The sequence below is a fragment of the Puma concolor genome, chromosome E4, assembly GCF_028749965.1.
Source record: "Puma concolor isolate L17-30 chromosome E4, mPumCon1.1.hap2, whole genome shotgun sequence".
In the NCBI taxonomy this organism is placed as follows: domain Eukaryota; kingdom Metazoa; phylum Chordata; class Mammalia; order Carnivora; family Felidae; genus Puma; species Puma concolor.
In genome coordinates, this window is record NC_141683.1 from 4,060,681 (window position 1) to 4,349,038 (window position 288,358).

General features: G+C 45.4%; 8 protein-coding genes, 1 long non-coding RNA gene and 2 pseudogenes across 9 annotated transcripts; 5 read left to right on the top strand and 6 right to left on the bottom strand.

The window, feature by feature from the left end:
- Positions 1–45,680: 45,680 nt before the first annotated feature.
- LOC147572254 (uncharacterized) lies at positions 45,681–217,179 on the bottom strand. The gene is made up of 4 exons (XR_015245994.1): positions 217,084–217,179; positions 92,849–92,908; positions 55,839–57,096; positions 45,681–48,084 (listed from the first exon to the last, which is right to left on the bottom strand). It is a non-coding gene; the product is annotated as an uncharacterized LOC147572254 (long non-coding RNA).
- On the bottom strand, positions 48,738–53,103 carry LOC147572255 (olfactory receptor 10J1-like). Its single transcript, XM_086693844.1, has one exon. The coding sequence runs from the start codon at positions 51,353–51,355 to the stop codon at positions 50,423–50,425; it is 933 nt and encodes a 310-aa protein (XP_086549970.1). The 5' UTR covers positions 51,356–53,103; the 3' UTR covers positions 48,738–50,422.
- On the top strand, positions 78,396–84,057 carry FCER1A (Fc epsilon receptor Ia). Its single transcript, XM_025915293.2, has 5 exons — positions 78,396–78,531; positions 79,160–79,180; positions 80,218–80,472; positions 81,968–82,225; positions 83,666–84,057. Exons 1-5 carry the CDS (start codon positions 78,474–78,476, stop codon positions 83,863–83,865), a joined length of 792 nt encoding a protein of 263 aa, XP_025771078.1. The 5' UTR covers positions 78,396–78,473; the 3' UTR covers positions 83,866–84,057.
- On the bottom strand, positions 88,730–91,145 carry LOC112851654 (olfactory receptor 10J4-like). Its single transcript, XM_025915138.2, is given in 4 exon segments — positions 88,730–88,896; positions 88,898–89,427; positions 89,462–89,493; positions 89,495–91,145. Coding segments are annotated over 4 exon segments (756 nt in total). The 5' UTR covers positions 89,554–91,145; the 3' UTR covers positions 88,730–88,761.
- On the top strand, positions 109,833–110,834 carry LOC147572256 (olfactory receptor 10J1-like). Its single transcript, XM_086693396.1, has one exon. It carries the CDS (start codon positions 109,902–109,904, stop codon positions 110,832–110,834), a length of 933 nt encoding a protein of 310 aa, XP_086549522.1. The 5' UTR covers positions 109,833–109,901.
- Positions 134,640–135,569, top strand: LOC112851652 (olfactory receptor 10J1-like). The gene has a single exon (XM_025915137.2). It carries the CDS (start codon positions 134,640–134,642, stop codon positions 135,567–135,569), a length of 930 nt encoding a protein of 309 aa, XP_025770922.2.
- On the bottom strand, positions 156,534–158,375 carry LOC112851651 (olfactory receptor 10J3-like; annotated as a pseudogene).
- Positions 177,183–178,118, top strand: LOC112851764 (olfactory receptor 10J4). Its single transcript, XM_025915240.2, has one exon. It carries the CDS (start codon positions 177,183–177,185, stop codon positions 178,116–178,118), a length of 936 nt encoding a protein of 311 aa, XP_025771025.2.
- Positions 185,569–186,522, top strand: OR10J1 (olfactory receptor family 10 subfamily J member 1). Its single transcript, XM_025915241.1, has one exon. The coding sequence runs from the start codon at positions 185,593–185,595 to the stop codon at positions 186,520–186,522; it is 930 nt and encodes a 309-aa protein (XP_025771026.1). The 5' UTR covers positions 185,569–185,592.
- On the bottom strand, positions 216,452–217,089 carry LOC112851649 (serum amyloid P-component-like; annotated as a pseudogene).
- A 23,927-nt stretch (positions 217,180–241,106) lies between the features above and the next one.
- LOC112851763 (olfactory receptor 10J5-like) lies at positions 241,107–242,252 on the bottom strand. The gene is given in 3 exon segments (XM_025915239.1): positions 241,107–241,246; positions 241,249–241,921; positions 242,148–242,252. Coding segments are annotated over 3 exon segments (918 nt in total).
- Between the last annotated feature and the right edge of the window lie 46,106 nt (positions 242,253–288,358).

Consider the following 288,358-nt stretch of genomic DNA (forward strand, 5'->3'; position numbering starts at 1 on the left):
AGACCCTTCCTTCCACTTTGTCCCCCTCTCCGTCCTGGTTTTCAGGACGTGGAGTCAGGATTTGTGACTCAGTCCTTGCCCAAATGAGTTTTCTTTCCCCCGGCTTCTGTGCTGAGTCTTTTCTGTGTGGGATGCGTAGCGGGAACGAAACATCAAGAAGTCCAGAAGGTTGAGACACTTCAAAGGGAGGGGCCTGATCTGACTCATCTTCTGCTTAGAATCCCCCAAATTTCCCTTTCAAACCCCGGCTCCTGAAATGAACCTTTCTCGCCCCGCAAGTCTCTCCCTCCACCTTCTACACCACACCCCGGTGCCCTGGGAGCCTCTCCTCCAGATACCACCTCCCCGCCCCAGCTGCATGATCCTGACCCTGGGGGCTTTTTCCTCCAAGTTTGGGCCATGGTCAGAAGCCACTGGATAAGCAGAACAACTTCTGCCACCAGCAAATTCACCCTCCACCCAAGATGCCACACACAAAAACGAGTTTCTCCCTCCAACCCAGTTCAAAGCTGGGGAAACTTGAGAGGGTACCTTCCCCACCTGTCTGAATCCGGACGCCGCCTTTCCGCTTCCTAAAGACGCAGGCTACCCTGGTTTTCCCCTACACCGTTTCTGCCGGACTCTCCGGGCTCGGGGATAAATAGGAGAGTGCAGGAGAGAAGCAGGCGGGAGCTAGAACAGCCCAGGCAGGCGGCAGACAGGCTCCGGAATTTTCCTGGGTGGGTGCGTGACAAAGCCTCGAAATCCGCCCGCCCCCCACCCCACAATCTCCTGTCTCCTAGCAACCACCAGGATAGCTGCGGATTGGTACATCCTAAATGGAAAGGCGGGACTTAGGGCCGGTGGAGCCGCGGGAGGCGCGTTTGGAGACCGAAAGGAGAGACGAGAAAAATGCAGGAAAACCAGAGAATTTACAAACCTAAATTATAATAAGGCCTCCAACCACCGGTCGTGAAGACGTCACAGGCTTTTCTCTCTTACCCCCTTTGCAGCGGCTCCTGGGGACCCGCCAGCCCTGCCCTCTCCCCATCTTACTGGACATCACCCAGCCCCTCGCGGGGCCCTGGATGCCAGGCTGACCTAGTTGAGAGGCAGGGGAGGGTGTTTGCCTTCGCTGAGCCTTCCAGGGTAATCTGATGCACGTGGAGGCTGTCTTTAAGCCCCCGGGGCTGTGCCCTCCAGCCCCGGCCGGGCCTCTAGACAGAAACGGCTCCTGCTGGGTCTGGCTGGAGAGAAACCCAGACAGGCCCCCCCCCATCACATCTCTCACCAAGCAAAGGCGGAGGCAGAAGCCGGTGGCTGATAAGAGGTCTGGGAGGTTGGAGCGGCCTCCCCACACTTATCTCCGGCCCATCCCAACCCAGTCCCTCTGGGCGGCCCTTCCGGTACCGTGTACTGCCCTGGGATACGCTTTCCGTGAGCCTGATCCTGACCGTGGCCATTTCTTCAAGGCTCTCCTGGAGTCCTGCCACCCCAGGCCATTGGACCCACCTCATGCTGCCAACCTCCCCCAAACTGCTCTGAATGTGGCATCTTTTCAGCGACCCCTCAAGCATCCAGATCCTGTTTCCTTAGAACCCTTCAGAATTTAATCTTAGGGTTGGCAGGGACGTTAGCCGTGTATGAGTTACTGGGCCCCTGGGCTAAAGGAACAATCCTCTCAGAAATAGGGGAGCAGGAGGCAAGCTCTGGGAGCAGGCCAGGCCCTGGGGAGGATCCCTCCGCACTGCCTCAGGAAGGAACACTGAGGAACACTGAGGCCCACGGTTCATACAGTCCGGGCTGGGGCCCCTCCCAGAAGATGTAGGAAACAGATACCTGACCTCACACCCTTTTTCCCAACCCCGAACCCCACAGCCCCATCATCATCATCGCCTTCCCCCAGGGGCGGCCCTCGGAGGAATTCTGATGGAAGACTTCCCTGGGATCTCAAACCCAATTCCTCGCCAGCTCTAATTGCCAGGGATTTGCATGAAAACCATCGCATGCTATCTAATTATTCTGACAACAGCAGCCGCCGTCTGGGCACAAGGAGAATCTCAGCTTTAATTAACAACAAAGCACCTTGCAGACCAATGTGACTGTTCAGGTTAATTAACAAGTCCAAGTCCTTCCAAATGGACCGCGCACATCTTTGGGGTGATTTGGGCGGGAGGGCTGTGGGGCACGCAGGGGGCGGGGCCGGCTGAGAAAGGAGCTCCCCGCAAAAGTGGGCGTCGCCTCTGGGGCCTGGGGCCTATGTGGACAGAGGGGATCCCCAGGACACAGAGCCCCTTGCAAAACTGGTTTAGGGGAAGTGGGGGCACAGTTGTAGGGGATTTCAGCTGTCTGTGTGGAACACTTAGATTTCGGAAACCTTCTAGACACGTTTGTATAAATGAGAGGAAGAAGTCCTCACAATTCTTAAGCATGTCTAACTGGCCGCCCAGGTGTTTGGGAACTGGGTTTTGTAGCATGAGAGCCCCAACTGTCCCAACGCCGACATGTCTCTCCACGTTTCTTTGTTTTTGTTTGCACCGTATTTGGGGGGCACTCAATGTTGCCTACTACTCCCGAAGATTCCCAGAGAATGTTCTGAGCCCTGCAAACTGCGTCTTTCTGAAGGGCCCGCGGCTTGTCTTCTCCCTCGAAGTCGGGTGTTACTAGTGTTTGGGGAAGAGGGGATCATAGGTCTCTTGGGAAATCTGATGAAAGTTCCCAAGTCTCTCTTTGGGACAACAGAATATTACATCCACAGTTTGGCATGGAGTCCTTCCCCACTGCCCGTGGAGTTTAACTCCGGGCTTTCACACGAGCACGACTTCTGTGATGGATTGTGGCTTCACCTCCCCCTTGCTCCCCAAGCTTGAGGCCCAGTGACCTAAAGAATGTTCTGTTCCTTGGATGGGCAAATCCCATTTCTATTCTGGGCTTTGCACACGACATCCCTTCTGCCTGGACTGTTCCCTGTGCACTTTATGGGACTGGTCCCTTCTCATCCCTGGGGTCTCAATGCAAATATCTCCTCTTCCCAGACTGACCTTTCCTGACATGCAGTGTGATGTAGCCCCACCGCCACCCCCACGCACCCAATTATTCTCCACCAGTTCGCCAGGAGGTTTCCAATGTGTATGCGTCATACACTGCACATGTCCCTTTTCTTCATTTGTCTGCTACCACTTTACTGCTGATCTGCACCCCCCCCCCACCCCCACCACCACAAAAAAGCAAGCATCAAGAGTACGGGAGCTTTTTCTCTGTTGTGACTGGAACATAGAGCTCAGCAAATGTGTGCTAAATATGTGAATGAATTAATTTCATATGAATCAAGTGTGGACTCCCACCCTGGAGGGTTTCCAAGCTCCTAGGAAAGAGGAGCAAGTAAACAGCCCCAGAGCCCCCAGCTCCTCTCCAGAAGCCCCCCCCCCCCCCAGGGTATCCGTCCGGGCCTCCAAGGGCTACACACGGCCAGGGTTGGGGGCTGAAGAGACTGGGGGACTGTCGCACAAGATTTCTGGCCTGGGAACCTGTTTTCTCTGTCAACTTTGGGCCAGTGGCAGCCAGGGGACTCACCACAGTCCCTGAACCTCAGGTTGGAGTGATGCTTGTTTTTCTTCGGGACAGTGCAGCTTTGGACAGCAGGGGCGAGCCAGGAGGACTGCCATCCTTCATATTTACCTAAGGAAAAGGGAGTCCCCAGAGAGGCCCCCAAGTTCAAGGAGACTGTCTTCCACTGGCTCAGAATCAAATTTGGAGCCTGGCCACCTCTTCAGATTTGATCACCCTCAGGGAGGGAACCCACACTTTTTGTGGGCCTCAGAGACATTTTGGCCTCTCTGCCATTTGTTCCTTGTCATTCCTTCTCCTCAGCTTCAGTTCCAGCCCAGCTGCCCCCACCCCCGTTCCCTTCCTGACCTCTGAACTCTGGCTCCTTCTCTCACCTCCGATAGCCCCACCCCCACCCACTGTGGCAATTCATTTTCTTGAAACTCTGGGCATTTAGTCAGGTTAACCCTTTAAGGCACTTAGGGGTGTGTAACTCATTTCGTTTCAAAGATGTATTTTTTTTTCAACGTTTTATTTATTTTTGAGAGAGAGAGACAGAGAGAGAGAGAGAGAGAGACAGAGTGCGGGCAGAGGAGGGGCAGAGAACGAGGGAGACACAGAATCCAAAGCAGGCTCCAGGCTCCGAGCTGTCAGTACAGAGCCTGACACGGGGCTTGAACCCACTAACCGTGAGGTCATGACCTGAGCTGAAGCTGGACGCTTAGCCGACTGAGCCACCCAGGCGCCCCTAAAGGATGTATCATTGAGTGCCTACTAAGTTCAGGACCCTGGGACAGGTACCAGCAGACATAGAAATGACTCACACAGCTCTAGACATCCACATCTCCCTGGACCCATCTGGTCCCTTCCTGTCCCCTTCCTTCCTTGGTTCTCAGGATTTCCCAGCCCTCTCCTTAATAATCTTAATGGACACACAGAAACCCCACGAGACCTTGGTCACCTTGATTGCTCAGTCCAGGCTTCTATTTCACAACTAAAGACCCTTAACAAATCCCAAAGCCCCTCATCAGCGGAGGGGAGGCCACCGGGGTAGCAGAAACTGCAGAGATTAAACACAATTTAATAGAAATTAAGGCAAAACTGCGTTTTAAAAAAATCACTTGCACAAAAACAGGATGTAAGAGACCTGACTCAACAGAAGTTCTTATCTATTAAAAAAAAAAAAAAAAAAAAAAAAAACAACCTCGCAGGTTTCCTTGGCCACAGGCTTGGGATGATTCAATAGTGTGCGTGGCGGCCAAAAAGCGAATGAGACTCAAGCTGCACTGAGAACCGCAACGTACAGGACAAGGCAGGGCACCCCAACGCGCCTTCCTGCCCTGCCCAGGCCAGCTTTGCAATGGAGGGCTCAGCTCCGGGGGCCACGCTAACAAATCAGAGCTCTTTAAAGGGGCGTGGGGACGCCTGGGTGGCTCAGTGCATTAAGCGTCCGACTCTCGATTTCAGCCCGGGTCGCGACTTCGCACTTGGTGGGTTCAAGTGCCGCGTCGGGCTCTGTGCTGGTGGGCTCACTGGTGGTGAGCCTGCTTGGGATCCTCTCTCTCTTCCTCTCTCTCAAAATAAATAAATAAATAAACTTAAAAAAATAAAGGGGAGTGGATAAAATGACAGCAATGTGGAGACAAGGCTACTTCTCCACGGACGGGCTGAAGGAGCAGGGGAGGTGGGTGGGACCCCCAACTCTGGGAAAATGTCGAAAACACACAGCTAGCTTCACGTAACCGGATGGCTGTCCTGCGAGAGGAGCTTGAGGTCAGAGTGCAGCTGCAGATGTAGAACTGGGAACACTGGACGGGGAGAAGTAACCCAGACTGCTTTTGACTGAATGTTAAGAAAGGTTTTCCACGAGCGGATGACAGCTTACAGGGGTCGGCTGTGGCATTCCTGTTATTGTAAATAATGCACACACACACACACACACACAGAACTCTGCACCGCTCTGTGCTCTTGTGTTACAGGGGTGAACATATCCAAGCTTGGCTTTGCCCTTGTGGGGTCTGGAGACAAATGGGAGAAATAGAGATTATGCACCTACACACACACAGATACATCGTGCATGCCGTTCAGTGCTGTTACAGGAAGACAGAGCCCCTACCCTGTGAGAGTAAGAGGACAGATCTGATTTGAGTTATGAGCTCACAGTTCCAGAAAGGATTCGGGCTGAGGCCGAACAGGAACGAATCCTCAGACATAGTGGAGGGGTGTCCCATGCACTGGGACAGAGCCAGAACCAGTGCAGCAGCTTTCCTCCAAATGGACCGGGCAACAGGGCTGTCTGGGGAGAGGCGTTCAGTAGTCCTTGACTCGATTCGAGATATTCTGAACCAGGATATTTGGTAGCAGAAGACTCTGTGAGAATCCGTGATGATAGGTTAAATGAGAGAGCTAGACCAGAATGCCTCTTCTTTGATGCCGGTGGCTGTGTTCCCCCCTGGTGATGATTTTAATCTCTATGCTTGGATCCTTGAATTAAAGTCCCCTGGCTCCGAGCTGGGATACTTGAGTCTCTTGCAAACCTGGTCTGTAGAACAATGAAGGGATTCTTAGCCAGATATGCGTCTGACCTGAATCTTTCCAAGCGGTGGGTACCATTCCAAGCACTTGATTGCTGCAAAACAACAAAAACAAAAAACAGAAAACAAAAAACAAAACAAAACAAAACAAAACCCCAAAACTAAAAAAACCTGTAGCTGGTGCCTGGGGTCCCTCTAGTGGTCAGAAGTTGTCACTTCGGCTCCCCTTTCTCTCCAGACCCTGGTTTGGCCCTGAATTCTTAGATGGTATCTGCTCTATAAGGTCGAAGGGGCACTTTGAAAGGAAAGCAGAGAAGTTGAAATACAGATTTTAGAAAGCTCTTCCCTAGAATTGGCACTAAGAAATAGAGCTAAGAACAAAGTAGAACTTAGAACTAAGGAAGTGCTTACCAATTACTTGCCCCCTGCCCCTTGTTGCCGTGTTTGGATGGTCTTTTTTTTCTTTTTTTTTTTAAGTTTATTCAGGGGCGCCTGGGTGGCTCAGTCGGTTAAGCCTCCAACTTCGGCTCAGGTCATGATCTCACAGTTCATGAGTTCCAGCCCCGCGTCAGCTCTGTGCTGACAGCTCAGAGCCTGGCGCCTGCTCTGGATCGTGTCTCCCTCTCTCTCTGCCCCTCTCCTGCTCGCATGCTCTCTCTCTCAATCTCTCTCTCTCTCAAAAGTAAATAAATATTTTTAAAAAATTAAGAAAATAAAATAAAGCTTATTTATTTATTTTGAGAGAGAGAGAGCACAAGCAGAAGAGGGACAAAGATGGAGAGAGAGAATCCCAAGCAGGCTCCACACTGTCAGCGCAGAGCCCAATGCCCAGTTTGAACTCCACGAACCGTGAGATCATGACCTGAGCTGAAGTCAAGAGCCAGACGCTTAATAGACTGAGCCACCCAGATGCTCCTGGATGATCTTAATTTAGGTACCTCCTGCTAACCAGAGTAGACAGCTCCACAGGACGCCCAGCCATCGGCCAGGGATTCCAAGGTCGTCTCTGTTCCCTGAGGAAGTACACGGGGTATGTGTATGAGGACTGGGCGTTTGGACAGAGCACTGGGTGAAGCTGGACAGCTGGATCGTGGCGTTCTGAGCTCAGCCACTCGTCTTTCTGAGCCTCCGTGTTCCCACTTGAGAAGAAGCAGGTAAGGGCGCCAGCCCTGCCTGGCTCACAGATCTGACTTCAAGATTCAACGAACGGACAGATGCGGAAGCTGTAAAATGAGCCAAGGCGAGGAGAAGAGCGCCACGATTAGCATTAAAGGAGAGTCTGTCCCCGCAGGCAGCTGGCAAAGTGTCCACGCCTTCTGGGCCGTCCACTCCCCCCACATGTAAATTCCTGCAAAGGCAGTGATGCGCCAGCTCCGCGGACGGGCGTCCTCCCTCCAGCTCCGTTCCTGTGTCTCCACTCAGCCCTGGGACCCAAAGGCTAAGGGAATGTGCCGGAGACAGCGTCACAGGGAGCTCCAAGGAAGCGCTCCTTTAAAAGAGGCTGGCCCGGGGAGGGTGATAACGGGGGCTGGTGCAGGCATTTTGCTGGCATTTGAACTGGCTTTGGCTGCAGTACAGGATTATTTAGGGCAGAGCCTAAAATGTTCTTGGACTGCCAAAGAGCACCGATGCTCCGCCATGCTGTTTGTTGTACTGAACCTCGCCCCAGGGACCCTAAAATGACCATATTCCAGCTCTTTTCACAGGGCCACCTAGGGTGTCGGTCCCTTGGAAGACGGCGTCCCTCGGAGGCTCCTTGTGGCGGGAGGCGGAGTGGTGGGGAGAACTTGTCTGCTCGGCAGGCAGGCACTGAGCTTCCCCCAGCCGTTTGGGGACAAATTAACGTCACATAGTCTACACCCTTGCCACTCAAAATATGGGCTACGGATCACAGTACTGGGATGCCCTGGGAGCTCACAGGAAATACAGACTCTCAGGCCCCACCCCAGACCTGCTGCTCCATCAGAAACAGCACTTTAGGGGAGCCTGGGTGGCTCAGTCGGTTGAGCATCCGACTTTGGCTCAGGTCACGATCTCACAATCTGTGGGTTCGAGCCCCGCGTTGGGCTCTGTGCTGACAGCTCAGAGCCTGGAGCCTGTTTCGGATTCTGTGTCTCCCTCTCTCTCTGCCCCTCCCCTGTTCATACTCTCTCTTTGTCTCAAAAATAAATAAATGTTAAAAAAAAAATTAAAAAAAAAGAAACAGCACTTTGTTTTAATATATTTTTTCAATGTTTATTTTTGAGAGAGAGGGAGACAGAGCATGAGCAGGGGAGGGGCAGAGAGAGAGGGAGACACAGAATCAGAAGCAGGCTCCAGGCTCTGAGCTGTCAGCACAGAGCCCGACGCGGGTCTCAAACCCACGAACCGTGAGATCGTGACCTGAGCTGGAGTCAGATGCTTAACTGAGCCACCCAGGAGCCCCATGCACTTTATTTTTTTTAAGCTTATTTATTTATTTTAAGAGTGACAAGAGGAGGGCAGAGAGAGGGGGAGAGAGAATCCCAAGCAGGTTCCACGCTGTCAGCGCAGAGCCCGATGTGGGGCTTGAACTCACAAACAGCGAGATCATGACCTGAGCCGAAATCAAGAGTTGGATGCTTACCCGACTGAGCCCCCCAGGTGCCCCCAGGAACTGCACTTTAACAGGATCCCAGGAATTCACTTGAGCACTGGAGTCTGAGAGGCACTGCACAGTCTGGTGGGTACCCACCCCGGCGTTCATCCAGGGCCTCCACCAGCACCCCGCCCCCAGCAGATTAAGGCCTGGCTTCCGGAACCTTTCTTTTCTCCAGTCTCCTTGCCTTCCAGACTCTACTTCAACATTCAGGGCTCACCATGCATTGTGGGGTGGTGGGGCAGGCCCCGCCCACGCCAAGTTCCCATGCTTTAGATAAACTAAGAAAAAAACCAAAAACACCACATTCCCGTTCCTTCCCTGGTCCCCTCAGCCCCAGGGGCATAGACCTTCCTCCAGTCTTCTCCCCCAGGGCACAAGCCTGAGGGCAGGGTGATGGGGAACACAACCTTTCTCCCTTTCTGTCCTTCTCTTGCTCGGGCGGAGCGGGGTCCCTAGGAAGGCGGCCGAGGGAAACGGTCAGGAGGTCAGGTGAGAGGCGAACGCAGGACCAGGCACGACTGAGTGTCCAGGGCTTGCCCCGAGCCACAGGAAGGAAACGCATCTCTCCCTCTAGGTAGCAAAGAGATCTCGGAGCAGCACAGGGTACAAGGGTCTCACGCTGTGCACGACACACACGAGGCAGGCGGGCACACTCACGTGCGTGCGTGTGTGTGCACAGCCGCTCGCAGCGTCCAGCTTCTGGACCCTGTGTCTGGGCCCCGGGTCCTTTACGCAGAGGCCATGCTGCCTTCTTCCCAAGGGCCAGGCCTTGGCTGCGTTTGGTGGCCCAGACCCAACCCCGGCAGCCTGTCTCAGGGCCGCAGGAGGCGACCCCGCCCTGTGGTCCGAGTGCGGGTGGGGGCTGCGGGAAGGCCTCGTAGCCCACTCTCTGCTACCCATCCCCCCCTCCACAGATTCCTGAAATGCCTGCCATTAGACATCTGCCTCTCGTTGGCAAACATTGCCCTCACCCTGTGTTCCTCTTTTAATACAGAATTCCTCTAAGAGGGGCCATGAATTAAATAACAGACCGTAAGTGCAAGTTCATTTATCAGAGATATTGCTGCAAGGACATCAAGGGTCATAGAAGACAATCAGGCAGCTGAGGAGGAACAAGGAATCAAGTGGAAAAAGGAGCAGAGACGGGAGGGCGGGGGCGGGGGGGGGGGCGGGGGGAGGGCAAGCCAGCCTTTCCCTGCCTCTCTGTGCCGAGGAGTAGTTCTGGCTCACAGCGCAGGCTGTTGGCTGGGATGGCACAGATTCACTTCTCTGGGGCGAGAGGGGAGCCAGAATTTCCAGCCTCCCGACGGGTCCCTCAGGCTCCAGCCTGGCTCACCCCGAGACAACGCCACCTGCAGCCAGAAAGATTCCGAAAACGTGCCGGTCTGTCCACGTCGATCCTCTGAGAGTCACTGGCTTCCCATCATCCCAGAGTAGCATGGCGCATAAGGCGCTCCCTACCTTCCCCTGAACCTGCCTCTCCAGCCGTGCCGATCCCGCTCAGTTCCAGACACGATGCGCGGCAAGATGCTCCCCAAAGCAAGCTGCCTTCTGTCAGGCCTCCGTCCCTTTGCCTGGGGCGGCTCCGCTGGGCTAGGATGTTCTCGGCACCTGCCCTTCGTCTGGCCGAGGCTTACTTGTTCTCCCAGACTTGGCTCGGGTGTCCCCTCAGCTGCAGGCGTCCCCTGTGTCTCTACTGGGCCGGGTTGCTGAGTTAGAAACACCTGCTTTGTGCCCTCAAAGCATCTTGGGCACAATAGTCGTCGCCCTTGTTATTCTACCTCTGTCCTTGCGTGTCTGGGCTAGATGTCTTAAGGAGCCCAGGGCTTCCTTATCTTTCGGTTGCTAGAACCTAGCCCAGAGCTGGGCACAGAGTTTGCATTTGAAACGTCTGTTGGGTCTATTAACGCACGTATGCAGGACAGAGGTCGAGTACCAAAAGGGAAAAGACGGGGCCCTGTAATCAGAAACGAGGCACTTTGTCCAAGTATGAATTGCTAGGATCCAGCAAAATCTAAGACTTGAACCCAGGCCTGTGTTCCAGAATGACTTCGAAGTGTGCTCTCCCTTCCCTGGCATCCAGCTGGCGGTGAGTCATAGCCGCTCAGCCTTGTGGCTATATTTTCCATCAGAGATTCCAGACATTCAGATCTGAGCTTCTGGGCGGGACCTAGAAGCGAATCGGGCTCGGCCCTCTTGTTTCCCAGCTGGTGGCTGAGCCTCAGGGATGTGGGGGCTTCCCCGGTCCTTGGGTCCTTGTGACCCTCCAGGAATGTGACGGGACCATCGTGTTACCGCCTCACAGGCTGGGCTGGGGATGAGGAAGGGGACAGGGAACACAGAGCCCACCTTGTCCAGGTCAGATCCAGCTGAATCAAAGCAACAGATATTTGTTGCACATGAGGCCGCCCCCCAAACTGCAGCTACAGCGGGGTGGGTGGGGGGGGGAAGGTGGCCGGCAGCACGAAGATGTTTCTCCAGCCACCCCCTCAGCCCGCAGGGAGAACTGGACAGAATCCAACTCTTGGAGCCCACTGCCTTCTGGCCTCACCGCAGGGGCCACATCCAGATGGAGAAAGCAGTTAGGAGGGTCGCACATTTACATACATTTGCATGTGTTTGCATAGCCACACAAGAACATGCGGTTCATTCGCAGGCAATTTTCAAGTAGATGTGATTACTGTCACCTTCAGGTTGTCACGGAGACACTTTGCTCTTCTCACCCGCAGCCCACAGGCCCCGAGCCCTGACTCTGCACGCGTGTGTGCGAGTGTCCTGTGGTGTGCAGGGCAGTGTGGCAGCAGCCAGGGGTGGGTGGCGAGCGAGGGGAGGTGAGGGCAGCTCCTGAGCCTCCAGGCCGGCCGCCTCGGGCTGCGTCGTCACATCTGCGGGGCTCACACCAAGTGACAACCTCGCCGCGGGGACGCTGGGCCCCTGTTGCTGTAGCAGCGCAATACTTCAGCCCCCTGGGCACGCAGGACAGTGGCCAGGGATGCGCACTGTGTGCGCAGAAGCTGGGAAGTCAAGCCCAGGGCGTCAGTCCCCCAGAATCTTGCCCGCTCACTTTCTCAGAACTGGTTTTTCCTGTTGTTTGGCTCACGTTACACTACTCCCCCCCCCCCCACCCCCACCACCACTTTTAATGGTGCCAAGGCTCCAAGAGACCCCGGGGGGTGGGGTGGGGGAGCCCATTTGGTCTTTCAGGCTGTAAAACCATTGGCAGGCCTGGCTGGGTGGATGGAGAACACAGGAAAAGAAAGGGCAGGCTGGGTCCTCTCTGTGCTCCCTGGCACCGAGAGGAGTCTGAGAAGCAATAAAACATCGGGACTTTTCTTCTTCGGGTTGTTAAGTCAGAGAAAAGACCGAGTTTGCTGCTGAATCCGGTGAGTCTGAAGACTCGGCATGTAAATTAAACGCGAGCACTGTTCTACCAATTCCATAGATGCATCACTCTCCCGTGCAAATTTGCTGATCAACCGATCGACAAATATGTTCCGGGTGTCTTCCGTTAAGTCCCGAGCTCCCTGGCTGACCCAGAGCGGGGATTCAATGAATACTTTGCTGATTCTGTTGATCGCGGTGGACGCACCACACTAATGGGTACCATGGGACTCAGAAATCGATGACATACGGACCCTGCCGTCCAGGAACTTGGGGTCTACGGAAACACTTGGGGTATCGTGTGAGTATTTAATAATGGAAGGGGTCCAATACAGTCACTGACAGTACAGTTCCTGAAGGCAGAGACCAAAGCTGGATTCCCAATGGCGTGACCTGGGACAAGCCCCAGAGCGTCTCCAAGTCTCCATTTCCCCTGGAAGCAGACTAGCGAGTACCTGTCACAGAGGGTTATTTGGAGGAGTAGACTGGTTGGCATGTAAAGGACTTAACGTATCGCTTGGCACCGAGTGCACTTTCTAGACGTTTGATGAAACAGAAGAAAGGCGTAATTAGGTGCCGACAAAAGCGATTTGCAGTTGGGCCATTTTTAGAATTAGAAAGAACCTTAAAACCCCCCGAAGCCAGTGTTTCCCAAATAACGGTCTATGGATTCTTGCCAGTCTGTGACACAATTTTTACCAGTCTGTGGTAAAGCGTAAAAGCAAAAGGCAACGTCGTAGCGGACGGTCTGCCGTTGGCGTTGTTTTCTTCTATCCGTGGGCCGATGCCGGGCAGAGGGTAGGGTTGTTCCTCCCACATCAGCCCTCCGTGTACTATCATTGTTGCTGTTAGCGTTCTCTTCAGGGCGTGTAAATCCGAAAGCCGTTGCCTATCAGACCAGCCTGGAAGCAGGAGGGTGACGGTGCACGACGGTGCCTCCGCTGCACCTGAACATTCCCAGCATCAGGCGCTGCGTCTGCTGGGACGTCCCGGCCCTGAGCAGAGCCACCAGGACACGTCCACCTCCGCGTCCGCACCACCGCCCTTCCGATGGTTGAAACAGCAGAGCCCACGGTTCAACTCCGTTCCGGGTCTGGAAGCATGCTGGGTTCTTCCTCCAAACTTCTGTTGGAGAAGCTAGGAGCATCTACTGAGGAACGATGTCATGGGGACCGAGGAAGGTGACCCGTGTGGGGGCGTGAAGTGCCACGTGAGTGGCAGTAGCTACGGGGGGGGGGCGGGGGCCTGGCGGCCATCGGGAGACCTTCACACGGCGTCCACTGAAGACTGGGTCATCCATCAGCTTTTACCCTTCTGGACGTGGATGGAATAATGGTGGTGAACGCTTCCTGCAAAATTTCATACCCAGAACGGAGCCTGAAGTAACCAACCACGTGGAGTAAAGGGGGACAACAGCAGCACAGGGCAGTCTTCGGGATCTTGCCTTCTGTGTTCTGTGACCTCCCTCTTTGCGCCTCCCGAGGGGGGCACTTCTATGCTGTAACCACAGCACGAGTGGGTCTGGTTTCCTTTCTGGCCAGCTAACATCCCCAGAATCCTCGGACAGCTATTCTTTTGGAGGAACTGGAAGCTTTTCTTTTTCCCCCTTTTTACTCTGGCTTCAATGTTATGGCACGGTTTCATCTACCTTCTCCAACTTAAAAATCTTTCGCTTTGCAGAAAATGTCAACAAAATAAGCATGTAACAGGACTGCCTTTCCTCTGACGTCTGTTCCCACCGTATCACCTCCATTAAGACCATTTTTTTTTTCTTTTTTACCCCATTACGTGGAATATCTCCTTTCAAAGCCATACGAAATTACTCCTTTGCCAAAGACCTACGCATCTGGTCCTTTTGCCTGCCCACAGCGTCCTGAGAAATGCTGTGAAGCAGAAGCGGCAAGAGTGAACCCTTGCTCGGGTTGTCATCCCAACTCTGCTCGGTCTTGGTGTTTGACCTTGGGCCAGGGACTTAACCGCTTTGTTCCTTAGATTCCTCACCTGTGAAAACAAGATAAAAGTGACACCTACTTCATCCATCAGTGCTTCTGAGGAATCGGTGAGTTAATACACGTAAAGTGCTGAGAACAGCACACGGGAAATCCTCAACAAATATTGGGCATTAATGTTCTTCCTGCCCTTACAGACCATGTGAACTTGTGGATTTGTTAGGCGTTAGGCTTTCCTTCTTACATCTTTTGTGCAGGTCTGTATTCAATCTGAGCTCATCAAAGAGCTCTTTATGAGGCCCCGTGGGTTTTGTTAGCTGCCTTCTCCCTTTTTTATCAGGATGACTCATGATTATTTTATTTGAATTTCATGCCTTAGGAGTGCCCATCCCATTAACGAACGGAGCTCCATTACAATTTTGCATCACAGGTCACAAGATCATAATCCTTTGCTCTGAACTTTTAGAAATCTGCTCTCCTGGTGTCTGGGGTACACTGATCTGAATATTTTAATTAATTTATTCATCCATTGCCTGTTTCCCAAAACGAATTGAGGTGGTTGCCATATTTTACTGTAAGAGGCCATCCTTCCACTTATTAGTTTCTGGAAATGCCAGTCACTTTCTTCCCAGTTTCCTGTAACAGGCGCATCGTTATCCACATCTTCCTTACTGGTCATAATTAAGTCCTGAGTACCCGTTCCCCCTCATTGCTTTTTCTAACTAAAGAGAGATGGAATTATCAGCAGGGCAAGGCAAGGATTCGTCAGATGTTCTGCATGAGACTTTCAGCAGATGTCCTGCTCGTCGAAGTCCCTCATCACCCCTAGATCTTGCCTCTCTGCCAAATTTTTGCCATTCGGAGAAAAGGGATTAGAGCGATATCTATATGCCAATTGCACATGCACCTGCCTCTCTCCTCTGTCAGAATGGAAGTTCCCGACAGGCTCCCTTTTCTTAACCAAACTCCATGCATTCTTTACACACGGCTAGACTTATTTATTTATTTTGTTAAATCGATTCTTTTCTAGACCTTAGGATTTTGCCTCGACGTGGAGCTGCTTTGAAAGGAGCATCTGTTAAACACCCCTTTGGTGTCTGACCCTGCTTTGTGCGTCAGAGTACTTCCCGCCCCTCCACAGCGTGGACCTCATCTGGAACCCTGGAGAGAACGCAAAACACCTGGGCTCCTGCTGGACTTACATAAGCCCAACTCACTGACGCTGGGTCATCACAGATGGCCGTTCAGCTGATCTGAGCTATTAGTTGGTGGTCAGCTAGATATATTTCTGTGTGTCCCCCATCTGCGGAGGAATTCTTGGCATGTCATCTACCCCTCCTATCGGGAAGGGTCATTATTTAGAGTAGCGATGATTCTGAACGTTAAACGGGGTGGAAGATCGTTGAGGGCAGGGGCCCAGCGCTCTCCTGAATCCCAGGTATCAGAGGAGGTCAGTAGACTGCAGTGACACAACAACAATCATTCATTGAGTGTCTTCCATGTGTCGGGTGCTGTTGTTGGGGCAAAGAACACCGAAGTGAATGAGGCACAGCCCCTGCTCTCAAAAACTCATAGGCACATTAACAGGCCCTGCAATACAGCGTGGTGAGTGCAGGCACGGGGCTGTTGCTCTGCCAACCACAGGGCACAGAGGAGAGCTGCCCCCCCCCCCCCAGTGGGGGTTGGGGAGGGGGATGGGGAGGCTGCTAGTCAGCGGCGCTTCTGGTCAGTGGTGACGCAGAACGAAGTCTTCAAGCTCAGTGAAATGCCCTGTTGTAAATAAGTGTCATCAACTCCTGTTTAACTAGAGAGCTAGCACTGTGGCACAAAACTCACCGCGTCTTCCCCTCATTGGGAAAATGATCAATCTTTGGGTTTGAAGGCTGGACAGGAGAAATTGCCCAGGAGCTGTGGGTGGCCCAGACCATAACCTCCTTAATAGGCTTTTAGGCAAATGTATGGGCCCTGACGGGCCAACAGCCTTCTGCGTAAGGAGCGTGGAATCAGTCCTGGAGACGTGGAAGAGGCAGGAGGGCCTGAGGGAGACATGAGAGAGAGAAGTGTCAGGGCCCCGAGTCCCTGAGAAAGCAGTTTATAGATCCGGGATACGGGGCCAGGAGAGGCCAGGGCTGGGGGACAAAAGTGCAGGCCGCCTAGAAGTAGCACCTGTGCTAGAGAACCATTCCAGCAGGGCCTGCTCGGGTCAATCCTCCCGAAGGTCGGTGAGCCAGACCGCATCTGGAACCTCGACCATTCTTGTCATCTGGGGACGCAGAGTCACTGCATGCAATCTGGCCTCTGCCTCTGGCATGCCATCACAATATTTCGGTCAATGCAACGGATTCAGCAATATTGCAGGTTCTCTAATTTGACTCACCCAGCAAATGCCTCTGGTCACCTAAAAAAGTCACGGAAGGATTGCTTTCACTCTTCTTCTATGACCACCCCTGGGGTAAGGAGCTCAAGACCCTGTACTTGGGATGGACTGAAGGAACCTGGAGGCAGAGCAAAGTGGACCTCTGTTACCAAGGGCAGACAGGCACTGGCCAGGTGAGGGCGAGCTGCTCTGGGCCGAGGGGGGCATGCAGGACCTCGCGGTCTGAGCACAGTGTGGCCAGCAGATGTGCACTGCGGTGGCACAAGGTGACAGGCAGGAGACGGGAGGAAGGGAGGAGTCAGATCACGGAGAAGTTTGCAGTGCGACGTTAGGGAGCGTGCATTTTATCCGGGAGGTGACGCAGACTCGTGGGAAGATCTTAGGCAGAAAAGAAAAAAAAAAATGAGATGATCTGGATTGTTTTTCAGAAGCTGTCGATAAATCACTTTGGAGGTTGTACAGGAAGCTGCTACATCGGCCAGACGAGGAAGACACGGCCTGAACTGGGAACGTGATGGTGGGGGCGGGGAGGAGGAGCCGGATCTGGGGACCACCTATGCGGTGAGACCAGCGGGACGTGATCAGAGCAGGGGGCAGCAGAGGAGGTGAGGCGCTCAAGGAGGATGCCTGGGTCTGCGCTTGCATGAAAAGGCACGTTCACAGAGTCCAGCATGAGACGGGCGTGCGACCAGTGTTTCCGTAAACACAGTTCACGGTCACGACGGCTGCCTTTTCTCTCATTAGTACCGTTACGACAATGCACACTTCATAGGGGGTCAAGAGATTCAGATTCCAGGCTCAGGTCACTTCCTGCCATCTTGAGAAAGTCACGCTGCGTCTAATCACGTTAGACCAGATAAATTCTGAAGTCCTTTTCATCTTTGACTTTTCTGGCAAAATACTTGGGCTGAATAATGGGACCAGACCACAATTTATGACAATGTCTCCATAGGTAAATGAACTCCAAGTTTCAAACAACTAACTTAAAATGCATTTTTGGAAGAGCCCTCTAATTCAAGGACTGCTGGTACTCTTCTATCAACTCTCTTTCCCCCCTCAGGTATAATTTCTTCAAGAATACAGGTCTTGCCTGTCCAAAAATTTTTTAAAGACTATAACATATGTTCTGGATCCCTTAAAATATCTGGGAAGGTGCCGGGGACATTTTCACCACTCAGAATTTACTTGAGCTGAATTAAGTGTTGTCTCTGTGCAGGGGCCTGATTCTGACCTTAAATATTTCAACACTTCAGGTATGCATCCATGGATCCATCCATCCATCCATCCATCCAAGCAGCAAATATTTTACAGTACGTGATGAGGTATGAAGAGAGTAAGACAGTTTACTCAAGGAGCGAACAGTGTAGCCGAGCAAGTTGGACTTGTATGTAGGACTTAGCACTCTGTGTTGGGGGGGGGGGTACACGTTGCCTACCGAAGAGTACAGCTGAAGTGACATGGCCTCTCTCAAATAAGGGGATGGTTCCTTCCATACTGGAAGGAACCATAAGGACAGTGTAAGGGCGGCTGTCTTTGAAGCCACGACCCTGGTTTGTACCCCCCATGACCATAGAGCTCACTAGTGCTGCTTACGGGTTCTTAAGCTGAGAACTCCAAGATAGCTGATAGGATACTGGGGTGTGCTGTCTAGCCGGGGGACAGGTTCTGATGGCATGAAGTTCGTCTGACCTGCCGATGGCCAAAGCCCAGCCCTTGGTTTCACAGGGGAAGCCCGGTGTGCAGAGAGATCGCCCCTGGAAACGAAAATCCTCACCAGCAGACACTCTGGCTTGGGTGATGTCTGGCAATTAGTCTGACTTGTCTTTTCCTCTAGTTCCTGCATCTGAAGGGTCACTGGCAACGTCTGTTTGGTCTCGTGACGATCAATGGACGTGACGATCATGATCAACACGGTGGCTGACGGTCCCCGAATGCTTCCCACGTGCCGTGTGGCTGTCCGAAGCACTTCAATGTATTAATCCGTTTAATCCTCACAAAGTAGGTAGTCTTGTATTCCCTTTTGTTTGGGGGACACCACAGAGGCACCGCTAACTGTTCCAAGATCATGCGTCAAGGAAGTGGTGAAGCTATCAAATCCAGGCAATGTGGCTCCCGAGCCCACACCTTTTGATCATTATGCCGTATCGGTGTCTCTTCCAAAATGACAGTACAGTATGCAAACAGTAAATGAAATTTATTGTGAGCCATAATATTGTTCTAATGAAGCAGGCCAATCAGTCCAGACTAAAGGAAATAGATGGAGTAGCAACACAGCTAGACAGGAAGAGCTACCCATGGCATGAATCTTAGGAATTAGAACGAATCCTTTTATACTAGCTTTGTAGTGGGTTGCTCTGCTCAGGAGATAACAGTACAAACGATATTAATTTATTCAAACTCTTAACACTTGAAAGTCACATAGGGATGATCTAGCCCAGGCTTTTCACTGAGTATTGAAAGCTAGGTCCAGGGGCACCTGGGTGGCTCAGTCGGTTAAGGGTCCGACTTCAGCTCAGGATCATGATCTCATAGTTCGTGAGTTCGAGCCCCGCGTCGGGCTCTGTTGCTGACAGCTGAGAGCCTGGAGCCTGCTTTGGATTCTGTGTCTCCCTCTCTCTCTCTCTCTCTGCCCCTTGCCCCAGCCTCTCTCTCTCAGAAATAAATTAAAAAAAAAATTAAGATAGGTCCAGAATTTAAGTGGCTTGACTAATGTCACACAGTCGGCCAAGCAGAGAACACAAAACCATCTGGTGATTGTAGAATTTAGAAGTAAAAGAGTGAGATGCTCGTCAGAACTAACGCTACAAAGTTTCTGCTCATTGGTGAAATGATACCCTCTTGTCAAGCTATACGTCTCAGTAATTGAATAAGCGAACTGCTTCTCTAAGTTGATGCTGGAGGCACACATTCTTCGTGCTCAATGCTTCTCGGAGGAGATAACTTGGTAGAGCCTGATTGCTCTCTTTGTATTAGATCACTTGCCTCATGACATAGACAGTCTCCGAATTTATCTTCTTTGACAGTGATGGCATTTCAAGGTGGCTACCTCCTCTAAGTGTATGAGAAGAAACTTCATCCACTGTGGGTGGGTTGCTGTGTTCCTGTTACCGTCATTCAATGCATTTGTCTTTTTTCTTGGACTGGGGAAGTTGAGCCCCTTCCAAGCTTTGGCTCTGAGTGCGCTTCACTTTGGGAACCAGGGAGACTCTGCTGACCAGTTTCTAAGGTTCTCCAACTTAGGTTTCTGGTAAGTGACTGAAGCCAGTCTGATAAACTAATTTAAGCCATGTTCCCAGCTGATAACCGCTTTCTGTGTAATTCAGTTGTGCGTCTGTTGAGTGACGACAGACACTCCCACGAAAGGACTGCAGGGTTCTAGGACAGCACCCCAGTAGTTGGGGGGGCATGGGGAAGGGGTTGTAAAATAAAACAATAAATGAAAACTAATAACAAAAATGTAAGTGAAATGAAATGCTTTATGAAATGCTTTGCCTGTGGATTCTGAATGGGATTTCCTTAAATGTTCTTTGAGAGAATCAGATAAAGATCAGATGATTTTTTTTCTGAGTTTATTTTCTCTTTTTTTAGGGTGTCTTTAAACGCAACCTGGAGATAAGACTGGATTACATAAGGGCCCGAGCTTTATATATATTATATTCTATTTCCTCAAGGAGTTTGAGTTTGGGAGGAAGGAGGACTTTATCTTTGGGTGTGCCAGGGCAAACATAGTCCTAAATCTTTCTTGCAGAAGCCAAAAATTAAGTTTTGAAGGGATTTTTAAAATTTTTTTGACGTTTATTTACTTATTTTGAGAGAGAGAGAGAGAGAGAGGAGAGAGGAGAGAGAAGCCCAAGCAGGCTCTGCACTGACAACATGGAGCTCGATCTCAGGAACCGTGCGATCATGACCTGAGCCGAAATCAAGAGCCGGATGCTTAACCGACTGAGCCACCCAGGCACCCTTAAGAAGCAATGTTTTCGTTAATGAATCCATCAGTGAATCAACTCTTTGTTCAAGTAACGATTGCACACTTAAAGACCCCACGCTCTGAGAAGGGTTTGTTCGGAAGCAGACAGAGCCCCTTTTCTGCCCCAGGGGCCGTCCTGCTCCCTGCCAGGAACCCGGCAGAGCAGGGGGGAGCTCTGGTTCCTCACCAGAGCAGCTGGGCTGTGGGGCTTTTCCACCCAGAAAGCAGAATCAAGGGCACGAAACAATGTTCTCAGCTCAGTGGCCGGGCTCGGGCCCCCAGCTACGATGTAGTCAGGACATGACCCTCTGGCTGCTGGTCAGTGCCCACGAGTTCGGGATGTTGGTGCAGAAACAGGTGGCGTCCATCTGGGCTGGAGAGAGCACATGATCTTCCGTGAACATGTGATCAAGCAGGTGCCCAGGGCAGCCCCAAACAGCAGGCTCCGTGGCCACTCTTGCCGCTGAGTCCCTTTCCACCGCTGTCACACAAGGGGAAAGGAATGGCCTCTCCAAAGATCACGCCCCAGACCCCGCACCCTTCCCCCTCCACTCCTGCTCCGCCCTTCCCCCACAGCTGTTTTCAGAGGACAAGGACGCTTTGCCACCATGTGCAAAGCTCTCAGGGTACAAACTCTCTCTGGGTGAATAGTTATAAGCACAGTTTTATTACTTCAGTTCAGCATTTGCTGACACATAAAGCTGGTCTCTGCTGTCATCTTGAGCCCGCTTTCTGCTGTTAACTTTGTTCTCCCTCCCACCTGCCCCCAGCCCCGAATCCAGAGCTGTCTTCCTTGCTTCCCTGGGTCACAGAGGAGATGGTGTCTGTCCTCTCTTGTCTTCAGGCCCACACCTCATTCTGAAGCCAAAGCCATCACCTTAACTGTTAGATTCCAACCTGGTGTGTCCATCAGTCCTACCCCCAGATTTCCCTGGAAACGCGGATAAATGGCACGTTCAAAAAGCTGAAGCTATCTGGCGAGCACAATAGCGGTCAACCCCTGATGGGATGAGAGAGATAACCATGCAAAAGGGAGGTGGCCGTCGGTCACCTTACCAAACTGGTACGTAGGGAGAGATTAGGGACAGGAACAGCAAGGGGCTGGAGCCTCCTAACGAATTCATTTAAGAACACGGAGTATCTCTATATTAATAACACTAGCAACAGGCATTTTTGAGGGCCTTACTATGTGCTAGTCATTATGCTAAACACTTTCCATGGATTATCTAATTTGATTGAAAAATACTAAGAGTTGGGACACCTGTGGGCTCAGTCGGTTGAGGGTCCGACTTCGGCTCAGGTCATGATCTCGCGGTCTGTGAGTTCGAGCCCCGCGTCGGGCTCTCTGCAGACAGCTCGGAGCCCGGAGCCTGCTTCGGATTCTGTGTCTCCCTCTCTCTCTGCCCCTCTCCTGCTCATGCTCTGTCTCTCTCTCTCTTTCCAAAATAAATAAACATTGGGGTACCTGGGTAGCTCAGGTCATGATCTCACGGTTTGTGAGTTCGAGCCCCACGTCAGGCTCTGTGCTGACAGCTCGGAGCCTGGAGCCTGGAGCCTGCTTTGGATTCTGTGTCTCCCTCTCTCTCTCTGCCCCTCCCTCACTTGTGCTCTGTCTCTCTCTGTCTCTCAAAAATGAATAGATGTAAAAAAAATAAATTAAAAAAATAAACACTAAAAAATTTTTAAAATGCTAAGAGGCACGAAAGGCAAATATGCGAACTGTTCATTATTTATTTTTTTAACGTTTATTTTCGAGAAAGAGTATGGGCGGGGGAGGGGAAAAGAGAGAGGGAGACGGGGGATCCAAAACGGGCTCTGCGATGACAACAGTGAGCATGATGCAGGGTTTGAACTCCTGAACTGCGAGACTGTGACCTGAGCGTAAGTCGGATGCTCAACTGAGCCACCCAAGCACCCGCAAACCGTTCATTATTAAACCAGCTAGGAAAACATCACTGGTCTCCTTGAGAGGAGTGGGGAGACATGGTGAACAGGGTCATGGAACCGTGAGGAGAAGGGCCACTGAGAAGTCACTGGATCTAAGGCATCCAAACAAATAATGTTTTGGGGTCTTGTTTTAATTTTTGTTTGGAGACTGAGCGAGGGGAGGGTGGAAGGGGTGGGTTTTGGAGTCAGTGTTTCCAGGCTCCAAATCTTGTCTTAGCTGCCCACTAGCTGTGTGGTCTTAGACAAGATGCTCAAACCTTGTGAACAGATGTTTCCACACTTGTAACCGTGAGAATAACACACATCTCATAGAACTTAATTAAACAGTGGAAGGTCTGATAAATGCTTCCATATATGGGGGGGGGGGACAGTAAGTCATTGTTAGCTCCATTCACTCTTTTGTTCAACATCACAAACATCTGAATGGGGAAGTCACATCGGAAACGCTACAGTGAAGTACGTGAAGAACAAAATCAGAAGCCAGATGGAAGGAAGGTTGTGTATTATTTTGAACACGTTGGTTAGAAATGCAAACATTTAACCTGGGTTAGATAAGAAAAAAAGACAAGAGTAAAAGAATGTACTTGATCATATAACTCCAGTAGGTGAGGCTGGGTCCAGGGGCTCGAACGACGTCACCAGTTGTCTTTCTCTTAATCTCTTGACTCTTAATCTTCTGGGTTGGTTTATTCTCGGGTAGGCATTCTCCAGTTGCAGCAAAAAACATCTGGTGGCATCTCCAGGCTTACATGGTCCTTAGTGCTTACAATTTTGAAGTAGAGAAATCTCAGAGACCATGTTGACCTCTGAAAAACCCTGTCCCTGCTGGGATCTCGTACCCATCTCTGAACTAATCCTCATGTCTGGGGTATAAAAGGCAACTGCAATGGACCAACGTGGATCACACGTCCAGCATGGTTGTGGGATCCCATCTCTCCCAAGACCATCCTGAGTAGATAACCCAGGTTTGCTGATTAGAAAATTCCATCTCCTTGAACACAGCCCGGAGCTGGGGAGGTACAGAGGCTGGAAAAGCAGACTTTTATTACCCAAGCAGAAGAAAACGAAAAAGGGAAAAGAACTACAACGAACATACACACTGGATAAGGGACTGAAATTCAAGGTGGGTAAGGCTGTTGATGTTACAGCTGACAGTGGAGGGAAAGTCAAACGGAGACTATGGCTGCTCGTCTCCTTGTAAAGATGCTCAACTAAATATATAAGACAACTGCTAGGGTCAGTAACACTTTGATTCTGGCGAAGGGTCCTGCCCAAGGTCCCGTGTTTTAGAGGGACTCATATCATGAACACGGCCAAGAGCGAATTTATTAAACAACATACCAGTGCTTCTTCCCTGGGGATCCAGTGTCCAACAACGACGGATAATCCCAACATCTGCTCTTGTAACTAATACCTTTTACTCCCCCCGGAGAAGCACTTCTCCACATCTCTTGTCCTTTGTCCTCAAAATAAAAAGTGATTGTGTCTAAACACCACTAAGTCGGTAGGTCGCGGCGCTAAGCGATGAATACTTGCAGCGTGAAAAGAGGTTTGAATGGTGGAAGCTCTTAGGACAGAACAAAACAAATTAACTTGTCACATTAGTGCTCTCCGATAACACGAATGCAGCGAGTTCTTGTATAAAAGACGATCATTTCCCCGTAGTGCCAATTGTCCATTTTCTTGCTTCGCTTTGCATTTCAATTTGTAGCTTCCACAGAGACTCACTAACCAGCACAGGTGATGCGTGGCACATGAAAGGTGTTTTGCAATGTTAAATGGTCCACATTACTCTGAAGTTGAGACCTTTGCAGCCACCACGATATTCAAAAAGCATGGCACCAATTCTTGACATAGGCAAGTGAACAGACATTGACTGCTTTGACATCTTTGTTTTTATAAACATACTCAATATGATTCTAATAAGGTTTCAAATATTGACTAAACTTTCAGCTTGAAATGATTTTTAGTTTTATATTTATTAATTATGATTCACATTTGCCTTTTAACACACAGAAATTTTTTTTGAGTGACCAAGCAAACAGTTGTAACTTTTTAAAAAATATAATTTATTGTCAAGTTGGCTAACATACGGTGTAGACAGCGTGCTCTTGGTTTTGGGAGGTAGATTCCCACACAGAAATATTTTAGAAGAAAAATAACTTTCTTGAAAGTAGAAATTATTTTGTTTGTAAAATCCTTTACATTTACTTTAATTTGAATTTCTAATGAGGGTATGTTCAAATTTTATACACTCTTAAGAAATACATTTTTAAAATTCTTAGGTCAATAAGTCTAGAATATGATAGAAGAAATTAAGAAATTTGCAAGTGTCTGTCAGTGGATAAAGAATATGTTGATGTTTGTGCGCACACACACACACACACACACACATACACACACACAGAATATTATTCAGCCATAAGAAGGGAATCCTGCCATTTGCAACAACATGGATGAACCTTGAGGTTCAGTGAAATAAGTCACATAGAGAAAGACAAATGCTGTATGATATCACCTATATGTGGAATATTAAAAAAAAAAAATCTCAGAAAACAGATTATTGGTTGCCAGGGGCTGGGGGTGGGGGAAATGGGGAGATATTGGTCCAAGAGTACAAACTTCTAGTTATAATGTTATTCACATTATTAGTTCTGGGGATCTAATGTACAGCATGGTGATTATAGCTAATAATACTGTATTCTATATTTGAAAGTCGCTAATAGAGTAGATCTTAAGTGTTCTCACCACAAAAAAAGAAATGGTAATTATGTGACGGTTGGAGCTGGTTGCTAAAGCTAGGCTGGTGATCATTTTGCAACATGTCAATGTATCAAATCAACATGGTGCACACCTGAAATTTACACAATGTTATATGTCAATTATATCTCAACAAAGCTAGAGGAAAGGGGGAAATTCGAGCTCATAAATAAAAAATAAAAAGCTGAAAAAAAAGATACTGAACTATTTAGAACTGTAGCCAATGAAGGTGAACACATTTCTGACATGTGTGACCAACATAAGATTTGTGATTTAGACATTACGTTTCCTAATGAAAGATTGAGTTATTTATGAAACAACATACATGAGTAAGAAAACTATTTTCATCCAATCTGCAACTTGAACAGGTGAAATGAAAGGCCCACAACTTTATACCCCTTACTAAGTGAAAATCAAATTACTGATAAAAAACAATGATAATGAAAAAGAATTACTCAAACCTAACAATTTGGAAACATCAAATGTAATTTTGACCTGCCCATCTGAAGATGAAGGAAATTACATTAATGACATTGGCAAATTTCATAGCTGAGGAAAAGACTAAACCTCTTGCACTTTATTGGGTGAAGATTTTAGAAGATGGCCATTGCATTATTTTGACCTGCTGGGAATATTTTGAGCAAAACAAAATCCAATTCAAATTCATGTACCTATGATATAATTTTAGGCAGAAATTCAGAAGATTTCCTTGGTGACATACAAATTGCATAGTGTGAATCTGTCACTATAAGACATGCACCCAACTGTGCCAAAAGAAATGACATTCTTCGGAACAAATCCAAGATTACATGCAATATTTTCTGGATCTCTTATCAAAGATGAAAGATTTTGACAAAATGCCTAACAATCTGATCTTAAAACAGCCAGTGGGACACATGATGGGAATGTTACTAATCATTGTTAAAATAATTACATTTAGGTTAAAGTGAGGACCTGGAAGAATGAAGGGAAACGAAAGAAGATCCTGAAATAAATAGTAAATCCCAAAGTGGTATTCCAACAATGTAAAAAAATTAGAAAAAGAAAATAAAAGCGTTTCCATAACTCTGACGGAAAAGATACATAAAAAATTCTGCTATTAGTTTCTACAGAGACAATTTTAAGTCCATTAGTGATAATGGTATAGTTTCAACTAAACAGAAATAACTACATATTGCCATTTTTGTTTTTTTAAATAATATTCTGGCACTGACATTTTTGAAAGAACTAAGGACTGTATGGATCTAGCTATTGCTTTAAAGGTTAGCAAAAAAGAAAAAAAATTATGGTGTAAGTGATAGTAATTTATATGATAAAATCTAAACATTTGGTAACATACTCTGCAGTAATTTATTATATTTGACCCCATCACAATGTTCAAGCATAATATATAAAATTTATAGTTCATTTCCAGTGAAATACTGCTTTACACATTTTCTTGTGTAAAGCTGCAAATTTCCAGCTGCAAATTTTCTACAGGTCAAAATTAATAAAAAGTATCTATGAACACAACAGCTCAAGAAAAATGATCTAATTTGACATTGCTTTGAACAAGACAAATATTATATGAAAATATTGATAAAAGAACATAATTGATGACTTTTCTGAACTAGGGGCAAGACAACTACGTTTCCTGAAATAAACATATATTTTATTAATTCTGTGTCTTTTTCATTTCTTACCCAGCCTTATACATATTTTTAGTTTTGACAGTATGAAGATATGCTTGTCTAGGTAAAAGTTTAGAATATTTTGGGGCACCTGGGGGGCTCAGCTGGTTGAGTGACCGACTCTTGGTTTCAGCTCTGGTCATGATCTCAGGGTTGTGGCATCGAGCCCCGAGATGGGCTCTACACCGGGTATGGAGTCTGCCTGGGATTCTCTCTCTCTCTCTCCTTCTGCCCTTTTCCTGCTCACATGCACACCTGCTCTGTCTCTCTCTCTCTCTCTCTCTCTCTTTTAATTAAAAAAATAGAACATTTTATTTACCATTTTTTCCACTTGATTTATAAGAGATCTATTTAGATTATGTGGGACTCCCTCTGTACCTTTCCACAGCTCGCTCACACGTTAGGGTCAGTCATGGATAGGATAACGAAGTTTTTAACCGGGATCATCCTTGTTTTTAAAAAGTTTTCTCAGCCCCTGATTCATAATTTATGGAAGGTGCGATGCCTGCCCCATCATTGCTGTGAATTCGCGGAAGTTTTTGTTCTCATATTTACCTCTGGTCCCCAGTGCGTTGGTTGGGTCTACAGGTGGCTTCCTGTCTACAGCATCCTGCGTCATTCGTGTGCTCACCTTCGTGCGGAATCCCCCTCACAGCTCCTCACATACGATGTGTATCAGGCTTTACTGAGAAGCTGGGGACGATGGGGGAGGGCTCTGGTTCACAGAAGTCACTGCACAGATGTGCACCTACACGCGGATGCTGGTCATCCCTGCCCAGAACATGTCAGCCGCGCCCCCACGGAAAAGAGCGCTCAGGTTTGCACATTTGTGTGGGTTTCCTGGCTTCTCAGCAACGATTGACTCCCTCTCCCTCCCATCTTCCCGTCTTTTCCTCAGCCACTTCTCCCATATCCACATTGCCTCCTAGGAACTCTGAATTATTTTCCTACAGAATGCAGAACAAAGCTCTCTCTAATCTTCACTCTCAAAGTTAGTTCCGGGCGCATATTTCTTGCATCAAAACCCATTAAGGTGCTTGGCAAAGGGGCCGTCTATGACATCGGGGGCACAAAAGACCAGCAGTCCCCGGGATTATTTTTAACAAAATCCATCACCCTCCCAAAGGCAGCTGTTGTTTAAAATAGCAGTACTCTTTCTTTTCCCTTCCTCTCTTTTTTTTTTTCTTTTTTAGTTCACCAGAAATAATTTCATAATAGCTCAAGAATATACGCTTGTAACCCATCAGGACATAAACACAACAGCATGGGTGCTACTGGTGGGTGTTGTATTCATTCAGAATCACACAGTAATCAGACTGATAGCACAGCGTTATTTTGAGTGAAACCTCCTTGCAGAGAAGAATGAACAAGGTGAAAATCAGATCCAAGATTGTGGATCTGAAAGTCAGCTTTCAAGGATCAGTCCTAACGAGGAATCACCCCAGAATGAGGGCCACTTACTTAAGTGTAGGGATGTCCTGGTCTGGAGAGAGCCATGTGACTCTCGTGTCCTCCCAGGGAGCTGCTAGAGGTTAGGACTTGGGACAGTGGGAAGCTAACTACCTCGGTTTACCAAGTGGTTCTCCATGAAGGAACAGCTGCCTGCTGGTGGACAAGAGCATTAGATCTTCCCCGCTCATCCGTACAATCTTTAGAAAAGGCAAGAATTAACTACTTTGGCTTCCATCCTCAACAAGACTCTTACCCGGTCTCCTATTAAAATCCTCCCTTGCTCTTGGTTCCTTGTTTCGATGGATCAAGCAATCCTTGTCCTGATTGCTTCCCACCCTCAAGAACTAGAAGTCAGGGGCTACTTGGCAGAGATGAGGAGGCACAGAATGGCACTGTCTTGTGGGCCTCCGACTCCCCACCCTGAGCGAGCTGCCCGGCCCCCAGAAATGGTGTGCTGAGGCAAACATGACATCGAAAGGCTGGCCAGTCCCCTCTGAGGCTTCATGTAGGAAGTCCTGGGCCTCACCATTCTACTTCCTAAATATTTCTCCCTCCCTTCTGCTCACGTCTGTCTCATCGCACCCATCGTCTCTTCCTCCTCAGATGATGGGAAAAGCTCAGTAACTAGTCTCTTTGTGTCAAGCCTGGCCCGGCTTTTTCCAACAGTTAACAGAATGGTATTTCCAAAATGCCATTTGGGTTGTGTCATTTTCATGGCTGAAAGTCGCCAGTGTCTTCCCTCCAGGGGCATTTAGGATAAAGAGTTCACACTTATTGACACGATGAAAGTGTCCTAATAATCTGGCCCTGCGTATCTTTAGGACACTATCTTTTTATATTCCCACCGCATCCTGCCCTGCTCCCCATCCCATCCTCCACTCTGCAGTCATTCTAAACAGCTTTCTGTCTCCCAAACACCACGGTATTTCCCCCAGGTCTTCGTGCACGGTGCCCCCTTTGCCTGTAATAAGGAGTCACCACAATCACCCAGCTGGTAAATCCCCTCTGCATTTCCTTCTCCCTTTGGGTGGCACTTGCTACAAGAAGGTCTTCTTGACCCCCTCGACTGGAGAAATGCTCCTTCTATGTGCCCCCACAATACGCCCAGGATCCCCATCACAGCACTCATGGTGCTACAATGACCAGTCTACTTGACCTCTCTGGGCTTTATGTTCTGTGCACAGGAACTGTGTGTTTCTTCTCCTTATTATATCCAAAGCCTTGCAGGGTTCCTGGCACACAGAGAGGGCCAAGAGGGTCTTCCTTAAATCAGTCAATCAGTGACACATATGGACAGAGTAGGAGAAGGGGCCGTCAACCAGAACATGGGCAGAGAGGGGGAAGCAGAGGTACAGGGCTTGTCCCCACATGGGTGACTGCTCTTGGGTCACTGCCCCTGCTCTGAAATGAACTCATTTCTTGTTGTACCTCAAACTGGTAATGAGCGATGTGCCACTCACTTGTGGGGTCTGCCTGTTGGGCTGTTTTGTCCTTTCCTTCTTACCCTCCCATCTATCCTGACAATAAGCCTCTATTAACTGTAGGGACCTGTGCATATTTCTGTTCTGGAAGTCTGAAGAAGCCTCACCATCAGCAGAGTCGAAGAGAGGTAAGCAACCCCCATGCTGCCCTAAACACTTAATTCAGTATTTCTCATATGCCTAATATACACTTATGGCAGGTACACCTAGGAGTATAACAGTTGCATAAAAGATTGTTCCTCCCATGAAAGAGCTGAAGAGGCCGTTCGTTGTCCAAAATCAAGCATCACTAAGTAGTATTGAGTTAAGTGCAAATCAATATAAAAAGAAAAGAAACAAAGGAATTTAAACTCAGATGAAGGTGAGTTCAGTGTGAAATGAAGGCTTCACAGAAAGCTTCAAGGAAGAGGTGATATTAAGAGAAAACTCCAGAATAATTGTGCTATTTGTAGAGATCTAATATTTCCACCTGGAGTTCAGCCTGAGAATAAGCCAGGGGGTGCCCTTAAGAACAAAATCCAGTCTTTAAAATTAGGTTAGATGCTTCTCCATTCCGACATGTGAAGAACTTGGAAGTCACTCCCATTCGTGCAACTACAAGAAAGACGAGAGAAAAACAAAATCAACACATTTTCATGGATGCCTCAAGAAACTCAAGTTGTGGAGTGAACCGTCCTTGCCACACTGGGGACATGGGTAAATCCAGAGAGCCACGGACACATCTGCTTACTGCAGGAGGAGCTGCTGGAGCGATAAACTGGAACACTTAAAAGATGGCTTTCATCAACTGCTGTAGGCTGAGTGTGGAGTGTCCTGAGAGTGACAAACTCCTGGGCGATGTTGTCTTCAGGGGCCCCCCGCGCCTTCCTGAGTCTTGCCTTGGGATGCCCCCCAGGGCTCTCATGGTGAGGAGACAAGAAGGAACCACAGGACTCTGGTAGGGGTGTGGGAAGCGTAGCTGTAGTGAAGTACAATGTGAGTATTCTCCCTAAAAAGACCTCCTCTCATGGGGCAAGTGTTTACTGAGAGCCTTATCCCACCTGGGGAAGAACATTTCTGTCACTCTGGCCCATTTAGCATGGCTCTCTCGCCCAGGAGTGGGGAGGGAGGGTAAGATACACTCGCGAAGGTCATGTCCCATGGACACAGGCCCATTAAAGGACTGAGAATTAATTATAAAATTATAGAATTACCCCTGCCCCTACCACATCAACAGGGCTCCCGCATAATGACCGTGGTTCACAATTAAGAGTTGTAAGATTTAAACTCTCCCTAAGGAGAGAATCCCTAAGTCAATAGACAAGACAAAAACAAGGACACCAGAGGAATTTGGTCTCCAGTACCTGCAGATACAGCAAATATTAAACACAGGCCAACTCCTAGCCAGGTTAATACAAAGCCTCACCTTAAATGCACATTGGCCTCAGTTTTTATTCTAACACAGAGTGTCCAAATTTCAATGAAAATTACAAAGGACACAATAAAGCAAGAAGAAAAGCACAATCTGAAAAGACAAAGAATGAAGAGAGAGACACCAGACCGGAACTGTGGACAACTTACAAAAAGTATAATAGATGGGTAATTGGAATATGAGAAGAAGAAGGATAAAGAGACAGGGCAGAAGAAATATTTGAAATAAGAATGGAGAGAATTTTTCAAAATTCATGAAAGACAGCAAACCACTGATTCATTAGGTTCAGTGAACCCCAAACAAAATAAATATCAGAAAGTCTACAACCAGGTGTATCATCTGAACTCCAGAAAATCAAAGACAAAGACAAAATCTTGAAAAAAAATAGAGAAGGGGGAAAAAAGCGCCTTATCTTTAGAGGAGCACTGATCAAAATTAAAGCAGACTACTCATCAGAAACCATGCAAGCAAGAACAAAGTAGAAGTGAAATATTTAAAGCTTTGAAAGAAAAAAGCTACCTACCTAGAATTTTGCATTCAGAAAATTCTCTTCATAGATGAAGGGGAAATACTTTTTTCAAACAAATGAAAACGGAAGGAATTCATTGCCAAGAGCTTGGCCTTGCAAGTCATTTTAAGAGATGTTTTTCGGGCATAAGAAAAATGGGATAGGTCAGGATTGGGATCTGCACCAAGAAAGGATGGGTATCAGAGAGGGAATAAAGAAAGCTAAAATAAAATCTTTTATTTTATTATTTTTAAAGTGTCTAAAAAATAACTATTTAAAGTAATAATAGTCACAATGTATTGGGTGATTATGGTATACGGAAAACTGAAATAAATGACTCAGAATCGTAAGAGATGGGAAGGAGGAGTTGAGTATACTCAATCATAGGGTACCGTACCACACGTGAAGCAAATAATGTTATTTGCTCACGGACTTCGATGAGGTAAAAGTGTATGTTGCAAACTCCATTAGCAAACTCTATTTTTAATAGATATACTAAGAGGAGAGATAAAATAGAACCACACAAAATGCTGTTGAAACCAGAAAAGCTAGACATACAGGGGAAAAAACAGATACAAAACAAATGCAGCGAGTGGAAAACAGACAGAAACATCGTAGATGCAAACTTAACTTTATCATTAATCACTTTAATTGTGAATGGTCTAAATACACCAATGAAAAGACAGAGATTGTCTTTCAATATTGGTAAGATATCAGTTCTTCCCACCTTACTCTACAGATTGATCTCAATCCCAGTCAAAATTCCAGCAGGGCGTTTTGTAGCAGACTGACTTTTGACAAAGGAGCAAAGGCAAATCAAAAGAGAAAGGGTAGTCTTTTCAACAAATGGTGCTGGGAATACTGGGCGTCCATAATGACAAAATGAACCTAAGCCAAGACCTTACATCTTTCATCAAAAGTAATTCAAAGTGTATCATGACCTAAATGTAAAATGCAAAACTAGAAAACTTCTAAAAGAAAACATAGGAGAAAACCAACAAGACCTTGGGTTTGGTGATGAGTTTACAGATACAACACCCAAAGCATGACCATTGGAAGAAACAATTGATAAACTGGACTTCACTAACATTAAAAACTGCTCTTTGAGAGGCCTTATTACAGGAATAGAGGGAAGAGTCACCGACTGGGAGAAAATATTTGTGAAGAACATGTCTGATAAAAGAATTGTATGCAAAATACACAAAGAATCCTTAAAACTCAAAAATAATTAAAAAAACAGCAACACAATTACAAAATGGACAAAAATATCTGAACATATCCTTCACCAAAGGAGGTGGAACATAACTCCCCAGTTGTTAAGTACGGGCTATGCATGGTGACATCCCTCTGAAGGTTAGCATTATAGCACAATGGGTCAAAGGGGAACCTTGCAGTGGAGAAACCTGACGAACGCTTCCTCATCCACGTGGTCAAGGTCAACACCAACAGTAATAGTGTGTACCCTTGATGTAATGTGATGAGAAGAGGACTTTTCCTTGGTGGTCTTCCTCTCCAAAACTCACAACCTTAGTCTAAGCATCAGACAAATCCAAATTTAGAGACAGTTTGTGAAATACATGACCCATAGTCCTCGCAACTGTCAAGGTCATCAAAAACAAGAATCTGAGAACATGTCATGGCCAAAAGGAACCTAAGGAGACATGACATCTAAATACCATGAGGTGTCCTGTATGGGATCCTGGAAAAGAAAAAGGACAGTAGGTAAAATCCAAGGAAATCTGAATGAATATGGCCTTTGTTAATCACAGTGGATCACTATCGGTTCATCAGTTGTGACAAATGTACATACCAATGTATGATGCTCGTAATAGGAGAAATTGGATTCAGGGTACACGGAAACCCTTTGCACTGTCTTTCCAATTTTTCTGTAAATGTAAAACTGCTCCAAAAATTTTTAATTACTGACAAAAAAAGAAAGAAAAAGCAGAAGAACCAGAGTGGCTTTGAGGTTGGGAGTTTATTAGGGTGAAATTTATCATAGTGTTAATTCCATAGGATTAGCTTCATGGTGTGCCTATCACTGGGAAATTTCCGGCTGGCACCAGGGCTCAGGGCCTGGCATTCTTGTTGAGAAGTGGGAACATTAAGAGTCTAAGCAGCCAAACCTGCAGATAAGATCAAGCCATTTGAGGCCCATCTTAGACAAGTCTCTCTGGAAATACCTATCTTATTGAAAAATCTCACAATTAATATTATGGCCCTCGTTTTCTCAGAAATCTCTACATGGAACCCTTTAAGTTTGGCTGGTGTCTCTCAATTGTGCTGAGAAAGGCATGGGGAGAGTCATGGCCGGAAAATAATGGTGTCAGCAAACCTTGTCCAGCACCCTGTACATCCCAATCCAAGAAGAAACCCTCCCCTGATCCTTTATGTTTGGAATCAGATCCAGCCAACCTCAACTCCTCAATGAAGTTCTGGATTTCTTAGTCCTATTTTTCCCGGTTCGCTGCCCTCTAAAGCTCTTGCTAGAATATTCCAACAAGGTAATTATATCAGTTTTCTAAATCTGTTGTAATAAATTACCACAATCTTGGTGGCTTAAAACAACAGAGAGTCTGAAATCAACGTGTCTGCAATGCCACGTTCCACAGAAGGCTCTGGCTTCTGGTGGCTCTGGGTATTCCTTGATTTGTGGCTGCATAAATCTCACTTTTGTCCTCATATGGCCTTCTGCTTCTATGCCTATGACTTCTCCTTTCCTGTCTCTTGTAAGGACACTTGTCATTAGATTTAGAGCCTGCCTTAATGTAGGATAAATCTCATTCTGAGATCCTTACCTTAATTATATCTGCAAAAACCTTTATTCCAAATAAGGCACATTCTGAAGTTCGGGGTGGACATATTTTTTTGGGGTGAACACCATTCAGCCCTCTAGTTCTGGCTCTGACATAGTATCCAAAGGTTGTGCCTGGTGAAAACCAATACATTGTTTTCTGTATCTTAAATGTCCTACAAAAATTGTTGCTTTACCTTCTGTAAGGTAGTATAGGTTAACCACATGCCAACTTTCGTTGCTTTTGCTTGAATTACTTCAATTAACTTTGGTAGCACTTGTTCTGAAGCCTTTGAATTTCAGAAGTCTTTTTTTTTTTTTAATGAGAATGTGAGTTATTTAGGAAATACAATTCATGTGGCAAAAAAAACCCAAAACCTTTAAAAAATATGCAGGTCTAGCAGTAAATAATAAAAAGGGCTCCTTCTAAAGGTAATAAGCTTAAGGTCCTAATCTGGTAAGCATGCTATCCGTATTACATGACCAGGACTTAATGCCTGACTATTTATAAGCATGCTATCTATTGTATACTCTTCTGATAAGCATTAATTAACGTATTCTTCTTATAAGCATGCTACCGATATTATATTCTTCTGGTAATTCTTCTGATAAGCATGCTATATTATACTGCCAACACTTAGTATCTAACTCTTTTGACCAATACAAACAAAGATAAGGGAGCTCCCACTAAAAGAAAACCAGTCAACTCACACAATTGAAACTGCTCTATCTTAACAGCACTGGAAAATGTTTGTTTCATCAACACTTCCTGTGGGTTTTGTTCTAACAGTTAGGAAGCCATCAGTATGGTGTGTATGCCAGCCTCCACCAACCTCATTTGGAAGAGTTCCTGATCTCTACCCCCTCAAAAGCCAATAAACGCATCTGGAATGGAAAAAGAAAATGGTAGGAGTTTCTGGATAATCGAGAGAAGTAGTTATCTCTGAAGTTTGGGATGACTCTGCCAGTAGGAGTTAGTGGCAACAGGCATCACTGATTGGGACTTAATTAGGGTGAAGAATCAGGAAGAAAGACTCTGAAGAATGACTATCCTTTCTGGATAGAGGGGAAAGTCATACTAAGGAGAATTCCTTGGGGGAAGGGAAAAAAGGCAACATGTTGTGAATGACACTGGAAACCCAGGGTATTAGGTGTAGTCATAGCTATCACCAAAAGCATTCGCTGATGACTGAGGGAATAGGCCACCTGCCCAAAGCAAGATGAAACCGAAATGGGCATCTTGTAAGAAAGAGAACTTGGAGGATTCAGTCCTAAAACACTGATCTGCGTTTGAGAGACAGTGGTTTGAACGGCTGGTGTGTAAAGAAATTAAAAAGTGACCTGTTAGCCCAGAGTCACGTAGAAGTCACTGCAGAGGTGGCCCGTGAACCCACAGCTGTGAGTACGGCATTCCCTCCACTGTCCATCCTGTTTCTTCATTCTGCAGGTCTGCTTCTGTCTCTCTCAAAGGGACAACCAATTGGAGGCACACACGGATTAAGGCTTACAAACTCCCCCTCCCACTAATGGCCACTGGTCCTCCCCAAAGCCCCGGTACCCAGGAGAGGTAATCTCAAGATTTACTAGATATATTAGTCAAATGTTTGCCAGCTTTTCCACATACAGTTATCCCAGACGTCTGGGCCAATCTGTCCTTTGACATGCACATATAACTGCTTAAAATCGACTCAAGCCTACCATTCTACGTCTGATGGGAAGTCCCACACCCTGTTTTAATTTCTGCAAATTCACCAGGGTTCTTATTTTTAGGCTTGCTCTTAACTCTAGTTTCTTGATTCCATTTCTGCCTTGCCCTTCCTTCCTCTAGCTCCTGTCTTTTCTTGATCCCGTACCAACACAGAAAAGGAATCCAGCCCATTTCTCTAATTTGCCACAAACGCGCAAGTCTGCCAGATACTTGTTCCTCTAGCACAAGAAGAACTAACAGAAGGAGAGGATGGAGAACTATTCCATTATATATATAGCACCACATGGCAAACTGTGTCAGTGTTGATATCTGATCATTCTTCTTTAAATCCTTCAACAATCCCCACTCCTCGTCACTGTACCCCTGCACACTGCTTTATAGGTCACTGTCTATGGCATCTTGCTCACCCTGTCTCCGCCTTCTCCATTCTCTTCTATTTCCAGAGGGCCACCCACATTCAGGGCATAAGAAATGCACAGCAGCTTTGAATCTCTTTGCTTATGTGTCCCTCAGCAAGCCATCTCCTGGGGCCTCCAAGAGAAGAGGAGGTGGGAACTCGACCTTGTGATGCAAATGGTCTAAAGAGGCATTTTGTTATTGAATAGAGGCTGTGCTCCAGAGACAAGGGAAAAGTTGTATGTCACACCACGAAATTCTGAAATTCTGATGCAAGAGGCTGAGATGAGATCGTAAAACCAAGATTTTTCCTGTCGAGTGAAACAGATGGCCAGAACTTGACCTCGGTTCTGTGAATAGGCATGTAACTAGGGGAGGGTTCAGGCTCTGAATCCATGAAAATGAATGTTTATTTTCTGTGCAAATGAGGGCGAAGCTTAAGTTTCGTTAGCTTCTCAGTAAATCCACCCTTGAGTCTAAACAGAACCTTAATGCCATGAGCTCTTTTCTGTTCATCTGGAGCTCAGGCAGGTACACAAACATGATCATAATAGAAATCAGACTTCTCCCAAACTGGCCTGACATAAGGCACCCAGGTGCACGGTTACACAAATAGAAAACCATTGTGTATGCAACCTTGACATTCATGAATGAAAAATAAAAATTAAAAACTGACATATTGAAATACTAGTTAATAGAGTTAGTGCAAGCTTCCTCACACTGACCTTGCTTTGAAAAGCCTTGTTTAGTGAACAATCTTCTAGAAAAATAATAAGTTAAGTGAATAGTGTTTTCTTAAAAAATATAATAATCCATAATTATTCAGCTAGACACTATGCTAAATGCTTCTTTCATGCATTACTACATTTAATTTTTACAATAACTCTTTAAGTATGTATTATTTTTATTCTCCATTTTTCAGATGAGAATAGTGAAGTTGATAGAATTTTTATTTGTTCAAGGCATAGAGACCAGCTCAATATTCAAGAAAGGGGGGGCTGTCATGGCAGAGGTCAAATGCTGACCCTTGACTCATAGGTAAGTCCTTTGAATCATAGGAAACTAAGTTTCTCCCTGAGAAACCCACTTCATCTCTAATACTGTGTGTGTGTGTGTGTGTGCGCGCGCGCGCGCAAGCATGTGTATGAGAGAGAGTGTGTGTTCTTTAGATTGGAAATAAATCTGTTTCCTACAGACTTTATTCAATCAAATGGGCTGTAAAGAGCAAGGCTAGTCTGTTCCAGTGTTACCCCTAAGCTTTTTCTCCCATGGGCAATCCTTTCTCAGTGCTTAGTAAACTCCCGTCTAGAATGTTAGCTACGTGAGCAATACCTTGTTCTCTGCTGTATGCCCAGTGCCTAGAATAGTGTTTTACTCTGAAGGGCAAGATGGAAAAAGGGCACATGATGAACACATCACTTCTGTGGTGTTCCTGGTGAAATGTAAAAATAGAACAGCATAAAATTTATAGATTATTGTATCAATGTTAATTTCCTGATTTTGAGAATTGTTGTGTATGTGACAATTCTTAACTTTTTCTTATTATTGGACAGCCAAAGGAGAAACATTAATTAATTAAGTGATAGTTAAATGAATCTCTCCCTAATAAGGTACATTAAATACTAAGAAATATGATTTTGTTGGGTAGGGCTGAGCTTTGGATAGTCACAGGTCATTCATAATATCTAAAAACTTTTTGCCCATATAATCAGTTTTTGCCCCCTTGAGGGTGGTGTTACCCCTACTAAGAATGTATGATATAAGAGAATTTCCTTGCTTTTAGGAAATCCACACTAAAGTATTTAGGGGTAAAGGAGCATCATGTCTGCAACTAACTCTCAGCAGTTCAAAAAAAAAAGTAGATAAAAAATACACATGTATATCTATGCACACATTCACACGTGTTTGTGTGTGTGTGTGTGTGTGTGTGTGTGTACGTACAGAAGAGCTAGAAAGCAAAAATGGTAAAATATTAACATTTAGTAAATCCCAGTGAAAAGTATATGGGGCATAAGGACAAAAGTGGAGCCCAATGAAATAGACCAGAGAGCCCAGTTGATTTTCAATAAGGGTACAAGGTCATTCAAAGGGGAAAGGACACTCTTTTCAACACATGGTGCTGGGAAAAGTGGATATGCACATGCAAAAGAGTGAAGATGAACCCTTACTATACACCACATGCAAAAATTTTGACCTGGTCCCTGGTCAAAATGAATTAAAGACCTAATGCAAAAGCTCAAACTATAAAACTCTTAGAAGGGGCACCTGGGTGGGTGGCTTAGTTGGTTAAGTGTCTGACTCTTGATCTCAGCTCAGGTCTTGATCTCAGGGTCATAAATTCAGTCCCCATGTTGGGCTCCATGCTAGGTGTGAAGTCTACTTAAAAAAAAAACTCTTAGAAGACATAGGAAAAATCTTTGTGACATTGGATTTGGCAATGACTGCCTGGATATGCATCAAAGCACAGGCAACAGAAGACAAAATAGATAAATTGAACTTCATCAAAATTAAAAACTTTTGGGCATCAAAAACACTATCAAAAAAGTGAAAAGGCAACCCACATAATGGGAGAAAATATTTGCAAATCATGTATCTGATTGGGGATTGGTATTGTGAATATATAAAGAACTCCTACAACTAAAAAAAAAGGCAATTCAAAACTGGGTGAAGAATTTGAAGTCATTTCTCCAAAAAAGATAAACAAATGGCCAATATAAGTACACGAAAAGATGTTCAACATCACTGGCTAACCATGAGGGAGATGAAAATCAAAACCATCATGAGATACCAGCTCACACCCATTAGGAGGGTCCCTTGTTTACTGCTGATAGGAATGTGAAATATTGCAGGGACTGTGGAAAACAGTTCAGTGTCTCCTCACAAAGTTAAACACAGATCAAGCAATTCCATTCCTAAGTATATACCCAAAAGATTACAAACAGGAACCCTCATAGATACTTGTACACCGATGGTCATAACATAGTCAATAACCAAAAGGTGGAAATAACCCAAATGTCCATCAACAGAGGCATGGATAAACAAAAGGTGGCATGTACGTACAATGTTACTCATCCTTAAAAAGAAACGAAATTCTGATCCACACTACAACATGGATAAACCTTTAAATGCTGTACCAAGTGTAGTAAGTCAGACACAAAAGGACACATATTAAATGATTCCACTTATACGAGGTACCTAGAATAGGCAATTTTACAGAGATAGAAAGCAAACAGAGGTTACCAGGGGCTGGGAAAGAGGGGCAAATAGTTACTGTTTAAGGGGGGACAGAGTTCCTGCTTGGAATGAGGAAAAGACTCTGGAAATACACAGTGATGATGGTTACACAACATTGTGAATGTACATAATACCCCTGATGTACACTCAAAAATGGCAAAAATGGTAAGTTTTCTACTAGGTGTATTTTACCACCATATTTTTAAGTACATGGAAACTTTTTTTTGGTATGATTCCTGAAACTTTTCTGTGTGTCCAAAATTATGCCCAAATACAAAGTTATAAGAATAAAAAGGAAACCTCAGAACCTGCTAGTTTAGGATGCCGTCATCACAACAGGTGGTACATATCTCCTCTGAGAAGAGCATGTAGACCTATAAAACTAATCCCAGATCTCCTCATCAAAGGGCTAGCTGTATGAAATCTGCACCCTAAGGAATCCAGCTCCTGGCCCAGGTGAACTTTCTCTCCATCCAATTGAGTATCTTTTTCTCACTTGGGGCTTCTCCTCTACTTAGGAGTTTCATGGTGCCAGAGGCTGACTCCAGATGGCGCAAATGGACTGAGGCCAGAAGGGCTTAGAGCAGCCTGACTACACCCTCTCCTTGTCCAATTGATAGATTATGCCCCCCAATTTTATGTGCATATAGAAGAGCTTATTGCCTTGGGCTAGGTGCTGAGTCACAACAGGCTTTAGCCACAGGTGAGGTTGATGTGTAGGATTTCTCTAGAATCGGGACATGGAAGCAATGTCTGTAGATAAGAGACAAGATAAAAATTATCCTACCAACTTCATGCTGATTTACGTTTACATGTTCTAGCTGCACATAGAGCTTACTGGAATTTACACAGGAGTTCCAAATAGAAGTTATATTATTTGTACGTGAGAGAAATTAAAGAGCTCATGGGGTAAGTTGTTTCTGCTAAGTCAATTGGCTGCTTCCATCAACTCAATTCTGGGGGGGGGGGGTGGGGAGGGTAGAAAACAAACAAATAAAAAAAAAACAAAAAAAGAAGTTGATGTATTGAGAGTCGTGAATGAAAGCTGTGCTGCCCTGTCTGTCCCTTTCTCTCTTACCTGGTCCCTGGGCCTCAACATCCCCCTCAGAATGAGAGAATTTTCCATGTAGGATTTGGATTTGGTGTTGATAATAAACAAATGTGGTGTTAAATATTTCTTTTGGACGATGTCTTGATTTTCCTGAGTCCCTATCATACCTCCTCTTTGAGTAAGAAATAGAAAACTTGTATTGGTGGATGAAAAACACCTCCTTTGTGTCACACCCTTTCCAACCTCTAGTCACCTGGAGGGCCATACCTCCACTGGTTCAATGTCACTACAGCTGTCACCTAAGATGCTGAGATCCAAATCCTATGGACTTCCCTCCTTATAGGATGGAGATGGGAGTTTAGCCATTGTATATTCATCTCCCTCCCTGCCTCCCTCCCTTTCTCCCTCCCTCCCTTCTTTGTTCCTTCCTTCCTTGGTAGGAGGATATAAGGAATAAAAGCCTCTGGACAAGTATAACTGACAATACACATTCACCTGTAATTTACTGACTGTTACCTTTCAAACAAAGCACATCCAGAAAAACTTGCTTTTCTTTTCCCCAAGATGAGATCATCGTCATAAGATTTTAAGGATATTCTTTCCTCATCTCCCAAGACCAGAGCGTCACAAATGGAATTTTCAGACTATCCTAATTCTTCTTCTACATTACCAATCATTTCTCTATAGAGTTTGTGCCCTAGTCAGAACTCACATGTGAAGAAAAACCAGAACATGTGCCTGCTTTGGGAAACTTACTATGGGAGACAAGAGCTTTTATTTTTACAGCTACTAATATTTTTACAACATTTTAAATACCTGACCTCATAATTAATCTCATCCAATCATTATACCAATTCTATGAGGTAGCTTGGCTGTCTTTAATTTCTATTTTATAATGAGGAAACTGAGGCACAAGGACTATATAACTGAAGAGCACACAGAAAGAAGGGGGGGGCTGGATCTCTGAACAACGCTGGGGTTCTTTCCATGGTGGCTCTTTTCACGTGGAAGTAACATAACCCAGGCCATGAGGACAGTCCAGCTAGATACTCGGGCAGCATTTTCTCTTCTGGGGGAAGAAATCTTGGAGGAGGTCTTCAGGAAGAGGTGACACCACTTGACCTGTGAGCAGGACTCAGGAAATCAGAGGCTCCTTGTGTCCCGAATGCTCTGCCTCCTGTTTGCACAGTGGGGGCTGTTCCAAGGGCACAGTCTGGACACAGATGTGGTGTTGAGAGCATATAGGCAGCACATGGGGCTGAGCCCACTTAAGCATTCTCTGTACACTTTTCAGACTCTGGGAGCAGGTGCAGGGATCTACTCATCTTGCTTCTGTCCGCCCTGGACAAGCCTCTCAGATGAGCTCCCTCATTCCCCTGCTTTAGGAAAACTGCCACCCTCCTGTTTGGAGTCGCTGCCTCTTTCTTCAGTCTCTCCCTCCCTTTGCGTACAGGAAACTGGTTTGTGAACCCACAAGACCATTTCTCATTCTCTTGAACCAAAAGGAACAGTGTTCCCGTCCAGCCGGCCACACCAACTCTCCTTTCTCTGGCCCTGGTGCTCAGAAAACCACTTCTCCCACTTTCCCACCACCTCTTCCTGGCTCCACGTACATGTCTCTCTCCCCCATCGACCAACAAACAAACAAGAGCAAAAAACTTCTAATGTCTCCCTGTTTTTCTAGCTTGGGAGCTTCCACCCAGGACTGGGTACCTACCTGAATGTGCCTCCCTCCCCTGGGAATACTCAGGGCCAAGGGGACCCTCCAGAGCTGCAGGGGTCTGAGCAAGGGGGGAGATGCACACCACCCAGCCTCTGACCCTCTCCCTCCAACAACAGTCTTTTTTCTTTCTTTTTTTTTTAGCTTCTCTTTTGCTGTTTTCTCCTGAGTGTGTCAGACAAGGAGACAGGCTCTCTGTCTTCATGAGGGTACAGCCTCTGACATTTACTGTCAGTGTCTCCAGGTCTTGGTTCAACATGGAAATATGAAGGACTGGTACTTACCAGATGACTGACATCATTCACCAGGGTGTGTGTGTGGGGGTGGGGGTGGGGCGGGTGCTTTGAAACGGAAGCCAGCAGGAAGGCCTTCCATTTCTTGGCCTCGTTCCTTTAAAATGGAGCCCGCTGGAGACCTCTCAGGGGGAAAGCAGATGAGCAGGGCCAGTGGTTAGTGGAGCTCAGAAATGCCTGCTCATGGCTCAACCACTCTGAGAGCTTATCACTGCAAGATGAGCTGGTGTTTTTGACCGTTATCCCATTTTACGTAGTTGTTTTTTGTTTTCTTGCTTATGTATTTGTTTCATTTCCATCCACAGTAAGTCACGGGTGAAAGTTACGGTTCATAAGGAACGCTCATGTTGAAATAGCACATGCTAGTGAGGAACATAAAAACGATCACTCAGGATTCACCTGAAGACTCTTTAAAAATAAAAGACAAGAACTGTGAAAAGTTTAAACTTACAAAGAAGTGGAGAAAAGTTACAAAATTACAAGTCAAGTGTCATGTGTTCTCTATGCCATATTTGTCATAATTGTTCCCTATCTCTTTAAAAAAATTCTTTTTCAGGTTTATTTATTTATTTTGAGAGACAGTGCTTGAGCAGGATGAAGGCAGAGAGAGACAAGGGAGAGAGAGAATCCCAACAGTGCAGAGCCCAATGCCCGGCTCAAACTCATGAGCCACGAGATCATGAGCTGAGCTGAAATCAAGAGTCGAACACTTAATCGACTGAGCCACCCAGGCACCCCTTTCCTGTCTCTTTTTTTAAGGTTATAGCATTTATGGATATAATCAGGAACTCACCCATCCTTCCCTTCCTTCCTGTGTGCTGTGCCTGTTATTCCTTAGCCTGTTTATACATTAGCACATATGTCTATATTTACAACTATATGGTATTATTCTAAATATACATCTGTATTCTAGTTTTGAAATTTATCCATATTGATCACCAAAAGGATCCTAATCTAATAAATATTCTATAGAACATCAAGATGTCTTCAGCAATTAAGTAAATCTTTGGAAAGTAAGTACTTGGAAACTACGCATGAATATTATTTAAAAAAAAAAACAACAGCATGTGGGGTTTTCTTAGACTCTAACCCTCAGAGCCATAAATCAAAACCATCAAAGGAATTGTGTGTTTCTGATGTAGCAAAAAGTAGTTAAATTTCAATCTTCATTTTAATGCATCTATTTTTATCACTTAATGAAATAAGTGTATAAAATGTCATTACAAATCTGTCCATAAATCATGTTCTTTCTCACATAATTATTTTAAAGTTAATTCAATAATATGGAGCACTTATTAAATGTGGACAAGTCAAATTTTTCTTTTTAGATATATATTAGATATATATCTAACATATATATGATAAAGACTTTCAGGGGTATTTGGGTGGCTCAGCTGATTGAGCATCCAACTCTTGATTTCAGCCCAGGTCATGATTTCACATTTCTAGGGGATTGGGCCCTGCATTGGGCTCTATGCTGAGTGTGGAGCCTGCTTAAGATTCTCTCTCTCCCTCTCTCTCTCAGCTCCTCCCCCCCACCTGCTCTCGCCCCCCCAAAAATAAGTAAAGACTTTATAGGATTAACTTACAATGTAACCTTTAGTTGTAATATATTGATCTAAAGTAACATGTTTTATGGAAAATATTTTATATTATGCAAAAATATACTGTGAAAAATGATTTTAAAAACTACTCAGGGAATTATTGATATTATATGTTACTACTAATGGAGTTTTAGAATTAAAAGAGAGAGACAACACAATTGATTTAGGCCAACCTAAAATTATACAAATAAGACAAAGATCTTAAAATGTGTTAATTCCCATCATCCCATTTGTGACTCAGATGATACTATCGTCTAAAACCCAGCTGACTTGCTGTTAATCACTAGTTGAGATTTCAGAAAAATAAACTCCCTAAACCTCCAAACCCATGGACTCATGTACTAAATAAATGATTACTGTTTCACAGAGTTTGGGGTGGTTTATTGCACGGCATGGTTAAGTCGAGGTGAACGCTCACATTGCCACAGTAGCCATAGTGGCTTTTGTTGTTCACGACCAGGAGCCCTAACTCAGGCAACTTCCTGGACTTCTCATGACCCTGGATCCACCAGGATTCCTCCATTCTGTAAGCAGTTTTACGGCTCTCATTATGAATCAATCAGAGGGATAGATGCTGGAGACTACGCTGTGGGGGAAGCCACAGCCCCAGATGTTCTTGGACTTTCAAGTCTTACTTATAGTGTGTGATCAACAAAAAAGGGGGAACTGATACAGCAGCACACGAAAAGTTTTTACTGGAGACGGAGGAACAAACACTAGGATGAAACGCTTATAAATAGGTTGGTGAATCAGATTCCGGTCAACATAGCTAGCTTGTTCCCAGTGTCAAACCCTACTCCGTGTCCTCTTGAGATGGGCTCAATCCATCCATCTTCGCAGATACCTTCTTTGAGCTCCTAATTTCCCTAGCGGATGCCTTGATTCCAGGGGAAGGGCTTCATTCTAACACCCAACACCCAACATCCAGGACTTCCTTTGTTGACAACCTGGCAACTTCCTCAAGACCAGAGAACTGGATCTCCACTCTGCCACAGGCCACAGAGTCTCCATCTCACACTGTTTCGAAATCCACAACCACTTGAACCACTGACTGTCCTTGGTCTGCTGGTGACACTCCAGCCCTAAGCCTGGAAGGGAACGGTTCCTCCAGCAGCTCCGCAACGATGCTCAGCTTACAGAACAAACAACCCAGTGCCACAATTCCTTACACACATCAGGCAACAGAATGTCCCTTTAGGAGGGTGTAGCTTCTCTTTCCTTGGAGGCATGAACAGGGCAGCTCAGCGGGAAGGAGAACGGTTAAAAGAGAAAGGAAGGACTGTACGACTGAAACGACATAGCGAAGTAAACACATTTATTTCTAATCATATCCCGGTTCAGGTAATTAAATCAATAAAAACGCTGTCCTCTGTTGCTGGAACAAAGGCGGTGTCCCTAAACACATAACTAGGGAGCCAGACGGGTGGGGGGCATTGCTCCTGAGACCCAAGGAGAGCTCGGTGGAGAAGCTTCCTGTGGGTGCCTTGCTCCTCACCAGGAGGAGACGTGACACAGTCAGGCAGGTGGTAAGCCTTGTTGGGAAGACATTTCCTGACATCCCCAGGGGGACAGGAGCATGGCACCTTGTGGTCTTGCTGTGGCTGCTGCTGTTTTAAGGAAAATGCGAATGAAGGATGACTTAGAAGTTACCCACCGCTGCAGGCCAAGCCCCTCAAAACCCCCCAGCTTTGAACACAAGCCCTTCGTATCTCACGCTTTCTGTGGGTCAAAAATCAGGGAGGACCTTCACCTCAGGCTTGACCAGGAGAAGACCCTGCATCCACGCTGGCCCATGTGGCCATCGTCAGGGTCCATTCTGTTGGGTTGGGGGCCTCTGATCCTCACCGGCTACTTCACTCCTCACCACTCGGGCCTTTCGACACCACGTGGCGCCTGCTTCCCCAACAGGGAGCAACCAGCACAGAGGGGGAAAGGGCCTAGCATGGAAGTCAGTCTTCCTGCAGTCCGATCTTGGAAACCATGCACCTTGGTTGGGCTGTATTCCCCCCAGTACAAGTGAGTTAACCCACAATCAAGGAGAGGAGAGTTATTTTGGGACATAGTTTTAAAACCACCACAGATGCTGGGGAGTAAGGATTTGCCTAGCATAAGGAAGGCCCAGGATAGAGAAAGGAGAGTGGGGTGCTTACTGGGTGGGAACACCATTGCCTCTGAGCTGAGGGGACAAAAAGGGACGGGCAGCTTTTGCTAGAAAAAGAGAAGTTACTGTGGGGTTGGGGCGTTCCGTCTATGATCCTTCTCAATCCTTCAGTCTGGGTCACAGGGCAGGGAGGAAGGAATACAAAACCTCATAGGGAGCTTTGTGAGGTCACTGAACCCCGATCCTCCGTTTTTCCACCTATGAAATAGGGATTAAAAATCATATGAGTCTACAAAGAGTTGGTTTGAAGGTTGGGTGAGGCCAGTTAAAAGCAAAATGGACTTTGTGACGGGCAAACGTTACAGAAAGTTAGTTTCCGTTAGCGGCAAAAACAACGCGTTAAATGTCCTGGCACCCTTTGTTTTTTTTTTTCCTATTCCTGCCATTAAATACAGCCTCATCTTCTCAAGTTCGAGACGCTCACCCTCTCTATCATGTCACTACTGCTGATCAGGTATTCAAAGCACTCTTGGGCTAACCACGCTATTTTGCCCCAGGTTCGTACATTAGCAAGGTCACAAATCACACACAGGGGATAATTAGATCACAGGGACTATGTCATTCCCCTAATTCCTGCTGTACTGAGTGAAGGGCTCGCTCCCTCTCTCCCTTCCTTTCCTCTCCCCACCCCTCCCCACTCCCAACAGGTGCTCTCCTTCTCTCTCTCAATATTAAAGTCTATAATCTCCCCCTAGATCCCTCTCCCTAAATTCGCTCTTCCTATTCTTTGTCTAGGGTGAGAATTTTAAGAAACCTTTGTATCTAAGGAAACAAGAGTACATGCTGTTTTCCCATTTCCTACTATACAGCAAAACTCACTCACTTCAGGACTTCATAGAGCTTCTAGACTGTGCCTCCCTTGATTAAGTTAGCCGTTATTCTCTAATTTATTTCCAGACCATAATATTTGTTAAATTTGCTTTCCTAAGCAAGAGAGAAAAACAGTTGATTTTATGATGATTAAGCCCTCTTCTCTCAGGAGGCTTAAGTGGAAATAAGTCTATGGTAAGTAATCCTGGGATCCTGACGTTGCAGCCATGGGGGACACGCAGTGGGAAGCTGGTCCTGGACCCAAGAGCTGCACAAGGGGAGTGCAGAGGAGGGGGTCTCGGGGCATGCACACTGTTCCTCTCATCAGATGTGTTCTGGCTCAGAGCACGGGTCCAGCACAGCCAAGCCGTGGCTCCGGAAGAGCCATTGCAATGCCCTCACTGCAGACACAAGTGTCCCGTGGGAGACGTCACAGAGCGTGATCGGCGGTGGGGGATGTGGGGTGCTCTGGGCTGTTATCAGTTACCCTGGATGAGTCAGCTGGGTTTCCTGTTCCACGACTAGTGTTTGCTGCCTGTACACGGATGAGATCTGCGAGAAGATGGAAACGGGGGTTGATGTAGGACACTTCCTCTTCTAGCAGGACAGCTGTGCCAAAACCTGCGCCTTCACACAACATGTGCTTCTATAGTGACTGAGCTTGAGCTGGTCCCCTCGTGCCCGATTCCATGTCTGTGCCAGCGAGGAGCCTGCTCCAGGATGGCTGAACTCTGGATGGGGAGGAGGAGGACGGGTGTGAGAAGGGGGGTTCTGTGTCTTTACAGAGGCAAAGAACATTCTGGAACAAGAGAAGGATTCCTTTGAGGGATGTTCTGACGCAAAACAATCCTTCGTTGGGGAGAGAAGGGATGGGTCCTTGGGATCAAGCTTTCTCCCTAAAGGAGTTGGGAGCCTGGTGTTACTGCCCTGACCTGGTAGGCGCTGACTTCTAAAGATAATGGCTACGCTGCGGTGACTAAGCCCAAGGTGTGGGCCTCAGCTTCACTCTGTTCAGACATGATTTGTGTTGGGTGAGAATTAGTCACACATTCTCTTTGAAATTAAATGCGCTAGCTTAATTTTTTTTCCGGCTCTGTTATAATGGTATAAACCACATTTTATTTTTCATTCAATTTTTTTTAAGTTTATTTATTTGAGAGAGAGAGAGAGAGAGCGAGAGAGCAGGGGAGGGGCAGAGAGGGAGGGAGAGAGAGAGAATCCCCAGCATGCTCTGCACTGACAGCAAGGAGCCCAATGCAGGACTCAAGCCCATGAACTGTGAGATCATGACCTGAACTGAAATCAAGCGTTGGATGCTTAACCGACTGAGCCACTCAGGCACCCTTAAACTACATTTTTTTTAAAAAAAGACAAAGGATGGGTATACTGTTCACACACATTCTTTATTGTTGCAAACATTACTTTGGGAAAATCACCCCATAATTTTCTGCAGCATCGAACTATAGGAACTCAGGGGAACCCACTGTTTTCAATATGGGCACCAATCTTATAAAGCCCTGGACAGTTGTGGAATGTCCTGGCAGGGGGAATATGTGCAAAAATTCAGAGATCTATAAAAATGAGTCGTATTGGGTACAGCTTTAGGGAATGGGCCTGCTACAGTGAGCAGGACCCCCAAAGACAGGATCTCCAGTGGGGCTTTCTGAGAAGCAGACCCATGAGAGTGTTTTCCTTGAACCTCATGGCCCAGATGGGATTCCATGGTGTTCTCAGGGAAGCCAGATAAGGCCAAAGATAAGGCAGCTGCAGCGAGGAGGCAAAGCTTTCACTCTTTCAGGTAATGCTCTGTAAATATGAGGATCTCCCTTCTTGGTTCCTCTACCATTAGGGTTCCCCGAGCTGCCTGTCGGACATACACTCTCAACCCATCCTCAGTAGGGACACTTGGACTGCCCTTGAGACCGAATCCTAACCACTAGACCACCAGGGAGCCACCACTTGGACTGCCCTGGAGCGGGAGAAGGCTGGCTGGTGAATTGGCAGATTCCCCAATCTGGCTAATGATGATCATTTAATGTCACCCTTTCACAGACAGGAAGACATCTGGCAAGTTCTGCCCCTTTTCCACACGAGGCCAAATATCCCTAAAACCTTACACCTTTCTTACAAATCAGTACAATTTCCCCCTTCAGAAGGCCGTAGTGATAGGAACTTGGAGGTATCCAGACTGCATCTGGATAAGTGATCACACTGAGGAAGTAGGCACCCAACTGTTGACGGACAATGAATTCAGCCATGCAGAAATGAGGAAGGGAAGGCAAGACACATGTTTCTGCTCAGGCTTCACACATGCTAATTACCCAGATCCGAGATAGCCAAAGTGAGTTGGGAAGTGGAGCTGATACATTTAGTTCCCCAAAGAGGTCTTCAGAGAGCCCCACACTCGTGAATGCGGCACGTATGTGTCACTTCACAGGCGGTGGAATGCGGTGGCCGGATGGGTCAGCCTCCTTATGCACATGTGGATATACGAGACTCACCAAGGAGACAGCTCTAGTGCAAGCTTCAGTAGAACCGGAAGAAATCTCATGGGTCTCCAAGACAGGCGAGCATGTTAAGGCAGAGGATATTTCTTCTGGAATGTCATGGTCTGTTACTCTTGTCACTGAGCAGAGGAAAAGTGATGAGAAGTGGGAACGTAGTTTTGACTGTGTTTCCAGCACATCCTGTGCACCAGTCATGCTCTCTTGATATTCCAGAGCTCAGGATCTGCCTGGCATTCAGGCGGCTCTCTCAACCCCTCACTCCAAATAGGTATTATACAGCCCAGTTCCTTCCATCAGCAAACCGGTAATGATGAGCCACCCTCTACGTTGTCGTTCCTGACCAGCTCTCCACCTTCCGAGCAGTGCCTCTGGAGGTAACCTCCGAGATTAGTAGAAGGCATGGGACCATGATGATGAAAATTAACTTCAAGTCAGGGCAACTCTAGACTCCTCACTGAAGCCACCACCACATCCTGCAACTTTTTCTGGGTAGAGAATAAATCCAATTTTTTTTTTGAGATTATGAAATACCCAGAAGATGACAGGCAAACTGCCATAGATCCTAAGCAAGAGGGTTTTTGCGAATAGCACGGTGAAGAGCATCCTTGACCTCCTTGTTCCTCAGGGTGTATACAACCGGGTTCAGCAGGGGGGTGATGACGGTGTAGGTCACCGAGATCAGCTGGTCCTGATCCCTGGTGTTCTCTGACTTGGGCTTGAGGTAGGCGACGGAGGCACAGCCGTAGTGGACGACGACCACTGTGAGGTGAGAGGCGTAGGTGGCAAAGGCCTTCTTCCGGCCCCGGGCGGAGGGGATCTTGAGGATGGTGGAGACGATGAGGACGTAGGAGATGAAGACCAGGCCCATGGGAACCACAATAACGAGTGAGCTGATGATAAAATTAATTATGTCATGTAGAGTGGTATCAGCACAGGAGAGTTTCATAACTGGGCGGATGTCACAGAAATAGTGGGCCACCTCTCTGTCACAAAAGGGCAGTCTGAATACAGAGGAAATCTGAATTATGGCCACAAACAGCCCAATACTGCAAGCCCCTGATACGAGCAGGGCACAGGCCCTCTTGTTCATGATGACCGTGTACCTCAAGGGGTTGCAGATGGCCACGTAGCGGTCGTACCCCATCGCCGTGAGCAGGAAGCAGTTGTTGATGGCCAAGGTGATGAAGAAGAACATCTGGGTGGCACAGCCAGCCAAGGAGATGGGCTGACTCAGGCCTGTGAGGCTGCAAAGCATCCGCGGTACAATGACCAGTGTGTAGACAGTCTCAGAAGTGGAAAGAACACCAAGGAAGAAGTACATGGGGGTGTGCAGGTGACGAGCAAAGCTGATGACTGTCACAATGATGACATTGCCAGCCAGAGTTAAAAGGTACAAGGTAAGAAATATCACAAAGAGGATGATCTTGTGTTCACGAAAGCTGGAAAAACCCTGGAGAACAAATTCACCCACCGCGGTATGGTTCTCTCTCTTCATCGATGAATGCTGTGTCTAAGGGGTGGAGACTCAGTCAGTCAGACCGGGCCAGCACCCAGCGCCCGCTCAGGACTAGAAGAAGGGGCAACAAGGACCTGCCCCTCAGATGTGCCAGGTTAATGGGGCCTCCTGCGCCTGTAGGTGAGAGGCGGAAAACACCCAGGGCAAGTTTGGAAGAGGTGTCCTAGTTTGGTGTTCGGAGGGAGCTGGAGCTAAAGGAATAGAAAACTCATCAACTTGAGACGAACTTTCTCATGAATTACAACCTCAGATTTTTGTTTACCTGAAACAAATCTGTCAACCTCTTCTACCTCGCTGAAGCCACAATTTCGACCATCTTCTTCAAGGTCTTAGCTTCTGCGTTGCCAAGTGGGACATCGCTCTCTGCTCCGAGGGGTCCGAGCGTTTGCTTTGTCCCTGGTGCACTTGTCTGCATCTTTTCACAAATCATTCAACAGCTTCAGACCTGACTGCCTCCCGACAGGAGTTTTCAACCAGACACATTCCCCTGTTTCTTCAGCATGGATGGAGCCAGGCCCTGCCGATGGGCACCCGCCCACTGTAGGTCAGTCGCTACATGTTGTTCCCTAACTGGTTCTCGAGTCCCGTGTGTATTTGCGTGTTTTCCAGCTTGAGCTTGGCTGTGAATTTTCACGGGTAGGCTGACTCATGAGTAGACGCCGAGCCTCTCTTTTTTAATTCCTTCAGAATTATAAACTGGGGACCTTTGAAGACACCAGTTTGCCTTCTCTCCCTATTCCCTATCTGGGGAATTTAAGAGACCAGTATTTTAAAAAAGAGTAGTAAAATGCTAATAATAATAGAAGACAAGAATGGTCCCTTATGGCACTTTCTAGTTTATAAAGAGGTTTTGTATGTATTATTTAATGGCATATCAATCTCATATATTAGATAACTATTATTCCCATTTTGCAGATGGAGCATCTAAGACACTTAGGGTTCAGTGGTTTGCCCCAAATTAGTACATCATAGACCCAATCTTCCCATTTGAAAGACAATGTGATTTGTCCTATCCCACAACTGCCCAAAGTAGCCTCATGGCTACAAAACAGGTGAGAAAGAAGACCGCTTTTTTTCCCCAGATTTCTTATTGGAAAGAGCAAATGCATTTTCCTCACTCTGGGAATGAGTTTGCATGGGGGAGAAAATAGAAAATCTGGAAAACACTGGGAAACTGGAAAAAATTTTAGGATGTTTTCCTTGGTAAGTAAATGGAATATTAGCATATTAGTGACAATGAGTGTCCATTCTCTTTGACTTAATACTTCTACTTCCAATTATTTATTTTAAAGAAATAATCACAGATACGTATCAGGATATATGTATAAGAAGCTTTTAGGAGATTATTTATAATAATGTGAAAAACAATACAAATAAAGAAGAATGAATTATAATATATCCATCTGATAGGAATTATGCAACAAATACATGTCTAATAAGTGCACACATAATATACATGTCTATACAATAGATAGATAGAAAGAAAGAAAGAAAGAAAGAAAGAAAGAAAGAAAGAAAGAAAAAGAGAAATAGGCAGTCCATAATTTTTCAAAAAGAAAAAGAAAAGAAAAAAGAAGGAATAAAGAAAGGAAACCCATGGAATGGTACACACACCACTAAAAATGGGTTGGAAGTAAATATACCAAAATGCTAAAAATATTTTTTCTGGATAGTAAATGGAGAATCTCAAATTATTTTTTCTTTTTATACTCTCCATTATAATCCAGATTTTCTTCTTAACAGTTTCTCTTCTAAACATACCAAAAAATTTGCTAATTGTTCAATTCTTCTTCCAGGGAGACCCTACAATGAGGTTGTGCAGAAGATTGAAGAGAAAAGGTAAAAGTGGGTTAACAGACCCTAGAGAAGAGAAAGCTGACAGTCTCACATGAGACTAAGTTGGTCTCTGAACAGGCACTTCATAGAAATTTGGGCACCCAACAGCCAGATCCAGAGGAGATTAACTTCATTAAAATTTTTTTTATTTTTAATTATTTTTTTAAGTACATTTATTTATTTTGAGGGAGAGAGAGAATCCCAAGCAGGCTCCTTGCTGCCAGTGCAGAGCCAGACCCAGGGCTCAAACGCACAAAACCTTGAGATCATGACCTGAGCCGAAACCAAGAGTCACTTAACCGCTTAACCCACTGAGCCACCCAGGTGCCCAACTTCGGTTTTTAAAGAAAGATTGTAGTTGGTAAAAAAAAAAAAAAAAAACCTTTTTGGACAGTGCTGGAAGTGAAATGTGGTACATGAGGCTCTCATCTCGGGCACAAAATGTAAGGGAGCACCAAAAATACTCAGCAATCAAGATGAAGATAATTAAAAAAAAAAAATTTAGCATTTATTTATTTTGAAGCAAGACAGAGAGCAAGCGGGGAAGGAGCAGAAAGAGGGAGACACAGAATCTGAAGCAGGCTCCAGGCTCTGAGCTGTCAGCACAGAGCCCGATGCAGGGCTCGAACTCACAAACGGCGAGATCATGACCTGAACCAAAGTCAGACACTTAACTGACTGAGCCACCCAGGTGCCCCAAGATGAAGACAATTTTAATGCAATATTGTTTTAAAAAGCTAATTAAGCAAAAATCCATGATGATCAAAATATTGAAATTTTAAATAAAGGCAGGATCTGGAGTGCCTGGGTGGCGTAGTCAGTTAAGCGTCCAACCCTTGATCTTGGCTCAGGTCCCAATCTTACAGCTTGTGAGTTTGAGCCCTCCATCAGGCTCTGTGCTGATGGCAGGGAACCTGCTTGGGATTCTGCCTCTCCTTCTCTCTGTCCCTCACCCGCTTGTGCTCTCATTCTCAGTCTAAAAATAAATAAACTTAAAAAAATTTTAAAACAGAGAGTAATGTTAAAAAGAAAAAGGCAGGATCAATTCTGACTATCACCACCATGGGATGCAAGCAGCTAAGTAAGGGCAGATTTTGGAATTTCCTTACTACAGATTTTTGAAGAACAGGAAAATATAAAGTATTTGCAAAATATAGGGAAAAGTGGAGAGCAAAGTATGTGTTCATTTTCCTTTGAGAGGTGGTGCTAGGCTAGTCTTTAACCACTGCTATTTAACTGAGATTCATGATGTGTTACTGAACAAGGTGAAACCCCAATCTTAGGCAACTGGAAAGTCAATCCTACCTCCGCTAAGGGGGATAAGAAGGTAAGTGAGGTAGAGAAGAGAAAAGACTGAATTGAGCTTGTGCATCCCTGGAATGTCATCTCTTCTCTCATTACCCCCTCAGGAAAACAAGGACTCATCCAGACGGTAAAGACCTGATGAGTGTTAACGAGGATAGTAAGCTCATGACAGCAGAAACAAAATGGCAGCCTACCTCTGTGGAATCCATATCACTGAGAAGAGCAACACTTTACAGCCCTTTTGTTTTCTTGGATTCTGGATCTTTAGCCAAAAACATCCCTCCATGCTGAAAAAAGTCAAATATTTCCTTCCAGAGAAATCATATCCTGTTTCCACCTGACAAGCAATCCTGGACAATGGGTTAATCTTATCCATTTCATTATTCAAGTCTTTCCAGGGGGAAGCAAGCTGGGAAAATGCACGTGCTTGGTGGCGTTAAGTCCTTTAATATAACAGAATCACGGGACCTTAGCACCAGGAGGTAATTTTAAAAGCAAGCATTCCTCACAAATATTCCCCCAAATTCTGCTTCAGTGCTTCCACTGATTGGAAATTCATTATCTTACAAGTTAGCATCCACTCTTTTTTTTTAAGATACTAAATTTACTCAAAAAAATAAAACTAGGTTTTTTGTATTATAAAAATGCTTCAGGGGAAAAACTGCCATCTGTACAAAGGGTATAAACGAGAAAGTTAGTTTTCCCCTTCTGTGCTTTGCATTTTCTGGTCCAGGGGTATACATGATTCACGTTTGTTTCTTTTTAAAATTTCCATCTAGGGACACCTGGGTGGCTCAGTTGATTAAGCAGCCCAGCCGACTCTTGATTTAGGCTCAGGCCACGATCTCACGGTTCCCTGAGTTCAAGCCCCGCGTTGGGCTCTGGGCTGACCTCACGGAGCCTGCTTGAGAGTCTCTCTCTCCCTCTCTCTCTGACCCTCTCCTGCTTGTGTGTGCTCTCTCTCTCTCTCAAAAAAAAATATTTATTTTAAGAAAGATTTAAAAAATAAAATAAATTTTGTCTAGAAAGTTTTAAGTACCATTGTGCGTATTTCCATATCATTTCAATTTTACCCAAAGAAATTAAACTGCGCATACCAATTCTTTCACTTAATATTATACCTTGAATATTCTTCATAACAGTGGAGTCAATCTATCCCAATCTTCGTTACCAGCGGTGCACCCTCCCCGACTATACAGATCCACATAGATATACTATTATCAATTCTATTTTTGAGTGGCCTTAATTCTTAGATACTATCACTTTCTCTTGACTCGATGTCTGTCTCCCTGCAATGTGCCACCTCCCTACAATATCTCACCTTCTATTTCCTTTTCAGCCCGATAGTGGAAGATTACTGTCATGTCCTCTCTCATGTCCTTGAATCCATCACCACAGCAAGATCAGCATGAAGAAAAGATAATATTAGCGGCATGAGAATCAATACAGTCAAAAAATAATGAAAAACTTGGAAAATAATAACAAGTTAGAAAACACACATGCCACTCACTCCATTTTCACTGAAGTCCCACCCGCAGCCACTCACTGCTTCTGACCTCGGCGAAAGGAAGAAGGAATCACTTTCCAGACAGTGATTTTTTAAAAGTCATCAAAAGGGCTGAATCTACTCAAAGGAAGCCAGTAAAAACACCTTGTGTTCAAGAGCCATGTACCAGGGAAGCTAAAATGTACAAAGCAAGGAAAATTCAGGCTTCTCTAGTATCAGAGAAAACCTCAAATGATTGCCATGTTGCTTGAAGCTGAGGACAGCGATTCCTTTGGCTTGGGAAATGGCCCAGGAAAAAAAAAAAATTCAATCTCATAAACTCCAGACTTTAGAGCTTTGGATATTTATCAACCCCAAGAAAAGCAATTCCCTTGCCCCAAGTCTCCTGGGACCATGCTTCTGAAATTCTCTCTGAGGTACCAAGAGATAGGGATGGGAGAGCCCTAGGGCTTTGTCTCGAGAGTTTCGTTAGGAACTTGGGTAGCAGATGAGGGAGATGTTTTCATCTGTTGACTCATTGTTGGGGATTGTTGGGGTTTCAGGAACTAATAGTGCATTGAGTTCCATTAAGTAACCCATGGGAATACTGGATGAGCTTACAAAGAAAAGACCCTACATTCTAGTTTCTCAGGACTAGAGAACAGACAGCCTCTTGAAGCATATCCAAACACGACTGGGGCAAGCAGAGGGGTATGGCGGCCAGGTCTTGTCTTGTCCGGCTTTAGCCCATAGCCACTTTCCTTAAGGCTCACTGGACATACATCCCAGCCTAACTCCCATCGAGGGAGACCCAGCTCCCACACTTGGAAAGGGCAGAGACTTCTGTCAGGCCCATTCCTTGTGCTCCCCTTGGTTCATTCTTGGATCTTGCTGGGGAGAGAATGACACAGCAGATCTGCTCTCCGGTTCATTTAGTTTCTGGCTCAGCATGACCATCTCCATCAAGGTTCTCTGGAGGCATGGGAGATGTCTGAGGAGCCATTTCAGCTCTGCGCTGCAGAAAGGGATTGCTGTCTTTCCGTCCTTCAACCCAGACCAAGACCTTCCTTTCCAAAACAATCCTGTTTCCACTCTGATGAAAAAAGTCATGGATGTTCATCATAGAAAACACGGAAAAGAGGAAAAAAAACCGTATAAATCACTTACGATGATCTCCAACTTAGAAATACCAACACTATTAATATTTTGATGACTAACCCTCTAATTGCTTCTCTCTGCGTTCATATGTGTGTATCTGTTTACACACACACCCTTCTGTTTACAGCAGAAGCAGAATGACTGTTATTTTTATAGCTCTTTCTCCCTTTCAATTCTATGAGGTCATGCTGTGCAAACTTCCTTCTATCTGGCTCGTTTTTTTCTCTCAGTGATGTATTGTGAGCCTTTCCCACGTAAATAAGCTTTATTGTACCCTATCATTTTTTTAAATTTTTAAAAATTTTTTAATTTGTTTTTGATAGAGACAGATCACAAGTGGGGGAGGGCAGAAAGAGAAGGAGATACAGAACTGGAAGCAGTTCCAAGCTCTGAGCTGTCAGCACAGAGCCCGACGCAGGGCTCGAACCCCCGAACCCACAAAATCATGACCTGAGCCAAAGTCGGATGCTTAACCGACCAAGTCACCCAGGAGCCCCCTTAATTAAAATTTTTTTTAATGTTTACTTTTGAGAGAGAGAAAGACCGTGAATGGGGAAGGGGCAGAGAGAGAGAGGGAGACACAGAGTCCGAAGCAGGCCTCAGGCTCCAAGCTGTCAGCCCAGAGCCCAATGCGGGGCTTGAACTCACAAACCAAGAGATCATGATGCGAGCCGAAGCCAGACACTTAAGCAACTGAGCCACCCAGGCGCCCCAATACCCTATCATTTTTAATTAGTTGCCTAATTTTTAATTAGATGGAAAATTTCTTTCCATCGTAGGCATGCTGTATGTGAAGTGTGGGGTCAAGATGCAGAAGGGCCTGTGCATGGCAATCAGTTGTAGAGTCTTCAAAGGCTCTTTTAGTCCAGATCGGGGTCTCTTTTAACAGTGGCACTGCTGTCATCTGGGGCCCGATATTTAGTGCGGTGTGGTGGGGGCGGGGGTGTCCCACGTGTTATGAGATGGTTAGCAGCTTTCCTGGCCTCTGCCCACTAGATGCCCGCAGCATCGTCTCCCCTCCCTGCAGCATACTGGGGGAGACCAAAACACCTCTAAGTATTGCCAAATACCTGCTGAGGGGCAAAACCATCCTTCGTTGAGTATCTGTGGTCTAGAGCATTCCGTCATCCCCCACCCAGTTTTTTCCATTTCATTGACATGTTCAAAAAGCAGGTCAGGGGTGCCTGGGTGGCTCAGTCGTTAAACGTCTGACTCTTGATTTCAGCTTAAATCAAGATCTCAAGATTCATGAGTTCAAGCCCCACGTCGGGCTCTCTGCTGACAGTGCAGAGCCTGCTCGGGATTGTCTCTCTTTTTCTCTCAAAATAAATAAACATTTAAAAAAAAAAAAGAAACATTTCCTTTCATTTAAAAAAAATAAAAATAAAAATAAAAACCAGGTCACAATCTCACCTTCAGGATATCATTGACACATCGTATCATTTGTTTCTCTATGCCCTGTATTGCCTGTAAATTGGAAGTCAGTTCTAAAGGCTGAATTGGGTGAACCTTATTAAACGACACAAACTGTATTAAAATATATATACCATAAACTGCGTTATACTATATTACACTTTATATATACATTATATGTCTATTAAACTATACACACACACGCACCGCACACAGCTTTGCATTACATCAAGTAGAGTTACCAGGTTAACGAATAAAAATAGAAGATACCTAGTTAAATTTGGATTTTAAATAAACAACAAATAGTTTTTTAGGATACGTATGTCCCAAATATTACATGAGACATATCTACCCTGAAAATGATTCCTTCTTTATCTGATATTCAAATTTAGCGAGGCATCCTACATTTATCTGACTGCCCAACCACAAGGCACATACTATTTGGTATGCCACCGTAAGCAATGCAAAATTGATCAGCATTTCAGGGAGCAACAGCCCGGTGCTCTATTCAAATCGATCCCATCAATATTTTATCATTTCATCTTTTGATGACTTTTGTCTAAATCAATTTTTTATTAGAAGTTGCCAACAGTGCTTTCCTCGTCACGTCACTTCTCTTATATTTATTCTGTGAAACTGTTTGTGTACGGAAGTTTCTTCTCATCCATTAGGGCAGTGAGTGAGGTAGGACTGGGTAGAAATAGAATCCAAACTTGGACCCTCTAATCAGAGTCTAGTGCGTGTTCCGTTATATCCGGTGTGGGGGGGGGGAAGTGGTAGGAGGGGAGGGATTTCCTTTTGACATGTGGGCGATGCAGGACCACACACAGTCCTAGCACAGCCAGCCCATGTCACCTCAGCTGAGGCGTGAGATGGGGCATAGCGCGAAGGTAGGAGCGGTGTCTGCGAACGGAAGCAGACCCACAAATGATTCTCTGAGCAGAAGAAACAAAAGCTCTAGAAACAAGGGGTCGGTGGTAGATCCAAGGGAGAAAAGGATGGTGTACACCCTCTTATTCACCCCAAGGTCTGAGTAGCACACTTCAGAATAATCCACGCACACGGCCATGGACGTGTCATAGAAGATCAAACTCCTCGTGGTTTCTGGAAGAGCTGGAGTTTCTGCCACAAAGACACCCTGAAAGGCAGGTCAGAGGAGACTCTTCTTCAGCGAGGTGATGCGTGCCCGGGGTGAAGGGCACCTACAGGTCAGAGCCAGGCAGCACGATGAACGTCACCTTCCTTTTCATTTATTGGCTTTCTTTCTTTTTCTTCAAAAAAATTTTTTTAACGTTTATTTATTATTGAGAGACAGAGAGACACAGAGCGTGAGCAGGAGAGGGGCAGAGAGAGAGGGAGACGCAGAATCTGAAGCAGGTTCCAGGCTCCTAGCTGTCATCACAGAGCCCGACGCGGGGCTCAAGCTCACAAACCGTGAGATCATGACCTGAGCCAAAGTCGGTTGCTTAACTGACTGAGCCATCCAGGTGCCCCTCAGTTACTGACTTTCTTATCCTGTCTTTCCAGTTAGTTAAATGTATAGTGAAGTACCCTGTGGTTTTAATAACAGAAAGGGAATCAGAGGCTGTATCTTGCCCACACTCCATATATCTCAGCAGACCTGGCAAGCCATCAGTCATCAAAGGAAACACTTGACGGTATTACCATAGGAACGAATTGAAGAGGAAACTCTTGCGCGCTGGTTTTCCTTCACACAGAGGCCAAGATGAGATTCACAGTTCCTACCAGGGATGAACAATTGGAGACACAGGGGTTGAGCATGTGCCCAATGCTCTTTGAGAGATTTTTTTTTTATTTTTTAGAAAATTGTCTCTAAGGAAGAGAAGGATAATTTCTTAGATTGCAATATCATGATAGAGGTAATCAATGAGCTAATTGCTCCTTTATGCCTCTAATAAATATTTACAGAAAACCTACACGTGCCCTGAGCTGTGCTGAACACCACGTAAAGAGAACGAATCAAACACACATGGTATGTGATGAGGAACCAGACAAAAAAGATGTGCTGTTCATCTATTGTGACGCGTTCTTTGATAGGGTAGGAACAGAGTAATATGGGAACAACAAGAAATCTTCCGGCATGCATTTTAATATACTAGTCACTTCTATCCACCAGGAAGCAAAAGCCACAAAGGTATGACTGGTCTCATATATATACCGCAAAGAATGGACGAATTCGCATTTGGGGTCATCTAGTGAGTTTGAGTGACGTCCCAGAGACTGATCAGCTTTGTAGAGTTTGCCACTGAGATCTGAAGTTTGCGTGGCTGAGACACAAACCCCGGATGATGGGGGTGACACCAAGATTTTCAAATGAGCGAATTCGTGGGGCTATTCTCGGTTCCCCTCCCTGATCATTTGGATGCGTTCAGGGCTGTGAATCACTGCCAGTCCTGGAATTCTCCTCAGCCCTGATTCAGTGACACTTCTACGTGCTGGGGTTTCTCCTAAAGAGAAGCTCGCCAGCCACGGTCGCGTAGGGAAAGGTACACGTCTGCCAGTCTGTTTGGCAGGGCTGCGGGTGAGTGTCATTTAGTGTGGCGATTCACCGAACTCCAGATTGAGAGCCAACTGCCCCGCTATCATTTCGGTCTGTGATTAACCTAGATACACAAATTAGCCGCCCGTGCTCGCTTTATCACATCCCTCTGACTCTGTCTTGCTATTACCTGGGATGCTTCAGCTCATTTATTTGCTCATTTCTTGAGTATATTTCTCCCCACACTGGACGAGGACAGTCCTTAGGAGCCCTGGGTCGCTCATACTTTTCTCAGTCTGAATCTTCAGTCAAAACAAACAAACCAACGAAGCCTCATGATTTTGTCCTGTGTTTGCCTCCGATCAATGTCTTAGATAGCCACACAAACGCACACAAACCACGTTCTGTGGCTCCCTAACACGAGGACTTTAAATTGATTGTCTCTAAGGTGCTTTCCTATTTTAAAGTCGTATGATATTTCCCCCTACCATGGGACCTAGGATAACACCGATTAGGAGCCCGAAGGTACCATCTGTCCCCCGAGTCACTTCTTCTACCAGACACCCCATGGTTACCATCAATCCTACCTTCCTTCTTGTACTGTGCTTTCAACCGCATCCTTCCAGTCACTTCCACTTTCAAACCTATCACCGCCTCCTGCTTTTTCCTTTCACCTCTGCCAGTGTGAGACAAGATCACAGAAGGTGAGGTTACGACACGTCCTGAACTACCACCTGGCGGACCGGAGAGGAGAACCGAGGACTCGTCGGCCAGGCAGCGGCAGCCACTGCCTTTTGCCAAACACCACAGGGCGACACCGTCCATGTAACTGAGCTGCCTGAACTCCTCCGGTCCCGACTGCCAGCAAATGCTTGGATGTTAGACCTGCAGAGGACCTTGCGGCTCATGTGGTCCAACCTTTCCACTTCAGGGACACAACTGTTTTGAAAGGAGTCTCAACTTGTGAGATATAAACATGAAATTGTTAACTTTTTTTTTTTCAATAACCACTCCTGTGGCTTGATTCCTGCTGGACAGCATGCTCCCTTAATGACATCTTACACCAATTTCATAAACTTTTCATCACTTTGCGTTACTAACACAGACTCATTGAAGTTACTACACACAATCCTGTGTTCTCAAATTTTAATTTTATCTTCTAGCTGAAATTCCCTCTGGTTTCCATCATCCCTCCTCCTCTACCTAACCATGCCCCACCCCCCACGCCTACCCTGCTGCCCGAGCATGGAACAGGGTTTGTGGCTTCAGTGGCTTGAGGTGTGTTGGGAGGTGAAGGATGGTGACCTTGCCACCCATGCCCCTTTCTCTTTCTAGCACCAGCCCCTCGTTGTTGGGGGGAGAGGGGAGAAGGCGGAATGAGACAACGGTCACCCACAGTGTAGGCGCGGTCGCTCCTGCCTTTGTCGTAACTGCTGTTCCTGCACACGACTACCACCTCGTAAGTGGAGGGACGCTGGTGGTGAGGTCCTCTTTTTTGCTAGTTGTCACTATTTTGTCAACATTGATTGGTTCTTTCTTCTCTGTTAGCCAAATGCAGGTGCTCTCAGAGAAGGGCCTTCGTAGGGTTTTCAGAGGCGCCTCTGTCCCATCCGCCTGCCCATCTAAGGCTCCACCTCCTTTGGCTGTCATTGGAAGCAACCCACTCCACAGCGTCATGCCATTGGAGTCCCCATCACCCACCCAAACAATGGCCCCGTGGGGCAAGATGGTTCAAGCCTCTATCACCTTCTGTTTGCCTGTCCGACCCATGGGACAGAAGCTTGGTCTTGCCATGTGAAATGGTGACCACACTAACTCCCAGCACCTGCTCTGTAGCTCCAATCCCTTTTTCCCAGACTTTTCCTGCAGCCCCACCAGCTTTAGGCGCTCTTCCAGAATAGTGCTTCATCGGCTGTAATGCAAAACATGGCTATGAGTTCTCAACTTGTTGGAGATGGACTGAACGATTCAACGATCCCAAATGTTGTGGGGAAAATACCGGGACACCGCACTGAATGCCTTCTTTCCCCCTACTTAAGAACCCAGCCGTTCAGGCCTCTGAGTTTCAAATCCTGGCTCTGCCGTTCGCTGCGTGTATGACCCCTCTACTTGGTGAAAAATAAGGATGTTACCAGTACCACTCCATGGGGTTCTTGTGGGTGTCAAATGGGAGAAACCACTGCCATGGAGCCCGTGCTCCGTTAAGTGTCAACAATTATTATTGTTGCTGTTCCATGTTTATTATGTTTACTGCAACACATTCCAGTCTCTCCTTTATTATTTCTGCCTGCGGAAATCAGGAGTTTGACAAAGTCCAACATGGTGAGGGGACACCCTTTCTCTTGCACTTTTGCGCCCTACACAGTGCTTGGTGTATTGCTACGCACACAGCAGCTGCTTAACGCGAAATGCACTACAGTTTCTGTGCCGATGCAGCACATGTTTCTGGAATGCAAACGTTCCATATACTATTGGTAACCGCAGGAATCATGTCAATATGATGTAGAAGCTCGTTCTCAGGAGAATGTTCCCAGCGTGTTATGTTTACTACCAAGGAAGAGCGGCCGGACAGAGATCTTACTAGCTCAGTGGAGCACAGCTGGGGCTGGAGGACCCTGGACGAAGACCATTTGCTTGAAGGGGGCTTAGTTTTACCGTGCGTCTGTCTTGAGCGTTTTATCGGACGGTCTGCTCCTATCGATGGCTTTTGTGTGTTTCCTCCTCGTCACCGCCTTCCATCAACCTTCCTTTACCTTTGAAGAAGATGAAGTTCTACACCTACTGTTGATTGGACTCCGTTATTAGACATTTAACATTTGCTTAAAACGGTTTACTTTATTTCACAGACATGCTAATGTTTATGTCAATGCTCTGGTTATAGGTTTTGCGTGACCTGCCACGACATTTTTTTCCCAAAAGACTTGTTATTTTTAGTGTGTGTTTTTACAGAATGCAAGGACTGGCTAAAATAAATGCATATGATGTGATAGCAGAAGCACCTGTGTTATGTTCAAGAACTCTTAAGTGAATTGAATGAATGGAAACCATTTCTCCCCTTTTTGCTGATTCAAGGACTTCACCCTTTCCACTACCTGACTCTGCCTTCCCTCATTGTCTGTCTCCACTTACTGGATTATTCCTATCTGCTAACAGTAGGATCTAGCATCTCCCATAAAACACAAACCCTCTCTCGACCCTGTGTCTCCCTGCATCATTGTCACACAGCAAAACTCAGACAGGCATGCTCGCTCCCAAGTCCCTTTCCAGCCCACTTCAAGCTGCCTTCCACACACACCAGTCCCCCTGAAACTGCCACTGTTAAGGCTCCAGAACTTTCCATATTGTTAAATCCAAAGAATAATTCTACTGTCTTGCTTCACCTCTCAATAAAATTCAATATAATCAACTCCTCACCTTTAGTGACACGGTTCTCTGTGCTTCCTTACTGGCCATTTCTTACTGGTCTCTTTCTGGATCTTCCCCTTCTCCCCATCCTCTAAATATCAGATTTTCTCATGGCTCTGTCCTGGGACATTCTCTTTTCCCAGCGGCTCCTTCTCCCTCTTTGGCTGATTTCATCTTGCTCCTGTGGCTTTAAACATATGCCAGCGATTTTCAACTTTGTGTCTCTAGTCCAGACATTTCTTCCGGTCTCCCAGCTCTTAGAACTGCCTGTTGAGCGTAAACACGTAGCTGTCACAGAAACGCTTCAAACTGAAGCATCTCCAAACCAGAACACTTGACTTTCCTCCCTACATCTGGCACTTCGTCAGTCTTCGCCATGTAATGAGTGCTATCACTGTCTACCCAGCGATTAAAAACAGAAACTTGGGAATGCTATTTTATGCTTCCCTCATGCTCCAATCTGTCAGCAAGTCCTGTTAATACCACTTCCAACATATGCCTGAACTCCGTCAACTCGTCGTCACCCGCACTGCTCCCTCTGCAGGCTGATCTGTCATCGTGTCCTACTGCGTCCTGACCATCTCCCAGCTGCCACTGGACACATCTTCATCATGCACAGCTGCGGTGTGCATGTGCATGTGTGTGTGCATAGATGTGTGCATTCTCATAATCGACGAAAAGCCATCAAACAGTTTATTTTTTTCAGATTTTTTTTACTTTATTTATTTTTGAGATGGAGAAAGAGCACTAGCAAGGGAGGGGCAGAGAGAGAGAGAAGGAGAGAGAGACACAGAATCCGAAGCAGACTCCAGGTTCCGAACTGTCAGCACAGAGCCCGACGTGGGGCTCAAACTCATGAGCCGTGAGATCATGACCTGGGCTGAAGTCGGACGCTTAACTGACTGAGCCACCCGGGAGCCCTGCCATTACACTGTTTAAAGGTGGGGCGCCTGGGTGGCTCAGTCGGTTGAGCTTCCGACTTCAGCTCAGGTCATGATCTTGCCGTTTGTGAGTTCGAGCCCCATGTTGGGCTCTGTGCTGACAGCTCGGAGCCTGGAGCCTGCTTCGGATTCTGTGTCCCTCTCCCTCTGCCCCTCCCTTGTTCATTCTCTGTCTCTGTCTCTCGAAAATAAATAAATGTTTAAAAAATTAGTTTTAGGGGTGCCTGGGTGGCTCAGTCGGTTGAGCTTCCGACTTTGGCTCAGGTCATGATCTTGCCATTTGTGAGTCGAGCCCCATGTCGGGCTCTGTGCTGACAGCTCAGAGCCTGGAGCCTGCTTCGGAATCTGTGTCCCCCTCTCTCTCTGCCCCTCCCCCGTTCATGCTCTATTTCTCTGTCAAAAATAAACATTTAAAAAAAATTTGAAATTAGTTTTTAAAAGCTGTTTAAAGGTGAACACACACACAAATGCCTCTGTGTGTGTGTGTGTGTGTGTGTGTTCTCTTGTTCAAATAGTTTGATTGATGGCTTTTCATTGCCCTGCAAATAAAATCCTGATACTTGCCGGACTCAGCCGCTATATACACCTCTAATCATATTTTGAGCTACTGTATTGTGCTTCAGTCTCACTCGTCTTCTCTGAATTCTTGGAATTCTCTAAATTCCTTCTTGTTTGGGGGACTTTGAACCTGCCATAGCTTTTTGCTTGGTCCATTCTATCTCATGCTCTAAACCACTTTTCTTGAAAGGCCTTTTCTTGACCGTCCTATCTAAATGACCCCTGTAATTCTGTCCAGCAATGTTATTTGTTTCTTCCAAACGTTAATTACAAGCTGTTCCCATTTTATTTGTTTACTTGTGTCATGTCTGTCTTTCCCAACAGAATCTTCACTCCGTGAGGGAAGAAGTCTGCTCTATGTAGTTAGTTCTCATTTGCATTACCAGCACATTACAGAAGGCTTAGCACATAAATGTTTGTTGAATAAAGAAAGGAAAATAATAGGCTGAATAATGTTTTTGTGCCAAAACGAAATTTTGTGTGTGGGGTTTCATGGTAAGATGATCAAGTATTCGGTCTATATCTATAAGTCATTCCTATGACCTCATTAATGGTCATAATAATTCAGCTTCAGGGACTGCCTGTTTGGAAAAGCATGTCGTGCAAAATGACATTAATCGACTTCAAGATTTTTTTGTTCACTCCGGGAAATTAGAGCATATAATTTACCAAAACCCTACCAGCAGTCTATGTTCAATGCTGACTGCTAGGAGCCCGTGATAACCCTGCATAGTTCTCTTTTTCTCTTAGAGGTGAACATTTTCTTAATATAATTTACCATCAAATTGGTTTCCATACAACACCCAGTGCTCATCCTAAGTGCCCTCTTCAATGCCCGTCACCCATTTCCCTCTCCCCCACCCCCCGCCAACCCTCAGTTTGTTTTCTGTATTTAAGAGTCTCTTACGGGTTGCCTCCCTCCCTCTCTGTTTGTAACTATTTTTTCCCCTTCCCCTCCCCCATGGTCTTCTGTGAAGTTTCTCAAGATCCCCATAGGGGTGAAAACATATGGTAAAAGGCGAACATTTTGACCATATTGAAATATATTAGAAATCGGTATAAATCTAATTTTGGTATTGGGAATATACAAAAATTATTTATTTGTATTTTCGAATCAACCATTGCCCCATGGGTTGTGTGCGGAGAGGATCTTCACACATCTCTCTGCAACACGACTGTCGGAGGAGCTGTGATAGAGAGGGTTGTGTTAGAGACAGACTCACAGATGCAGGAAAGAAACAGGTGGTCACCAGAGAGGTTGACACGGCTGACGGGGATTAAGAAGCGTCAACTACCAGTTGTAAAATAAGTAAGTCATGGGGATGTAACGTACAGCACAGAGCAGTGTCCATAAAACGGTAACAGCTTGACAAGGTGACAGATAACTAGACTTACTGTAGGGATCGTTTGGTGATGCTTAAAAATGTCAAATCACTCTGTCGATTACAGTTCAATTTAACCAAACCCAAGGAAACAGAAGGTGGTTGTGTCTTCAGCAGCCCGTTCTGTGGGGGTCCGTGTGCTGGGGGAAACTTCTTTCCACTTTTCCCTTTTTTAACCCACTTTCAGGGGTACAAAATGACTTGACAGTCACTGGTGCAGCTGTGACTTGTAAACAAAAACGCACACGAAGGCGCTGAAATCAAGTGGAGATTTCACTTGTGAAATGGTCACCTGAATGAGCCGTAACTTACTTTACGTGTTCAGAGCATCACCAATGAAAACTGTACGTGTTTTCTCATTTAAAGAATTTGCAAATCCTTGAGAAATCCTATGAGAAACGTTGGCCTATAGGAATGGCTACCAAAATGTCCTGAGTTTTCTGACGCTGCATCTGTTTCCAATATTCAGTCCGCTGCTCGCATCCCGGGTCAGACCGTATGTTCCAGTTTTGGGTCAGACACTCGATACTCACAGGTTTTCTTGAAGGAAAGGAAGATTTCCCTGGAGCCTGCCTGGTACCAGGCACCTCGTTCACCTTCACTTGGTCACCTTCTCTTCTTCAAAATCCAGACCAGTACTTTTCAATCCCATCAGAACCCATTTTGTGCCACATATTTGGTAACACCTTCTTGGCTATCCTGATGAGAATGCATGGACCATGGACTCACCTATGGATGCAGTCGGGCGTGGAGGGGGCACTGAGGAAAGCTAGCCGTCATGCCCCTCACTGGCGTGGGCCCCTCCAAGGTCCTGCAAGAAGCCATACGCTCCTGTAACATTTCCAGAAGTAAGATAACTTAGCCCCATTTGGACAAGACCACTGTCTCTCCCCGCTTCCTCGCCTATTGGCAACATGAGGGTAGCTGCTGGAAGGTTCTGGCATCCGGCTAAGGAGGACGTGGGTTGAGGGGGTTCTGGTTCAGCGTAACAGATGCACGCGGTTTGCAGTTCCTGCCAGGTGGGGTAAGACGAGGCGAGGCGCTTTGAGCCATCGTGGAAGGAGTGGCTTCCACCAAAGAGCTAACCGTCTTGGCTTCGGGACACAAAGGTGGAGGCAGAGGTCAGGCTGCAGCGTGATCCCATCCTCCGGCGCTCGGCGCTGGAAATTTGTGGGCAGCCAAGGAACACCCCTGTTGAAATATCTGGAGTCAGAAGCTAATCTTGCCAGAACGTTTTCCCAAGCGTCAGCTGTGTGTAAAATTGTACGCAGAGGATTTGGTACCTTTCCGTGTCTAGTGAAAACGGAGGTTCTCTCCAGGAACATTTTCGGTAAAGTGAAATACAAAATTATAAACACACCGTGACGCTTCGTCTTTTTTGGCATGGAAACGAAACGAAACAAAACAAAACAAAACTTATCAGGACTCCTCTGTTTGTCAGGCACAAACCTGTAGCAACACAAACAGCGTGGACACCTCCTAGAAACTGCACTTGCTATGCGCCCCAAGTACCAATAACAGAAAAAAGTGCTGGGGGCGCCTGGGTGGCTGAGTCGGTTAAGCGTCTGACTTCGGCTCAGGTCACGATCTCGCGGTCCGTGAGTTCGAGCCCGGCGTCGGGCTCTGTGCTGACAGCTCGGAGCCCGGAGCCTGTTTCGGATTCTGTGTCTCCCTCTCTCTCTGCTCCTCCCCCGCTCACACTCTGGCTCTCTCTCTCCCTCAAAAATAAACAAACATTAAAAAAATTTTTTTTAGGGGCGCCTGGGTGGCGCAGTCGGTTAAGCGTCCGACTTCAGCCAGGTCACGATCTCGCGGTCCGTGAGTTCGAGCCCCGCGTCAGGCTCTGGGCTGATGGCTCAGAGCCTGGAGCCTGTTTCTGATTCTGTGTCTCCCTCTCTCTCTGACCCTCCCCCGTTCATGCTCTGTCTCTCTCTGTCCCAAAAATAAATAAACGTTGAAAAAAAAAAAAATTTAAAAAAAAAAAAAAAAAAAAATTTTTTTTAAAGAAAAACCTGCTGATCAGCAATGCTAGGGGAAAGAATGAATTGTATTTCTAATTTCTCTATTAAAAATGATAATACAGTATCACTGGTGAACAGGAGATCAAAGAGTCTGTAGTAAAGGTACAGAGGAAAAGAAGAGTTAGAATGGAATGTCTGGCAGCAAATTAATTGCTATCTTTTCTGGACCTTTATAACATTCACGTCATTTTTCACCTTTTCTATATTTTATAATTTTTGTGATAGAATTTCTTGTTCTAAATCGTCACTCCAATATCTAATATCGTATTCATAATCTTCTATTCAGTTTTTTAAGGAGGGTCCAAACTGCGGAAGTTGCGGGCATCTGAAGCCAGACCCACCTCTCGTACACACAGGAAGTCTTAACCTACATAAAACCGAACAACTTTATGATAAGAAAACACACTCATGATGAGTGTGCCAGCCCCCACGCAGGTGGAGAGGAGGGGGCGGCGGGTGAGGCAATGACCAGGAAGCTCGGTTGCTGGGGGTCTGATTCGGTCACACGGTGCATGATTGAAGGATGCTGTTCCAGGAAGAGAAGGGACTCACCTTCTCTCGGCATACACGGGTTTTTCCCCTAGACCATCCAGCATATAGGAAGAAATGTAAAAAAAGAAATCTTTGCATTTATTTGTCAAACAGTCAGATTCAAGGCGCAAATAATGATAAAAGGGCTGGTTGGACATTCTGAAGTCGTGCAGAAACAGGGCAATTCTTTCTTCCGCACGAGGCCGTCCTGGGTGCTGTGGGGTGTTTGGTGCCTCCTGAGAGCGAACAATGTGTGTTGTAGACATTGCTGCAGCAAGCAATATGCAACCGCTTGCACGCACACACTCAGACACACACATGTGCTCGCACACACGCACACATGCTTGCACACACAGACACACACGTGCTCGTGCACATGCACACAGACACGTGTTCATGCACGCATGCACATGCTCAAACATACTTGTGCACACTCAAAACGTGCTCACACACACACACATGCTCGTGCACACACGTGCTCGCGCATGCATGCACATACTCATACATGCTTGTGCACAAACATGCTCACACACATGCACACACACATATGCTCGCGCACGCACACACACATATACCTGCTTATATACTCACACACATGTTCGCACACACATGCACACACAGACACACGTGCTTGAGTACACACACACGTGCTCATGCACACAATCCTTGTGCACACACTCACACATGTGCTCATGCACACACATCCTTGTGCACACACGCACACACTCAGACACACATACTTGTGCACACACACATGCTCTCACACTCAGACACATGTATTCATGCACTCAGACACACGTGCTCATGCACAGACACACTCACACACACATGCTTGCACACACGCACTCAGACACACATGTGCTCACGTGCAAACGCACACACACACACATGCTCGCACACATACTCAGACACACACGTGCTCACGCACACATGCACGTGCTCATACATACTTGTGCACTCAAAACATGTGCTCACACACATGAACACACACATATGCTCGTGCACACACATGCTCGTGCACGTACGCACATGCTCACGCATGCACATACATACACTTGCGTATACACTCACACACGTTTGCACACACATGCACACAGTCAGACACACGTGCTTGTGCACGTACTCGTGCACATACATGCTTGTGCACACACGCACACACTCAGACACACATGCTCGTGCACACACACATGGTCTCACACACAGGCACACACGTGCTCGTGCACAGACGCACACACTCACAGACACATGCTCACACACACTCAGACACACACGTGCTTGTGCACACGCACACACACACACGCACATGCTCATACATACTTGTGCACACACACAAACACATGCTCACACACACATGCTCGCACAGACACATGCTTGCACACGCACACACACATATACTTGTGTATACACACGCATGTTCACACACATGCACATACTCAGGTGCTTATGCATACACGTGCTCACACACACACGTGCTCGCACACACTAAGACACACGTGCTCACGCACGCACATGCTTGTGCACACACTCAGACACACCTGGTCGCGCGCACACACACACGGTCGCGCACACATGCGCACACACACACACACACACACACACACCCTCTCTCTCTCGCACACACACACCCATTTCCTGACAGCCTGTGGCAGGGATGACAGACTCAGGGAGTATGACCTGAGAGGTGCAGACGACTCCCTGTGTCCTCATTTTTCAACCCCGACCTGTACACATCATCACCCCCAGAAACACTGGTCACAGTACCGTCTGGTGGGTCCTGAAAGATTAGGGCTGCAGAAGTTACCTATTAAAATGCAAATATCCTTGGCTGAGCTAAGACCTCTTGTCCTTATCTGCTGACAGCCTGCAGGGTTTCCTTTAAGAGAAGGCTGTTTCCATTCTTTAACTGTGTAATTCTGTAAGGAAGCTTGACATAAACTGGCCCACACTACACTTGACTCGAGGGCTGACCGCAAGAGAGGTTTCTCTGTCTGCAAGCACGCCTGGGAAGGGACCGGGACCCCCAGCGAGCAACCGCCCCGAGCTCCCCTGCCCACTCCGAGCGGGAGGCGCGGTCTGCTCCCCCATGCGCACCTGGCGTGGGCACGGAGCTGCGTCCTTGGACCCAGTGTTGCCTCCTGGACCCACCAGTGGTCTTTCGAGCTCTTTGCCCAAGGACGCATGAGAGGGTCTGTCTCTGTTCTTCGCAAGTCCAAAGGCTCCTTGCTCAATACTCACACAATAAATCACACCTACGGCTTTCCTTTCTGCCAACGTCTCTCTAAACCTTTCGCGACATCAACTCAGTGACACTCACAGCAACAGGTGCCAGCACTGCCTCCATTTTCCCAGATATGAGGCTGAGGCACAGAGACGCCAAGCAATTTGACAGGGGTCACATGTCATAAGTGGTCTGAGCTGAGAATCAAACCCCAGAGCCTGTTCAGAGCTGCACTCTCTCATCAGTCTTACACATAATCTCTGTAAAATATGCGTGGACAATAATTTATTTTTACACTTTATGTTTTAAAATTTAATGCAATAGTCTAACATTTTATACAATTTTTTTTAACACCACCATGCCCTCTGAGAATATTCCTTAACAGGTGAATAATTCTGTTCTCCCCATTCGGAAGGAAAACTCGGGTCACTTCAACTGATCTGCATTTTTTGGAAGTCAGGAAGGCAAGTCTGAGGGCCTCTGGGTCTCTGAGCTGGAACCCAGCATTTATAAGGCGAAGTTCGTGGTCAGTTTGCCTGAGCACACGTCGTGGCTCAGACTGCTTCCCAACTACAGGATGCCACCGAGATGCCTCATCTGGAGAATGAGTGGCTGGTTACGCATCTCAAAGACAGGCAGCACGGTACCCCAGATACCCACAGGGCACATCACGCTCAGGCAGTGGTCCAGCCCTAAGAAATGTTAGGAGACTGATTCAAGGGCTTTCTCTCTGTATTTTATGGTGTTAGGGGACACCCAAGAGATGTAACACTAGTTAGGAAGCCTTTGCCCAGTCTACCGAATGTTTACGACTAGGAGCATGACCGTGCACCTGAGCCAGGTCCTTCGACCGCTGGCAGCCTTTAACTGGATATCTGGTAGGACTCACCTATAAACAGTCTATAGGATATTAGCTCTTGCCGTATCACTATATAAAATCCGAATACTATGATCACCTTTGAATTAGAGCAAGAGCATATTCTATCAAAATCAGGTACTAGAAATATATTTCGTGGCTGGTCTCCATTCAAATCCATGTTTCTGTGAAAAATCCCACTGAGTGTCCCTTCCATGTCAGAAAGCAGTTCGTCTCAGTCTTCTAAAGACGGAAGGAAAAGATCATCTTTGAGATTATTTTCTGAAGTCTTATTTTTCTTTTCTTGGGGGAAAAAAAACCCTCTGTCCACATGCAAAATTGTGGCTTCCATAAGCCCTGTCCCCATCTCCTTTTCAGTGGTATTCACTTCGGGAGTCCTGGGAGCTTCCATTTATTTCTTTTGGATCTACCCAAAGCAAGGAACTGTTCAGGTCAAGACATGAATTAAAAAAAAAGTGGTAACACCACTGCCTTTATTGTGAAAATCCATCAGGCGGCCAGCACTGCTATTGAATCTGCTTTCCTGAACAGACTCCTGTCCTGGTGGCAAAGAGAGCTGATGACCTCCTGGCCTTAAGAATCTAGATTAAAAGGTACGGCTCCCTCTCGCTTCTCTCCAGACACATCTATGAAATATACATAATAAATATGTGACCATGCCAACAGCACTGTGTGACTACGGATGGAGAAGTCATCCCGTGAAGCCAAGAAAAGAAACTGTAGAACAGGAGGTTGGACCGGGTCAGTGATTTCCCATTTGTGGGTTCCAGATCCCTGGAAATCCAAATAATTTTGTGCGGGGCCCATGAATCCACGTGTACTTTGAGCACGCTGCGTAGACTGGATCGACAGACATCATATGGAAGTGGTCGTGAGCCCAGGCTCTTTAGCAAGACTGCCCAGTTTCAAATCTTAATTCTTCCACTTAGCAGCTGCATGACTAGACAAATCACCCACCTTCCCTGTGTTTTCGTTTCCTCATTTTTTAACCACATAAAGTTGGTGGGAGCAAAACAGATCAGACCTGTTGTGTGCTTAGCCCTGTACCTAGTCCTTGGGGAGAGATCGGTGTTTTTACCACGTGCGTTCACACCCCAAGCAGACAGCTATTTTGGTCTTTCATCATTTTACATTCCCATGTCACATGGACCTTGCCTTGTGCTGGAGAACACAGAGAAGAAAAAGCCAACAAATTAGCCCTCGGTCTGCTTCCCAATTTTGGAGAAGGGCACAAAAACCCAGAGACCCGATGGGCCGACCCTTCCTCTGCTACCATGTCCCAAATCATAAAAGTCCCCATCGAAAGCCTTTTAGTCTGGATCCAGCCGCAGAGATGAACCCCAGCTCAACGGCCCCGTCGTTCACGTGTGGCTATTGGCCTTTCCCTTCTCCACTGCTCCCAAGTGAAATAAATACAACTAAGGTTTCCAAGAACCAACAATAGGTCACAATATGGGATACAGATGCTGTCTAGGAATACCCAGATTGTAAGGCTTGTGGGAAGAAATGAGATGAAGACCCAGTCTACTGATGTCAGTGAGCATACTTGCTGATATCGACAGGCGGGACATACAAGGAAGTAACGCACATCCCAGCCAGAGACCGGATCAAATTTAGGGGACTTCGTTTTTAGGTAAGGGAAAGGATTGTGGAATTCAACTGGTGTATCAACCCATTATTCCAGGGTGGAGTGGAGCTACTGCCTTATCTTAGTGTTGATCTGTTCCTTTGGGTACCTGTGGTTGTATACCATGGGGATGATTTATTCTTCCTGATGTTGATGCTGCTGGTTTTGTTGTTACTTTTGTTTTTGTCTCAGGGCTGGATGGACAGGGTGGTTTGGCTGGTTTTTGAAGCTCTCACGAACTGCTTTTGCTGAATCTGCAAACCGTTCGCTCTCACTACTGCCAAAACACTACCTTCATTTCAACAGCAGACACCGAATCAAAAGTTTCAGGAGGCACAGCAAACGAAATTGGTCTCTCTCACCCCCAAAGCTTGTACTGTCTCCGGGAGGAGACAGTGCAGGTCAACGGGCCCACCTCACCCCCCCATTCAAGAAGGAGGTGTTTGGACAGGGTAGAGTCTCAGGAGGAAGCTTTCAAACAGACTGTGTGAGTCACAGGAAAGTGTCTCCGAAGGGCAATGTCATGGTCAGATCAGTGTCTTAGGAAAAAGCAATATCTCATAAGTGCCCTGGACAAACTCTCAACAGCGTGATAAAGTAGATCTCTCTCTGCCAGGACCTTGCTAGTCAAATGTTGCTCTGACGGCACCATAAAAAACAGCTTCGTCCCCATTTCTTTCACCTCCTCCCCACCCCCACTGAACAACTTTTTGTGTTCAAGTCTTTCCTTATCACGCTCACTTCATCATGATTATGAAGATGAATGAGCTTGCTTTATGTAAATAAACTATGCCACCAATCAAACAAAGGAGGGTGGCCATTTGCCTTAGTCCAGTTGAAATGCAGGTTTCTCTTAAAAGTCTTTAAAAATTTTTTTTAAATATTTATTTATTTTTGAGCGGGAGAAAGAGCGCGAGCAGAGGAGGAACAAAGAGAGAAGCAACACAGAATCATCCAATGCAGGCTCCAGGCTCTGAGCTGTCAGCACAGAGCCCAACGAGGGGCTCGAACCCACGAGCTGTGAGATCATGACCTGAGCTAAAGTCGGATGCTTAACGGACTAAGCCACCCCGGCTCCCTTTAAAAGTCTTTAATAATGGTACTAAAGAAGGAGAAGACCTACTTATGGAGCCTCTTTTACATGCTAGACACTGGGTGATGTACTTCACGTGTTTATCAGCTTATTACACCTGACAATAAAGCTGTGACCTTGAGGCCGTTATTGTCCCTATATTATAGGGACCTTAATGACAAATACTAGGAGTATTTGAATTCAGATCTTTAAACCCAAACAATCTGCCTTTTTTCAAAATGACTTGCTGCTTTCTTTAAAGATCTGTCACTAAACCACCACGTGGCCTAAAACCAGTCACCAGCCTCCCTTATCTGGAAATTTCTACGTATGAATCTTTGTAGCCCCAAATTCTCTAATGCCACAGAAGCTAGACGTTTTGGTTAGGTCGGCCTGCGGAGGATCTTTATGGTTGATTCAGGAGACTTCCTCCAACAGTCTGTAAGGAAAAGCATGGTGGGACAGAAAGTTAGCAAGGTGGGCCTAGCTAACTTCATACTCTCCCACCTGCTTCAGAGTTTCGGCAAGGACCTAATAGAATAAATACTGCATGTAAATAAAATAAAATAAAATAAAATAAAATAAAATAAATAAAATAGAGTAAAATAGAATAAAATAAATAGAATAAAATAGAATAAAATAAAGTAATAAAATAAAATAAATAGAATAAAATAGAGTAAAATAGAATAAAATAAAATAAAATAATAAAATAAAATAAAATAAATAGAATAAAATAGAGTAAAATGGAATAAAATAAATAAAAGAAAATAAAATAAATAGAATAAAATAGAGTAAAATAGAATAAAATAAAATAATAAAATAAAACAAAATAAAATAAAATCAATAGAATAAAATAGAGTAAAATAGAATAAAATAAATAGAATAAAATAGAGTAACATAGAATAAAATAAAGTAATAAAATAAAATAAATAGAATAAAATAGAGTAAAATAGAATAAAATAAAATAAAATAATAAAATAAAATAAAATAAATAGAATAAAATAGAGTAAAATAGAATAAAATAAATAAAATAAAATAAAATAAAATAAATAGAATAAAATAGAGTAAAATAGAATAAAATAAAATAATAAAATAAAATAAATAGAATAAAATAGAGTAAAATAGAATAAAATAAAGTAATAAAATAAAATAAATAGAATAAAATAGAGTAAAATAGAATAAAATAAATAGAATAAAATAGAGTAAAATAGAATAAAATAAAGTAATAAAATAAAATAAATAGAATAAAATAGAGTAAAATAGAATAAAATAAATAGAATAAAATAGAGTAAAATAGAATAAAATAAAGTAATAAAATAAAATAAATAGAATAAAATAGAGTAAAATAGAATAAAATAAATAGAATAAAATAGAGTAAAATAGAATAAAATAAAGTAATAAAATAAAATAAATAGAATAAAATAGAGTAAAATAGAATAAAATAAATAGAATAAAATAGAGTAAAATAGAATAAAATAAAGTAATAAAATAAAATAAATAGAATAAAATAGAGTAAAATAGAATAAAATAAATAGAATAAAATAGAGTAAAATAGAATAAAATAAAGTAATAAAATAAAATAAATAGAATAAAATAGAGTAAAATAGAATAAAATAAATAGAATAAAATAGAGTAAAATAGAATAAAATAAAATAATAAAATAAAACAAAATAAAATAAAATAAATAGAATAAAATAGAGTAAAATAGAATAAAATAAAATAATAAAATAAAATAAATAGAATAAAATAGAGTAAAATAGAATAAAATAGAGTAAAATAGAATAAAATAAAATAAAATAAAATAAATAGAATAAAATAGAGTAAAATAGAATAAAATAAATAAAATAAAATAAAATAAATAGAATAAAATAGAGTAAAATAGAATAAAATAAATAAAATAAAATAAAATAAATAGAATAAAATAGAGTAAAATAGAATAAAATAAAATAAAATAAGTAGAATAAAATAGAGTAAAATAGAATAAAATAAAATAATAAAATAAAACAAAATAAAATAAAATAAATAGAATAAAATAGAGTAAAATAGAATAAAATAAAATAAAGTAAAATAGAATAAAATTCACCCTGTGAATGTCAAAGACGACAGACATTTGTGGAGCTATCATCTCCAGCATTCGTCAACAATACCAAATCCTGCGAGAAGGCGAGCATCTCTGGCCTAGAGCTAAAACACAGAGTAATTGGTCGAAGGGGTCCCGGGGGGAAGAGAGCTGGTATGGGCTGAAAGGGGAAAGGGTGGTCATGCTGGAAGATTAGAAGCATAAAAATGGATACACGCTGGAAAAGAAAATAAATTCTAGAACAGACCCTGGAAGCTATGGTCTCACATCTGTCATCCTGTGTTGTGAGCCCCATCAAAACCCAGTAGAAGAGGCGTCTCTGAAAACAGCCCGAGTTTGGCTGCTCAGAGAGTGGATCCTCAGGGAATCGGATGAAAACGGGAGGACTGGCGGGCTCGTGGACCAGCAGGAAATTAGGTAACAAGAGTGATGGTGGCTCCAGAGAACCACGACCGAACGTCAGCAATTTCTGGCCCCGGTAAGGGAGTGTGCTAGGAGGCAAATGTGAAATTGCCCAATTAGGTGCTACTCTGAATATTATCTCCAGAGAAGAAAGCAAACCCAGGCGCAGCTGATGAGTTAACCAGATATGATACAGAAAACATTTCCTTCTCCTTTCTGGCTTTAAGTCTATTTTAAGGCGTTAGGTCTCTCCCGTCGAGTCGGCATTTGGGAGCCAGGGAGGCGATGCTGGTTTTCCTGGGAGGCCCTGCTCTGCTGTGGACAGCACTGCTGCTCCTCCTCTGTAAGTAGAGGCTCGGTGGCCCCTCCTGGAGGGGCCGACGTGGGTCTGGGTAGCGGCCGGGGTAGGAACGTTGGCAGTTTTCGTGGTGAACTTTTCTGGGCTCTGTGCAAACCACAGGGCATCTCGCGGGGACTCTAGTGGACACAAGCTGGGAGCAGAGCAAATTGGGCTGAGCAGGACCTAAGGGGGAGCCAGCCAGAAGCCTGTTCTTGCAGTCATTCCGGCATCTCCCAGAGGGCAAGGGAGGGAGGGCAGAGGAAAGAGAGAAGTTCTTTCTCTCCCTGGGTCAGGTTCCTGACAAGATGGCTGACCCCTTAAAACTCCATGGATGTTGGGGGCGCCTAGGTGGCTCAGTCGGTTCAGTGTCCAACTCTTGATTTCTGCTCAGGTCATGATCTCACGGTTCATGGGATCGAGCCCTGCGTTGGGCTCTATGCTGACAGCATGGAGCCTGCTTATTCTCTCTCTCTCTCTCTCTCTCTCTCTCTCTCTCTCTCTCTCTCTCAATAAACAAACAAACAAACAAACTCCAAGGATGTAGACCTCATCACCACCCCCAGATCCCCATCCTCGGGAGTCCCAGAAGACTGGGCAGAGACACTAACTTATCCTCTTTGAACTTTTGCAGATCCAGATGGCATGTCAGCAGGTGAGTGAGTCCTTGCTCCGTCAGTCTCACCGTGGCTGGGCACACTCCCCCCTACACTGTTTCCCATCACCCCACCACCTCTGCTTTCTAATGATTAGGCATCTGTCCCTCCCTGACCAACCTGAGCCCCACTCCCTCCCCGCCTGCCTTCTTTCCCCCGTTCAACACCTGCTCACACACCACCTCATTGTCTCGAGGCACCCCACCCCTTTCTATGCCAACAACCATGTCAGTGGAACATCTAAATGCCCCACCCCTGCCCAGCCTGCCCCACCCCTGCCCAGGCACTGCCACACAACCTCATTCAATGCTTGCATCATCATCATGGTTAGTATTGCCGCCATTTTATAACTGAGGGCTTTGCCTGATTAAGTGTTTGCTGGGGGTCGCGCAGCTGACCAAGGGCCAGCTTCTAACAGAATCCCCTGGGGTCCAAGTCCAGTTCTGTTTCTGTACCTCATCGCCACTGGCCACTTCCCAGGCTTTGGTCAAATTTGTACCACATCTCTTTGTTCCAGAAAACCTATTAAGACTGATTCTCTCGGTGCTTCTCACTTCCTTCCAGAATTGATGTGGATTTTTCACTCCATATCCACTCACAGTTAAATAGTCATAAAAATTTAGAACTGGGAGAGACTGTTTCAGCTAGTCTAACACATTTATTCATCCATTATTCACACGTTCATCCACTCAGCAAATATTTAATGAACATGTCCTCTGTAGCAGCCACTGTGCTGAGCTAGGGCTGAACAGGATAGACATCGTCTCTGCCTGACCAGAGGCTGTAGTCCTCGCTGACAGATACTGGCATGGAAATCAGGAGGACTGAAGTGGTCACCCTATGTTGCACTCGTGTCCCGTCTTTCCCCCTAGTTTGGGACTCCCTGGGGCCACAACACTGTTTCCTCCTTCCTGTTTCTTATTAGTGGCCGTGCAAGGGTAGACTGACCACTAACTGTCTGACTATTGCCATATCTGTACTCTGGAGCCCTTTTCAATCCCTCTATATCTCTTCCCACAATTTGATCTTCTCAAAGGCACCCGGGAACCTACAGTGTCCTTGAATCCACCGTGGACTACCATATTGAAAGAAGACAGTGTGACTCTTACATGTAAAGAGAACAATTCTCTTGAACTCGACTCTACTGTGTGGTTCCACAACAAGACCAGGTTGGGAGTGACAACTTTAACTTTGGACATCGTGAAAGCCCAAACCCGCGATAGTGGGGAATACAGGTGTCAGAACAAAGGATCCATCCTGAGTAAACCTGTGTCCTTAAAAGTCTTCAGTGGTAAGTTCCAGGACTATGGAAAGATAGAGTCCCCCATGTGAGGAATGGCCCGTCTGGAGATGGGGAGAGATCAAGTTATTCTGGGGCTTGGTGCACTGGGGTGGGACTCAGGGTCTCTGTCTCAAGACCTGCCTGTCTCCTTCCACTACTACTCCTGCATGGCCCCACCTCCTTTCGGGGTCCTGGCCATCTCCCATCTCCCAGTGGGATCCTTCCAGTCTACCTCACCCCTCTTTCCCTGCTTGGGGCAGATGTATACGATATGCTCACACGGCATGTTGGATATGTGAACACTGCAAGGAGCTGAACATCTGAAATGGGATCAAAAGGTCAAATTTGGTCAACCGTTTCCACGAGCCACGACCTGGATATCAGGTTGCTCTCTTAGTTTTGAAAGACATCCACGTAGATCCCTCATGACTTCCACTTTTACTAAAGAACAAATGTTATGTTTGCCCCAATTTCATGACTGCTATTGCCAACCACTAGGACAGCACGTTCAGGCACATGCGGGCTAGTTAGTAAATGCTGGATGAACCAAAGAATGACTTCATTTAAATGGTTAGGTCATGGATATATTTGGCTTTACATTTTTTAATGCAAACATACTTTAAAGGATAAGCCTACTTTATGTCTTTCTCTTGAGTGAAAAGAGGTGTGGTGACATCCCTATGCATATTCCAGGCACCAACGAAAGCAGCAGGGGATAGCTTCTTTATTTCCTTGGAGTGGATTCTAGAAAATCCTTAAGGATCACTACTAAATAAACTGTGCCCTGCACAGCCTAGCCAGATCTTTGTTCCAAATTCTCCCTCAGTGAATGCCTTTCAATTCTCACGGTGACATTAGCCATACGACCCAACTCTTATACTTTACAGACTCCTCGTTAACAAGTATTCGTTGAGTACCTACCAACTCTGAAGTAATTGTGTTAGGCACTGGGGATATAATGTAAGGATCAGACATGGTCCCTGGCCTCCTGCAGTATGGAGCCAAATGAGGAAGAGGATATTAAGTGAGTAACTACACACATAATTAATATTGGCATGCATGTGCTGGGGAACTTTCAGAGCCAACTATGATTGACAGTAGAACTAGGGAGCCCCTAAGAGATGGGAGGACGAAAGACACCTGCCCCTAGGCGAGGACTCCCTGGACAGAATAGTCTTATTACCCCGTAGTGACCAGAACTGGCGTCTACAGGGCTGTAGGGAATACTGGCATTCGAGCCTTCCGTGGACAGGCTCAGCAGAGATGTCCGAGTGGTTTCATGGCCCCAGACTCCCTTTTCAGGAGGCGAGAGGATTCATCAGTATAGAGGACAGACTCGAAGCGTGATTTTGTTTTTCCTTTTTCTTGCCCTTATGAGCCAAGAAACGGGCTAATGATAAAATGTGGTTCCTGACGCAGACTCTGCATGACCGCTCCTATTTTTTCTGCCCCTCTGTGTCTTTCCATCCATTTGCCGTTAAATAACGTAACGACCGTTCTTCAGAGTGGCTGCTCCTTCAGGCCTCTACTGAGGTGGTGCTGGAGGGTGAGTCCTTCCTCATCAGGTGCCACAGTTGGAGGAATTTGAATGTCAAAAGAGTGACCTACTACAGGAATGGCAAGTTCCTCCAGTTCTGGTACGACAACTACAACATCACCATTCACAATGCCACAGAAACAGACAGCGGCACCTACTACTGCACGGGCTGGATTTCGAAGAAAAATCACACCTCTAACTTCCTCAACATCGTTGTGAGAAAAGGTGAGATGGTAAAGAGGGAGGGGAGCCCACGGCAGGGGAAGGGAGAGGGAGGACACCCGAGCCTGAAGTGGCTGCAGCATGCAGAACGGGACAGCCGGGGCACCTTGTCTAGCCCACAGGCCTGCAGGGAGGAGGCCCCGGGTGGGCAGCACATCTCTCAGTCTCTGGTGGAATTTGCATGAAGACTAAATGAGGGGATATTTGTGAAACGGATGTCTAGCCTGTTAATAAGCACCACCCAAGCATAACGGATCATGATCAATGGTTCAATCCCAGAGTCCTCTGTGGCTCCGGGGGAGAACACTTCTAGTTATCAAATTGAAAGGGAGGCTCAGTGTTGGAGGAATGCAGGTGGTGTAGAGCTTGAAGATGCCACGCTTGGGGAGGAGGGCTGGGGACGGAGACCCACACACCAGTGGGCTGTGTGACTGGGTGGTGAGGAGACAGAGCCTCATGAGGAGACCCCGGCAGGTGCACTGCCTCTAGGGCCAAATATGAAGATGCTCTTTCCAAACTCTAAAAAGAGAGGGAGCCTTTGGACTACCTGCCCTGCAAGGAGGAAATTAGACCTTTTGCTCGGCAGACGTGGCTCATACTAATGCCTAAAAAAGCATGGGACCAGAAGCCAGAATTGAGCTTTAATGTCAATATTCTGTTAACCAGCCTGAGACCTAAGTGCTATTTAATTGTCATTGGCCTTCTGGTATCCTTATCTGTAAAATAAAGGGCTTGGTCTAGATGTCCCTTGAGGAACTTTAAAAATACCGACGTTTGCATCTCATCTCTTGAGATTCTGATTTAATTGGTTTGGAGGACTGAGCATCAGTATTTTTAAAAGCCCTTTCAGGTAACGGTCTTGTGCAGCCAGTGCTGAGAGCCACGGGTCTAGGTGATCTCTACGGGATTTCTGGCTGTAATATTCTGGAGCTCTATAATTCTAGGATCATCACAAAAATCAGTATCTTGTAACCAGAATAACAAGAGAGGGAAACTGGAAGGCAGCTTAAAGAGGCTCTGGCCCAGTGTCTTCATTTCCCCCAACGGGCACGCGGTAAATGATGAACGATTCAGAAATGAGGCACTGGTGAACCTCCACCCTCCCCAGCCTCGCCATCTCCTTTCCACCCTCAAGTCAGACGTGGGCCACTGCACCTGTGAGCCCCAATAAAGAGATCGCCTTTCCTATGACTTTCCCCACTGGGCACACTGGCTAGAGGAGCTACAGGCTGGGGTTTGAGGGAAGGTCTCAGGAGTCCTGGGGCTCCAGGAAGCACAGGCAGAGGAACCCAAGTCCATGAGTGTTGCCCTCGGGTCCCAGCCAGCATATCATGCTAGCTCTGGAAGACAGAGGACCGTTCCCGGTTCCTCTCTCAGGGATGATGAAGCCCTGAGCCCCATTTTTCAATTCCTCATATGACGTATGTTTCCTGTTGCATCCAGATTCCCCTCCGGAGCACCAAAGCAAATACTACTGGCTACAATTTGTGATCCCATCGTTGGTGGTGCTTCTGTTTGCTGCGGACACGGGGCTGTTTATCTCGACCCAGCAGCAGCTGACCCTGCTCTTGAAGATTAAGATGACCAGGAGGAGCAGAAACCTTATGGACCCACGTCCCAAGCCAGACCCCAAAAAGAACTGATGTTGCTGCTTGGGAAACATGTGCAACGGCAACCTCTTTCTGGCATCAGCGATTGCTTCTCCGTGGTCAAACACAGCTCGCAACGCACACAGGAGCGTCTGGACGCAAGGCTTTACAGACCTGCTTTATTAAACCAGCTGAAACTGGTTACATGGCATGTAACAGCAAGGGCTCAATAAACATCACTTAAACGCAAGAATGAATATATTCATTTATTAGCGTCTGTAAGAGAGAAGTCCAACTTGAATAAAAGGGGTATGAAACCAGGTAACACGGTGCATCTAAGTATTTGAGGCTTGCTAGTTTCTTTTTTTGTTTCTAGAGGCAAGAACCATAAAGTCCCAGATTAGGAAGGCTTTCTCCCGACTATCGTAAATCTGGACCAGGCCTATGAGGACCTGGGAGCATGCCGGTGAGATCACTCACTTTTCTGCTCCCACTTCGACTTACCCTTTTTGAGCTTCTAGCTCTTGGATTGCCCTGAAGCTGGGGCAATCCTGAGCCTTAGGACCCTGGGGATGAGGCTCAGTCTAAGATTTCCCTGTGATTGCTTCTCTCTCTGCTATCTCCCAAAGTTGTGAAAACCCTCTTATAGCACCTGAACTTGGAGAAATTCCAGCAAATAAGAATCACCGGAACTCTCAGCTCTGAAAAACAGCCCAGGACTGAGAAAGATCTCAGGCAAAGACCCAACATTCGCTCTCCCGCCCCCACACCACCTTTGCCGCGGACACACTTATCCTGGGTGCCAGGAGGAGGCGTTAGGGAAGAGAGGCAACGTATATTAGCAGTACTGACCGTGAGCTCACAACAGTCAACGAGAGATCAGAGCACCTGTAAACTTCACTATATTTTAGAACAATTACTAACATCAGGAGGAAGTGAATCTGGTGGGGGTTGGGGGATGGTTCACAAACACCCATGAGATTGACAAGTCCCATTTTCTCCAAAAGATGTTTTTGGACCATGAAGCAGAGAGAACTATTGGTGTTTTTTGTTTTGTTCTTTTTCTAAATATAGGTATCTGGGATGAACCTCCTTAATACCACTTCTACTTTTCTCCCCCAAATCATTTCAGACACGTAAGAAACGACCAGATTCCCACTGAACAGCCTAGTCACTTGGCTTCATGTCAACAGGCCTTATGAGTTTCCTGCAACAGAAAGAGGAAAAACAGGAAAATTCCCCACGGGAGGACCCTTGGTATTGTCCTAGGCACTTCCCTTGCCTTTAAGGAAAGACGGGAGATCCATTTTCGGCTACAGCCTTGAGACCATGGCCTTGCCACCACCGTCACAAACAACTTCTTCCATCACAGTGTCCTACACACAGCTTCGTACACATCAGACGGAAGAGCAAGTGACTTACTCCTCTGAGGATCTGAGGCCAAGTGACCCAGAGTTAAGAGCTGAGGGATATTTCACATGGATAGAAAGTCCAGGCTTGATCAGCCTGAGACACAACCTCTGAGGCGTTTTCTAGATTCTGGAGGATCACAATTCACCTTCACCTCCCCTCTTATCCCCACCCAAGCTTGCAAGAGCTCTGCTTAGAGCACATACCTGGACGTTCAAGCCGCCATGAACTAGCTGTGTGACTAGAGCAAGCCGCCTGCCCATCTCTAAGATTCCATTCCTTCTTTGTAAAAAGAGAGGGTTTGGACTAGGTGGCTTCTAAGCTCCCTTGAGCCCAGACGTTCTGTCCTCCGTTACTTGGAAGCCTATTTCCCATGTGGTGACTACACAGGCTCAAAGGCCCAGAACGCATCCCCAAGAAGCTCTTAGTGTGAATGTTTCCTTCATCCTCCACACATGGTCTTCACCATACTCTTCCATGGATGTGAATTTCAGGTTTGTCTGAGACTCATGTCTACCATTCATTTCTTCCTATTTCCTTCTTCTTCATACATCTCTTGTTCCGTAAGAAATGTGGAACAGAGTTAGGGCTTAAATATTTAGTGGAGCTCCAAAATATGGCATTTAAAAGAATGCTTTCGGGGCATCTAGGTGGCTCGGTCGGTTAAGTGTCCAACATCAGCCCAGGTCATGATCTCACAGTTCACGAGTTTGAGCCCCGCGCTGAGCTCTGTGCTGACAGCTCGGAGCCTGGAGCCTGCTTCGGATTCTGTGTCTCCCTCTCTCTCTCTGCTCCCCCCACTCCCCCCCCCCCCCAGCTCATGCACTCTCTCTCAAAACTAGATGAAAACATTAAAAAAATAAAAAATAAAAGGACGTTTTTATTTCTATATACATAAAATACTTTGTCTATACCAGAGAGGGAGCATGTATATCTTACAGGTGATTAAAATGGAAATAATCCACCCCCCTTCACTCTTAGGGCCTCCTCTGCTACCTCCAGTCTCTTACCAAATTGGTCGAAGCCAGTTCATAGAGCAAATTTTCTCTCCCATAGTTGCTATTCCAAATCGGCTGCCACAAATCATGAATCCTCAATAGAGATTGGTTTTTTGAAAATCAAGTCAGTTAACTCCCTACTGGGGGCCAATGAAAGACATATTCCCTCGGTCACCTCAAGCATGGAAACTCAGACAAAAGACCCACCTCATCAGTATGCTGGGGAACCGAGTGCTTGAAGACAGAGCCTGCTCCTTCTCTCTTCTCACGAAATGGGAAGTAGGACAACAGGATCATGTCCTTGAACCCAGAGATGGGAGCTTTATGTTGAGAAGGCCAGAGGCATCTGCCAGCCTGGGTCCCTAGATAACCTCAGAGAGCAGTGCTGTCTTCCTATGTTAAGCTGTCGGCCCTGCTCTGGACAGTTACTTACCAAGTCCAAATCCCATTTGCTGCTTCATCAATCTCCATGGCATCCCCGTCCCAAAACTTCTACCTAAAAATGTGCCCAGAATCAAGGGCAAGTTGACTTGTCCATATCACTTAGAGCATCCACACTCTTTCCCTCCCTGAACACTGGAATGATATATCCTCACGTTTAGCCTTTCCTGTATTTGAAATTTTAAAAATATCACCAAGAGTGGTCAGCAATCTCACTGCAAGGTAATTGAAAGGGGATTCAAAGCTGCCATGCAACTGAAAATTGCTGAGGATAAAGGAATAACTTCTTGTGGATTCTGAGAAAAGTTCACATTTAAATTTTTTTCACCAGTTTCCAACCAACCAAATTGAGCCACAAGTAAGTAATAGTTCAATTAATAGGGTGAAATTATTTTTTAATTAAAATATAGAAGCCATTGGCCTCCTGCCTTCACTAGAATACATCAAGGCTAAAAATCTGGGCTCTCTTCTTGCCAAGGACTGTTCTAGAAATGGGATGCTAAACTGTTGCAGATTAGGATCCTCGGAAAACAGATTCTGATGGGCACAACCGGATGGTTCGGTCGGATGAGCGTCCAGCTTCGGCTCAGGTCATGGCCTCGAAGTTCAGGAGTTCCAGCCCCGCGTCAGGCTCTGTACTGACAGCTCAGAGCATGAAGCCTGCTTCGGATCCTGTCGTCTCCCTCTGTCCCTGCCCCTCCCCTGCTCATACTCTCTCGCTCTCAAAAATAAATAAACATTAAAAAAAAAAAAAAAAGGAAGAAAGAAAAAGAAAACAGACTCTGAAACTGATTGAAATGTAACAGGTTTCCCAGAGAGTGCCCTCGGCATCAACACCCGTGTGAGAGTGAAGGCAGCGGACCCTGGCAGGGGGAGTAGCTGAAATGTGATGTATGTCAAACCGGCTCACAGATGAGAGCCTTGGAGCCAGGAGGGCCCTTTTTAATCATCTTAGTTGGAGGGATGGGGGCCAGTCTTTACAGCCGAAGTAGGCAAGTCTTTGCGGCCAGTCTGCCCTGGCAGAAGGTGTGAGACTCTGGAGAAAGTAGCTCTTCACCAACAGCAATTTCCGAAGAGCCACTCAACTGACCTCTATTGCCTCAGAGCCTCCCAGCAGCTGGGGGAACAGATGTGTGGGGCCCAAAGGTAAGCAATCCAGGTAGGGTAGCACAGCATCCACTGAGTACAAGTGACAGAAGAGAGTGAGACCCCGGCCGTCAGATCTCTACCTAATGGCTTTTTATCTGGATTTAAGCAGGATGACTAAGCCAAACATTTTGAAAATAATTTTGACTATCCTCATAGCAAGGCACTGGTGCTATTATGTTTAGAAATCTGGACATGAAGGCAAAGGTGTCTTTGATCTGCAGGCTGACTTCACGTGCTAGCTAGTGTTTTGTGCAAAGTCAGACAGGTTAACTTGACTTGGAGAACTTGTTCATTTCCACTGCCTTGCCCCACCCTTCATAACCAGCAGACCCCGTGACACTCTCACAAGTGATATTTTGCCCACGCAGGGTCACCCCGTGGGGTGATTCTGGGCATTGCAGGAGCTGCGTCTGGAAGTCAGGGTATGCTCAGTCCTTGCCATAGAAGGCCAGAGTGCACAGAAGGATGAGGGAGAAAGGACCCTGCCTTGCACCAGAGCGCACGTGTTCACCTTCTGTGATGCTCAGACAGGAATGCTGGCTTTAAGTCCGGTTTTAAGTTGGGAGCATCTAAGAAGAAACTTCTCAAGATTAACCTCTGCAGGTTTAGGAGCTTACTGGAAAATTAAAAAAAAAAAATTTTTTTTTAATGTTTATTTATTTTTGAACAAGAGAGAGACAGAGTGCAAGAGTGCAAGTGTGGAGGGTCAGAGAGAGTGGCAGATACAGAATCTGAAGCAGGCTCCAGGCTCCGAGCTGTCAGCACAGAGCCCAAAGCGGGGCTTGAACCCGCGAGCCATGAGATCATGACCTGAGCTGAAGTCAGACTCTTAACCGACCGAGCCATCCCAGCATCCTTCTTGATCCCATATTTAAAGGCATTTTTGAAACAGCATTAAAATTAATACACGTTAAACAAAATCAGTTAAAAGCCTTCCAATAATCTGTCCTTGTTAAGAGGAAAGGGGCTTCTGCCCCACGGCTCTGCGCAGGGCATCCTTGACCTCCTTGTTCCTCAGGCTGTACACGACAGGGCTCAGCAGGGGAGTGAGGACGGTGTAGGTCACAGAGATGAGTCTGTCCTGCCCCCACGGAACTCCGGGACTTGGGCTTGAGGTAGGCGACGGAGGCACAGCCATAGTGGACGATGACCACAGTGAGGCGGGAGGTGCAGGTGGCAAAGGCCTTCTTCCGGCCCTGGGCAGAGGGGATCTTGAAGATGGTGGAGACGATGAGGACATAGGAGAAGAAGACCGGGCCCGTGGGCAGAATCAGGACACAGACGCTGACGACAAAGTTGATGATCTCGTTGACAGAGGTGTCCACACAGGCCAGCTTCAGCAGGGGCCTCACGTCACAGAAGTGAAAGATGACAAGGGAGTCACAGAAGGGCAGGCCAAACACAGATGTTACCTGGACAATGGCCACGCCCAGGCCAGTTCCCAGGGAGCCACTTGCTAACTGGACACAGGCCTCTTTACTCATGACGACTGAATACCACAGGGGATTGCAGGTGGTCACGTAGCAGTCATACCCCGTGGCCATGAGCAGGAAGCAGTTGTTGGTGCCGAAGGTGAGACGGAAGAAGAGCTGAGTGGCACAGTCTGGGATGGAGATGGCTCATTGGGGACTGAGGAGACTGGACAGAAATGCGCTGGTGGGGACTCAGGAGGCCGGAAAGCACAGATGACGGCCACAGTGTAGCAGGTCTCAGAGAGGGACAGCATGCTCAGGAAGAAGTACATGGGGGTATGGAGGTGATGGTCCAGACGAATAACAGTCACGATGATGATGATATTGCTGGACAGAGTCAGCAGGTGCAAACTCAGAAAGACGGCAAAGACCAGCCTGTGCGGCCACCCGAGTTCCTTTCAAAGAGGAACTCGACCACGGCAGTAGAGTTTGGTGTTGGCACTGAGGGAGGTGTGGTTCTGGGCAAAGGACAGGGGTGATGAGCCAACTTTACAAGAGAACAGGCTAACCCAAGGCCTCGGGTAAAAAGTGTGTCCATCGTCTGAGCAAATGCCCTGGACCTCGACGGTCATCAGTGTCAGCTGCGGTCATCGCCTCTATGCACCTCTTCCTGGGCTCCACCCCAGGACCCTGAGATCGGCGGCAGAGTCAGATCCCAGAGGGAAGGCAGAGGCCGAGTACAGAGGAGATCAGTAGAAATAATTTGCCCAGACATCGAAGAGGCGAGTCCAGGTCAGGGAAGAAGTTGGTCCTCAAACACTCTTGAATTTGCTGGGAAGGATCCAGTGAGGACAGTAACCGAGGTAAAAGACAGAACATATCTGAGGCCGATATCCTTTCAACACCTGTCAGAAGGCACTGTCACTGCCGAATGGCTCAGAAGAGTCCTGTAATGATTTCTGCTTCTCAGAGTCACTTCACCAAGCCCAGCGCCTAAAATCCCCTGTGATCATGAAAGACTAGAAAAGGGAGCATTTCTAAGAGCTGGTCCTCCTGAAAGCCCCGCACCACATAACCTCTCAGGCCATGGAAAAGGTTTGATAAGGCACTGCAGGGGTATGGTTTATCTCCTTGAATTTGAGCAGAAAACAGGATGGAACAGATCCGAGGAGATCCTTTCAAGAAGGGGCTGGGTTTTCCTAGTGTGAGAGCAGAGATAAAATTCACCTAATCAGAGAAGGACCAGATATTCTATTTTTCCCTTCAATTTTGCATATTTCAAGTTGAGACAGGGATAGAAATGGGCTCATCTCATGTGAGCTCAGAACTGGAGACCGGACAGCGGCAGGTTTAGTCTTGCCTTTCAACCCGTGTCTACTCCCGATAGAACACACCATGGTTATCCGTTACTTCCATTCAGAAAGCTGAGCATCATCCTTTTCCATGCGGAAAACAGTCCTTCCCAAAATGCTGTATTCTGTGTCCCCTCTTCCCTGCGCTTTCTACCAGCACCCAACTTGTGGGCACAATGTCATTCTCTGCAGAGACTGCAACGGTCTCCCAACCAAGGTCCCTCATTGCATCAACCTCAGTCAAGTTCCAAGCGAGCCCCCTGAATGGTAAAAAAATCTGCTGATGGTGTTTGCCCAAAGGATATGAAAACACTACCTCGAAAAGATTTATGCACCCCTATGTTTACTGCAGCATTATTTAGAATAGCCACATTATGTGAGCAGCTCAAGTGCCCATCAATAGATGAATGGGTAAAGATGTGGTATATTCATTCCATACACAATGGAATATTACTCGGGCATCAACAAGAATGAAATCTTGCCATCTGCAACAACATGGTTGGATCCAGAGGGTGCAATGCTAAGCGAAATAAGTCAGCCAGAGAAAGACAAACACCGTATGATCTCACTCATGTGTGGAATTTAAGAAACAAACCAAAAAATCCCAGACTGTTAACTATCGAGAACACACTGCTGGTCACCAGAGGAGGGGTGGGGGGTGGGAGAAACCGGTGGCGGGGATAAAGGGTGAAGTCTCCAGGTACATTGATGAGCACTGGGTAATGAATGGAATCGTTGAACCACTATACTGCACAACTGAGACTGATACAACACTGTAGGTTAACTAGACTGGAAGTAAGATAAAAACTTGGGGGCGCCTGGGTGGCTCAGTCGGTGAAGCATCCGACTTCGGCTCAGGTCATGATCTTGAGGTCCGTGAGTTCAAGCCCCACATCGGGCTCTGTGCTGACAGCCTGGAGCCTGCTTCCGATTCTGTGTCTCCCTGTCTCTCTGCCCCTCCCCTGCTCGCGCTCTGTCTCTCTCTCAAAAACAAATAAACATTACAAAGAATTTTTTAATCGGCTTCAGCCCAGCTTTCAAGGATCTGTAAACAAGCCTGTGATTAACCAGCCTTGATTTTTATAACTCTTATCACTTCCCTGCCAACTGCTCATACAAACTTCATCACGCGCTTTTAACATCTTTCTCGCGGTGCACGGACCAGACCCATGTAGTGCCCCATGTACTATCCCAACATGGGTGTGGACCTGGTAGAATGAGATGTTTAGTTCTGCTTTGCACTCCCGTCCCAGAGATGCCCAACATCTTCTTTCTCCCTTAGATCACAGTGGCCCATCCAGCTGCTGGCCGGGAATAGTCTGTAGTGACATCCAAGTTGTGTTCTTGGGTTTTGACGGATAGTTCGGAACCCATCCATTGACAACCACAGGTCTTATTATATTTGCACACGTACATGGAAATGCATCCAGGTTGTTCTTATAACTCCCTTCCACTTGCCTGGAAAAAGATTTTACTCCTGCCTGTAGCCTAGAATATTTGTTTTCTTCCTCCTCCAGACCATTAACCTGCTCTAAATTACTATCACCTGAAACGACTCTAGCCCAGCACCACTATGTGGGTGGACTCCAGGAGAGCCACCAGGGAAGGGGAGCAGGGGGGGATGGGGAGACGGGATGGCAAGAAGAGGGCTACTCATCTCGGGTGTAAGAAATGGAGGTGAGGAAGGAAAGAGACAAAAAGGTAGGGAGGGTACAGATGGACAGAAACCTCGAAATTCAGACCGTAGTGGACTTTGGGGTTAATATTCTTTCTTTCTGTCAAATAAATGACAACACAAAGAGGGAAACAAAGCCTGTCCCTGACCCAATCTTACAGTTTTTCTCCAGGGAAGAGAACTTACTTGTCTTGTTGGGTCTCCAATTTTTTTTTTTTAAGTCTACTGTAAATAATACAATTTTGTTTTGAATGCAAGCAAAACCATCTCTCCAGGAGTTCAATGTGCTGAGTACGTCACGAAGTGAGTGCTGTGCTAGTATCAGGAACACAAAGATAACCAAGCAAGGGTCCGTGCCCTCACGGAAGTTAGATTTCTGGACAGCCTTTTGTATAGGACCCAAATAAAGAGCCCTCAAGTCTTACGTCCCTCCTCCTTACATTAGTTCACACATACACATTTCCAAAAGGATAAAAAGCACAAGATTGTCTATGAGAGATCGTGGTCCCCCTTCTACAGATCACCGTTGACTCCGTGATGAACGAATATCACGCTACAATCAACAAGCACCGTCCCAGAGTACAAGGAAGTGAAACTCACCAGCAGCCTGTTTCTCTGGTCTTCTGAGAGTCACATCCGCCCACTCGGGACACCGAACGCCTGCAACAATACATATGGATTTGTACTAACAGTTACAAAGCATTTCCCAGATTTTTGTCAATGCCCTTCCCGAGATTATTTTAAATCCATCAGTTACTTGAGTCTGGGTCACTGTGCAAAACCAGCGCTATTTTACCAAAAGTCTACGGATTTTCTTATCTGATGATCACTAACGTCTTACTGAGCAGAGCTGTGGTTTCATAGGAACTCCCCCCTTTACTGGCTCATCTTGAGATACTTCCCAGAAGGGGATACCGAAAAGAAACTAGAAAGGAAGGGAAGGACACACAGCCCAGTCTTCAGTGCCTGAGCCTATGAGTGACAGACAGGAAAAGTCACATTGAGTTCCTCTGGATTCCCACAACCTCCTCGGACAGCAGCTCTTCTTTGGGTCACAAAGCAATAATAACTCTGGCTTGAGGTTTCTTAATAAGGTGTGGACTTCCTGTTCAGACTCCTGGGTCTCTCTCCCCAAAACAGCACCTACTACTCCCAAGTGACCTATGGTAGCAGAGGGCACAATCCAAACAGCAGAGCGCCAAGAGACCTCATTACCCAGCAAGCTCGTTGCCTCATCCTGGGATTAACATTTTGAAAGGTAGAGCTGGCTTGGCAATTAGGAGAAATCTCTGTGGGGAAAAGGCTGATCTGAAAACTTGGTAGGTTGGGCCATGGTCCCGCGAGGTACGTGTTATACTTTCCGTCCATTTCTCTGGTGCCAAAGCTGAGGAGCTTAAGGCCCTTCTGGAAAGGATGCTTCATGTGTGGCAGAAGGGAAGCAACGACTGCCAAGAAGGATTTAAGCATGGAACCCTGCAGCCAGGTCCGCAGAGGGCTGACCTTCAGATACCCCGCGCTGGAAGCCAGTTTAAAGTCCCAGGGTTCAATCCCCAATCCAATCCATGCCTAGAATTCTCTTGTAAGACTACCTTTACCTTTTTGTTTAAATTCCAGCATAGTTAGCACACAGTGTAATATTAGTTTCAGGTATACAATATGGTGAATCAACACTTAGATCCATCCCCTGGTGATCATCACAAGGGCACTATTGTTAAAAATTTTTTTAACGTTTCTGTTCATTTTTTGAGACACAGAGAGAAACAGAGCATGAGCGGAGGAGGGGCAGAGAGAGAGGAAGACACAGAATCCGGAGCAGGCTCCAGGCTCCGAGCTGTCAGCATAGAGCCTGACGCGGGGCTCGAACACACGAACCTCGAGATCATGACCCGAGCAGAGAAGGCGGCCGATTAACCGATGGAGCCACCCAGGCACCCCCATCACAAGTACACCCTTAATCCCCATCCCTCTATTCCCCGCCCCCCACCTCCCCTCTGGTGACCAGCAGTGTGTTCTCTGTAGTTAAGAGTCTGTTTCTCGGTTGGCTTCTCTCTCTCTCCTCTCTTTTCTCTCCCTTTGCTCACTTACTCTGTTTCTTAAACTCCACATATGAGTGAAATCATATGGTATTTGTCTTTCTCACCTTTATACCTTTTTTAATTGAAGCATAGTTCACACACGACGTGACACCGACGTCAGGCGTGCAACCTGACTCTGTGGGTTATGCCACGCCCACCACGAGTGTAACCACCACGTGTCATCACGCAACGCTATGACGGTACCACGGACTGTATTCCCTTCCATCCCGTGACTTCTTCTACTTTAACCAATCTTGCCCATCTCTGCTCTGCTCGCTGCACACCCTGCATCATTCTGGAACTTCTGGCCCAGTTCCGCCCAAGGCCTCCGCCTTCCCAGGCCACCTTCCACGAAGTACATCCGTGTCACTACCCACAGCCCACACAGACGTTAGTGAGCGTCAACGGCTTTGAACTAGGCAAAAGTTAGCGCTCAAGCGTCACATATTTTTAACTCTTTAGTCATACTCTTCACATTGGCCTCACATCCGTAATTCAATTACAAAGCATCTTTAGAGACTCTCCATCTTTTCTCTCAGGGTACTTACAGCTGCTACTCATCAAAATAATTACTAACACTTATGATACGTGCTTCTTATCTGCTCGGTACTAAACTGGGCAGTGTACATATGTTAGTTCATCTAATCCTAGCGATAAATCTACAAGCGAGCGTAGCTACATTCCTCTTCAGGAGAGAAAACAGGCACAGAGACGTTGTGGAACTTTCTCTAGGACACTGGGCTCATACATGAGGAACCAGGACTCCAACCGGGAAATCTGGCCTCAGGAGAAACAGTAGCACACGTCTGGACACGGTGAAATTCTCCGTGACTACCGCTGAGACCGAATTTAACTTGAAATTGCGCTCAACGGCGGTGCCGCGGGCGAGGACAATCCAGGAAGGCAGCCTGGTGATGGTGCAAAAGCATTAGACTAGGGGCTCTGTTTCCCCAGGTTCAGCGTCCAGATCTGCCACGAATCTGACTGGCGTCTGGATGGATGCTCCTCTGACCCCGAGCCTCCTGACGCGCCTGCGGGTGATGGAGTCGCGTGTGGCGACGGGGAGGACGGTGACGTCCCCCCGGAAGTTGCTCTCGCTCTGCACTCTTCACGTGGCTTTGGGTGACTCGCAATAACATGAGGAAGCAGGTAAATATTCAATATTACTATCCCCACTTTACAAATGAAGAAACTGAGGTTCAATCAGAAAGTGAAATAAGAGGCCCTTCCCAGGGTCCTCCCTCCTCCCCCCACCCCCACTGCTAACTCTCCACGTCTGCCTCCAATCGAAGGATGGAATTATCTCTCTTCCATCTCTGCAACGATGTTCTAATGACCATAAGAAGTGGTGTAGCGTTGGGGCGCCTGGGGGGGCTCAGTCGGTTGAGCGTCCGACTTCAGCTCAGGTCACGATCTCGCGGTCCGTGAGTTCGAGCCCCGCGTCGGGCTCTGGGCTGACGGCTCAGAGCCTGAATCCTGCTTCGGATTCTGTGTCTCCCTCTCTCTCTGCCCCTCCCCTGCCTGCACTCTGTCTCTCTCTCTCTCTCAAAAATAAATACACATTAAAAAAATAAAAAAATAAAGAAAGAGGTGGTGTAGCTTCTAAGTCGGTGAATAATGGAGGGGCCAAGATTCCATAAAGAAAGGATATGTAGAAATGTCAGCCCGACACCCACTGTTTGCAATTTCTTCAAGGAACTGTAATTTGTTGCTCAGAGGCTTTGGTCCAAACACTCAACAAAAAAAAAAAGAAAAAGAGCAGAGCATCTGGTCATCTCGTGGTCTCCACATGCTTAAGGGCTGTATTTCCACTGAGAGGTAAAGGAGAAAGAAACCAACCCTCACAAAGACTGAAACCAGCTTCAATTTCACGTAATCCCTGCTTATTAATATGTTCTTGCCCATCGTCTAACTACCCGCTGGGAAGTAAAACAGAGGAAGATAATATAACGTAGAGCCTCAATTTATCTTCACTGCTTTTGCACTTACAGCAGGGTAAGCCAACTACTGCCTGCCGGCCCATGAACCCACCATTGGTTTTTGCACGGCCTACGTGCTGTGTAATGGGCCATATATTTTGTAATGATCGAAAGAAAGAACTTTTAAAGAATAACATTGTGTGGCGTGCAAATTGTATGAAAGTCATATTTCAGTGACCATAATTCAAGTTGTGTTTGTTTCTTAATCAAAGCCACACTCCCGGGGCACCTGGGTGGCTCAGTGGGTTAAGCGTCCGACTTCGGCTCGGGTCACGGTCTTGTGGTTTGTGAGTTCGAGCCCCTCCCTCTGCCCCTCTCTCCCTCTCTCTGCCCCTCCCCTGCTCATGCTCTGTCTCTGTCTCAAAAATAAACAGTAAAAAAATTAAAAGAAAAAAAGCCACCCCGCCCCCACATGCCGCCTGTGGTTGCTTTTACGCGACCACAGCAGCATTAAGTAGATGCAAGAGAGACTTTGGGTCCACAAGTCCTACATTATTTACTACCAGGCCCCCTCTGGGGAGGGGGCGGGGAGGGCTGGAGGACCCCCGATATTGTGCATGCAGGGTGCCGTGAAGATGCACTAACTGTACCAGGAGAAAAGACCACAGGGCTAAAGATCAAGAAGGAAAAAAGAAAGCACTCAATAGAAATAGATTCATCAAAAAAGTTCCCGTTTTAAAGCTCTGAGAACTCCGAGATACAAACCCCCGGACCATCGTCTCCTCCTGAGCACGGGCACAACCGTAACTTGCCTCTTCCCAACAGAGGACAGACAGGTGACGGGATGTCACTCTCACGCTTACATCACGTCCCGTAAAAATCTGTCTCAGCAGAACGGAGACCCTCCCTTGCTGACTCTGCAGACGTAAGCGGCCACGTTTTGAGAGGACTCCCAAGGGGACCATGCGGCAAGGAATGTGGGCACTTGGGGGAACTGATCTCCGGTGACAGCCGGTGAGCAAACACAGCCTCAGTCCTGCAACCGCGAGGAATGAATCCGCCGACGACCATGTGAATTTGGAAGAGAACGCCCAGGTCCAGAAGGAAATGCGGCTGGGCTGACATTGTGCTTTCAGGTTTTTGAGACCCTGAGTAGGGGACCCAGAACACCTGAGCTATGGGGACCGTGACAGAGAGCGGGGACCCGGAGCGCCTGAGCTGTGGGGACTGTGACATAACATGTCTGTGTTGTTACAAGCTATTAAATCTGTGGTTATTTGAGACAGAATATTAGAAAATGAATGTAAATTTGCCACATGTAAAAAAAAGTATGTGGTAATTTGTTGCGAAGCAATAAAAAACTAATTTTTATTGTGTTGAAGGAAATAGCTGGCAGATTGTGGAACCACAACAGAGCACTGGAAAATATACTTTTTTAAATAGAGTGAAAACATCAGAAGTAAAACCTATAATAACTGAAACTAAGAACTCAATAGAATATTTTAACAGCACATTAGAAAGAAACCAGAGATAGGGGTGCCTGGGGGGCTCAGTCGGTTAAGCATCCGACTTTGGCTCAGGTCATGATCTCACGATTCATGAGTTTGAGCCCCGCCTCGAGCTCTGTGCTGACAGCGTGGAGCCCGCTTGGGATTCTCTCTCTCCCTTTCTCTCTGCCCCTCCCCCACTCATGCTGTCTCTGTCTCTCTCAAAATAAATAAATAAACCTTTTTAAAAAGTTTCACTATAAAAAAGAAAAAAACTAGAGATAAAAAGTCACTGAATGAGAAGAATGTCAGTAGGAAATATCCAAGCAGAAGCACAGGGAGGGAGAAAGAATGTGTAATATATATTCAAGAGCACAGGAGGCATAGAGAACCTGGCGAAAGGTCTAGCGTATGTGTAATTGGAGTTATGGGTAGACAGGAGAGAGAGATGGAATGTACCAGAAGCAACAGATGCAGAAACATGTTCTCAGTTTTCCAAACCCGAGGACAATATCAGGACAGAGGGTCAAGAAGGACGCTGAACTCCATGCAAAACATATACACACACACCTCCCACCCCAACAAAATGCATGCACACATACCGTGTAAGATGGCCAAAAAAGAAAAAGGCTTAAAAGTAGGTAGAGGAAAAAGATACACTATTTTCAAGGAATAACAATAAGACTGTTAACTGGCTTTTGAACAGCAGTAATAAGAAAGAGAAATCCGTGGAATGATGTCGAAGGGCTGGAAGGAAGTAGCTGCCAAAGGAGAATTCTAGACTCCAGGAAAGTATCATGCACGAAGAAAAGCCAAAATAAAAACAGCTTCGGAAGTGGAAAAAATGAGAGAATTCCTCACCGGAAGACTTGCACTAAAGAACTATGAGCTGGGGTTCTTCACTTAACCAACTGAGCCCCCCAGGTGCCCCCGGGGTTCTTCAGATGGAAGGAAAATTCATGCCAGACAGAAACCAAAACAAAAAATAACCAAAATGAATTTCAGCATAAAAGATAAACGTATGGAAAGCGTAAATTAATATTACACGTAATATTATCCAATTAATTAATATCTTGTGAACGTCTAAATACTTGTGGAATGAAAATACACAGTAACAACATTAAGATAGGGATAAATCAAATTCAGGTTTCACATAATCGTGGCATGGTCCTTGAAATCTAATCTCTAAAGTAAACATTAAAGTGATGTGTAAGGAAAAAATAAAAGGAATAAAAATACTGGATTATTCCAAAATAAGATAAAAAGGAAAGGTATCTAAAAAATGGGAAAAGTAGAAAACAAATGGTAACACACGTAAAACCCAAAGATATCGGTAATTTTGTTATAATATAAAAATGTAAATTTCATTAAATGCAAAATAATAATCCAATTAGTGCACAAAAACTGTCACACGGGATAAGAAAACAAAATTCTGTTTATAGAAGACATACCTTGTCAGCATACAGAAAGATTAAATATAAAAGAATGGAAAAAATACCACGCAAACACTAATCAAAAGAAAGTTATGTTTTATGTAAACATCAGAAAAGAAGATGTCCATTTTTAAAAATTTGAAGCTTATTTTGTGACCTGCCCTACAGTCTAGCCTGGAGAACGTGCCGCATGTACTCAAAAACAATACACATTCTGTTCTTTTTATGTGTAGTTTTCCAGAAGTGTCAGTTCAAGTCGTCTGGTGATGTTGTTCGTGTATTCTCCATCCTTGTGGATTCTCTGATTGTTCTATAAATTAATAAAGTAGAATTATTGAGCTCTCCAACTATATTTGTTGTGTGGTCTATTTCTCCTTTCAATCTGTCCTTTTCATGGATTTCTGGGCTCTGCTCTCAGGTGCATATACCTTCATAATTTTTATCTTCCTAACAGAGTGACTCTTTTATCATAAATGTTTGTCTCTTGTAACATCCCTTGTCTCAAAGTCTATTTTGTCTGATATTAACACAGCTCTCCTGTGGTTACTGTTTGCGTGGCGTACCTCTTTACCACCGTGACTTTCAAAGTATCTGTGTCTCTGACTCTAAAGGTACTGCCTGTAAACAACTGGTCAACTACATCTTGCTTTTTAAAATCCGTTCTGACAATCTTTCCCTTTCGACTTGATGATTCAATGTGTTCACCTTTTTTTTAAGTTTACTTATTTTGAGAGAGAGAGAGAGAGAGACAGAGCGAGCAGGGGAGGGGCAGAGAGAGAGAAAGAGAAAGGAAATCCCAAGCAGGCTCCACATTGGCTGCACAGAGCCCTATGCAGGGCTCGCACTCACAAACTGTGAGATCAGGACCTGAACAGAAACCAAGAGTCGTCGGTGCGTTCACGTTTAATGTAATAAACAGTGTGAATGAGGCACTGTCTTCCATGTCACTAGTTGTTTTCCAAATTTCGTGTGTTTTACATTCCTCTATTCCCCCTTTACTGCCTTTTCTGTTAAACAACTTTTTTATTGTACCGTATTGATTCTTTTGTTGATTTTAAAACTGGATATTTTTTTTGAGTGCTTGTTCTATGCATGTTTAAATTATCACAATGTTGTTCAGGTTAATACAAAGTTGATTTCAATGAAATACGGCAATATGGAAATACGCCTCCATTTCTTCCTCTTATGCCTCTGCACTATCGTCATGTAACATCTTTATTTTTATAAATCCAATTTATAAATCCATACAGTATTATAACAATACGACCGCTTCGAATGATGGTCTGTTTTTCTCTAAAAACATTACTACAGGAGGAACATAAAAATGTGGACTCATAAACACACACATACATACTCTCATATGATTACTTATACATGTTATGATAGGCAGCATTTCTGGTTTTATTCGTTCTTCTTTATGGAAATGAGTTATTGTCAACTGCCGTTTCCTTTCAGGCGAAAGAACTTCTAGTATTTCTTGTAGGGTAGGTCTGCTGGCAAAAATTCTCTCCATCTTTTTATCTAGATACACCTTAATTTTCCTTCATCTTTTTAAGGATATTGTTGCTAGATTCAGATTTTGTTGTCGTTGTTAATTGTTTTTTCCCCTTGACAATCTAAATGCCATTTCACTCTCCTCTGGTCTCAATTTTGTTTCCTGTCCGGAAGTCACTATTAATCATGCTGCTTTTTCTCTGTACATGAGGGTGAGTCACTTTTCTTCGGTTTTCAAGATTAGTCTGTACGTGGCTTTCAGCAGTTGGATGTGGTTCTCTTTGCATTTATCCCACTCAGGGTTTGTTGGGTTTCTTGAATCTGTTAATGGTTTTCATCAGATTTGGGAGGTTTTCAGCCATTATTTTTTTTTTTTTTCTGCCTTATTTTCTGGGAATCCCATCACACCAATGCTGGGATGTTTCCTTTGTCCCCACAGGTCTGGGAGATTCCCTCTGTTTTCATGCTTCTATTTCTGCTCTGAAGGCTGGGTGATTTCTAGGATTGATTTTCAGGCTTCCCGCTTCTTTCTTCTGCTAGCTCAGATCTACTGTTGATCCCTGAAATTCCAGTTATTATAGTTTTCAAACCTAGAGTTTACATTTGCTCCTTTTCTATAGCTTCTATTTGAGATTCCCTATTTGTGCGATCACTGCCATTCTACACACACACACACACACACACACACACACAAACTTGAGTTCTGGGAATGTGAACTGTCTCCAGTCTGGGAATTGGGTGACTTATTCTCCATTAAAATGAATGAAGTCAGGATTCTGTCCAGCCTCAAGAGGAGGATCACAGCACAGAATCCTCAGATTTTTTGTTTAAAAAAAAAATCATACTTTCCTTCTCTAGATGGGCATTCTTCTGAGAAATGCTTCCTGAATCACGTCTGAGTCCTGGAGGAGGCAGGTCACTTGAGCACACCCCCTGGGGTGCCTGTTGTGAACTGGTCTCTCTTATCCCAGGGAGTCGGTGACTCCGTGCCTGCCGCCGTGGCCCTAGCTCCTGTTGTGTTCGCACTGGACAACCGTGGCAGCCGCCTAACCCGGTCCCAAACTTGCTCGTCTCCAATTCATTTCCCAGTTCTCAACCAGATGCTTTAGAGAGCACATCGGACTGTGCCATTGCCTCTTTAAAAGCTTTGCTGGCTCCACATTGCCCCATAAGCACCAAGTGCTGTGTGACCTGTATACTCACATCCTCACACCCAAATTCATCTCTCCCTCGAGCTCTCTGTGCACAGTTGGGCTTTCCTTCAGTTCTTGAAACGACGCATTATCAATAATCTATCAAGTCCTTCCCTCCTGTTTTTTCTCTGCCTCCAGTTCTCTTCCCTAACTCTATCTAGTTGACCTTCATTCATCTTAAAGACCCCAGCGCAAAATCACCGCTCAGAGGAATATTTACACTTCCCAGACTAGCAAAACGTCACCCCCTTTATTCTGTGCTCTCGCAAAACTCTGTTCTTCCTTTGTGGCATGTGTCGCTGTTTGTAATAACGTGTTTATTTGTGACCTTGGATGTTTGAAACCTGCCTGGTGTGGCCGCCATAGACGATACAAAGATACCGAACCAAGGGACAGCGGGAGGGATAAAGGCAGCCCATCATCACTCGACCAGTGGTACATCACAATATGGAGCCGTCCACGTGAAGGGATGCACTTCTACCAGCTGCCAAAATACGCTGTCTCCTCAACAAGAGGGGTGCCCACGGGCTGCGTCTGTGCAGAGGAGGCTCCTTTTACTAATCTGCACAATACCCAGTGGATGAATACATTAATGATGAGTTCCATGCAAGCAAATGCCGTGACTGTCTTTGTCACACTTGCACCACCAATGCCCAGCACAGTGCCTGGAACCGTGCATTACATCTTTGTTACTTCAATAAATGAAGGCCCGGTCCTCAGATGTAGAATAATAGGCACGCATTTGGCCCGTGTCTCCTGCGTTCGTTAGAGTTTTAGCAAAACGTATTTGTTTCTACGAGGCTAACCGCTCTTGCGAATCAGTCAACAAAAGTAGAGTTTTGTTCTACTAATTGCCCAAGCTCCTAATCAGTCCCCTGGGATACAGCCTCAAACTCTTTCTCTGCTGCCCTCTGTGCCCTGGAACGATTCTCAAGGGGATGTCCCTGGAGTCCTGGATCAGAAGGATTTGGGAATTCACAGACTGAATGCCCGGATCTGGGGTTTTTAAAGAGGCTTCAGCTCTGCAGGAGGATCTTCTGAGGCCAGAGGAATCAATGCTCCGGGCTTTGAGCCCGTCACCATACCCCGAGCTTCCTTTAGACACTCAGGAAATGATGCACTTCTAGGCCTGGGGTTCGAGTTCTCCTCCCCACCCCCCCAGACCTTGTGAAGAGTCCTCTTCTGAGTTTTTTGTTTAAAAAGTTAAGGTAGATCTGCAACTCAGAGAATTTGCCTCCTTTGCCAACTTTGCAGGAAGTAAGTGGCTGTCGGTAGAAAAACCCAGGAGAGAATTGATTTTAGACGTTCTAAGCTTCTTCGTTTTCCTGTTCTGGTTTTCTGATGCTTTTCTTGAACTTTAGAGTTTCCCACTTTGCCGACTGAGCCCAGGAGCCTATAAAGTGGAAGAGACTGTTCTCCTGCCCGTAAGTAAATAATGAGGGAACCTATTAAAAATCGTGGACGGGGGAGAAAAATAAGACAACCTCTATAATCCCAGAGCTGTCATCTACTACCGATGTCCCTGGTGTCTCGAGTGAATGAGGCTGAGGGTCAGGCAGTTTTCCGACAGCTGGTACCTCCCTCCCCATAACCTGAAGCTCTTGTCTGAACATTCATTCGGCGCAGTTTGGATTCAATGTGAGCGAATGGATTTGGAGACCTGTGTTTCACACCTGCTCTTATCATTACTAGAAACGTATGATAAGTGGTTCGTCCTTCTGACCCTCAGATTCTCCACCGATAAAATGAGTATTTTACTTCTTTGTAGGGTAATAGCTAAACTTCAAACAATGTAGTCTGTCTTCACAGGCTGGCAGGTATCTTAACCAGATGTTCGTTTCTCCAGTTTGGTTTCTAATGACCCCAGACAACTTTATTGCTGCGTCGGCCTCTGAGGTCTATACCCTGCCTTGACTCCTCTTACTTATAATGCTTAATTCTGGGTCAGGTTCTCTGCCCTGCTTTCGTTTGTCAGTGTAACACGGGGCATCCAGATCAGATCACTGCTTCCAGAAAAATATGCTTGGCATAATCTGTGTTGGGGGGAGGAGAGAAAGAGACACGGACGTGAACTGGGCTGGGGCTGGAGATTCTAAAGGAGGAGACGCTGTCCTTGAGATAGAAAAAGAGGAAAAAAGGGAACACCAAATCCCCCTGAGCCTTGCCTCCCTCCCCCCCTCAACAAGATGTTAGTAGCTACGTTAGGAACTAAAAGGAAATTGGGTAATATTTATTAAGTCCGCATCCCTTCACAGAGACATCAAAAACAACCCAGAACAAGATACAGTGACTTCCTGTTTCTTAATGTCTTCCTTAAGAAGACTCACCCGCTTCCTGTGTCAGCGTTACACCTATCGGTATCTCATCTGGGACAGTAAGGTCCTCCAGTATTACTCTCTCTCAAGAGCAAAGGACTCAGTACTGGGCAAAAAGAGCTGGGCCCCCAGGGTATCTTTGCCGTGAACTAGATGAGTGCTATCAGGCGTCCTGCATCCTTTTGGGGATTAAGTGTCCCCACATTTCTACCCCAGAGTTACTTCTAAGCAGTAGGTGCATTATTACTTTGACAAACAAAGGAAACTGTCAAATGTAAAAAACTCATATACATTTCTACAATCTTTTTAGAGAAAAGAGCTATCCACCAAAAGTCAGACTGAGATTTGGGAAACTAACCCAAGATCAATGGTCTATGTTGATGATAATGGTTTGCCAATACTTAGCTCAGCCACCCATGTCTTCCTATAGAGTTCCATCTTTGTCCCCTGGAAGCCTCTCAACTTCAGTGAGCCTGCAGATTCTCTCCCTTCCTGTCCGCCTGTCAGCCACATGTCCATCTTTTGCTTGACTGCTTCACAAGCTCCATGCGTCTCCAATGCCCCCCTGATGGGCAAGTCCTGTCCCCACCTCTCCTCTCTCCAGCTCTGAGGTCGAGATGCTCACTTGAGTCTACTGTTCTGACTTCCACCCATCACTGTCAGTACTGCTGGAAGTACCTGGCAGAGGTGGGGGGGGGGGGCTCCTTCAGACCAGAAGTACCTCCAGAGTTTTCCTCATCAGTTCCTTTGACACAGGGATCAAAGGCTTGACGTACAGCAAAAATTGAGCCAAGTTCCGGGTATGTGGAAACGAGTAAGTAGGATCTGTCATCAAAAAAACTTACAATCTAGTTGAAAAGTGAGATAATAAATCATTTCAATTGAATGTGACAAGTGTTATCATGTACAAATGAATGAAAGCCTGAGAGAACCAAGATGGGCAGGATGCCTGGATGGAAAGAGGGTGAGGAGAATTACCCCAAGGGAGGCTTAAAAGAAATTGAAGCTACCTTACCCCACTGCATAATATATATTTATTATGGACACTTCGGGAAATTCAGGACACAGCAAAAATTCACCCATAAGTTTACCATGCAGAATCACACGCTACTAACATTTAGAGGATTTCCATTCAGCATCTTTTCTGGGCACATTTTCATCTAACTGAGGTAATTTTGTATATATCATATCCTGTTTTATAACTTATTTCCCATTGAATTACATAATTTTCAGGGTATCATTTAAAAGCTACATAGTACAGATTTTTAAAATACCCTATTAGTTTCTGTTTACAAATGTCACACATATTCATTTATACATATTTATATTTCTTTAGAGAGAGAGCAAGGGAGTGAGCATGAGCAAGGGAGGGAAAGAAGAGGAGGGAGAGAGAGGGAGAGGAGAAAGAGGGAGAAAGAGAGCCGAGCACAGATGTGGGACTTCTTCCCGTGACCCTGGGATCACGACTTGAACCGAGATCAAGAGTCACATGCCCAACCAACTGGGCCACCCAGTTGCCTCTCATTTACTTAATTTTCATTTTTTTTGTATACATACATATTCACATACACGTGAATATAGAACTTTACTTTCTTTACAAAATTGGGATCATATGACTTTTACTGTTTTGTAATATTTTCCCCACTGAACAATATCATGAACACTTTCCTTGACGTATAATTTAAAATTTTTATTGTAGAATAGGGTATGCATTAGAGTATATAAAACAAATGTGCATTTTAAGAAAAAATAGCAAACACCTAGCTACCCTCTCCCCGGGCTAAGAAACTAAAGATCACTGTAAATCTAGAAGCCTCATAGATGCTCCTTTCAAATACTTCAAATACTCACCAAATAGTCATGATCATGAATTTTAGATTAAAGTATTCCCACATTTATAAAGAAACAGATTATCCCTAAATAATATATTATTTAGTCGTGCCTTCTTTTGAACATTACATCAATGGGACACACACACACGTGTCTGTGATTGGCTTCTGTTATTCAACATTATGGTTGTGAGATTCATCTATGCTGGAGCATGAAACTGTAACCAGTGCCCTTAGGAATCTTTCACAGGCACCGTGGACCTTTTCTGTAAAGGACCAGGTGGTAAACATGTTAGTCTTTGTGAGCCATACAGTCTCTTGCTGAAGCTACTCAGTTTCACTGCTACAGTGTGAATGCAATTTACACAACATGTAGACAAGTGGGTGTGATTGGGTCCCAATAAAGCTTTATTTACAAAACAGACCACTGGCCCCTGGGCTGTGTTTGCACACCCGTTTTATAATTAATTCGTTTGCTGTTCCATAATATATTGTAGGGTTTACTTTATCCTTTCTGCTTTTTAACAACGTTTGGTTTTTTCAGGGTTGTTGTTTGTTTTGCTTCCCCTATTATAAACAAAGCTGTCTTAACTTTGTGTGTCTTTAGTTGTTCTGGATTAAATTCTCATGGTGGAATGGCTGGCTCCTATAGGGCCGTTGGTTTGCAACTTGAACAGGTAATGTCAAACTGTTTTCCAAAATGATTGTGTCAATTCGCTCTCCTTCCAGCAGGGAACCAGAACCGCCAGTGCTCTTTATTTGTGATAGCTTTGACTTTTTCACAGCCTGATCGGTGTGAAATTGTGGTCTGTGGTCTATTTTCCCCTAGCTACTAATGACGTTAAAAACCTGTTCACATGTCATCTGTGTGTCTGATGTGGGATTCCTATACACTTGCTAAATCTATCATTATATTAAGCTGATCTTTTTTTTTCTTTTTGGTGTTTCAAACTCTAGATACTCTAGATACTAGTATTTTATTTGTGGTTTTTTAATATATATATTTACTTGTTCCCGCCCTTTTCTTGTACTTTATTTTGAAACATGGAAGTTAATGTTTATGCAACAGAATGTATCATTATTTTCCTTTATGTTTTGTATCTCTTACCCAGAGCTTTATAAACATTCTCATATATTATCTGCTAAACATTTCATAGGGCGTTTTGCTTCTTCCTAGGTTTTTTACTACATTTGAAATTAATGTTTTTATGGTGCGATCTAATTTCATTTTCCCCCATACAGATAGCCAACAATTCCAAAATCATTGACTAATCCACCAACCTACAGTGCCAGCCCTGGCATGAAGAGTTCCCATATTTCAGAGCTCTGTTTTCTTCCACGAGAGTGACTCTTCACCTCTGTGCCAACACCACACGTTCTTAATGACTGTTGCCTAATAAGTAATAATATTTGAAAGGCCAATCTTCTGTTCTTCAAGAGTGTTTTGGCTTCTCTCAGATCTTAGTACATTCATATAAATTTTAGTATCAGTTATGAAGCTACCAACCAACGAACAGCAATCCATTTGAGATTCTGATTTAACTCTACTGATTTGTCAACCACAGATCTAGGAATTCATAGATTTCTGATGAATTGGAATCTTCAAAATCTTAGATCTTCCAACTCATCAGTGGGGTCCATTGTTCCATTACTTCAGTTCTCTTTAGTGTTCCTCATTAAGGTTTTGTAATTTTCTTGGTGAAGGCCTTTATTCCTACGTACTTGATATTTTTAAGCTATTATAAATGATAGCCTCTTCAAATTTAATTTGCTATCAGTTTGTTGAAGTACAGAAATTCAATGGATTTCTATAAATTTTGTACCAGAAAGCTTGCTAAACTCTCTTAATAATGTTTATCAGTAGGTTCTTTTGGATTTTCTGTGTGTACAAGCACATCATCTGTAAAGAGTTTCTTCCTTCTCAATCCTTATATCTTTAATTTCTTTTTCATGGCTTATTGGGTTGGCTAGGACGTACAGTTCAATGTTGAAGGAGGTGGATAAAGCAGTCACCCTTATCTCATTCCCAATCTCACCACGAAGTGTATGTTGGCTGAACTTCTGTACACATGCTTTACCAACTTAAAGAAAATCTTGTATTCTTAGTTGGCTCAGGGTTCTTCTTGTAAGTAGACACTCAATTTAAAAAATGCTTTTTTGGCAGCAATTGAAATAATCACATGACTTTTCCCCTTTAAACAGTTTGAGGAAATACATTATTGGATCATTTTAATGTTAAACAGATTTCGCATTCTGAAACAAAACCAACTTGGTCATGTACCCATTGTATACATTGCTGGATTTGGCTTTATAATAATTGCTTAAGAGTTTTACACCTAGATCTGTGAGATCGGCCTGTTAAATTTGTCGTCAGGATAATTCCAGCTTTGTAAAAGGAGGTAAGGAGGACTTCTCCTTTACTACCTAACATGGAAATCTGTATCGTATTGAAATCAGCTTATCCTGTAATGTTTCATAGCACTTACTGGTAAATTTACCTTGTCCTAGAGATTTGTTTATAGATTTTTTTCATTGCTCTGTTTTTAATTTTTTTATGTTTATTTATTTTTGGGACACAGAGACAGAGTGTGAGCAGGGGAGGGGCAGAGAGAGGGAGACACAGAATCCGAAGCAGGCTCCAGGCTCTGAGCTGTGAGCAAAGAGCCCGACGTGGGGCTTGAACCCACAAACCCTGAGAGCATGACCTGAGCCGAAGTCGGACGCTTAACCGACTGAGCCACCCAGGGGCCCCATTACTGTCTTTATTTCTTAAAAACATTTTCAGGTTTTCTACTTCTTGATTCAAAGTTGATAATTTTTTTAGAAATGTATCCATTTCATTGAAGTTTAGAAATATTGAGATAAAGTTGTTCATAATGTTACCGTTCATCTTTCTGTGTCTGAAGATTATGTAACCGTGTCCCTTCATTTATTCATAATCCAGTTTATGTCTTCACTTGTTTTTCTTGATCAGATTTTCACCAGGGGTTTACCTAAAGTTTACCTTTGTGGATCTTCTATATTTTATCATTAACATCTGTTTCATCATTATTCATTTTTTTTTTTAATTTTAGAAAAAGTGTGCACACAAGCAGGGGAGAGGGGCAGAGGGAGAAGGGGAGGGAGGGGGGAGAGAAGGGCAGAGGGGGGGGAGAGAGAGAGAGAGAGAGCGAGAGAATGAATGAATATGAGAATCTCAAGCAGGCTCCATGCTCAATGCATCTGGGGCTCAGACTCACAAACCATGAGATCATGACCGGAGCCAAAATCAAGAGTCAGACACTCATCAGAATGAGCCACCCAGGCGCCTGTTTCTTCCCTCCTACTCTGTTATTTTTATAACTTCTCAGGATGAGTTCTCATCAATTTTCAGTTTTAAAAAAATAAGCATTTTCAATGATAAACTTTCTTCTGATAACATTCTGAATGCACAGTGTACGTTCTGCTATATGGTTCTTCCATTACTATTTAATTCTAAATACTTCCTAACTTCCATTTTAAGTTCCTCTTTGAACTATAGATTTCCAAACATTTCCAATTTTTCAAGCTTTTTTGTGTGTCTATCTCATAGTCTCTAACTTAATCACACTGTCCCCTGAGGATGTGGTCAACATTTTAAGAAAATCTAGACCAACTTCATGGGCCATCCACAGGGTCAGGTGTCCTTGCAAAGAATGCTTTCCTTCAAACTTTCAAATACTGTTGCTCAGATTTTTGATATCTTTACTTCAGTTCTAGGACCGAGTCTTCCACGTCCCTGGGAAAGGTGGTTGATTCATGAAGTTTCGAACCTGTTTTGAGCTACTGAATCTTTGCTCTTGACTGTGTGCTCACCAGGGGACGTGGTGGTCTTTGGTGCAAAGGGATAGTGTCAACCTTCTCTTTACCCTTCTCATCTGACGTCCTCAATGAAGACAGCCAATCACACAGAGGTGAGGGGGTTTGTTTTCCAAGGTTTCTCCAACTTCCGAGAACATCAACTCATACTGTTTGCCGTGTTTCTAACCCTGTACCTCTTAACTCTGGCCGGCAATGTCATCATTGTGACTATTATCCGTGTTGACCACCACCTCCACACCCCCATGTACTTCTTTCTAAGTGTTCTCTCCACATCAGAGATGTGCTATTCCCTGGTCATCATCCCACGCATGCTTTCCGGCCTCGTGGGTCTGAGCCAGTCCATCTCCCTGGTGGGCTGTGGGACTCAGCTCTTTTTCTTCCTCGGCTTTGCCATCACCAACTGCCTCCTGCTAGCAGTCATGGGGTTTGATCGCTACGTGGCCATCTGCAACCCACTTCGTTACTCAATCGTCATGAGTTGGAGGGCCTGTACCATTCTGGCGTCCTCGGTCTGTGCCTCGGGGTTCTTGCTCTCTCTGGTTCAGGCTGTGGCCATTTTCCGACTGCCTTTCTGTAACTCACTGATTGAGCACTTCTTCTGTGATGTTCGACCTGTGTTGGATTTAGCCTGTGTTACTCCAATCGTTAATGATATCTTGACCTTAACTATAAGCCTCTTGGCCATCACAGCCCCTGCCACTTTCCTCCTCATCTCCTACGTCCTCATCATCTCCACCATCCTCAAGATTGCCTCAGCTGAGGGCAGGAAGAAAGCCTTTGCCACTTGCTCCTCCCACCTCACGGTGGTCATTATCCACTATGGCTGTGCTTCTATTGCCTACTTCAAGCCCAAGTCAGAGAACACCAAGGATCAGGACCAGTTAATCTCAGTGACCTACACTGTGATAACACCATTGCTGAACCCTGTTGTGTACAGTCTGAGAAACAAAGAAGTCCAGGATGCTCTGAGGAGAGTGGTGGGGAGGAAATCCCTTCCCTAAGATGAAATCTCTACCCAAATAGGCATGCGTATCTTCCGCATGGGAGCTTATAGGTAATGTTACACGGCCACGGCTTCAAGTGATTGGCAAAATCTCACTCCTCGCAGCCAGGGCCAGAGCAAAAGTGAGGCTGGGGGCCAGCTTCTAATAATTGATTCTTACTTCTTCAACCTCTTTGTTAACATAACAAAAACATAAGTCACTCTGCAGGCCTGTGAACAGATGCCCATTGGCCCCATTCCAGGAGATAACTGCAAGGTCAGAGCGTGATCTAGTGTTCATCTCAAAAGCTTCCATTTAAAATGACCAGTCCACTCCCCTGAAGTATAAACCACTTTAAAATCACACTTGACTGAATCTCCTTTTAACATAAACTGGATGCTTGAACCAGTGGTTATTAAAATGGAGACTGGGCCAAAAACTAATCACCTTGTGTTTTAAGAAGATAAGGGAAGCAAAAAGAGAGGTATCTTTCAGGAAATGGGTTTGGGATGAGCTAGAAACCTTCTAGAGAGAAGGTTTTCTAGCAACACCCTGCAAGTTTCCTGTAACTCACACATGGGGCTTCAAGGGAAGGGAAATTGGGGGTGGAGGAGAAGGGAATTTACACACAGGGGACTCCTAACCACATGTGAGAGTCGTGAAGCTCTGGCCAGAGAAACAGCGCACATGACTGGGTCTGACCCTTTGCTTCCTCTGGCTGAACACAAGCTACACAAAGAAGTCCTTGTGGGGCTGACAGCAATGCCCACCCCCCCATGGACGGGATGACCAAGGGGCTCAGAGGAAGAGCAGACAGATGGCTCAGGGAGCAGACTGCTCAAAGAACGCTGTGAAATTGAGTAAGAAGAAAGACAAATGAGAGGCAGATCCAAATGGGAGCTTCCAGTGAGAGGAGAGTAAGAGAAGGCAGAGGGACCAGGGGACGGTCAGGGCAGGGGGCAGGAATTCAGAAAACGTCCTTCACATTGGGTCTTGAGCCCTTCACAAGCCCAGTCACAAAGGCAAGGAAATAAAGCTCAATGAAAATATGAAAAAGGGTCAACAAAATATCTTTCTGATATATTAGGTTAATATTATTACTCCTGGAAAGCTAAAAAAAAAAAAAGTCAACAGTAAAGGATTTTTGACATGAAACTTCCATAAAAACAAAGCAACTGAGTTCAATGTGTAATAATAAAAGACTATTCACCATTATTCGCTTCAAAAATATATAAAACAATGAGGGTGAACTTCAGACTCAACTTGTGAGACGAAATAGGTGTTGAATAACACGGTGATTAGCAGTTGTAATTGCTGAGCAAGTCAAAGTTACTCTCCTGAGCTATTTGTAAAGAGACACAATAAACACATGAGTATACAGTATTCTCATTGCAAAATACTTTTGAAATGCAGAAATATCAAAATGTGTTAAGTGATTATGAATTTAAACCCAACACATGCGGGTGCATAAACACCTAACTTTTAGAAGTTCTACAATTCAATCTATTTGGTCATTCTGAGCTCCCAATCGGACGGATAAAAGAAAAGGCCTCGAGTCCTTTCCATGCACACTGGGGCAATTTAGCGACTAAGTCACTTTATGAGTAAACATAATTGAATTCAATTCCTGCTCCCCCCTGTTCCCCCATTCTCCTCGGGGCGAATCAGTCAAGTTCTGCTCAAGGCTTCTAGTCTCCTTACCACAGAGGAGGGAACCACAGAGAAGTCTTACCACAGAGAAGTCCACGGTCACTTCTAACTGCTCCGCGTTGGATCCTATGGAGATACATGACCCCCAGTGGCCATCTTTGGTGATATCTATTTTTTTTTTTTTAAGTTTATTTCTTTAGAGAGATGGGGTGGAGGGAGGGGCAGAGAGAGAAAATCCCAAGCAGGCTCCGTGCTCACCAGAGAGCCCGACATGGGGCTCAGTCTCACAACCATCAGATCATGACCTGAGCCGAAATCAAGAGTCAGACGCTCAACCGACTGAGCCACCCAGGTGCCCCAGGTGCCATCTACTGAGAGGACCCTGGTCTCGTGCTCTTTAACCAATGTGGTCCGTGCACCTCACCTTCCTTATGACTACTCTGGGGCCCCTGGACCTCTCTCAGCCCCTCCTTGAAGGCATCTAGGCACTCAGCTGTGTCCCTGACCCTGTAATGAAGAGGTTGATATTCAGAACCATGATTTGTAAGCTAAAAGAGGCTTTCCTCTCTAGAAAAGTTTGTTGAAGTTAAAAACTTTCGGCTTTTAAGACAAATGCTTTAGTTAAGAGTTTAAAAAAGATCTTTTTGAAATTCAATGGACTTTTTTTTTTTTTTCTGGGTTCTTTCAGGTTTACCCTGGGGCGAATGAAACTCCTGTGAAATGAAGAATGGGAAATGCAAAAACAAGGCAGGATTTTTATTCTGTCGCATTTATGTGTTTATTCCGTGTGTCCACAACATTAATTATCATGGATTTTTTTTTCAACGTTTTATTTACCAGAGCTAGTTATTTGCCATTCTTCTTTAGAATTTTTTTTTTTTTTGGATGTTTTGCTTCGCATAAGTCTTAGAAGCAGTCTGTTCAATTTACAACCCACCCTCCCCCGCCCCAAAGGCACACAGCATTCTCCACACGGTTAAACACACACAAGCAAATCACACCCCAGCACTATTTTACGGGAATCCTACCACATTTATAATTTATGGAAAATTGACATCTTAATGATCTTGAGTCTCCGTATTCAAAAACATAGCGTTACTCTCCATTGGCTCAAGTCTCCTTTGGAACCAGGAACTTTAACATTTTTCTCTATTTTTTTCCTAAAACTTCTATAGTACTATGTTTTACATTTAAATGATCTCTTTTTGAGTTAAAGTTTATTTATTTTGAGAGAGAACTTTAACATTTTTCTCTATTTTTTTCCTAAAACTTCTATAGTACTATGTTTTACATTTAGATGATCTATTTTGAGTTTGTTTTAAGTTTATTTTCGGGGGGGGGGGGAGGGGCAGAGAGAGAATCTCAAGCAGGCTTTGCACCATCAGCACCGAGCCTGATGGAGGGCTTGATTCCACCAAGTGTGAGATCACCTGAGCTGAAATCAAGAGTCTGCTTCTTAACCAACCGAGCCATCCAGACACCCTGAGTTAGTTTTGTTTCAAGTTTAAGGTTGAGGTCAAAGTTTGATTTTTGCTTGCAGATAACTACTTACTCCAGGCCAATCTTTAAAAGCAATCATCTGGGGCACCTGGTGGCTCAGTTGGTGAGGCATCCAACTTTGGCTCAGGTCAGGTCATGATCTCGCAGTTCGTGGGTTCGTGGGTTCAAGCCCCGCGTTGGGTTCTGTGCTGACAGCTCAGAGCCTGGAGCCTGCTTCAGATTCTGTGTCTCCCTCTCTCTCTGACCCTCCCCCCTCCCAAGAATAAACATTAAAAAAATAAATAAAGGCAATCAGGCTCCACTGAACTGAATGTTCACATTTGTCAAAAGTCCGTTGAGCATATTTCTGTGGATCAGTTTCTGGGTTTCTTTCTGTTGCAGTCAGTGTCTATGCTTTCCAATACTGTACTGTCCTGGTTAATGCAGCTTTAGAGCAAGTCTCAATATTGAGTCAAGTGAGTCCTCTTATCCTTTGTCAGGAATGTTTTAATTACTCTAAGTCTTATGTATTTCTGTATCAATTTTAGAACAAGCTTGTCTATGACTATGAAGCACGTCGTTGGGATGTCATAGGAATTGTATCAAATCTATAGATCAAGTTAAAGAGAATTGACATCTTTATGATGTGGAATCTTCCAGTCCATGGACACAGTAGGTCTCTCCATTTATTTAAGTCTTCTTTGATTTCCTTTATCACCATTTTGTAGCTTTCAGCATGCAAATTTTACACACATTCTATACCTGAGCATTTCATTTTCTTAGGAGAAATGGTAAATGATATCGTGCTTTTAATTTTGGTTTCCATACATTCAGTGTTAGTTTACAGAAATGTGTTGATATTGTGTGTTATGACCTTGCTTAAGTCACTAATTTTAGGAGTTTTGGGGGTAGGGTTTGGTAGACTCTCTGGGTCTTTCTATATAGACGATTAGGTCATCTGTATAAATGAGGACGGTTTTATTTCTTCCTTTCTGATCCGTATGCCTTTTCTTTTTCCTGCCATATTGCACTGACTAGAACTTCCATTACTATGTTAAATAAGAGTGGTGAAAGCAGACATCCTTGCCTTATTCCTAATGTTGTGGGGGTGAAAGGGGGAAACCATTCAGTTTTTCACCATTGAGTACAGGTTTTTCAGATATGCTTTTTGTCACATTGAGGTAATTTCCCTCTATTCTTGCAAAGAATTTTTGTCATGAGTGCTGGATTTTATCAAGTGTTTCTTTGTAGTTGATGTCAGTCATTATATGATCATTCTTCTCTCATCTGTTAATCTGGTGGATACCATTGTTTGATTTGTGACCATTGATCTAGCTTTGCATTCCTAAAATAAATCCCAACTTGGCCACGGAGTGTAATTCTTTTTATACATTGTTGTATTCAGTTTCCTCATATTTTGTTAGGGATTTCTGCATCTAAGTTCCTGAGGGATACTTATCAACAGTTTTATCTGTACAGCCTTTACGTGGTGTAATAACAAGAGTGGCCTCATAAATTATGAACTCCTAAAGTGAGTTGATCAGTGTTCTATCCTCTTCTGTTTTCTGGAAGATTGTTCATATTTGATATTGATTTTTCTTTCAATGTTTGGTAGAATTCTCCAGTGAAACCATCTAGGCCTGGAGATTTCTTAGAAGTTTTTAAACTATGAATTCAATTTCTTTAATGGCTCTAAAATGACTCAGATTATCCAACAGTTATAGGATTTTTCAGATTATCTGGCTGAGTTTTGGTAGCTTGGTTTTTTTTGAGGATGCACTTGATCAAGTGCACTTGATCCACTTCTGTCAAGTTGCTGGATTTAGAAACAAGGTTGCTCACAGTATTTCCATATCATCCTTTTTAATAGCTGCAGAATGTGTAGTGATACCCTCATTTCATTCTTGATGTTGGTGACCTGTGTATTCTCGAGTTTTGTCAGTCTTTCTAGAGATTTATCAATTTTGTTGATTTTTCAGAGAACCCATTTTGTTACGTGGATTTTCTTCTGCTATTTTCCTATTGTTTTATTTCATTGACTTCTGCTCTTTACCATTTCTTTCTGCTTGCTTTGGGATTATTTTCTCTTCTAGTTTCTTGAGGCAGGAACTTTAGATTACCAATCTGAGAAGTTCCTTCCTTTCTAATGTAAGCATTCAGTGCTATGAATCTCCCCAGCAACACTGCTTTAGCCACATTCATGTATGACACATCCTACGTTGATTCTCACTCCTTTCTATGTATTCTTTTATTTCCTTTGAGACGTGGTCTTTGACCCATGGATTTGTTAGAAGCAGGATGCTTAATTTTTATGTTTTTAGAAAGTTTTCCTATTGTCCTTCTGTTACTCACTTTTGGTTTGCATCCTGAACATTTTGTTTATTATGTGAGAAGACTCAAGATCCCACTTAAGTCTTTTATTTTAGCAGGCAGTCGCCCATTTTAGGGTTAGCATGCAGGGCCTGGCCTACTTTTGTTGCCTGTGGTTCTAGTGATATTTAATTTTCAGAACATTTTCTGTTATTTGGTGTGTTTGGCTTATTTGGGGCTGTTGAGATGGTCCTCCCGGTGCTGCCTGAGGGTTACCAGGGGTTTCCCCAGGCTGGGCTGCTGGTGTGGAGGGGAGTCTGAGCCTTGGGGACAGAGGCTTCTCTAGGCAAGGGCTTGTTAGGGTCACACGCTCCTCACATGTGGGAATGGAGCGTCTCTTCTACTAGTACTCCCCATGCCTATACTCTGTCTCTGGAGGATGGAGGGAAACATCAGCCTCACAAGGTCAAAGAGGCTTCCAGAACTGGGTTTCTTGGTGGATCAGTAGCCCTAATGTTTTGGGTCAGGGAGGGGAGCTACAGGCCCTGCAGGGAGAGAACACACTTTCCCTGGCTACTTATTAGTGGGTGGCGGTGCTAGGCTCGCCAACTGTTGTGGGAGGGACTCCTCTTTGACCCAGGATAGGAAAAGAGCCAGGTCGATGGGCAGGAAACACAGGGGCCAAGGTGACCTTATGTTGGGATGGGGAAGGTTAAGATTTCCTGCCACTGTGCTGTTTCTGTAGGCCTGAGGTCCAAAACACGTCTGGCTTCCTCTCCCCGTCTCTCAGAGTTCTCCTTTGGTTGCCTCTTGGGTTATTTCCAGGGGCTATAGTTGTACTTAAGAAGAGAAATGAATCTATACCATTTTATCTGTACCAGAAATTTGTTTTTCTATAGATTTTGCACATTTCTGTTTATTCTTTGACATTTCTTATAATTTTGCAATTGGAAATAGCTTTTCTTCCATTATATTATTAATTGGCTTTTATTCCCGTGTAGCTAGGAAAATGATAAACCTGAACCCAGAGTCCTTGTGGAATAATTTTAATGTATGTAATAATTTTTCAGTGAATTCTCTTGGGTTATTTTACAAGTATTCTATTATATTACCTGGGAAATACAATTCTACCTCTTCCTTTCCAGTTTTTATACCTTTTCACTCTTTCTCTTGATGTAATATTGTTGGTCAGTACACAACAATAATGGAGTTAAACAGTAATGGTTATGGTGACCATTTTGTCTCTCTTTTTTTAAAATTTTAATGTTTATTTATTATTGACAAACAGAGAGAGACAAAGCATGAGCATGGGAGGGGCAGAGAGAAGAGGAGACACAGAGTCCAAAGTAAGCTCCAGGCTCTGAGCCATCAGCACAGAGCCCGATGCGGGGTTCAAACCCACAGACCACGAGATCACGACCTGAGCCAAAGTTGGATGCTTAACGGACTGAGCCATCCAGGCGCCCCACTGTCTTGTTTTATTTAATGGGAGTGTTTCTCATTTTTATGTTACAGAATTATTCATCTATCCTATTTAATTGGCTATTTTAAATGAAGAATGGTTGTTACATTCTATTGGATATCCTTTCCAGCATCTAGAGAAAGAGGCATATAATTTTCCTCTTTTTATTTATATGGTTTATGGTTTATTAAATTTATTAATAGATTGAAACATCCAGAATGCTTGTATTACTGGTATTATAATAGGGAACATACTGAATACTTACCATGTGTCAGGTACTTTCCTAAGGATGTTTGCTAATTAGTTTCATTCTCAAAATAACCTTGGGACGTAGACACCATTATTACCCCCACTTTATAGGTACGACTGTTATATAAACTTTGGTGAAAAGGAAACTGAGGCGCCTAGAGGTTAAACAACAGGGCGAAGATTACGTAGTCCATAAGTGATGAAGCGCGTTTTTGAATCCCAAGAGTTTTGGATCCAGTGGTTTTCCCATTGATCACACGCAATATGGCTGTGATGCATTGCCACAGGATACTATTATTTTAATCTGGTACTGGTTGCTCTTTATTTACTTTAGTGAAATCCGTATTTTCTGTCTACTTGCATGTGTACAGCAGGCAGCCCCAAGATGGGTTACTTTGTCACATAGGCTATTTTGAGCAATCAAAACCCAGCAGCTTCAGGAGAAGCTCTTTACCTCCCCCTCAATTGTATGCCAGTACCAGAAAGAGCACTATTAACAGAGATTCCTGCTACCTAAGAAACTTCTGTGCATAACAGGGCACCTTTGTTTTCCAAACAGCTGCTCTCACCTTCCCACTAACCATCTTCTTCCCCTTTGTATCCTCAGACCCCACCCTTCTCCTGAGCTCACATTGTTGCCTGTCTTTGAAATTCCGGGACTGTGTGGCTTCTCCACACATTTGCTATTAAATTGGGTTTTCTTCTGTTAATCTGTCTCATCAACCTGATTCTTAGTCCAGCTAGAAAAACCTTCAAGGGTAGAATAAATTCGTCTTCCCCAACACGTGTGTGTGTGTGTGTGTGTGTGTGTGTGTGTGTGTGTGCGCGCGCGTATCCGTCCAGTGTATGTGTGATAATCAAATCAGGCTTTGTTTTCAATGCTATGCCCATCATAAAACAATTTGAAGGGCTCCCTCTTTTTCTAGCCTTCCCACCTTTTTAAAAGACTGGTGTGGTTATTTATTCCTTAAAGTTTTGGTAGAATTATCCTCTGACTTCACACCACATGATTTTATAGCCTAGCATTTATCTGGAGCTGGGACTCTTGTTGTGAAGGGAAAGGTTTCTGACCACTCCCTCTACAACGTTTTCTAAAGAAAAGGTCGCTTTAGATTAGTTCTTGTTGCGTTATGCTGATAGCTATGAAGAATAAGGGGAAATCCCAAATTTATAATTCCAGCTGTGGTCTTTCCCGGATCCAAGCTAGTCTAACTGGCTGCCTACTTTCGCCACTTCCATTTAGAGGTGTAGGATTATTCCAGATAAAACACATCCAAAATTAGTATCCATTCCCCAAACTAGCCAATGATACCTTCTCTACCCAGTTGCTTGATCCAAAACCCAGTGAGCCTATCTTGAATCCTATCTTTTCCTTCCTCCTCCTCCCCAGAATGGCATCGGTCAGCACATTTTTATGCAAAAGAAGAAAAAGACAAGATCCTGCTAGCACCGCGGGGTGTTAAACCAAACAAGGTTGTAAGGAGAAAATATTCACGAGGACACACAATCTCCCAACTCTCCTTAACCCATAGCTTTGGCTGTGCACAAGTGGGCTGGGTGTACCACGGGAATGACACACTTATAAAAAAGGGGAAACAGGGACTATCTAAGTGATTATCCAACAGCAGGAGCTCCCAGGGGGAAACAGCCCTGTTACAAAGAAGGGCAGCATCGAGAACTTGGCAGCTGGCGTCGGCCTCTCCTTCCACTGAAATTTCTTAGACCTGCTGTGTCAGCTCTTTGCCAAACTACTGAAAGGAGAGAGAAAATGAGCCTTTGGGGCCATCTAGACTGGGATCTCCTGACGAGCTTTGTCAGCCCTATCTACAAAACACAACGCGAATTTATCCGTTTCCTCCCATCTCCACCAAAACTACTCTGATCCAGGAAGAGTCTCTCACGATGCACTCTCCTTGTTTATTCTTGTGCTTTTCCATTCCATTCTCGACCAAATAGCAAAGTGATCTTCTAAAAATGAAAATCCGATGACACCCTTCCCCTCATTAAACTATCCAACAGATCCCCATTGCACCCGGAATAAAATCCACCTTCCTCCTGATGGCCTATAAAGCTCTGCCTGTCCTTGCCGCCCGTGCTTTAAGAAGGGCGTCATCTCTTCTTGCAAACCCCCCGCTACTCCAACATCTATCAACACGGCAGGTTTGTTCCCTCTGAGGACCTTTACACCTACCATTCCTTCAGTCTAGAGTGCAGGTTCTCCACGTTCTCGTTTGTTCTTTCTCCATCAGTCAGGCCTCCGGCGAGACGAGCTCATGTGCTCCTTCCCTGACCACTTCATTTATCATCAAGCACACCAGTGACATTCTCCAGGAGCTCTTTTATGGTCCTTCTAGCACTCATCGCTAGCTATCTGACACAAAATAAGAAGGTTGGCTATAAGGGCGGGAAAACTATACACCAGGCAAAATACTAAATAGAAGAGAGCGGAAAGCACAAATGAAAACAAATAGGCTGTAAACACCGTTCCTGCTGTCGCGGAGCGTGTACTTCAAGAGGATCGTAGCTGACTTCAAAAGTGTGTAGGTGATCTGCATCATTTTGGTACGTAGCAAGTGTCTAAAGATAAAGCGAAAAAGGACAAAAGACATGGAATGAAGGCATGAGCCAACCGTAGGAGGACCTGGGGGAAGAGCACTCCAGGCTGAGATCAGAGCCAAGGGTCCGAGGAGGGTTAGCTGTGGCATTAAACAGGCCAGCACAGCTGGAGACAATGAGCAGGATGACGGGGGAGAGTCACACTGTGGTCTCACAAGCTATGGCAGGGACTCTGAATGGGATGGATAGTCACTGCAGGAACATCTAAGCAAGCGACGACTTGATGTGGTTTATGTATTAAAATCTTTATTCTGGGGGCACCTGGGTGGCTCCGTCAGGTGAGCGTCCGTCTTCAGCTCAGGTCATGATCCCGCAGTCCGTGAGTTCGAGCCCCGCGTCAGGCTCTGTGCTGATGGCTCACAGTCTGGAGCCTGCTTCCGATTCTGCATCTCCCTCTCTCACTGCCACTGCCCAAATCATGCTCTCTCTCTCTCAAAAATAAATAAAACTTGAAAAAAAAAATCTTTATTCTGGCTGCGTGGAAAATCAACTCCCAGAGCCAGAGGGGAAACAAGGAGAAACCAGTCAGGACCTTGTTGCTAGGCCCATGTTACAGGTGACGGCGGCTTGGAACAAGGTGTGCCTTTGCATGAGGAGTTGGCCGGTTCAGCCGGGGGCACATTCTATTCAAGAGGCCAAGTGGACATCCAAGCAGGGATAATGGACTGACTGTTGAACATACAACTTCACATCCTGAAAAGCAGTATGGAGTAGAGATTTAATTCGGAAAGTGTTTAAACTTTCCAAGGATAGGTGAGGATAAACATAAGAGGTGAGGATAAACACAAGAGTGGTCTGGGGCTGAATCTTGAGGTGAGCTAACACCAAGAGACTGAGGAGAAGAGGAAAGAGAAGGAACAGTGGGGGAACAAAAACAAAGTGAAAAGTACTAACACTCAGGGCATGTACTGGAAATTGCATGAAAACCGGTTTCCAAGAAAGAGAAGTCACATATTTGGGTCAAATGCTGCCAACATGCCCAGTAGGGTGAGTTACAATTAATTGACCATTAGACTTGGCAAAATGGGGTGATTAGTCCCACTGGAAAAAAAAAAATCTGTATTGGTAGCATATAATGGTGAAAAAGCCAATTTAGTGGGAATTAGAGGATAGAGAAACTGAAGACAATGCAATTCCTTCCAAGAGTTTTGGTAAGAAGGGGAGCACATAAATGGGCCTGTAGCTGGAAAAGGATGTGGGATCAAAGAAGGTTGTGTCTGTTTTCATTCTTTTAGCGCAACGGGAATTAGAACACAGAAGTCTGTAAATGAAAGTGAGCTAGTACAAACCTGATGAGTCAAAGGAGACAGGGGAGAACCGCGGAGCCAAGGTCCTGAGTGAAGATGAGGGGCTGTGACACGGGCATCCAGCCAGGGGGGCGTGCAGTGGCCCCCAGGGGGAGGGTGTGCTCGGCTCCGAATCAGAGCACAGGCACACACAGCGGGCGAATGTGGTGATGGGAATATATACCAGGCCTCACTGTCAGTGCGGAGCCTGATACGGGCTCGATCCTACAAACTGTGAGATTATGGCCCGAGCTAAAATCCAGAGTCAGATGCCTGACTAAGCCAACCAGGCGCCCCCATTCATTTATTTTAAATTCCAGGTAACAGACAATGTAGCATTGGTTTCAGGAGTAGAATTCAGTTTATCCCTTACACACAACACACAGTGCTCGTCCCAACAAGGGCCCTCCTTAATGTCCATCATCCATCTAGCCCATCCCCCGTCTGCCTCCCTCCATCAAATCATCTGCGGAAAACAAGGATAAGGAAGAACCTCCAGAAGTTGGAGGACCGGAGATCGTGCGCATGGTAGGTGGGAAATATAGCACGTTGCTCACCAACATCAATACCCCACTTACTGTGAAATGTCATGAAATTTAAGTAAGAGCAGTAAAGGGGTTCGGGTCACCAATTCTGATATGTGTATGTGTGTGTGGGGGGGTGGTTTCCCCACACCCCTGAGCCATTTTCCAACACCAGCTGAGTGTCCTACGATTCAACTCAATTCTGATTTCACCACCTGGAGTCAGCATCAGATCCCACAGGTCGAAGGGTTCAGTCCTACCAGATGAACCCCTCCTTCCTTCAGATGCCAATCGCAAGCCCAGGTTGTCACCTGGCCACCTATAAATCAGAGGTTCCCACGACCCCTTCCTTGGGTTCTGTTAATTTGCTAGAGTCGCTCTCAAAACTCAGGAAACTGGTTTATTGACTAGACTACAAATCTAGTACAAAGGATGTTAAAGAATACAAGTCATCAGTCAGATGAAGAGAGGCATAGGTCAAGGTCCTGAGCAAAGAAGTTTCTGTCCTCGTGAATTTGGGGCCCCGCACAGGGGCACATGGATATATTCTCATTCCCTAACCTGGAAACACTCTGAACCCCGTTCTTCTGAGTTTTTATGGAGGTTTCATTACACAGGCACAATTGATTAACGCATTGACCATTGGTGACTCAAACAATCTCCAGGAACTCTCCCCTCCTGAGAGGTCATGGGGATTGAACGTTCCAGAGAGGTCATGGGGATTGAACGTTCCAAGTGTCTAATCACACGGCTGGTTCCCCTGTTCTTGTTTCCGGCCACCTAGCCCCAATCCTCAGGTATTTTCCAAAACTCACCTCGTTAACATAAATACAGCTGTGGTTGAAAGGGGCTCGTTATGATTACTGAGACAGTCATCTCACCCTTTGGCTCTGATGCCCAAGGACAAGAGACCAGGTATTACTTTAATATTGCAAAAGATGTCTCCATTGCTCTAACTGCTCAAGGATTTGGAGGATTTGGGGAGCTGTGAGCCAGGAAGCCTGGAGGAAGACCAAATACGTATGAGAAATGAACTTGGGTGATCTCAGTGACCAAATATGTTCGTTCAAATCACAGTATTGCAACCAGTTACCAGCGTCACCAGCAAGACCCCAAAACCTGACTTTTGCCACCCACCTGCATGTGCCCACCAACCTTTGTCCCACATTTCCCTTAAGCTCTTCTCTCCAGCTCATCTTTTGACTCAGGCAAGAGACTGGCTGGGGATCGCATCTGGGGGTGGTGGAAATCCAAACTATCCCTCAAGCAGTGACGACTGCCCTCGTGAGGAGCCCCAGACCAGTTTGAGCTCAACAGCCAACTCAAACCTGCACAGATGGACCGCGCAGGGACACATGGAAAGAACTTTACCTCCTTTTAATGCTAAAATTTCCGCCCAAGGAGGAACACACGCCTCATTAACAAACAGGCGTGTTTTCCTTAGGTGCATTCACGACCTTATGCACGCCTCTACATACAGGGACAAGGATCCCCTTTCTAAATGTTCATCCTAATCCTACATAAAAGGACCCCATTCACCCTCCCTTGGGGCGGAGGCGTGGTTTTGCAAGTTATTCCCTGAGATGGCCTTATTTGTTGCAAATAAAGTTCCCTTTGTGTGACACCTCCACCCGGTGTCGTTTCTATGTGTGACTTACCAGGGAGCAAACGCATGCTAATTGCGTGACAATAGTAACATATTTTTCACCAGTGAAGTTCAGCTGCCCAGGTGCTCTCCACAAGCAACATTTGATTCAACCAAAGCTGGTATTACGCCAGGTAAAACAGGGGCAAGTGAATTAAAGGTAAATGCAAAGCAACAAGGAAAATGATAGTCTGTGGAATCTTAACAGGGGAGGGAGGAAAGAAAGAAGAGCCAGGGCAGTCTCAGGGCAGGAGCCCCTGAGAACGATATAAACACCCGCAGGTATAGAGTGTAGGACTTTATAAACTGAGAAATTTTTGGATTAGGGTGCCAGGGAGAATGAGCTGGAAAGATAAGTGATAAAAACAATAGCTCTTTAGAAGATACAATGGAAGTAGCCCACTTCTAAATGAAACAAAACACAGCAAATACATGGGAATAGGAAATGGGCATTTTCCGTATGGAGAAGATTTTAAACCTCTGTGAAACACCTAAAAGCATTTCCTTTTAAATCCCACTTTGGATAGACAGGCTCCGTCTATCCAAACGGATATCTTAGTTGTAAACTATCTTAGTTGTAAAAACTAAGGATGTTTCTTCTCCTTAAATTTCTATGAATACAAATAAGAAATCGATAAAAGCACCATTAATTGTTAAATGTGCGAATAACTAGAAAAACTCCAAAGAAGAAGAATGGTGGGGGGTGGGATCAGCATATAGTAGTATCACAGAGTAACGATGCAAGATGTTTTTCTTATTTAATAGATGACATAGGGGCAGAAGGTTTTCCCTCTTCTAAGTTCTTTGGTTGGCCTAATAATTGATATAAAATTGATATGAAACAGGTAAATGGGAGGGAAAAAAAGTTTAACAACATACATACCTCCTGTATGCATCGGAGAAACACCCAGGAAAACTAAGTACTCCCCCCAAATAAATGAAGCCATCATCTCAAATACCTTTTTCAGCCTAAGACAGAAGAATATGTGGGGGAGGGGGGGGATAGTGGGAGGTGACCATGAAAAGCACAGCCAATAAGGCTAAGGATGTGATGCAGATCTGATGAGACTTTAAACAGAGTGAGTCATTCCCCTCTTCCTGGTACAGTGAGGGAGACACCCTTACAAATGGACTTTTCCCTTATAAATGCAAATGTCTTTTACAAAAGGGCAAATTCTACTCAGTTTCCACCTACGTGTGCTGTTAAAAATAACCAGTTTTTTTTTTTTAATTTTTTTTTTCAACGTTTATTTATTTTTGGGACAGAGAGAGACAGAGCATGAACAGGGGAGGGGCAGAGAGAGAGGGAGACACAGAATCGGAAGCAGGCTCCAGGCTCTGAGCCATCAGCCCAGAGCCCGACGCGGGGCTCGAACTCCCGGACCGCGAGATCGTGACCTGGCTGAAGTCGGACGCTTAACCGACTGCGCCACCCAGGCGCCCCAAAAATAACCAGTTTTAAATAATCCCTTGGGGTGCCTGAGTGGTTCAGTTGCTTAAGCATAGACCTCAGGTCATGATCTCAAAACTCTGGGTTTGAGCCTCGCGTCGGGCTCTGGGCTGACGGCTCGGAGCCTGGAGCCTGCTTCAGGTTCTGTGTCTGCCTCTGTCTCTGCCCCTCCCCCGCTCACATTCTGTCTCTCTCTCAAAAATAAATAAACATTAAAAAAATTTTTTTAATAATCCCCATACCCGAGAGACATTTTGGGATGGCAAATTTTGCTCCCCCTTTAATGGTGTTGAGACAATGCCTAGTTATCGGGAATAATAAAAGGTATATCTGATTTAAGAAATATTTCTAAATTTGTTTCTTAAAACCAATTAAATTCCAGATGAATCAAATACTGAAACATAAAAAGTATAAATGAAAATAGGGATACTTAAAAAAACAATCTTGTAGTCAGGGAGGCCCTGATCCACACATAAATATAATACTAATAAAATTTGAAACCCGTAAGCTCAGTAAAAATGATAAATGGAAGAAAACGATCTACAACATGTATGATAGAAGGCATATTTCCCTATTATAGAACTCATTATAAGAAAATGACAATACGATACAAAAAACTGAGCAAGATACGTCAATGGACGTTCACAGCCAAGGAAGTACACATGACTAACGGGCATATGAAAAGATACTCAGCCTCATTCATAATTAGAGAAATAAAAATTCAAAGAAAAAAATAAAACGGCATTTTTACCTATCATCTTGCCAAACGCTGAAGAAAAATTGGTCAATGCCCACAGTTGATGGAAATGTGGGTAAGAAAGCATTCTCAGTTCCGCCAAATGTATACAAATGTCCTACCTTGGCTTCAGTTTAGCAATAGTTATTAAGTCCTTAAATGCACATATCACTGACCAAAGAATTTCACTTTCAGGAGGGTAGCCTGTAGATATGCTCCCAGAAGTGCACAATTATATATGAAGAGTGATTCTCTAGAATATGCCTAAAAACCCACAAACAGCTGAACTATCCATTGATATAGGATAGGTTAAATAAATTACACTATGTTCTTATTCTACAATTCGCAGTTGTTCAAATGAATGCGATAAATCTTCATATACTGATTTGTAAAAGCATCTCAAATGTATTGTTATACGAAAAAGCAAGTTTATAACAGTACACAGAATACAGTCCATTTGTATTGCAAAAGCACATGCTCAGATAAATGTATAGAACATTTCTAAATTCCATTTAGTAGGTTTGGTTTTTGACGTGGCACAGGTTAGCAATTTAGAAACAACTTTCTATGTATATTAGACGAGCAAATGTGCAAATATATTGAGAATATGAACCAGGTTTCTTATTGCTGGAGACAGGAGTTATAAATATGGAAAGGGGCAACATCAGAATATACTCTGAGACAGTTTGAATTGCAGACACCGTCGTGAAATCATCGATTTTAAGATGCAGATGTTAATCCGCAGACACCAACACACATCCCACTTTCTAGTTGTTTTTCCCCACTGAGAGTCTAAGACTAATTACAAGCAATGACAATATCCAGATCTCGGTTTCTAATACCATCCGCCACCAAAGGGTATCAGAGCTCCCTGCAGAAATGACTGGTTCGAGGGCCAGCACCGGGGAAGTACGAGAGAAGTATGAGAGGGCTGGTGTGTAAAAAAGTTACGAATGGGGGCGCCTGGGTGGCGCAGTCGGTTAAGCGTCCGACTTCAGCCAGGTCATGATCTCGCGGTCCGTGAGTTCGAGCCCCGCGTCGGGCTCTGGGCTGATGGCTCGGAGCCTGGAGCCTGTTTCCGATTCTGTGTCTCCCTCTCTCTCTGCCCCTCCCCCGTTCATGCTCTGTCTCTCTCTGTCCCAAAAATAAATAAAAACGTTGAAAAAAAAAATTAAAAAAAAAAAGTTACGAATGGATAATGGAGACATGTCAGAGGAACAGGGGAGCCAGATGACAGCAGCTCCCACTGACCAATTCGGTGATGATGTAAACATCAAAATAACATTAGAGTATCTAACGTTACCAAATAGAATCTACACTACCGAAATCTAGTTTTATGTAAATAGATCCCTTCCTTACGTAGAATGCCAATCTACAGCAAGGATGATGGAGTTAGAAACGCAACAATGGATCCTAAAACTGGAGAGCGAGAATTTGATGAGAGACAAGGCATTCATCTCAACAGATCACCCTTCGAGAAAGAGAAAATACTGACTTTACAACAGAGAACTCTGGTGGAGACTGCGTTGAACGAGAGATTACAGGTCACGCCACTAATATCGGGACAAACTGACAACACGTGACTCCCAGTACGATGCACGGAGAACAACACAGCATCACTTTTTTTAGTGAATATAATTTATTGCCAAATTGGCATCCATACAATACCCGGTGCGCATCCCAACAAGTGCCCTCCTCCATGCCCATCACCCACTTTCCCCTCTCCCCCCCCACCCCATCAACCTTCCCCCCATCAACCCTCAGTTTGTTCTCAGTATCCAAGAGTCTCTTATGGTTTGCCTTCCTCCCTCTCTGTTTGTAACTATTTTTCCCCCTTCCTTTCCCCCATGGTCTTCTGTTAAGTTTCTCAAGTTCCACATATGAGTGAAAACATATGATATCTGTCTCTGAGTTATTTCATTCAGAATACCCTCCAGTTCCATCCAAGTTGCTGCAAATGGCATGATTTCATTCTTCCTCATTATACAGCGTCACTTTTGTGATATTCTTGTGGAAAACTCATCATCTGAATATAATCATGAAGATTAAACCAGAGGATAAAGAAAAAAGAGAAAATTCCAAAAGAATTGGAGGTGAATGTGAGGGAAAAACTAGAATTTCTACCCCTCCTCGGGTAAACCCAAACTAAGAGACATTTTGCAAAACACTTGGCCTGTAGTTTTCAAAAGTGTCAAGTCTGAGAAACACAAAGAAAACCAAGGTGCTGTTTCAGATAAAAGGCATTAAAGGAAGAGGCGGACAAAAAGCAATGGGTAATCTTGGATGGGACCCTAGGCTGCAAAGACGCTTAGCTGTAAAGGACATTATCGAGACAACCAGCATAATTTACAATGAGTTGCGGATTAGGTAACGCTATTACCGTATTTGATGCCATATATGCGCATGTATCTCTCTCTGGACATATACACCGATTCTCAGTAACTACACAGTGGTTATACAAGGGAATGCTCCCTGTCTTGCAGAGGACACACGAAAATATTTAAAATGCTGTGAGACAATGGCTTCAACATGCTCTCAAGTGATTTGGAAGAAAATTATAGAAGCAGAGGAGGAAGGAAAAAATTGATGAAGTGGGGCGAAATAGAAATAATTGGGTATCTGGATACAAGATGTTTAACAGTTTTTGTTCTGACAACTTTTCTGTCCGTTTGAAATTGTGTCTCCGAAAAAGGGTTTTATTTTTTTTTTATTTTTGTTTTTTTATATATGAAATTTATTGTCGAATTGGTTTCCATACAACACCCAGTGCTCATCCAAAAAGGTGCCCTCCTCAATACCCATCACCCACCCTCCCCTCCCTCCCTCCCCCCATCAACCCTCAGTTTGTTCTCCGTTTTTAAGAGTCTCTTATGCTTTGGCTCTCTCTCCCTCTCTAACCTCTTTTTTTTTCCCTTCCCCTCCCCAATGGGTTTCTGTTAAGTTTCTCAGGATCCACATAAGAGTGAAAACATATGGTATCTGTCTTTCTCTGTATGGCTTATTTCACTTAGCATCACACTCTCCAGTTCCATCCACGTTGCTACAAAAGGCCAGATTTCATTCTTTCTCATGGCCACGTAGTACTCCATTGTGTATATAAACCACAATTTCTTTATCCATTCATCAGTTGATGGACATTTAGGCTCTTTCCATAATTTGGCTACTATTGAGAGTGCTGCTGTAAACATTGGGGTACAAGTGCCCCTATGCATCAGCACTCCTGTATCTGAAAAAAGGTTTTCAAAAACATGACAAAATTATTTTCTTTACGGAGATCTGTGCGGGAAAGGGTTAGCTCGGGAGGCCTTGGGTTGCTCAAACCCTGGATATTCCCAAGAAAGGCTCATCTTGAGGACTGGCTGGTGGCCAGCTCCTGGGAAAGGAGTTCCGAGCCTCTGAATTACGCGGTTTGATAAGCGTTTTATATGTCGAGGCCTTGCGTTAAATCCCTGTCTGATGAGATAACTTATGTTAACAATGTGCTTTATGCTGAACCCCTGCTCTTGGTAACACAGGTGTTGTGTGACCACGTGACTGACCCCTAACAAAAACCCTTGACACCAAGATTCAGGTGAGATTCCCGGGATGATGTCACTTCACACTTATCATGCACTGGTGGTGGGAAATTCACACATGTCTGTGGGACTCGGTCGGGAGAGGACACTTCACAAGCTGAAGCTAATTCTCTCCGGGACTTTGCTCCAGCCCCTTCCCCCCCCTGTTGATTCACATGCACACCCTCCCACTGCGATAAACCATAACCATGACTACAACAGCTTTTCGGCATGATCCGACGGAATCATCTAGCTCCATGGTGGTCTTGAAGATGTCCGACAAAAGGTTAAAGACATTTAAATATATGGAGAGATAGCCTATATCAATTCACCCCTCATATTTGAATTCAATGCAGTTCCAAACCCGACCTAAAATGGAAAAGCAACTGTGCAACCACTTAAAAATAAAGAGGCATTGATCTCTCTGATAACTAAGATTTATTTTATTTTTCATTTTTTTCTTTTTTTTTTTTTAACGTTTATTTATTTTTGAGACAGAGAGAGACACAGCACGAATGGGGGAGGGTCAGAGAGAGAGGGAGACACAGAATCTGAAACAGGCTCCAGGCTCTGAGCTGTCAGCACAGAGCCCGATGCGGGGCTCAAACTCACAGACCACTAGATCATGACCTGAGCCGAAGTCGGACACGTAACTGACTGAGCCACCCAGGCGCCCCTAAGATTTATTTTAAAGTTATCACTGTTAAGACAGTGTAATCTTGGTACAGGGGGTCAAACTGACCAGCGGAGCTGGAGAGAGAGTCCCTGAACTAACCCACACGTACATACGATTGTGAAATATAGCAGAGAGAATTGTGGGCCAGTGGAGAAAGGAGGCTTTTCAAACAAAGGTGCTAGGGTAATTGGTTACCCATTTAAAAAAAGAAATCTCAGAAAATTATATACAGAAGATCATTTTTATAAAGCTCAGAAATAGATACAACACATTGCTTAAACCCATATATATGCAATAAAGGTATGAAATAAACGAAAATAAACACAAAATTAGAAAGGAGTCATGGCTGGGGGAAGGGGGTCAAGAGAAACGCGTGAGAACAGCCTAGGGTTGAGTGACGAGTTCCCAGATGTGATGCCCCACAATTTGCGTGCTTCAAACATAGCGTTAAGTATAAAGTGTATTAAAAGTGATAAATACATAGGGGCACCTGCGTGGCTTAGTCAGTCGAGCGTCCAACTTCGGCTCGGGTCATGATCCCACGGCTCGTGGGTTCAAGCCCCACGTCGGGCTCTGTGCTGACAGCTCGGAGCCTGCATCCTGCTTCCGATTCTGCGTCTCCCTCTCTCTCTGCCCCTCCCCTGCTCACGCTTGTGCTCTCTCTCTCAAGAATAAACATTAAAAAAGATTTAAAAAAAAAGATATGAATATAAGCCCTTCATTTTTGCTGAGTGTAGAAAACTCCACTTGGAAGAGTGCCATCAGGATCTGGCCACGGGACAGATAAGGGAATCTCTGTTAGGTTAATTAAACACAGAGGCCACGGGCTGGCTGGCTGGACCACCGTGGCGCCTCCAGAAACGAACCCAAATCTGAGCCTGTAAACGCCTCACAGTTACAAAATCAAAATACTAAGGATAACCAATCACAAAGGGCCAAGTAGGCTTCAAGCTGCAGCCACTGGATGCTCCCCGTGTTTCTACCTCTTCTCTAGAAAAGTCTCCCCGGGTTCCTGCTGGTTGGGCACTCCTAACCACTTCCCATTTGTCATTGCCAGACTTGATTTTTGCTCAAATAAGCTTCATGTTTTCAATACGTCGCGGTCTATCTTTTAACAATATAAAAGAGAAAAATAGAATAAGACACTCTCGGGAGAAAAAGTGCACGGAATTGGGGCAGGGAAAGCGGCGAGGAGCTGGGCTCAGGAGGCCCAGCGTGTCTGACTGTCTGCCTGGGTCCCTGAGGCTGAAATCCCGGCTCGCATTTGTTTGGATGCTTGCAGTGGGTCTCCTGGCCTTCTAGAAAGGTCCGTTGAGCTTTACTCTCCCACTTCTGAACCTCACAGGACAACAAATATAGTCATATTTGACTGTTTTGGTTCCAGAAAAGGAAAGGAAAAAAGAAAAGCAACAACAACAAAAAAAAAAAAACCCCAGCTTCTAATACCGAGCAGGGCTCTTGACTACAGGGAGAACTGTGCAGTTTCCTGGAATCCAAGCAGCGGCTCTTAGCTCAAGCTCACTGGGGCTTTGTAACCATGGTTTTTCAAGGCCCAACCGTATAAAAATAGAATATTTATTTAAAAAATGAAGCCTGACAAATAAGCCACTGCTGTCTCTACTCCCAAAGTGCCGCAGCACAGACCCAGGTGATGCGGGAAATGAGCCCCACACAAAACGAGGTCCCCGGCCGCTGGCTGTTGGCTTCCTTCCAGCCCCGGTGTGGCTTTCACGGGTGCCCAGGGGAGGGCACCCAGAAACCTCAAGAGATGGTCCTCAGAGAGCCTTTCTTGGTTAAAAGCTCCTCCTCCAGCTGGAGGGGATATCTAGTATCCAAGGAGCCCCTGTGACCTTCCTTCCCCTGCCATCCCTGGACTGGCCCTAGTGCGGGTGGAAGGACCACACTGTCTTTGCTTCATGACCTTGACTTGTGAATACTTGTGACCAATGGGCCACATCTCTGACCTCTACTTTCATTTTTCTGTTGAGCCACAGGTTTGCAGGAAGAAAAGTAAGTGAGATTTCAAAAAAGACTTCCACGGTTTACAAAGGGCCATGATTATCGTTAGAGGGTTAAATTAAACTAAAAAGGGTCCTGGTGTCTACGAATATCTGTCACTTTCAAAGATGCCTTGCTAACCCTAAGGAATCCTGGCTTCCCAGGATTAAAGCGTACCTTGGCCAATAAAGAACGGAGGCTGCCACTTATCAGCTATGATTCCTTGGCTACGTTCTATTAACAGATCATAATCCAGAGACACTGTTGACAAAGCTTCGTGGAGCAGGTTTAAGTTTCTTACCACGGTGCACACATCAATGCCAAACCACCTCCCTTGTCAAGAAATGGTCCGTGAGGGGCACCTGGGTGGCTCAGTCGGTGGAGTGTCCAAATTCGGCTCAGGTCATGAGCTCACAGTTTGTGGGTTCGAGCCCCACGTCGGGCTCTGTGCTGACAACTCGGAGCCTGGAGCCTGCTTCCGGTTCTGTGTCTCCCTCTCCCTCTCGCTCTCTGCCCCTCCCCTGCTGTGCTCTGTCTCTCTCTCTCAAAAATAAATAAACATTAAAAAAAAATTTTTTTTTTTAAGAAATGGTCTGTGAAACTGCACTGTTTTTTTGCAACCTCATGCCATTTTCTTTCGTAACATGCTTGCTCCAAGGGGTTCAAGGCGTAACTGTGTCAATCTCTTGTATCTTTTTGCAGATTTTCTTTATTAAAAATGGTGTGTTTCTGAGAAGTTGGTTAATGTTAAAAGTACTCGAAAAGCCTACCTTTGTTTTTTTACCCGATAGTAAACCATTTTGCGATGTGGGTGATTCGCTTTACTTCTGGCAAAAATGTACTTTTTAGGCAACTCCATCGTTTCCATTATCGAATTTATTTTTTTTATAGCCACTTGGTTACATAATTATATGTTGGTTGGTAATCGGGTAGAGCCTGTTGGACGAGCTGCACCACGGTGTATTTTCCAATTAAATGTTAGTAGTGTCATGCTTTCTCCTAGGCTTATAATCTCAGTGTTAAAATTTAGCCCAGTGCTGTAGCTCTTTGCTGATGTCACACGCACAGACAGCAGGGAAAAGGAGACGGTGTAAAAACATTTACTCCTCTTCTCTGAAGAAAACCTCACTGTGGTTTTCTTCACTCCAGCATTCTGCTTCCTCCCAGGCAATGTATCTGGTGGGGCAGGACCGGTAATGACTCTGCCAGCAGATATTACGCCCCAATTTCAGTGGCCACACGGTCCCTATTCTCAGAGACCATATGATCTCGCCCTGGTGGGGCAGGTCTACTTTGCAGTTTTGGGTAGCGGGAGGGACATTGGAGACAGGATCAGAAGCCATGGGCTCGGGCTGATAGGTGTCCCCGGGCAATTCCCGAAAGAGTTTCTGTATCTGAAGACAACCAGTATTCCTTGTTCTCCCCGTTCCACCGGATGGGAATGAAATGAAAGGATGTAAATGTCTTTGGTAATCACAAATCCACTGTAAGGTGCTTTCCAGACAAAAGAGCCAGTAAACAGCTCTGTGCTACCTACCTGTGGAAGGAAGCGGAAGCCAGAGGGGGAGGTGGGGTGGAGAAGAAAGGAAAGGGTTTCATAGGTGTCACGGGCTTTGGGTAGCTTTGAAAAATGAGTAGTGCCTCGGGAAGAGGCCCGGAGGGCAAAGGTTGAGGGGGACGGGACCCGCAGAGCTGCGGCGTGGGGAGGGGACCACGGTGGCAGGTGATCCAGCCAAACCCTAGCAGCTCTGCTGGTGGCCGCAGACCCTGGAGCTCGGCAGGACACCACTGAGCCAGGATGTATTCGATAATTGTCTGAATTCCAACAGAAATGCTTACACTGTTAAGTATCATGCTCATCTGAACAATTCTGTAACATCCCCATCGCTACACTCGGATCAAGATGATGAGACTGGTCTAAGAGATGCTAATTCCTTACCCAAGTGGGCACGTGTTAGAAGTAGGATATCTTTCCAGCAGTAAACTCGAAAAGCCACCTTCCTTCTCTTAGTGAGAAAATGACATTCTTCCACTCTCTGTTCCCCCAAGGAATAAACATGAACGTGCATATCAATAAGCAAAGCCCGAGGCAGATTAACCACAAGAACTTGCCCAGCCTAGCTGACAGAAGTCACGCGTCTAGGTCCCTTACATGGTTTTTTCTTTCTTAGATCCCACATACGATTTGATGAAGACAGAGAATCACACTTGGGTGAGTGAGTTTACTTTCCAGGGCTTCTCCAGCTTCCACGAGCACCAGCTCAGCCTGTTTGTCGTGTTCCTTGCACTGTATGTCGTAACCCTGGCCGGCAACGTCGTCATCGTGACCATCATTAGTGTGGATCGTCACCTCCACACGCCCATGTACTTCTTCCTGAGCATGCTGTCCGCTTCAGAGACCGTATATACACTCGTCATTATACCCAAAATGCTCTGTAACCTTGTAGGCCTGAGTCAGCCCATCTCCTTGGCTGGCTGTGCCACCCAGATGTTCTTCTTCATCACCTTGGCCATCAACAACTGCTTCCTGCTCACGGCGATGGGGTACGACCGCTACGTGGCCATCTGCAACCCCTTGAGGTACACGGTCATCATGAACAAGAGGGTGTGTGTGCAGTTGGTGGGGGGCGCCTGCGGCATCGGGCTGATCGTGGCGACGACGCAAGTGACATCTGTGTTCAGGTTGCCTTTCTGTGCTACGAAGGTGGCCCACTTCTTCTGTGACATCCGACCTGTAATGAAGCTCTCCTGTGTCGACACCTCGGTCAATGAGACCCTGACCGCGATCATCAGCGTGCTGGTGATCCTGGTCCCCATGGGCCTGGTCTTCATCTCCTACGTCCTCATCGTCTCCACCATCCTCAAGATCCCCTCCGCCCGGGGCCGGAAGAAGGCCTTTGCCACCTGCGCCTCTCACCTCACGGTGGTCGTCGTCCACTATGGCTGTGCCTCCGTCGCCTACCTCAAGCCCAAGTCGGAGAACACCAGGGATCAGGACCAGCTGATCTCGGTGACCTACACCGTCATCACCCCCCTGCTGAACCCGGTGGTGTATACCCTGAGGAACAAGGAGGTCAAGGATGCTCTGCTCCGGGCCGCTGGCAGGAAGCTTTCCTGACAAGATGGGCCCACTTCAATGGAGGGTCTTATAAGATTTGCTAGAGAGGGAAAGCAGAGAAGGGCCCACAGTCCCTAGAGTTAAAATTCTAGAACTTACTACAGCAGTGGGTGGGCCAGAGAGAACAAAGGCATTCCAGATTCAGTCACTGGAGAAAGGGACACATTTCCCTGGAGCGTGGACACGGACAGCATGGGACGTCAACACGGAAGGAACTTCTGGGGAGTGGATGTGCCATGTGGGCAGAATGAGATCAGGACAGAAGGAGTGATTAGCCTGGGGAGGCTGCTCCGGGACAGGGCTAACGTTTTAAATGTAATCTGTAATGTCCTTGTTTTGGACGTGGGGTTTCCCCTTCACCCACCTAGAGCTACACACATTTAAACCCAAGCTGAAGTAAATCCTTCCCTGGCAACTCAAGTTCCTTGCATCCTAAACACCATAACTAAGTGGATCTCAGAGATGGGAGCTTCCATAAAACTCACTAGGCTTGAATTCAGGATCTTTTCCGTAGAAGTTCCAGGTTGGCCAGATGGGAAAACGGCAACCTGTTCTCATGATCATGTCAGAGAAACATTTTTGGAAAGTGACTGAAATCCCTTGAAAGTGATGAACGCCGTAGCACCAAATAAATCGTATTGGCGTCTACATTATGAGGACGTACAAAGGTTGGTGAGTGGAATGGGTGAGTGATTCACCCATCAAGGAGAGAGGGGCTTGCCTCGGGAGAGGCTTTTGTGGAGTGGAAGAAGTAATAAGTGCAGGGGAGTAAAGGAGAGAGTCTACAGCAGGGGCGAGTAGGAGAGGGTTGGGCGGTTGTGCATGGTAAGGACAATGTAGCCATCTGATAACTTAGGAGCAACCAAAGACACTCCACCCACCCTACTACCACTTAAGACCATCTAGGCCCCGAATTAATGGGACACCATCCACTGGTCACCTCCACTTCCAGCACCCCTGCCCTCAGCCTGTCCTCCACCCCATACAGCCCTCCACCCAACCACACCCAATGACCGGTGGCCTCCCCTTTCCCATCCTCAGGCCAGTCTACTGCTAACTGGAAATCCCTCACTGCCACTCGGCAGGGCGCTCTCCTCATTTCGAAACCCCAAACCAAAGCCTCTCTCCTACGGACCTTCTGATGAAATCGCTCCAACTACTCCCTCCCACCCCACTGCTGTGCATTCACACATCACTGCGGGGAGCTCCCCCCTGGGCGTCTTCACGCACGAAGGTGTGAGCGACGCAGCACCCAGGCGCTCAGCTCCACCTGCTCGTATCACGGCTCACTTGTACCAAGCGATGTGGTTTTCACAGACTGTGTTCTCCTTTATGTTAATTTAAAAAAAAATAGGGCTGGGGCGCCTGGGTGGCGCAGTCGGTTAAGCGTCCGACTTCAGCCAGGTCACGATCTCGCGGTCCGTGAGTTCGAGCCCCGCGTCGGGCTCTGGGCTGATGGCTCAGAGCCTGGAGCCTGTTTCCGATTCTGTGTCTCCCTCTCTCTCTGCCCCTCCCCCGTTCATGCTCTGTCTCTCTCTGTCCCAAAAATAAATAAAAACGTTGAAAAAAAAATTAAAAAAAAAAAATAGGGCTCTATCCAGATATTTCATAAAAAGCTCATTATGGTCCATTCTTACACAGATTCAAACTATGGGCTTTTGGGTGTTTTTTTTTTTTTTTTTTTTTTTAGAAATTTATGGTGAAATCCAAGAGAACCCAAAAATAAAAGTACCCTGCATTTGCCAAAAGTCAGTTTTACTAAGTGAATAAAAAGATGTTATTTCAGACGGGCTTCAAAAATGCTGCCCTATCTGTTCAACCTCCTCAGCAGATAATCTATAACTGCCAACTTAGCCACGTAAACACTAGGCAGTGGTTTTGGGAGGTCAGCTGAGTGAAGGGGATGGAACACAGACACTGCAAGAGAAAGGCTCCGTTTTGAGTCCTTTGAACGTCTTACAAGCCACATGTGAATGAATTATTTAGCCTCACTAAGCCTCAGTTTCCTCATCTATAAAACATACCCAAAGTTTCCTGTGATGAACACATGAGATACTTAAGTGTGAAAGTCCTTTGTAAACGATGAAACACAGACAATTCTTTAAAATTTCTATTAGAGTCAGAAAACAGCAAAATCATCGCCATGAACTTCCAACTGCATCTACCGAACTCAGAGTTCAAGCTCGCCCACCCAAGGCAGCCCCCGCCTCCGAGATTCAGAAGCCGCTCTTCCTCCCTCCTGCCACCCCTCTTATTTCTACGCCTGGCTTGTCTCTTTCCTCGGACACCCTGGACAATGAGGAGAGCAAGTTCGCTTCTGGATGGTCCTCCAGGCACACAGCAGGCACGAATCCGAAACAGTGCCTCGGGGAGCACCAAGAGCCGGAGAGCACGTGTCGTACTCGGTTTCCTCAGACACCTGGGTGCCACCCTTCACTTCTCAACTGGTCTCTTCTGTTCCTAAGAGCACAAAATCATAAGGCATTTGAAATGAAGACACACGTGTACTCCTTCCCAGCTGTGGATCTGTAAGGAAGTCACTGAATCTTTCCTTATCTACAACATGGGGCTATCAATGCCCGCTCCGTCCTTCCCATTAGGCTGTTGTAAGAATCAACTACACTAGAAAAAACACAGGAGAAACTGCTGTGCTAACCACCAGGAATGTGGAGAAATCTGGCATATTATCATCATTATCCCTATTATTAGCTAACACGATCCCTATGTTCTTACCTCTCCAATTTTTCCTGCCCATTTTATATTACTTCACTATTGAAAAAAAAATTTTTAGAGGGGAGCAAGGGGCAGAGGGCGCGAGAGAATCTTGAGCAGGCTCCTCGCTCAGTGCGGAGCCCGACGCAGGACTTGATCCCATGACCCTGGGATCACGACCTGAGCCGAAATCAAAAGCTGGATGCTCAACCGACGGAGCCACCCGGGCACCGTGATCTCACTTTTGATTCCTACCTTCCTCCCACATATGCTTAACTTCTAATGCTACTGTATTTCTCATTAACTGTGCAGGTCGCACACGTGCAGTCCCTTACAAAAAACAAATAAATAAATCCCCAAACTGGGCGTCACTAACTTTTGTTCGCAATTCCAGAATTTACTGCCTATTCTTCTGTGCTCTGCCAGGCACCCCGGTTCAAGGGATTTCAAAGTCTTCACCACGACCCTCAATCAGAAATGCTTGTTGTAACATAACCCAGCGTGGCTGCATACATCTACAAATGGAATCAGAAAATTCACAGACCAGTATTTACCCTTACTACTTACCACGAATTGATGTTTTTCATTCAGTCGGTTCTAATTCATTTTATTCAAATAATGTCAATGAACAGAGGTGCAGCTCCAACACATTTTGATCAAATACCCAACAGGTGAAAGCTAAAATACTCAACTGAAGTTAATGCTGAAGTCCAATACCATTAGACTATGTTTCTGGGCTACTGAAAGTAAAATCCTGCTTGAAAACGTTAACAACGCTGGAATTTTATTATTAACTATTCGGTGTTCATATTTAAATACTGGACATTTCAAAGGAGGGACGCTTACGCAGCTGCTGGGTGGCTTCGGCCGTCACACGTGTGGGATGCCAGGTGGGTATTCACTTCTCACATGAGAGACAGAGATTGGCAGAGAAGCAAAAAAAAGATCTTGAGGGAAATACCTTAGTTTTTTGTCTAACACTTTCTTCTATTCACATTCTTCATTAGATATGGATTAAAAATAGTTTATCTTCCATATATGATTTTGGAGGCAAAATTAAAATCATACTGCAAATTCAGGACTTAAATAGAATTAAAAAAGCTAAAAATACTGTGCTTCACTGTTGTTTTATTTAAAAGTATAAGGTTCATGAGGAGAGGCGGTAAGATGGCGGAGGAATAGGGGGACCCTAAGCTTGCCTCCTCCCTCAAACACAACTAGATAAATATCAAACTGATGAGGGAAACAAAGGCAGGAAGAATGTAGTTTAAATTATATCTCCTTAAGACTTGCAGCCCACTGATAGTTTCCAGAGACCTGCAGTGCCTACCATCCCTCAAGAAGTTTCTGGCTGCCTTAATGCCTTGATGTTTCCATGTCATTAAAAACTAAAAGCAACCTTGTCTTGACAATAGCTAAATCCTCAGGGTCCTGTAAGACCTCGGTCTCAGCATCCAGAGATTCCTTGGAAACCGACTTTTTCTCTATGCCCTCTCCCTCCACAAACTTCAAAGTATATAATCGGGTTCACTCTTCCCAATCCCAGCGCAGCCATTTCTGCCCACGGGTCCTGTCCCCCTGCTATGATAAGACCACCTTTTGGCCCCCAAAATGCCTCAAGGATTCTCTCTTAGCCGTTTCCTCACAAACCCCACTTTAAATTTCATCAGAATCAGGGGCGCCTGGGTGGCTCAGTCGGTTGGGCGGCCGACTCCGGCTCAGGTCATGATCTCGCGGCTCGTGGGTTCGAGCCCCGCGTCGGGCTCTGGGCTGACAGCTGGGAGCCCGGAGCCTGCTTCAGATTCTGTGTCTCCTCCTCTCTCTGCCCCTCCCCTGCTCATGCTCTGTCTCTCTCTGTCTCAAAAATAAATGAACGTTAAAAAAATAAATAAATAAATTTCATCAGAATCATTCTGAACGCCTAAGGAATCAACGTGAGGACAGAACAAAACTGTACGCCTAGAAGTGGAAAAGTGACCATCTCGTGGAAGGCAGGAGGTGCAGAGAGTTGATCTGGGGGGAGATACGCACTGTGGGCGCTGCAGGGCGGGGGGTGGGGGGGATGCCCTGCTTACAGAGACCACCACAAGTTACTATCCCCAGCAGAACATAAACTCTCAGGTTTCAGAAGTCCATCGTCGCCGGGGTCATACCTGGCTTGGCAAGGGTGCTGCCGTGGGGAAGGTGGGTGGTGACCTGGGAGTGGGCAGGTGGTCTGAGGATCCCCTGGGTCACGTGGGGAGAAACAGTTGCCCTGTTCGGAGTGCACTGGGGCGCGGTGGCAAGCCCTCCCCGGGGACAAAAGTGGCAGCGCGGACGGGCTGCACCGTTCTCAAGCATAGGAAGGGGCATGCTGGCGGATTGCAGGCAGCCATGGTGCCAGCTTTCGGCTGAGTTTTACCGTAAACTCTGAACTGCTTCACGGTCACACGACCACTTTCCTGGGACAGACCGGCGAACAGAAAAGCACAGTGAGACCCTCCCTCCAGAGTATCAGTGCAGGTCCGTGTGCCACAAGTCCCTTAAACTTGGGAGTTTTGAGACCTTGCCATGTGCCTGAGATAAAAGACGGTGCCACCCGGCAGGAAAAGAGCATGGACGCAGGCGGGGTGAAGGCAGGGATCCGACAGAAGCCGCGGACACAAGAGGGGTGAGTCTTTCCCATCCGTGAGGGCTTCCTAAAGAGTGGCAGGCACAGACCCTTCAGGGATAAGAGAGTGGGGAAATGCCATTTTGCCCTCCTCCAACCCATCAGCACTGACCAACCTCAGTGAGTAAAACAGCACCACCAAGTGGAGACCGGAGCCATTTACACCAAGCTCCACACCCCTGTGCCCTGCAGGTGCATCTGTACGAGAGCAACACCACCTTAGAATCGGCACAACAGCCCCCTCCCCCAGAAGACCGGCACAAACCCGTCTCATGCACCAGGTCGACTGATCGTAGAGTGCTGCAAAGCTTCCGCTCTAGGGGAAATAGGATCTAGCTTCCTTTTTATTTTTAATTTTATTTTTTATTCTTTTTAAAAAATTCATATATATATATTTGGATCTAGCTTTTAATAAGCAGACCAAAACACACCTCTGACCTAGTGGTTTTTGTCTTATTATCTTTTTTTTTCTGGACAAAATGAGAAGATGGAGGCATTCACCCCTCAAGAAGAACAGGATGAAGTAACAGCCAGGGATTAAGCCAATACGGACATAACTAAGGTGTGTGAACTAGAATTTAAAACAATGATTATAAGGATACTAGCAGGGCTTGGAAAAAAAAGCACAGAGGACACTAGAGAATCCCTTATGGCAGAGATAAAAGAACTAAAATCTAGTCAGGCCAAAAATAAACACGTGATAGCTGAGATGCAAACCTCACCACAGCAATGAGAGTGGATGAAGCAGAAGAACAAATTAGTGACACTGAAGGTAAAATTATGGAAAATAATGAAGCCAAAAAGAAGAGGGAAACAAAGATAGCGGATCACGATGACAGACTTAGGGAACTCAGTAACTCCTTAATGCATAATAACATGTGTATTAGAGGAGTCCCAGAAGATGGAGAGAGATTGAAAAAGGGGAAGAAGGTTGATCTGAGCAAATTATAGCTCAAAACTCCCCTAATCTGGGGAAGGACACAGACATTGAGATCCAAGAAGTACAGAGAACTCTCATTAAATTCAACAAAAGCTGGTCATCACCAAGACATATCACAGTCAGATTCACAAAATACCAGACAAGGAAAAAATCCTGAGAGAAGCAAGGGGGAAAAAGTCCTTAACCAACAAGGAAGACAGATCAGGTTCATAGCAGATCTGTCCACAGAAACTTGGCAGATCAGAAAGGAGTGGCAGGATATATTCAACATACTGAATGGCAAAATATGCAGCCAATAATTCTTCATCCAGAAAGGCTGTCATTTAGGATAGAAGGATAAAGAGTTTCCTAAACAAAAACTGAAGGAGTCCGTGACCACTAAATCAGCCTTATAAGAAATATTAAAGGGGATTATTTGGGGGGAAAAAGAGCAAAAGCAACAAAGATGAGAAAGGAACAGAGAACGTCAACAGAAACGCCAACTTTGCAGGTAACACATTGGCACTAAATTCATCTTTCAATAGTTACTTGGAACGTAAATGGACTAAATGCTCCAATCAAAAGACAGGAAGTATCAGAATGGATAAAAAAAAACAAGACCCAGCTATATGTAGCCTACAAGAGACTCATTTTAGACCTAAAGACACCTGCAGACCAAAAGTGAGGAGATGGAGAACCATCTGCCATGATAATACAAGTCAAAAGAAAGCCTGAGTAGCCATACTTATTATATCAGACAAACTAGATTTTATTTTATTTTTTTTTAATTTTTTTTTTCAACGTTTATTTATTTTTGGGACAGAGAGAGACAGAGCGTGAACGGGGGAGGGGCAGAGAGAGAGGGAGACACCGAATCGGAAACAGGCTCCAGGCTCCAAGCCATCCGCCCAGAGCCCGACGCGGGGCTTGAACTCCCGGACCGCGAGATAGTGACCTGGCTGAAGTCGGACGCTTAACTGACTGCGCCACCCAGGCGCCCCGACAAACTAGATTTTTTTTTTTTTAATTTTTTTTTTCAACGTTTATTTATTTTTGGGACAGAGAGAGACAGAGCATGAACGGGGGAGGGGCAGAGAGAGAGAGAGACACAGAATCGGAAACAGGCTCCAGGCTCTGAGCCATCAGCCCAGAACCTGACGCGGGGCTCGAACTCACGGACTGCGAGATCGTGACCTGGCTGAAGTCGGACGCTTAACCGACTGCGCCACCCAGGCGCCCCTAACAAACTAGATTTTAAACCAAAGACTGTAACAAGATATGAAGAAGGGTATTATATCATAATTAAGGGGTCTATCCATCAAGAAGATCAAACAATTGTAAATATTTATGCCCCCAACTTAAAGACACCCAAGTATATAAATCAATTAATCACAACCTTAAAGAAACTCATGAATAAGAAAACAATAATAGTAGGGGACTTTAACACCCCATTCACAACAATGGAGAGATCATCTAAGCAGAAAATCAACAAGGAAACAAAGGCTTTGAATGACCCTCTGGACCAGATGGAATTAAAAGATATTCAGAACATTTCATCCTAAAGCAGAATACACATTCTCCTTGAGTACACATGGAACTTTCTCCAGAATAGATCACATACTGGGACACAAATCAGCCCTCAACAAGTACAAAAAGATCCAGATCCTACCATGCACGTTTTTAGACCAAAATGCTATGAAGCTTGAAATCAACCACAAGAAAAAATTTGGAAATATCACGAATACTTGGAGATTAAAGAACATCCTAATAAAGAATGAATGGGTTAACCAATAATAAGGAGGAAATTAAAAAGCACATGAAACCAATGAGAATGAAAACACGACAGTCCCAAACCTCTGGGATACAGCAAAGGTGGTCATAAGAGGGAAAACTATAGCAACCCAGGCCTTCCTAAAGAAGGAAGGAATTCCCAGATGCACAACCTAACCTTACATCTAAAGGAGCTGGAAAAAGAAGAGCAAATACAGCCCCAAACAGAAAATAATGATTAAAACAGAAATCCATGACATAGAAATAAAAAAGACAGCAGAACAGATCAAAGAAACCAGGCATGGAAACAAGAGCAAACATGAACTATTGGGACCTCATCAAGATGAAAAACTTCTGCACCGTGAAGGAGACAATAAACAAAAAGGCAGCCTACTGAACGGAAGAAGGCATCTGCAAACGACATAGCAGATAAAGGGTTAGTATGCAAAGTCTATAAAGAACTTATCAAACACAACAGCCAAAAACACAAATAATCCGGTGAAGAAATGGGCAGAAGACGGGAATAGACATCTTTCCGAGGAAAACATCCAGATGGCCAAAGACACGCGAAAAGATGCTCCACACCACTCATCTTCAGGGAAATACAAATCAAAACCGCAATGAACTACCACATACCACCTGTCAGAATGGCTAAAATTAGTAACACAAGAAACAACAGGTGTTGGTGAGCACGCAGAGAAAGGCGAACCCTCTTGCACTGTTGGTGGGAATGCAAACTGGTTGTAGCCACTCTAGAGAACAGTATAGAGTTTCCTCAGAAAGTTAAAAACAGAACTACCCTATGACCCAGCAGTTTCACTACCAGGTATTGACACAAGAACCCCAATGTTTATAGCAGCATTGTCAACAACAGCTGAACTATGGAGAGAGCCCAAATGTCCATCAACCGGTTAATGAAGAAGATGTGATATATGTAGATGGAATATTACTGACCCATGAAAAAGAATGAATCTTTCCATTTACAATGACATGGATGGAACCAGAGCGTATCTTGCTAAGCGAAATAAGTCGGAGAAAGACAAATGCCATATGATTTCACTCATGTGTGGAATTTACAAAACAAAACAGATGAAATAGGGGAAGGGAAAAAAAAGAGAGGGAAGCCAACCACAAGAGACTCTTAACGATAGAGAAAAAACTGAGGGTCGACAGAGGGAGGTGGGTGGGAGATGGGCTAGATGGGTGATGGGTATTACGGAGGGCATTTGTTGTGATGAGCACTGGGTGTTGTATGTAAGTGATGAATCACTGAATTCTATTCCTGGAACCAATATGACACTATACGTTAACTAACTAGGATTTAAATAAAAATTTGGGGAAAAAAATCTATTACTAAAAAAATAAATAAAATGAAAGTATAAATACAGGACACCAGACAATTTTACAAAGATTAGAACTGTGGTATCTAATTTCCATTATTCTGCTTTGTATATTCAAATTTATAAGTATGCATTGGCTTTACAGGATATGACATTCTTTCTAAAACTGAAACCCAACACACTCTTAATATTTATGAAACGGGGACTTATTTTCCTATTTAAAACTCTTAAATTTGCCCCCGAAATTAATAGCTCTCAGTCATCAACTGTTCTTGCATTTTACGTTTGCAGTAATAAACATAACATATACCTCTACTGAATTTTACCGTGCAAAGCTATTTTGGGCTAAGTCACAGAATGATTAACTGTATTTCGAAATGTGTATCTGAATATTTGTCAAAAACCCAACGGCTTGCTTTATGCAGGTTCTGATGCTGTCAGCCTGGTTGGAGACAATAATGCATGCTATCGTGGATCGCTGTTCAACTACGAACTCAGGGTCGCCCCCCAAAATGGCATACGAGATTTTCAGCCATCGACTTTGCAAAGACTAAAGAGCAAAGTGCAACGAAACAGCAGATTCTAGTAAAGACCCAAAGCAACGTCAGGCTGCCATGTGCTCCTGGGGCGGCCTCTAAAGTTAGGGAAACCCAGGGACACCTGGGTTCCATAAGGGGGCGTTACATGTGTGAGCCCCACCACACTGGCCAGGATGGTAGGCAAATCATCTGAGAAGGATGCCACCCATTTTTGTCTTCTTTTCTGGTCAAACAGTGGCATGTTAGTGGGCATTCTTCTGTTTCTAAAAGCAATACTCACTCGCTGAAAAAACTTCAGAAAATGGTAAAGAGGAAAATGGAACCCGTGTTTCTCTGATGTTCACTGTAGCACAGTGAGCGCAGCGAGCATTTCTCTCTTGCGCACTCTCCAGCCGCACCCCTACCAAACCCTGGAAGGGACAACAATTCTAAAGCAGGAGCATTCAGCCAGACGATGAAAATGGATGAAATGGAGTTTTTAGTGGACTACAAACTATGCGGCATGACCTAGAGACTCAGAACAAGTGTGATTCAACCGAGAAGGCCCCTTGGAGGCCACGGGCGTTGGAAGGTCAGCCCAGTCAAGAAAGTACCAGAGGTGGAAGACAATAACAGTGGGAAATGCTGGGAGTGGGAGAAGGAAACAGGGGGGTCGTGGCCCAGAAAGGGCAGCCCTCCCTGTCGTGGTAACATTTTTTTTAATAAAAGAATTATAAGAAAATTACACTCCCCTCTCTTGTTCCATGGGAAGCTCCACACACTGGCTAAGACTAGTCACAATTTAGAACAAAGTTTTAGGAATTCTGCTAAACAGCACTGAAACACAGAGTTCACATACGTATTAGTTTGTGGCTTTGCCCTAAAGCCCTACTCAATTTCAGTTCAGAACAGGCTCGCCTCTTTAGCCATAGAAACAGCCAGATGACAGCAAGAGTGTGCGGCAAATTATGGAATCTGGAACGCAGATTAATACATTGTTACTGTCTTCGGTGTGACTTAGCACATAGACCGCAGAAGGTGCCTGATGCAGAGCAAACAACAGAAACGCCGATTTCTCACCCAGAATGCCGGAAGGCAGAAGCGTTCAGGAAAGGGAGGCAGCAAGCCTTTCTGAACCTCAGAGTGTGTGATTAGTTTAGTAAAACACCTCTGAAAATGTTTAAGAAATGCTATGCAGCCAGAACCTCTCCTCCGCCTGTGCAGAAGGCTGGAGGGTGACTTTCTGGGGACATTTACAGAGATGAGGTGTGTGTGTGTGGGGGGGGGGGGGTGCCATAGCAATTTTTTAAAAAGTAAGGAAGAGGCAAACCTTATAGGATACTGACGAAAAAGGCTTACAAGCTCCCAATCAGGAAACTGAAGGATATTCCCTGGGCAACTTAGCATTTCATGAACAAAGACCAAAAGATATGGAAAGTTCGGTGTCATCCTATGTTGAAAAAGTAAGCTTAGCGTAAGAATCCAAAGAAAGCATCTTTACCACATCACCCAGCTTTATCACCCTCATAAGGAAAGCCCACCACTCAAGATATCCCAGCCCTTCATACACACACACACACACACACATACACACACACACACACACACACACACACACACACACACACACACACTTTCCAAACAGATAGTCATTAGTGAACTAGTCATATTACAAATGGACTGACAAGGATCCCCAAGCCTTTGGGAATAACATGAAAACAGACATCGCCTGACAAACAGGTAACAAAAGAACATGGGAGAATCAGATACGGCCCAGAGAGCAGATTAAAGTCTTTCCAAAGACACATATTCAACGTTTTCAGAAGGACGTGACAAGATGCCGTACTGGTGAAATAAAAGTGCTGCTGTATAAAAGGCATGTTCTGAGAAGCAGAAAGAGCTTTGACAAATTAAAAATACATTACCTGAAATAAAAAATTAAACGGCAGAGTTGGGGGAGAAATTTGAGGAAATGTCTTGAATACCAGAACCAGATGGCAAATAGGAGAAAAATCAGGGGCCAACATATGAATATCGATGATAAAAGATGTTGAATAGTTGACTAGACAGACTTCAAACATAAGTAGAAAGGGTTAAATTTTCAAAGCCATAGTAAAAAGAGAATTTCAAAAAGCAAAAGGACATGAGCTTCCGGCCCAAACGACTCCCACGATGAAAACAATCATGGCCACATGCAAAATACATCTTCACGAAGTTTCTAAAAACGATGTTAAAAAGGCGACCTTACAAACGTCAAAATAAAAAGCCAGATAGAATAATAAGCAATGGACCAAGGATCAAAACGGCCCTGGACTTTACGCTACAAAGTAGAAAACCATGAAATAGTGGCGTAAACATTTTGAGGGAAAACTAGTCCCGCTAATCTTAAAAATAGAAATCGCTGATTATTTTAGCAGCACAAGATGGGTCTATATGGGAATAAGAATGGCAGTCCGGGGCAAACAGGCTGCAGCACAACCCTACGCAAGTCTGAGAACAAAGGAGAGGCACCTTCCTTTTAAGGGGAAAGGGGGGGATTGGGGAGGGCTGTTAGCAACTGGAAGTCCATTGGAGGAAAGGGGGAGTTCCAAGTATGGTGCTTTGCACTGGCTGAGCTGTTCCCCCGGGGGATGTAGCCTCCTGGAGTAGTAGAGTGATATCCATAGGACGCAAGGTCCAGTCATGTAGGGTCAAGTCCCTCTCTTCCTGCTGGGTCTGCAGTGATGAGGAGTGCTACGGCTGACAGCACCCCTGCAGAAGCCTCCAGACTCCATTTTCAGGAGACTTCCCCTCACTAGTTGTCAGTGTCCCAGACCAGAATTCTAAATCCAGCCAATCATCAACCAAGTGCGAGAGCAAACTAACACTTTTTACAACATGCAAGAGCTCAAAATTTGCTTCTCCCCTCTTTCTCAGGAAGCCATGGAAACGAAGGTGTACACACTGAAGATGAAAAATCCAGGAGACAGTGAATCGAGAAGAGCAGAGAGGGAAGGGGACCCCCAGGTTGGAACTGAAGTGTCATATCCCTCCAATCAGCTAAGGAGCAACTGGGAAAAACTGGACAAAGGCAGAGGGCTCCTGGACAAGTGGCTCCATGAAAAGAAAAAGGGAAATTAAGAAATGACTGATATTACGGACCACAGAGAGAAAACAAAAACAAAAACAAAAACAAAAAACGTTTAGCCTTCTTGTTCAAGAGATACGTGTTTATAGCGAGTTAGGAAATGAGGGCGGAAACTGATAAAGTTGTTGAAAATAGTGTGATGGTTGATTTTATGCGTCAACTCGGATGGACCACTGTGCCCAGACATTTGGTCAGGCGGCATTCTGGATGTTTCTGCGACGGTGTTTTGAGTGGAGACTGACATTTAAATTGGTGGGCTTTCAGTAGAGAAGATTTCCTCCATGATGTGGGCGGGCCTGTTGAAGGCATGGATAGGACACAAGGCTGACCAACCATGAGCAAGAGGGAATTCAGAAGATGGCCTCACACTTGAACTGCAGGACCCGCGCTGCCATGGGCCCCCAGCCTGTTGAGCCACGTTGTGGACTTGGGATTTGCCAGCCTCCGTTATCATGTGAGCCACTTGGTAAAAGTAAGCCTTCATCACCTCTCTCCCTCACACACACGTGTACATAAAACACACACATACACACGCAACTGGTTCAGTTTTTCTGAAGACCCCAAAAACAGGTTGCCTCTAGGGAAAAGAAAAGGGTAGGGAGGGGTGGAGTAGAGAATCACTTCCTTTTGTGTGTGTGTGGGGGGGGGGGACATGTATATATATTTTAGTAATACTTGAATTTTTAAACTGTAGGTACACTATTTCCCAAACATTAAAAATGTTTTAATTGCTAGCTGAAGAGGTAGCGAGTGGAAAACTTTCAAGCCAGTATAGAGCATATAAAACAGACCATCTACTGGGCGCCTGGGTGGCGCAGTCGGTTAAGCGTCCGACTTCAGCCAGGTCACGATCTCGCGGTCCGTGAGTTCGAGCCCCGCGTCGGGCTCTGGGCTGACGGCTCAGAGCCTGGAGCCTGTTTCCGATTCTGTGTCTCCCTCTCTCTCTGCCCCTCCCCCGTTCATGCTCTGTCTCTCTCTGTCCCAAAAATAAATAAACGTTGAAAAAAAAAAATTAAAAAAACAAAAAAAAAACAAAAAAAACCCAGACCATCTAAAAACTGAGGAAAGGCGGAGAAAAGGGGGAAATAAGGAGAAACATGATACAAGGGAAACCCAAAATAAGAATAAGCCTCCTGTAATAATTACATAAATATCACGTGGACTAAAATTCATTGAGAAAAAAGGGCACTAAAAGGCAAATGGAGTTCTGATAAAAATAAAAAAAAAAAAGAACGATTTCACCAAAAATGTGTAGACGTCATCACTGGAACGGACCTAACAGCCAAGCTTCAAAATATATCAAGCAAACACTGACAAACATACAAGGAGAAACCGGCATCGTAAAGTCATTTAAGAGACATTAAACATTTTCAAAACGCTGGTAAGGCAGACAAAATGTGAGAAAATAACCAAAGTTTTCAAAAGGTGAGAAAAACCCTTGGACCCGATTTTAAATTATTTTAAGGTACCCACGATTTTTCACAAAAATCTGACCACACTGTCTGCTGCAAAGAGGTCTCCTTGAGCTTCAACACACGGCTTTCACACACCGTGCAGTACGTTTGAAAAAAAACAACCACAGAAGTTCGCTACCCACCCCTTGCTAGGCCCTTCCCACCACCATCCCTACAGCTGCAAATATAAAAATATACTTTGGAAAAAAGAAGTATGAAAGAGGAAATAAAAATGTTAAAGAAAACTATAAACCATTTGAAATTAAAAGATAAAAATGCAGACCAGCAAAATCAGAGTGGTGTATGAAGAGGTCCCGAGGTAAATCCGCTTCCTGGAAAAACCTAAAACGGAGTGTCTAATTCAAGAATGCAGAAAAAGAAAGCGAATACAAGGGAAAAAAATGTTCAAGTAACATTACATTGGTAACATATGAATTAATGGCAAAGACAGAGACAAATTAAATAATTAGATGGGCCTTAAAGATTGAAGTAAAAATAGCAATAAAAAGGAGGCCTTGAAGATATTAAAATTTTGGTAGTTACCCCTGAGAGCAGATGAGGGAAGGATCACCCAAATAAAGTCACAAACGAAATAAGGACCTAACTAGGGATGCAAATACAGCTGTGAAAATGATAACAGCACAAGAAGCTTTAGACTAATTTGAACACCCGGACCAAACGTACAATTCTAATAAAAATACTAATTTGTAGGGGCGCCTGGGTGGCGCAGTCGGTTAAGCGTCCGACTTCAGCTCAGGTCACGATCTCGCGGTCCGTGAGTTCGAGCCCCGCGTCGGGCTCTGGGGCTGATGGCTCAGAGCCTGGAGCCTGCTTCAGATTCTGTGTCTCCCTCTCTCTCTGCCCCTCCCCCCATTTATGCTCTGTCTCTCTCTCTCTCAAAAATAAATAAACTTAAAAAAAAAAATTAAGAGCAGACATGCAGATTCTTTCAGGTTTTATAAAAACAGGAGAATGTCCTCAGCTCAAATCATGAGGCCACTAGCCTCAAAAGCTTTGTATCAAACCAGAAACAGGCAGTTAAAAATACAAAATTAAACACTAATGTCACCTACAGATGAGAATAAATAAAATTTTTAAAAAAGCATCCATAGTTACAACAAAACAAAACAGCATCGTTGTCCAAGCTGGGTTTAAACAAGGAATGCAAGGGTGAGTCCACAGTAAAAGAATCAAAATGTATTATTTCAAAGGATGAGAAACATAAAACGTCAGATGTAAATCCAACATCCGGTTTATCATAAACATTCTTATCGAGCTAAGACTAAAAAGAAATTTCCTTTACTTATGCGCAGTTATCAGAAGTCCACAAACGTCATTTCATGACTGCGTTTGAACATTCCAGCAAAAGTCAGAAAACCCCAAAACTACACACGTATCAGCAAATAGAGAAGACAATACAGATACATTTTGTTTGCAACTCTCTCCTCCTCCCGACTTAAAACACAGCAGCATAAAGCACTCATTACGAAAACGTGTACAACGATGTACAAAAAAGCAATATGTATAACAAGGACACGGGGCGCCTGGGTGGCGCAGTCGGTTAAGCGTCCGACTTCAGCCAGGTCATGATCTCGCGGTCCGTGAGTTCGAGCCCCGCGTCGGGCTCTGGGCTGATGGCTCAGAGCCTGGAGCCTGTTTCCGATTCTGTGTCTCCCTCTCTCTCTGCCCCTCCCCCGTTCATGCTCTGTCTCTCTCTGTCCCAAAAATAAATAAAAAAAAAAAAAAGTTGAAAAAAAAGAAATCAACTCAAAAAAAATCCGGGAAAGAAAAACCATGGTACCCTAGAAAATACCTATCTAACAGAAAAGAAGGCAGGGATAGAGGGCCAGAGGAAGGAAAAACACATGGCAGGCAGAAAACTAACAGTAAGTGGGAGATGTAGCTCCTCCTTGATCAGGAAGTACAAAAAAAATAGAAATAAATTAGATAATCCAATCAGGAGGCTGAGATTGGCAGAATGGAGTAGGAAATTTTAAGCCAACTATACAAAGTCTGCAAAAGACAGGCCATAGATTCAAAGACACAAATAAGGTGAAATTAAAAAGATGGAATGAGATATGCCTGGCAAGCAGCAACCCAAAACTATCTGGAATGGCTATATTAATATCAGACAAAATTAACTGGAAGACCAAAACTGCTGTAAGACAAAAGTGATAAAAGTTCAATGCATCAGGAAGAGATGACAATTATCAACTGTACATTCACCTACCAGAACCCCAAAACACGTGAAGCAAAAACTGACAGATTTGAAGGAAAAGATAGGTAATTCCATGGTAATAGTTGGAGCCTTTAATACTCTGTATTCAATAATGGGTAAAACAACCATGCATAAGACCAACACGGCAGTAGACAAAAACAACACTATGAAACAGCTACAGCAGACATCCATAGAACATTCCACCCAAACTATCAACATATATACATCCTCATCCAGTCCACAAGGAACATTCTTCAGGATAGACCGTACGTGAGACCATTAATAAGCCTCCATAAATTTAAGGGTATTGAAATCAAACAAAGTATGTTCCCTGACAGCAGTGGAATTAGAAATCACCAACAGAAGGAAATTTGGGAAATTCACACCTATGTGGATATTAACACGCTTCTAAATAATTACCAATGTGTCAAAAAATAAAAAAGAAAGCACTTTAAGATGAGTAAAAATGAAAACACATCCCCAAACTTATGGAATACGGCAAAAGCAGTGCTTAGAGAGAAATTTAAAGAAGTACATGTGTGTATTAAAAAAGAAGTTCTCAAGTCATTAATCCAAGAATCACCTTACAATCCTAGAAAAAGAAGAGGACACTACATCCAAAGCAAACAGATGGGGGAAAAATGAAAAGATTGGAGGGGAAATAAAAAATACAGGTAACAGAATTTAAAAAATTAACAAAACCCAAAGTTGACTGTTTAAAATGATCAACAAAGTTGATAAACCTTTAGTTACACAGACCAAGAGAAAAAGATGATGCAAGATGCTAAAATCAAGAATTAAAGAGAAGAGATCACCAGTGACCTTACAGAAATAAAAATCATAGAGGAAGGCTATGAACTGTGTGCCAACAAGTTAGGTGACCCAGATGGAATGGACAACTTCCCAGAAAGTTGCAAAATTGACTTAAGAGGGAATAGAAAATCTGAATAGACTTACAAGAAGCAGAGATTGCATCAGTAACAAACAAAGAGTAGCCCAGAACCACCATTAGCTTCGCTGATGAAATCTATAAAACATTAAAGAATTAATACCAATCCTTTACATACTCTTCCACAGCATAAAAGACGAGGAAATGATTTCCAACTCATTCTATGAGGCCAGTACGACCTTGATACCAAAACCAGACAATGGCATCACGAGAAAACAAGAGGAAAAGCCACAGACCTATATTCCTGATGAATATAGATACAAACATCCTCTACAAAATGGGATCCAGCAACAATGCCGTCTTGAGGCATATATCCAAAAGAAATGAAAAAGTGTCCACACAAAAACTTATAGGCTGATGTGCCCAGCAGCATTATATTTGTAAGAGTTACGAAGTAGAAACAGCCCAAATTCCTATCAACTGGTGAATGGATACATAAATATGGCATGTCGATATATTAGAATACTATTCGGCCATAAAAAGGAATGAAATATTGATCACATGCTACATACATGGATGGAGCTTAATCACATTGTGCTAAATGGAAGAAGGTAATCACAATTGTGTGATCCCGTTCATCTGAGATGTGCAGAATAGGCAATTTCATAGATAGAAAGGCAATCCGTGTTGGTGAGTGGCTGGGGCGAGGGGAGAAATGAAAAAGTGGCTGCTAATGGCCACAGGGGGTGTTTGGCAGTGATGAAAATGTTCTGAAATTAGGTAGTGCTGACAGGCGCACAACTCTGATTTTAGTAAAAGCCGGTGAATTGCATATTTTAAAAGGGTGAATTTTACATTCTGAATTCCATCCCAATAAAGCTGTTGTGTATTTTTGTTGTTTTTGTAAGGTGCTCAGACAATTTTGTTATTACAGTAAGTGGATATTTTTCCATGAGATCCTTCTGGAGAATATTATGTCCCGTTGCTGGAGAACATAAAGGAAGCACTGTGTAAATGGGGCCACCTTCATTGATGGGAAGATTCAAGGATGCAAAGATGTCAATTCTTCCCAGATCAATCTACAAATTCAATGCGATCCCAATAAAACTCCCAGTAAGATGCTGCATGCATACTGACAAACTAATTCTAAAATTAGTCCAGAAGTAGAAGCTCATTCCTTTATTCAACAAATATTTATTGAGTGCTTACACTATGTCACTTTTATTAAAGCTGCTGGGGTGCAGCCAGCAAAATGATAAACAACCTCACTGCTTTCATGGGGCTTATGTTTAGGAAATGTGCAAAAATAGACGAGGCTCTTTCAGAAAAAAAATGACAATGGGGTTTTTTTTACTTGATCTAGCAGATATCAACATACCTCATAAATCTATACTAATTAAAACAGCATAAAATTGGCACAAAATAGCCAAAATAGATCCATACAACAGAACAGAATCCCAAAACGGATGCGTATGCATATACCAATTTGGCCCATGACAGAGAAGGGCCCACGGTTGAATAGACATGAAACGTGCAAACATGAAACTCTCTTTCATTAGATTTTTTTTTTTTTCAAACCGCACTTCCTGGCTCTGAACTCCAGTGTGCTTAGAGCCAACTACTACAAAAATATCCATCCAGGGTCTCTTCCAGTTGGATGCTGGCAGTCCAAAGGACCGGTCTGAAGCTTCAGCTGGTGCTAGGAAGCATCAAAGACTCTGGTTTGCTGGGTGGGGTCAGGAGTGAGGGAAATCAACAGGCAAACAAGTTTTGGAAAGCCAGCCTTTCACCCACAACTGAGCACTGAGGGGTAATGAGCCTCCTGACCCCAACTCTCCATTTCTTTTCTCCACTCTCCTGCGCAGGCGTGCTCCCCGATGCCCCTTCCGAGGGACCAAAGGAATGCTCGAAGAGAGGAGGGGCCGGGACGGCCTCCTCAGGTCCTTTGCTAACTGCCCCCAAGGAGTGATGCTTCCTCCCCCCGCCACGCCCACTTCTGGCTCTGACCTTGATTCTAAAATCTGCGTGGTCGGTGGAGGCAGATGCGGGTGTGCTTCCAGAGGCTCTGTCCAGTCAAAACCATTCTCATGTCGAAGCGGACTTTCTTCACCTTTTTCGCTCATTCTCTTCCGAGAGAAGTTTTTCAGAGGCTACGCGATATGCGATAGGGCGTCAGGTCACGTGCGGGAGAACCGGGTCTCTTGGATGAAACCAGACACTGGACACATTAGCAAAAACGTACACGGGCGTCACTCTTTTTGTCCGGTTGTAGTTATTTTTGGTAACAACGTGACTTGTGCTGTCATTGGGATTGTTATTTTTAAGTGAATAAAACATACTTTGGAAATCTTTTGGTTTTAATTTCTACTGCGGTCAGGTGGTACCAGCAAAGACTCTTGGGTCCTCCTTCATTTTTACGAAGAGTTTAAAGGGGTCCCCTGGTCACAAAGTATGGGATGGCCCCAGCCTTCTTACAGCCAGCTTCACAGCATCAACGGGTCATACAGCCCTCAATAACCACCACTTGGGTAAATGAGCGAAGAAATGAATCGATATGCCAGCTTTTGAAGGACACAGGACATACCATGTTGAACACGGTGCCTATTGCACACGAAACACTTAACGCATCCGTGTCGTCTTCTCTGACACCGAACTAGAGGCACAGGGCTGGAAACTGGGAGTTTAACATCATAGCTCCTGTATCTGTAGGAAGATGTCCGAGATGCTGGCAGGGTAACCGTGGCCTCCACCCCCCCCCCCCCCCCCACGTAAACTCCTGTCTCCAGCTGTTGGCAGAACTGGGGACAGATCTGGTCCTCAGGACCCACAGAGGCTGGCTCAGTCTAGGAGCCCCCGTGCTGGTACCACACTTACAGTAACTCCAGAACTTGTACATCTTACACATCCTCTCGATAAGACCCGAGTTAGAGATGGGAGAGGGACTCCAGTCGATAAGGGCGGGCTGGGAAATGAGGCTTTCAGACAACCCAGGACTGAACAAAGATTGTGGGCAAGGACACTGGCACCTATTTGTTTCCAGGCTCCTCGTCTATCCCTCGATCAGCCCTGCGGCGTGGGATTCTGCAGGTGTCCAGTGTGACACTAAGGGGGTCCATCCACAGCTTAGACATCTGGATTCGGGATAATTCCCAGGAGAGGGCAGTAAAACCGTGATGGCCATTTCTGACAGAAGCATCCAGAGGAGAGGATGCTTTTTTCCTCAAGGGCACAAAGCCTCCTGCAGACCAGCCACAGCCCTGCCCACGCTATTCCCTGAAGGTCCTAATTTTGCCCATGAAGTTCCCACATCTTGTAAACGGATTCACTAAAAGGAATTTTAGTTTCTTTATTTACGGCACAGGATCGTTGCTGACCTGCCTACCTTCCAGATCACATAAAAGCCTGCAGGTGGAAATTCCTTATAAATCGTGAGGTGTGTACAAAGGCAAACAATTTTATCATTGGTGTGATACTAAGTCCCGGTGTTGACACGCCACGGCCGTGGGAGAGGCAGGAACAGCACCCAGGAGGAACAGCATCCAGCAGGGCTCAGCACGGGCTCCCTGGGGTGGGGGGCAAAAGAGACCAGCTGGAGAGAAAGAGAAGTGCACTTGCACCAAAGTCTGGCAACAAATGAAAACGTGAGAGGAAAGTGTATAAGGCGCAGCTAGATTGACCAACCCCATCTCTCCTGGAGGTCCCCTGGCCTCAAAGCAGAACAAAATTTTTGGAGCTTTTTCCAAGGTGTCCAACACGAATCTTCCTTTTTTGTGTGTTATTTGGCAGATGTAAGAACTGGCCAGAATCCCAGGGCCTGTTACCTGCGTTCATGGGAATATGACTGAAGTGTGACAGGAGATGTCTCCGGAGAGGACACTGCAGGGGCAGGCCCCATTGGAGGCTCCGTGGAGCTGTGGAGAATCACGATGTCCCTGCGAGTCAACACTCAGAGGAACAAGTACGTGGAGAGAAACTATCACAGTCTCGATGCACTGAGAGTTGAGCAGTGTTTTTGCCATGGCTCTGCACCGGCACCTTTGACCTCCCTGTTCCCCAGGCTGTACACGACAGGGCTCAGCAGGGGAGTGAGGACGGTGTAGGTCACAGAGATGAGTCTGTCCTGCCCCCACGGAACTCTGGGACTTGGGCTTGAGGTAGATGACGGAGGCACAGCCATAGTGGACGATGACCACCGTGAGGTGGGAAGTGCAGGTGGCAAAGGCCTTCTTCCGGCCCCGGGAGGAGGGGATCTTGAGGCTGGTGGAGACGATGAGGACATAGGAGAAGAAGATCGGGCCCGTGGGCAGAATCAGGACACAGACGCTGACGACAAAGTTGATGATCTCGCTGACAGGGGTGTCCACACAGGCCAGCTTCAGCAGGGGCCTGACGTCACAGAAGAAGTGAAAGATGACAAGGGCGTCACAGAAGGGCAGGCCAAACACAGATGTTACCTGGACAAGGCCATGCCCAGGCCAATTCTTAGAGACGCAGACGTCCACTGGCACAAGCCTCTTCCCTAGGACGGCTGTGGTGGTGAATTTTGTGCGTCAGCTTGACTGGGCTAAGAGATGTCCAGACAGCTTGTAAAACATTAATTCTGGGCACGCCTGCGAAGGTGTCTTTAGAATATATTAGCATTTGAATCAGCAGACCGAGTGGGGAAGATCACCCTTACCCAACGTAGGCAGGGATCATCCCATCTGCTGGGGGCCTGAATAGAGCAAATGGCAGAGGAGGGCAAATTCTCTGTCGGCGGATGAGCTGAGACATCCGTCTTCTCCTGCCCTCACGCATCAGTGCTCCTGGTCTCGCACTTTCAGACTCAGACTGGGATTTACACCATCAGCTTTCCCGGTTCTACACAGCTTGCAGATGTGAGGTCGCGGGACTCCTTGGCCTCCTTGAGCACATGAGGCAAATTCCTATAGTAAATCTCCTACACGTATCAATAAAACCTATTGGGTTCTGTTTTTCTGGAGAACTTCGATGAATACGAGGACTGGCTACCACAGGGGTTGCAGATGGCCACACAGTGATCAGGCTGCGTGGCCAGGAGCAGGAAAAGCATTGTGGGCCGCACAAGTGAGGCAGGAGACGAGTGGGCATGACCGTCTTGAATGGCAATGGGCTGGTGAGGACTCAGGAGGCCAGATAGGATGCAAGGAATGATGGCCACAGCGTAGCTGTTCTCCGAGATGGAGAGCATGCTTGGGAAGATGTATATGTCCCACATGGAGACAGTCAGCTGATTGCTGATGAAGGGAATATGGAGGTGATGGTCCAGAAAAATAATAGTCACGATGAGGACATTGTTGGAGAGAGTCACAGCAGGTACAGAATTAGAAGGACCAAGAGAAAAGGAGCCCAAGCCTGTGTAACCGCCCAAAGCTGGAGGAATCTGTGAGGAGGAGCTTGGCTGCAGCAAGAGTTCAGCCTTGGCACTGAGAAGGGTCCGGATCCAAATGAACTGGCCAAAGGGAAGGGAGGGTGAGATTCTCGCTGCACGACAGGTTGCACTGTGCTCCGAGCTGCAGGCGAGAGTGCTGCCCCGGCCTCGGGTGCCAGCAGTATTCTTCCCCCGGCTAGGAACTCCGCACTCTTGAGAATAAATCAACAAGTCTCTCGTGATGTGCTTGATTTAGGGCAAGGATGACAGGGAGGAGAAGTCTCAACACAAACGAACGGCAGAATCATGAGAACAACTACCCAACTTGACCACGAAAGAGGTGGGTCCAGGTCAAAGACATGGCGGGTGTTGAGTGAGCGTGGCACTTGAGTTCCCTCTGTGCTGAGATCGGTCCAGTCCTCTCTGCCAACATGCATTGCCAGCACAAAGTGCCCTGGGAATCTCCCAGAACAGGTGTTCTTACCAAGTACTGAGTCCTGTGTTTTCCTTTCCTTAGCCCTGCTCCTTCGTGTACACGAGACCACTAGTACAAGGCCAGGCGGTGGGAGGGCCATTCAGGCTATAACACTCATCACGTTTCCAGAAATGGAGGCCAACGCTCTTTTGAACTAAGTTCTGTCACATTTCTTTCTTCCTGTATACTGTGTCCTCTCTAGAGAAAAAAGCAGTACCCGGTGTTAATAAATGATGTTGGCTTTTTCCAAATCTCTTTGTGATGTGACATTTCCCAATGAAAAGAAAGATATAAATAGAGGTGAGTTCTTTTTCAAGGATTTTTTTCTACCCCTAAACCTGTACTTCATAACAATGGTTAATAATGCCATCACTGTGCCTGTAATTTTCGGCGACTATCACTTCCATGCCCCTCCTGTGTTTCTTAATGTCCTTTTCTTTTTTCTTTTTTTGTACTGCTTGGACAGGATCTCACTTTGGCTCTCAAGTATTGTGGAAGCAAGAATCAGCCCATCTCCCTGGAGAAGCATGGGATATGGCTCATCGTTTTTGCTTTTCTGTCACCAACCCATGGCAGTAATGGGGTAATACCTTGAATATGGGCAACCCGCTCTTACTTAATTCCAGAAATAGAAGATCTGTGTCCTGCTGGCACCCTCAGTGTATACCACAGGATTGCTAGGTATACACAGGATCCCGTGTATACCACAGGATCACTAGGTTCACGTCAGGGGCGGAAGTAAAAAAAAAAAAATCTTGCCTATAGAGTAACAAAGATTACACCGGCCTTCTCCTCAGCACTCATGCCAGCAAGAAGACAGCAGAGTGAAATATTTAGTGTTGACAGAAAACAATGGCCATGCTAGAATTCTGTACCCTGCAACATCATCCTTCAAAAATGAAACAGAAATAAAGACTTTCTCAGGCAAAAACTGGGGGATTTTGTTGCCAGCAGACCTGTCTTCTGAAAACTGTTACAATAAATTTTGTAGAAAAAAGGAAAATAATATAAAGTCAGAAAGCACCAGGCCCAAATGGGTTCACTGATAAATTCCACCAAATATTTAAGGAAGAAATTATACCAATTCTTCACAGTTTCTGTTAGAGAATAGACAGTATGGTATTGGCACAAAGACAGACACTTATATCAGCGGAACAGAATAGAGAACCCACAAATGGACCCACAAATATATGGCCAACTAATTTTTGACAAAGCAGGAAAGAATATCCAATGGAATAAAGACAGTTTCTTCAGCAAATGGTGCTGGGAAAACTGCACAGCGACATGCAGAATGAACCTGGACCTCTTTCTTACACCACACACAAAAATAAACTCAAAACGGATGAAAGACCTAAATGTAAGACAGGAAGCCATCAAAATACTAGAGGAGAAAGCAAGCAAAAACCTCTTTGATCTTGGCCACAGCAACTTCTTACTTAACACGTCTCCGGAGGCAAGAGAAACAAAAGCAAAAATGAACTATTGGGACCTCATCAAGATAAAAAGCTTCTGCACAGTGAAGGAAACAATCAGCAAAACTTAAAGGCGACCGACGGAATGGGAGAATATATTTGCAAATGACATATCAGATAAAGGGTTAGTATCCAAAATCTGTAAAGAACTGATCAAACTCAACACCCAAAAAACAAATAATCCAGTGAAAAAAATGGGCAAAAGACATGAATAGACACTTTTCAAAAGAAGACATCCAGATGGTTGGCAGACAGATGAAAACATGCTCAACATCACTCATCATCAGGGAAACACAGATCAAAACCACAATGAGATACCACCTCACACCAGTCAGAATGGCTAAAATTAACTACCCAGGCAACAACAGATGTTGGTGAGGATGCAGAGAAAGGGGAACTCTTACACTTATGGTGGAAATGCAAACTTGTGCCACCACTCTAGAAAACACTGTGGGGGGTTCCTCAAAAATTAAAAATAGAACCTATACCCAGAAATTGCACTACTGGGTATTTATCCAAAGGATACAGGTGTGCTGTTACCAAAGGGACACATGCACCCCAATGTTTATAGCAGTGCTATCAACAATAGCCCAAAGTATGGAAAGAGCCCAAATGCCCATCGACAGGTGAATGGATAAAGAAGATGTGGTGTGTGTGTGTGTGTGTGTGTGTGTGTATACTGTACCCTACACACACACACACACACACACACACACACACACACACACACACACACACACAAATGGAGTATTATTCGGCAATCAAAAAGAATGACACCTTGCCATTTGCAGCTACGTGGATGGAACTAGAGGGTATCATGCTAAGCGAAACAAGTCAGTCAGAGAAAGATAAATATCATATGAATTCACTCATATGAGGAATTTAAGATACAAAACAGATGAACACAGGGGAAGGGAAGCACAAATAATACAAAAACGAGGAGGGGGACAAAACATAAGAGACTCTCAAATACGGAGAACAAACTGAGGGTTGCTGGAAGGGTTGTGGGTGGGGGGATGGGCTAAATGGGTAAAAGGCATTAAGGAAGACACTTGCTGGCATGAGCACTGGGTGTTATATGTAGGGGATGAATCACTGGATTCTACTCTTGAAATTATTATCACACTATATGCTAACTAACTTGGATGTAAATTAAAACATAAAAAAATAATTTAAAAATATTAAAAAATAAAAAAATAAATTCTTATAGAAATAAAAAAAGAACTATTTGAGGAAAACTACAAGAACTCTGATAAATGAAAATAAAGAATAAATGTAGAGATATTCACAGATAGGAAGACTCCATATCATCACATCAGTTCTTCCCAACTGGATCTATGTATCCAATGCAATCCCAGTCAAAATCCCAGAAAGTTCTTTTGTGGATGTCAACAAACTTATTCGAAATTTATTTGGAGAGGCCAAAGATCCACAATACCTAAAGAGAACAAAATTGGAGAAGTGACACTACCCAGCTTCAAGACAGTATCGTGTTGGCAAAAGAATAGTCAAATGAGTGGAACAGAAGAGAAGGCCCAGAAGCGGACCCACATATAGTCAACTGATTGTTGGTGAAAGAACAAAGGCGATATGATAGCACAAAGTCAGTCTTTTCAACTGGTGCTGGAACTGAAAATCCACAGGCAAAAAAAATGAATCTCGACACAGACCTACCACCCTTGAAAAAATGAGCTCAAAATGGATCACAGAACTAAATGAAAATTGCAAAACTCTAAAATTAAAAGATTTTATTTCTTAAAAAAATTTAATTTAAAAAAAATTAAAGAGAAGAAAATTTCAGTGACTTTGGGTGTGGTGAGGACTGTTTAGACACAATACCAAGGGCACCATCCATGAGAGATAAAAACCTCTTCTCTGACACGGCAAGAGAAGGAAAAGACAAGCCACAAATTGGGAGAAAATATTTGCTGCTGACACGTCTGATATCTCCACAATATACACACAAGTTTCAAACTCAACCATGACAAAATCTGATTTTTTAAACGGGCCTAAGTGTGGGTTTCCTTGCATGGGATGAGTCATTTAGCTCTTGCTGATTTCATGATTTTTGTCTTTATCCTACAATAGTTTGTGATGTTTCTACATATGGCTGTCTTTGTGTTCACCTTTGCGGGGGGGGGGGGGGGGGGGCGGGTTGGGGGGTAGTTTCTTGGATGCATAGATGAATGTTTTCATCACCATCTCAAAGGGAAATTGGCTGCTGAACCCACAGTGGAAACTGAGGAAGGAAGATACAATCAAATGTCTTTTCTTTGGAAAGGCAGTGCATGTTGGCTTTCCAACTTTAGCTCTAGCTCTTCTCTGTGCCTTCTCTCCTAAATAGCACTCTTCCCAGAGGGGGTCCAAACCACTGGATTGATCGAGTGGTCAAGGTAGCTCTCCCCCCCCATCATGCTGACCCAACTGGTACAGCTGGAATCTGTCCTCCCTCCCAAAGAGAGTCTCAGTTTTTCTAGAAACGATGAGTTTAACAGAGGGGCACTAAGGTTTACTTGTGTCTTGCTTCCCAACTGTTCTAGAATTCATAACACTGAATCATATGCACCAACTTAAACAGTACGTGTCCTCTACCCCTCTCTGCCACAAATGACCCTGCTTCTTTCTAAGAAATTTAAAGTATTCTAGTTCTTTTTGCCTCTTCCTATCACAGACGCTCTTTCACTGCTGGGTGTTCCTTCTCTGCTTCTCCATACTGAAATGATAAAGGACTCATATCTAGCTTTTTTGCATACTTTCCTGACGTGCTTCTATTGAGTACCTAGTTTCTTCCATTCATCCCTCCTTCCAATTTTTTGTTGAATAGGTAATGCACAATGCTGTACAAAAACAGAACTAAGGCAGTTTCCATTTAACTATTAGTCTCCCTTAAAACTTCCTTTCTGTCCCTTCTGGAATGCTAACCCTCTGGGGGCGCCTGGGCAGCTCAGTCGCTTAAGCATCCAACTCTTGGTTTCAGCTCAGATCGTGATCTTACACTTCATGAGTTCGAGCCCCACATCAAGCTCCATGCTGACAGTGTGGAGCCTGCATGGCATTCTCTCTCTCCCCCTCTCTCTGCCCTTTCCCTGCTTGCTATGTCTCTCAAAAAATAAACGTAAAAAATTTTTTTAAAAAAGAATGCTAACTCTCTGAAAATAGCACTAAAATAATCTGTTGATAATCAAAGCTGAGTTTATTCCTATCTTGACAAGGAGATAGACTTCCTAGAGCACTTCCTAGAGCAGTAGTGTTATATCTGCTAGTGGGGACTGAAAAGTGAGGCTATTCATGATGTTTTGGGGCTATGGTGTATGACTGGTTTTCCAACTCAGGAGCTTAATTAGGACTGGGTGTCATGCTAAAATAGTTTAGGATGTGTGGACCCAACAAAGACTTTTGAGGTCAGGGTTTCAAGTGCCTTAGAGAATTAACAGTCATTTGGTGGTGTTTATTGAAGAGCTGAACAGTTTGATGGTCATTGACCTGAGGTTTTTTTTTGCGAAGGTTCCCAAGAAAAACAATAAAGTTATACACAACTTTTGTCTTCCTGGACAAAGATTTTTTTTTTTTTTTTGGAATAGCAATGCCATGCTGATGAAGACAGTAGAAGAATAAAGCTGTATTATTGAAGACAAATGAATAGCAAAGTCATGTTAATGTAATCAGTAAGCACGCTCCCTCCTTACCCCCACCCCCACCCCCACATTCTTTCCAGGAAATACATAGTATATAAAAATACAGATATGCCTTCAAATACAGGCTAATATACAAGCAAACGTTTGCTCATATATACATTAATACTATCCCCGCTATATCTAACGACATCTAGGACATCCTTTGACAGAGCACTCAAAGATTTACCTGAATTCCTTTTAACGGCAGCATAATTTTCCACTTTAGAGATGGGTCATTATTAACTCAGCTTAATGCTGGCAGATGTTATTTCCCCCCCAGCTATCGCCATTATAAACAATTCCATACTAGAAACCAGTGAACATGTCATTTCATACAGAACTGAGCACAAGGAAGTGAAATGCAAAGTCAAAAGCTATCTGCACACGGAACTTCGACCGAGTGCCACACATCCTTCTGCGACTCTTACCGAGCGATGCCTCACCAAGAAGGTGCCAAAATGCAATCTCCCGTCATTAGGTCTCAAAGAGGAACGAAGAGCATAGGGAGAGGCGACAGGACTCAGCGACGAAAGGCATGTGTCTGGAGCCACACTGCCCGGGATGGAATCCCACTTCCCTCTAGCCATGTCACCGCAAGGCAAGTCACCTCCGTCGCGGTTTCTCTCTGAAGTGGGTTTAAGGATAGCACCCTCTTCACAGAGTTGTGAGCATCAAAGTCGTTAAGATACGCAGAGTGTTCAGATGTGTGTCTGGCACCTAGCAAACTCTATCTAAGTAAACTAAGTACCTATAAGGTGTGATTATAGGAATCACCACCAGTAGAGACACGGAGCACCCAGTGCCTTCCAGGGATCTTAGGGCAGGAACCGGAAGCGGACGAACCGGAAGCTGACGAGAGAAGGCAATACTCACGGGAAGCTTGGGTGAACACAATCCATTCTGTAACTTCCTGGGTGTAGCCACGCATTCAACCCCCCTCTTTCCATGTTAGATTAGCAATAAAATTCACAACTGATCTTAAGGGGAAATGAATCTGAAAGAAAAGGTATTTATTTATTTGTTCAAACATTTCCTATTCCCCTACCATGTGATAGGATCTATCAATGGAATGCCTACTACCTACTAGCTTCTCAATAAACGTTTACTGAATGAAGAATGAATTAGAAAGAGTCTCTGATGTTAAGGAACTCGGAACATCATTAAGGGAGAAAGATAAATAAGAATGACCATACAGAACAATGGGTGCTATAATGGAAATTGGTACAGGATGCTACAGAAGCATCAGACAGGGCCAACTAATGCAGACTAAGGGTCACAATACACTAGAAAAGAGCTTGTCCAAGTTAGTAAGGGAAAGGTGACTCACGGATGCGTTGCAGAGGGCATCTGGTTAGACAGATCAACATTTACAAAGGTCTAGGAAATGTGGAGGTAAAGCTCCAGATCCAGAAGGTCCTACGACTGAATCCTACTTTCCGCCTCGGGCAAGGTCCACTCCTCTCTATAACACACTTTCCACATCTATACAGCGGGTAACATTAGTCCTTAACTCCAAATACAGCCAGGATCGAAGAGGTTAGTGTGTGAGCCATTACGCAAAATGGCTGACACATAGAAAGATCTCAAAAAATGTTGGCCATAATTATCATCACCATGAGGGATGATGGTGCCACGTTCGGGAAATAAAGAGTGGTTTGGAATGGGTCCAGGGTCCATTCGGTGGCCTGTGGTGGCTTTAAAGAGGCGGAGTCCTTGGGGGCCTATCGCAAGGAAGAGAAACCCAGCTAAGTCTTTGGGGCTGAACAGCGCCTTGGTGTGTGGGATTTTCCGAAACACAAAGGCTGAATTTGATGGAACCAAATGTGTCATTATGTACTTTCTACTATTGTGTGAGCTGAATGAGCCTGTATTAGTGCTGTTCACACCATTCCTAATATGCTGGCGTGAATCACATCCCTTCTCTGCCTCTGCCTTATCAGACTACCTGCACACGGGAGCCCTGGCCCCTCTCCCGAGGGCATTTCCCGGCTCTTACCTGGTGGCGTGGATGGGGGTCACCTGCCTGAAGGAAGGAGAACCAAGGGTGTGTGAACGGTCTTTTGTTGTCACTGCTCCCTGACGAAGCCCATTTTGTAAAATCTTTTAGGCCTGTATACTGGGAAATTGCCCACAGTGGCTGCAAACTCTGCTTTCTTTTAAATTAATAGCTCAGAGGACTTGATGCTTCAATCACGCTCTAGGCTCTCTTTTTAAATGTATTATTTTACAGTTTCTCGCTTCCTCTTCCTGTCAGCCGCAGAGAAATTCCTGCCACTTATTTCCATTGACTTCATATCTTCACATCTTTGAATATATACATTTCCATTAAGATAAATAACCATTTATCTTGACCTTTATTACCTACCTGTGATCCAAACATAATAAAGATCCTCTGTTATTTTAACGGCTCAAATACTAGAGAGAGAGCGAGCCTTCTCAAAGTTTGAAACTCAAAATATATTACTGTTTTTATTTACAGAGCAAATGGATCATCTAGCCTCTTAAGAATACATTCCCCATTCCCCACTGAGCGCCTGGGTGGCTCAGTGGGTTAAGTGCCTGACTTGGGCTCGAGTCGTGTTCTTGTACTCCGTGAGTTTGAGCCCCACGTCAGGCTCTGTGCGGACAGCTCAGAGCCTGGAGCCTGCTTTAGATTCTATGTTTCCCTCTCTCTCTGCCCCTCCCCTGCTTGCTCTCTTTCTCCCTCTCTCAGTAAATAAATATTAAAAAAAAAAGATATAGTCAAACATATCCAGTCACTTCTGTCTCCATCCACCTTTATCTAGCTTGCTGGAGCTTCTTTTTGTCTTAAGACCAGCGTTCTGCACTCCTCTTTCCTCCAGCTCCAGTCTGGCTGGGGTTGCTTTGTGGGACTGCTTTAGGGCTCTAATCCTGGAACTCTCCTTTACCAGCATTCCCCCCGACCCCCAGCTTTATTAAAGTATAATTAACAAAAAGAAACTGTACTATGTCTGAGGTGTACAATGCGATGATTTGATATATACATTGTGAAATGATTACCACAATCAAGCGAATTAACACATCCCTGACCGTGTGTGTGGCGAGAACACTGAACCTCTCTCCTAGCAGATTTCAGGTATATGACACAGTGCTACGGGCTGTGGTCACTATGCGGCAAGCTCTATCCATAGAACTTATTTATCTTGTTTCTTCTTGAATTTTTTTTCAATGTTTATTTACTTTTGAGACGGAGAGAGACAGAGCATGAACGGGCAGGGTCAGAGAGAGGGAGACACAGAATCTGAAACAGGCTCCAGGCTCCGAGCTGTCAGCACAGAGCCCGACGCGGGGCTCGAACTCACGGACCGCGAGATCATGACCTGAGCCGGAGTCGGACGCTCAACAGACTGAGCCACGCAGGCGCCCCAGAACTTATTTATCTTGTAACTGTAAGTTTTTAACTTTGACCAACATCTCCCAGTTCCCCCGGCTGCTGGCAAGCACCTGCTCCCGTGACCTTCACATTTTTAAATTCCACATATAAGTGAGATCATTTGGCTTATTTCAGTAACTGTTATGTTCTCCAGGTTCATTCACACTGTTGCAAATGTCAGCATTTCCTCCTTTTCTGAGGCTGGATAATGTGTGTGTGTGTGTGTGTGTGTGTGTGTGTGTGTGCGTGGGCACGTGTTTCTCTCCCACATTTCTTTATCCTTTCCTCTGTTGATGGATGCCTAGGTTGCTTCCATGTCTTGGCTATCGTGAGTAATGTAGCAGTGAGCACAGGGGTGCAGTTATCTCTCTACAGAACACCCCCTGTGCATGCAGAACCGTGGTTAGAGAATTAAGAAAATTGGAATAAAGCCCCCATCCAGAGCTATGAAGTGTCTGAGACTGACCCTACTTGCAAGTTGCTGGCACGTTAGCCTGCCATCATGTCACGGATGCTGGCAGAAGACAGACTCCTGGGTCTGAGACAAAGGACGTTATTATTCACAGCAATAGTATTGACCCTGGTGCTGGTTCTTCGAGCTCTGGTTCTCATACAGGAACAGGAGGAGGGCCAGGAAGGACCTGATCATGCAATGAACTGCATTAGAAGAATGAAACTCTGAGCTTGGGGACCCCGAGTCTGCTTTAACACGCAGTAAAGTTGCCTCCTCCGTGCTTCAGAGGGACACACGGTCTATATTCCAAGGCCGTTCATTATACAGATTTCCTCGAAATAATAATCTAGGACAAAGGCATGAAGTGTCTCTGTTCACAAGATGTGCAGAAAAGTGAGACCCAAGGAGAACTGTCCCAGTTCAAGTAGGTACTGTAGAACCTCAGAGGGAAGGAGGAAGACATCATGTGTGATGGCAGGTGGGGTAAATGCTGCCTGCAGGTGGGGGTAAATGTTGGCTTCTGGAATGAAGCGCAGACACACTGAATGTCACCTGTGAGGGAAAAGCATCTTGGCTCTTATATGAGGAATGTATTCTTTTTTTTTTTTTTTAATGCTTATTTATTTTTGAGAGCGAGAGCGCATGAGCAGGGGAGGGGCAGAGAGAGGGGGAGATACAGAATCCCAAGCAGGCTCCAGGCTCCGAGCTGTCAGCACAGAGCCCCATGTGGGGTTCGAACCCACAAACCATGAGATCATGACCTGAGCCGAAGTCGGACGCTTAACTGACTGAGCCACGCAGGCTCCCCTATGTTTAACCATACCTAACTAGCTTTGGAAGAAGGTTTTCCTGTTCTGGAAAAAGAAAAAGGAAAAGGAATTGAGGTTGGATTAATTATGCATACTTCAAAACTGAAGTAAAAGGGTTCACTTACTAAAATTTAGTGAGAAAACAAAAGTTGTGCTGGAAGAGATCCACACTCGTAGCGTGCTACCTGGCTCAGAATAATATTTGCATATTGCAATGATGTATGTTCTGAAAACAGATTGAAGTGTTTTTTCATTAAATGCTTTTTTATTTCTTTTTTTTTTTTTTTTTGAGGGGGGTGTGCAGAGAGAGAGGGAGACACAGAATCCGAAGCAGGCTCCAGACTCCGAGCTGCCGGCACAGAGCCCGACGCGGGGCTCGAACCCACGATCCGCGAGATCGTGACCTGAGCCGAAGTCGGATGCCCAACCGACTGAGCCGCCCAGGCGCCCCCAGAATGAAGTTTTAGTAGGAGGATGACACGAGGAGAAGCGTGCGTATGTGTTCATGGGTGCACAGTGTCGCAAATGAGCTGGGAAGTCAGGAGAGGATGTCTAAAATCTAGGAAGTCAGAACTATTATTGCAGCCATGTTATGGAGAAAACAGAAGCAGCAGAAACATGGAGGGGACACCACGAAAACAGATAAAAGAGCTGGACGTGGGTGCTTGTAAGAAGTGAGAATCACAGGTGGATGGAGAACTGCTTTAATAACGAAGTGACATTTTGCATTTTTAATTCTGCGTTTGCACTATTTGTAAAAACTAAATTCAGTTGTACAGAATTCACTTTCACTTTTGGATGACTAGAAGTGGTACATAAATCACCAGAAAATGAATCAAACAAAAAGCCTGGGGAAGAAACAAACAGAGAGGAGGACGGTAATTTCCAGCAACAACTCTAGTTATAAAAGATGGGAGTTGGGGCGCCTGGGTGGCTCAGTCGGTTGAGCGTCCAACTTCAGCTCAGGTCACGATCTCACAGTTCGTGGGTTCGAGCCCCGCGTCGGGCTCTGTGCTGATGGCTCAGAGCCTGGAGCCTGCTTCGGATTCTGTGTCTCCCTCTCTCTCTGCCCCTCCCCCACTTGCGCTCTGTCTCTCTCTGGCTCTCAAAAATAAATAAATGTAAAAAAAAATTTTTTTAAGAAAAAAAAAGATGTGAACTGATTAAGTTAATCCATTGAAACAAAAGGCTCTCAGACTGAATTTTAATAATCTGGCACGACACTATTAAAATAAAATTAAAATAAAAAGGAAAGGTTGAAAGTGAAGAGGCTGAGATGGGATCCAGAAAAAGGCTGACAAAAAAAAAAGTTGATGTAGGGGCGCCTGGCGGGCTCAGTGGGTTGATTTCGGCTCAGGTCATGGTCCTGGGGTTGGGGGATCGAGCCCTGAATTGGGCTCCACGCTAAGCACAGAGCCTGCTTAAGATTTTCTCCCTTTCTCCACCCCTACCTCTGCCCCTCTCCCCCACTTGTGCTTTCTCTAAAACAAAAAAAATAAAGTTCATGTAATACTACAAACATCAGACAAAATACTATTCAAAGTGAAAACCAATAAGGAATCTAGAGTATTGATAAGCAAAATAATTCACCAGGGAAGTCTTCCACTCGTGAACTTATAAGGTCCTAACAGCATAGCTTCAAAACGTACTACACAAAAATTGATAACACGCCTGGGAGAAACTGAACACTCAATCACAGGAGACATTCAGGCAGTTCTCTCATAAACTAACAAAACCATCAATGGGTCAATAGGGTTCAAAAGGGTATAAGGACAATTAACACGCCTGATCTACAAGTCTAACCTTCACACAGAGAACGGTCACGATTTTGACCCCACAGGAAGCCTCGAGAAATTCTGAAACACTGATATTATATAAACAATTTCCATGAACCACAACGCAATACATCCCCCGTCCCAAAAAAGGAGCCAAACCCTGGATCACCGTCTTCATAGACGTGGATATTTACTTCATAAACACTTCTGTTCCGGCCATTATTCTAAGCACTTTCAAATATTTACTCACCCGATCTTTACAATAGCTGTTTGAGGAAGTCCTATCATCCCCCACATTTTACAAACAAGGAAATGGACACACACAGACTTGGAACGACTTGCCCAGAGTCACGGAGAGTAAGTGGCAGAGTTAGACACCAGCCCGGCGCCGGGACTCCACAGTCTAAGCTCTTGATTGTTGTATCACGCTTATTCTACTAACATAAACATCTAAATATGCTGTGAGTTGGGGCGCCTGGAGGGCTCAGTCAGTTAAGCGACTGACTTCAGCTCAGGTCATGATCTCACGGTTCATGAGTTTGAGCCCTGTGTCAGGATCTCTGCTGACAGCTCAGAGCCTGGAGCCTGCTTCAGATGCTGTGTCTCCCTTTCTCTCTGCCCCTCTGCCTCTTGTGCTGTCTCTCTCTCTCTCTCTCTCAAAAATAAGTAAACATTAAAATTTTTAAAAATAAACTGTGAGTTAAAGAAGAAATAAAAACAAAAATTTTAAAATACATAGTTCTACAACTTAACAGAAGCACTACAGATCAAAATAAATAAGGAATATCCAGAGCAGTTCCCAGAAAGCAATTTACAGCTTTCTAGGTTTACTGTAAGAGGCAAGATAAATAAATGATTCTAATCCAAAAAGCCTGGAAAAGAACAAAATAAACCCAAAGGAAGTAGAAACAAATAATAATGAAGTAGAATTTAATTAAAATCCAAAGTAAACATGAAACAATAGAAATGTTCTTTTTTTTAAAGTTTGGAATCTCTGGAAAGATGAGTTTAAAATAACCTTCAACGACAATGATAAATCAGAAAGACTAAACAAAATGAGGAAGGAGAAAAGGACACATAAGATGATTATAAAAACATACCTTGAACAACTTTGTATCAATCTATTTGAAAAAGTATATAAAATGGGCAAACTCAGAGGAAGATATAAATTACCATAATTATACCAGGAATAGAAAATTTACTAGAATAATAACCCTAAAAAAATGGAAAAGCAGTGGGGGGAAAAAAATCCACCCTTTCAAAAAACAAACAAGAAAAGACACCAGGCTCAGAGCTTAGAAAAGGCGTGAAATTTCCCCAGCATTGAAAAACATTGTTAATTGCAAACGTTTGGTACCAAAAATAGGCAAAGTAGGAGAAGACAACTACTGGCAAATAACAGGTAGATGAAAAAAATAGCTAATTCAATTCAATAGTGTATACTGGGCCTTGGTCTTTTGACCAAGCAGGGTTTTTCTTAAAAATGTACCAATGAGTCAACCTTAGAAAAATCTATTAATGTAATTCACCACCCTAACCAATTAAAGAGTAAAAAGCATACAATCCTATCAATGGATATAGAAAAGGAGCCAGCTGAAAATGTAATAGATCACTAGTGATAAAGTGGCAAACAAACCAGGAATAGAAAGGAACTTCCTTCATCTGATAGAGGGCAATGCCAGAGATGTGCCCCAAACATCCCCTGTCATGGTGACCGAAACATGAGAAGCATTTTAATTAAAATTTGGAAAAAGGGAACAAGTCTCCATGATAGCCTCTGTGGCTGCTAGCGTTCGATATTGTATCATGGCTCATAACTGAATGCAACAAGAGAAGATATAAAAAGTCAGAACGGAAAAGACAAAACTGCCAAAAATAGGCAGATGATGTAATCAGTGTATTTTCTCCCTTTTCAGGGAAAAAAAAAAACAAAAAAAAAAAACCTCCATCCACTCCAGATTTTCCAGGCTTTTTACATCTAAACTTATGTCAGATAGACCCACGATAAGAACCATACATGTTCTAAAAATGCACGCAGTTTCCAGATCATAATTTCAACATCAGGGTTTCCTTTTCTTTCTTGTGGGTTTCAATCCCATTGTAGTCCTAATTCCAAAGAGCTGTGTAAATATTTGAATTAAGCTGCCTACCGGAAAAACTGTGAAGAAGGGACACTGACAAATGAGGCCCAAGATTAACGGATTCTTTTCAGGTCTTGGGAAGACCCTCCCCGCCACACCCCCCGCCCCAGCAGTGGTAAATACACCATATAGTATCTCTCTTAGCTGTGGGTCTCTCTGCTTTTAATGGCTCATCAGCCCGAGTGTTTCCGGTTTCTCTCGGGTCAACATTTGGGGCCAGGAGAAATCATGTGGGACCGGACTGGATGGCTGGCAATTATCCCATGCTGGTTTGTCAGTCTCCATTGACCCAGCTTATCAAAGACACATTAATAAACTACCTTACTCCCAGGTATTCATGCCTCAAGCACGCTGGTTCTTAGAAAGGGAGCCTTTCGTACTTTGGGAAGGTCTCTAGGAGAAAGGCATAAACTGAGCTCCAGAACTAGGAAACACCAAGGAGTCAAAGTCCCAGGGAAGCTGGCGGGTCAGTGTCTGGGTTGCCTTCAACCTCTGGGAAGGCCCGTCTTGGGCCCATTGCAGGAGAGGCAGACAAGGCTGGGTCTGCTGACTGCCCAAAGGCCAGGAGACATGGGAGGGAGGCAGGAATCTGGAGGTTGTCTGCTCTCTACAGCGATTCGAAGCGATGCTCTGGACTGACGAGCAAGCAGCGGGACTGGCGTCAGTACGGATGCCGTGTCCCCAGCTGCCGCCACATTCCCTGGCCTTGGCGCGTGCAAAGCGCTCAGTGAGCACCTGCTGAAAGCATCCACAAGTGAATGAGTCACAGCTTCTGGAATATTTGAATTGCTAGGGGCCTCACGGATCTTCAGCAATTAGGGCACGAGACCCCAGGGCACGAGTGGCTTGACTAATAAAGCTGCACCCTTCAACGTGGTTGGGTCCTGGGGCACCTGGGTGGCTTGGTTGGTTAATCGTCCGACTTCAGCTCAGGTCATGGTCTCAATTTGTGGGTTCGAGCCCCGTGTCAAGCTCTGTGCTGACAGCTCAGAGCTTGGAGCCTGCTTTGGATTCTGTGTCTCCCTCTCTCTCTGCCCCTCCCCTGCTCACGCTGTGTCTTTCTCTCAAAAATAAATTTAAGGGGCGCCTGGGTGGTGCAGTCGGTTAAGCGTCCGACTTCAGCCAGGTCACGATCTCGCAGTCCATGAGTTCGAGCCCCGCGTCGGGCTCTGGGCTGATGGCTCAGAGCCTGGAGCCTGTTTCCGATTCTGTGTCTTCCTCTCTCTCTGCCCCTCCCCCGTTCATGCTCTGTCTCTCTCTGTCCCAAAAATAAATAAACGTTGAAAAAAAAAAATTAAAAAAAAAAAACAAAACATGTAAAAGTATGGTTGGGTCTGGAGACAAGAGCTCCTCATCATCTACGGAGATCAGGGCCGTGTCTTGATGCAAAGGCTTTGTTCCTGCTGGAAACCCCAGATCGCCTACACACATACCGTCCATGTGATCGGGCTGATGAGCCCCCTTTCTAATGAGGTCCCCAGACATCAGCAGATTTGGATCTTGCTACTGCCCCCTTGGGGAAAGGGACCCCGGGGCCCAGGGGCCCGGGGGAACAGTCCTCCCTGACAGCCTGTAATACACACGTAAGGGGCAGGGCTCTGGGAAGGCACAGGGGAGCCTAGGGCTGCTTTTGTGACTCCCAGACCTGACCAATCAGCGCAGGAATTAACAGACAGACCCAGGCAGGTTCTAAGGTTTTCTTCCAGGCTTCCCTTCAGAAGACTCTGAGCGTGCTGCACCTGCCCAGCGGAGCAGGAGTGCTGGCCGGGGCTCTCCAGCCTTACTCTCTGAAGCCAGATCGAGCCTCGGCCCTGCCTGGCGAGAGGTGAGTCACCCTCCACCACTCAGTAAAAGCAGGGTTCTTGTCTGACTGGGCGCGGCCTCACGACTCTTGCTTATGGGACACCAACTTTTCTTTTTCTCCTCTGTCCTGGGACTGTCGTCAAGTGGAACAATGACTGTGTAGCTAGGCTGTAAGATTTAGGGAATAAAAAGCATTATACATACTGGGAAAAAAAAGTCATTCGGAAAGGGTTATCTGGGACTTAGCCTTAGAAAAACCTGAGGCAGAACTTTCTAAAGGCTTCATTGGTCCCTTTAGCCCAACAAAACAACTAAAGGCTGAAGGGAGAGCCAGGGGAACTGGGAACATGCACTCCCACCCCTCACAGTCCTACCTGTCACACTCCTGGAGAACGGGGCCTGGTGGCAAGCCACAAGTCACCAGACTCTGGCGGGGTGGACCCATGTGGGCCCTTTCCACCAGGAAAAGTGGATTTCCCGAATATACAAGTCCCCGCCATTTCCTCCCGTTTCCTGCCCCAGATCTCAAGCAGGGGCCAGGAAAGTGAGGATCAGTGAATGGCTGAAGTAGAGTTTCCCGAGCGCAGGAGTCCAAGCAGAGCCCGAGAAGAAGGTCCCGGACGCAGGCACGCCTGCAGAATTGTTGCACTGGGAGAGGCTTACCCATCCCGACCCACATCCACACGCTCCCCCTGCCCTTGGGACTCTCTCCCCTGCGGGAATGTCTCCTTCCCTGTTTCCTCCTCCTCCTCCTCCTCCTCCTCCTCCTCCTCCTCCTCCTCTTCCTCCTGTCTCTAAAAGCTAGCAGAGCACCCTCTATGCAGCAAGCTGGTAAATACGTTCTAGCTACATGAAGACCAGCCACGTCCTGAGCTGGGACTTGGGAGAGAAGTGAAGACAAAAACAATGACCTAAACTATTCCTATTTTGACATCTATGCTCATCTTTATCAATGGTTTCCATTTATTTATTTATTTATTTATTTATTTATTTATTTATTTATTTGAATGTTTATTTATTTTTGACAGAGAGAGAGACAGAGTGTGAGCAGGGGAGGGGCAGAGAGAGGGAGACACAGAATCCGAAGCAGCCTCCAGGCTCTGAGCCATCAGCACAGAGCCCGACGCAGGGCTTGAACTCACAGACTGTGAGATCATGACCTGAGCTGAAGTTGGATGCCCAACCGACTGAGCCAGGCGCCCCCATGGTTTCCATTTATTGATGGCCTACTGTATACCAGGCCTTCTGCTCAATGCCTTCTAGGCATCTTCTTGTGTAATTCTTCCGTCGGTCCTCTTCCGTGGAGATCGGTCCTGCCTTCATCTTATAAGGGGGGAAACCGAGGCCTGAGGAGATGAGGGAACATTTCTAAGGTCAAACATGAAGCCGGTAGAGCTTGGGCTTGCTCATGGGGGTGCTGGACTCCAGACCAGCCCCAGCCCCCCTCCAGGGTGCAGAATCTAGAACTGGGCAGGAGGTGGGAAGGGAGGGCCGAGCGTCGCAGTCAACAGAGATGGGACAAATCAACGACGAGAACCCTGCACGATGTCTGGGTGGGTCTGACATTCAAGTAGAACCCAACTGGAAGTGGAGATGGGGAGGGTGGGTGAAGGAGCAGAAATTGAATGTACCGTTTGCCTGTTACATATCAAGAACTACGCTTGGCTATTTGCACAGAGTCATTAATATAATCTCCATAGCAACACTGTGACGATATATTATTCTATTTTATAGACGAGCACACACACACAAAGTGAGCAAAGTAAAGCAAGCATCTTCTACTTACACTAAGGTTGAAGCCGGAGGTTCCTAGAAACGTCAATATTTTGTTATTTTTATCACTCTTGTCTTGGAGTTACCGGTACTTCAAACCTTTAGGATGTCTGAGAGGCTTTCTGTGCTCGACTAGAGACTAGGAAACAAGCAGAAACGACCCTCCACACGGAAGGGAGGGGATGCAGGTGTTGAAACACAGGGTATTTGGGGAGCACAGGGAGGAAAGCAAGAATCAGGCTCTGGATCATAGTGTCCTGGGTCCACACGTTAGCCTCTCATCAAGAGAAAAAAGCAGTGTCTCCTCTCCCCGCCTTAGTCCAGACACTGGCCATTTTGAATTTGACCCACGGGGAGGACAATACTATGTGCTTTGAGCATACCTGGGTCTGGCTGCCCACCTCCCAGAATCATGCCTCCGGCAGCTATCTGTCCCTGGCTTGAATTCTCGCTCTATGGAGGTCCCCTCACAACTGGCTCTCTGACAGGCGGTGCGTCACTGCTGGGCCAAAGCAGGGGAGCGTGGGCGGACTTCCAGGCTGTGCACACTCAGTCTAGTGCCTTCTCTGGTCTGCAGCCCCTCCAGCCAAGCACGTGAGGTGCTTCCACCGCTCGCTGCGGGTATTTACTCTCTTCCCCACCCCCCTGCATCTGCCTCCCAGCGCCACGCCCCTGAGAACCTTGGGAAGTCTTGGTGAACTTGGCCAGTGTCTGAAAGCTGAGAGCTTCGGAAATCGGGAGCTACACCCATTTCGCGCCCCTGCATGTGGCTGACGAGGACCGTGGACCAGCCTCCTGCTTCCACCCCGGATGTCCAACCTCCCCGCTTCATCTCTTTCAGACCCAGATTGTCCTCGATGCCAAGACTCAACTTGACCGCCGTGACAGAGTTCACCTTTGAAGGTTTTTCCGTTTTTGGGTGGCAGCACAGACTCATTCTCTTTGCGGTCTTTCTGGTCTTGTACCTGTTGACCCTCGCCAGCAATGCCATCATCTTGACCGTTATCCGCCTCAACCGTCAACTTCACACACCCATGTACTTCTTCCTGAGCGTACTGTCCATCTCTGAGACCTGTTATACGGTGGCCATCATCCCCCGCATGCTGTCCAGTCTCCTCAGCCCCCAACGAGCCATCTCCATCCCACACTGTGCCACTCAGCTCTTCTTCTATCTCGCCTTCGGCATCAACAACTGCTTCCTGCTCACGGCCATGGGGTATGACCGCTACGCGGCCATCTGCAACCCCCTGCGGTATTCCGTCGTCATGGGCAAAAGGACTTGTCTACAATTGGTGAGTGGCTCCTGGAGCATTGGCCTGAGCACGGCCATCATTCAGGTGTCGTCTGTGTTCAGCCTGCCCTTCTGTGATGCCAACGTCATCTCCCACTTCTTCTGTGATGTCCGGCCCCTGATGCAGCTGGCCTGTGCTGACACCACCATCAAAGAACTTGTCACCTTGCTCATCAGTCTGTGTGTCCTTGTTCTGCCCATGGTGCTGATCTTCATCTCCTACGTCCCGATTGTCTCCACCATCCTCAAGATCCCCTCTGCCCAGGGCCGGAAGAAGGCCTTTGCCACCTGTGCCTCCCACCTCACGGTGGTCGTCGTCCACTACGGCTGCGCCTCTGTCATCTACCTAAAACCCAAGTCTCACAACTCCCTGAAGGACAGACTCATCTCCGTGACCTACACGGTCATCACACCCCTCCTCAACCCTGTTGTGTACAGCCTGAGGAACAAAGAAGCCAAGGATGCTTTGCTCAGAGCTTTGGGCAAAAATCCTCTCTCTTAGGTCTCCGTAAAAGTCAACAATTTGCTGAGGGGTCGCAGTGACAGAGTGAGTTTGACACCAGGCACCCGGTACCTGATCCGGGCAGCAGCTAGGACTGAGAGGGCTACAGGAAAGCGAGGAAGGAAAAGATGAACGAGAGATTGATGGATTTCCCAAGACCAATAGGGGGGCTTCTCAGGCTTGATGAAAACCAGGCAAGATAAAGCATATTCAGGAGCTGTGCTGTAACGTTAGTCCCTGTTCCTGTTACCCTTGGCATAAGGGACTGGAAACTGGTAGTGAGGGTGGGAAGAATATATAGTATCTATCACAGGAATTTATGGGATCGGAACTTGGCCTCGGCATGGAAATCGAGAGCACTGAAATAACAAGTTCTCCATTATTTACACCTAACACTCTCTAGGCTGTATTTCATACAATAAAAAAAAAAAAAAAATTCACTCCATTAATTTACCTCGCGCCTATTCCTACCTGCACGAACCCTCGCCACCTACGTCAGACACGGGCGCTGATAGCCCGTGGACAACCTGGTTGAGAAGGATAAAGCAAAAACTGTAAAAACAGCTTCCTGGATACTGAGAGTTGCAGAACAAGAGCCCCCATCTTTCATATCCCGTCCCCTCTCCTCCCCGGACACCGGGGTGATTTACTGGAGGCCGCTGCTCTGCCCGGGGCCCCTCTGTGGGCTGCCCCCCTCGCCCCCGCCCCCACTCTGAACCATCGCCACTGGCCGAAAGGAGGCTTTCTCAGTGTGGGGGGGCGGGGGGACACATACCCCACTCCCACCCTCCCAGGAGCGGTCCGCGGCGAGCGCCTGAATAACCCGGGAGGTACAACGGCCACCCCCCCTTGTCTCAAAATGGCATTCCCTCTAGAGTCTTCCGTTCGATCAAGCTGCCTGAGACCACATTCCCTCTGAGCTCTGCCCCCATCCCATTCTGCCTCCCTCACTCCATTTTCCGAGAGTATGCCCTCAGTCCCTAGCACGGGGACAGGCTCAGGCTCTGCTTCAGGTCACCCGACCCGGGCCAGGCATGCCCGGGGCCACCGCACACTCACTCAGCCTCCCCCACCCGGGCGGCCTCTCCGCCTTTGCACCCAGCACAGTGCCTGGTACCTGCAGCTTGGGTGTTATTAACAGAAGGAAGAAAAGAAGGAAGGAAGACCGCTGTGAGCGGCTAAAACACGACCGGCCTCAGCAGGCGGCTCTCCTCTCTCTTCTCCTTTCGTGATGAGATTCCTTTCAGGTTGCCGGCCCCTACTTTGCGACGTCCCTTTTGGTCCCTTTACGGAATGCATCCTAGATAGCCGGCGTTAGTTCAAGCACTTTGTGTATTTAACCCTCACTATGGATCTAGGAGCTATTTTGTTACTTATCTTACAGATGGGAAACCCAAAGCCTGAAGAGATCAGGGAAGGTCCCGAGGGTCAGAGAGCTGGGCACGTGGACCCTCATCGGGACCCGAAAACGCGCAACCCAGCCCCAGAGTCTGTAGCTGCATTACGGGCTCACAGGGATGCCTTTAGCCAGGTTTCCGCCTTGATAATAATTGCAGAAGTAGGCGCCATATGTTGCAAATTTACGCAGGGCTCCAATTCCCCCCAGAAGGGCCTCAGGTCTTGGAAATCGGGCTGGGAGTTCAGGAATTCCGGACGTAATATGCTTTTCCCTCAACTATCTTGGTGCGCTTTCTCCACTCAGCACAGCTCTAAGGATGCAAAGAGAAAAAGGATAAAGTGGCCCAAAGGCCATCAGGGGGGCGGGGTTGATGGGGCGACAGAGCTCGTGCCCATCAGATTACTCTGTACCCATCCGCTCACTGCCCCACTGGTTTACCCTGATGACCGGAAGTAGGAGATACACAGGCAGTAATAATGTAGAGGGACTGCAGGCTTTGGGGCCAGGGAGGCCCGTGTCCTGATCTTAGGTCCTCCACTATGACCGTGTGTTCTAGGAAAGGGACTTAACCTCACCATGGCCTTCCTTTCCTAACTACACCATCTAGCCAGCAAGATCAACCTCCAGGGTTCCTTTGAGGCCCTGAAACCTTAGGGACCCAACAAGTTCCCGGGGCGTGGGAAGCACCTGTAACTGTTAGCATCTCCTCTGCTCCCCACCCCCACCATGCACTGCTCTCTAGGTCAACATCAAGTCGCCCCAATATGGACACAGGGCCCCAGTTTTGACAACTGAGTTCTCCATTCACCGAATGAGCTCCCCCTTCCTGGGAGAGACTTTGCAAGGGGCCCTCCCACGCCCCACCCAGTGGTCTCTGCTCCCAGACTTCGGTCCCTGAAACCTGTTCCCTCAGGGTCTGGCAAGAGTCACTTCTGGGTTATATACCTGCCACGTCTTAATAAGCCACGTTCCCCCCACCCCACCTCAGTTCCTACCTCAGACCCCCTTCCCCAGTGCCCTGCCCAGATGCTGGCCTGCCAGCTGCTTCTCATGGTGTCATTCCCCCTTGTCTCTGAAAGCCTGGAGTTGGTGCTGGGATTCAAGGGTGTGGTCTGCAGAGGCAGGCCTGTTACATGCTGACAAACACATATCGAGCTATTTTTGTGCCGTAATCCATTTGAGAATATAGCGATTACTAAATTTGTGGCACTCTTTTTCAGAGTTTGTTTTTTTCCCCAACAATAGATGCAAATAGCACACGAGTATGATTCAACTAAGTATCAAGCTGGAGAGCCAGGAAGTATTTTAAGATTAAAAAGTGTTCACATGTAAAAACCTAGAGCCCCCAGCTCTGGATGAGAAGGATAGGGTTAGGGTGCGTGTGAGATCAGACCTAACTTCACTGCTACAGACTGAATCTTGTCCCCCGAATTCACATGCTGAAGCCCTTCCTCCAGTGTGATGGTATTTGGAGACGGAGCTCCTGGGAATTAGGTTTAGGCAAGGCCATGAGTGTGGGGTCATGTTGGGTTTGGGGCCCTTTAAGAAGAGATGCCAGGGGCGCCTGGGTGGCTCAGTCGGTTAGGCATCCGACTTCGGCTCAGGTCATGATCTCGTGGATCATGGGTTCGAGCCCCACGTCGGGCTGTGGGCTGACAGCTCAGAGCCTAGAGCCTGTTTCAGATTCTGTGTCTCCCTCTCTCTCTCTGACCCACCCCTGTTCATGCTCTGTCTCTCTCTGTCTCAAAAATCAATAAACGTTAAAAAAAAAAAAAAAAAAAAAAAAAAGAAGAGATGCCAGAGGGTTCTCTCTCCCCCTCTCCAAAGTATCAGGACAAAGAGTGAAACCACCTATCTGCAATCCAGAAAGCAAGCCCTCATCAGGAACTGAATCTCCTGGCACCGTGATCTAGGATTCTCAGCCTCCAGAAAGGCAAGAAATAACTGTCTGGCTGACCACCCAGTCTAGGGTTATTTTGTTCAGCAGCCCGAACTAAGACATTCAGGAACCATGCCGACCTCAGCAACATCTGTAGTCAGCCCTCTTCAGGGCTCTGAAACCCCCCCTAACCATTCTAAGGCATCATTAGGAAGTCTAGACTGGCATCCTAAATTAACGTGAAAGTCACAAAGGAGCCCTAGTAAGGGCTACTGGAATCTGGCCCCCCACATAACGTGGTCTGCAGAGCCGAGGGAGTTGGCCGCGGGTCTCCCGGCTGCCCCGCCAGCTTTGTTTCTAGAGTCACCCCACATGCTCCCTCCTGTCTCGCATCAAAGCCCTCATCTGTGAAATAAGGATGCGGGTCACTTGGAGGACTCAGAAAAAAACGTGTCGAGCGTTCCGTAAGCTCCGCCTCTCGTTTTCACCAGGCACCACATTTTTACACCATGTACCCAAGTGACCTGTTTCCAAAATCCTCCTGATTTGTCCCAAAGCAAAGGCATCATAGAGCACGGAGCTATTTTGTTCAACTCTCCTCCCTCCCTCCCTTTTAGGATCCCACAGCCACCCATCCCACCTTAGGGGTCCACCATTATCAACGGGGGTCATTTGGGTCAACTTCTCTGATCCAAGAGGAAGCAATGCAGATTGGAGTCTCAGGGAGTTGGCATGAATGAACTTGAGATTTGCGTACGGGTCCTTTCCTCTCCCTTGATCCACACACGCAGTCACAAGCCCATTCACCTCAGATGTCTCTCACCTCTGTCCCTCCTCCCGAGACCCCTGCCACCCCCACCTAGATCAACCCCAACTGACCTCTGGCCTGCCCTGTGACATTAGCATCCTCGCGGATGCCTCATACAGCTGCCCCATCAATCCTGCAGGGGAGCAGGGTCACCACACGGGCGGGAAGAAGGTGCAGGGTAGCTGGTGGCCCTCAAGGGCCGGTAACTAACGGACTTGGAAGTCCCTGAGCATGAGGCATAAGTTATATCACTTGAGGGGCCCTTAAAAAAAACTGGTAGGGGCGCCTGGGTGGCTCAGTCGGTTAAGCGTCCCACTTCGGCTCAGGTCATGATCTCGAGGTCGGTGAGTTTGAGCCCCGCGTCAGGCTCTGTGCTGCCAGCTCGGAGCCTAGAGCCTGCTTCGGATTCTGTGCCTCCCTCTCTCTCTGCCCCTCCCCTGTTCATGCTCTGTCTCTCTCTGTCTCAAAGATAAATTAAAAAAAACATTTAAAAAAATTCAAAAAAAAAACCCTGGTAAAATCTCAGTACTCTAAGACCTTGTTGTAGCCTGGTCTGTAGCTACAGAATTTTGTTCTGTGATCAACCCGCGTCTAATCCAGGACCATCCCCTCCCTGCCCCCACTCATTTTAGTTGACCATAATCCTCTGTCACTGAAACTAAACCGTGAGCTGCCGGAAGGCTGAAGAAGCATGTCCTCTATTTCCCTGCCCCCAGCAACCAGCCCCGGGCCGGGCAATGCCCGGTGCCTGAAGCATGAATGGACACAGGTAAGCACACGTGGTCAAGTAAGAACATGGGTAAGCAAGTGATAGACGCAAGGGGAGTCTTCAGGGGAAAGCAAATCGGGCAGGTCTCGATGGGCTAGAAGTTTTGCCAAATGGAGGAGGGGGTGATTCTGGGTAAAGAGAGTATTCAGCCCCCATCCATTTCCTGGCCCCCAAGAGAGGGTCTTTAGAACCAAAGAGATTTCCTTCCACTTCCCAGGCGGCCAGCGGCCAGGCGGCCTGAACTGCTCCTCTGCAAAGCCAGGGCCAAAGCTGACTACTTTTATTCCAAAGGGAAAACCACTTTCTTAAACTGGGCAGGGGCCTGAGTGTCCCGATATGGCTCCAAGCTTGAGCGGCCTGAGTTTGGAAACTGTGGCTTTCCAAGGCACATCTGTAAGAAACTACAAGGTGCCTATGGACTCTAACAAGAAAAATTCAACTAAATAAACCAGCTTTATCTGATGCTGTTTTTACTTGAAGCAAAAACTTGCCCCAAGCTCCCAAACGGCCAACCCTGGGACTGGGTAAATGAGCCCCTCACATAATAAGGCCCCCAGGTGCCTACAGTCTGCATCCTCCCAGTCCCGGGTTGGGGATGGGGGGGGCGTGCCTCTTGGGATATCTTCAGGGTGTGAGCCCCAGGAGCCCCACTGGCTGTTCCCGGGGGAGAATCTTCTCTGGCTCACACAGAGGCACCATCAATGACGCCTGCAACTCCCAAGCTGCCCACCTTCCGGCGAGAGCGTGTTTATCTGCTGTCTTCTCGGCCTCCACCCATGACGGGCCCTCCTTCCCGGTCACCCTGCTTTTCCTGCACCTGCAGACCACGGCCACCTCCTGCCCGGCTCTCCTGCCGTGACTCAGCCCCAGGCAGACACAGTGAGTGTTCTCCAGAACAGGAAATGAGATGGGGCTTGTTGGCCATGGGCTGGCTTTAATTTGTTGTAGCATAACAATCCATCAGCATCCTTATAAGGATGTGTGTGTTCTTTCCCTTGATTTCCATGGAATAATTACAGCCTCCCAAGGGTGGAGGGTGCTAGCCAGGTCACAGCAGCTACCCTTGTATCTCAAGACAGACAGGCATCAGCCAGAGCAGACAGCACCCTAGCCCATGGATTCTCAGCAGAAACCCTAGTGGTATTTGGGATAGGACAATTCTTCCTCGGGTGGGACGGTCACGTGGAGAGCAGGACACTAAGCATCTTTGATTGCTGGCAGCACCTGTGTCCGTCATTAGACCAATCAGAAGCAGTGACACAGGCTGCCGATTTCACAGCAGAGGGCCCAGGCCACCTCATGGCTGGACCACCGCCTAGTTTCTGCCCAGAGACCTCACAGAAGATCAGTGTCTTTCACCATGTACTTCAGAGTTAAATGATTTTCTCTGTTTAGAGATATCTTCTGTTGTCGCCTTACTCTTCCAGCAGTTTTCGTGCAAATGAGTAACAGCCAGTGGCCAACTTCTTTTAAGTAAATTTTTATGCATGTGAAGGAGGTCTCCATGCCCAGCAATCTTCCTCCCTGGCGAGATTTACTTTACGTACAAAGTCGTTCTGAATAGGCAGACGCAAACCAGAATATAATTTACGTTCCCTACAGGAGCTTACTGTCTAACGGGACAAAAATGTGAAATATGACAGATATTGGACTGCACCCCAACCCTCACCGCAGTGACGTAACTTTAGCGTGACTGTTTGGTTTTCACACTCAGGGCCTGCTGTGGCTCTAGATGAGAGACCTGAGTGTTCGTGCTCCATCGTCCCCGGCACCACTGTTTCCCTCTGCAGAGCGGGTGTCTGCCTACTAGTTCTAGTGGCTGTAAATTTGCCTTTTAGTTTCAGGAAGGTGCAGCTATGGGGGAGCCCATAATGTAGCCAGAGTCAGGGCTATCCATTGCCGGCTGATGCCCATCTCACAGAGACAGCAGTGGGCAGAGGCAGCTGGTGGGTTAAGATCCGCCTTTTCTTCCTCGGCAACAAAATGAGCCTTCGGGTCTGCTTTGCCTCTACTTCCTAAGGGTGTGCAAAGGGAGGCTTCCTAGTCTTGAAAGAGAACAAAAAAAAATCTCCCGTCAGTCCTTAAGTTATTTCCAATTATCTCATTAATCCATAAGCCCGAGCTGGTGAGATACGCAGCTGTAGAAGGTATAATGTGCAGAGGGTTTGTGTGTGGATGGCGTGGCGCTGACGGGGAGGTATCGTCCACGGAAACATGAGAGCATCGCAGCACGACAGCCGTGGAGGCTGTGTGGACACCTGCAATAGTCCTTGAGGAACGGGGAAATACTTAAATAAGAGGAGAAAAGGAGGGAGGGCATTCCAGATGTCAAGGAGGAAGCATGGGGTGAAGCGAGTGGGAATGTGCATCGTCATGTTGTGGGAACAGGACAAAAAAGAAAAACCAAAAAACGATTCTGGGAGGCACGGGAAATTGTAATGGATGGCCACAGAGTAGAAGTATTTTAAGCAAACCCAGAGGTTGACTTTAACGCACAGGGAAATGCATCGCCAGGTTCACAGCGGAGAACGGAGTTCAATCAATTTGAGAAACGTGTTTCAACAGCCTTGTTGAAATTATGCACCGTCTGTTCTCCATTTCAGATTTAGCGACCACTCCATGGAGAGAGGGAACCACACTCTCATAACTGAGTTCGTCTTCCAGGGTTTCTCCAGCTTCCGCGAGCACCAGCTCGGCCTGTTTGTCGTGTTCCTTGCACTGTACGTCGTGACCCTGGCCGGCAACACGGTCATTGTGACCATCATCCGAACGGACCCTCACCTACACACGCCCATGTACTTCTTCCTGAGCATGCTGTCCTCCTCAGAGACCATATATACACTCGTCATTCTCCCAAGGATGCTCTCCAGTCTTGTAGGTACGAACCGGTCCATCTCACGGGCAGGCTGTGCCACCCAGATGTTCTTTTTCGTAACCTTTGGCATCACTAACTGCTTCCTGCTCACGGCGATGGGGTACGACCGCTACGTGGCCATCTGCAACCCCCTGAGATATTCCGTCATCATGAACAAGAGAGGGTGTGTCCAGCTGGTGGGGGGCGCCTGCGGCATCGGGCTGATCGTGGCGACGACGCAAGTGACATCTGTGTTCAGGTTGCCTTTCTGTGCTACGAAGGTGGCCCACTTCTTCTGTGACATCCGACCTGTAATGAAGCTCTCCTGCGTCGACACCTCGGTCAACGAGACCCTGACCGTGATCATCAGCGTGCTGGTGCTCGTGGTCCCCATGGGCCTGGTCTTCATCTCCTACGTCCTCATCGTCTCCACCATCCTCAAGATCCCCTCCGCCCGGGGCCGGAAGAAGGCCTTTGCCACCTGTGCCTCTCACCTCACGGTGGTCGTCGTCCACTACGGCTGTGCCTCCGTCGCCTACCTCAAGCCCAAGTCGGAGAACACCAGAGATCAGGACCAGCTGATCTCGGTGACCTACACCGTCATCACCCCCCTGCTGAACCCAGTGGTGTATACCCTGAGGAACAAGGAGGTCAAGGATGCTCTGCTCCGGGCCGCTGGCAGGAAGCTTTCCTGACAAGACAGGAAGTGCTCTCCTGAGGCTCTCAGCATCCGCTCTCAGCAGCAACAAGAGCAGAGCCATGTGCCCTTGGCTCCCAGAGACCTGCCCCAGAAGGAGGCAGAGGAACAGCAGCAGCACCCAACTGTGAGTCTGCAAACTTGAGAAGCCCCTGAACAAAGCATTAGCCCCGTTTTTGTGGGTAAATAGACAAACAAGGTCAGGAAGTAGTGTGAGCCCAGGATCCCTCATGGACTTTTTGGTTTCTAATGAAGGCAACAGAGAGGAAATGGCAGAATCCAAGGGATGCATTTGTTCCTACGATTCCTTCCTACTTAAGAGCATGAGGATTTCTCAAACTGGAGTCCCTTTTCGAATCTGTTTCCCCACGACATGTCAAGTAATAAGTGACTGTGTGGATAGGGAGAATGGCCTCCGGAGGGGAGAGCAAGGGGAAATAGATTTCCTTCCCCGGCTGCTTTCGTTTATCCCAGTTTCTAGCAAAACTGCTTATTAAAGATGGTGATTGACCATAGACAGTTTAATTAGAGATCCTGGCAAACCCAGAGCTTGTCGGGTTTGAGGACACATTCCAAGACCCTCCTGGGTCAGTTCAGCTGTTATTAATTCAGACAGTATGTCACGGGTAGTAAAGACACACAGGGCCATGTACTGGATTCTGGGAAAGACTGATGGAAAGACCCTACCTGCGTGTCTTCAAGAAACTCAGATTCTAGCGGCAGAGACAAACATTTAAAAGTATGGTTTCAATTCTCTATAATAGGTTATATATACAAAAGCCTGCAGACAGAAGGGAGGGAGAGAAAGTGCTGGAGATGTCAGGGGAGTCTCAGAGGAGGTGATCCCCAGTGGGAACTGACTTTAGAACATTTGTAGGAGATTTCTTGATGGGTAATTTGTTGGAGGAAAAGAATCCCAAAGAGAAGGAACAATATATTCACAGGGACGAAACCAAGAGGAAGGTTCAGGAGATTTAAAAAAAAAAAAATTAGTGTTTGTACTGATTGCCAGGAACAATGGGGGGAGGTGGAGGGAGATGGGACCGGAGGGGTAGGCTGGGGTCAGATTGTGAGGGCTTTGTGTACTGAACTAAAAATTTTTGGCTTTAACTTGTAAACAGTGGCATTCACCCAAGATTTGGGCAAACGGGGATTCAGTATCTGAGGCATCTGTGTGAACCGTGGGCATCCTTCTTGTCCTTACACAGCTCCAATGAGATATGTAAGACATTGTATGGATCTCTGGACTCTAAGCCAAGAAAATTAGGGGAACGGGAGTGTGAGTAGAGTATCCGGAGGTAATACACAGACATAATTAGGTACATGTGATGAAGCTGAGAATCAGGCACTCAGAGAGACCGTGGTACAGAGGCCGATCAAGGAGTCTCATACAGATTTGGAGACTGAGGCTCAAATGAGCACCCAGGGAAGGAGAGCAAGGGCCTGCCACTGAGTCAGTAAGGGTCAGTCAGTCAAGGGCCTGCCACTTGACCTCAGACATGCGGCCCCACGACATACCTTCCAGCGGAATTCAAGGGTGGGCCCCTTACTCAGAAAAGTCTTCAAAAGAAAATACAGGGACACCTGGGTGGCTCAGTCAGTTACGTGTCTGACTCTGGATTTCCACTCAGGTCACGATCTCACAGTTTGTGAGACTGAGCCCCACGCAGGGGCTCTGCGCTGACCACAGGGAGCCTGCTTGGGATTCTCTCTCCACCCCCCCCCCCCCCCCCCCCCCCGTCTCTGCCCCTCCCCACGCATGCGCTGTCTTTCTCTCTCAAAATACATAAACTTTACAAAACAAAACAAAAAAAAATACAGAAACCTGTACAGACCAGAACTACCAGTCCCTCTCCCAGGATTGAGGGGAGCAACAACAAAACTCAAACGATACCTAACGTTCTCTAGGATCCACAGCGGCTGAAAGTAACAAGGAGAAGTTATTCACTGGCAAAGGACAGAACGAAATGATTAAAAGCAACATCATGCAGGCGAAGGGCTTGACAGGCATTCAACAGTCGTTCGTGGAATCTTCTCTACACGCCAGAATCTGTGCGAGACGTGGGGCCTAGCAACAAACACCCGGCCCAAAGAACGGAGCCCTCAGTCCTGCCCGGGAGATGGGCTTGCGCAGAACTCGCCATGATGCAAAGTGATGGAGAAATGAACAAAGAGTGCTTAATATTTCAGGACAAAGATCTAAGCCTGGGGATCTTGTTTTGTGATCTACGTAAAGCTCTCTCTCTCTGGAGGGAAAGGGCCCGGTAGGCAGGAGTTCGGTGAAATAAACGCTTGTTACCTAAGCAACAGGCTTTTGTTATGTATGTGTGGGGCCACCCCCTGGGCCCAAGGGCTGCTCAGCTCCAGACCAGCGCCATTCAGAATACCTAATCACTGTGGACTCCCTGCGCGCCCCTCACCCAGGTTTTCTGGAAACGTTGTCTAAAAGGAAGAGCTTCACAGCCAGATATCATGGAATCAGAAGTTTTCATCAGCCCCTTCTCACCCCCCGGAGGAACGGTCCACAGAACTTTTCCCTGACCTGCTCAACAGTCAGAATACTTGGCTGCATTCACCACCTGAGTGAGAGGAATCCCTCCGGTTCCCTGGGATTATTTTGGTCACTGCTCACACTCGGTATCCCTTTATGGCAAACACCTTTTCCATAATGAGGCCTCTTGCGCTAAGGTACTTTCCCAACCATTATCTCACTATGTTCTTAGAATCACCCCCCAGAAAGGAGGCAGGGATGAGGCTCTCCGCTGTACAAACAAGGCTAAAAGTGACCAAGGGGTGAAAACCAAACCTGAATTTGGACAAGCTGGCAGGCACTTTCTGTTTATCCAGAGTATATCCTCACCCAGGGGCAATTCACAGGACAGATCGTGATGTGCTAGAGAACTCCCCAGAGCCTCAGATTTCCCAGATACAATGAGACCTTGTCCCTGAACCTTTTTCCACAGAGAATTCATGTCCCCCATTGGAAGGGCCGCTGAGGCCTCACCCTAGCCAATCAATGGGGACCCCAGAGGAAGAGCGTCTCTGGCAGAAATGCAAGCTGTAATGTCGTTTTCGTGAAGAACCGGCTAAGATTTTAGGAAAGATTGGAATCCACTTTTCTCCCACATAAAAACAAATCAGAAAAGCATTTGGAACTTCCGAAGCAAGCCTGGCCCTCTGTTAAGAGGATTAGAGCTGGTGCTAACTGCTGAGAGTGTAGTGGTGAAGTGTGCTGAATTTCTGGACTCTAGAGAGAAAGATTATACACACACACGCACATATTTACACACACACACACACACATACACACATACACACATATGTAAAAGGCAAAGCAATAGAAACTGCACACGGATCACTGATCAGTGGTTGCCAGGGGCCTGAGAAAGAGAGAAGGTTGAAAAGAGGAAGCACAGGGGATTTTTTTAGGGTGGTGAAACTATTCCACAGAATACTATCACGGTGGCTACGACACTATGCATCCGTCAACCCCCATAGCATGTTGCAGTAGAGTGAACCTTAATGTATGCAAATGAAAGAGAAATCATTTCAGGAGACTGAGATCCCAGAATAGAATGCAGGCTGAAGCAAGAGAGTCTTAACTGTATTACAAACACACAAAACAACCCCACTGAAGGCGGAAGGGGGAAATGCTGACCTCAATAACTCTGAAAAGGAGTCAACTCCCCGAAGCCTAAACACAAAAGGACCTACACACAAGCAGTGTCTTCAAATTTTGAAATTTGCTACCCACAGGGGTTCAGGTTAACAATTCTTAAAGTGCTATAAAGGTATCCTGGAATCGCACCATAAGAAAATGGATGGCAGATGGCAGAATTGTGAGTGAATGTGGGAAGTTACAGACAAGCAAGAAGCGAGGGCTAGGAATGATCTGTGTGGTAACGGATCATAGAAACCCAGATCTTGGTTTCTCATACCATTCTCCATTAGAAGGATCTAGGAATCTTGCGTAAGTGGCTACCGTAGGACAGGAAATATACAAGAGGAGCCTGAAACACCTTGCAGAGCCAGAAAGAAAGTGGTCAGACCACTCAATGGTTTGGGTATGCCAGAAGGTCTCCGTGGCCAACACGGGAGCAATCTCAGCAACAAAGTAGTGTCTGATTATAAACCAAAAGATAAAATAAATACGTTCAAGTCCATACTGATATGATAGAAATAAGTGGAGGAAAACAGACAAATCTGGGCGGAGAAGAATTCCAAATAGTTTCTATACATACCCTACTCTCAAGGTGGTGGAGTATAACTGCATTAAAAGTGAACCGCAGGGGCGCCTGGGTGGCTCAGTCGGTTAAGCATCCGGCTCTTGATTTTGGCTCAGGTGAGGATCTCGCGGTTTGTGAGTTCGAGTCCCGCACTGAGTTCTGCACTAACAATGGTGCCGAGCCTGCTTGGGATTCTCTTCCTCTCCCTCTCTCTCTGCCCCTCCCCTGCTTGCATCTAGCTCTCTCTCAAAAATAAACAAACAAACAAACAAACAAAAAGAAGAGTGAGGCACACATGGTGATTTCTTTCCAAAGAGTACGGTAGGGAGGGGGGATACAAAGAGTCACTTATTTCAGAAACCTGTAAAACCACCCTATCCAGGTCACCCAGGTTAACATCAACAGCGGGAAGTCCTATTGGGAGAGTGTTCCTTAACTATGATGTAATGAGAATGGCACTTTCTGTGGTCTTCCTCCCCAAATCTATAACCCTCAGTACTTTTCTTTGAAGTCTGCTTTAATCTGCTATTAAAATAGCCACTCCTCCTTTCTCTCAATTGTTATTTTCCGTCCTTTTATTTTCTACTAGCCAATACCATATTTAGTGTTTTGTAGAGCGTATATAGCTGGGTCATGTTCTTAAACCCACCGTACCAATCTCTGTTTTAAGAGGACCTATTTAGACCGCTTAAAGTAGTGATAGATATTTCAGGGCTCAAGCCCACTGTATTTCGTTTTCTACTGTATCTCTTTTTCATGCCTTCCTTTGGGTTATTTGAACATGTTTGAGAATTATATCTTGATTTTTCCATAGTATTTCGAGTGTCTCCCTTCGTACAGCTTTTCTAGTGGTTGCTCCTTTGGGGCAATAACAAGGAATTGAGTCGCTAGGTCATAGGACGAGTGTGTGTTTGACTTTATAAGAAACCATCAAACTGTTTTCCAGAGTGGCTATACCGACATGCTTTCCCAATAGGAAAATCCCTGAGGCTCTTCGTCTTCGTCAACTGCTGGTATTGTGGGTATTTTTTATTTCTGCCATCCTGATAGGTGTGCAGTTGTGTTATAGTGATTTTACTTTATATTCATCTAATGGCTAACAAGGTTGAACAGCATTTCACGTCTTTATCATCCTTACATCTTTTTGGTAAAGTGAGCAACTATTGTGCCTTTTTTAATTGGGCCGTCTCCTCATCTTAAGCGTTGAGAGCTCTTCACACATTCTGGATAGAGGTCTACTGGCAGATATATTATTTGCAAATATTTTATGCCAGTCCGTGGCTTGTCTCTTCCTTCGCATTATAGTTATTTCACAAAGCAAGATTTTTCAATTCGGAAGTTCAATTTATCAATTTTGTCTTTAACGATTATGTTTTTGTATCCTATCTGAAAATGTGCTGCCTAACTCCGGTCGAGGAAGATTTTCTCCTAAAAGTTCCATGGTGTTAGGTTGTACACAGACAGATGTGGGATACGTTTACCTTTTGTGTCAGATACGGGGTTTAGGTCAAGGTTCCTTTTTTTCCCCATCCAGAAATCCAGTTATTACAACATCCTGTTTTGAAAAGATTATCCTTTCTGCACTGAATTGCTTTGGCAATTTGTCAAAAATCAATTCCACATTTGGGCTCTTTCCATACTTTGACTATTGCTGACGGCACTCCTATAAACACTGGGGTGCATGTGAATGTGATATATATAATGGAACACTACTTGGTAATGAAAAAGAATAGAATCCACCATTTGCAACAACGTAGATGGAACTAGAGGGTATTATGCTCAGCGAAATAAGTCAGAGAAAGACAGATGTCATACGTGGAATTAGAGAAACACAACAGATGAACATAGGGGAAGGGAAGGAAAAATAAGATAAAAACAGAGAGGGAGGTGGGGCTGGGTGGCTCTGTTGGTCGGGCATCCGACTTCGGCTTGGGTCATGATCTCACGGCTCGTGAGTTCCAGCCCCACGTCGGGCTCTGTGCTGACAGCTCAGAGCCTGGAACCTGCTTCGCATTCGGTGTCTCCCTCTCTCTCTCTGCCCCTAACCCACTCGCATTCTGTCTCTGTCTCTCTCAAAAACAAATAAACATTTAAAAAAATTAAAAAAAAAAAAAGAGAGAGGGAGGCAAACCATAAGAGATTAAGCACAGAGAACAAGCTGAGGGTTGCCGGAGGGGAGGTGGGTGGGGCATGGGCTAGATGGGTGATGGGGATTAAGGAGGGCGCTTGTTGGGATGAGCGCTGGGTGTTGTATGTAAGTGATGAATCACTGGGTTCTACTCCTGAAGCCAAGACTACACTGCATGTTGACTCACTTGAACTTAAATTAAAAAAAAAAAATCGATTCTCCATGTTTGTATAATATTGACCATTCCCATCCAGGAAGAGGACACATCTCTTAAGCTCTAACCCCCTATACACACCACCCACAACCACCTTCTGTGCATGGCTTCATTTTGTCTTCATGTGCTTTGGTTATGTCTGGTATTTTAGCGACAGGCCCTAGGCTGCCTGCCACTGAGTCCCTGCAGTTTCGAGAGTAGAGAAACTTCCCCAATCTCCATCACTGTTACCGGACAGCAGAGGCAGACTTGTGTATGCACAACAGCGCCCACAGAGCCAGCCTATCCTGCGGACCCTCTTCCAGACTCCACACCAGGGAACAAAACGTGCCTCTCCAGCCTCCTCCTCCACGCCCCCTCCCTCCCTGTAGGAATCCCTTCACCAAAGTATTTTATGTAAGTGGATTCCTGGAGGCCTGCCCCTGACATGTCCAAATCCCAGTGGAGACACAACTTAGTCTATAATGGAGAATCTATACCACATTCAGAACATTTCTCCCTGTTCCCCAAATGTCATTTATAACCAGACGACTGGAACCTGAACCACAATGATGAGAGCATGAAGGGAGGAAACAATGTAAGTCATTATATAAATATGACAAACCAGGTTCTGGCCCCAGATTCAAGGAGGAGCTTGAGGAAGAGGGTGGAGTGCAAAATCACTCTGGTCATTCTCGGTGGAAAAGGCATGAGGGGATTTGTAAAGAATATGAAATATGGAGCAGTTGTGTTGTGAACACAATGTAGAGTTTGAGGAGATTATAAAAACTCTGAGGGGCACCTGGGTGGCTCAGTCAGTTGAGCATCCGACTTCAGCTCAGGTCATGATCTCACGGTCTGTGAGTTCAAGCCCCACGTCGGGCTCTGTGCTGACAACCAGGAGCTCGGAGCCTGCTTCGGATTCTGTGTCTCCCTCTCTCTCTGCCCCTCCCCTGCTCACGCTCTGTCTCTCTCTCTCAAAAATAAATAAACATTAAAAAAAAATTTTCTAGGGGCGCCTGGGTAGCGCAGTCGGTTAAGCGTCTGACTTCAGCCAGGTCACGATCTCGCGGTCCGTGAGTTCGAGCCCCGCGTCGGGCTCTGGGCTGACAGCTCAGAGCCTGGAGCCTGTTTCGGATTCTGTGTCTCCCTCTCTCTCTGCCCCTCCCCAGTTCGTGCTCTGTCTCTCTCTGTCCCAAAAATAAATAAATGTTGAAAAAAAAATTAAAAAAAAAAAATTTCTAAAGACTTCGAGTGGAAATACTCAACAGAAAGTTGGAAATGCAGGTGAGAGCCTCTGAGAAACTGAAATGGGGAGCCATCCACACAAGGGGAAGAGTCAGGCTGGGAGAGCAAAGGATTTCTCTGAGGAGAGTCCCACAGAGATAAATGGAAGACTGAGGACTCAGCCTCGAAATTCATGAGTAGCATTCAAGTGGGTGACTGAGAAGACCAGGTGGCAGAGGTGTCTATGTAAACAGAAAGGGGCTAATTGAAAAGGGGCAAAGAGCTCCCCTCTGCTGAAGGCATGAAATTAATTTCAGCTTTCACGTAAGCAGTGTTTTCTGTCGTTGGCCATTGGTGTCATTTTGGGCACTCGCTCCGCTAAACGACACTCAGTGGCATCGCCATCTACCCAACTTGCCTCGTGTTCTCTCTTCTTGAAGAAGAGGAAAGAAGCTTCTGCTATCTGTGGTCCAGGAACCCTTCTGAAACTCTACACAAACACCCCAAAATAGGATACCCTGTAAGAATCATTTCCAATTGTATCCTTCCAAAAAAGACCATCCCTTCCCGTCAGCCGTTCTGCGGCTTCCGGATCCTTTCTGATTATTTGCGTCTATCCACAGCTCTTCTGTTCACAACGATCCAACAGATTTCTCGTATATTCAGAAATGGTACCGACTATACACAAGGTTTTCATAGGAGTGTTTAGTTTCCCAGTTTTCCCATCCAAGTACTAACGAGGCCCGACCCTGCTTAGCTTCCGAGATCAGACGAGATCGGGCGCGTTCAGGGTGGTATGGCTACAGACTAGTTTCCCAATTCTAAAGTAATAAATGCCCATTCTGGAAAAATAAAATATCAAAATATATAAGGAAGAATATAGGAGAGATTGTAAAAATCCAACTAACTGGAAAGCACGTTTCCTCTCATTGTTTTTTTACTTCACAGAGATATTTTATATAAAAAATCACATGTTGCTTTTCGCTTAATACAGTAGAAGCTTTTCTCTATACTACTGGGGACTCTTCATAAGGATGATACTTAAATTAAAGGCTTCAAAATACACCATCATATAGATGCTCACTATTTTCTTCAGCCATTAATTAGTTTAGCATTCAGTCATTAATTAGTTAGCATTTGGATTGCCACCTCATTTTATTCAGCGCAAAAAAAAAAAAAAAAGAAAGAAAGAAATCTGTAAGAAAACGTGGCTTCTCATGTTTAAAATAATCCATTTTGGCTCATCCTCACATGAAACAGATTTAATATGAATACCAATTGCAGTTAAATGCAAAAAAGTGGCATCCATGGGTCCCACGATGTGTAGGTCCTCTCCGCACGTGTACAAAAAATGGTCCAATGATTTTTTTCTGGGTTATGAATGTGAACCTAGAGTTAATCTTTCTCCTTCAATGCATTAACCCCAAATCTCTCTTCTAATAACTCTATTTCCTTTCCCTTAAAAAATCTCATTCTAATTACTTTCTTTTTTTTTAATGTTTATTTTTTAGAGAGAGAGAGAGACAGAGGGTGAGCAGGGGAGGGACAGAGAGAGAGGGAGACACAGAATCCAAAGCAGATTCCAGGCTCTGAGCTGTCAGCACAGAGCCGGATGCAGGGCTCACACTCACGAACGGTGAGACCATGACCTGAGCAGAAGTTGGACGCTTAACCGACGGAGCCACCCAAGCGCCCCTATCCTAATTGCCTTCAATCATTTTTTGCCATAACATTCACCCGGCTTTGGTGATTTACAGGTATCCTCCCGAGGAGAAAGAACGTCTATCTTTCTTACACTCAAGCATCCGGATCAATGTGCCTGTTGCCGTAAGATACTATCTTAAGGCTTTTCTGATGTGTTCTCCTGGACCGGATCCTCAGGAAAGGTGCACAGCGGGGCTTGGGTATGGGGCAGATAGCGATGATCGAGGACTAAAAATCTGTTGACAGCTTACAAACACTTCTTCAACCAAAGTGATTCCTGAAAATATGTCCCCTGAGTAGAACCTAGCTTCAAAAAGGATCTACAGGGTATTTTCTCTACAGACCACTGCTTCTGTGTTAGAGTTTACTTTTGCTCTGCTCATCCCTGACCCCTCTGGACCTCCAAAGTCATAGTGCCGGTCTGCAGGTTGGCCCTGTTGTGGCGTCACTGAGCTAGAGGAGACGTGGAGAGGATCAAGTACTAAACAGAGTCCGGAAAATTTTAGGGGACCTGTCCAACAACATGAAGCTAGCCAGTCCAAGCTAGCCAATTTGAAATTAGTATACTTTTCAATACCATCCTGCAACAGAAAGATAGATAATTAAAAGCTGGCTGCAAATATATTTCCCCTGGGAAGGTAAATCACTCAGTGGGAAAATGTGGGGTGACTGTAGGCTTTAATTTTAAATTTCGTTGAAAGTAAAAATGCAAAAGATGTGTCAGACAGGGAGAGTTGGAGCAAAGTCCGACCTGTGATCCTCCTGTCCCACCCCGGCCGTGGTGATGGGACACAATGAGGGATCTTGAACCCTGCCTCACCACCTCGATCACTGTGAATATGTTAATAATCTTGTCCTTCCCAGCAATCCTCTGGGGCTGCGTACTTGCAAGGGTCACACGTTAAGGCGTCCGTGTCAGGCCATCGAAAATGTATATGTATCTTCTCTCACCCCAGGACATACCTTCCAATATATTTTCATAATCACTGGGATTCTTTAAGTGATTCTTCCCAGAACAAATGAGATCTTCCCCAAGGTGACATGGTCTCTAATTATTTACACAAATAGCTGGAACTTTTAAAGTAGCAGCTTGTCTTATCAAGGAAATAACAGAGAAAAACAAAAGAGACCAGAGTAAGTTTCGCTTTTGGGGGCACCCAACAACCCAAGCCAGCACATGTTTAAAAACAAGATACCTCTGTGTCTGCCAGCGTGATTAAGTACCAAGTACTTAATCCAGTTCACCATTAAGTATCTGTGGACGGAAAGAACGAAATATGGAAAAAGGAGGTAAGGAGGAGAAAAGGGACGGGAGAAAGGAGACGGAATGTGATCTATAGACCAAGATGGGGAAAAGAACGAACATAACTGAAAGCCAACCATGTGCTGGACATTTGACTCGCGGTTTTATTTTGTCCTAACAAATAAAATAGGAATTTTATCTGTACTTGGCTATTGGAGGAAATGAAGCTCAGAGCTCATATGTAGTTAAGGGACTGTGGAGAGAGATTCAAACTGCTACCCCTGCACAGTTCTCCCTGCCTTCACTACCGTATTTAGCTTGGATTCCTCGAACAGCCCAGCCCCTAAGACACCTCTTTGCTGCCCACTCCTGTACCATGCAATAGTCACCACCCAACACCAGAAACCGTCTACAATGCAGAGCAGATAGTGTCACTGTCCCCTGACCGAACCATCCTGTGGCTTCCCTCTGCACTTAGAATAAGAGGCCAATGTCTTTTTTGGGTGTGCAAAGACCTACCTGTTACCTGTATCTCTGACCCCTAATTCTCCCTCCCACTCACCATCCTGCAGCCACACCCCTCCCTCCCGTTCCAAGAATACAAAGCCCGAATCCAGGTTTGGGTCTTGCAACTTGCTATCCGCCTGCCTGCAAATGCTCTTTCCCCTGGATCAGAGAATGGCAAATCATGGTCGGCGGGCCAAATTCAGGTCCTCTGCCCCTGCCTGTTCTTACAAATAAAGTTTTATTGGAACACGACCACACCCATTTCTTTTCCCTACTCCTGCTTTCAGACTACAATGGCCGAGTTGCAGAGTTAAGACGGAGAGTACACAGGTTGCAAAGCCTCGAATATTTACTCTCTGATCTTCTTCGGGGGGAAAAAAAAGTGCCAATCCCCGCCCTGTATCATGGCCTGGTTGGTTCTATGCGGTCACTCAGAAGAGGTTTCCACCCCAAATGTCATTTCCAAGGAGCGGACTGTCCCGACCACCCCGTCAGTATAAGGCAGCTCCTTGCCACAAACCCTATCATCTGTATTCCTGTCCTTAGAACACTTATTTTATTCATTTATTCCTTATTTCTTACCAAACTCCCCTCCTTAGAATATGCATTCCAGGAGAGCTGTGACATTCCAAGTCTTGTTTACAACATTTGCTAGTTATCGGCACAGAATAATCTATGATGAGTATTTTTAATAAATGAATACATGATGGTCCCCTTGGTTTTTATTATTGCAACTCAATATTTTCCACTGTCTTAGACGTTCTCACAAGAAAAGAATGCTCCGGCCGTAGGAAAGAACAATGTGTAATTAAGCAAACTTTGCTCAATTCCGCAGATCTATTTCAGACACAGTAGAGACAGGCATCACACCGCCCTCAGGAAAACCATAAAGACCACGAAACGCGGGGCATGCTCTAACTTCATTGTCAGTGCAGTATCACAGACCTATCTGCAATAACGAGGCAGAAGCATCTGGAAGGTTTCCGCGGGGAGAGGAGTTTGCTCTGGGAGAGTCCTAGAAAACACTTCGAAGTAAGCAGTTTGCCGTTTGAGCTCAGCGACTTTGTCTGTCTCCCCTCCTTCCCGTGATGCAATCACTGCCCAACTGTCTTCGTTTAGAAGGTCGTTAAGGACAAGGTGTTTCAAAGCTTCAGGAAGCCAAGTTACTAAATTTACCTCCAAGGTGTCTCTGAACGTGTCATATACTATCACACAATTCTTGCTTGGGATCAGAATGGCTCTAACTGGGACGTCTGCGATCAATTTACAAATGTGTCAAGTGAGGGTATAGGATTAATGATCCCTGAAGCCCCTTTAGTTAGAAGAACCCGTGCTTCCAGGATGCCCACCAGAGACTTCGGGGCACTGCAGAACACGGACACCGAGGACACATCGATGGGAATTACAGTGCTGTGTGGTTTGTGGGGAGCCCCTTAATCACTCACGGCCTCAGTTGCCTGGGACAATACAGAAACAACAACGCCCGCCTCTTGTGTGGTCATGACAATCAGAACATACTAAGCGCATAGAGAGCACTTGGAGCTGCACCTTGCTAATAAATGGAAACTAATATTGTTTTTTAAAGGTTTATCTCTGAGAGAGGGAGCGTGAGCAGGGGAAAGACAGGGAGGGGGACAGAGGACCCGAAAGGGGCTCTGTGCTGACAGCAGAGAGCCCCGCGTGGGGCTCGGACTCAGAAACCACGAGATCACGACCTGAGCCAAAGTCGGACACGCAACCAACTGAGCCACCCAGGTGGCCCTCATTATTATTTTTCTAATGGGCTCCAGCCTCAATAAAGCTGGGGAGAGTTGATCATGAGCCAATAAGGACTCCATCACAGACCAGAGTTGGGCGGGGGGGGCGGCTCATAGACCACCACTCCACAAGGAATCTATTTTTGATCTGAAATCAAGAAACCTGTTCTCAGAGAAAGATTATTAAGGATCCCAGGGACAATTTCAGTTCAAAAGACAAGCTGGCCTTTGTCCTTGAGCTGATGGACAGCTGCTGATAACATCAACCGATTGGCCCTGGTATCGCCGTAACAACGATCTACAAAGAAAGGTTCGAGCTGCAGGCAGCCTTTCTCAGCCCAGATGTGGTTAGAGAGAGGCTATCTTACACTAAGGAGACTTGGGACTTGGTAAAGCTCCTTATTCTATTTACCAAATTTCTCAACATTGAAACCCTTTACTTTTAAAACTCACCCAATTTATTCTGTGTAATGAAATGAAGAAAATCATATTCCCTAAAATTCCTCTTAGGGAGATGCTGTATTTATTCAAAAGAAATTACTTTCTTTGGAGCATGAGACCCTAAGGAAATGCTCAAGTAACACAGTACAGCAATTAAATGGTTCCACCTAATAATGGTTCCTTGTTAGAGAGATCCTAACAAGGGAGAGGCCTGGAGAGGGAGAAAGGGCAGGAGGTGGGAAGATGGGGAGGAGAGGGCAAAGGGGCGGGAGGGAGAGGGAGCCCTCACGGGCTGAGTGGCAGAGAAGGGAGTCAGGAAAAGATTAAAAATGTCTAATGGGAGGAGGTACGTTGTTTGCTTTGAGTGTGCAATTCCAAGCCCTCCCTCCGTTTCCCCTAAGAGATTCGCAAGAATGCCGTTTTTATTGCCCCCTATGTTTTCCTGCATTGTTTTGTAGAGCTGAAGAACTGCTGAGTTCTGTGTTCAAGTTCGTACAGGGAGAACACAATGTTCCAGGGAGTCGTAACTTGGAGAGCAGTGGGAATAGGGGAGAAAGAGCTAATATCGGAGTCAGACACAGTCCTGTTTCTTTATGGTTTCTCATAATATTTTTAATGAAGTTTAAAAAAAAAAATTACCTCATCCGTACTGTTGTATGGCAAATTAAGACCAGAGAGACAGAACTCAAGTGTGGTAGGAGGACCCTCCCCCAAGGGGGGCGGGGAGGAGACACACTCGGAAGGCCAAGTTCAAGAAGCACGTCTCAGTCCTTCCCACAGAACACCCCTGGAAGGGAACTGCCTAGCTTGCTCCGTGGAGAATTTTAGGTTCCTTATAAGACAGAGCTGTCCAAAGGAAACAGAACGCGAGCCACATATGTAGTTTTAATTATTCTAATAGCCAAATTAAAAAGTGTAAAAATAAAGGCTTAATTTAATGATGTCTCTTTATTTCACCCAACCTCCCTATACTGTCATGTCACCGTGTAATCAGCACAAAAAGTTGAGGTATTCTACATTTTTTATGCGCAGCTGTTGACATCTCCTGTGTATTTTATACTCACATCACCACTCAATCCGGACTGGCCACATTTCGAGTGCTCAACAGCCACTACTGGACCTTCCTCACGGTGAGGGCGGTACAGCTGTGGGCCCATGACCGTGGCATCACATACTGTACGATTCAGAAGCAGACTAGTGACAGAGACTAGGGCCTGCCAAAGGTGTAGCTGAAGTACCAGCTCAGAAATAATACTCTGCAAGGATACAGTACTTCCCTCCAGAACACAGCACGCACAGCAAATCACACTTCTCTATGGCACTGTGTCCCCAGGAGGAAGGACACAAGGTCCAAGAGCAAGGAGCAAAAGCAGGAGAAAGCCTCCCTACGGTCATTCCGGAGACATCTGGAAGAATGTGTGTTTACCATCTGTTTTATTCCGGGCTGTGCAGGGTCGGAGGTCCCGGTCCTCGAGAAGGGCGCGTTCTGCAGAGACACAGCAAGGGTGCCACTGAATCACGACCCACGACTGTCCCCTGGGGCCACTCAAGCCCTCACCCTGGTAGGGCAAAGGAACCCTGATCAGCAGGAAGAGGTGGGAATGTTTTATTACGCAGCGCGGCCAGGGTGGAGTATGTGTGGGACTGTGATCCACTTGGACAGCTCCGGGTACGCCCCTGCCTGGCTGTGATCACGAGCGGACTCGGACGGCAGCCCAAACCGTGAAGGATGGGATCACCAGGGGCTCTCTGGGACGCCTGAGGGGTGGCGGTTTGGGAACACCGCAAGTCAACCGCCGAGACCTTTAGAGCTGACAGCTGAGGAGAGGGAGAACTTAGAAGTGATAGCGGAGGAAAGAAATTACTAGTATCGGTTGTGACCCCGAGAGTAACTGTGACGATGAAGGCTGTAATTTCCCCACCACCCTCCACCTTGTAGGTTTCCCTTCAGTAAGAGGCGCAAAAGGAGCCTCAACGTGCTATCTCCAAAACTTAGCTTGCACCCATCATTCTCCGCCTACAGCTAGCACAGCGGCAGGGCCATTCCCTCGAAGGGATCCCTTTAACAAGCAGTATTTCCTCCTGTGTTGCCTGTTGGGCTGGCAGAGATCTTGTCAAATACATACCGTGGTCTGACGACTGCCCTCCCCTGTCCTTACTCTCCCCCATTTTCCTCCACACGTGTTTCTCGATGGTAAATCTTTTGCCCCCCCCCCCCCCCGCCCCCCATCTCCAACTCAGGTTCTTTCCTGGAGGACCCAGGTAAGACCAAGGGTTACTTTTTTCAGGAGATTCACTTCTTGGTAGCGAGAAGCATAATAAAAAATACATTAGGGGCGCCTGGGTGGCGCAGTCGGTTGAGCGTCCGACTTCAGCCAGGTCACGATCTCGCGGTCCGTGAGTTCGAGCCCCGCGTCGGGCTCTGGGCTGATGGCTCGGAGCCTGGAGCCTGTTTCCGATTCTGTGTCTCCCTCTCTCTCTGCCCCTCCCCCGTTCATGCTCTGTCTCTCTCTGTCCCCAAAATAAATAAAAAACGTTGAAAACAAAAATTAAAAAAAAAAAAAAATACGTTAACCGTGACCTCCAAAGAAATAATATACGGCAAGGGTATAGTGAGTAACAGAGGCATTATTAACGGGCTGGGCCATTAAGGCTTCTCTGAGAAGACGCACGTGAGTAGAGACCCGAATAGAGCACAGATCCGTGCAACAGAAGTGCGAACATGGAGTGGTTTTCACTTTCTCCCACGTTCGCCAGGGTGCATTTTCCAAATCAACCTTGGCCCTGTTCACTGTGTTCTTAGCTCGTGACCTGGTGTCTTGTACATCATCGCAGAATCAATCATATAATCCTTCTGGTATACCAATCTTTTTGGTATAATCATACCAAAAACACCAAGGCATTTTGACCTGGATTCCTCCAAATCTCTTTATTTCCCTTTCTTTGCCCATGACCCTCTCTCTGGGGAAGACTGTGTTCTCATGGCCAATACTAATCTCTCCATTTGTAACTGAATACAAGCAACGTAATGGTGTTCTCAACTGCCAAGAAAAAATTATGCATTTCTGCCTCCAGGGAACACTGCCATTTTCACAGAGTACGAATCAGAAACTGCTGATGCTTCATAAAGTAAGACTAATGAATCTCCATGCCACACTGAAAAAGGACGTGTTCAGTAAAGTGTTTGTTCATTCATCACCTCGTGAGCACCTGCTCATGTGCCTGGTTTCGGCAGCGATGGTAGAAAGATAGCCAGCACCCCAAATCTTCGACCAGCTGTCTCCTGTTAATAGGGCGTTCTAAGAATTCTTAATGGAGCCCATTCTTGTAGATTCCTAATAGGCCATATTTTGCATGGGTGACACTAGGAAAATGCATACTTGTCCCCAAATAGAGTGCAGTGCCCTAGTTTGGATGACTTAGGCCAGCTCACATGCGCTGCCCACAACGTCCCTCAGCCAATCTAACTTGAAGGCCAGACTTAAAGCCTTAAGATGACCTCTTTCTTGGCTTTCTCTACCAGGTCTATTCCAGGAATTGGAGCCAATGATCTTTTTTAATAAAATAGTACAATGAGGGAAAGCTAGATCGTAAGTTGTAGGAACCTGGCTTCGTAAGGCCCAGAGTACAGCGCCCCCAGGAGCTTACTCCAGGCTTCCCTCTGTGCCCATGTCAGTGCTGGTGGCTGTTCCTGGTGCAGGGGGGGCTCCAAAGCTGGGAGAAGTAGACACCACTGCTACTCCAGCCCGGTTGGAAATAAGAAGAGAAGCAACAATAATCCCAACTGACGGCTTCTTGGCAAAACATACCCAACCTCTTTGATCCACCTGCTGAAGGACAAACCTGCTTCCTCCCAACACCGACACTGAATTGTGGATTCCCAAGAAACTGAAAAACCTTTGCTTTATTCTAGGGCTGATAGTTATTTCTGTCGTCGAGTGCTCACCCTGCTTTACAGGACCTGTCCAAAATAAGCCCATGCTAAGCAGCGGAGAAATGGATCCACAAAGAGCTCAATGTTTTCTGTGCACGAGGACGCGAGCCCAGTTCGCACTCTTGCCACTGCCTTCTAGAAAACGCTGAAGAGATGCCTCCGTGTAAGACATCGCCCACTTAGACCTGGTAGCTCCACTCTCTTCCCCCCTCCTGCAACTTCATTCCTATTTCTGAAATCGGGGTTTGCTGCCATTGTGGAACCAGTGAAAGCTTGGGAGCCGCGGCAAGGACCTCATGGAAAATCTTTACCCAAACCTCACAACTGGATGCAATCCTCGTCTTTTTCTCATCGAAAGCAAAAATCAAGTCTGCTACTTGTCCAGAACCCAAATCCAGGGCTAGGAACTTTCAAACAATCTGCTCAAGTGTTCAGTATATCATTTGCAGCGTGTTCTTAGGCACACTGTCCACTCTGATCTTCAAACACAGAGGAAATGAGCACAGCAGGAACTGTTAACTGCATCTTATAGAAAAATTCTTCCGCGGAACTGCCTGCCTCCCCAACCTGTATGGTCTGACCCTCAAAACCCATCTCTGTAGTATATGACACCCTCTCTGGTCAAAAATTGGTTGAGGGGCGCCTGGGTGGCTCAGTCGGTTGAGCGTCCGACTTCGGCTCAGGTCATCAACTCACAGTCCGTGAGTTCGAGCCCCGCGTCGGGCTCTGTGCTGATGGCTCAGAGCCTGGAGCCTGCTTCGGATTCTGTGTCTCCCTCTCTCTGCCCCTCCCCTGCTTATGCTCTGTCTCAAAAATAAATAAAAACATTAAAAAAAATTGGTTGAATCAGGAAAGATCTCGATGGCATCAGTCTTATTCCCTCAATCAGGAATCTAGAACTGATTCCTAGACAGAAAGACAGCAACGTGAAAAAGTGGAGACAGGAGAGAAGAAAACAAACAGTAGAGACCGAACATGAAATTGGAGAGCTCGGGTCAGAAAAATAGCCATCTGGGGAAAAAGAATCACATAGTTTGTAGAGAGGAACAGGCCCCCAACATGAGACAGAATGCTGACATTTCAGTCCCATGGCCTAATTTCTTCCCAAGTCTGGCGACATCCTTGCCCTTGAGTTTTGTGGGATGGTGCTGGCACTTACAATGTTCTTTTCTTTAAGCTAGGCCTAATTGGTTTCTATATTTGCAGCCACCATAAAAAAGGTAAGCTTCAGAGGGATCACATTCACCCAAGTTCACGTGGTTGGAGAGTGGCAGAAAAATTCAAAATCAAACTCCAAGTCCCTGACTTCTAGTCCATTAACTATAAAGAGTTGTTCTATCCTAGAGACACCTACTTAGATCGAGAGATAGCACAGAAACGTTTATACAGTCAATTCGGAAGGAAAGAGCACAAAAACTGAAACAGCCAAGTCAGCTGTAGGTTAACTGGCATCCCCCAAAAGATATGTCCGCTAGGAACCTGTACCTGTGACTTTATTCGGGAAAAAAGTCTTTGCAGCTGTAACGAAGGACCCTGAGAAGAGATCATCCCGGATCAGGGTGGTCCTTAATTCCAACGATAAGTACACTTTATAAACGAGGAAAACAAGGAAGAGGAAGTTGAGGTGGGGACCAAGGCAGCCAACGAACACTGAGGACCACTGGCCGGCAGCCACCGAGCCCCCAGCAGCTAGGGGACATGCTAACCCTGGGGAGACCCGGACTTCTGACTTCTGGCCTCCAGAACTGTAAAAGAATACATGTAAGTCACCACGCTTGAGATAATTTGTTAGGGCAGCCGCAGGAAACTCAACACAATGATTAAAAGTAGAAAGAAATCTGAAGGGTGGAAAGAAATTAGAAAAGACGATCTTAGGAATGAATCACGGCAGCCTGCGATATTCGAACTACAGTGTCCGCGTGAGAAGGCTGGAGGTCAACAGCCCGCGGGCTCTGTTCTGGTCACCCAGCCTTTCACACCTGTTTGGTGCACAGTAGATGGGCTCACCGCTCGTGAGCGTGCAATGGACTTGCGTCGTTGAGGTCCGGGCTGCTCAGGGCGAATAGTTCAAAATGCTATTTTGATTTTTGATTTATTTGGGAAAGGATGGAGTGTTTTCTTTCTTCTGCTATAGCTTTACCGGGGAAGAAAGAAGACATCTTCTCCCTTCCTCACGGACACCAACATACCTACTCTCTGTCACCCCCCACGCCCCCATCACTCCAAAAAAGAAGCTCTGTGAAGCAGGAGAGAGGTGAACACTGCCTTCTGCATAATCCTCTGAACTAGAAATCTTTGTGTTTCAAACATGGAGCCCACCAGGGCCACGGGGATGGGGGATGGTTGGTCCATGAGCGGTAAAGAGGGAGACGGTGGCTTTCAGGGGAGAAGTGGGGGGCACAGCTCCAAGGGGGCTCAACTCCACAAACCCCGAGAGGCAATGGCAGGCTGAAAGGGCTGGTGGCATGGAAATCTGCACGTTCCTCATACACAGCACCCCAGAAATAGACCTCGGAGGGGGAAACAGTTGTGTGAATACCCCTGGAGACTAAACTCTTATGAAAAGAACCAGTTTCATATTTTGAAATTAGAATACCTAAGGGCATCCTTTCTTTGTTGCTTGCTGGAAGGACAAAAAGCAGGTCAGGGGACATGAAGGGTTTCTTTCCCCGCTGCCTTCCCTTTTGTTGAGAGTAATGCATTAGATTAACATACGGGCGATGTGCTCACTTGCGATTCTAATGAAAAATTTGGTTTTCTAGATGTAACGTATAACATATTTGTATACAGAAAATGAACGGAGGTCTTACATGCTCCCCAGTTGACGATTCCATCTCAAGAGGAACTTAACTCAGGTAAGTTAGGTATTTAATGAAAGAATATTCTACGGGAGATTTGTGGACAAATAGCCCCCGAAGAACCTGTGACTATCTCAGAAATGTTAACAGAACTTTCTGTTAAGACACAGGACCTCTATACATTTATTTTATTTTTTAATGTTTATTTTTGAGAGAGACAGAGTGGGAGCAAGGGAGGGGCAGAAAGAGAGAGAGAGAGGGAGACACAGAATCCAAAGAAGGCTCCAGGCTCCAAGCTGTCAGCACAGAGCCTGACACGGGGCTTGAACTCACAAATGGTGAGATCATGACCTGAGCCGAAGTCGGACGCTCAACCGACTGAGCCACCCAGACACCCTATTTATTTTTTAAAGTTTGTTAATTGAGAGAGAGAGAGCAAGCACACGTGAGTCAGGAAGGGGCAGACAGAAGGAGAAAGAGAGAGAATTCCAAGCAGGCTCCGCATTTTCAGCACAGAGCCTGACACAGGGCTTGAACCCACAAACCATGAGATCACGACCTGAGTCGAAATCAAGAGTTGGATGCTTAATTGACTGAGCCAAGCGTGTGCCCCTCTCTATATACTTAAGGTCTCGGCTCTTTCAGCGCTCTGTGCTCACAACGTCACTGGACCATAAAAGAAGTTGTACAGCCTCGTCTCGTTGACCTAAGAAATGATCAGCTCTGTATGTCGAAAATGCAAACAACCTAACACAACTTGGATCTTTCTTACTGGGGGCTTTTCATCAACACATTAAAAAAAAATGTGATCACGGGTAAGTAAAAGACTTTAAGATAATTTCTACCTACAACCCTAACCAATAGGGGTCCCCAAGACCAAGCTGGCACTAAAGGGGAGCAGCATCAGACGTACTCGCAGATGTAGACACGAAACCTCTTTGTCACTGTCCAAAGTTCGGCCCGTCCACGGCTCTCTGAACTGCCTCAGAAACAGTCCCAGTCCAGTCCAGTGGAGAGAAGGGACTCAACGGTGCCACTTTGCATGGGATCTGATGGCTGGGAACTTCTGCCAAGCTTCATTTAAAAAAGGAAATGTGCGGGGCGCCTGGGTGGCGCAGTCGGTTAAGCGTCCGACTTCAGCCAGGTCACGATCTCGCGGTCCGTGAGTTCGAGCCCCGCGTCGGGCTCTGGGCTGATGGCTCAGAGCCTGGAGCCTGTTTCTGATTCTGTGTCTCCCTCTCTCTCTGCCCCTCCCCCGTTCATGCTCTGTCTCTCTCTGTCCCAAAAAAATAAATAAACGTTAAAAAAAAATTTTTTTTAAAAATAAAAAAGGAAATGTGCCATTCATTGTCCCTAGAGATTTGTGAATTGATTCAGATCTACTACTTTGCATGCTGACAATCTATGCCTAAGACACTCCTGTGTTTATGACTCAAACAGGATCATTTGAGCAAAGTTGAACAATGTTGACTAGAGACTCTTTTTAAAAATATTTTTGAGAGGGGGGGAGGGAGAGAGAGAATGAGCGTGGGAGAGTCAGAGAGAGAGAGGAGGACAGAGGATCTGAAGCGGGCTCCGCGATGACAGCTGTGAGCCTGGTGCAGGGTTTGGACTCAGGAACCATGAGATCATGACCTGAGCCGAAATCGGAAGCTCAACTGACCCAGGTGCCCCAAGACTCTTTCTTTTTAATTTTTAATGTTTATTTATATTTGAGAGAGAGAGAGTGTGTGTGTGTGTGTGTGTGTGAGAGAGAGAGAGAGAGAGAGAGCAGTGGAGTGTTAGAGAGAGAGGGAGACACAGAATCCGAAGCAGGCTCGAGGTTCTGAGCTGTCAGCACAGAGCCCGACACGGGGCTTGAACTCACAAACCACAAGATCATGACCTGAGCCGAAGTCAGTCGCTCAATTGACTGAGCCACGCAGGCACCCCCCCCCCAACCCCCAGACTCATTTTTGATCTTTTGTTACGATTATACTTAATAGAAAAAAATTAAGCTCCACATGACGTGTCCACCGCTTAAGAAAACGTAACCTGCTACTAGTCTGTAAGTTCTCTTTCCTTTTGTGTCTTCGGTCTTTCTAGGAGCGCAGGTGGAATCCGTACTTTCCCAGCCACCAAACTTTGCAAAGAAACCCCCCGGGTACCCAAACCAATTGTAATAGGCTGAGTCTTCACCTCTGTGGCCTCTAGACACTCCCTCCTCCCCAACGTCCACCAGAGCCGTTCGTGGTCTGTGTTGTGGTGACAGGACTGGTCACTCTCTGATCACCAGCTAAGTCCCACTGGGCTTTGAGCTGAAGTCAAAGTTCCCGTCCTGATTCTCTTCTGGTTGCTGAAAACACAAGCCTGTGCGCTCCGCATGGTGCTGTTTCCTATTTGTTCCCTGCTGCTCTCCCCACCGCCCCGGCGAGCCTCGCCCTTTACGGTAGGAACCGGCCCTCAAGGCATCCAGGGGCCCGACCCCCAACCCAAGCCCCACCGCAACCATTCTGGTCAGGTTTACAAATGCATTTACTGCGTCAAAGAACAGTTGTCTTGCACGCAATAAACTCCTGAGACGTTTCTGCTGCCCAAGAAATATGTGTCGTGGGGCGCCTGGGTGGTGAAGCATCCCACTCCGGCTCAGGTCACGATCTCATGGTTTGCGAGTTCAAGCCTCGCCTCGGGCTCGCTGCTGTCGGTGCAGACCCGCCTCAGATCCTCTGTCCCCGTCTCTCTCTGCCTCTGCCTGGCTTGTGCACTCGAAAATAAACAAATATTAAAAAAAAAAAAAAAAAAGCTTTAAATAAAAAAAAATTGGTATGGAGCACCGATTGATCTGCTGGTAAAATAAATTTACTGTGCATATTCTGTTATGGAAAATGAACAAAATGCACAAAGTCCCTGCTGTTTTCTGGCAGGTGGTAACAAATGATTAACAAATAAATGCAGAATGCATTAGATGCTAACAAATGCTAAGGAAAAGGCAGTCAAGGGGGCTAGGAAGTGCTAAGGTGGGTGCAGGGTCTTATTTGATAAGGCATAGCTCAGAAAGGTATTACTAATAGACATTTACTGCAGAAACATGAAGGAATAAGGAAGCCAAGCAGGCAACTTTCTGGGGAAAGAAAGTTCTAGAAGGAAGAGAACCCTTTCACAGACATTGCAGTGGAACCGTGCTGGGCATGTCAGAGGAAGAGCATAGTGGATGAAATGTAGTTATGCAAGGAGTAGAGGAGCAAAGGCACTGGGGCAGCAGTCCCTGGACGTGGCCACACCTCGGAATCACTGGGGGGCTTTAGAAGCCAGCACGCTGGTGTCTGGGTCCACCCCTCGAGACTGTGGCTTAATCAGTCTGGGGGCATGGCCTGACATCAGGATTCTTTAAAAACCTGCCCAAGAGACTCTAACGCGCAGGAGAGTCTGGACCATGAGAATACGGCGACGTTGCCTAGCAACCTTCAGCCCACACCAACAGAGATGACTCAGGTTGTGTTTTTCTCCAGCCAGTTCTGCCACCTGGATTAGATACAAAGAGCTGGAAAGTGGATTTCACACCCGTAAGTGCAATGAAGAAAGAAACAAGGGGGCTGAGACTACGCAAGAGAGTGGCTGGAGAGGGGGACCACGGAATCTTGGCAGGTCAGCAGTCAGGACCAGAGAGGGATGGCCAGGGTTGTGATCAACGAACCTGCGTGTCCGCTCCGAATTACAGAGTGCGGGTTTTTCCTCACACCACCAAGCAGTTCTCTGACACCGGCTGGCTATCCCCCAACCCGGTCCTGACACTATCTGCCCAGGGACGGCATCAGATCCCACAGGTTGGTGGCTCAGTCCCACACGACTGCCACCCCCCACTTAAGATGCCAGTCACAAGTCCAGCCTCTGACCAAACTGGCTAAAGTAAGAGGGTCCCACCAGCCCTTTCTCAGGTCTAATTTGCCAGGGCCGATCACAGAACTCAAGAAAACAGTTTACTTACTAGCTAATGGACGGAAGAGACACATGGGGCAAGGTGTGAGGGGAAGGGCACTGAGCCTCTATATTACTTGCCCTCTCCGGGTATGCCACTCTCCCTAGACCTCCATGTGTTCCCGGATCTGGAAGTTCTCAGAACGCTGTCCATTTGGGTTTTTATGGTAGCTTCATTACGTAGGCATGATTGATTAAACTATCGGCCATGGGTAACTGATTCAACGTCCAGTCCCCTTCCGCTCCCCAGAGGTCAGGGCTGAGGTTGAAAGCTCCGACCCTATAATCACACGGTTGGCTTTGCGGGCAGCCAGCCCCCATCTTTAGGTGGTTTCCAAAAGTCACCTCATTCGCAAAAGACATCTTGATGGGTCTGATTACAGGAAATTCCTGTCACTTGGGGAGCTCTGTGCCAGAAACAAGACGAAGACCACAAACACATATTTCTTATAACCACAAACAGAACCCAAGTCCTACTTGGGCTGAAGATTTGTTCCCTGAAGTACTAGAAAGAGAGGTGGAGAGGGAGGCGGTGCTGGATGCAGACACTACAGAGGAGATGTAGTTCTTAATAACGGAAAGATCTAGCATGGGACCACAGAAGTAGACGATCGAGGTATAGTGGAAAGAAAAAAAACAACAACAAACAACTTTGGAAGCTAAGACAAAAACCAAGGGGCCAGAGTTTTGGATGGCTAGTCTGTTTGTTGTTATCATAATCACCATGAATTATAGCAGCAGAGCGAGTAATCTAGGAGGTCAAAACATTCAAGGAATGGAAAAGAGTAAGCAGGGATGTCTACGATGTACTATCACAAAGAGGGGCCAGGGCAGTAGAGTCTGATAGCAGGAGCTTCAAATCTGCGAGGTGTTTAAGGAAGGAGGGAAAACAGACTGGAAGCAGCCGTGGGGGAGGAAAGAGCTAGCACATCTCCCGGCCCAAACATACAAAGGAAGCAAGAGAGGAAATGCCTGCCATAGAATAAGGCCACAGAAGCTGCACCCATCCAGGAGCCAGGTCTCCGTGTGAGCACAAGGCAAAGGACACATTCAAGGGAAGACACTGAAGATACTGGGGATGTTGCCAGGGACGGGCCAGGGCTCCGCCATGGGAGTCGAGGGGGTGGGAGTGGAAGTTAGGTTAGGAAAGGAGACCTGAGTCATGAGCGAGGACCTGGTGTACGTGGCACATTCTGGCACTCATAGAGCCCTTCAAACAGTGGCTGGTATATAGTAATTTCCGTGTAAATGTCAGCTATTGTTCATAGTATGGTCACTGATGCACAGAGGGATGTAGATCATGATGGTATTAGTCCCAACAGACCTTTAGGAGGACTGTATTGGTGAATCTATGATTCAGGGGGGTGGGTAAGGATAGGAATTGGGATAGGAAGTTGTGGCCCTGTGGAAACAGGAGCAAGTACATAAAAGGGAATGCAGAATGCTGGATCACCAAAATCCTTTAAAGAGAAGCTACTAAGGAAAAAAAAATCCATAAACCTCTGGAGAGAAAGAATGCCTAAGAGGCATTCCTGAAATTTTCTAGAAATTTCTGAAACTAGACAACAGTGCCGCAGTGAGCACTGGGTGGTGATGAACTTTGACTCACACATTCTCAGATACTCCTCCCTTCAAAAGGTGCAGTGAATTCCCCTCCTCTGGAGGGTGGCCTGTACTGAGGGACTTGCTTCTAATGGAGAAGAATGTACAAGACTAATGGCACATAACTTCTGAGGTGTGGTCCCAGAAGACGCTGTGGCCTTCTCCTTCCCCCTCTTCTCAGATCACTAGCTCTGGGCGAAACCAGCGGCCACGTCCTGACACTAAGCAGCCATATGTAGAAGCATAGGAGAAACTGAGGCCCTTCTCCAAGCGCCAGCTCTAACCCAGCAGCCATGTGAGTCAGCCAACATGGAACAGAGCCCCAGTGCTGACCAAGTCTTCAGTGCACCCAGACCAACACCCTGACCTCATGAGAGACAGAGACAGAACCACCCAGCGAAGCCACCCCCAGTGTCCTGAGCCACAGAAACCACACGAGATAATGTGTGCTGTTTCAAGCTGATAGAAGTTTGGGGGCCATGCATCATTAGATGGCTAGTGTGCCATGTTTGAGTTTTGATGTTAGACTAGGCTTACAAATTGTTTAAGTTTTCCAGATCCCCATACTCTCTTTTGGGGGCATGACACATTACCCCCCACGCCCTTCTTACACTGGATGCGTACCAATCTAAAAACAGAATGGGTGGCTCAGTCAGTTAAGTGTCCAACTCTTGATTTCAGCTCAGGTCATGATCTCACGATCCATGGGTTCAAGCCCCGCATCAGGCTCTGCGCTGACAGTGGGGAGCCTGCTTGGGATTCTCTCTGTCTCCCTCTCTTTCTCTGCCCCTCCCCTGCTTGCTCTCTCTCAAAAGAAATAAACATAAATACACAAAAAAATAATTTTAAAAACAGAATGGAGATGGGGTGGGAGGAGAGATCTTTCCCTTTGCTCACTCACTAAGCTTTGATTAACCAGACACCTCACGCTGGTAAGCTGTGCACCAAGCTCTGATAGCAAGAGGGTTTTTGTTTTAAATAACATCCCTCAAAGCATAGAAAACAAATGGATTTCTAGGATACCGATGCTCAGGAGTTACACTAAGAGGCAGTCACCGTGAACGGGACGGTAGAACAGGTCTGTTGGACCCTGGCCCTGTTGGCCAGGGCCAGGGCTTCTCTTCTGTGGTCTTTGTTTTATTCTACAACAATTTGGCTTTTCCTTTCAAGCCACAAAAGTAGTACCTACTTTTTGCAACAATAGGACTGTCAGTGTAACAAGAAAAAGCCAACGATCTTCCTCTTTTCCCCCATTCCCAAAACAATCAATGTTAATGTCTTGTTCTGTATCCTCTTACCCCCCACTCTACGTTTGCGAACAGATATAAAGACACGTGTTTTCCTTTATTTTTTCCTGAGACCACACGCATTACCCAATATGCATTTTCTCAATTTAAATACACGTGTTGGGGCACCTCAGTTCAGTGCCTGACTCTTGATTTCGGCTCAAGTCATGATCTCATAGTTTGTGAGTTTGAGCCCCACCTCGGACTCTATGCTGACAGTGTGGAGCCTGCTTGGGATTCTCTCTCTCCCTCTCTCTTTGTCCCTCCTGCATGAGCCCCCTAAATAAGCTTAAAAAAAAAAAAAAAGAAAATATAAGTGTCATTTCATACAAACATATCAAGCTCGCTGTTTTGCATAGCAGCATCATAATCCATAGTATGATGAACTATAATTTACCCAACCATTCCACTGATTAAAAATATTAATGATTAAAATGCAATAGAAACATCTTTTCACATATATTTTTAACCCACCGAGACCTATGTGTTTAGACCTTATTCCTCAGTGACTTAGGAGCCAAATGGGTACATTTTTTTAAGTTTCATAATAGTGTTCCAGCTAATCGTTAAAATGTCTTGTAGCCTTTCACAGTTGTGCCAACAGAATATAATTAGCCATTTTTCCATCTTGACAGGAGCTACAAAGTTCTGCAGGCTGGGAGTGAAAACGGTCCCCCGATACCCTCACCTTGCCTGTCCTCGCTAGTCACACTAAGTGTCTATTCCTGTGTTTTGGGGACATTGGTCTTTCTTTTTGTCTTCACAAGCTTTTCTGAGGGAGAGAAAATGGGTGTTCTGTTTTTGCGTTTTTTCTTTTTCAAATTAATAGGCTTTAGTTTTTAGAGCAGTTTTAGGTTTACGGCAAAGTCGAGCCGACAGTAGGAAAAGTCCCCACGTCCCCTCCCCCATCAGCATCTGTTCTCGTCCATGAACCAACACTGATATATCGTTATCCGCCAAAGGCAATGGTTTTAGAGTTTTGTACACAAAATGCTGACAAACTTGTAATGTGATCCACCGTTACACAGAATCATACAAAATCGTTTCCCTGCCCTAAATAAAATCACCTGTGCCCCACCTACGACTATCTGCCTCATAACCCCTGAGGTTGGGGGGCGGATGTTATACTTAAGTCCTCTAACACAAATTTTATTTATTTATTTGTTTGTTTATTTCTTTATTTTTAATATGAAATTTATTGTCAAACTGGTTTCCATGCAACACCCAGTGCTCCTCCCAACAGGCGCCCTCCTCAATGCCCATCCCCCACTTTCCCCGCCCTCCCACCCCCCATCAACCCTCAGTTTATTCTCAGTTTTTAAGAGTCTCTTATGGTTTGGCTCCCTCCCTCTCTTTTTTTTTTTTTCCTTCCCCTCCCCCCATGGTCTTCTGTTAAGTTTCTCAGGATCCGCATAAGAGTGAAAACATAGGGTATCTGTCTTTCTCTGTATGACTTGTTTCGCTTAGCGTAACACTCTCCAGTTCCATCCACGTTGCTACAGAGGGCCAGATTTCATTCTTTCTCATTGCCAAGTAGTACCCCATTGCTCTAACACAGTTTTTAAAGAAAGGGTCTTTCTGAAACAGGTACATGTGGAAGTCCAACCTGCTGGATTGGGAAACACAGCCAGGACAGAGGTCCGTGTGCCTGAGTCCTCCTGGGTCACCCGGCATGTGGTGCTGGTGACAGAAGCAAAGCCAAACAGGGCGGTAGCCAAGTTCTAAGGGGGGCCAGAGCTGTCTGCAGGCCCATAATTGGGACCACAGTCACGGTCAGCCCTGTGAGGAAGAGCCTACCTTCTCAAAACGGTTCTCCTTGGCCTTGGACTACACTGGGGTCTCACAGTGTCCTACCTGGATCCCAGAGCTCCCACAAAGGTGCTTTTGTGGGAGATTGGATGCCAAATTGTTGATGTCGAGTAGGGGGGTCTTATTCAGTCATCTTGCATATGTCACCCTCTCCAACCAATTTTATTTTAAGTTTATGTCTAGAAGGAGGGGGGAAGCAAGGGGAGAGAGAGTGAGAGAACAAACATGAGCAGGAGAGGGGCAGAGAAAGGAGAGGGAGGATCCCAAGCAGGCTCCGCACTGTCAGCACAGAACCCGATGCAGGGCTCGAACTCACAAACTGCAAGACGATGACCTGAGCTGAAGCCAAGAGTCGGAGGCTCGACTGAGTGCACCACCCAGGCACCCCCTCCCCAACAAATTTTATACAAGTGTGACCGGATACCAAAATCTGAAAGGGACAGCAGCAATATTTAAGACTGGTAATCTCAAAATCATGTTGGATTTATTCCAGGAATGCAAGATGGGGTTGACACATCAAAATCAATTTATTTCACAGTTGTAGAAAGGAGAAGGAAAACTATCATCTCAGTGGACTCAGACAAAGCCATTCATGAAATTTAGCACCCAATCCTGATGAAATTTAGCAACCTGGAATCACGTGAGAATACTGAAAACCTACTGTAGAGCACAGGTTATGTGACATCATTCTGGCTGTTCCAAATATATGCTGGTTTACTCCTCAATTCTCTTTTGCTTGGGGCAATAAAGATCTGATTAAGGAAGAGCTTAATAACTATACACGAAAGCCCTCTGTTTAGAAAAAAAAGCATTTCATAATCTCAACAAGGCATTTAGGAAATTAACAGTTCAATGGGCAACTGAAAACACAAGCAATGCGAAAGTCATATTAGAAATATAAGGACGAGATACTAGCAACAACGCCATTCAAATGCCACTCATAGCTGTTTCTCAGTTTCTGCGTGGGGCTCTGTGACACAAAATACGTGACCCTGAGTTCAAAGATAGACTCTTTTCTACTGCCCTCAAATATCAGGACTGGAAAAGTAGCTCTCACATGCAACAGATACAGAATCTCAGAGAGTCAAATCTAATCACTTCCACCCAGAACAGCCGTTCTAGAACCCATTCTCATAGGAATCCTACTCCTGTCCCAGGACAGTCTTGGGATGAGCCCTTCCTAAGTGTCTCTGCCACAGACCCTTCCTCACCAAGGCCTTCCCACCAACCCAGAGCCCACCGATGCCCCAGGAGGGCCCTCAACGCCAGCACTTGTGAGCACTGAGTGGTTGAGTCTCTGCTGACTTTGGAGGCCATACTGTAGCCCCATTCTATAAATTGTATGCTCCAATCACAGGCCTAGCGAGAACTAATTCACTGTCCTCGCTCTAAGTACTAGAGAAAAGGGGGCTGCCATTAAGGGAGGAGCCCATGAAGGCTCCACAGCAAAGAATACAATTCTGCAGAAGCTTCTCCAGCTATACAACCAAGCTCACGTGGCAAGTAGTGGATTCTCTAGAGGGCAAAAACCTCTCCTCATGGTTGTCCATGAAAAAGCAGAAAAATATTTACCCAAGAACTTATCAGGCAGGAAAAGACCAGATGGAACTTTTTTTTTTCAGCAATCACCTTTCCCTCCTTTTACTGAGTGTCCTCCTGCCCACCCCACTGCCTCTCCTGACTCAGCAAAGCCTATGGCCGACAGCAGCGTGCACACACACAGCACAACACAAAGTGTGAAGTTTCTCACCAGCCCGTATGAGCTTCGGTCCCAGCGCTCAGGCCTTCCAGGGTTTACATACACGGAATGGGAGGGAGAGGGGCTGCAGAATTACCAATCAGTGAATGACTTCATTTCTGTACACGGGTGCCAAAAGTCTGAACCTCAGAAAGGGAGGAGAGGAATGACCCTTGGCCGAGAAATCAATGGTAGTTAATAATTAAAGACCAGTTACCACATGCATTCCAACCTCTGTGGCCCAGATCTCAGTAACGAGAGGACTCAGAATCAACTGAAAGCATTTAAGTCCAGGAATTGCCACAATAGAGGAGGGATGGATACAGCTAACTGCTCAGTGTCCCAGGAGCCCGAGCCTGGAGGTCCTCGTTTGACTCTCAAAGGAAAGCTCTGTCCAACCTTCTATGGTCACTGCCAGGTTCTCTTTAGCCATGGAAAATTCTTCCTTGAACTCTGGTCTGTGGACCAGACTTCTAGAGCACGGATGTTTACTTCTCTTATCCTGCTTAGAACATTCCCCAGGACAATGTCCTCCTCCTTCCTCCCTCCCTTCCCTCCTCCCTCCCTCCCTCCTTTCCTTTCTTCCTTCCTGCCTTCCTCTCTCCCTCCCTCCCTGCCTGCCTTCCTTCCGGGTGCTGAGTACCCACTGCATATCTAAGCATTGCTAGGGAGAGGTAGACACAAAGAAACATACAATTTCAGAAGCTTACAGTTCCCCTGTCACCCTAAGTTAAAAAGGTCCCTTTTAAAGCTCCTGTCATGCCCTTCATTGCCCTCAGTCCCATCTCATTAGTCTTTACACACATGCAAGAACCTCTCCCTCTTTTTCTAAGAGTTAAAACATTGGATTCAGGGCCTTTTTGCTCTTTGCCAAGCTCACTGGGCATCACTGGCTGTGAATTCTGCTTCACCCACAGATAAACTGCAGTGCTGAGGACTTGGGATACACTGGACACTCAGAGTAGAAATGGCTAACGTCCAGGGGCACCTGGGTGGCTCAGGCAGTTGAGTGTCTCACTTCGGCTCAGGTCATGATCTCGCGGTTCATGGGTTCGAGCCCCATGTTGGGCTCTGTGCTGACAGCTCAGAACCTGGAGCCTGCTTCAGATTCTGTGCCTCCCTCTCTCTCTGCTCTTCCCCCATTCACTCTCTGTCTCTCTCTCTCTCTCTCTCTCTCTCTCAAAAATAAATAAACGTTAACAAAATTTAAAAAAGAAAAAAGAAAAAAAAAGAAATGGCTAATGTCTCTTGTTCCCAGGTCACTGGTCCCAGGGGAGAGACTGGGACGGCCCTGTCCTTGGTGTGTGGGACGTCATACTTTGGTTCATTTCTTGCTTGCATACCAGCCCCCACAGCACCATCCATAGAGGGGTCTCCCAGTCTCTCCTGTTCAAGCTCCCAACCTCACTCAGCACCCTCACACTCAGATTGTATCAAGCTACTTTACAGGCAAGATTTAATGGGTCTTTCCACTAAGGAACACCAACCCCCATACTTTAAGCCCTCCCTCTCTGGCCTCATCTTCTTTGGAGAAAACGTATCCCTACTGCTGCTCCAAACCCAGACCTAAGAACAGACAGCCCTGCAAATAATTTCTGCTTCACAATGTATAGTTTGAGGAAGACGTGGAAACTGCTGATGGTCCATAAATGAGACTGTGGAGTCAGCATGTCAGAGAAAAAATGCACTCAAGTTGCTAGTTCTGCAAGTAGTATTCCCTACCACCTTAAACTTTTAAGAAATTTCAGTTCGAGCTTAAAGTTTTGCTAGTCATAAGCCAATAAAGACTTATGGGCACCTAGTACAAATATGCATATAGTAGACACTCAATAAATTTCTGGGCAAACCCATTTCCCAAGTGCAGCCACATTCTGCTTCTTTTCTAATAAAAACTTTGACGTTTAAAAATTAAACCGAGAGTCACGATGGTAATCATAGGACTTCGTTTGCCATGGTTCTTAGAGACCGTCGCTTCTCCCTCTTTCTACCACATCAGAGTTCCATCCACTAGTGCCACGACAATCTAATTTTGGTGAAGACTTGGAAGATAATGGCAGTGGATTCCTAAGAAATGTTAAAACTCAAAATTCAACAGTAGCAGAAACAATTCAATTGAAAATAGGCAAAGAAAAAAAAAACACATCCACGTCATGGACTACTACTCAGCAATACAAAAGAAGCAGCTACTGATGCACAGAACAACTTGGTTGGAGCTACTTACATTGGGTTTAATGGTCCTTTAGCTTTTAAGAGGGATAGATCAGACTTTAGGCCATTCTTCTAACCTTATATGAAAATTTAATGCTATGATTTCTCCCAAAAGATGGCTTTAGCTGCATCGCACACAAACGTTATGGGGTTTGCTCTCATTTGCATTCAATTCAAAATGTGTCTCAATTTTTCTTGTGATTTCTCCATTAACTTATCGATTATTTAGGAGTGTGGTGCTTAACTTCCAAATATTCAGGTATCTTCCACATATATTTGTTAGAAATTTCTGATTTAATTTCATTACGGTATTAGAGGATACTCTGTCATTTTAATCCTTTTAAAATGTAGTCATACTTGTTCTAAATCCGAGCAAATGATCTGTCCCGGTGAACGTCCTATGAACACCCAAAAAGAATGTGTATTGTTTTAAAACAAATGCTCAATGAAGAGAAATTAGGTCAAATTAGTTGAAATTGTAGGTCTTTATTCTTCAGTACATTTTTCTTTTTCATCTATATTCCTCTAGATCTTTCCTTCTATGTGTGTACTGATATTATGTCTGTTACATCAATTATTGAGACTCCAACCAAGCAGATTCATCGATTTTTTTTCTTTCAGTTCTATCAGTTTGTTTCATTTTGAACACCAATATTTAATGCATAGACATTTAAGACTTAGGTCTTCTTGAGAAATTGACCCTTTTATCATTTTGAATGGTCCCTGTTTATTGATGGTAATATTACTTATCCTGATAGCATTTTTCCTCTGAGGCCCATCATGCCTAGTGTTTGTATGGCGTGTCTTTTCCCTTAGTTGACTTTTCACATGGCTATTATATTTAATATGCATTGCATGTAAACACATAACAGGTCCTGCTTTTTTACCCATGTTGACAATGTGGTTTTATTTTTTTAATTTAAATTTTAGGTAGTTAATATACATTGCAATATCAGTTTCAGGAGAATTCAGTGATTCATCACTTACATACAACACCCAGGACTCACCACAACATGCGCCCTCCTTAGGACCCATCACCCATCTAGCCTGTCTCCTACCCACCTCCCTCCATCAACCCTCAGTTTGTTCTCTATCATTAAGAGTCTCCTGTGGTTTCTCTCTCTTATTTCCCCCCATCCCCTATGTTCATCTGTTTTGGTTCTTAAATTCCACATATGAGTGAAACCATATGGTATTTATCTTTCTCTGATGAACTTACTTCTCTTAGCATAATACACTCTAGCTCTATCCACATCATTGTAAATGGCAAGATTTCATTCTTTTGGATGGCTGAGTAATATTCCATTACACACACACACACACACACACACACACACACACACACACACACTTCCCAATTTCAATAACTTACTATAAAACTAGAATAACTAGGACTGGGTACTACTGGAATAAAGGCACGTGCATAGATCAATGGAGTAGAATTGAGGGTCCAAAAATAAACCTATATACCTTTTGGGCAACAAATTCACAACTCGTTGTGAACTGAATTCATGAAAGAGACCAATTTCTTGAAAAACACAGCTGCCAAAATTCACACTAGATGAAACAGACAAGCTGAATAGAAAAGTAATCAAATCTGTTACTTGGTGATCAAAAAGAATGAAATCTTGCCATTTGCAACAACGTGGATGGAGCTAGAATGTATTATGCTAAATGAAATAAGTCAGAGAAAGACAAATCTACGATTTCACTCATATGGGGAATTTAAGAAACAAAATAGAGGAACATGGGGGAGGGAAAGAAAAATAAGATAAAAACAGAGAGGGAGGCAAACCATGAGAGACTCTTCAATACAGAGAACAAACAGGGTTGTTGGGGGGCAGGTGGGTGGGGGGATGGGCTAGATGGGTGATGGGCATTAAGGAGGGCACTTGTTGGGATGAGCACTGGGGGTTATATATAAGTGATGAATCACTAAATTCGACTCCCATAACCATTACACTGTACGTTAGCTAACTTGGATTTAAACAAAACATAAAAAATAAGAAAGTAATTGAATCAATCACTGATAACCTAAACAGAAAGCACAGGCCCAGGTGGTCAATATAGGTTCATCGACTGTAAAAGTGTACATTCTATTGAGAGAGGTTGGTAATGGGGGAGGCCATGTGTAGGGGCAGGGGATATATGGGAAATTTTGGTCACCTTCTCCTCAATTTTGCTGCACACCTAAAACCATTCTAAAAATAAAGTCTTAGTAAAGAAAATACAACCCCCAGAAAGGACAAAGTATTTCCAAATCACGTAAAGGTCTAGTATCCAGAATATATAGAGAACTCTCACAACTCAACCATAAAGACAAATAACTCAAAAACGTTTGGAAGTTTGGAAGTATTTTTAGACTAAAAAAACAGTAGCCTTGTTGTTGAAAAATATTTTCCTGTGTGTGCATAGGATCTATTCCTGCAATCCCCACTCTGATTTACATGTATGTTATTATCCTGTAGCTGTGGTAACTAGATTAATGTAGATTTATGGTAAGCCTTGATAGTCTCCTTTTAAAATACTGTTTTGCTAGTTCTAAGTCTTTTGCATTTACATATAAATTTTAAATTGACTTGTCAATTTCTATTTTTAAAAGCCTGCTGGAATTTTGGTGGAGATTATTTAAATTTATACACTAACTTAGGGAGAACTGACAACAATTATTTTCCACTCCGTATGCATTGCACGTATCCTATTTAGGCCTTCACTTCCTTTCAGCAATATTTTATAGTTTTTTGTGCAGAGGTCTTTACATACTTGTAGAAGTTATTATATTATCTGGATAAAACTTAATTATAAATTATTTCCATTCCTAATTGCTTGCTAATGTCCGAGTACGAGAAGTTTGTGCATAATGGTCTCACATCCTGAAAATTGGCTGCACTTACTTTGAATTCTAGCACATTTTCTATTGATTTCTTAGACTTTAGTCCACACACAAAGCAGATCATACCTGAATAAACACAAGTTACGTGTATTCCTTTACCATCTCAGTGCCCTTAATGTCTCTTCCTTGTTGCAGGACAATGTTGGATAGAGGTGACCAAAGGAGGTGCTTTGCCTTCTCCTTGTTTTGAGAGACAAAACATTCAGTGTTTCACCGTTAATTACAGTGATACCTGTCAGTTGAAAAAAACTCCCTTTTATGATCCGTTGCCAAGTTGTTGTTGTTGTTTTTTGTTTTGTTTTGTTTTTGTTTTTGTTTTTTTGTGTGTGAGCAGGGGCTAAATGTCCTTTTTCTGAGTCAATCGAGTTAATCACAGGACTTTTCTCCTTTATTAAACATATGGCATATATGGTGAGTTTCATTGTGCAGGATCCATTTTGTGTATTTTCATTCCTAGCCTTTTCTTAATGAGTTTTGTACGTATGTTTACAAGGGTTCGTTTTCTTTCCTTTTCTCTTTTGTGGGTTATGCAGAAAGACTTCGTCTGATTTTGGATTTGAATAAAGCTGGTCTCAGAGTGGAAAATATTCATCTCCTCTCTAAGCTAGAAGTTTGTGAATAATTTGTACAAGTTATTTCTTAACTGCTTGATAGAATTTACCAACGATGCCACTGAGAGCCCTGTAGTAGTCTTTGTGGGGAAAATTTAATGTTAATAGATATAATGAGCCATTCAGATATTCCATTTTTTTCCCCCTTGGGCCAAATTTGATCATCTGACATCCTAAGGTTTGTTTTTTTTTTTTTTTAATCAACTTCATGTAAGTGATTAAATTGGTTGACACAGTTTCTCATAACACTCCTTCCTTAATCTTATTTATCCAGTCTGTAGTGATGTTCCCGCTTTATCCTTTCTTTCTTGCTTAGTCTGACTAGAAGCTCATCAATTTTTTTAAAGCTTTGGGTTTTGTTGATTTGGTTTCCTATTTCGTCTTATTTTCTTTTATTCAATTTGGCTTTAATTTCCTTTTTATCTTCTTAAAGTGGAAGTTTAGGTCACTGAATTTGGACTTTTCCTTACCAACATAAGCATTCAAGCTATAAAATTCTAAGAACTGCTTTAGCTCTATCGCACAAGGTTTTAGATCTTGGTTTTCATCATCATGCAGTTCAAAATACGCCCCAGTTATCCCCGGGATTTCTTCTCTGACCTACGAAATATTCCAAAGCGGGGTGGTGTTTGCTTTGTGGATTCTGTGATCTACATTTTATATATGTTTTCATACGCATTTCTGGTGTTTATGTCTAATGTAATTCCATTATGGTCATAGAAGAAACTACGATTTTAATTCTTTTAGATATAAGACTTGTTTTAAAGCCCAGAAAATGTTCCGTCTTGGTGAATGTTTCATGAACTTGAACATGTATTCTGTTCTCAGATGAAGTGTTCTATAAGCAGCAATTAGGTCAAATTGGTTGAAACTAGTCTCATATATACATTACATACATATATATATGTATATACATATATGTATATTACATACATACATACATATTACATACATATGTATACATATATGTATATGTATATACATATACATTATATACATATACACACATATATACATTATATACATGTACATATTTTTTTATTTTTTTATTTTTGTACTGATTTTGTGCCTACTCGTTAATGGTTATTGAGGGAGAACTGTTGAAATCTCCAAGGATAATTGTGGATCTATTCTATTGTCAGTGCTGTCAGTTTTTCTATCATGGGTTTCAAAGCTCTATTAGAAATGTACACATGTAAGACTGTTACATCTTCCTGGGGCGCCTGGGTGGCTCAGTCGGTTAAGCGGCCAACTTTGGCTCGGGTCATGATCTCGCGGTCCGTGAGTTCGAGCCCCGCGTCGGGCTCTGTGCTGACAGCTCAGAGCCCGGAGCCTGTTTCAGATTCTGTGTCTCCCTCTCTGTGACCCTCCCCCGTTCATGCTCTGTCTCTGTCTCAAAAATAAACGTTAAAAAAAATTTAAAAAAAAAAAAAGACTATTACATCTTCCTGACGGAGTGTCCCATTATTGTGAAATATCCCTCCTGTGTCTGGTGATGAATATCAGAGCTGATGCCTAGTGTTTAGATGGTATGTGATATTGCATCATTTTAACCTTTCTTTGTATTTGAAGTGTACTTCACATAGAAAGCACATAGCTAAGTCTTTTTTCTCCTGACGAACTCTCCACTGTAACTGGGAGTGTTCCCGCATCAATCAGACTTGATGTAATTGTCGATACAGTTGGACTACCGTTTTATGATTTGTTATATTTGACCCATCTCCTCCTCCTCCCACTTTTCCCCCTTATGCTGACTTCTTTGAGTTAATGAAGTATGTTTTAGGATTCCATCTTATTGGCAATACTGACTTATTAACTCTACTTTGTTTTCACTTTGTCGGGGCAAAAACACTTTTCTTCACTTTTTGTATACCTCCCCATTTCCATTTGGGACAATTTCCCTTCTGTCTAAGGAATTCAACGTTGCTTGTGGGGCAGGTCCGTTGGTAATAAATTCCTAACTTTGGTTTGTCTGGAAAATTATTCAGCCCCCTTTTTTGGTCCTATTTTCTCTGAACATAAAATCAAGCTTACAGACTTTGTCATTATCACTTCAAACATCTTGTTCCATTGTCTTCTGACTCGCATTGCTTTTAACGAGAAATCTGAGGGTTTTCTTTTTTTCCTACATTCTCATGTATATAACTTCTCTTTTTCTGTCTTCTAATGTTTTCTTCATCACCGGTTTCAGTGATGCGATCTGGATGTGCTCTGGGGCGGGTGGGTGTAAGTGTATTCCTTACTCCTATTTGCCAGAACTTCTTGTTACGTGGGTTCATAATTTTCACTTTTAAATTTAGAAGTGATGTTGTTATTTTTCCAAATACCTTTACTGTGCTCTTGTTTATTCTTTCCTTCTGGGATTTTTTGTTTAATGTTTTGGGGTGGGGGAGAGAGAGAGGGAGAGGGAGAACGAATGCAAGCAGGGGAGGAGCAGAGAATCACAAGCAGGCTCCATGCTGTGAGGCAGAGCCGGACCCGGGGCTCAGACCCACGAACCGTGAGATCGTGACCTGAGCAGAGATCATGAGTGGGACATTTGACCAACTGAGCCACCAGGTGCCCCTCCTTCTGGGATTCTAACGGTGTTTACACTGGGGTGCTGCACTTTTCCCACAGGTTACTGGAGCCCTGTTTCCATTCTTCCATTTGTAGCTCTCTCTTAGGTAATTTCTATTGCTTTTCCTTCACGGTCAGGGATCTTTGCTTCCATGGTTCCCCATCTATTAACCTTACTGGTGAAATTCATTGGAGATAATGTATCTCTTTTACACCTAGAAGGTGCATTTCGTTCTTTGCACCCCTCCGTTCCTCTCGTTTCTTCCGTATGTTCTTTGAGTCCTTGGACGTACCCACAGTGTTTGTGATTTGCTTCAACATCCTTGTCTGCTCATTCCATCCTATTTTTCATACCTTTTGATTTTTTTTCTGACTACAAGTGACATGTTTCCACTTCAGGTATCTAGTATTGTTTTAGTGAAGGCCAGAGATTTTGAATTTCATGGGTAGAATGCTACATTTTTGCTTGTTTACCTTTACAGAGCACTGAATTTTGTTCTGTTATATAAATAGGTTACCTGTGGACCCTATTCAGCTCTGACAGGCAGGTGTCCTTAGCCTTCACTTTAGGGTTAGAGTAGCCCTATTCCTGAGATATAATCCTACTGGACTCTCAGCTGAGGGCCCAGAGTGCTAAGCTTCCCTACTCGGGCAGTACACCAATGTCTCACGGTCAAGGGCAAACTTCATTTCCCCACAGCCAGCCCTACAGAGCCTGACCCCACATATGCGAAGCACCAAGGTGCTTCGTGCACCTTTCTAGGGCTCCCGTTTTGTGCAGCTTCCTCTCCTCCCACACCCTGCCCCACAATTCTCAACCACACTGCCCGCTCTCAATTTCAATATTTATCTCAGCTCAGGAAGACCCGGTCTTCTGCTTATTCGCCACTCCCCTCTGCCATCTCTCGCAAAGTACTTTTCGGCCAAAGGCCAGGGCGACTGCGGGGCTTAACTTTTGTATTTATCTTCCCTCCAGGATCAGTCTTGTGCTGTCCATTGTCCAAAACCTGAAAAGAGATTCGTGTCTTCTTCTGCTTTATACTTTTTTACGCTGCAAGGATTAATCAAGTAGCAAGCAGTGCTTCCCTCCTGACTGCACGTCGCAGTATGCAATTGACATAAATGTGCCATTTATGAATGTATTGCCCTTGAATTTCAAATTTCCCTTCATTGCTTGCTCTGTGGAAACTGAGCCGGGCCCTTGACAACTGGCACGTTAAGCTTGGTCGGGATGGGGTGCTGTAAACCTACCGCAGGAGGAAGCGAGTTCCCTCCCTGGTTCCACTGGGCTCCACCTGGCAAGTTTCTTCACCCTGGGTGGCTTCTCCAGCACCACGTTCTTGCAACACGGGTGGCTTCTCCAGTACCCGGCTCCTGTAACGGCACATCAACAGCACCCAGAGATCGGCAGTTTCCCTCAGCCTGCCTCTTTTCCATGATGGACTGCTTCCGGCAATGCCCCATCCTTGGAACAGCTTTCCCCCAGCACCCCAGAGGGCAATCTGGGGGCTAATTCCAAAGTGAGTCAAAGTCAATGCTGGGCACCTCTCCAATAAGTTCTGGGCCTTAACCTTCACGCAGGAAGGGTTGCTTCTTCCCTGGGTGCTTGCTGGGTTTTTAATATTCATCTTTATTAAATTTTCCTAAATGCACATGAGGTTTTTGAATCACAGATTTCTTATTATGCTCACTGCACAATCAACAGTCAGAGTGACACGGGAGCATTTGTCTCCCCACGTCTGCAGTCCTGCAGAGTGATGTGATAAGAACCACACGGAAAATATATCCTACATAAGTGGCACACTTACTCTGGATTCAAGAGGTGAAGAAACAGGAGTGTCCTCCATTTGTACCCGGGGTGGGGGTGGGGAAGACTATTCTTTCTGCCCTGAGAGTCTCCTTGGAGACAGATGCAAAGACTCTTTAATCCTCTGTTACGGAAATCTCTCCAGGAGGAAGATAAACCCAGTGTCTACGACTCTGACAACCTAGAAATTTCTTCAGGGCTCCCGGCTCCACCCCTTCAGAAATGGAAACAAGCAGGGAGACAATACTCTAACTCAGGTGCCTAAACAAAAACTGTAACCCTTGGCTTTAGCGAAGAGAAGAGCAGCTTTATCATACCGAAGCAATTAGCTCCACCATTGAAGAAACAAATGGCTGCACATCTAATCCTCGTTGTACATAAAAAGTAGAATGTCCCCGGGAAGTGAAAGCAAGCCCCCTATTCTTACAGCATATACACTTCCATGACTCGGAAGCACTAAAAATCCCCCCAGAGCGTTGGTCTTTCCACACCACCCCATCTTAGCCCTGGGGAGAGTGTCAGGTCCTTTTATCTGCTAGTCCTAGATTCTTCACCATGATCTTCACTAATTGCTATCAATCTCTCATGGCTCCAGTTCATTAAAGGTAATAATTCTTTATATTAAACTCCCTATTCAAATTACTGCATGACACTTTTTTTTTTAATGCTTATTTATTTTGAAAGCGCGAGCGCAAGCGGGGGGGGGGGGGCAGAAAAAGAGGGGGAGAGAGAGAATCCCAAGCAGACTCCACGCTCAGAGCCCAATGTGGGGCTCGATCTCATGACCATAAGGTCACACGACCTGAGCCAACATCAAAGAGTCAGACGCTTAACCGACTACGCCACCCAGGCACCCCAGTGTGACACTTCTAATTAGACGCTGACTGATAGAGTGTTTCAACTTACCCTCTCATTCGTGTCTTGATAAACGCCTACCGTAAATGCCACTTTCTGTCCAACAGACCCAATTTGTACAATCTCATCAGTATAGTTGATAAGTGTGAGGTCTTATGAAACGTCATGACAAGCAAGATTTCTGTGGTCTATCCAATGACCGGGAGCAGGAAGGTCATGGCCTTACAGCAAGACGACGAAAATATACCGTTGGCCCTCCCAAATAAAAGCAACTGCTTCTGTTTATCTTTAAAATTGGTATGGAGGGAAAGAAAAAATTTTTTGTATATATATGCTGACATTTTTTTCAATTTTTATTAAATTCTAGTTAGTTAACGCATAGGATAATACTGGTTTCAAGAGTAGAATTCAGTGATTCATCACTTACATATAGCAACCAGTGCTCAACACAAGTGCCTTCCCTTACTGCCCATCACCCATCCAGCTCACCTCCCACCCACCTCCTTCTCTATCGTTAAGAGTCTCTTATCGGTAGCTTCCCTCTTTTTTTCCCCTTCTCCTATGTTCATCTGTTTTGGTTCTTAAATTCCACATATGAGTGAAATCATATGGTATTTGTCTTTCTCTGATGGACTTATTTCACTTAGCATAATACCCTCTGGTTCCATCCACGTTGTTGTATCTGGCAAGATTTCATTCTCTGATGACTAATATTTGATTGTATACATATACCACATCTTTTTTATCCATTTATTTACTGGCGGGCATTTGGGCTCTTTCCATCTTTGGCTATTGTCAATAATGCTGCTATAAACATCAGGGTGCCTGTGCCCCTTTGAATCTGTATTTTTGTATCCTCTGGGTAAACACCTAGTAGTGCAATTGCTGAGTAGTAGGGTGGTTCTATTTTTAACTCTGAGGAACTTCCACACTGTTTTCCCGAGTGGCTGCACCAGATTGCATCCCCACCAAGTGTCCAAGAGGGCTCCCCTTTGTCCACATCCTCCTGAATACCTGTCGTTTGTGTTGTTAATTTAGCCATTCTGACCGGCGTGAGGTGATACCTCATTGTGATATCATTATGACCTCATTGTGATTTTGATTTGTATTTCCCTGATGAGTGATGTTGAGCATCTTTTCACATGTCTGTTGGCCATCTGGATGTCTTCTCTGGAAAAGTGTCTATTCATGTCTTCTGCCCATTTCTTCACTGGATTGTTTTTGGGGGTGTGGAGTTTGAGAAGTTCTTTATAGATTTTGGATAGTAACCCTTTATCAGATATGTCATTTGCAAATATCTTCTCCCATGCCATAGGTTGCCTTTTAGTTTTGTTGATTGTATCCTTTACTGTACAGAAACTTTTTTTTTAAGTTTACTTATTTTGAGAGAGACAGAGAGACTGCGAGTGGGGGAGGGACAGAGGGAGAATCTCAAGCAGGCTCCACACTTTCAGCACAGAGCCCAGCACGGGGCTTGAACTCAGAAAACTGTGAGATCATGACCTGAGCCAAAACCAAGAGTTGGACGCTCAACCAACTAAGCCACTCAGGTCCCCCTGTGCTTAAGCTTTTTATCTTGATATAGTCCTAATAGTTCATGTTTGCTTTTGTTTCCATGCCTCTGGTGACGTGTCTAGTAAGAAGTTGCTCCGGCCAAGGTCAAAGAGGTTGTTGCCTGTGTTTTCCTCTAGGATTTTGATGGTTCCCTGTCTCACACTTAGATCTTTCATCCATTTTGAATTTATTTTTGTGTCTGGTGTAAGAAAGTAGTCCAGCTTCATTCTTCTGCATGCTGCTGTCCAATTTTCCCAACACCATTTGTTGAAGAAACTGTCTTTTTTCCATTGGATACTCTTTCCTGCTTTGTTGAAGATTAATTGATCACATAGTTGTGCATCCATTTCTAGGCTTTCTATTCTGTTCTATTGACCTATGTGCCTATTTTTGCCCTGGCACCATATTGTCTTGATGACTACAGCTTTGTAATATAGCTTCAAGTCCAGAATTGTGATGTCTCCAGCTTTCTCTTTTTCAAGATTGCTTTGGCTATTTGGGGTCTTTTATGGCCCCATACAAATTTTAGAATTGTTTCTTCTAGCTGCTAAGTATGCTGGTGGTATTTTGATAGGGATCACATTAAATGTGTAGATTGCTCTAAGTCGTGTAGGCATGTTAACAAGGTTTGCTCTCCTAATCCATGAGCCTGGAAGGTTTTTCCATTTCTTTGTGTCCTCTTCAAGTTCTTTCAGAAGTGTTCTAGAGTTTTCAGAGTATAGAACTTTTACGTTTTTGGTCAGGTTTATTCCTTGGTATCTTACGGTTTTTGGTGCAATTGTTAATGAGACCTAGTCCTTGATTTCACTTTCTGCTTCGTTACTGGTGTATAGAAATGAAACTGATTTCTGTACATTGATTTTATATCCTGTGACTGATGAATTCATATCAGTTCAAGCAATTTTTTGGTGGAGTCTTTTGGGTTTTCTACATAGAATCTATTATGTCCTCTGCAAATAGTGAAAGTTTGACTTCTTCCTTGCTGATTTGGATGCCTTTTATCTTTGTTGCTGTTGTTGTTGTTGTTGTCTGATTGCTAAGGCTAGGACTTCCAGTACTATGTTAAATAACAATGGGGAGAGTAGACATCCTGTCTTGTTCCTGACAATAGAGGAAGAGCTCCCAATTTTTCCACATTGATGATTACATTAGCTGTGGACCTTTATGATGTTAAGGTATGTTCCAGCTATCCCTACTCTGCTGAGAGTTTTTATCCAGGATGGGCTGTATTTTGTCAAACGCTTTTTCTGCATCTATCGACGGGATCAGATGGTTCTCATCCTTTCTTTTATTTGTGTGGTGTATCATGTTGATTGATCTATCAATATTAAACCACCCTTGCAACCCAGGAATAATTCCCACTTGATCATGGTGAAGGATCCTTTTAATGTACTGTTGGATGTGATTTGCTAGTCTCTTGATGAGAATTTTTGCATCCATGTTCATCAGGGATATTGGCCTCTAATTCTCCTTTTTAGTGGGATTTTTGTCTGGTTTTAGAATCAAGGTAATGCTGGCCTTGTAGAATGAGTTTGGAAGTTTTCCTTCTATTTCTATTTTTGGAACAATTTGAGAAGAATATATATTAGCTCTTCTTTAAACATCTGATAGGATTCTCCTGGGAAGCCATCTGGCCCTGGACTTTTGTTGGGAGATTTTTGATGACTGATTCAATTTCTTTGCTGGTCATGGGTCTGTTCCTATTCCTATTTCTTCCTGTTTCAGTTTTGGTAGTTTGCATGTTTCGAGTGGAGAAAAATTCTTTATTCAGGTGAATAGTTACATACCAAATGACATGTCAATTTGTCCAGCAAAAATATGACATCTGGGGGCCAGAACTGCAATTGATGTCGCCAGGTGATTGAGTTTATAATAGCCACAGTCACTCTCTAACATACACCTGACTTCTTCATAGGCCGAACAAGAGGAACTAAATAGAGCTGGGATGGGTGTTATCATCCCTGTTTCTTTCAAGTCTTTTATGGTGCCATTAATCTCTACAATTACCGTAGAATATGATATTGTTTCTTGTTTATTATCTTGGCAGGGAAAAGAATATTGCCTACTAAAAGTGCATGCCAGGGAGTCACTGTGGAAACTTTGCCAACTGTGTCTAAGTGTGTCTACTGTCATTTTACATTCAAGAATTGAGGAAAGAACCACAGGGTGAGAGACCTGGAACCAAACGACCCACTGCCGCTCAGACCTGAACTAACGCTACCATCCGCCACCTGACTTGAGGCAACACAGTGGAATCGACCGATCCAGTCTCTCCACCAGCTTCCAAACCTACACAAGCCACAGGCCCGGAGCCTCTGGATTGAAAGGGAGGCCAAATCTCCTTGAGGACGTATCCTGCATCATTAATGTAAACCTACACAGTAAATCTTCTGCCAAACCTTCCCCCAAAGGGGAAAGTGCCCATATACTAGAGTGACCACACTGAGGAAGAGAAAATACCTGGACATTTTAAGGATGACTGGATGGGGACCCTGAATTGGTGCCAATATCGCAGGATCCAAGATCTCACCATGGTCCACCGATCAAAATGAGGGCTTACAGAGGTCACGTGGACAAAATAGGATGCTCTATGGATGGCACTCAGCTTCTCTCCCTAGATACCTAGGTATTTGTTCAAAGGCCACATTGTCAGGAATGGCCTCAGTGATATGGACTTCCCCTTACCAAGGCTGACCTAATACTATTGTTGATCATCTAATCTCCCAAGATTAGGCCCATTAGCAGCCTCAAGCATGGCACCATTCCTTATACATACATACACATATATATACACACCTACATATATATACGTACATATACATACACCCATATATACACATATACATATACGTACACGCATATATACACATATACATATACATACACCCATATATACACATATACATAAATATACCCATATATACACATATACATATACATACCCATATATACACATATACATATACATACCCATATATACACATATACATATACATACATATATACATATACATATATATTAAACCAGCTTAGCCACAATTATATTGGATCTCTTCCACCATGGAAGGGGCAGAAATTCATCTCTGTTGGGATAGGCACATATTCTGGAAACGGATTTGCTTTCCCTGCCCATAATGCTTCGGCCAGGACACTGTTGGTGGACACTCAGAAGGCCTTAATCACCATCACAGTGTTCCCCAGCATTGCAGCTGATCTAGAGACTCCTTTCACAGTAAAGAAAGTACAGCAATGGACTCGTGTTCATGAAACTAACTAGTCTTACCACCGAGTCCATCGTTCAGAAAGAGCTGCTGTACCGGAAAGATGAATAGCTCACTAATGACTTGGTTATATCACCAGGTGAGTGAGATCTTGAAATACTAGGGTTCTGTTTTAACGTTTATTTATTTTTGGGACAGAGAGAGACAGAGCATGAATGGGGGAGGGGCAGAGAGAGAGGGACACACAGCATCGGAAACAGGCTCCAGGCTCCGAGCCATCAGCCCAGAGCCTGACGCGGGGCTCAAACTCACGGACCGCGAGATCATGACCTGGCTGAAGTCGGACGCTTAACCGACTGCGCCACCCAGGCACCCCGCTAGGGTTCTGTTTTAAAGCAAGCAGTGTACAAGGTGAACCAGACAACTGTGTGGCCACAATTTGCATTTAAAAGAGGCGAAAGCAGGAGTGGCTTCTCTTGCCCCTATTATACCTAGTAACTCACCTGCAGAATTCTTCTTCCTGTCCCAGCATCCCTGAGCTCCACTGGTCTCCATCCTCATGGGGAAACTATTTCCACGAGGAAATAAAAAGACTTCCACATAATTCGAAGAGGAGATGGTCACCTGGCCACTTGCGGCCCTGTGTCGCCTGAATCAATAGGCAATCTCGGGACAATTCTTTACATTAAACTTGCATCGTTCAAATTGCTCTGATTTCTGTCTCTTGAATGGACCACAACTGATACACTGCTTCCCTACACTATTCCGTCTGTAACTTTCTAAGCACTGGTACATCTCATGGGTTTTAATATCTTACATTTTCGTGTCTATGCATCTCAAAACATTTTCCGATTTCTATTATTCTTTAACCCATCAGTTATCAGGCTGTGTTGTTTAACTTCTGAATGTTTAGGTTTTTTTTTTTTTTTTACTTATAATTGAATTCCATTACGGACAGAGAACACAGCTTGTGGGATATCAGTCCTTAAAAATTTACTGAGTCTTGCTTTACAATTCATCATGTGCTGTCAGTTCCACGTGCACTTGAAAGTATTCTGCCATTAGTTGGAATGTTCTAAAAATATCAATAGGTTCAGTTGACTGAAATTGCAGCAGCTTTTTTTATGCTGATTTTCCAACTACTCAATTGCTGAGAGAGAAATATTGAGATCTCCAACCAATACTATAGATCTACTTCTCTATTTAACTTAGTTTTTATTTATTTTGGAGCTCAAGTAGCAGGAACATGCACATTTAAGACTCTAAGATCTTAAGGCTGCCCTTTATTTTAATGCAGTCTCCTTTATGGTAATATTTCCTTTTTTGATACCTACTTTATTGGATATTAATTTCAACATAAAAGTGAAATACTGACACTTTTAGATAAAACTGAAATAATTCCTAGACTACCAGAAATGTTAACGAAAGTTCTGGAAGGTCACCACTGCAGTATAATTAGAATTTGCATGGTGTATCTTTCCCCTTTTTTTTTCGATTTATGTATTTTTATTTCAAAAGTCTCTCTTATAAATAGCATAGAGTTGTCTTGCTTGTTTTTATCCGTTCTGACAGTGTCTGCCTTTTTATTGATATGGTTTGTCTATTTAGGTTGAACATAATTATTAATACTGCTGTGTTTAAATTTACTCTTTGGCTGTGTTATTTTTTTATTTTTTATTTTTTTGCTATCTTTTTATTTGGCCCATTTGTTGTCTATTCCTCTGTCCCTCCCTTTATTCCTTCTTCTGTATTAACTATGTTGTGTTCTGTTTTCTCTATCACCTTCCCAGCTATACCTCATTGCTCTTTTAACCCATGCATTCTTTTTAAATTTTTTAATGTTCATTTTATTTTTGAGAGTGAGAGAAAGAGACAGAGCATGAACGGGGGAGGGGCAGAGAGAGAGGGAGACACAGAATCGGAAGCAGGCTCCAGACTCCGAACTGTCAGCACAGAGCCCGAAGTGGAGCCTGAACCCATGAACCGGGAGATCATGACCTGAGCTGAAGTCGAACGCCCAACCGACTGAGCCACCCAGGCGCCCCTTAACCCATACATTCTTAATTTTGCACAGTCTTTCTTAGAGTCAAAATTGTACCAATTCTTGTTAAAAGCATCTCAAGAGTATAGTCACATTTACTTGCCCTTGAGCTACAGTTGTCCTCTGTATGACATATACAGACGTTATAAGCCTCATGATAGTTTTCTTTAAATATATTCCTTAAAATCTACATATACAGAAGAACAAGGTATCATTTTATGTTTACTCACTATTGACCATTTCCCTTGTTATCTTCATTCCTCTTTGGAAATCTATACCTTGCATCTGGTGTCCTATCCCTTCAACCTGAAGAACTCCTTTCAGCATCCTAGTAGCAAATAAATCATCTCGAAGTTCCCTTATCTGAAAATATCCACTTGACCTTTGTCTTTGAATGATATTTTTACTGGTTACAGAACTCTGGCTAAACGCTAAAAATGTCATCTAATTGTTTACTGGTCTCCATTGTTTCCGATCAGAAGTCAAGTTATCGCTCTTCCCTGAAATGTAACCTGTTAATTGGTAACTTTCAAACTTTTTCCTTTCTCTTTGGCTTTAAAGATTTGGCTCTGAAACACATAGATTTGATATTCTTTTCATTTGCGCTGCTTCGGATTCACGGAGATCCTTGGATCCACAAAAGTTTATATTCCTAATTTGGGAAATCTCTGACCAACAGGTCTTCAAATGTTTAACATATCCGGTTGTCTTTTTGAGGCTCCAAATTACATGGAAATTAGACTACGGATATTGTTGCATGAATCGCTGAGACTTCATTTTTTTTTCATTGTCTTCTTCATATTGAATAATTCCTATCGACACGTCTTCGAGTTCATTGGCCCTTCTACCAACTCCAATCTGTTGTACAGATTAGTAAATAGTTCACTTCAAATACTTTTCACAGCTATAAATTCAATCTCTCCCTTATTACAACTTCTTGACTAACATTCCACATAGGTTTGTTCATTACAAACATATTTTCCTGCAAGTCTTTGAGCCTATATACACTAGCTGTTTTTAGGTCCCTGACCACTAATTTGGGCCATCTTCATATAAATTTGTAGAGAATGCTTTTCTCTTGACTAGGGGCCATATGTTTCTTTTTGTTCCCATGTTGAGCATCTTGTAATTGTATACTAGATATGGTGGATGACACATTACAGAAATTCTGGATTCGTTAATCCTGATGCACTTGCTATCTCTGAGTAGAAACAACGTCGGGAAGCTTCCCTGGAGCACAGTGTGTGGACTTAGCGAACTCATTCGCTGTGACCTGTTCCTACCAGTACCTGCAAAGATGAATGTCATCACCTGGGTCTTCTCTGTGGCTCCATGGGTACTCTGTGTATAGCACTAATCACTCTTTATTGAAATGGCTTGCAAGTGAATTATTAGCTACTCAAGAGCAAGGTTCAGGTCTTATATCTGCATCCCTCGTGCCTAACCCAGTGCCTGATACTCAGAGTAGACATGCGTATCTGTCGATGTGACAAACCGAATCATTTAAAATTTGGAAAACATGCAATGCTAATACAAAACTCGAAATACTGGACTATGTGGATCATTTGATTCAGAAGCCAACACTCTGTTATAAGCTCTGCTCCAAGTGAAGACATCAATGGGCCACAAGATAAATTTAAGTGCCTCCTAGTCAACGTTTCAGGAAATATATTCCCGATGTTCAATAGGTTTTGTTTACAAAGGCAGAGAAGGAAATGGGACATTTCAGAAAGATCCTATCGCTACTGATTGAAATGAAGCTTTAGCATTTAAACAAAATTTACTCCTCATACCTTATCCCCTGGTAAGAATGAAGTGTGTATGTAGACACAGCATAATAGAGCATGGCATTCAGAAATAACAGCTCTGTGAGGCTGACTTCTGGGTTAGTCCGATCTCTAATGGTGTATGCAACCTCGGGAGAGGCACTTTATCTACCCTCATTGTATGTATCTGAGAAATGGTACAGTACTATATACCTAACAGGAGCGCTGGGATGATCAAATGAGGTCATGAATGTGATAGACCTTTGTGAACCGTAAAGAGCTCCATAAATGTTAGGGATCGTCATTCAGTGAAATAATATAAATAAGACATCACTGCTTACCCATGGCACTCATCGCATCTACAGCTCCCAACTGTGATCTCTTCCCACAACACACACACATGTGCATGCACACACACGATCGCACACATGCACTCACACGTGTACACACTTCCAGAGTAACAAAACCGACTTGGAGCCTTACACTTTTTAAACATGCCTGTGTAGGGGCGCGTGGGTGGCTCAGTCAGCTCAGGTCATGATCTCACGGTCCGTGAGTTCGAGCCCCGCGTCGGGCTCTGTGCTGACCGCTCAGAGCCTGGAGCCTGTTTCAGATTCTGTGTCTCCCTCTCTCTCTGCCCCTCCCCTGTTCATGCTCTGTCTCTCTCCGTCTCAAAAATAAATAAACGTTAAAAAATAAATAAATAAATAAATAAATAAATAAATAAATAAATAAAATAAAATAAGATAAGATAAAATAAACATGCCTGTGTAAAAGTTAAGCTCTGGCACCACACAGTCTGGGTCTGCCTTTTGGCTGGTCTCTCTTGCTCACCTCCCGCCTCTCTCTTCTTCCTGAAACATTTGTACTCATTAAAAGAATGTTCTATTTACTGTTGGGAGAGTTCCAACCATTTTCGCCTCTACTCCATCATGCATTGTAAGTGGGGAATGTGGAAGGAGACCAGGTGAAACTAGTATTTCTCTAGAGAAGCTACAAACTCAACGCTGTAAACGCTGTATTTCAGAAGCCTTAACATCCATAATAGTTGGGTTTCGTAATTTTTTCTAAAAGGTCAGTTTCAAAGCACTTTAACTCTTGGTTTTATAGGTCAAGCTATCAAACGATCATTTTTAGGTTTGTCCTTGACTTCGTGATGGCTAAAACACACTAATTCGGTGTTAATCCAGTTTCCTTCAAAAGGAGGATTTTCCTCTAGTCCAATTTTAAGCGACTGGCCAAACATATGAATGTCAATGGTTTACAGAGCAAGTACAAACTGCTGGTAGGCAATCCTGCAACAGGGAAAAATAATTTCAGGTATGCTTTACTGTTATTTTCTGTTGGTTTACTTTAGGCGAGGAAAGTCCGTCAGGCAGACAGAGGCATTATGCCAGATCTACCCAAAAAACCTGCAAATCCCAGCACAAGACGTTACACTTAATAGGCGTCCACATTCATATATCCGAAGATACATTAAGCATCTACTATTTGCCTGGCTAGCATGTGTCATGGAGGGAGGCCCACAGAGATGAGTAAGACATCTACCTTCCAGACGCTTCCAGCTTCTACAGGCTGCACCTCTCTGCTTAGGTTCCTCTCTTTGCCTCGACTGCCTCCGGACTTCACCGCAATGCCGGACTTCACCGGACCCAATGCCGCAATGTTAATGAAGCATCTCTCTATGAATTCTCTCCTGACCTGCTAAACAGATTGGATCAGTTCTTTTTTGTTCCACACCCCTGACCCCAGACAAGAATCCCATGCACCTGCCCATCGCAAGTTTTTGACCTTGGTGCTATCTTGTCTTTTTTTTAACTTTATTTAACGTTTTTATTTATTTTTGAGACAGAGAGAGACAGAGCATGAGCAGGGGAGGAGCAGAGAGAGAGGGAAACACCAAATCCGAAGCAGGCTCCAGGCTGTGACCTGTCAGCACAGAGCCTGATGCGGGGCTCTAACTCACGGACTGCGAGATCATGACCTGAGCCGAAGTCAGATTAACCGACGGAGCCACCCAGGTGCCCTGGTGCTATCTTGTCTTCACTGAACTGTGAATAACAGGAAACAGAGTCCCTGCATCAGTACTCACTATCCTGAACCCAGAACTGGTTAACTGCTTGACAGTGTTTGGAAAATGTACAGAGATTGACTAAACGGTCGTGAGTTATTTGTCTGATGCACAAAAGAGCTGAACAAAAGAAGTGCTAAGAGAAGAGAGGTATTTGCAGCATGGAAGAGAAGACGAAGGAGCGGGAGTGGAGAGATTTTGCAGGATGATGATGATAAAGACAGTGAAGAAGGTGATGGGCTCACACGGCGCCCAAGGATTACAATTACAGCAGACTGCAGTAAAATGGATCCCTGTTCTCGATTCATCCCACGGGGAGGCCCCGTGGCCGCACAGCCCTGCCCGCACTCGAACCGTTTGCTGCCGAGCCCTGGTAGAGGCGGCTTCCTCCTGTGAACCTGAAGTCATGCTGAGTATGCGGTGCAGGTGAGGCCAGGCAAGTGCTCACCTGTCCTCGAGGCAAGACAGAAGTGGCAGGACTGATGCTCAAATACTTAGGGACCGGGTGGGGGGAAGGGATGGGAGAAGGCAAGAAAACCCAGTATAGACGACCACATGTGCCCTGGGAGACCCACCCCTACCCCCTTCCCTCAGCCTCCCAGCTAAGCAGCACCCACCCCCCCTCCTTTTCCCCCAACTCAATGACCAGGCAGCAGGACCCACAGCAGCAAACGTGGACGGGATCAAAGAGTGCTTCTTTGGGAGAGTTTAGGGCAACTGTGGAAGCAACGGATCTGTAGAAGAGGGAAGCTGGATGTTGTCACATCTCTGCTAGGACGTCAGGGAAGAAACAGTTACACCAGGGAAAATTCTTGAAGAAGGTGAAGGGAGAGGCACGTTCACCTTCGTACTCACAATTGGGTGATTTCAGAAAGTTACAAAGCCCTGTGAGGCCCCTCCAAGCACTCCTTACATGACTGGGATACCTCTTCTAGAAGGACAGCAGGTGCTCGTAATTAGCCAACGACCGCTCTTAAGAGCGGCCGACTGTGACAACCTGTCGCAGGGGATGCTGGACAGAGACCTCTCAGCCTCCAGCTATTGATCTCCTCACAGAAGGATCTACAGAGCAGGAGAAAACGACAGGTCACCTACAAGAGACCTCAGTGCTACTTGGACGGTGCAGAACCAAAAAATACAAGTGGAAAGAAAGTAAGGGACAGGAGCCGACTTAGGGACAGAGTAACACTGAGGAAGGACCAGGACTGTATGGGAACAAATGCTTCCGGATCTGTGTCTCTTAGTGCCTTCCAGCTCCGTCTTGGGGTGGAGATAAACTGATGGGAAGGAAGGTCTATAAAAATATTCCAACAACCTTCCTCGTTGAGGGTATAACATCATGTAGCATGGCTATGCCTCTTCTGATAAAAACACAGGACAAGCAGGAAGTTTTTACTGTTTACTGACAGAAGGGGATTTAATGGCATCTGCTTCAGGCTCTAGAATCAGCACAGCCAATACCTGACAACTATCCATCCACCGTAGCTGCTACATAGAAATAAAAAATCCCAAAAGCCTCTACTGGTTGAAAACAGTCTCTATGAAAAAAAAAATGCACCTGGATCAAAGTGCAATTACAGAGAAAAGCCACCAATGCCTTCTCTCCCTGCTTAGCCTCTAGGGGACAAGAGTTTTTGCCTTGATTGCACAGGAGGAATAACACACATAGAAACGAATGAATACTTTCGCAGGAGCTCACATGGCTGGATAACGAAAGAAGGGATTTTGCAAAAGCCGTTCATTTTTCTTTTTTTTTTTTTAATTTTTTTAATGTTTATTTATTTTTGAGAGGGAGAGACAGGGTGCAAGCTGGGGAGGGGCAGAGAGAGAGAGGGAGACACAGAACCTGAAGCAGGCTCCGGGCTCCACCCGATGCAGGGCTCGAACCCACGAACTGTGAGATCGTGACCTGAGCCAAAGTCAGACGCTCAACCGACTGAGCCACCCGGGCGCCCCAAGCTGTTCATTTTTCAATCAGCAAGAATTAGGAAACCCTTTCTGAAATGACTGTCACAGGGCAAGTGATTTAACTCCTGAGGATAAAAGCCATCGCCGGGCTGTGTCTGCTGCTCGTTTTCCTAAGACCCTGCCCACATCTGTTCCAACCGCCTCCTCTCCACATCTGCAGACGAGGCCAAGGATTTGACGGTCTAAGAGGAGCCGGGCAAAGTGGGGGCCAGAAGAGGTTTGAAAACCCAAATCCTGAGTCACAGAAACCAAGTAGTTCTCATCCGGCTTGCCAGGATTCCTGTGTCGAAGGAACCAAATTCACTAGAGCATAACCCTGCTTTCTGCCTTGTCCCTAGAGCATGAAAAAGAAAAGCATTTCTACTCTTTGGCGTTCTTCTCGGGAAGCACTGTACTTGATGAACTTGTGTATTGTGGCGTGTTTGTGAGCAGACACACATTACACTGGGCTAAAGGTCTCCTGACAAAATGATTCGATCTGTTAAGAAGTGTTTTTGCCCACGGCTCTGCGTAGAGCATCCCTGACCTCCCTGTTCCTCAGACTGTAAACAACAGGGTTCAACAAAGGAGTGATGATGGTATAAGTCACTGAGAGGTCTTTTTCTATTGAGTTCTCTGAGCCTTGAGGTAGATGAAGGAGGCACAGCCGTAGTGGACGATGACCACCGTGAGGTGGGAGGTGCAGGTGGCAAAGGCCTTCTTCTGGCCCCGGGCAGAGGGGATCTTGAGGCTGGTGGAGACGAGGAGGATGTAGGTGATGAAGTTCAAGCCCACGGGGACCAGGATCACAAAGGAACGGACACCATAATTGATCATCTCATTGATAGTGGAATCAGTGCAAGAAAGCTTCATGACAGGGTAAATGTCACAGAAGAAATGGTCCACCACTGTGCCACAGAAGGACAAGTGGAACATGGCTGCTACGTGGAGAACTGCCATTACCAGACCAGTGCCAAAGGACCCACATGCCAACCCGGCACACGTTCCTTTACTCATGACGACAGTGTACCTCAGAGGGTTGCAGATAGCCACAGAGCGGTCATAGCCCATTGCCCTGAGCAAGAAGCAACTATTTACGGCCAAGGTGACAAAAAAGAACATCGGAGTTGCACAGCCTTCCAAGGAGATAGGCTGGTTATGAAGAATGAGACTGAAAAGCATTCGTGGGACAATGACCAGTGTGTACACAGCCTCAGAACTCGCCAGCATGCTCAAGAAGAAGTACATGGGAGTGCGGAGATGATGGTCAACACGGATGATGGTCACAATGACGATGTCACCAGCTAGAGTTAAAATGTAGATGGTTAGGGGGCGCCTGGGTGGCGCAGTCGGTTAAGCGTCCGACTTCAGCCAAGTCACGATCTCGCGGTCCGGGAGTTCGAGCCCCGCGTCGGGCTCTGGGCTGATGGCTCGGAGCCTGGAGCCTGTTTCCGATTCTGTGTCTCCCTCTCTCTCTGCCCCTCGCCCGTTCATGCTCTGTCTCTCTCTGTCCCAAAAATAAATAAACGTTGAAAAAAAAAATGTAGATGGTTAGGAAAACCACAAAGAGGGTTATCTGGTGCTTTCCAAAGACAGAGAATCCCAGGAAGATGAATTCTGTCACTTCTGTGACATTCTTTCTCTGCATCTGCCAGACCAGTGTCTGAAAGCAATAAAGGAAGTCATCAAGGAGAAAATTCCCCTTGGCGACTGGACTTCACAAGAAGGGGTAGTGATAGCTGCCCTGAGGGAGTGAGCCCAATTCCTTCCTTTATGACCAGCAAGCTCAGGCTCAGGGCCCTTGAACATGAAGAGGAAAGACTACCAGAGCCACCTTGGGTCTCACCCACATGTCGGTCATCGCCGCGGAGCAAACCGTCTCCTGCGCATGGAAAAGACTTCTGAATAAACACTTACCTCACACACCTCATTCTGACACAAGGGGAGGCGACCAGCAAGGAGAAGTCCTGCTCTGTGTCAGTAACGACATCCACCACTCAGAACAAACTCAACAGGGCGGAACACCAGCCAGGCGCGTGTCCAGGAAACCACAGAGTTGAGTGTTTCGGTGCGAATGTGACAGCAGGACGGAAGGGTTGAGAAAGAGGACCTTTGGGAGGTGGTCGCCGGATCTGGTGACAGGGTTACCATGGACTTTTACATGGTGCTTCAGTTGAGCTCTGAGTCTAGAAACCTCCTTTCAGAGAGCTAATGTGGTGCAAATAGGTCATGGGACTGCCGTGATCACTCCACTCTTTACTCAATTGGCACTGAAGAAATCTCTTTTGCTGACTCCGGTCACCCTTTTAAGAGGTGAAATCAGGAAGAGAGGATGGTGTAAGACATTGCTTCTGCAGTGCAACAGGAGAGGGTTAGAACGATTCAAGGCATGGATGAGGGGACGTACCCACCAGAGTTGAGGAGGAGAGAACAAGTCTCCTAGTTGCTTTGGGCTAAACTGGCTTGCTCGTTTTTAAAAATCTGGCAAAGGGCACCTGAGTGGCTCAGTCGGTTAAGCGTCCGACTTTGGCTCAGGTCATGATCTCGCAGTCTGTGAGTTCGAGCCCTGCATCAGGCTCTGTGTTGACAGCTCAGAGCCTGGAGCCTGTTTCAGGTTCTGTGTCTCCCTCTTTCTCTGACCCTCCCCTGTTCATGCTCTCTCTCTGTCTCAAAAATAAATAAACGTTAAAAAAATTTTTTTAAATAAAAAAATAAAAATCTGGTGCACACAGGATTTGATATAATGATGAGAAACTGTTCCCTAGTCCTCTTTAATCAACAAGAATCCACATCCTACACAGAGAGCCCACAGCTGATGCAGTGGGTCTCTACAGTGACCGTTCGACTGTCCTCTGTCTCTTCATTTTCAGGTACCAAGACAGACTTCCTCCCCCACCACCCTGAGGGCCTCATAAGTTGGCTTCATCATGTTCACTTCCATCAAACCGTTCCCTCAAATGTCACCAGAGTCCCCACTGCTAAAACTGTCAGACTGCTTTTGCCTCTGTTTCCGTCCTTCTTATTCATTTGACACTTCTCAAAACTCTGCCTCCTAGAAACCTGGTCTGACCTTGGTTTCCATGACGCTCTGCTATTTCTCCCTGTTCTCAGGGCTCGTGTCATCGTCTTCCATGAATCTGCTCACTCCGCCTACATTGAAATCATAAATGCCGTTTTCTGCTTAATCCTTGGTCTTGCGTTTTCGCTCTCCACTCCCCCACAGTGTTCTTCCTCCAGTTCTTATTTCTACGCTGATTGCTCCCAAATCTCTATTTCCATCAATCTTTTCTTCCAAGTCTACAACTTCCTCTGGACTTACCTACTTGTGGGCCTTGTGAATGTAATTTTGTAATTTCCAAAGCAAATAAAATATCTCCCCCTCTGAGACACAGAAAAAAAGCTCTCCATCTCTACTTTTCCAACCTCCTCTGTGACGCCACCATCATCCCAATCACAGTCAGCACGTCGGGTCCACGTGTATTTGAAGATCACATTCGGTGAAATTTTCTCCTTACACAAGGTCACAAGTCTGTCCCAGTTTCTGGATTCGCAACAATTCCATGTAAGGCTAGGCTACCCAAGTCCTCTATCCAGGATAATAAACAACATTCCCATTACAAAATTTACATGGAAATACAAAGAACCAAGAATGTCAAAACAATTTCAAATAGAACAAAATATTTGTGCTACTTCATCTGAAGACTCCAGTAATCAAAGAGGCACAGAACTGGCATAAGAGTAGCCACAGGGGCCCCTGGGTGTCTCAGACAGTTAAGCATCCAACTTCAGCTCAGCTCATGATCTCATAGTTCACGGGGTTGAGCCCCATGTCGGGCTCTGTGCTGACAGCTCGGAGCATGGACCCTGCTTCAGTTTCTGTGTCTTCCTCTCTCTCTACCCCTCTCCTGCTCATACTCTGTCTCTCTCTCTCTCTCTCAAAAATAAACATTAAAAAAAAGTGAAAAAAAAAGAGTAGACACAGCTCAATGGAACAAAACCAGAGTCTAAAAATGATCCGCATATGTAGGGTCAATCGATTTTTGATAAAGTTCTGAGATACCTCAATGATAGTATTTTCAATAAATGTTGCTGGAACTGGAGATCCGCATGGGAAAAAGAAGTAAACCCCAAACCTTACCTCTCACCATACACAGAAAATAACTCAAAATGATGCAAAGACATACATATATAAAAGCTGAAACCAAAAAGTCTAGACAAAATGGTGATAAAATGTTCACAACCGTGGAATAAGCAAGAGTTCTTAGATACTAAACAAAAAGCATACACCATCAAAAAAACAATCACAAACTGAATTTCGTCAAAACGAAATCTTTTATTCTTCAAAAAGATGCTTAGAAAAATGAGGAGGAGAGCCACTGATTGGGAGAAGCTATTCACAATACATACGTCTAAACTTGTATTCAGAATATGTAAAGAATTCTTAACTCAATACTGAGACGCTTCTTACATCGGAAAAAATATTTGGACATTTCACAGAAGATATACAAATGGCTCTGGAGCACATAAAAGATGTCCAATTAGGCATCAGACAAATGTCAAATAGAACCATGAGGTACACACCCACTCACATGGCGAAAATTAACAGTTGAACACCTAATTTGGGCAGGGAGGTAAAGGAATTGTAACCTTTAAGCACTGATCGTGGCGATGTAAAATGGTACAACCAATTTGTACAACCGTTTGGCAAGTTTTCAGAGAAGCAGTTTATGGTAAATCCATTATGGTATATCCATTTCATGAAATACTCAGCAAAAAAAGGAATGAATTACAAACAAAAGACGCCTGAATCTTAACATACTGAATCACAGAAGTCAGACACAAAAGAGTACACACAGTAGAATTCTATTTATGTGAAACTCTAGAAAATGCTAATTTAATCTGTGGTGCAAGAAAACAGATCAGTGGTTGCCAGAATTGTTAGGGAATTGACTGCAAAAGAACACAAGGGAACTTTCTGGGATGAAAGAACTGTTGATTATGGTGGTTGTTACACAGGTGTATAAATTCATCAAAACTCAACAAAACGTATACCTAAAATTGGTGTCTTTTGTTACATTATTTATATTGCATTGCATGGTATTCCATCATATTATTCCATCATACATTGTAATGTTTTATACCTCAAAGTTGATTTTTAAAAAGACTCTCAGCCACAAATTAGACTCTATCCCTGCAAATCTGTCACCCACAATTCTTCAGGGGCTCATTAAAATGTGCGAAACACGGGAATTGTCCAGGGCTTGGGAGATCTGGAAACTGATCTGGAATCTCTCGACATCAAAACATGTAGTTTTGGGCAAATCACTTAAAATTATCCTTGGTATCAGCTCTGTGATAAGCAGCAGCCATCCAAGACTTTTTTTAAGAAATGAACAAAATGAAGAAAAACACTGAGACAATGAAAGACGAGAGAGACAGAAAATGCATTTGCAGATTATCCTTTTGGGAAAATAAAAACACCGAAACAGCCTCACATAATGAAGAGTTAGTGCAGCCGATGTTTCAGTCATGAAGATCATATTCCAAATAAAAGAGGGAAAAAAGTTCAAAGTTGCAAAGGAAATGCATTTTTAAGGAAAGAAACTACTACAGAATTTCATACAACAAATCACATCTGTTATTTAAATCCAAGTGAACCTGCTCCCTAGCAGGGGAAGAATTTTAGATCTGCCATTTAGGCCAACCTCCTGAAAATTGGTATTACATGTAAACTACTCTTGCAGAAAATAAACAAAACCCGGTGGTCTCACCTCCAGAGAGCCTGACACAAAAATTCTAAGATGCCCGCGATGGATGAAGTGACTGCTTTAAAGCTCTCTCATTATTAGAACTATCTGAAGGCAGTGGAAGAAAAACACTTGATCGCAGGATGGGTGGAAGAGAATTTGCAAGGCTGGGATTTTAGGACAGGAGCTCAATGGGCAGATCTTTGTGGTTTCCCATCCTAGAACTCCAGATCCCAGCCCAAGATGGATGCAGAAGCAGGTGGGACTAGAGCCCGCCCCAGGAGAACGTACGGGCACCCCCAACACCTCCCGAATCTACTCTAACAGCATCTATAGCAAAACCCATAAAACCCGGTGCCTGTTTCAGGAATGTGCAATCTTACAACCATCTACATCTCTCCAGATCGGACTGTAGTTCAGAGAAAGGACAGGTGACATGCACTCTGGTCCCCCTGGCTCGGATAGTTGTCTATAAGAGAAGACCTATAAACTCAGCCATCGTGAGAGGAATCTCCAAGGAAAAGCCTTGTGGACTTGTTGCTTTCCTCAATCTCTTCCTCCGAACTTCCTGAGTATCTCGAGGGAACCAGGAGAGTTAGACTCCAGACAGGTATTGAGGGATCTTATTAAAAATGGGACTCCCAAAAAATAAAAAATTAAAAAATTTTAAAAAATAAAAAAAATAAAAAATGGGACTCCCGGGGCGCCTGAGTGGCTCAGTCGGTTGAGCATCCGACTTCGGCTCAGGTCATGATCTCATAGTCTGTGAGTTCGAGCCCCGCATCGGGCTCCGTGCTGACAGCTCGGAGCCTGGAGCCTGTTTCGGATTCTATGTCTTCCTCTCTCTCTGACCCTCCCCCGTTCATGCTCTGTCTCTGTCTCAAAAATAAATAAATGTTAATAAAAAAAAATGGGACTGGGGCGCCTGGGTGGCGCAGTCGGTTAAGCGTCCGACTTCAGCCAGGTCACGATCTCGCGGTCCGGGAGTTCGAGCCCCACGTCAGGCTCTGGGCTGATGGCTCGGAGCCTGGAGCCTGTTTCCGATTCTGTGTCTCCCTCTCTCTCTGCCCCTCCCCTGTTCATGCTCTGTCTCTCTCTGTCCCAAAAATAAATAAAAACGTTGAAAAAAAAATTTTAAAAAAAAAATAAAAAAAATTAAAAATAAAAAAAATTAAAAAAAAATTAAAAAAAAAATGGGACTCCCATATTTTTCCAAGTGGTTGGTGCTTTGTAATTCCAGAGCCATTTTCTCAAGTGGTTTCTTTCCCTTATCTTTGACTTTATTGAGGGGATGTCATGGGTGTGTGTGTGTGTGTGTGTGTGTGTGTGTGTGTGTGTGTGGTGTGCAGGAACTTTCACCTTTAGAAGATGGGGGATTAGTCTGTGGAATATTTCTAAGACATTGGGCGCTTAAGTAAAATTCATTATTTCCCAACAACACTCATTTGTTAATAGGTTCCATTTCAGTAGGATAGCTTACCTTAGTAAATCATAGTGTGAGTATCATAGTTGGATTCCTTGTGGGAGACTTTCTGATGAGCCAGTCATGTTCCTGGTATCCAGAGTTCCTGATCTTTGCCCAGTGCCCACTCATCTTGAAGCATGCAAGCCCCTCTCCCCCATCTCTCAAGAACCTTCTGAGACTACAGTAAATGTTTAATTTTTTCCAGTTGATCTGTGGTTATTTATCTCTTACCTGCATAGAAGTTATGAAATGGTGTAGATTTTAATGTACTTTTACCTCATCCTTTATAAGACCATTCCAGCAGCCTAGGATGGTACATTTAATACACACACACACACACACACACACACACACACACCACACCACACCACACCAGGATCAGGATCAAGCAGTCACATCAACTACAGTGCCTGTTTCCATCCACTGCAGTTAAATGTCCTTAAACTTCCCAAGTATCTCAATGGAAGTCTCAGTAAGGAATTAAGTAGCTCCCAAAGCCTGTTCTACTAGATTCAAACTCAGCAACCTCTTGATCCGGTCTGGACCTAACTTTACGGTGACCTTGCTGTCTTGCATACCCCCTGACTTTGGAAGTTACTTGAAGCACACTCATAAATACTTTCATCCTCAGTTACCCCCAACATCTCTGCCCCTCCCCTCCTCTGGGCTTCCCTTGGCCCCGACACAGGCAGTGCCTTCACTGACTCCTATTCCCCCGACATTCTTTGGACATTTTTAACAAGCTTTCAAGCCCACAAAAAAGTCACAAGTCTAATATAAGCAACTCCTGCGTACCCTTCCCCAGATTCAGCAATTGTTTATGTTTTGCCCCGTTTTCCTCATCGTCATCTCTAACTCTCAATTAGTTGAAAGTAAGTTGGAGACATCATGCCTCTTTATTCTTAAATACTTCAGTGAGCATTGCCTTACATAACAAAATTAGAGACACTGAATCAGGAACTATGGCGTCTCACCTAAACACTGTACCGGCAAAAAGCGAAATTGGGACCCAGACCTCAGTTTTCCAATTCCAGTGCTTCCTCTTCTTAGACTGGAGAATACCCTATTCCTTCTCAGGTCTTCCCCATCCTCAAATGCTTTCCCCCAAGACCACAAGAAAGACTTATTGTATCAAAGAATAGGAGAATCAAACCCCTCCCTTGCCTTACCTCTCCCCTTACCGTTCCTTCCACCTGATCAAGAACATTACTTTCCACAAAAGGCTGGTCTCTGCAGAGTGACCGATCACCCGATATACAGGGTCATCTAGAAAATGTGTAAATAGTCCCTGCTTTCCATGACCCAAATCATCCATCATACTTTCCCATTGACTATGGCTCAAACATTGTCCCAGGCAAGACTGAGTACCACCTTCTCAAAGTTTTAACACTTTTATCTCCACAAATTTACAGAGAAGTTCCAAGTGCAGTACGAAGAACCAGAACTCATGAGGTTGTTGATACACAGTTCATCGCCTTCAAATACTCCAGTACTCCCCAGAAACAAGGACACTCGCCCAAAAAACCATCATCCCAATAAGGAGATTAACACTGATTCACCATCATCTAATTCTCAGATCCCATTCAATGTTTTGCCAAGAGTTCCAGTCATGTTCTCGAAAACAACCCACTGCAGGGTCAAGCTTCGCAATTACGGGAATGGCTCGTTAGCCTCCTTTTTTCTAGAACAGTTCTTTGGTCCGTCTTTGTCTTTCATAACCTGGATGCTCCCAAAGGTTACAGGCCAGTTATTTTGTTGAATATCCTGAAAGTTTCATGTCTTCTAGTGAGTAGACTCAGGTCACATCTCTGGCAGGACAGGGTAATGCTATATTCCTTCACTGAATGTTATCGACCAGCATGGGATTCTGAATGATGCAGTATCTGAGGACACTCGATCGGTATAAATCATGGTTCTCTACTTTAAAATCACTCTCTCTTTTAAATTAATATTTTACAAGGATGTGGTTTGAAACTATCAATATCCTGCTCTTCAAACACATTTCTTCATCTATATCATTTTAGATTCCTTGTTTACTCTTATCTAATGAGCTGTAATTACTTCCGTTATTTACACGGACCCTCAAATTACTCCCGACGTGGTCAGTGGGACCCCCTTCGATCTGGCTCTGGCGTCCGTTTGACACGTCTCCATCATCCTTGGGTCATTTCCTTCCTTTCCGGCACAAGATACCAGTTCAGGTTCCTCTTACGCCTTCCCTGCCTGAGACCCAGAATATTCCTCCAAGGATCAGCAGTTCCTCTTAGTGACAAACAGCATCTAGGAGGCAAGGCGGGATCTGCTTCCAGGCACTCTTACTGGAAACCTGTTGGACACACGCACCAAAGACCACAAATTCACCCCATTACCGTGAATTCTCATCGAACACCACAGGGTAATTCAGGGCTTCTCCACTTCTACATCGAACTCTCCTTTTTGACAGCAAGCAACCAGATGCCCATCATCCTTATTGTTTTATTAGATCAGTTCCCTTGCAAGCAAGCAGCCTCCCTCCCCCACTGCCTCCTCCCCTGCAAGGTGGTCTCCTCGCCCTGCTCCACCTCCCAGACCCGGAACTGGCTCCTACTCTCTGCCCTACCCCCATCCCCCTTCGCTGCCCCCTGCATCACTCTGGGCCGCCCCCCACTTCCCTAAGTATTCCCTCCCCTGAGTGTGTCTGCCTTGCTTGGTCCCATCTAGTGACATAATTCTAAATCTTCCAAGTAAGGGGAGAGGAGAAGAACCTTATTTCTTTGGGGGTGCTTTTCACAAACTACATGGCAATTTCACTCACAATAAGGAATTCTAAGTACCAGGCATTTGCTAGATTCTCTGGAAAGAATCTTTAATTCCATGGGAAGAAGCATGGCAAAGTGCTTGATCAAAGTGGGCATTTTCCTTCTTTTCCCGCATCTCTTCACTTTTTAAAAACCCTACACAAATTTGCATCCCTGCTTGTTTAATTCAACAAACATCCACCGAGTCACCAGTATACGTGAAGCAAAGCGGTGAGCGGTGGACAGGATCCAGAGAAAGATAAAATAGAATCTTTGATAAGGTTCCGTGCCCGTGTTTAGAGGAATACACAAATATCTGTACCATGAGACGGAATCCTGGGATTCCATAAAACATCACAATGCCACTGGTTGTCAAATGCTCATTCTGTGCAAAGCACCACGCCAAGGACTAGGCCACTAAAACCCCCAGCAAGGTGCGTGGTTGTATCGCCGTTTCACGCGCGAGTGACAGATTCACAAAGTCTGCATGCTTACGTGTTCACATTTGGAAAACGACAGCCCAGAACCTGGATGGACTCCACGTTTTTCCGATTCCGTAATCTTCGCCCTTCACGACTCCGTGGTGTCTAGAGACGGGAGTGGCCTCTCCCATCAGGAGGTCAGGAGAGGCTTCATGAGGCACATGGCCTAAGAGATGAACCCAACAAGGGGTTTTCGAGAAGCAGGGCTGGGTCTGAAAGCTCCTTCGGTTTACAGAGCCCAAATCAGGACATGAAGGAGGTTCGTGGAGGGAATAGGACAATGGCAGTGGACCGGGAAAGCCTCGTGGCTGGCCCTGGATCCCAGGACAGCGAGTCTGCATTTCATCGAAGACACATACGGTAACTAAGCCCGTCGTCGCAACCCCAATACGTGACGTTCAGCACCAGGGAGAGGGACAGTCCCTGGACATCCACAGCCCCTCGGAAAAGCCACCCTCTCATCTGCCAAACCTCCACACCGCCCGGCAGGGGAGAGGTGCGTGAGAACTGCACGTGGGGAGCACACCCCCCGAGTGAACGCTGAGGCAGCATCGCCACGGACGGACGGCGGGGCTCACCCGGAGCGGCTGGAGGCGGCAGGGAACATACCACCGTCGGCCACGTGCCGACATCCGAGGGCCCCGGAGGAGGCTCTGGGAGGTCAGGTCATAAGAAGAAAGGGGGAAGGAGGAGAGGCACCTGAAAGAGGTCAGGGCGCTTCCCCGGGAACCCAGAGGCGGCGTCTGCCACTTGCCTGCGTCTCCACAGCCAAGTGCGGGCATGTTTTGAGTTGATGGGAAAGGGGAGGGTTTGTGGGGTCTTCATCGGAGAGCAAGTCCTACGAACAGAAGTCTACTTCGCACAAAGACGAAAGGGAGAGGCCTTGCACACACAGCCCGGGAGGCCGGAGCTCAGAAGGTGTTGGCAGAGGCCCCTAGAGAGAACAGGGGGGAGCCCCCCACCTCTAAGGGATGATTGGGCCCCTCCCTGCCGGCAACCAGGTCACGGGGGTGACTCCCTGGCAGCCTCCGTACCTAATAAATAACCCCAGTGCTTTCTTTCCTGGCCAGGCCCCACCTGCCTTCCACCAGGGGCTCTGTCTGTTGGCCCTGGAGGCAGGCTGGAAACTACCGTGCATATAAAACCCTGGGGAGTCTCAGAGAGCCTCAGGTCTAAGAGGTGAGCCTCGGCTGCAAGTGCGGGGAGAGGGGTCCAAGCACGGAGCCTTCTGTACCCCACCGTCTCACTCTGCTGCCAGCACGGCCCCAGGCCCAGAGCAGGGACCAGCCACTGCTTTGGGCGTGGGAGCCTTTGCTCAGACAGGTTGGAAGATGAGGGATGTATAGGGGCAAGTGAGGCAGGGGACGCGGGGACAGGAGGGACAGGCCGCAGGGGGGAAAGACAAGGAATTGCGGAAAACAACACTGAATTTCTCAATTTTTTTTTCCTGTTCACATTTCAGGCGAAGGTTATTTTATCCCTTTCCTTCTCTAACAGACACGAGTGGGAACGTGTTTGTTTTCCTAAGGCAATAATGCTCGTTGATCTTGATCACAGCGTTGGAGAAGCTTCTACAGAACAGCCCCCACACCTCTGTGCTCCCCATGCCCAAGGGGCCTCCTCTCCTGCAGCATCCAGAGCAAGGAGGGGATGAACAACGTTATGGGGGGGGGGCAGGTGACAAGGTTTTCTCCAAGGTCAGGGGGGATTCCCCCGCCCAACACACACCTGTGCAGGTTGGGATTCCTCCAAGAACATTGCGGAGCTCTGGGTCAACTACAGCCTTGGTGAGAAAGCGGCTGAGGCTGGGTTACTCGGGGGGAGCTCACCCCAAGACTGTCCTGGGGAAACAGCAGGATTCCCATGGAGGCAGGTGTGAGGAGAAACAGCCCTTTGTGAGAGACACTGGGATCTGTACGTGCGGGACTTTGCCTGGTTCCTCAAATAAGATCGGGTTCGTGTACTGGGGGGTCCACACCGAAGCCAACACTGGCCGAACTAGGGGCTGTCCAAGCCCCAGAAGTGGAGCCAAAGGTCTGCTCCCGCAGGACAAAGTCACTGGGAAGCAAAGTCACGGAAGTCACAGCTCTGAAGTCAGTTACCCTTCGTGCCCGCGGGCTAGTGCGGTTTCCTTTGAATTTCCTTTCCTATCTGTTGAGCTGCTTAACGTATAACGGAAGTACAATGCCTCCTAGCATTCGCTCAGTATTCTTCGTGGCCCCAGTATCTCTTTTTCAGGGGTCATGTTGAGTCTTTCTATTGTTCAAAAAAAATAGGGAACAACCAGGACGTAATAAAACTTTGTTGTAGGGGGAAAAAGTAGAACTCGACCAGTAGAAGCTTTTCTATGTCCCACTTGATGGAATTTATTCTTCTTTTACTCAACGATTTCTATGGAATTTCACTGAAGTCCTGCTAAGTTGGATTTCCAGGTCACAAGTAATAGAAGCAGAAAGGCAGAACAGGTCTGGGGTTGCTCTACTCCATAAGAGCACAGCCCCAGATCTGCTCTAATAAAATGCAAGCCTGCAGGGCGCCTGGGTGGTTCAGTCTGACCCTTGGTTTCAGCTCAGGTCACAATCTCACAGCTTGGGAGTTCGAGCCCTGCGTAGGGCTCCACGCTGACAGCGCACAGCCTGCTTGGGTTTCTCTCTCTCCTTCTCTCTCTGCCCCGAGCCTGCATGATCTCTTCCTCAAAATAAATAAATTAAAAAAAAAAAAAAAATTACAAACCTGACAAGTAGAGGAGCCGGCCTGTCTGGGGCACAAAGTCCAAGGAAAATATTCTTTACGTCCAGCAGCCCCTGGAACACTGTCGGACAGCTGTTGATCAGAACAGTGCTCCCGTGTCATCAAAAACATAGCACACACGCCGACTCCTCATGTTACCTTTGCTTCAAGTCCGTATAAGATCGCCGGGCACTGGGGGCGCCTGGGTGGCGCAGTCGGTTAAGCGTCCGACTTCAGCCAGGTCACGATCTCGCGGTCCGTGAGTTCGAGCCCCGCGTCGGGCTCTGGGCTGATGGCTCAGAGCCTGGAGCCTGTTTCCGATTCTGTGTCTCCCTCTCTCTCTGCCCCTCCCCCGTTCATGCTCTGTCTCTCTCTGTCCCAAAAATAAATAAAAACATTGAAAACAAAAATTTAAAAAAAAAAAAAAAAAAAGATCGCCGGGCACTGATGATAAAAGCCAGACATCTCAGCATGGAATACAGGATCCTGCAGCATCTGACTGCTTGTCTGAAGGCTGTGCATATAGGGTGTTCGCCCGCTGACTAGTACGCAGTAAATATGTATTACGCTAAGTTATTAGTATATTATTGTTGCTGCTGTTTTTCTGCAGAGCAGCCGGCACACTGTCATGCTGTTAGTTGGTGCTTAGTGGGAGTGGATTTCAACGTGCAACTCCTCTCCCAAGAGAAAAGAGCAAACGATGCTGGGATGGGCGGGGGTGGGGGGGTGGAGTCCCAGCTAAGAACAGCACAGGCACGTTGGTCCCAGTTTCCAGAGAATGGAGTCGGTAAAGGAAGAATTCTGGATAAATCCAGGGTTTGAACAAGAAACCTGCTGAAACCATGCCAAGGAGGCCACTTAGAAGTACAGGTGAAAAGCATAGCACCATGTAATGAAAACAGAAGACTCCAGAAACTAGGTCAGGTGACATAGAGAGCGGCCACTGGAGCCCACAAAGATTTCCCAGGGGCTCAGAAAGAGCTGCTGCCTGGTTTTCTTCGGGGCCAGGTCCCACGAGCCTCCCCAGCGAGTGGGAAGAGAGTGGGTAGACGGACCAAGACAGCCAGGCAAGTGGCTTGTTGATAGCAAAGGGAGGCCAAACACGTCCCTTATCTCCTGACTTAACCACATACTTTCCATTCACGCTACAGCTCCATCATTTTATATTTTGAATACGAAGAAGAAAAACAGGTACGACCCTACCTATTCTATTTAAACAAACGTAATTGGTTTAGTCTATTTAAACAGATGTAATTTTGCAAACCTTAATGCATTTTAGTTTCTCCTCTAAAGCATCTCCCCTGTGCAGCCTCCCTCCCGCTAAGCCACGTGAGAGATGATTCCAGGGCAAGCGTGCTCTAGGAAGATGAGTTTAGTGGGAAGATAAAACGTTTCCTCTAAGAAGACTATCAGAGATGATACGATGCTCACCTAGATCTTGCACTCCTGTTGGAAGAGCAGACTTCTGAGTCCTCTTGCCAGAAGTCAGGACCCTGTTACTAGTTCAGTGACCATGACAAGGGTCTCGTGTCACCTCCTTGCAGACATATTCAAGAGGAGGTGTGAGATCTCCAGGAATTCTCTCCCACTCCCGTGGGAAAGTCTACCAGATGCACTCTGGTGCAGCTACACGGTGGCACCACCATCAGCCTGGATCCCTAAGTGATGACAATGAGCCCCCCGTCTCCCAGTTTGTATTGAATATGCGCTACATTATGTAGAACCTCAGAGACTCCTGGTACGATGATAAAGACCAACTGAAGACAAAGAAGAACACGTTGGATGTGTATCCTGGTCATTCACTCCGAGCTGCCTCCCTCATCGCTGGAATTGTCCCAGCAAAGTGAATCTGGTGGCTCGATCTGGTTAGGAAGACGGACCTAGAAATTTAGCTTAACTTGTGATCTTTGTTTCCAAATGAGAAAGACAAGACACAGAAGTTCCCCCCCGTCAAGGAGAAAGCAGACCCTGACAGTCATTAAAGCAGAAAATAGACCTTATTCAGAATTATTGGAATAGGGGAAAGAGAGCTCGGTCCAGAAGCGGGCTCAATTCGGAACGCAGCACGAATGAGGGAGATTTACAGCCAAGAGGCAGGGTAGCAGTGAGGGGGTGGAAAATTACTGAGCAGAAACACCAGAAGTAGGAGGGATTCTGGTGCAACCGACCTGACAGGAATCTTGTTGAAGGCAGGCCAGGGAGATCGCATACATACCAAGGGTAGAGGAGGAAGATTCCGGTCAGACATCAAGGCTAAGGGAGCCTCTCTGAACTGACTTGACAAGATTCCTTCCAGAATTGGGTGGATTGCAGGCTCTACAAGGACTGACCCTGAAGCCCAAAGCCAAAGCCTAGTGGAGAAGAGGGCTTAGAGAAGCCTGACTCAAGTCTGCTCAAGGAGACTGCCAGTCCCTCCTGTCATTCGAGAAGGCCAGACACTCTTCCTGTGAACAACGTAAGGCCGTTCTTGTTCAGTTGCCTTTTGCTCGTTGGGGGCCAGCTGAACGCTCTGCGGGGACCTGGTAGAAAATATCTGCCGGATGATACATCCAGCATCAGCTTGTAGACCCTTCCTTAGCCCCAGTAAGCATCCCCCAGGGGTCAGGTTCTGGCTCTCAGTGGATCCAGGTCAGGAGAGTGGAAGAAAACATGGCAACGTTGGTTTGGAGAGTTGGAGGCAGATATTGGAGAAAACTCGAAGAACTGAGAATTTGGTGAGGGCTGGAAAAATGTGGAAACTGGCTCCAGTCCATTTCACAGATAAAGCCCCAAAGACAATGAACAGGGCTAGAACCTAATAATCCATGCAAGTAGATTACAGTTTTCTATTAAAACAGAAAATTTCTCTATAGTTACCTCCCTTTTTGATTTCCTGCTTATAAAATAAGTCTGGGTTCATTAGGTCTGGTCTCTTATTTACATAAATGCAGCAACTGACACTGACCTCATATGAGGTTGTGCGAGTTGCTTTGCTAGAACTTTCCATAAGGACTCTCAGACTTTCAAAAGCCTCAGGTCTAGGTACCTGAGCCAACAACTCACCACCTGAATTCATTTTCAGTACCTATAGATACGGATAAATTCCTCTCTTCAAGATCCTCAAAATATCCTAAGCTTGTTGAGCTTAACAGGAAGTGACCTTCCTTACTCAGGTGGTGAGGCTGGAAAGCCTATAAGCCAGATACCAAGCTGATCTTTCCAAGAGGCCTCTGTGGGCACTGGTTCCATAACGTCAACCTTAGTCCCTTCATACTATGTGGTCATATCAGATTCTATGTGCCATTTTCAAATATGACATTGTAGCCCAAGCCTTCACATAACCAGTGTTGCCAATCACATCCTGTTATAAACAGAACATATTCTTAGTGAATTTTTGCAGAAAACATGGCCACGAAAATAAGAATACTCAGTAAGGTTTTCCAAGGTCTGGAGGGAACAGGTAGAGACATGAGACAAAGGTTTCATTTTTGTTTACAAAATTATAGTCTGATTGTTAGAGGTCTAGGTAACTTCAGAAAAAGAGAAAGTGGGTTCTAACATCTTGCAAACAGATGTTTCCAATTAAAAATCTAGCAAGGCTCCAGGGGTGCCTGGGTGGCTCAGTTGGTGAAGTGTCCAACTTCAGCTGAGGTCGTGACCTTGGGTTTGTGAGTTCGAGCCCTGCACTGGGCTCCGTGCTGATGGCTCGGAGCCTGGAGCCTGCTTCAGATTCTGTTGTCTCCCTCTCTCTCTGACCCTCCCTGCTCAGGTTCCAAACTGAACGCACCATTGTCTTCCATTCGTCCATTCAGTCCTAGGTAATTAATTCTTGTTCTGCCTTATCCTGGGCTGCCAGTTTTATGAACCCGTCAGCTTCTCAGAGTTCTGGAAATCTTTACGCAGTCCAGTAGCATGGTCTCAATGTTATCTAAGCAATGCCATCAGAAGCCTGGAAGCCCAGAACGTCTGCCACAGTCCTTTCCATGGGTCTGAGAAGACCAAGCATTCTGACCTGCAGCTAACTGCGAATGCTTTCAGGGAAGAATCAGAGTGAAATAAAAGACATCTGTGAATAACATGGACTTGAAATAGCCATGGATAAGAATATCTGGTTGTTTCTGTGACACACATTTTAAAATAATTACTAGAATATGGTTGATAACATTCTGTTGGATATATCATGGATAGAGTACTGACCAATTTCTAGCAACTTCTTACAATGTCTGAAACATTAATATTTACACATACAAATATAACCTATGGAAAGTTAATCTCTTTCTTATTTAACAACGTCTTTCCAGGCCATCCAACATATCAAGAAAACCAAATGAGATGAACAGCTCTTTTTACAAGGTACGAGAACAAATCCATTGTGATTTTCAAATGTACCTCTGGGAAATCTCAAAGCCAGTTTGAAGCCAAGAAGATTTCATTCAGGATTTGATTTGAGGAAAGCAAAATTGTCAAAAGTGTAAAAAAACCTTAGCTCTAAGAAGTGATAAGACTTGGTGTTCCTACATAATCAAGAACATGCACCATAAGGTTAACGTTAGCACAGGAAGTTGGTCTGATAAGACCTAGAATCTTTGTTTCCAAGGGGAATTACTTAAGAAGTAAAGAAAAACCTCTTACAATCTACTAAGAACAGGCCAATAATGCAAGAACATTTTGTTATTTTAACAGAGAGACAGTCAAATTCTAGTTTGGGATCAGTTATGTTTGAACTCTTTTTATAACCTTATAAATAAATCCATCCAATCTCCACCAGCTTAACCCCATATGAAATTACTTTTCCTCAAAACCTTCTACAACTTGCTATATCTAGTGAGAGGGTTCTCCCTGTATTTTTCTTCTTTCTCATTCTGAACCAGTCGCTTAACCTTGAGACAAAATTAGTCTCGTTTTCCTTTAATGAAAACACGTCCTTTACACCTTGCCAATTTCCCTTTGCAAAGAGATTATTTCCCACATCCCATTTTTCTTATGCATGTTGCCCAAAAGTTTCTTTCCCTTATTTTTGGTAGTTTTGTTTTCATATATTGATTATAATTCTTTAGCCATTAACTGTTTTTTTAATGTTTATTTTTGAGAGAGAGAGAAAGAGAGAGAGAGAGACTGCAAGCAGGGGTGAGGCAGAGAGAGAGGGAGATACAGAATCCGAAGCAGGCTCCAGGCTCTGAGCTGTCCGCACAGAGCCCGACGTGGGGCTCAAACTCATGAACTGTGAGATCACAACCTGAGCCAAAGGTCAAAGTTGAACACTTAACCGACTGAGCCACCCAGGCGCCCCAACGAATAGTAAATTTTAGAGAAAACTAGGAAGTAGACCATTGTGAATTGTCACATATCAGCATTATAGCATGTTTTATGGATATACCATCTCAAGTCTGTAGGTACACGCTTCCTCATTTTTCAGTGTTTAACAGCCTCACGTTTTGCTTCTCTAGACCATGCAAAATTAAGGAGCCAACAGTATCTAAATTTAAGTTTATGTTCAGTAATAAATGTCTCAGCTGTTCATCTTAGAAATGATGGAAATATTTAATGACTATTGCTTAACTTAGCGTAATTTTCAGGTTGTAAGTTACCAAAAGATTTTAGGAACGGTGTTTAGGAAGACGTACCGGTAAAGGAAAGCAGCCGTGGTCTCAAGTGATTTCCCTCTTAAGTATCTGTACAGAACACGCATGTTAGGGAAGCCTCACAAAAGCAAAATAAAGCAAAACACTGAAAAAAGCCAAACACGTGTTTTGTTGCTGTGGTTGATAAAGTAATGAATACCAAGCAGGGTGCTTTGACTGCAGCTTTTCTACCCATACGTTTGTTTTTAAATTGAATATATAATTTTTATAATCTTAAACATCCAGTAAATACTACCTTATTTTATTAGTATATCCACGCAGAATAAAAATGTATGCCCATTCGATACTCACTGCTGATAACTCAGACATAGCTGCTTTTATGGAATCAGTGATGAAACTGGTCGCCAAAGATTTGTTCAAATCTCATGTACCTGAGAAGCATCCAGGGTAGTTTTTGTATTTCTGGAAGTTTTGGAAAGAGTCATACAAATACTCGTTTATTGCTAAGTTGATTTGAGTAGAGCTCCTTTACAGGATTTTATAAACTAACTTGGTAATACCATCCAGAAGTAGAAAAATACCACATATGTGTAACATATGTACACATAGGTACGAACACACAGCCAGATGCAAACAAACTTTTACCTTTCATTCTAAAATTTTAGCCATGAGTCAGGTAAATACAGTAATACAGAAACCTCACTGGCTTATAGCTCTGCTCTTTGTTTTTATCCAAATGGTCTGACAGATGGAGTAACTTAAGATTACCTACTCAGCGTGAGGCCTAACTATTTCTGCCAATATTTGCCGAGGAGATTAAAATTTCCTTTTGCCCTGATAAGTCATCTTACAGAGGCTCTGGGCTACAGTTTAGGAGAGAGACTGAGGGGACCCCAAGCAACCGTCTGGATGTCTCCAAAGTCTGAGTGGATAAAATATCCAGCCTGTTTCCAGTCGGCCTTTTCTTTTCTACCTCATGCAACTGCTTTTGGGGGGCCCCAGAATCCCTGGAGAGTCCTCGTGGGGACAGGAAGCACAAAGTTCAAGCACCTGCGGAGTGATGGGAGCAAAGGTCCAAGTAGGGTTGGACAGAGGAGGCAGGAGGTAGGGGCTTGAAAGGGGACAGATCAAAGGGTTCAGAGGAGCTGAAGGAAATGAAGGAGAAAGGAGTGGGCACAATGGGAAGGGAGAGGTCTTAGGGGAAGCAGCTTGGGGGGAATCGTAAGTTTCTCAAGGAAGCCACTGAAGTACCATACTATCCTCAGTGAAATCAAGCCAGCAAGAAAGCAAGCAGAGTTAGCAGAACATAGAGTCAGCAGGTGCGAGAAGAGAGCTTCGGTCAACTGAGAGGCTCTCGCAGGAAAAGCAGGATCAAAAAGGGAAAACAGAGCTCACGGAGATCCAAGGCGGGGCGGGGGTGGGGGGATGTCCACAGGAGTCACAGAATAAATTCTCACTTGACAAAGATCCAGGAGGAATTTCCTAACCCGGGAAGTCAGAAAGTAAGTTCCCACTCAAAACAAAGAGCCGGGAAGAATTCTCCAGCCCAAGGAGTCAGAAAGTGAATTTCCCATTCAAAGCAAAGAACAAAGCTCAGGCGTCAGGGAGTGAATCTCTATTCAAAATAGAGAGTCAGTAAGAAAGACATCCTGGTAGGTGCCTTGCAGACAAAGGAGACTAGGCCCTTTAACACAGCTTCTTGACTACACTCCGAATCCGAAGAATCGAAATTTGTCAATGGGCTGTCATCTGGAGCGCTGGCTCAGAAGCTAGACTCACCAACGAACCGCTGATCAATCAGACAGGAATAAAGGCGATGCTTCAAAGGTATGCAGGTAAGGCTCAAGTGAGAGGTCCTGGGGTCCAATAATGAATCCAAGCCTATTCAAGTCACAGCACCATGAATGTCAACAACAACAACAACAAAAAAAAAAGAAAGAAAGAAAGAAAAGAAAAGAAAGGAAGAAAAAAAACAGTGCCAGACTGTTCTCAAAGCAATAAAAGCAGACCTTATTTAGAACTACTGGAATAGGAGAAAGAGATCTCAGTACAGAACTGGCTTAGTTCCTAATACAGCATGGACAAGATGGGGGGATTTATAACCAAGGAGCAGGGTGGGAATCAGAGGGTGGAAAATTCAGGAAACACCGGGGGAGATTCTGGTTAGACGGACTTGACAGGATTCTTGATGAAGGCATCCCAGAATGAGCAGATATCAAGGGTGGGGAATTCTTTTCAGATGGACTTAATAGGATCCTTTTTTTTTTTTTAATTTTTTTAATGTTTATTTTTGAGAGAGAGAGAGGGAGAGACAGAGCATGAGCAGGGGAAGGGCAGAGAGAGAGGGGGAGACATAGAATCCGAAGCAGGTCCAGACTCTGAGCTGTCAGCACAGAGCCCGACGCAGGACTCGAACGCGAGATCATGACCTGAGCCAAAGTCAGACACTCAGCCGACTGAGCCACCCAGGTGCCCCTGGACTTAGTAGGATTCTTGTCAAAACTGGGTGATGCAGGTCTGACAAGGACAGACAATGAAGCCCAAGGTCAAAGCCTACTGCAGCAGAGGGCTTAGAGGAACCTGACTCAAGTCTGGTCAGGGAGAGTCTTTGTCAGCCTGGAGCCTAAGACAAGTTCAGAAGGCAGGTGCACTCATCAGTAAGCTTCTATGGGACCTTCCTGGAGGGAGGAGGGACGACACCACGAGGAACTGAGGAATCTACTAACGTTCCCTTTTCACACCTGGCACTATCCTTGGCAAGCCCAGGGAAGAGGATGGAACCAGACACTGACTGATTATCCCAAAAGCCTACTGGGAACTTACAGAAATGTGTGTGGACAAGGGTTTTTTGAGAATAGGAAAGGCTGTTTTTTGTTTTACAGACCCGTCTCTGCAAAACACAGGGACGTTCTCAGGGTGGGTCATAGAATTTTGAGATCACATAATCGTTTCATTCATTCATTCATCTAATCAACTTCCTATCTCCTATGTGGCAGGCTCCGTGCCGGGCACAGGGGATACAATGCTGAGCAACACAGACGAACACCTACCCCAAGGAGTCTGGTCACTGGAACAGACTCCTCTGGGTCAGCAATTAACGAAGAAGCTAAATAATGGCTTCCGAGTTTTTACTTGTCTCCAACTTCCAGCTAATGCTGCGCCTTTCCTCCCAACCCCTCTAGCTGGAGAGGAGATTAACCTTTTTCAACAGTGTTAATTCCCACTGGGAATGTCTATAAGTGAAAATAGTAACATTTTTTTTCTCAGCCAACCTGGCGGTGTTAATTGAAATGAAACATCTGGTAATCTTCCGTGGGTGCCTTTTCTAACGGTCAGATACACCGGCAGCACAAGCAAAGGAAGAAAATCTCAACTGGAGGGAACGCTTGCGCCATTAACAATCTGCCAGAAAGATGGAAGGATCCGGACAGCACAGAGGCCCAGAAACACAACTGGAGAAAGGTCTAGGTTAAGGACCAGACTAATTTCTTACTCTTCCCATTGACCTGGGGCCAATAAAGACCTAGAGAACAGGGGCGCCTGGGTGGCTCAGTCTGTTGAGCGTTCGGCTCAGGCTGTGATCTTGCAGTTGGCGAGTTTGAGCCCCGCACTGGGCTCTGTTCTGACAGCTCAGAGCCCGGAGCCTGCTTTGGAGTCTGTGTCTCCCTCTCTCTCTGCCCCTCCCCCACTCGTGCTCGCTGTCAAAAATGAACAAACATTAAAAAAATTTTTTTTAATAATAAAAGAAAAAGACCTAGAGAACAGATATACTCATGTTGCATGATAAATGTCCGGTGGACAGAGTTGCGATTACTAACATCAAAGTCTTTTTTTTTTTTTTTTTTTGGTCATCTGCTGCATTCACAGAGGGATCTACTTCCTGTTTAAACTCCTTCTGTGGAACCCACTGAGGAATGTTCCAAGATAAAATCCCATGCAACACTACTCCACCCCCTACCACTGTATCCACAGTTTACTTAGGTATATTTGGCATAAGTCCCTGAGCATGAAGTAGTTTACTTCAGCCTCCTGTAAAACTTAGCTTCAGATTGAGTTGGGGTGAAAGCATGGGAAAGATGTGGCCTGGAAGGGCTAACGGTTAGTTCCTTTGGAGTGTGAGTCTGAACCTTTCACACGGCCCAAAGGGATAGCCAAAGATGGTCTCAAAAGAGAAAACAGACCAGGATCACTTTTAACCATCAACTTGGTAAAGGTAACGGCCCACTTCATTGAGGTTCAGAATATTCTAATACCCTCCAAGGCTACGCATCCGAGGTGGCACCACATGAACTTACTCTTTGCAGTTAACACGCCCAAGTATTAGCCACTTCATGTGGTTCTACCCAGATGCCCAGAGAAACAGTGTCACAGTTGGGATGCTATTTGTATTCAGAAAATATAAATTAGGAAATGCTAATTCCCTGTAGCAGAAATGCTACAACCCTGTAGCATTAGGGTTGACTGATATATTGCATGGAGCCTGTGGGCTACAAAAGGCGCATCCAGCATTACAGAGTGAGAAAGGGGTCAAACAAGAAGACATAACATTTGTAAATATATATACACCTAACAGGAGCACCAAAATATATAAAGGAAATGTTAACAGGCCGGAAGAGGGAAATTGACAGCAATAGCAGGGACCTTAATACCCTCTTTGTGTCAACAGATAACATCATCCAGACAAAAATCAGTAGAGAAACATCAGCCTCAAATGACATTAGACCAGATGGATTTAATAGATATACACAGAATGGGCCATCCAAAAGCAGAATATACATTGTTCAAGTGTACATGGAACATTTTCCAGGATGGATTGCATGTAAGGCCATAAAACGAGTCTCAATAAATTTAAGATTGAAATTGTATCAAATATATTTTTCAGCCATATTGGTATGAAACCAGCAATCAGTTACAAGAAGAAAAGTGTAAAAATCACAAATACGTGGAAATCAAACAACATGCTACTGGGTCAACAAATAAATCAAAGGGGAAATTTAAAACAAAACAAAACAACCCTTGAGACAAATGAAAAGAGATATACAACATCCCAGAATCTATGGGATACAGCAGAAGTGGTTCTAAAAGAGGGAAGTTCAGAGTGATGCAGGCCTACCTCAAGAAACAAGAAAAATCTCCATCTAGCTTTATATCTAGAGAAATTATGAAAAGAAGAACAAAGCCCAAAGCTAGAAGGAAGGAAATGAGAACAGAAATAAATGAAATAGAGACTAGAAAGAAAGACAGCGAAACTAAGAGCCGGTTCTTTGAAAAGATAAACAAAATCGACAAATCTTTAGCTAGACTCACCAAGAAAAAAAGAGCACTCAAAATCAGAAATGAAAGAAGTTACAACCAACGCCACAGAAATACAAAGGATCCTAACAGACTATTGTGAATAATTATATGCCAATAACCTGAACAACCTAGAAGAAATGGATAAATTCACAGAAACATACAATCTTCTAAGACTGAAGCATGAAGTAGTTAGAAATCTGAATAGATCAATCGATAGTAATCATAAACTCCCAACACACACGTCCAGGATCAGATGGCTTCATTGGTGAATTCTCCCAAATGTTCAAAAAAGATTTAATACCTATCCTTCTCTAGCTCTTCCAAAAACTGAAAAGGAAAGGTTGCTTCCAAACTCATTTTAGGAGGCGGCATTACCCTCATACCAAAACCAGACAAGGACATCAACCCCTCGCCCCAAGAAAATTACAGGCCAGGATCCCTGATGAATGTAGGTACAAAAATCTCAACAAAATGTTAGCACAACAAACCTAACAGTACATTAGAAGGATCATATACCGCGATCCTATGGGATTTATTCCAGATATGCAAGGACGGTTCGACATACACAAAAATCAACATGATATACCATGTTCACAAAATAAGGATAAAAGTCCTATTATTTCAACAGATGCAGGAAAAGCATTTGACAAAACAACATCCACTCATGATAAAAGCTTTCAACAAAGTGGGTAGAGAGGAAACGCACCTCAACATAACAAAGACCATATATGTCAAGTCCACAGCCAACATCATTACTCAGTTGTGAAAAACTTAAAAGTTTTCCCTCTAAGATTAGAAACACGATAAGGATGCCCACTCTGACCACTTTTATTCAACATAGTGTTGGAAGTCTAAGCCAGAGTAATTAGGCAAGAGAAAGAAAGAAAAGGTATCCAAAGTGGAAAGGAAGAAATAAAACTGTCACTATTTAAGGAAACGATTTCATACACAGAAAACCCTAAAGACTCTACCAAAACACTTCAAATAAACAAATCCAGTCAAGGTACAGAGTACAAATCAATATACAAAATTTGCTTGTGTTTCTATATACTGGCAAACTGTGGGGAAGAGAAATGAAGAAAAAAAATCCCATTTATAATTTTATCAAAAAGAAAAAGAACATACTTAAGGATTAATTTAATAAGACCAAAGAGCTATACACTGAAAACTTTAAGACACTAATGAAAGAAAGTGATGACAAATGAAAAGATAATCCATGCTCGTGGATTGGAAGAATATTGTTAAAATGTCCCTCTTGCCCAAAGCAATATATAAATTCAATGCAATCCCTATCAAAATTCTAATGGCATTTTTCACAGCAATAGAAAAAACATCCTAAAACTGGTACGGAACCACAAAAGACCTCCCAAATAGCCAAAGCAATCTTAAGAACAAATTTGTAGACATCGTGCTCCCTGATTTCAAACTATATTACAAAGCTATAGTAATCAAACCAATTTGGTACTGGCATAAAAACAGACTCACAGTCAATGGAACAGAATAGTGCCCCCAAAATGAACCCACGCATAGTCCATTTATGAAAAAAGAAGTCAAAATGCACATTTGGGAAAGGATGGTCTCTCCAACAAATGGTGCTGGGAAAACTGGACAGCCACGTGCAAAAGAATGCAACTAGACCCTACCTTACATCATACACAGAAATTAACTCAAAATGGATTAAATACTTGAGTACCTGAAGCCATAAAACTGCCTGAAAGAAAACATAGGTGGTGAGCCACTTGACTTCGGTCCAACTCCAAACTCAAAGGCAACAGAAACAAAAACAAACGGCACTGTTAACATGAAACTAAAAACTCCTGCACAGCAAAGGAAACCACCAAAAACATGAAAAGTCAACCTTCTGAATGAGACCCAGCAATTCTGAGTATTTATCTGAAGAACACAAAACCGCTAATTTGAAAAGATGCACGCATCCCTAAGTTCACGGCGGCTTTATTCACAATACCCAAGGTGGGGACACAACCCAAGTGTCCGTCAGTGGATGAATGGGAAAAGATGCGGTGTATACACACAATGGAATATTCCTCAGCCATAAAGAATGAGATCTTGCCATCTGCAACAACATGAAGGGACCTGGAGGGAATGGCGGGAAGAGAAAGAAGTCAGCCAGAAAACGAACACTGTATGCTTTCACTTCCACTTAGATGTAGAATCTAAGAAACAAATCAACAAAACAAAACTCAGATACAGGAAACAGAATGGTGGTTGCCGGGGCACAAAGCCGGTGATAGTGGTCAACAGGGTAAAAACTTCTAGTTAGAAGTCACGCAGACGTCATCTATGGCAGGGGGACCACAAGAATATTGTAGAGCATGCTTGAGAGTTGTTCACAGTAAATCCTGAAAGCTAACTTTCCATAGGGATGGATGGGTGATCACCTGGCAGTGTGTACAAATATTGAATCATTATGTTGTACACCGGGAATCGAGGTTATAGGTCAGTTATAGCTCCAAATTTGAAGAAGTTTAAAAAGTTTTTAACAAAACAGACCCAAAATAGGCCCATTCGGCTATGTCCGACATTAATCGGCTAGATTAATGTCCTCCAATATGCCTCAGCACTGTCTTCTGTCAGTGTGGCCTTTTGGGTACCGTCCACCCCATCCCACAAGCTCAGACAGAAGAAGGCGTTCCTAAACAAAGAGGAGAGAGGGAGAGAAAAAAATGGGTTAGGGAGGGGAAAGATGTTATGCAAATTTAGAGTACTTTCAGCTGCCCAGACCAGAACTCCTTCTGGACCAACAGTGGCTTAACAGATATTATTTCTAATGTCTCTCATTCCAAAAAGTTCAGAGTAGACAGTCCAGGAAGAAGTAGTTTTAAGGATTCTTCCAAAGCCTGTTGGCTGTAACCTCACAGGTCAAAAATGGCTTCTGTGGCTCCAACCACCACATTCATGCTCAAGGTAGGGAGAAGGGGAAAGAGCCAGCCCCCCAAAGGTCTATCGCATTCTTCAAAAAAGCAAGTTTCCCTGGCGTCCCTGCATGCCACCCTGGCCACGCAGACATCAACTGCACCTCCTTGGCCAGAACTGTCCCGTGGACGCCTACACTAAAAGGATGCTGGACCTGCAGGTGTTTGGTGGTGAGCCGGGTTGGAGCAAGGCCGAGTTTCCTGAAGCAGCACCCTAGTCTCCAGGGACCAGCTTCCTGGGTTTCAGGAGACCACTGTGGTGGCAGCTGGCAGGGAGGAAAAAGTATTCGAGAGTCCGGCCAGTAGCCACGCCGCTGCTCAAGAGTCCTTGCCCGGTTGCATCGACGGTTCCGAGTCCTCACCGCTATCCGAGTGGCCTGCTCCCTCAACCAACACCTTTTTAAGTAGGTTTTTGGTTTCCGTTTCTTGCAACGGGGCCCTAACGGACACACGAGTCTGCTATCCTGCCACAGGTGGGGACGCGGGGAGCCGGGGACGCGGGGAGCCGGGGACGTGGGGCCGCAGCCCGTGCCCAGGCCTGTTAAGATGACCCATGGGAGCCCACTCCCCTCGGCTACCCCACCTTCCACAAGAACTCCTTACCTCTGCAGCCCAGCTTTAATCACCAACATCCGAATCTAAATATCCGTGTGGTGGTGTTTTTTTCCCCATGAACAAATGATACTTCGTGGACATCCTTCGGTTTGGGGTTTCTCTATTTTTGTCTCTGTTACGAAATGACTTCAGGACTAGTACTCTGAGGCATAGCTACAACACAGGGTATTCCGCCCCTGTAATTTATACGGAGTTTCAGAAGTGCTGTCTCTACAAAACACAACTTACGAGGACTTCACGGATTTCTCCTTCCGCAGAGTTAGAAGAGAGATTACAGGGAAAGACAGACGCCTAACGATTCTCCGCCGCAAGCGTGTGTTGACTCCGACCAGGACACAAGGACCGACCTGAACTCAGGGCCCCCAGAGCATGAGCTCCCGGAGGTACGGGAGTCTGTGTTTACCACTGTGCTTAGCACATTCAGCAGGGGCAGGCACGTTGCGGAGTCGATAAGTGAGTTACTGAGTGTGCGCTGACAGCCCAGAACGCACTCCCCATCCTGCCTCCAGCACCAGACACCAGAGCAAAGTCACCAGAAATGCCGCCCTTGCTCACGTAGGTCTCCATGCTGCCCTGCCTCCCCTTACCTGGTGGACGTGCTTTGCTCTGGACGAGATGATCCGACCGTAAAGAAAGCAAAGGCCGTGGCTGAGCCCAGGACCCACAGGGGCCCCTGCATCCGCTGCTTCCCAGAGTCTGTCTCTGACCTCAGCGAACAGAGCCCTGAACCCCATTATGAAGACTTGCCTAGGACTGCTTTCCCCCACCCCCACCCCCAAAGGGAGACAGATCAAGGCCTGGATTACCCAGGCAATGTTCCAGACCACCAGCTCGAAATGGCACTTAAATAGCACCAACATGTGATGAGATGGGCAAAATTATAACATTTAAGCAAGTAGATAGGAAGACATATTCTGGAAGCCAGCAGAGGAACATGTGTGCCCCAGCACATGTGTGTGCGCGATGAGCGGGAGGGCACGGCTGCTAAGGAACATGCTTAAGGAATAATAGATATTCTCTGAATAGCTGCATTAGTCGCCAGTTTAACACACAAACATTGATTATCTCGCATCGTATCTGAAATCAAGAACCCGAGAGCAGCCTGACCGGCTGGTTCTGGTCCAGGGTGTCACGAGGTTCCCAACAAGGCATCACCCAGCACCGCTGCCTCGGGAGGCCCGGTTGGCTTTGGTGGGTCCACACTCCAGGGCAGTGCAGGAAGTCCCGTCCTCCAGAAGAACCCAAGAAGTTGTGGACATTTTAGAAGTGCCTTCTAAGGAAGGTGGACCTGGTTAGCTACGGGAGCAGGAGGTGGTGGGGGGGGGGGTCTCCTAAATTTAGCGTGAAATTTTAGGGCCAGGGGTGAAATGCTCAGAGGACTGAAAAATTCCCCCCCATCCCTCCCCAAATGTGCCTCAATTTTCCTCCACACAAACGAGTGAGGACTCCTTCAAGAATGCTCCCTAGCTTGTGAAAGAAAGCACTCAAAGATTAGGAGAGAAGGCGATTACACAACTCAACCCCCCCCCCCCCCCGGTGGTCCTTTCTTGCATTAGGGGAGAAAAAAATTATTTTTTTTTCTGAAGGTCAGAGTCCACAAAACAAAACAGAAGGTTGATCATAGGAAGACAGAACAACTCTCCTCTCCAAAACATTGCCCCCACATCCAAGACCCAGCATCACCCTGGCTTGCAAGTAAGAAAACCCCAAGACACGCCTCGGTTCAGGAAGGAGTTTCTAGAGAAATCCAAAGACAACGCGGATGAAAACAAGGACATTAGAGGAGACACGCAGCTACAGCTACCAGGAAACACAGTGTAACTTCAGCCAGATAAACGTATCCGAAACCTCACACTGAATATACTTCGGTTCCTATTACCTCATACATTATGTCCAGCTTACAAGAAGAAAAAAAAACAAAGCGTGATAAAAGAGGAAATAAGTCTGAAGAGACAACATAGGCCTCAGAACCACAAGGATATGGCAGAGATTTTGCTATATTCTCAGACTGGGAATCTAAAATAACTGATAAGGGGCGCCTGGGTGGCTCAGTCAGTAAAGCGTCTGACTTCGGCTCAGGTCATGATCTCGTGGTTTGTGAGATCAAGCCCCGCGTCGGGTTCTGTGCTGATGGCTCAGAGCCTGGAGCCTGCTTGCGATTCTGTGTCTCCTCCTCTCTCTGCCCCTCCCCTGCTCATGCTCTGTCTCTGTCTCAAAAGTAAATAAAATAAAATACAATAAAGAAGAAGAAGAAGAGGGGCACCTGGGTGGCTCAGTCAGCTGAGTGCCCGACTTCAGCTCAGGTCATGATCTCACGGTTTGTGGGTTCAAGCCCCGTGTCAGGCTCTGTGCTGACAGCTAGGCGCCTGGAGCCTGCTTCGGATTCTGTGTCTCCCTCTCTCTCTGCCCCTCCTCTGCTCATGCTCTGTCTCTCAATAATAAATAAACGTTTTTGAAAAAAAAATTTTAAATAACTGATTAATATATCAGTACTAATGACAAAGTGGAAAACATGCAAGAATAGATGGGTAACAGAAGCTGAGAGGTGGAAATAAAGGGAAATGTTAAAGATGAGAAGCATTTTCACAGAAATGAAGAATGCCTTTGGCAAACTCCTCAGTAGACCGAACATGGTCAAGGAAAGAATCAACCAGCTTGAAGAGGCATCACAGAAACTTCCAAAAATGAAATCCAAAAAAATACATAAACTAAGTAAAAGAGAACATCCGAGTACCGTGGGACAATCACAAAGGGCATAATACATATAAGGGGGGGACCAGAAGGAGACCAGTAAAAGGAGAAATATTCGAATAATGCCAGAGTTTTCCAAAACTTATGACAGACACAAAAACCACAGGTCTGGGAGATGCAGAGAACACACACAAAAAAATAATAATACCAAAAACACTACACCCAGTCAGGGGCGCCTGGGTGGCTCAATCGGTTGAGTGTCTGACTTTGGCTCAGGTCATGATCTCACAGCTTGTAGGTTCAAGCCCCACGTCAGGCTCTGTGCTCACAGCTCAGAGCCTGGAGCTTGCTTTGGTTCTGTGTCTCCCTCTCTCTCTCTACCCCTAACCCACTCACATTCTGTCTCTGTCTCTCTCAAAAATAAATAAACATTAAAAAAAAATCTATACCCAGGCATATTATATTAAAACTGCAGAATATCAGAGGCAAAGAGAAAAATCTCCAAAGAAGCCAAAGGGAAGAAAAATTCCTTTCTTAGAAACAAGGAGAAGACTCACATCGGACTTGACTTCAGAAGCCATGCAAGAAACTAGTCATATAGTATTAGGGGAAAAAACACCACCAACCTAGAATTCTGCATCCAGTGAAATTATCCTACAAAAGTGAAGGAGAAATACTTTCTTAGACAAAGAAAAACTGAATTTGTCATCAGACCTATCTTCCAAGATTATGCTAACTTTCTTCAAAAAGGAAAATGATAGAGGTCAGAAACCCCCATCCACATAAATAAGGGAGAAGGAATAAATGAAGGTTGAATAAAATATTTTTCTTATTCTTTATTGATTTAACAGATAACTTCCAGGGTGCCTGGGTGGCTGTCGGTTAAGCATTTGACTTGATTTTGGCCCTGGTGATGATCTTGTGGTCATGAGATAGAGCCCGGCATGGGGCTCTGTGTTGACAATGTGGAGCCTGCTTGAGACTTTTTCTCTCCCTCTTTCTCTGCCCCTCTCCCACTTGCATGGTCTTTGTCTCTCTCAAAATAAATAACTTAAAATTTTTTTTTAAATAGATAACTTTCTTCAATATAATGGTAACCACACATTACGTGACCAGAGCTTATGGATGGGTGAAGTGAACAGCAGCAATGTGACAAGGGACTTGAGAAAATGGGAACATGGCTATAAAGTACCTGAACTGCTCATGAAGTCGTACAGCATTATTTGAAAGTGGACCTAAGTTATTTGTAAATAGATACCACACACTGTTCGATAACCACTAACAAAAACTTTTTATAAGTACAATTGAGGGGCGTCTGGGTGGCTCAGTCGGCTAGGTGTCCGACTTCAGCTCAGGTCAAGATCCCACAGTTTGTGGGGTCGAGCCCCACATCGGGCTCTGTGCTGACAGCTCGGAGCCTGGAGCCTGCTTTGGATTCTGCGTGTCTCTCTCCGCCCCTACCTGCTCGCTCGCTCTCAAAAATAAAATTAAAAAATAATTTTTAAAAAAAGAAGTACGATCAACAGGCTGATGGAACAGAAATGTCGTCATATAAAATGCTCAGTTAAAACCAATGAAGGATGGTTAGCAGAGGGGAGGTGGGGAGGTGGATGGGTGTGATGCGTGATAAGGATGAAGGGGTGCGTGTGTTTTGACGAGCACCGAGCATTGTACAGAAATGTCGCATCGCTGAACTGTCCACCTGAAACTAGCATTACGCTGTACGTTAACTGGAATTTACATCTAAACTTAAAAAACAAAACCAATGGAGAACAAAAAGAGGAAACTGTTCAAAGAATTGATGCAGTGGATAAAAAATGCTTACCAGTATGGCAGACAGTAATCCGACTATACCAATAATCATTTCAAATGTGAATGGTCTAAATATACCAACTAAAGAAACCGTTGATCAAAAACAAACAAACAAACAAGAGATCAACTGTAAGTTGTCTACCAGAAACCAACTATAAATAGATTAAAAGGAAAGGGATGTAGAAAAATATGCCAGGCTGACAATAATCCAAAGAAGGCTGGAGTCGCTTGATTAGTTGGATACATGTAGACCTTCAAAGCAAAGAAAATTAACTAGGATGAGGAAGAGCATTATGTGATGATAAAAGGGCTGATTCTCCAAGAAGATACAACAACCATTAATGTGTATATGCCTAACGACAGAGCATCAAACTAAAGGAGGCCAAATCCGTTAGAACTAAAAGGGTAAAGAGACAAATCCAGGATTAACCCCCCCTCCATCAGTAAACCCATAGATCCAGCAGGCAGAAAATCAGTCAGGACATAGTTGAACTGACCAGCACCATCAATCAACTGGAAGTAACTGGCATTTATAGCCTGGTTCATCCAAGAGCAGAATATACAGCCTTTTCACACTCAACGGACTGAATACATTTTGGGCCATAAAAAACACATGTAAAATAATAAAAGTCATACAAAGCACACTCTCAGACCACAACAGAATTAAACCAGAAGTAAGATAGCTGGAAAGTTCCCAGATATACACTTCTAAAAACAAACAAAACAAAACTGAGTCAAAGAATGCTCAAGGGGAATTTTCTTTTTAATAAAAACTCCAGTTATCAAATTTGGTAAGATAAGGTAAAAGCTATATTTCGGGGGAAATTTGTAGCATTCAATGCATGTATTAAAAAAGATGATCCAGGGGCGCCTGGGTGGCGCAGTCAGTTAAGCGTCCGACTTCAGCCAGGTCACGATCTCGCGGTCCGTGAGTTCGAGCCCCGCGTCGGGCTCTGGGCTGATGGCTCGGAGCCTGGAGCCTGTTTCCGATTCTGTGTCTCCCTCTCTCTCTGCCCCTCCCCCGTTCATGCTCTGTCTCTGTCTGTCCCATAAATAAATAAAAACGTTGAAAAAAAAGAAAAAAAAATTAAAAAAAAAAAAAAAGATGATCCAGAATCCGTAAACCAAGCTTCCACATCAGGAAATGAGTAAGGATACCAATAATAACCTACAGCAGATAGAATAAAAGTTAGAGAAGAAATCAATAAAATTGAAAACAGTGAAACAGAGAAAGTCCATAAAACTCAAAAGCTAGTTCTTTGATCAATAAAAGTGATAAATCTCTATCCAAGCTAACCAAAAAAAAAAAAAGTCAAAAATTACCAATACAGTGAAACCTTGGATTGCAAGTAACTTGTTCTGCGAGTGTTCCACAAGACGAGCAAATTTCTAATTTCTAAACATTTTAAGTTGATAAATGAGCAATGTCTTGCAATGTAAGTAGTATGTGACACCGAATGTCATGTGATCCCAACTGAGCCAGTGGTTCTTCTCTCTCTCTCTCTGCAGGATTGTGAGTGATAGTCTCCCATGCTCAGATGCTGGGTCTCGGGCCACAGTGTTTGGTAGAAATCAGTGAATTTCCAGAATTTTGGAAAGAGCCCCCCAACTGGCACTCGTGTATTCTTTGTCATTTCAAACCACCTATGGACAGTCCTTTCCTTTTCTATACAACAGTAAATCTAGGAATGCTTTGCTTCATTCTAGGTCATTGGATAGGTTCCTTGTTAAAGTTGCATGAAAAGAGGGGCGCCTGGGTGGCTCAGTCGGTTAAGTGTCCGACTTCAGCTCAGGTCACGATCTCGCGGTCCGTGAGTTCGAGCCCTGCGTCAGGCTCTGGGCTGATGGCTCAGAGCCTGGAGGCTGTTTCCGATTCTATGTCTCCCTCTCTTTCTGCCCTTCCCCCATTCATGCTCTGTCTCTCTCTGTCCCAAAAATAAATAAACGTTAAAAAAAAAATTGCATGAAAAGAAATAGTTTCAAACAGAGAGAGCAAGAGTTTCAAGTGATGATTGTAGGGCCGCCTGGGTGGTTCAATCAGCTGAGCATCTGACCCGATTTTGGCTCAGGTCGTGATCTCAGGGTAGTGGGATTGAGCTCTGTGTCTGGCCCGAGCTTAGCATGGAGCCTGCTTAAGCTTCTCTCTCTCCCTCTCCCTCTGCCCTTGCATGCTTGCTCTCAAAACAAAGGAAGAAAAAAATAAGCCTAAACCTTTTAAATTAAACAACAGCCTCCCAGAAAAGAAAGCAGGAGGCCTAGAAGGTTTCACTGGTGAATTATACAAAACGTTTAAGGAAGAAATGATACCAATTATCTACAAGGTCATCCAGAGAATAGAAAAAGAAATACTCCCTAAGTCATTCTTTGGGAATGGCATTAAACTAATACCAAAATTGTATAAAAATGTTACAAAAAAGGCAAGCATCAGAACAGTAGCTCTCATACACAGATTCAAAAATCCTCAAAACCTTAGCAAAATCAACAATGTGTTAAAAGAATTTAACACCAGGCACCTGGGTGGCTCAGTCGGTTAAGCCTCTGACTTCGGCTCAGGTCATGACCTCACAGTTTGTGGGTTCGAACCCCGCGTCGGGCTCTGTGCTAACAGCTCAGAGCCTGGAGCCTGCTTCGGATTCTGTGTCTCCCTCTCTCTCTGCCTGTCCCCTGCTCACACTGTCTCTTTCGGTCTCTCAAAAATAAATAAATGTTAAAAAAAAAAAAACCTTTTTTTTTAAAAGAATTTAATACCATGAAACTAGACAAGCTAAGTTTATTTCATATGCTGAAAGATATGTTTAATGAAACTTACCTAAACACCAATTCTGATAAGTTCTTAGATCTAAGTGCAGGAAACTCAGTATTGCTCTAAAGACAGTAGGACCCTATGGCAGAAACCTCCATCTAGCTGTCCACCAAGGATCAGTGTCCCCTTCCCAGAGAGTGGCGTGGCGGCTGGAAAGCAGGTGCCCAGCTCACAACTACATTTCCCGGCCTCCTCGCTTCTAAGCGTGGCCACGAGAATGACTCACGCCAACGGAAAGTGCGTAGAAATGACAGGTACCACTTTCCAAGCAGAGTTAAGAAGCAGGGGGAGATTTTGTTTCATTGCCTCGTCTTCACCTTCACCCGGAGGCAGAAAACGGAGCACGGGACGGAGACACCCTGTGGATGGCAGAGTCGTACCAGGCAGGGCCCTCAAACCGAGAGCTGGAGGGGAGCCTGTTTTGCCAATCAAGAACGCGCACTTCTGATTTTACATGCGCCCAAAACTAATTGCCACAATAGTATGCCACGGGGTTTTGTCGCAAGTCTGTTCCAGCACAGGGTTGTCCTTTACTAGGGCTGGTGCTTTCTAATCTTCAAGCGTTTAGGTCTCCTCTGCTTCTTGGAAAGCAAAACTCAAAGATGACTAGAAGAGAGTGTTCCCACAAGACAGGTGATTAGTAAGTGCTACACAAATGTCCTCAAGTTCAGAAACCTATTTCTTCTTTAGCAACTTTTTTTTTATGCTTATTTTTGAGAAAGAGAGAGACACAGAGTGCCAGCGGGGGAGAGGCAGAGAGAGACAGACAGACAGACTCCGAAGCAGGCTCCAGGCTCCGAGCTGTCAGCACAGAGCCCGATGCAGGACTCGAACCCACGAACCGTGAGATCATGACTGGAGCCAAAGGTGGACCCTCAACCGACTCAGCCACCCAGATGCCCCTTTGGCAACTTTTTAAATGGAAAGATACATTCAGCTGGCACATACAGAACTTTCTGGAAAACCTATGAGGACTGCTCGCACAAAAAAAAATGGTAGGAACTCTGAAAAACATTGCTCTTTTTCCTCCCTTTCTTTCCCCACGCTGCCAGATCTCCTGCTGCAGCTATTCTGCTATGAGACACTGTCTTCAGGAAAGTCATGGTGGTAAGATCCCAAGGAAACTTCTGCTTCTAAAATTGCCTGAAATCTCTAACTTGCTTCCGTGAGTAAAGATTTCCATTTAAATGCCACTTCCTCGGAGAGACGGGTTTTTTACCGCCCACTGGCTACTTGGTTGCCCAAAACATTAACCTAAGATCACCTTCTCTGTCTCTCACCCAGATTTTTACAGAGAAAATGGAATATTAAAAGCTAAAAGGTGAGAGGAGTCGTGGCATGTACTAGAGACAAAGCAGCACTCGAGCAGAGAATGTAGGAGAGACTTTGTTGAGGAATGAAGCCTTGTGCGTTGACACAGCCTCCTAAGTGAGTGTCCTTGATTGGTCTCACGCCTGACAGCTATTTGATGTGAACCTCTCATCTCCCTCCTCTAAAACCCTTCACAAATATTCCTACACCAACAAGGATAAAATCCAAAGTGCGGGGAGGGGCAGGCATAAGATTGATGGTGTTTAAGGGTACGGACTTGTCATGAGTAGTAAACAAACCACAAAGATCAAATGCACAGCATACTGAATACAGACAATACAGTACTGTAATTACCTAGCGTAATATTGCTACCTTAGCAGTCACATTACAGTATCTAAATGTATCAAAATAATACACTGTACACCTTAAATCTATTACAATGGCCTATGGCAAATGTTTTCAATGAAATATTTTTTAAATCCAAAGTGCTTCCCATGGCTTAAAATATTCTATAATTTCCATATCATCTGCATGGTCCTGAACACAGCAACTGATTTCCTGTACCCTCCAACTGTCTATAAAACCTTCTTTTTCCTGTCAAAAAGCAGACTTTCATTCATCTTTCCAGACCCAATTCAAATGCTGCCTCTTTGTACAAAGCTCACCTCCGGGGAGAATCCAGGCCCTTCCTCCACTGTGTTTGCAGTACTCTGTGACGCACCCTTTCCTGCTCCTATGGAACCGTCACGTAAGGGAGAGTGATTCTATTGTTACCTTTCCAAGGACCGGTGCTGGGGACTCATCTCTGCGTCCCTAGTGCCACACCCAGTGTCTGACACTTAAATACGTGTTAATTGATATCATTATGGTAAAAAAAAAAAAAAAAAAAAAAAAAAAAAGCAAAACCTAAGCATCAAGACTCAGGGAATAGAAACATGAGCAGCTCAACAAAACCACTCACTTGCACACATACCTATTCAACTGGTCAAAATCATCAAAGAATCATTTTTAAGTCTCCGGCTTACAACACACTGAAGCATTCACTGGGCACCATCTACGGAAACTTGACAAGAATGGACTTGGTACAAACGGGGAGACTGGCAGGTGATTGTGCCTATACCATGACTCCCCCATCCGCCTCCCCACCCCCCAACCCACCCTGCCAGCAGTGCTGTGGAAGAGCTACTGCAGGTGAACTGGGCAGCTGGGGAACATGAGCAGAGTCCATCTCCTCCAGCTCACTGCCGCAGAGGATCTGTGCTGCCTAGCAGCCGCTGCGCCCTCTCCGAGTCCCCAGCTTCTTCCTGGGAAGTTCTGGGTGGGTCAGCCAGAAAGCAGCAAGCCACGCCCGTCCCTGCCCCATTGGGTCAGCCAAGGACCGCTAGCCACGCCCACCCCCGCCCCATTGGGTCAGCCAGGGACAAGCTGGCCACGCCCACCCCTGCCCCATTGGGTCAGCCAGGGACAAGCTGGCCACGCCCACCCCTGCCCCATTGGGTCAGCCAGGGACAAGCTGGCCACGCCCACCCCCACCCCATTGGGTCAGCCAAGGACTAGCTAGCCACGCCCACCCCCGCCCCATTGGGTCCACCAAGGACTAGCTGGCCACGCCCACCCCGCCCCATTGGGTCAGCCAGGGATGAGCTGGCCACACCCACCCCCGCCCCATTGGGTCAGCCAGGGACAAGCTGGCCACGCCCACCCCCCGCCCCATTGGGTCAGCCAGGGACGAGCTGGCCACGCCCACCCCACCCCATTGGGTCAGCCAGGGATGAGCTGGCCATGCCCACCCCCGCCCCATTGGGTCAGCCAGGGATGAGCTGGCCATGCCCACCCCCGCCCCATTGGGTCAGCCAGGGACGAGCTGGCCACGCCCACCCCACCCCATTGGGTCAGCCAAGGACAAGCTAGCCATGCCCAACCCCCCCAGCCCCATCCCATCCCATCCCACAGAGCTTCAATTCTAACCGATCGGTGGCTCAGCACTGAACCATACACATCAAAAGGTAACCAGCCTTAAATAAATGGAAAAAAATCTGAGCGGAGAATCTGGAGGCTTCACACTGGGTAGGGGTGGGGTGGATGTCACAGTATTAGTCCAGCCAAGTCACTAAACAAATAAGCAACCCGGTGAGAGCAACAAGTTCTGAAAGGAAGGATCAGTAGCCAGGGTTGCTACAATATGTTTTCCAAAATATTTCAACACAGGCAGCACCTGGGTGGCTCAGTCGGTTGAGCATCCCACTCTGGATTTCTGCTCAGTTCATGATCTCACGGTTTGCGAGTTCGGGCACTGCATGGGGCTCTGCACTGACAGTGTGGAGCCTTCTTAGGATTCTGTCTCTCTGCCCCTCTCCATCTCACTCTCTCTTTTAAAGTAAATAAATAAACACTTAAAGAATTTCTAAAATATTTCAACACAGAATTGTGAGACCTAAAGAAATAAGTGTGACACAAACAGGAAAAAAAAAAAAAATGCAGAGATGCTGTTAAGAGTCCCATGGGTTGGACTTAAAGATTTCAAAGCAGCTGTTATTAACATGCTAAAAGAACCAAAGAAACCATGTTTAAAGAATTACAAGGTGTAATGGCTCAACAAATTAAAAATGGCAACAAACTTAGAAATGCTAAAAAGCAGCTGAGGTTTCTAGAGTTGAGCAGCTCTATTACCGAATGACAAACTTACCGCAGGGGCTCAGTCACAGCTCTGAGCTTGTACAACAAGTTACAAACCTTGGGACAGATCAACACACATCATTCAATCTGAAAAATAAAATAAATAAAACATAAAAATGAAGAGTGCCTCTGTGAAATGTAGCACGCCAGTATGCGTGATGGTATGATCAGAGGAGTGGAAAAAATCGTAAAGGCACGTGAATATTTCCCGAATTTGAGGAAAACCATTCGTCTGCAGTCAAGAGGCTCAACAAACTCCAAGGCAAAGACAAGGATATTCGCGCTTAGATTCATCGCTGCCTAGAGGTCGAAAGCCAGAGATGGCAAATAAAGTCTTGAAAGCAGCAGGAGAAAAACGGTGTGCTTACATCCAAGAGAATCCCAAGGAGATTAACTACTGACTTCTCGTGCGAAATAACAGAGGCCAGAGGCAGCGGGGACAGCATATCCAAAGTCCCGAAGGGGCAAATGTCACCCCGGATTCCTACTTGCATCAAGACTACCTTTCAAGCTGAATGCAAAATAAACACACACCTGGGTAAGCAGACACAGAACGTGTTGCTGGAAGACCTGCCATAGAGCAAATAGAAAAGGAAGTGACTCAGGCTGAAAGGCAGTACCACCACATAGAATTTATGTGCATAAGGTCAAAAATAGCTCCATAAAGGTAATTAGATGGGGACCTATTAAAGGACAGCATAATTACATGGTACTTCTCCTTCTCCGTATTTAGTAAAGGAGAAGTTGCACAGAATGCCCAAGATTTCCACCTCCAGGAAGATGAAGTACCTTTTCCTATTTTCGAGGTGCAGTGAAAAACCCTGGATGCTGTATATGAAATGCAAACAGACTGATGTTTCATATACACGAACACCAGGGGGAGAGGAGGAGAGAGACCAGACAGAGGCCACAGGACCTGAGGAACAGCACGGCAGGGAGTCCATTCGGCTCTCTTTTGGCTCCTAGGTCCCCAACCAGAAGCTGGAAAAGTCCCTGGGTGCAGACGAGAAGTCCCCGCGAGAAGTTTGTTACCTCTAGACAAGAGACCAGGAGAGGGTATCCTAACAGGACAGAAAACGTTGCAGTAACAACGACCCTATTCCAACAAAACACCACAGAAAAAAACCGCCTCCCCAAACGCGTTCCTGCCAAAGGCCACGTGGAGAGCCTGCGTTTCACCCTTGCCAGTAATGAGACGCGCAACCCCCCACCCGAATGGTGTCAAAGAAGACCGAATGCATGAGCGGGAGCTTCCTCTCTGCCAGGCAGTGAGTGACAGACGAGAGCCTGCTAGTGGCCTCGGGGGACCAGGCGGGGAGCTTGTGCTTCTGCCTCCTGCAGTGCTGGTAAGGTGCCTGCACCCCTCCCTACAGGGCTGGGATCCAAGGAGCCCTAACAGAAGGTCCCCAGTTGTACCACTTTCTGCAGGAACAAGGCCACGTGCTACCATGTCAGTGGAAGCCCCTGGAAGGCAGCGGAGACGTGCCCCCTCTCTCTCCCCACAAGGTGATAACAGCTCAGGTCTAGTGTGGAGCCTGAGCTCTCACCGCCACCCCACCCCCCAGCAGTGACAATGACCCATCACTGCTTTGTCAACAGAGGCTGCACAGGGGACCTGGGCTCCTACCCCCAGCCAGCAGTGAACAGGTGGGGCCTCCTTTCCTTCAGAGGAGGCTCACGGGAGACCCACGGAAACAGGTTTTAAATCAGATCCAGAGTCTTACAATGTAATACCCAAAATACCTAAGTTTCAATCCAAAATTCATCATATAAAGACACAGGAAGACTTCCAGCTGAATGAAAAAAAAGAGTGAGAGAGAGTGCGCAGAGAGAATCAACAGATGCTAACCCAACACGACACGGGTTAGAATTATCAGACGCAAATTTTTTAAAGGAGCTACCACAAAAATGTTTCCACGGGCAATTATGAACATGCTCAAAACACGTGAACAAGTCTCAGCAGCAAAGCACTAGGGAAAGAAAAAAAGCAACCACTGCCAAACAAATTTAGAATTAAATAACCAAAATACACGCAAAGGATACGCTCAACAGAAGAATGGAAAGAACAGAGGAGAACCGGTGAACTGGGAAAACAGAGAGAAGGTCTCCGATCTGAACCAAGAGAACATCAACCAAAGACAGAGTCTGAGGAACAAGAATGTAATAAGAGATCTATGGCTCACGTCAGAGAGCTGGGGAAGGAGGAGAAAGGCAGGACTCAAAATGCCTGCAAAACCCAGGACTGAAAGTTTCCCACGTTTGTCAAAAGACCTAAACATGCAGACTCAATCTGGGGGGAGCCCCAAAGAGAATAAAGCAAAAAATATCCACCCTGAGACCCGGCGTGGACTTTTGAAAACAAAAGGGAAAGAAATACATTTGGAAGAAGCCAGAGAGAACGTTTCTCCACACACACTGTGGAGGACAAGGAGGAAGGGGTGCGAGGTGTTTCTAGAGCTGAAAGAAACCAGCGGCCAAGCCAGACTTCTGTATCGTTGAAAATAGTTCTTCGGGAATGAGAGAGGCATCGAGACATATTCCGAGAAGGGAAAGGAACGAACTGTCACCAGCAGACCTACCCTAAACGATTGGCTTAAAGAAGTCCTCTAAATTGAAAGGAGATAAGAATCATTGGAACATTAGGAAGGAAGGGCGACCACAGTAGGCAAAAATACAGATGAGTGTAATTCACTCCCCTTCTCTGGAGTTTTCCAAATTATGTTTGATCATTGAAGCAAAAATTATAATCCTGTCTAATAGGATTCTTTGTGTAGGCAGATGTTTAAGGCCTATATTATGAATGGAAGGGTAGAGGGCTCTCCAGCACTGTGGCATACTAGGAGTCGGGAGTTCTCTCTTGTCCGGCAAGAGAGCGGATGTTGAATTGAATACAAGAGAGGCTAATGCCCAGGAGGAGACAAGAGCCCCAAACAGAGGTTTCGTCTCCATACTTATTGAGCTCACAAGATATTATCCCCGTGGTGAACGTGAAGAAAACAAGATCTTACCCATGTGAACGTGGAGAAAACAATCAGACAAGAATCATTAACTCGTGTGCCTAAGAAGTAAAGGGTCTGGGGGGCAAGTGGAGTCTGTGATCAAAGTGCATTAGTAGATCGGCGTCAGATATAAAGTAATTTCCTGCAGGTGATACAACAATTTACTAGTGATCCCATTACAATATCTCACTAGCTAACCTCGGGCGCTTTCGCCCCACGGTGGCGGCTTCCTGCCCTAAGCTTATTTCTACCCATTTATGTAAGTAGAACCTATTTCTTTCCCCACACAGCACGGGTCCATGAATCCATGCAGGCGATAAAATGACAGAATCGTGCGCGCGCGTGCACACACACAGTACCTACACATCAAGTCCCTGATTCTGATACTGCACGATAATCACGTAAGATGTAAACACTGGGGGAAACTGGGCGAAAGGCACACGGGATTTCTTGCACCATCTGCAACATGCACCCATCTTTACCAACTCAGACCCGTATCCTATGAACAGAGATGCAAACATCCACCAAATACCAGCACACGGATTCCAGCCAATATAAAAAGGATTATACACTACAGCCAAGTGGGAATTATCCCACGAAGGTAAGGTCGACTTAGTCAAAAATCAATTATTGCGGTGTATTCACACAACAGAGTATTCCGTAGCCATCAGAAGGAATGGAATCCTGACACCAGCGGCAGCACTGGGTGAGCTTTGAAAATGCTGAATGAGAGAAGCCACACAGAAGACCACCCATTGGATGATTCTGCTTACGTGAAATGGCAAGAAAGGGCAAATCTATCAAGACGAATCCGTGGAAGAGTGGTTGCCCAGGGCTGCGAGGAATGAGAGCTACTATGTACAGGTTTCTTTTTCAGGGTGAGGGTGAGGCCACAAGATTAGATTATGGTGATGGAAGTACAACCCCACAAGTAAACTAAAGAGTTACGTACTCAAACGGTAAGTTTTACGGATAAGTTAGATCTCAAAGTTCTTTTTCCAAAAAAAATCGCAAAAATGCCCTGCAATCTGTTGATAATCTAACAGAGGCAACACCTCCCATGCATCTCAAATTCCTGAGCTCAAGACATAGTAAACATTTGAGGAAGCTGGTAAGTGTGCATCCTTTGTTTACAAAGACAAAGAGAAGACCTTGGAGAAATCTCTAAGCAGTGCTTGAATGGAGATAGGTTTGGGCCCAAAAGGATGTGCCCAGTTAACTGAAGCCGCACATCGTGTCCTTACCCTGTGAGGACGGATAGATGAGGGGTGGTGATAAGTCTGTATTTGGAACTCTGAGTCGGTCCTACGGGTCCAAGGCCCCATCGTGTCACATACCATGAGCTGTGGGGACCCTCTCCATCTGTGGTCAGGCGTGTGGGCCATGTGGTCAGACAGCCTGAGTTCCGGTCCCCAGACCCCCTCCCCCCACTGTGGGATCTAGGGCAAGTCACAGAGAACCTGAAATGCAAAGTATACAACCACCTCGTGTTTGCCTCGAGGGTTAGAAGAATGGAGCCTGGCAATCAATCAGCCTAGGACAGTGTGGCTCGTAAATTAGTTCTACCACCAGCGACAACAGACGTGGGGCGGCAGTGGTGGTGAAGTGGGAAAAACCGTGCCTGCAGAAGTGTTACAAATCTCAAATGAGAAAAAACGAAGTGTTCTTTGTAAATTGCTGTGTAATCTTGGGGAATTAAGTGATGTGATTTCCTGCTATAGAGCTGGTCACATCCTCGACCTTCAAATATCGGTTCCCTTCCCCCAACCCAACACACACACACACACACACACACACACACACACACACACACAGGCAGTGGCAAACTGGGTGGGTGTCTGGCACTTTCTGGATCTGGTTTTCTAAGAATCTGGCCTGTGTGCCAGGCTCATCCTCTGGTCCTTCGCGGAGACTCCTCTCTCCCGCCACCTTCTTTTCTTCCGAAGGCTCAGCGCCCTTCACCAAGACTTGACTTGTCACCGGGCTTACTGTGCTATATTCTCCTCCAGCCCGTTTCTAACAGGCTGAGAAAAGGGAAGGTGGGGAAGAGAGGGGAGGACCCGGCCGAAGACACAGAAGGATCGGATGGAAGGAAAAGCCCCCATGGACGTCTACTTTCCTAGCAGGTGACTTCCTTTCTCCTCACCCCAGGCGAAAGGGAGACGATAAGGCGCCAAGGGTAATGTCGCCAGATGCTTCTATCGGCTACACAATGCCAGAAAGCGCATCACAGGCCTCAGTCTTTGTAAGCGCTCGCCATCTCATCCGTGCCAAGTCGTAAGAAGTGTCTGCAACGTGTCGGGCCCTGTGCCGGGCACCGGCAACACAGACAGGTTTACGTTCTGACAGCCAGGCCTCTCCACAGCTGGCCACACCTTCCCTCCCTGCCCCAATTCACCCCATCAGATACCCTGATCTTCCACTCTGGCTTCATCCTCGTTCTGGAACACCCCAAGGAGAACGCAGTGCCCGTTCCTCTGTGACCAAAAGGCCCGACGGCCCCTCCCACCGCCCCGCTCAGGGTGTGCACCTATCCAGCTCCTGCTCAAGATCCTGAGCTCCTTAAGGCTACAGGCTCCACCCGGCTTAGGACAGGAACAGTACGTTATACTGAGAACACGTACTCTGAAAGCGTGACGGTTTTCTCTTAGAAGATGCACCTTTTTTGAAAAAGGAAATACACCACGATACAGGTGTAATGTGACGGGGTTGCTCCGTGATAACTAATGTTACCTGGGTGAAGGAGGAGGCAGGAGGAGCTGTTGGGGAGGAGGCCCATGAGGGGGGAGGAGGCCCGGGAGGAGGCCCAAGAGGAGGGAGGAGGGAGGAGGCCCCTACAACAGACCTTCTCTCACTCCTGTCTGCCACACAGGACTTGTCATTTCTCAAACATTCTGCGATTTTTCTGACTTAAGCCTTCGTAGTGAGGGTAATTTTGATATATATATATAAACGCTGCATTTGCGTGCGTACGGCATTGCAGGAGAAAATGTATTTCTCACTGTGGGTTTCAGTTGAAATAGTCTTACAAAATCCTAGTCTACATGAATAGCTTTTTATCTTTGGCAGATCAGACGTCTTTGAAGATCTGATTTAAAAATGCACATGTGCCCACACTCACACAACTCTGCGCACAATTTCAGACAGTTCGCAAATCTGCTGAAACCCAATCAAGACCCACGGACCTCGCCTTCAGAACTGCCCGGCCGTCCGTCAGGTGCTGAGCCTCACAAAGACACTGGCATCACCTGTGGACTCACCCAGTCTCCCATGGGAGACAAGAGATTCCAGGAGAAGGCACCCGACAGGCTCGGGCCCCTTGACCTTCGGTGATCTGTTGAAGGGAGAGGCGATCGCAGGTGACCAATACTAATTTTATGGTTAAAAACATGACAAAAAGAAGGTGGAACATGGAAAGACTGACCTTGGCATTGAGACAGTAATGAGTCACTTATTTCCAAACCGTAGGAGCATATCAGGTAGGTGTTATTCCACTGAGGCTCTTCCAACGTATTTGCAACCTCGAACGGGAGATACAAGAGAATTCCTTCATTAAACACGTAACTGTCCAACCAAGGAAAAAGGGGGAGACATGAGCAGAGAAGAGCTGGTCACAAGAACTCTGATAGGAAAAGACATGGGAGACAACTAACCCCTCAGCACCCACCCCCCACCCGGGAGAGCAGGCACTGTGGGCCTTGTTGTATGGAAACCTGCAGCTTGCCCTCAAAGAGCAAGCAAAGCCACTTGCCCAGACTTAGCCGCCACTATGGAATTAATTCTCAAAGGCTTTCGAGAAACAAGATACATTTTTCAGAAGAAGAGTCCTCCAAGGAAGGCACCGTTCCTACAGAAGAGACCCCTGTCTGTTCCCCCTCTGCTCCGTTTCCAGGCCTGCAACCAGAACATAGTTTAAAAAGACTTTGGTTTTGGGGGCGCCTGGGTTGGTCAGTCGGTTAAGCATCGGACTCTCGACTTCCGCTCAGGCCATGATCTCATGGTTCATGAGTTCGAGCCCCACGTTGGGCTCTGCACTGAGGGCACGGAGCCTGCTTGGGATTCATTCTCATATTCTCTCTCTCTCTCTCTCTCTCTCTGTCTCCCCCTTCCCCATTTGCACTCACTCTCAAAATAAACTTAAAAAAAGATCTTGGTTTTCTCGTACAAAAGTAAAGGGTACTCTGCTTGAATACGCACTATTTAAGTGGCCAGCGGGGATAAATTCATGCAAACAAGGGTCTCTTTTGGGGGCAACTATTTATTTTTCAACCAACAAATGGTAAGGAGTGTCTTTTTGAAGCACTTGTATTAAGGATCCTGTAACTAAATCACACAAGCGGAGAAGTCTCAGGTGGGCCCTGGGAGTCTTTAACTGAAGTCACGCTGTCCTTGTCACTAGGGCTGATTCACCCTCTGACCAAAGCCCAGCACCAAGTGGCCAGGGGACGTGGGAGCCAGGATGTCACTGCAAACACTCGTGCATGAGAACAGGCCATCTATGTGTCCTGGGGGGGGGGGGGGGGCGGGGGGGGGAGGGGCTGCCCGTCCCTGGAGGAACATGCATCCTGAGCCGAAGTCCTAGCTTCTGCCTTCTTCCTAAGGCATGAAATCAGGATTCATGCCGAAAGTAGTTCGCGGCATAGTTTTTTATCTGGTCTGCTCGTGAGATGTAAAATGTTTGTAAGCAGGGAGGGAAAAATGGCCAGGACTAAAGGAGTCCATCCATAAAGAAAGGCTTTTGTCCACAGCTCTCTGCACGGTACCCTTGACCTCCAGGCACCTCTGACTGTAAACAGGGGCCAACAGGAGAGCGGTGTTGATGTCGGTCTCTGGGAGATGGTGTATTTTCTATTGAATTCACCAGCTTGGGCTTGTGAATTCAAGAGACGCGCCATCCTGGATGTGACCCCAGTGAGGTAACAGGCACACGTGGCCTACAGAGGTGGCAATCCTCAACATGGGGGAGGCCAGGAGCACACTGGTGCAGGAAACGTAAACCAAGCCCGAGCGTGCCTTAACACACGCGTGGGGAATAAAAAATCTTTGACTTCATGCCCAGCAGAGCCCGTGCAGGAACATCGCGTGGCCGGAAGGAGATCACAGAAGAAATGGGCCACCACAGGGTCACCAAAGGACAAGTGGCACATGGATGCCATCTGGACACAAAGCTGTGACCGGGCCAATACAGAAGGCCTCACCAGCCAGCTGGGCACCCACCTTCCTGTTCATCAAGACTGTCCCCAGGCCCCACGCCAAGCCGAGGGAGCAGCCTAGACTCGAGAGAGACAGGCCCGGCCAGCTGGGCTGACTGGGGAGAAGTGTAGACCAGGCCCAGACCCCGAGGCATCTCGGGCTCAGACAGCTTCAGATTGGAGGCAGACAGGCCGCCCAGCCCCGGCCCCCATTCGGCATCAAGAGAACAAAGCAAATTGCCTTTTTGAGGTCGGGAGTGGGGTGGGGGGAAAGACCGTACCTAGGGATTTTCAGATGAAAATGGGGGGTCAGGAAAACAGAGAACAAGACGACCGGCTGGTTCTAAGACACTAGACCAGAGGGCCCTGTGGAATGATGACCAGCATGTACAGTGTCTACACCGGCCAGCACGCTCTGGAAGCGGCCCGCGGCCAACGCAGGGGGAGCCGAAGTCAGCAGTGCCCGCCGGAGACGGACGGGCGCTCACCACGCTGGCGATGCCCCGCAGGACGAGCCGCCAACTTCCCTAAGGCCTCGCCCCTAGGTTCTGTGGTTTGAGGGATAGGAATGAGATGGCTCGAGTGAGAAAATTCTTGCTCTGACCTGGATCTGGGTGGTGGGCAGAAACGGGGTCAGGGCAGACGAGAGGGCAAGAGCGAGGCAC

Excerpts from the sequence above, each read along its gene's own strand:
- OR10J1 (XM_025915241.1), top strand. The coding sequence starts at position 185,593 with ATGGAGAGAGGGAACCACACTCTCATAACTGAGTTCGTCTTCCAGGGT.
- LOC147572256 (XM_086693396.1), top strand. The coding sequence starts at position 109,902 with ATGAAGACAGCCAATCACACAGAGGTGAGGGGGTTTGTTTTCCAAGGT.
- FCER1A (XM_025915293.2), top strand. The coding sequence starts at position 78,474 with ATGCTGGTTTTCCTGGGAGGCCCTGCTCTGCTGTGGACAGCACTGCTG. Across the intron at positions 79,181-80,217 it reads TCCAGATGGCATGTCAGCAG|GCACCCGGGAACCTACAGTG; the intron begins GTGAGTGAGTCC and ends ATCTTCTCAAAG. Across the intron at positions 82,226-83,665 it reads CAACATCGTTGTGAGAAAAG|ATTCCCCTCCGGAGCACCAA; the intron begins GTGAGATGGTAA and ends TGTTGCATCCAG.
- LOC112851652 (XM_025915137.2), top strand. The coding sequence starts at position 134,640 with ATGAAGACAGAGAATCACACTTGGGTGAGTGAGTTTACTTTCCAGGGC.
- LOC112851764 (XM_025915240.2), top strand. The coding sequence starts at position 177,183 with ATGCCAAGACTCAACTTGACCGCCGTGACAGAGTTCACCTTTGAAGGT.
- LOC147572255 (XM_086693844.1), bottom strand. The coding sequence starts at position 51,355 with ATGAAGAGAGAGAACCATACCGCGGTGGGTGAATTTGTTCTCCAGGGT.